The sequence below is a fragment of the Molossus molossus genome, unplaced genomic scaffold (assembly GCF_014108415.1).
Source record: "Molossus molossus isolate mMolMol1 unplaced genomic scaffold, mMolMol1.p scaffold_m16_p_10, whole genome shotgun sequence".
Taxonomy (NCBI): domain Eukaryota; kingdom Metazoa; phylum Chordata; class Mammalia; order Chiroptera; family Molossidae; genus Molossus; species Molossus molossus.
In genome coordinates this window covers 51,064,437-51,352,794 of record NW_023425345.1, presented here as the reverse complement: position 1 = coordinate 51,352,794, position 288,358 = coordinate 51,064,437, and the positions used below count along the sequence as shown (strand labels likewise).

Sequence of the window (288,358 nt, the reverse complement as noted above, 5' to 3'; positions counted from 1 at the left end):
TCACTTAGGATAATACTTTTCAGGTCCCTCCATGTCGTCTCAAAGGATAAGAGATCTTTCTTTCTTACCGCTGCATAGTACTCCATTGTGTATATGTACCACAGCTTTTTTATCCATTCGTCTACTGGTGGACACTTGGGCTGTTTCCAGATCTTAGCTATTGTAAATAGTGCTGCTATGAACATGGGGGTACATATATTCTTCCTGATTGGTGTATCAGGCTTCTTAGGGTATATTCCCAGCAGTGGGATCACTGGGTCAAATGGAAGTTCAATTTTTAATTTTTTGAGGTAGCACCATATTGTTTTCCATAGTGGCTGCACCAGTCTGCATTCCCACCAGCAGTGTAGTAGAGTCCCCTTTTCTCCACACCCTCGCCAACACTTGTTGTTTGATGATTTGTTGATGGCGGCCATTCTGACAGGTGTGAGGTGATACCTCATTGTTGTTTTAATTTGCATCTCTCTGATGATTAGTGATGTTGAGCATTTCTTCATACGTCTTTTGGCCATTTGTATGTCCTGTATGGAGAGGTGTCTATTCAGCTCCTCTGCCCATTTTTTAATTGGGTTCTTAGTCTTCCTTTTGTGGAGTTGGATGAGCACTCTATATATATTGGAAATTAACCCCTTATCTGATACATCATTGGCAATGATGTTCTCCCATACAGTGGGTTGCCTTTCCATTTTGATGATTGTTTCTTTTGCTGTGTAGAAGCTTTTTAGTTTGATGTAGTCCCATGTGTTCATTTTCTCCTTTATTTCTGTTGCCTTAGGTGATGTATCAGTGAAAATTCTGCTCCGTATGATGTCCGAAATTTTGTTGCCTACATTTTCTTCTAGAATTTTTATGGATTCACGGGTCACATTTAAGTCTTTTATCCATTTTGAGTTTATTTTTGTGTATGGTGTAAGTTGATGGTCTAGTTTCATTTTTTTGCATGTGGCTGTCCAATTTTCCCAACACCATTTATTAAAGAGGCTGTCTTTACTCCACTGTATGCTCTTGCCACCTTTGTCAAATATTAATTGAGCGTATTGCCTTGGGTCCATTTCTGGGTTTTCAGTTCTGTTCCACTGGTCTATATGCCTGTTCTTGTGCCAGTGCCAGGCTGTTTTGGTTACAGTCGCTTTGTAGTATAACCTGATATCTGGTATTGTGATCCCACCTACTTTGTTCTTTTTTTTTTTCAAGATTGCTGTGGCTATTCGGGGTCTTTTTTGGTTCCATATAAACTTTTGAAGTATTTGTTCTAGTTCTATGAAATATGTCGTTGGTATTTTGATGGGGATTGCATTGAATCTATAGATTGCTTTGGGTAGTATGGATATTTTAATGATGTTTATTCTTCCAATCCATGAACAGGGTATGTGCTTCCACTTTTTTATATCTTCCTCTATTTCTTTTTTAAATGACGTGTAGTTTTCTGCAAATAGGTCCTTTACTTCTTTGGTTAAGTTTATTCCTAGGTATCTTAATTTTTTTGGCACGATGGTAAATGGGATTGTTTTTTCAGTTTCTCTTTCTGTGAGTTCATCATTGGTGTACAAGAATGCCGTCGATTTCTTGACATTAATTTTGTATCCTGCTACTTTGCCAAATTCATTTATTAAGTCTAGTAGATTTTTGATGGAGTCTTTAGGGTTTTCTATGTATAATATCATGTCATCTGCAAATAATGACAGTTTCACTTCCTCCTTTCCAATTTGGATCCCTTTTATTTTTTCTTCATGTCTGATTGCTGTGGCTAAGACTTCCAGTGCAATGTTAAATAAGAGTGGCGAAAGTGGACATCCCTGTCTTGTTCCTGTTCTTAATGGAAATGTTTTTACTTTCTGTCCATTGAGTATGATGTTGGCTGTAGGTCTTTCATATATGGCCTTTATTATGTCGCGATATGATCCCTCTATTCCTACATTGCTGAGCGTTTTTATCAGAAATGGATGCTGGATTTTGTCTATTGCTTTTTCAGCATCTATTGATATGATCATGTGGTTTTTATTCTTCATTTTGTTTATGTGGTGTATCACGTTTATTGATTTGCGAATATTGTAGCAGCCTTGCATTCCTGGAATGAATCCCACTTGGTCATGGTGAATAATTTTTTTGATGTATTTCTGGATCCGATTTGCTAATATTTTGTTCAGGATTTTGGCGTCTATGTTCATCAGGGATATTGGCCTGTAGTTTTCTTTCTTCGTAGTGTCTTTTTCTGGTTTTGGAATTAGAATTATGCTGGCCTCATAGAACGTGTTTGGAAGTCTTCCTTCTTCTTGAATTTTTTGAAATAGTTTGAGGAGAATGGGTGTTAGTTCTTTTTTGAATGTTCGGTAAAACTCCCCGTGAAACCATCTGGGCCTGGGCTTTTGTTTGCTGGGAGAGTCTTGATTACCTCTTCAATTTCCTTAGTTGTTATTGGTCTGTTCACGTTTTCTATCTCTTCCAGGAATAGTTTTGGGAGACTGTGTGTTTCTAGAAATTTGTCCATTTCGCTTAGATTGTCAAATTTGTTGCCATATAGTTGTTCATAGTAGTTGTTAACGATCTTTTGTATTTCCGTGGTGTTGGTTGTTACTTCTCCTCTTTCATTTCTGATTTTGTGTATTTGGGTTCTCTTTCTTTGTTTCTTGGTGAGTCTAGCTAAGGGTCCATCAATCTTGTTTATCTTTTCAAAAAACCAGCTCTTTGTTTCATTGATCCATTGAATTGTTTTTTTGGTCTCTATGTCATTTATTTCTGCTCTGATCTTTACTATTTCCTTCCTTCTACTTGCTCTGGGGTTTTCTTTTTGTTTGCTTTCTAATTCTTTACGTTGTGAGGTTAGACAGTCAATTAGAAATTTTTCTTGTTTTTTGAGGTAGGCCTGTAGTGCTATGAACTTCCCTCTCAGAACTGCTTTCGCTGCATCCCATAGATTTTGTGTTGTTGTGTGTTCATTTTCATTGGTTTCCAGGAAGTTTTTAATTTCTTCCTTGATCTCCTCGGTGACCCATTCATTGTTTAATAACATGCTATTTAGCCTCCATGTGTTGAAATGTCTTTGCATGTTCTTGTTGCAATTGATTTCTAGTTTCATGCCATTGTGATCTGAGAAGATGCTTGATATGATTTCAATATTCTTGAACTTGTAGAGATTTAGTTTGTGTCCTATCATGTGGTCTATCTTTGAGAATGTCCCATGTGCACTTGAGAAGAATGTGTGTTCTGTAGTTTTGGGGTGTAATTCTCTGTAGATATCTATTACATCCATTTGGTCTAGTGCTTCATTTAGAGTCTCTGTTTCCTTGCTAATTTTTTGCCTAGAGGACCTATCCAGTGCTCTCAACAGGGTGTTGAAGTCCCCTGCTATGATTGTATTGTTGTCGATTTCTCCTTGGAAGTCCTCCAGAAGATTTTTAATATATTTTGGTGCTCCTATATTGGGTGCATATATGTTTATCAAGGTTATATCTTCCTGTTGGATAGATCCTTTCAATATTATGTAGTGGCCTTCTTTGTCTCTAGTTATGGTCTTCATTTTGAAATCTATTTTATCAGATATGAGAATTGTTACCCCAGCTTTTTTTTGCTTTCCATTTGCTTGGAAAATTTTTTTCCATCCCTTCACTTTCAACCTATGTGAGTCTTTTGTTGAGAGGTGGGTCTCTTGTAAACAACATATAGATGAGTCATGCTTTCTTATCCAATCAGCTACTCTGTGTCTTTTTATGGGAGCATTCGATCCATTTACGTTTAAGGTGATTATTGATATGTACTTATTTATTGCCATTTTTGTTTAGTGTGGTTCTATTTTTCTTCCCATTTCTACTGCTAATTACAGCAGTCCTTTTAACATTTCTTGCAGTGCTGGTTTGGTGCTAATGTATTCCCTTAGCCTTTTTTTGTCTGGGAAGCTCTTTATTTGGCCTTCTATTTTGAATGATAGCCTTGCTGGGTAGAGTAGTCTTGGATTCAGATTCTTATTTTTCATGACTTTGATTACTTCGTGCCATTCTCTTCTGGCCTGAAGTGTTTCTTGTGAGAAGTCAGCTAAGAGCCTTATGGGGTTCCCTTTGTAGGTAACCTGTTGCTTATCTCTTGCTGCTTTTAGGATTCTCTCTTTGTCTTTAATTTGTGGCATTTTAATTACTATGTGTCTTGGTGTGGGCCTGTTTGGGTTCTTCTTACTCGGGACTCTCTGTGCTTCTTGAACTTGAATGCCTTCTTCCTTCACCAAATTAGGGAAGTTTTCTCTCGCCATTTTTTCTCCTCCCACAATTTTTTTTTTGAATCGTCACCCAAGGACATTTTTCCACTTTTTTATTCAGATAGAGCGGGAGGGAGAGAGAGGAAGAGAGAGAAACATCGACGTGAAAGGGACACATCGAGTGACTGCCACCCCTACGACCTAACCAGGGCCGGGGACCAACTGCAACCAAAGTACTTGCCCTTAGCGGGAACTGAACCCGAGCCTCTGTGGACCGCGGGCTGATGCTCTAACCACTGAGCAAAACCTGCCAGGGTGAAAATCACAATCTTTGGCAGCACATGGTCTCTAAGAAAAAAGAAGCAAAAGAGCAGACTAACAAGAAAATATAGGTAACAATAACATCTTTATTGGATTCCATAAATAAAAAGTGGTATCATATAATAGAATAATACCTACTATAGTCATCAAATTTGAATTTTTCCCCTACTGGCAAGACTTTTAAATAATTTTTTATGTAAAGCTTAACACTTAAAATTACTTTGCTCCCTACATCTATCCCAGTTCAACATGCAGATATCGTTTATTTTCATGTATGCTGATTCTAGAGCATTACAATCTCTCGATGGTTTTATAAGAGAGTATCCTTGTCCTGTAACTTAAATTTCACAAACTGTATATGATCATTATATAATACCATCATTCATATAGTTTCCCAAGGTGAATATATTCACACAATATTTACATTAAAATTTGTGTTTTTTAAACATTATTTTAATAAGCCAAACCACGAATAACCAGGTTCTAGTTTTAAATGTGTTTATGAAGACTGATGCCGAGCTCAAAGCATGCAGACATTCATGACCACCTAGATGAAGTTGGATATTGAAATTCCTTAGGTCCAATGATGCAGTGTTTCACTCTTCCCAGGCATCATATTTATTTACTTTGACTTTTTTTTCAGGCATTCTTTACTGCATAGGCCTGACTGAGGGGTCAGTCTTATGTGCTAAAGTTACTTCATATGACTCTTTCTTATTCCTTAATTCTTCATATATAATACTTTTCTTTTAGGATTTTCTTCAAAGTTGGGATCAGGTCATTGGACAATATCATCTGTAGATTCAAGTGGGAGTAGATTCATTCATAGAAACACTAAAAATGCAATTGGCTCATAATGAGGAAACATTTCTCTTTTGTTAACTTTTATTATTTTTTAAATATGTTTTTATTGATTTTTTTAGAGAGAGAGAGGAAGGGAGAGAGAAATAGAAACATTGATATGAGTACAAAACATCAAACGATTTCCTCCTGCATGTCCCCTACTGGGGATCAAGCCTGTAATCTGGGCATGTGTCCTGACTGGGAATCAAACCGGGACCTCTTAGTCCATGAGATGATGCTCAAGCCACTGAGCCACACCAGCCAAGCTCTTTTTGTTGTTGTTGTTAATCCTCACCTGATGATACTTTTTCCATTGATTTTTAGAGAGAGTGGAAGTAAGGAAGAAAGAGTGAGAGAGAGAAAGAGAGAAACATTGATTCTCTTCCACTCTCGCCCTGACTGGGGTCAGGGATCAAACCTGCAACCCAGGTATGTGCCCTTGACTGGAAATTGCACCTGAGACCCTTCAGTCTGAGAGCTGATGCTCTGACCACTGAGAAAAACTGGCCAGAGTGAGGAAACACCTCTTTTAATTTTTTTAATCCTCAGCTGAGGATATTTTTTGTTGATTTTAGAGAGAAAGGAAGGGAAGGAAGGAGAGAGAGAGAAAGAGAAACATTGATTAGTTGCCTCTTGTACATGCCTCAACTAGGAATCAAACCCTCAACCTTTTGGTATATGGTTTGAAGCTCCAACCAACTGAGCTACCCAGCCAGGGTGAGAAAACATCTTTTTTTTTTTTCATGTTGTCTTCTGCTGGGGATATCACAGAAGATTAATGATCACTCACATTTCAGTTATATTTTGACTTTGAGAATAGTGCCCAAGTGGTAAAAATCATTTTGCCTGTACTGATGGTAAACCTGATGGTAAACCTTCTCCAAGAGGGAAAGTCTCAAGATTCTTGAACTTCTCTTGGCAAGTTTTCACGTAAGAAAGCTTTCCAGTAAAGTATCCCATGATATAAGCAACTATGAGGTTAGAGATGGAACCATATTTGGAATGACTTGAAAGGGTTCCTTTATAAATTAATTCTTGAGTAATCAACGTACATGTTGCAGCCAAAGGCACAGATCTGAACCAGGAGCTTTTCATCACTGCATTCTGCGAAGACTCTTTCTTTCTCTGTTGGAATGCAAACAAATCAGTCCCTCTGTGGGGAATTGGTCTTATAACTTCAGCATTTGGCTCTTGAAAATCAGCCCTGCCATTCATCTTTCATGATGAGGATAGCGGTTGGGGCCTTTCCATATTCACACATATTCAATAGGCCATCACTGAGGGTCTACGACATACCAATCTCTTTGAGGTGGGAAATGGTAAAACTTGAATTTTTTAAATTGAAAAGCAATTTTAAGGCCTTGGCTGGGTAGCTTAGTTGGTTAGAGCATTGTCCTGATACAACAAGGTTGTGGGTTTGATCCCAGGGTAGGGTACATACAAGAATCAACCAATGAATGCATAAATAAGTGGAACAACAAATCAATCTCTCTCTCTCTTAAATCAATAAATAAAAATTAAAAAGCAATTTTAAGAACTGTACCACATATACCTAAGAACAGTTTATGCAATCTGAGGAATATTTACTATGAGCTAATTCTAAACAAAAGAAAGACCTAGCTTAGGTGACAGACCATGTGGAACCCAACTTTGAATAAGAAGAGGACTTTATTCCAAGCTACATATTATAGGGTGGTAAGATTTTATAATTCTATCTAAATACTGATTATAAACAGGATTCTCTCTCACATTGATCTTTCTCTCCCTACCCCCTCCCCCCCCACTCTATCTGAAGATAAAAAATGGAAAAAAGTATCCTTGGGTAAGGATTAAAAACAAACAAACAAACAAAAAATCTGAATATGCAATACTAAGCATAAAAAATTAAACACATCCTTTATAAAAGAAAAAAAACTCAAAAAGCAAAAATTAAAAATACATAATACAAATACACATAAGAGTGAATTTCCCTGTGTACACCTAACCAATGGCATTTTTCTCCTTCTTGTTCCATAGAAACCACTGTCTTCAGTTTGTTTTTGTTATTCCTACATCTTTGGTTTGTACTTTAATTATACATGTAACTCTAAACAAAATAAACTAAGAGTTGAGGTGTGAGTAAAGTTGCTAGATAAAATACAAGATGCCAAATTGAATTTGTTGATTTTTTCTTTTGATTTCTGCTCTAATTTTTATTGTTTCTTTTCTTCTGCTCTCTTTGGGTTCAATTTTCTCTTCTTTTTCTAGTTTCCCATGGTGGAAGCTTAGATTACTGATTTAAAATCTTCTTTCTTTTCTAATATGTGCATTCAATGCTATAAATTCCCCTCTAAGCACTGCTTTTGCTGTATCCCATAGATTTTGAAAAGTGTGTTTTCATTTTAATTGAGTTCAAAATATTTTTAAAATTTCTCTTGAGATTTTTTCTTTGACCTATGTGTTATTTAAAAGTATGTTGTTTAATTTCCATGCATTTTAGGATTTTCTAGCCATCTTTTTATTTTTTAATTCAAGTTAATTCTATTGTGGTGTGAACATTGTATGATTTCTATTCTTTAAATTTGTTAAGGTGTGTTTTATGACCTAAAATGTAGTTTGTCTTGGTGAATGTTCCAAGTGAGCTTGAGAAGAATTTGTAATCTGTTGTTGGATAACGTAATCTGTAGATGTCAATTATATCCAGTTGGTTGATGGTGCTGTTGAGTTCACCTATGTCCTTAATGATTTTCTGACTGCTGAATCTGTCCACTTCTGATAGAGGAGCGTTGAAGGTATAGTGAATTCATCTAGTTCTCCTTGCAGTTCTTTCAGTTTTTGCCTCATGTAGTTTGATGCTCTGCTGCTAGGCAAACATTAAGAATTATTGTGTCGCCCTGGCCGGTTTGGCTCAGCGGTTAGAGCGTCGGCCTGCGGTCAGGAGAGACCCGGGTTCGGTTCCCGCTAAGGGCACGTACCTCGGTTGCAGTTTGTCCCCAGCCCTGGTTGGTCGTGCAGGTGGCAGCCACTCGATGTGTCCCTTCACGTCGATGTTTCTCTCTCTCTCTCTTCCTCTCTCTCCCTCCCGCTCTATATGAACAAAAAATGGAAAAATGTCCTCGGGTGAGGATAAAAAAAAAAAAAAAAAAAAGAATTATTGTGTCATCTTAAAATATTGACCCTTTTATCACTATATAATACCCCTCTTTATCATGATAATTCCTTGCTCTGAAGTCTGCTTTGTCTGAAATTAATATAACTACTATTGCTTTCTTTTCATCAGTGTTAGCATGGTATTCCCCCCCTCATTTATTTTTACTCTATGTGTTTATATAAATAAAGTGGGTTTCTTTGAGAGAATATATCATTAGGTCTTGTTTTTCAATCCACTCTGACAATCTGTCTTTTAATTGCTGTATTTAGATCATCGACTTTTAAAGTTATTATTGATATAGTTGCATTAATATCTACCATATCTGTTACTATTTTTTATTTACTACCCTTGTTCTTTTTTCCTATTTTGTCTTCCACACTTTTTCTGTCTTTTGTAGTTTTCTTTTCTTTTCTTTTTTAATCCGTACTCAAGGATATTTTTCCATTTATCTTCAGATAGAGTGGGAGGGAGGGAGAAACATTGATGTGAGAGAGACATCAACTGGCTGCCTCCTGCATAACCCGACCAGGATCGGGGACCGAACTGCAACCGAGGTACATGTCCTTGACTGGAATTGAACCTGCAACTCCTTGGTGTGCAGGCTGATGCTCTAACCACTGAGCAAAAAATGGCCAGAGTTGCCTTTTATAGTTTTCTAATTAACATTTTGTAATTCAATTTTCTCTCCTTTCTTAGTATACCAGTTATACTTTCTTTATTACTTTTTAAAAAATGTTACCCTAGCTCTGGCCGGATGGCTCAGCGGTTGGAGAGTTGGCCTGCGGTCTGGAGAGACCCGGGTTCGGTTCCCGCTAAGAGCACGTACCTTGGTTGCAGTTTGTCTCCGGCCCTGGTTGGGTTGTGTGGGTAGCAACCATTCGATGTGTCCCTTTTGCGTCGATGTCTCTATCTCTCTCTCCCTCCCACTCTATCTGAACAAAAATATCAAAAAATGTCCTCGGGTGAGGATAAAAAAAAAAAAAATGTTACCCTAGCCCTGGCCAGTTTGGCTCAGCAGTTGAGTGTCAGCCTGTGGACCAGAGAGTCCTGGGTTCAGTTCCCAATAGGGGCACGTACCACAAAAAAAAAAAAAAAAAAGTTACCCTAGAATTTGCTCTATACAGTTACAACTAATCCACATCCACTTTAAATAACATTATACTGCTTCATGGGTAGTACAGGTACTTTATGACAATAAAGTATTATGCCCTGGCTGGTTTGGCTCAGCAGTTAGAGTGTCGGCCTGTGGTCCAGAGACCTGGGTTCAGTTCCCGCTAAGGGCATGTACCTCAGTTGCAGTTTGTCCCCAGCCCTGGTTGGGTTGTGCGGGTGGCAGCCACTCGATGTGTCCCTTTCACGTCGATGTTTCTCTCTCTCTCTCTCTTCCTCTCTCTCCCTCCCACTCTATCTGAACAAAAAATGGAAAAATGTCCTTGAGTGAGGATTAAAAAAAAAAGAATAAAATGTTACTAATTCTTCTCTTCTATCCCTTGTATCATTCCTGTCATCCATTTTACTTATATATAAACACACACACACATATATATATATTTTGTCTTCCACACTTTTTCTGCCTTTTGTAAATATATATGCTATTATTTTGAACAAATTGTTATTTGTTAGACAAATTAAGAAGAAAAATGAAACTTTTTATTGTACCTTCATTCATTCTTTCTCCAATGTTCTTCCTATCTTTGTGTAGATCTGAATTTCACATCTGTATCACTTTCCTTCTCTCCAAAGAACTTTCTAATATTTCTTTTTTTTTACATTACATCTATTTATTTATTTATTTATTTATTTAAATCTTTATTGTTGAATGTAGAATGTATTACAGATGTTCCTCATTTTCCCCCCATTGATCCCCTCCACCCCCCTCCCGCCCCCCTCCCGCCGTTTCCCACACTATTGTCTGTGTCCATTGGTTATGCATATAAGTTCTTTGGTTTATTTCTTCCCACCCCCCCAACCCCTTTCCCTTTGAGGTTTGTCAGTCTAGCAATGAATCTGTGCTTCTTAATCCCTTCACCTTTTTCACCCATTCCCCCAAACCCCCTCCCATCTGGCAACCAACAAAATGTTCTCTGTATCTATGAGAATGTTTCTGTTCTGCCTGTTCATTTTGTTTGTAGATTCCATTGTTGATAGATATGTATTCATTGCCATTTTGTTTGTTCATATTTTTTATCTTTTTCTTCAAAAAGACCCTTCATCATTTCATATAATAACAGTTTGGTGGTGATGAACTCCTTTAACTTTTTCTTATCTGGGACATTCTTTATATGGCCAAATCGATTCTAAATGACAGCTTTGCAGGATAGAGTAACCTTGGTTGTAGGTTCTTGGTTTTCATCACTCTGAATATTTCTTGCCACTCCCTTCTGGCCTGCAAAGTTTCTTTTGATAAATCAGCTGACAGTCTTATGGGAACTCCCTTGTAGGTAAGTAGCTGCCTTTCTCTTGCTGCTTTTAAGACTCTCTCTTTGTCTTGAACCTTTTGCATTTTGATGATGATGTGTCTTGGTATGGGCCTCTTGGGGTTCAACTTGTTTGGGACTCTCTGTGCTTCCTGGACTTGTATGTCTGTTTCCTTCACCAAGTTAGGGAAGTTTTCTGCCATTATTGTTTCAAACAGGTTTTCGATTTCTTGTTCTCACTCTTCTCCTTCTGGCACCCCCAAGATGCGAATGTTGGCACGCTTGAAGTTGTCCCAGAGGCTCCTTACACTATCCTCATTTTTTTGGATTCTTTTTTCTTTTTGCTGTTCTGATCAGGCGTTTTTTGCTTCCTTATATTCCAAATTGATGGTTTGCTTCTTGGCTTTACGTACTCTACTATTGAATCTGTGTAAATTATTCTTTATTTCAGTTAATGCCTCCTTCATTTCTGACTGTGCATCTATCATTTCTGTCTGGTCCTTTTTTTATGCTCTTGAGGCCCTCACTAAGTTCGCTGAGGTTTTCACTAAGTTCATTGAGCATCCTTATAAGCAGTATTTTGAATTCAGCATCTGTTAGGTTGCTTATCTCCATTTTGCTTAGTTCTTTTCTTGGGGTATTGTTCTGTTCTTTCATTTGGGACCTGTTTCTTTGTCTCCTCATTTTGGCTGCCTCCCTGTGTTTGTTTCTGTGTATTACTTAACGAGAGGTATAGAGCTAGCTGAGACCAGATGCTGCTTGTTTGAAAGAATTTAGGAAAAACCTGAAGCAGGATCCAAAACAGGCCAATCCTATGGTTAAGCAAGTGGCAACAGCTTGGGTGGGCCTGAAAGATGGGTGGGGCGGGGCCTCAGGGAATCACCAGGGCGGGGCTACCAGTATGAGCCAGGTTGCTGGAGTCCCAGATATGGCAGCTGTCTGCCGCCCCAGGGAAGGGCTCATCAAAGGAACAAAGGCCTCTGACAGCACGTTTGTCCCAGAGAAAGCCCCCTCTCCAGCCCTCACTCCAGTGCCTAACAGCTCAGTTCTTCCCTGTATGTCTCTGGTGCCCCTCAGGCTGCCTCTCCTCCAAGCTTAGAGGGAGAGAGTCCGATAAGTCTGTGCAAGGGCCTTTTAAGGAGCTGCCTGGGGCTCCAGCCCCATCAGCTTCCCTGAGCCTCAGTTCCTGCTGGTTTTTCCAGGCAGAAGTTATGGGGACTTCTCTTCCTGGCACTGGAACCCTGAGCGGGGCACCTGGTGTGCGACAGGGACCTCTCAGTCCTCAGGAAGGACCTTCCCAGCAGAGGTATCCTCCTGATTTTTATCTGCCATACATGGGCGTGGGACCAGCCTGTCTCGCCTCCGCCCCTCCTACCAGTCTGGATGTGGCTGCTGCTTTAATTCAGTAGTTGTAGGATTTCCATTCAGCTTGATTTCAAGTGGTTTTGAATGATGTTGTTCTGTAGTTTAGTTGTAACTTTGATGTGGTTGTGGGAGGACGGGATACTGCATTTACCTACGCCAGCATCTTGACCCGAACTTCAACTTTCTAATATTTCTTGCAAGACAGGTCTACTGGCTACAAATTCCCTCAATGTCTATTTTTCTGAGAAAATCTTTATTTCTCCTTCACTTTTTTTTTTTTTTAGTCCTTACCCAAGGACACTTTTTGCATTCATCTTCAGTTAGAGTGAGAGGGAGAAAGGGAGGAAGAAAGGGAGGAAGAGAGAGAGAGAAACATTGACGTGAGAGAGACACATCAACTGACTGTCACCCATACGACCCCAACCAGGGCCGGGAACAAACTGCAACCGAGGTATGTGCCCCTAGTGGGAACCAAACCAGGGTCTCTCTGGACCATGGGCCGACACTCCAACCGCTGTGCCAAACTGGCCAGGGCTCCTTCACTTTTTAAAGATAATTTTATAGGGTACAGAATTCTAAGTAGGTAGTTTTTTTCTCTTAACACTTTAAATAGTATACTCTACTCTCTTGCTTGCATTATTTCCAAGAAGTTGGATGTAATTCTTATCTTTGCTCCTCTATTGGTAAGGTATTTTTCCCCCTCTGGTTTCAAGATTTTTTTCTTTTTCTGAAGTTTAAATATGATATGCCTAAATAATGGGTATTTATCCTGCTGATCCTGGTGTTCTCTAAGTTTCCTGGTTCTGTGTCTGACTGTAATTTGGAGAAATTCTCTCTCATTACTGCTTCAAATCTTGTTTCTGTTCTTTTCTTTCTTCTCTTTCTACTATTTCCATTATACTTATGTTAGCCCTTTGTATGTTTTTGTTGTTGTTGTTTGTTTTTTTAGAGAGAGAGAGGAAGGGAGAGACAGAAACATTGATGAGAGAGAGATACACCGATTAGCTGCATTCTGCACGTCCCCCACTGGGGATCCAACCTGAAACTTGAGCATGTGCCTTGACCAGAAATCAAACCAGGACTTCTCAGACCATCGGATAATGCTCAATCTATTGAGCCACACCAGCTGACCTGTTACAGCTTTTGTAGTTATCCCACAGTTCTTGGATAATCTGGGTGGGCTATTTTTTTTCCCCAGTCTTTTTCCTCTTTGTTTTTCAGTTTTGAAAGTTTCTATTGTCGTATCCTCAAGCTCAGAGATTCTTTTCTCAGCCATGTCCAGTCTACTAATAAGGCCATTAATAGCATTCTTCATTTCTGTTAGTGGCTTTTTTTGTTATTTGTTTTTAAATTTTTTAATGTTTTTTCTTTATTGATTTTAGAGAGAGAGGAAAGGAGATAGAGATAGAAACATCAATGAGAGAGAACATCGATTGGCCACCTCCTGCATGCCCCCCACTGGGGATTAGGCCCACAATCTGGGCATGTGCCCTGACCAGGAATTGAACTGGCGACCTCTTGGTGCATGGGTCAACACTCAACCACTGAGCCATACCAGCTGAGCTGTTAGTGTTTCTTTTTTTAAATATGTTTTTATTGATTTTTTAGAGAGAGAGGAAGGTAGAGAGCGATAGAAACATTGATGTGAGAGCAAAACATCAATCAGCTGCCTCCTGCTTGCCACCTACTGGGGATCAAGCCTGCAACCTGGGCATGTGCCCTGACCAGGAATGGAACAGGGAATTTTCAGGCCATGGGATGATGCTTAATACACTGAGTCACACCAGCTGGGCTGTTAGTGTTTTTGATCTCTAGTATTTCTTTTTTAGTCTTTCTTAGAACATCTATCTCTCTTATATTATCCATCTGTTCCTGCATGCTACTTTTTCCATCACAGTCCTTAGCATATTAATTATAGCTGTTTTAAATTCCCAGTCTGGCCCTGGCCGGTTTGGCTCAGCAGTTAGAGCATCGGCCTGCGGTCTGGAGAGACCCGGGTTCAGTTCCCGCTAAGGGCACGTACCTCGGTTGCAGTTTGTCCCCGGCCCTGGTTGGTTGTGCGGGCGGCAACCACTCGATGTGTCCCTTTCACATCGATGTTTCTCTCTCTCTCTGTTCCTCTCTCTCCCTCCCACTCTACCTGAACAAAAAATGGAAAAATGTCCTCGGGTGAGGATGATAAAGTAAATATATAAATAAATAAATAAATAAATAAATAAATAAATAAATAAATAAATAAATAAATTCCCAGTCTGATAATTCCAACATTCCAACATTCCAACCATATCTCAGACTCTGGTTCTTCTGATGATTGTTCAGTCTCTTTAAACTGTGTCTTTTGCCTTTTAGAATGCCTTCTCAATTTTGTTAAAATCAGGACATGATGTACTAGGTGGAAGGAACTCTGGCAAATAGACCTTTAGTGGTGTTGTGGTAAAGTATGGGGGGCAGGAGAAACATTTTATAGTCCTATGATTAGGTCTTAGTTATTTGGAAAACTTCTAGGCTGTGAACTTTATCAGTGCTTCTCAGTATCACTGCCCTCCTCCACCACCCCGCACCCATAGCTTAGGTGAGATGGATGGCTAGAGGGAGCTGGAATTGAGTATGTCCCTTCCACCATGTGGAAGGCTGGAGCCAAGTGGAGTTGGGTATTTCCCTTCTTCCAAGTAAATTAGACCCTAATAAAACTCCAGCAGAGTAGGCTTTGGTGAAATAGCTTCCCTTGAGGGCAGACTTTGTTAAGAATAACAGAATGCTCTGGTGTATTTAAAAATGGTTACTTTCTCCCTTCCTCTGAGGGAAATATGAGATTTTTCTCTAATCTTCACTGTGAGGACCTGGTAGAGTTTCAAGGGGTCCCTTTGATTGCATTCCCTTGAAATTTTTAACTCTCAGACTTGTCCATACTGAGCCCCAAGCAATTCATCAGTTACAGTTTAGGTTTTCTACCGGGCACTGGTTCCTGAAGTTTTTGCTCAAGGGTTTCTATTCAGTAAGTCATGACCCTCTGTATTGCCTGTCTGTTTCTCCGATCTTGGGGCAATGGTTTGCTCTGTGACTTCACTTCGCTGAAGGATCTAAAAAGAGTTGTTGGTTTTTCAGACTGCTCAACTTTTTACTTGTTGTTAGACTAGAGCAGCAACTTCTTTATTTTATTTTATTTTATTTTATTTTATTTTATTTTATTTTATTTTATTTTATTTTATTTTTTTATCCTCACCCGAGGACATTTTTCGAAATTTTTGTTCAGATAGAGTGGGAGGGAGGGAGAGAGAGAGAGAGAGAAACATCGACGTGAAAGGGACACATCGAGTGGCTGCCACCCACACGACCCAACCAGGGCCAGGGACAAACTGCAACCGAGGTACGTGCCCCCAGCGGGAACCGAACCCGGGTCTCTCCAGACCGCAGGCCAATGCTCTAACCACTGAGCCAAACCGGCCAGGGCAGAGCAGCAACTTCTTGTACAAATTTTTCAGAACATTTCTCTGCACTTACTTTTTGGTTGCAAAAGTGGGCTCATATTGGACATGTTACCTGCTTTGTGCTCCTATGTTCATATAGATTTACATCATCATTTTTATTGGTTGCATGATATTCACTGTATAGATCTATCATAATTTATTGAATTGTTCTATTGATAAAAATTTGGACATTTTTCAACATTATAAACCATAATATAGCAAGTATCCTTGCTTAAGTTTGTATATTTAATGATAATTTTACCATGAAAATTCTATTAAAATAATATTAATTATTTTTCCAATAACAAAAGTAATGCCTGTTCATCATAAAAATTTGGAAAATACAGACAAATTTATGCCCAGAAATAACCATTGTTGATATGGGGTGGGGTGGGGTGTCAAAAGTAGATTTACAGTTGTGAGTATGCAAAATACAGAGTTTATTCTTATATTATTATTTATTAATTATTGTATTTTTTTCTTTTTTTTTTTCAAATCTTTATTGTTGATGTAAAATGTATTACAGATGTTCCACATTTTTCCCCCATTGACCCCCTCCTCCCCACTCCCATCCCCCTCCCACCTTTTCCCACACTATTGTCTGTGTCTATTGGTTATGCATATAAGTTCTTTGGTTTATTGCTTCCCACCCACCCCCCCAACCCCTTTCCCTTTGAGGTTTGTCAGTCTAGCAATGAATTTGTGCTTCTTAATCCCTTCACCTTTTTCACCCATTCCCCCAACCCCCTCCCAACTGGCAACCAACAAAATGTTCTCTGTATCTATGAGAATGTTTCTGTTCTACCTGTTCATTTTGTTTGTAGTTTCCATTGTTGATAGATATGTATTCATTGCCATTTTGTTTGTTCATACATTTTATCTTTTTCTTCAAAAAGACCCTTCATCATTTCATATAATAACAGTTTGGTAGTGATGAACTCCTTTAACTTTTTCTTGTCTGGGAAAGTTTTTATATGGCCATCGATTCTAAATGACAGCTTTGCAGGATAGAGTAACCTTGGTTGTAGGTTCTTGGTTTTCATCACTCTGAATATTTCTTGCCACTCCCTTCTGGCCTGCAAAGTTTCTTTTGAGAAATCAGCTGACAGCCTAATGGGAACTCCCTTGTAGGTAAGTAGCTGCCTTTCTCTTGCTGCTTTTAAGACTCTCTCTTTGTCTTGAACCTTTTGCATTTTGATGATGATGTGTCTTGGTGTGGGCCTCTTGGGGTTCATCTTGTTTGGGACTCTCTGTGCTTCCTGGACTTGTATGTCTGTTTCCTTCACCAAGTTAGGGAAGTTTTCTGCCATTATTGTTTCAAACAGGTTTTCGATTTCTTGTTCTCGCTCTTCTTCCGGCACCCCCAAGATGCGAATGTTGGCACGCTTGAAGTTGTCCCAGAGGCTCCTTACACTATCCTTATTTTTTTGGATTCTTTTTTCTTTTTGCAGTTCTGATTGGGGATTTTTTGCTTCCTTATATTGCAAATCGATGGTTTGCTCCTTGGATTTACATACTCTATTATTGAAGCTGTGTAAATTATTCTTTATTTCAGTTAATGCCTCCTTCAATTCTAACTGTGTATCCATGATTTCTAACTGGTCCTTTTTTATGCTCTTGAGGCCCTCCCTAAGTTCACTGAGGTTCTCACTAAGTTCATTGAGCATCCTTATAAGCAGTATTTTGAACTCAGCATCTGTTAGGTTGCTTATCTCCATTTCGCTTAGTTCTTTTATTGGGGTTTTGTTCTGTTCTTTCATTTGGGACCTGTTTCTTTGTCTCATTTTGGCTGCCTCCGTGTTTGTTTCTGTGTATTACTTAATGAGAGGTATGGGGTTTGCTGAGACCAGATGCTGCTCGTTTGAAAGAATTTAAGAAAAACCTGAAGCAGCATCCAAGACCAGCCAATCCTATGGTTAAGCAAGTGGCAACAGCTTGGGTGGGCTTGAAAGTGGGGTGGGGTGGGGTGGGCTTGAAAGTGGGGTGGGGTGGGGTGGGGCCTCAGGGAGTCAGCAGGGCGGGGGCTACCAGTGTGAGCCAGGTTGCTGGAGTCCCAGATATGGAGACTGTCTGCCGCCCCCGGGAAGGGCTCACCAAAGGAACAAAGGCCTCTGACAGCACGTTTGTCCCCGAGAAAGCCCCCTCTCCAGCCCTCGCTCCAGTGCCAAACAGCTCAGTTCTTCCCTGTATGTCTCTGGTGCCCCTTGAGCTGCCTCCCCTCCAAGCTTAGAAGGAGAGAGTCCGATAAGTCTGTGCACGGGCCCTTTAAGGAGCTGCCTGGGGCTTCAGCCACTTCAGCTTCCCTGAGCCTCAGTTTCCGCTGGTTTTTCCAGGCAGAAGTTATGGGGACCTCTCTTCCTGGCACTGGAACCCTGAGTGGGGCACCTGGTGTGGGACGGGGACCCCTCAGTCCTCAGGGAGGACCTTCCCAGCCGAGGTGTCCTCCTGATTTGTATCCGCCACACGTGGGTGTGGGACCAGCCCGTGGCGCCCCATCTCGCCGCCGCTGCCCCTCGAGCCGCAGCCCCTCCTACCAGTCTGGATGTGGCTGCTGATTTAATTTCGTAGTTGTAGGACTTTCATTCAGCTTGATTACAGGCGGTTTTGAATGATGGTTGTTCTGTAGTTTAGTTGTAACTTTGATGTGGTTGTGGGAGGACGCGATACCGCGTTTACCTACACCGCCATCTTGACCGGAAGTCCCCTATTGTATTATTTTCTATATGAACAACTATAAACCTACTTTTGCCCCACTCTAGGCCATGGTCTAATTTTAGGTATACAAATACTATCTAATAAATAATAAGCTATTGCCAAGCCCTGCTCTTCTTGATTTTGGTCCTGGGAGACATTCTGCCTTGTAAAGGTGATTTGTAAGTATGGATAACATGTCAATTTTACTAGTTTAACTTTGTGAGTTCTGGGGGCTTTCTTATTTTCCCTACATTCTCACAAATGTGTTTAAGAGAAATTTGTAATAAGATAAATTTTCTTGTCTCGTTTCCAGGTTTAAGAAGAGTCCCAAGTGACTGTAAAATTAAACACAACCATGTTGAAAGTAAATTTCGATGTTTCAGTAAAATGACTATTTTGCTTTCTTTCATGAATATACATTGCTTTGTCCATCCTTTGCTTTTACATTCTGCCTATAGTTCTTCAGGTTAAACATCTTCATTTCCAGAAGATGTTTACTACCATGACCACTCAAGAAAAAATATCTTCTGCTCTACAATACTAGAATCACATAGCTTCAACAAACACTGGGGTAGGCTGTCATAAAAAGGACATCATACGGCCCCTGACATGATGGCAAAGTGTCACAGTCTTCCTCCCCTAAGATGCCTCAGAAATAAGAAATGAAAACCAGAATAGAAAAGAAAACCAGCTGAAACTCCTGAAGGGTCAGAGGTGGTTATGATTTGGTGAAAAAGAGAAGTAGTAACCCTAGACAGAGGAGGGCCAGGCTCCCAACACAGAGAGTAGACTTGGGGAATAATTTTGAGTTGGGCTCTTTTCTACCCACCACACTGCTCACAGTAGATTACTGCCTTCCCCATCTGCCTTACAATAATACGTAAAGCAAGTTTGTAGGGAAACACTATTGGGATGAAGGATTAAAAAAAAACAGTAAATGCTGGCTCAACCAACAAATATCTAAGGGTTTCCTCCTACCTTCTCCTATAGGCCTTCTTTTCACCCAGAGAGCTAGAAAAATACATTTTTAGAAAAGAACAAAGCCTGCCCTGGCAGGTTTGGCTCAGCGGTTAGAGCGTCGGCCTGCGGTCCGGAGAGACCCGGGTTCGGTTCCCGCTAAGGGCACGTACCTTGGTTGCAGTTTGTCCCCGGCCCTGGTTGGGTCGTGTGGGTGGCAACCACTCAATGTGTTGCTTTCACGTCGATGTTTCTCTCTCTCTCTCTCCCTCCCACTCTATCTGAACAAAATATCGAAAAATGTCCTCGGGTGAGGATAAAAAAAAAAAAGAAAAGAAAAGAACAAAGCCTAAGGTAAGGTATACAGAGGTTCACTAAGGGGCAAAGCCTTCTGATGAGAGTGACACACCTGAGGGTATTAAGAGTTAGACCCTCCACTCATCAGAAGTAGCACAGCTAAGGCCTAAGGTTTTGATCTTCTACCCTTTTCTCCACTCATTACCCACTAAGATAATGAATGGATAACCCTGAGGGAAAACACCTCACAGGGAAAAAAATAACTAGACAATTACAAAGGCAGTAAACTGAATAACTTATTATAGATGACAAGAATTAATACAAGCCAAATAGCCCTGGCCAGCATGGCTCAGTGGTTAGAGCGTCAGCCTACGGTCCAGAGAGACCTGAGTTCGGTTCCCGCTAAGGGCACATAGCTCAGTTGCATTTTGTCCGCGACCCCGGTTGGGGTTGTTTAGAGGTCAGCCATTCGATGTGTCCTTTCATATCGATGTTTCTCTCTCTCTCTCTTCCTCTCCCTCCCTCCCACTCTACCTGAATAAAAGTGGAAAAATGTCTTCGGGTGAGGATAAAAAAAAAAAATACAAGCCAAATAAATGTCACCAAGCAGGACATTGATAATAAAGCAGAAACAATGATAAAGAACCAAGTAGGATTACTAAATATTCAAAATGAGTTGAAATAAACTCATTAGATGATATAAAGAGCGAAATGGACATAGCCCAAGATCAGGTCAGGAAACTTTTCCAGAAGACATTGAGAAGAAATAAGAGATGGAAAATATAAGAAGGAAGAAATATGGAAGCTAGACATAGAAATGACACCATTTATATAATAAGAGTTCTAATAGGAAAGAAAAAAGTAAACGGAGGGAAGATTATATATGACAAAAACAAGTGAGAACTTCCAAAGGAAAAAATGATATCGAAAGGGTAGGGTATATGGGGTGATAAACAGGGCTGATATGTAAAAATGAATACTCAGTGATATTTAAGAACTCCAAAGGCAAAAAAAAAAATTTCTAAAAACTGTCTAAGAGCAGCTCACCCACAAAGAAAATGAATCAGAATGATGTGAGACTTTGCAAGGGCAACATTAGAAGCAGTAAAACAATAAAGATATAATTTCAAAATATTGAAAACAAAGTTTAACTTGAATTTATATTCAGCTAAGCTACCATTAAAGTGAGGGTACAATAAATATATTTTCAGACCTTCAAGGACTCAGCAGGTTATCCTAAAGATCCTCTTTGAAAATACTCTTAGAGGAAGTAATATATCAAACAAAAATTTTAGGAAATGCTATACATTATAAGAGTAAGAATGAGAAAATAACTTTGGAAAGTTTATTATTAACTAAAAAAGAATTTTATACATATACATACATGCCAGTTGTAACAAAGTAGGGGACAGAATGCAACATCCAGAAGTAGGTAAGAGTGTGTGTGTGTGTGTGTGTGTGTGTGTGTGTGTGTGTGTTAAAGTATCTATTCTAGTAAGGAGGAAGATACAGATGGGTGTTGATAAGTTCCATAAATTGGGTGAAATAGATACAAGAATCTTAACAAGATATGAATAACCAATGGAAGAACAAATATATAATGCAAGCCTTTCAAACCAATAGAAAAAAACTGATATATTCAAGGAAATAAGCAAAAAGAAAATATAAAAGAAAATTTAAACTAAGATGGAATTAAAAGTTCTAACATAAAAGTATTTTAAAATATTAGTTAAATTTGCCAAAGAAAAGACAGAATTCTCAGAGTGTATTAAAAAACAAGATCTAGGAGCCCCACTGTGCCTTTTCCCACCCCCTCCTTTCCCCAGGACTGCCTTTGGCGCTCTCCTCTCTCTCTCTCTCTCTCTCTCTCTCTCTCTCTCTCTCTCTCTCTCCTTCTCTCCCTCTCCTTTTTCCTCTCTCTCTCTTTTTCTCTCCCTCTCCCTTTCACTTTCCAATGCATCCAGAACCTCTCCTCCTTCTTTTGTCCCTCAAGGCATGTATCTCTCTCCCTCTACTATCTCTGTAATTTTCTAAAAATAAAACAAATAAGCCCTGGCCGGCGGTTAGAGAGTCAGCCTGCAGTCCAGAGAGACCCGGGTTTGGTTCCTGCTAAGGGCACGTACCTCGGTTGCAATTTGTCCCCGGCCCTGGTCGGTCGTGCGGGTGGCAGCTACTCGATGTGTCCCTTTCACATCGATGTTTCTCTCTCTCTTCCTCTCTCTCCCTCCCACTCTACCTGAACAACAACAACAACAAAAAAAGGGAAAATATCCTCGGGTGAGGATTAAAAAAATAATAATAAAAAATAAAAATAAAACAAATAAAATAAAAATAAAAAACAAGATCTAGCAATATAATGTTTACAAGAGACACATTTAAAAGAAAAGATAGAACAAGTTAAAACAAAGAGATAGAGTCCGGTCAGTGTGGCTCAGTGGTTGAGTGTTGACCCATGCACCAAGAGGTCGCCAGTTCAATTCCTGGTCAGGACACATGCCCAGGTTGTGGACCAAACCCCCAGTGGGGGGCATGCAGGAGGCAGCCAATCGATGTTCTCTCTCATCGATGTTTCTCTCCCTCTCTTCCCTTCCTCTTTCTAAAAAAAATAATAATAATACAGAAAAAAGAAAAATTCTATTAAAAACAAAACCCAAAGAGATGGGAAAAGGCAACTATGAACCAAAAGAAAGCCAAGCAGACATCTAATATTAGAAAAATATAATTCAAGGCCAAAAGCATCATTAGGGCAAGGGGAGACAGTTGATTAAGAATATATAATATAGCCCTGGCCGGTTTGGCTCAGCGGTTAGAGCGTCGGCCTGCGGTCCAGAGAGACCCGGGTTCGGTTCCCGCTAAGGGCATGTACCTCGGTTGCAGTTTGTCCCCGGCCCTGGTTGGTCGTGCGAGTGGCAGCCACTCGATGTGTCCCTTTCACGTCGATGTTTTTCTCTCTCTCTCTCTCTCCCTCCCACTCTGTCTGAACAAAAAAAAAATGGAAAAATGTCCTCAGGTGAGGATAAAAAAAAAAAAAAAAAGAATATATAATATAGCCCTGGCCGGTTTGGCTCAGCAGTTAGAACATCAGCCCATGGACCTGAGAGTCCTGGGTTTGGTTCTCCCTAAGGGCACGTACCTTGCTTGCGGTTTGTCCCCAGCCCCGGTTGGGGTTGTGTGGGTGGCAACCACTTGATGTGTCTTTCTCACATCAATGTTTCTCTTTCTCTCTTCCTCCCTCTCTCCCTCCTGCTCTATCTGAAAATGAATGCAAAAATGTCCTTGGGTGGGGATAAAAAAATAAAAAAAAGAATATATAATATGTAGATAATATAACATATCTATATTAATATATATGTTCTCAACAATATAACCTTAAAATAGATAAAGCAATAAATGACCCCTGGCTTTCCCTGGATAACACTGCCTCACCTGCAGCCCTCTCAAATAATGTCTATTTTTTTTTTTTGGTACATGCCCCTAGCGGGAGCCGAACCCAGGACTCTGGTCCACAGGCCGACGCTCCAACTGCTGAGCCAAACCGGCCAGGGCTCAAATAACATCTATTTTAACTCCCACATCCCCCTTTGTCACTTTGCCTGGAAATAAGGTATGTGTGCGGGGCGGGGTGGAGGGGTCTTCCTCACTCCTCAATGCTATTTCCAAATCATTCTCCTCTACTCTCTTTATATAGTATATAAAATATTATATAATATTATATATCATGCATAATATAAGTCAACTTTAAATCTCCTGTCTTTAGATTATATACCACCTATTACCTTCTCTGTTGTTATTTACCTCCTCCTTGCTCACTGTCACTCTATCCAGTACTTGTGTCATAATCCCTAGTAACTTCAATAGTCATAAAGATCTTTCCAACGCCTGGTATGGCAATGTTTTGATCTATTCTCCTTCAGTGATTTCATCCTCTAGCCACTAGTCATACCCTTGACCTTATGATTACAAAACAAACAAACAAACAAACACCTGCAACCATCCTATAATCTCAATTTTACACAACTCATTCTTCAAACATTACCTCTATATAGCTCACTTTCACTAGTATCCCAACTCCAACAATCCTTTGATCTTCACAGGAACCTTTTACTTCATCGGTCATAACATTCTTTTACTGTCCCCCACCTCTTCAGATCCTCACTTCCTTTGTAACCCAGTATAAATTCCATGGTCAATAATTATAATCCATCCCTTGCATATGTTCTCACTTGCTCCTCTCTTGCTCTGAAGTACTCTTTGGCTGACCACAGCCTAGTTTAAATACAATTTTCTCTGCATATTCTATAGCTGTATCCTGGCAGCTGAATACGGCTTCGGGAAAACATTCAAACTTGCTGACTGGTCTTACTTTAAATAATTATTAACCTCAAATGACCCCATAAGGCTGCCTAGCAAACATTCTATATTTTCCTAATCCACTCACTCTGGCTTTCCTAAACAACAATTTTATATATTCTCCTGTCTCCCCAAATCTCTGAGGCCTTCTCTTTCATCTTCTTTCTTGGCTGATGACCTAGCTTCTTACTGCACTAAGAAAATGGAAGCACTCATTAATTCCACATATACTTCTACTACCATATCTCTCTAGCTATCTGCATTTGTACCCATATAGTCTACTTTCTCTCGTTACCTGTAGGTAAACTATCTCACTACTATTTAATGCTGGCCCCTCCACTGTAATATTAGATCCCATTTTCTTTCTTCTATTCAAGGACATTACTGCAGTAATTTTCCCATCTCTTTCTGTACCATCAATTTTTCCCCCTCTCTAACATGATGTTATTTATGTCAACTTTAAAAAGAAAAGTAAACAACTCTCTTATATTCATTTCCTCTGCCAGTTACTGCCCCATTTCTCTCCTTCCTTTCCCAGCAAAACTCATTTAAAAAATTGTGTAAACTCACCATCTCCAATTTCTCTCCTCTCCTGAATCCACCCTAATTAGGTCTTTCCCCCTACTCTGTCATCAAATTTACTTCTAGCAAGGTCATCAACAACCTCCATATTGTTAAATCCACCCATCCATCTTCAGCCTCTTCTTACTTGATGTATCAGCAATATTTGAACTGCTGATCACCCTCTTTGAAATAATTTTTTCACATGGGTTTCAAGACATCATGATTTCCTGGTTAGCCTTTTACCTTTCTGGCTACTTTTACATCTTTTTGCTGGTTTCTCTTTATCTCCCTGTTAGACTGGTTCAGAGTTTATTCCTGGGATTTCTTTACTATCTATACTCCTTTTATGGTCTCACTCAGTGTTATGGCTTCAAATGCCATATATATGCTGATGATCACAAATTTATACCTCAGCTTTGACTTTGCTTCCGAACTTTGTCCCCAATTCTAGTCTTATATATCTAACTATCCACTTGATATCTCCACATGGCTGAGCTCCTGATAGTCTATACCGCCAAGGCTACTCCTTATGCTTTGTCACTGATGACAGTTTTGCCTTGAATTTATAGCTTGAATTTACCATATATAAAATAGTTACCTGTTTGGTTTCTGGGTTTTTGTTTGTTTTGTTTTTTAGTTTCTGTTCATATTAGCCTTAAATATCTATCTCTTTATTTTCAACTTGTCCATATTTTTTTCATTGTAAGTGTGTCTTTTATAGAGAATATATTGCTAGACCTTAATTAAATCAATGGAACTCACTACAAATACAACAGAGATAGAAGAGAACATTATAGTCAATTATAGCCTAATACACTAAATAACTTAGATGAAGTAGATGATTTTTAGAAATTTATAAAGGGCCAAAATTGGCAGAAGAAATTAAAAATATGAACAGATCGCCCCGGACAGATTGGCTCAGTGGTCAAGCGTCGGCCTGCGGACCAGAGAGTCCTGGGTTTGGTTCCTGCTAGGGGCACATACCACACACACACACACACACACACACACAATATGAACAGACCAAATGTCTATAAATAGACTGAATAGTAATTAAAGACCTTACTTCCAGAAAAAAGTCTTAGGCTTATATGGTTTTATAAGCCTTCAAGGACAGATAATCCCTTTATCAATTAAATTGTTTCAGAAAATAGAAGAAGAAAAGCTGCCTAATTATTTATTCAAAACTCAGTCAGTACAAGAAGAATCATAACTCATGTTAGTGATGAAAATAAGATTTAAAAATTTAGATGCAAATAAAATTATTCAACTAAATTCAATAGTCAAGGTGTTCTAAGATACAAAAACGGCTTAACATGAGAAAATTATCAGTTATTGAACATATCTATGGATTAAAGGAGAAAAATCACACGATCATCCCAAGAGTTGCAGTATAAAACACTTGATAAAGTTAAACATTTATGTTTAAAATTTCTTCCAAAAAACAGAAATATTTCTCTATACTAGCAATAATGAACCAGAAATGACAAACTACCATTCACAATAGCACCAGATATTATTAAATATTTAACAATTAATCCATAAATATGCCACAATACTTTTACCCTAAAAAAAATTTTAAACTCTATTAAAGGACATAAAAGAATATCTGAAAAAATAGATAAACTATATTCTTAGACAAGATAGCTTAGGAAAGATGTCAGTTCTTCCCAAGTTAATCTATAAATTCAAATATTATTTTAAAATGTTAGCTGGAAATTTTTTAGAAACTTGACAAACTTGTTCTAAAATGTATTTGGAATATTAGCCCAGGAAAAGATGAGTCAATTTTGAAAAATAAAATTTTAAAGGGGATAATAACAACTATTAAGACATAATGCACTCTAGATATTTAAAAAAAACAGCAGCAGCAGCAGCAGCAGCAGCAGCAGCAGCAGCAGCAGCAGCACAAGAACAAATAAACAAATAGAAGGGATAGAAAACTCAGAAATAGACCCATGATACATAGAAGCCGACACATGTGAAAGGCAGCCCCACAAGGTGGCAAGGCCATCTTTATGAGAAAAGAACAGATTGCTTAGAAATTATGTTGATACAACAGAAAAAATTAAATTAGATCCCCACCATACACTAAAACAAAAGTAAACTTCAGATGGCTTAAAGATATAAATTGAAAAGTAAAACTATGAAGCTAATAGAGGAAAATGTCTTTGTGACTTGGGTGGGGAACAGTACAAGATAGAAAAATATGAAACTTAAAATCACTGCAATGGCCTGGCTAGTTTGGCTCAGCGGTTAGAGCATCAGCCCGCGGACTAGAGAGTCCCAGGTTTGGTTCCCACTAAGGGCATGTACCTTGGTTGCAGCTTGTCCCCAGCCCCATGGGGTTGTGTGGGTGGTAGCTGGTCGATGTGTCTCTCTCACATCAATGTTTCTCTTTCTCTCTTCCTCCCTCTCTTCTTCCCTCTCTGTCTGAGGATAAATGCAAAAATGTCCTCGAGTGAGGATAAAATATATATATATATATATATATATACACATATATATATATATATACACACACACACACACACACATACATATATATATGTATAAAAATCACTGCAATGTACACTTTAAATATTTTACAATTTTATTTGTCAATTATACCTCAATAAAACTGAAATTTTAAAACATAAAATCGAAATAGAATTTAAGGCCAAAACTTAATATATTTACCAACATGACAAATTTAAGAGGTAGCTAATACCAAATATTGGCAAAATGTGTGTGGACACTGGCCTCTTATGCACAGGATGTGAAAGTGTAAACTCTTAGCTGTTCTAGAAAGCAACCTACAAATCAGTGAAGATAAGATTGTGTATATCCTGTAATTCCAAGATCTCATTTTTTGGGTATATGTCCTAGAAAAAAAGTCATGCAGATTATTATGGGAGCAAATATATACTAGTTTTTATCTAGCTCTTTCCATGATAGCAGGGAGGTGGAAGCAACCCAGGTATTTTAACCAGGAGAATAGGTACATAATAGGGTGATGTAGACTGGGAGAAATGTAGCCATTAAAAGTAACAAATGAGTTCTGGCTGGTTTGGCTCAGCGGTAGAGCATTGGCCTGCAGACCAAAGAGTCTTGAGTTCAATTCCCGTCAAGGGCATGTACCTCAGTTACGGTTCATCCCTGGCCCTGGTCAGGGTTGTGAGGGAGGCAACCAGTCCATGTGTCCCTCTCAGTTGATGTTTTTCTCTCTCCCTTTCTCTCCCTCTCATTCTATCTGAAGATAAATAGAAAAATATCCACAGGTGAGGATTTTTTTTAAAAAGTAACAAACCAGGTATACATGAAGTGCAGATAAATATTAAATACAATGTTTTTACAATGTTAAATACAATGCGAAGTGAAAACAAGAAAAAATAGAAGGATACTTAAAGCACAATATTATTTATGCATATTAAAAACAAATAGACATTATGGGTTCCTGTGACTCTTTCCACACCTCTTCCTAAAGACTATATAGAGCATAAAGGAAAGCAAATAAAAATTCCTACAACTGATTTAGGCAATAAACTTTTACCAGAATGAGCTCACAAGGTCTTTAGAGAGAAGGAAAGTGCCTGGCATCTCCTGCCTCTTGGGGAAGCATCTGAGGTACAGAAAGCCCCTCTTTCAAGCTGCAGGACAGAGCTTTCCCCTGGGAGGGAGAAGAGTGTCCAGTGGCCAACTGCTTCTTATTAATTCTGGGAGGTGGTAGGACAGGTGGTAGGGGCTAAGACCACTCCACCCACCCAACAGCCCTCAAGTAGTCATGTCTGTGAAATGAAAAACTACTGCAGAGGTGAGAAAAGGAGAAAGAGAATTCAGTCCTTGCTTATAGCCTTTTTCCCCTCCCCTAACCAATCTCACTCACATTTTATTGCTAAACCTGTCCTACCATCCATCTATTACAGATCTTGCTTAAGGGGGTTGGAGGTTGGGTAAAAAAAACTGAAGGGAATAAGCAAAACACTTATATATATGACACATAGACATAGGCAACAGTATGGTGATAGCCAGAGGGAAAGGGGGTGGGGGGAGGAGGAAGTGGCAAAAGGGGGTGTGGGGATGGAAACACACTTAACTTTGGGTGTTAAATGCACAATGCAGTATGCAGATGATGTTGTATTGAGCTGTACACTTGAAATCTGTATGGTTTTATTAACCAATGTCACACTAATAAATTCAATAATTAAAGAATAAATAAATAAATCACTACCAATATCTGGGCATCAGTTTTCTTGTCTGTATGATGAGGGGCTGGACAAGATGATGTTTTGAATTTTTTTGAGCTTTGTCATTCTCTAATGGGGTTTTCCCAATTCTTATTCCAAGGGCTTCTTTCCAAATATTGAGGCAGCCATCCTCAGGAAGGGCATCACTTTTTGATGTGTCCCCCAGGTAGGTGGGTGGGCATAGGAGTAGCCTTTCCCTTCAGACATTAGTGCTAAAATAAAAGATCCAGAGACTTATTAAAATTTTCACTTAAAAAGACTCAAGGTCTGGCCCTGGCCGGTTTGGCTCAGCGTTTAGGGTGTCGGCCTGCAGTCCAGAGAGACCCGGGTTTGGTTCCCACTAAGGGCACGTGCCTCGGTTGCAGTTTGTCCCCGCCCTGGTTTGGTTGTGTGGGTGGCAGCCACTCGATGTGTCCCTTTCACATTGATGTTTCTCTCTCTCTCTCTCTCCCTCCCTCCCACTCTATCTGAACAAAATATGGGAAAATGTCCTCGGGTAAGGATAAAAAAAAATTTTTTTAAAGACTCAAGGTCTGGACTTCAAAAAAAAAAAAAAAGGCTTATTGAAAGATAATTGACAGCCCTAGCTGGTTTGGCTCAGCGGTTAGAGTGTAGGCCTGTGGATCAGAGAGTCCCGGGTTCGGTTCCCACTAAGGGCACATACCTCGGTTGGGGTTGTGTGGGTGGCAACCACTTGATGTGTCTCTCTAACATCAATGTCTCGCTCTCCCTCTCTCTTTCCCACTCTATCTGAAGATAAATGCAAAAATGTCTTCAGGTGAGGATTAAAAAAAGAAATTGGAAAGATAATTGACATACCATGAACTGCACATATTTAAAGTATACAGTTTGATAAATTTGACATATATTATTCACTTGTAAAAAAAACCCATTAGTACAATCAAGATAGTAAACATATCCATCATCCCCCAGTTTTCTCATGCCCCTTTATCCTCTTTTTTATAAAACAACCCTTCCCTCAATCCCCAGGTTACCAATGATTTACTTTCTGTAACTATACTTTAGTGTATATATTCTAGAAATGGAATCATACAGTTAGTACTTGTTTTTACCTAGTTCCTTTCACTTAGCATAATTTTTTGAGAATCATTTACGTCATTGCATGTATCAATATAGTTCATTCAGTGTACTGAGTAGTATAGCATTGAAAGGTTAACCACAATTTATTTATCATTCACCTGTTAGTGGACATTTGGGTTGTTCATTGTTTTTGGCTATTAAAACTAACGGTGCTATTAATATTTGTGGACAAAAAAGTCTTACAACTGATCCTAAATAGAGAAAAAAAACCTAAATCTCCAATTTACATGTAAATTTGGAAAAATATAGTAGCAATCACCCGGAACCCCACAGGTATGTAGAAGTCACAGAATCTGCTTAAAAAGCCAGAGAATATGGATCTTAATGTTGGTAGAACCTGATAACATCAACAAGGGTTCACTCCCAGAAGGAAATTACCCAACCCTTGTGGGAACAGTTGAGAGCTGGTCTGAAACCTGGCAGATCAGCACAGGCAACAGGAGTCAAAACAGGGCTTGGAAAAGTCATAGGAACAAAGATGGCAGTTTGGGGAAAGCACCACTTTAAAGAGAAAGAGGCACTTTGGAACGTAAAGTCATTGTTCCTTGGAGACAGCAGCCAGTGGTAAACAGAAGAAAGAAAAGAAGTAGCTGGTAATAAGTACCCCACTGAAAAAAAAGGGGGGCATCAGAAGTCTGACTATTTAAAAAGCACATAAAGGAAACTGCTCTTCACCATAGCAACAGGAGAGGGAGCATTTGAGCTGAAAAATCAGGAAGGGCCCTTAAAATTTGTCTCCATTCCCTCCAAAAGATCCATCTGTTAAAACTAAGAAATCCAACATATTCAAACATGAGTAACCAACAAAAATTCAGTAGCCACACAATTATTATAAGAAAAAAAAACACACAGAAATAATCACACGTTTTGACAGATAAGAACAGACCGGAAAAAATGCTGTCCCAAAGCAGAAACCAAGGCTAAACTTACAAGAGATAGGAGTAGATCCTGTGGTGTGCGCCTTAGATATCTGCTTCAGGAATGAAGCAAGTTGCTGAGTCCCCTCTTGGCATTTTCTTTAGCCAAAGAAAACTCTCTCTCCCAAGGTCAAACCCTCTCCCCAAAGTTCAATGATTAGTCCATGTCAACATATAGAGGTCTCTGCCTCAAGGTGGGACAACTCTAAAAGGCCAGTCCAACTCCAAAGCTCCTTATGGGATGGGTTGAGGCCTTTGCTGTGACTGATCGTGGTCAGTGTTGTGCTGGAGCTGGCTCCTACTGACTTGTGAGAGCCAACTGCTAACATTTTTAGGAATGTTACAAGCAAGTTGTTATAACATAGCCAATATTAAAACTTAAATTATATAAACTCAAAATTAAATAAATTATATTCAAAACCAAGGTAATAAATACTCAATACTCAATAGTCATTACTTCCTCATTATTTTACATTTACTATTATCTATGCTCCTGAAGATATATCTATGTTTCTGTATGGGTGCCACTGTGCATTTCTTCCTAGATCCACATTCAGAGACATCATGTTGGTAGCTTAAAATTGGACATGATGGCCCCGGCCAGGTGCCTTAGTTGGTTAGAGCATTGTCCCATACATCAAAAAGCTTCAGGTTCAATTCTCAGTCAGGGCACATACCTAGGTTTTGGGTTTAATCCCCAGTTGGGGTGCTTGTGGGAGACAACTGATGGATATTTCTCTGTCATATTGATGTTTCTCTCTCTCTCTCTCTCTCTCTCTCTCTCTCTCTCTCTCCCTTCCTCTCTAAAAATCAATTAAAAAACATGTCCTTGGTGAGTACTAAAAAAAAAAAAAAAAAAAAAAAAAAAACTGGCCTAGAAGAAAGTATTTATATGCTGGAAAATGTTACAAATCAGAACTTTTATTTACCCTCTGAGAACTGGTTGTTAAACATTTATGAGCACACTACTAATTGCACTTCAGCATTTCCTTCTGCCCAATCCTCATTCCTTCACATTGTCACAATTGCTCATCCCAACGGCACTCTCCAATAATCTGTGCATACCAATCTCTGTCTCAGAGTCTGTGTCTCAGGGCATGCAACCTAACACAAAACAAAAAATAGCAAGGACCAATGTACAATATAGAACATAGAGGGTGAAAATAAGAAAGCCAAGAAAAATGAAAGAAATTAGATATTAAAAGGATCCAAGAAAGAGAAAGTAATATAGAAATCAGGCAAACAACATACGTACATATTTCCAGATGCCTTTAAGAAGAAAGTCAAGAGGAATTTCGGTCAAGATGGTGGCATAGGTAAACGCGGTATCACTTCCTCCCACAACCACATCAAAGTTACAACTAAACTACAGAACAACCATCATTCAAAACCACCAGACATCGAGCTGTCAGAGGCTATCAGAGGCCTTTGTTTCTTTGGTGAGCCCTTCCCTGGGGCAGCAGACAGCCTCCATATCTGGTACTCCAGCAACCTGGCTCACACTGTTTGCCCCACCCTGGTGATTCCCTGAGGCCGCGCCCCACCCAACTTTCAGGCCCACCCAAGCTGTTGCCATAGAATTAGCCTGTCATGGATCCCACTTCAGGTTTTCCTAAATTCTTTCAAACAAGCAGCATCTGGTCTCAGATAGCCCCATACCTCTCGTTAAGTAATACACAGAAACAAACACAGGGAGGCAGCCAAAATGAGGAGACAAAGAAACAGGTCCCAAATGAAAGAACAGAACAAAACTCCAGGAAAAGAACTAAGCGAAATGGAGATAAGCAATCTAACAGATGCTGAGTTCAAAATACTGCTTATAAGGATGCTCAATGAACTTAGTGAGAACCTCAGCAAACTTAGTGAGGGCCTCAAGAGCATAATAAAGGACCAGTAAGAAATGAAGAAGGCACTAACTGAAATAAAGAATAATTTACACAGATTCAATAGTAGAGTAGGTAAAGTCAAGAAGCAAACCATCAATTTGGAATATAAGGAAGAAAAAACATCCAATCAGAACAGCATAAAGAAAAAAGAATTAAAAAAAAAAATGAGGATAGGACTTTCAGTCAAGATGGCGGCATAGGTAAACATGGTATGGCATCCTCCCGCAACATCAAAATTACAACTAAACTACAGAACAACCATCATTCAAAACCACCTAAAATCAAGCTGAATGGAAGTCCTACAACTACAAAATTAAAGAAGCAGCTGAATTGAGACTGGTAGGAGGGTTGGAGGCGTGACGGGCTGGTCCCACCTCCACATGTGGCAGATAAAAATCAGGAGGATACCTTGGCTAGGAAGGCCCTCCCTGAGGACTGAAGGGTCCCCATCCCACACCAGGAACCCCGCTCAGGCTTCCAGGGCCAGGAAGAGAAGTCCCCATAACTTCTGGCTGGAAAAACCAGGGGGAACTGAGGCTCAGGGAGGCTGAGGCGGCTGGAGCCCCAGGCAGCTCCTCTTAAAGGGCCCGTGCACAGATGTATCAGACTCTCTCCCTCTAAGCTTGGAGGGGAGGCAGCTCCAGGGGAGCCAGAGACATACAGGGAAGGACTGAGCTGTTTGGCATTGGAGCAAGGGATGGAGAGGGGGCTTTTTCCGGAACAGACGTGCTGCCAGAGGCCTTTGTTCCTTTTGGTGAGCCCTTCCTTGGGGCGGCAGACAACCGCCATATCTGGGACTCCAGCAACCTGGCTCACACTGGTAGCCCCGCCCTGGTGATTTCCTGAGGCCCCACCGCACCCAACTTTCAGGCCCACCCAAGCTGTTACCACTTGCTTAACTATAGGATTGGCCTGTCTTGGATCCTGCTTCAGGTTTTCCTAAATTCTTTCAAACAAGCAGCATCTGGTCTCAGATAGCCCCATACCTCTCGTTAAGTAATACACAGAAACAAACACAGGGAGGCAGCCAAAATGAGGAGACAAAGAAACAGGTCCCAAATGAAAGAACAGAACAAAACTCCAGGAAAAGAACTAAGCGAAATGGAGATAAGCAATCTAACAGATGCTGAGTTCAAAATACTGCTTATAAGGATACACAGTGGCCCTGGCCGGTTTGGCTCAGCGGTTAGAGCGTTGGCCTGCGGTCCGGAGAGACCCGGGTTCGGTTCCCGCTAAGGGCACGTACCTCGGTTGCAGTTTGTCCCCGACCCTGGTTGGGTCGTGTGGGTGGCAACCACTCGATGTGTCGCTCTCACGTCGATGTTTCTCTCTCTCTCTCTCCCTCTCACTCTATCTGAACAAAATATCGAAAAATGTCCTCGGGTGAGGATAAAAAAAAAAAAAAAAAAAAAAGGATACACAGTGAACTTAGTGAAAACCTCAGCAAACTTAGTGAGGAACTCAAGAGCATAAAAAAGGACCAGTCAGAAATGAAGGATGCACAGCCAGCAATGAAAGAGGCACTAACTAAAATAAAGAATAATTTACACAGATTCAATAGTAGAGTAAGTAAAGTCAAGAAGGAAACCATCGATTTGGAATATAAGGGCAAAAAACACCCAATCAGAACAGCAAAAAGAAAAAAGAATCCAAAAAAAATGAGGATAATGTAAGGAGCCTCTGGGACAACTTCAAGCGTGCCAATATTCGCATCTTGGGGGTGCCAGAAGGAGAAGAGAGAGAACAAGAAATCGAAAACCTATTTGAAACAATAATGGCAGAAAATTTCCCTAACTTGGTGAAGGAAACAGACATACTAATCCAGGAAGCACAGGGAGTCCTAAACAAGATGAACCCCAAGAGGCCCACACCAAGACACATCATCATCAAAATGCAAAAGGTTCAAGACAAAGAGAGAATCTTAAAAGCAGCAAGAGAAAGGCAGCTAGTTACCTACAAGGGAGTTCCCATAAGACTGTCAGCTGATTTATCAAAAGAAACTTTGCAGGCCAGAAGGGAGTGGCAAGAAATATTCAGAGTGATGAAAAGCAAGAACCTACAACCAAGATTACTCTATCCTGCAAAGCTATCATTTAGAATCGATGGCCATATAGTTTCCCAGACAAGAAAAAGCTAAAGGAGTTCATCACCACCAAACCATTATTATATGAAATGTTGAAGGGTCTTCTTAAACAAAAAGATAAAAACTATGAACAAACAAAATGGCAATGAATACATATCTATCGACAATTGAATCCACAAACAAAATGAACAGGCAGAACTGAAGCACTCCCATAGATACAGAGAACATTTTGTTGGTTTCCAGATGGATGGAGGGTTGGGAGAATGAGTGAAAAAGGTGAAGGGATTAAGCCCTGGTTGGTTTGGCTCAGTGGTTAAAGCATCAGCCTGTAGTCCAGAGAGACCCGGGTTCAGTTCCTACTAAGGGCACATACCTCAGTTGCAGTTTGTCCCGGCCCTGGTTGGGTCATGCGGATGGCATCCACTCGATGTGTCCTTTTCATGTCGATGTTTCTCTCTCTCTCTCTCTCTCTCCCTCCCACTCTTTCTGAACAAAATATGGAAAAATGTCCTCGGGTGAAGATAAAAAAAAGGTGAAGGGATTAAGAAGTAGAAATTGTTTGTTAGCCTGACAAACCTCAAAGGGAAGGGGGGGGTGGGGGCTGCAAAAAGATAAACCAAAGAACTTACATGTATATATGCATAACCAATGGACACAGGCAACAGTGTGGGGAAAGGCAGGAGGGGGACCGGAGTGGGAAGGAAGGGGTCAATAGGGGAAAAATGAGTAACATCTGTAATACATTCAACAATAACGATAAATTTAAAATAAAAAAAAGAAGAAAGTCAAAATAATAGAATTAATATTTACAACTAAAATCTGTCAGATTTTTCTTGGGGATGGGGAAGACCTGAATCTATACATATTGAAAGGGCACACCACATACCAAGTTAAATAGACCCAGATTGGTCAACATTTAGTTACCCTAGAAAATTATTATGCTTTATTACAGAGAAAAAAATTACCGTTGATTGGCAGAAAGACCAAGTCACTTTCTTTTTTTTTTTTTTATCCTCACCTGAGGACATTTTTTCATTTTTTGTTCAGATAGAGTGGGGAGGGAGAGAGAGAGAGAGAGACAGAAACATCAACGTGAAAGGGACACATCGAGTGGTCGCCACCCGCAAGACCCAACCAGGGCTGGGGACAAACCGCAACCGAGGTACATGCCCTTAGCGGGAATCGAACCAGGGTCTCTCTGGACCGCAGGCTGACGCTCTACCACTGAGCCAAACTGGCCAGGGCTCAAGTCACTTTCTAAGGATAGCAAACCGGTTTGGCATCAGAGTTCAATGCAACATTCAAAGCCAGAAAATAGTAAAGCAACATCTATAATATAATCAAGGAGCCCTGGCCAGTGGTTAGAGCGTCGGCTCTATGAAATTTTATATGCTCTAACATTGTAGTAATAACTAAAAAAAAAATGAGAGAAGGGCAGAGAGAAAAAAGTGGAATAATTCACTGATTGTCTAACAGGTAAAATGTGGGAATGCTAGGATGTGATTTAAAGCAAACAAACCTGAATATTATAAACCAAAACATATTTAGGACAAGAATAATAATTAAGGACACAATACTATTAAATAAAATTGGTTGGTGGCAGGCACAGAGGAGAGAGAAGGCAGTTTCAAGTTCTTTCATTATTTCTCAAAGTAGTAAACTATTAGTCAATGTGTGAAGAAAAGGAGGACCAAGGTATTATATGAGTATTGGTATACAGAGAAATTATTATAACAAAAATATGTTTCCCTAAATATCACGAGAAATACACATGCACACACACACACATATCACAAAGAATAAAGGAAACTGAATATATAATTTACTGTAAGATCATGCATTGACATCAAACATAGCAGTTGCATACACACACACACACACACACACACACACATATGTATGCTTAAATCACTTATTAAAGAAAAGGATTTTCAGATTGACCCACAAAATAAAACCCCACTTTGTGCTGTATATAAGAGAGACTAAAGTAAAAGAATGAACAAAGATGTACTGAGCAAATGCAAATTTAAAAAAGCAAGAGTTGAGGGAGCAGGATTGGGAGGAAGGTGTCAGTGGGGGAAAAAGGAGAAACATCTGTAACAATAATAAATTAACTTTTTTTTTATCCTCACTAGAGGACATTTTTCCATTTTTTATTCAGATAGAGCGGGAAGGAGAGAGAGGAAGAGAGAGAAACATTGATGTGAAAGGGACACATCGAGTGGCCGCCACCCACAGGGCCGGGGACAAACCGCAGCCAAGGCACATGCCCTTAGCAGAAACCGAACCCAGGTCTCTGTGGACCACAGGCTGACGCTCCAACCGCTGAGCCAAACTGGCCAGGGCAATAATAAATTAATTAATAAAAACAAAAAAATAAAAAAGCTAGAGTTGTAATCTTAGTATCAGATAAGGTAACAATCAAGAAAAAATTATTAAATGAGACAAAGAAGGACATTACAGTGCTCAAAGCTACAATTCATTATGAAGATATAATAGTTGGCCCGGGTCAATTTGGCTCAGCAGTTAGAGCGTCAGCCTGCGATCCAGAGAGACCCGGGTTCAGTTCCTGTTAAGGGCACGTACCTTGGTTGCAGTTTGTCCCCGGCCCTGGTTGGGTCGTGCGAGTGGCAGCCACTCGATGTGTCCCTTTCACGTCGATGTTTCTCTCTCTCTCTCTCTTCCTCTCTCTCCCACCCACTCTATCTGAACAAAAAATGAAAAAAAATGTCCTCGGGTGAGGATTAAAAAAAGATATAATAGTCGTATCTATTCAACAAATAATACAGCAACATCTTTTGTAACGTAGTAGCTACAGAAGATTAGAGAAATAGAAGAATGCTAATAATGACTTTAATGAATATCTCTCAGTCCAAGACAGTTCAAAGAAATAACAACCAAAATAAGTATGCATTTAGAAGAACTAAACAACATTGAACTATAAAACAGTCTTACAAAATGATAAAAAGTTTATCAATATTATTAAATGTTACAAGATGGTATATCAGTTATCTATTGCTGCATAACAAACATATAGTATCACAATTTCTGTGGGTCAGGAGATCAGTAGCAGCTTAGCTGATTGGTTCTAGCTCAAGGTCTCATATGAGGTTACAGTCAAGATGTTGACTAGGGCTGGTCACTGGAAGGCTTCACTAGGGCTGGAGAATTTGCTTCCAAATTGGCTCACTTGTTGGCTAGAAGTCATATGGACCTCTCCTTAAAGCTTCTTGAGTATCCTATGATATGATAGCTGGCTTCTGCAAGAACAAATGACCCAAAAGAGACAAAGAATGAATGCCTTTTTATGACCTAATATCAGAAATGCCACTCTGTCATTTCTGCCACATTTTATTTGTTAGATGCAAGTCCCTAAGTGCCACCATGTTCAAGGGAGGAGCTCCACCATTTCAAAGGAATAATACCAAAATATTTGTGAATTATGTTTTAAAACCACCACAGACAGTATACTAAAAGAAAAAAATTGGATTGTTTTTCTATTAAAATAAAAAATTGATCTATAGTCTGATATTGATACCCAGATAATCAAAGTTTCTTAAATACAAAGTTTCACAAAAATACTTTACACAAGATCCTGTTAACTTTTGAGTGTTGCATTCACAGTAGTTATTTAATTGGCAAAGAAAAGGAAAAAAGGAAGATTAAAAAGTTACAGCAAAAAAATACACAGAAATGTTGTTTGGTCAGTGTGACTCACTAATGGGAATGTTCCAATATTATAAGATTTGTTTGGAAGACAAAGACTTTTTAAGACAGTGCAATTTAAAGATTTGGACCTGGTTCTGCTTCCGTTAAAGGGCTTTGCCGTGATCAAGAGCCTCAAGCAGAGGACAGAATAAAAGGATAAATGTAAAGTATCAAGTCTTTCTTATGTGTGGTGATTATCTCCAACTAGATAAAAGCTACTTATGAAAGGCTATCCAGAAATAAACGACCCAACAGAAATCATGATAAAGAAATAGGGTCAACCTTCAAGTGCCAATGTATAATTATAAGAGTGCTGAAATAAAACCCTGGCTTCCCATTCTGCTGGGTAAATGAGCTCATTGGAGTTCACAGTTCTAATTCTATTCACCTTCTATTAAAAAACTCAGGTTTACCAGATCCTGGCATTGTCTAATGCTTAAAAAACAAAATCAATCAAGCAACCCTGAAACATAATTCTACACTTCTCTAACAAATTTAGTAAAAAAAAAAAAAAAATCTCCCAGTGGAAAAAATAAAAAATCTTCTAGTGAAAGAAGATAAACTGAACACATCTGAGACTCCTGTCAGGATAAAGAATCTGTGCAACACTATTTAGAACCAACGGCCAGAGTTCAGTTATCATAAATTTCCATCACATTTATTTTTTATTTTATTTTATTTTTTGGTATGTGCCCCTAGCAGGAACTGAACCTGTGACTCTTTGGTCCGCAGGCTGACGCTCCAACCACTGAGCCAAACCAGCAAGGGCTCCATCACATTTAAATAGTTAAAAATAATACTTCACTTTTTAGATGAGGTCAGTTCCCATAAGGCTATCGCCTGGGTGAGATTGCTGACCTTTTCTCACTTCTTGGGAAGGCATTACACATTTATTCCAACATGCTGTAACACAACCCCAGTTGCACACAATCCTCTTATCCAGTGGACTTAGTTCTTGGGTGTTCCTTTTATGTTAAAATCTGGAACATATTCATAATGTTTCTGATAATTACAACTAAAACCTTTAGTTCCTTTTACTCTACTTTTCTCATTTATTTACAAAGATAGAATATTTTAGAACCAATTTAAAACAAATATGATAGCCCTGGCTGGTTTTCTCAGTGGTTAGAGCATTGGCCTGCGGACCAGAGAAACCCCTGTTTGGTTCCCGCTACAGGCACATACTCTCAAAAAGACAAAAAAAAAAAAAAAAAAATGGTTTAAAAAAAATAAATAAAACAAATATGATATGAGAGGAACAAATCTGGGATCTGCTACACAGAATGTATTATCTTAGGTAAATTACCTAATCTCTCTTTCCTTCAATTTCCAATCTCTAAAGTGGCAATAGTAATATTCAATCTAAATCATCAGGTTCCAATCAGCAATTAATGACTTAATGTGGCTGAGCTCATTTTAACAAAATCTAGTTTTAGTGTTTTAGTGCAGGAGTTGGCAACTTATGGGCCAGATCTGACCCATGACCTGTTTTGTTGGTTTTATTTTTTTAAGAAGTTTATAAGTTTTATTTATTTTATTTTATTATTATTATTTTTTTATCCTTACCCGAGGACATTTTTGCACTTATCTTCAGATAGAGCGGGAGGGAGAGCGGGGGGGGGGGGGGGGGAGAGAGAAACATGGATGTGAGAGAGACACATTGAGTGGTTGCCACCCACACAATCCCAACCAGGGCTGGGGACAAACGTGCCCTGAGCAGAAACCAAACCCAGGACTCTCTGGTCCGCAGGCTGACACTCTAACCACTGAGACAAACTGGCCATGGCCCATGACCTATTTTGTATAGTGCATAAACTAAAATAGTTTTTTACCTTTTTTTGTTGTTGTTTAAATATGTTTTTATTGATTTTTTATAGAGAGAAGGAGAGAGAGATAGAAACATTGATCAGATACCTCCTGTATGTCCCCTACTGGGGATTGAGCCTGCAACCCCGGCATGTGCCCTGATGGAATTGAACCAGGACCTCTCAGTCCATGAAACAGCACTCAATCCACTGAACCACACTGGCTGGGCCATTTTTAAATCATTGTAAAAGTAAAAGAAGGAGAAGAGGGAGGAGGAGAAGGAGAAGAAGCAACAAAGACCATGTGATCCTCAGAGCCTACAATATTTATTAACTGGCCCTTTACAGAAATAGTTTGCTGACCTCTGTTCTAGTGGATACAGCTATCTTGAAAACATTTCCAGAACTAGCCCTGGCTGGTTTGGCTCAGCAGTTGGAGCATCAGCCTGCAGTCCAGAGAGACCCGGGTTTGGTTCCCGCTACAGTCGCATTACCTCAGTTGCAGTTTGTCCCCGGCCCTGGTTGGTCGTGCGGGTGGGAGCCACTTAATATGTCCCTTTCACGTCGATGTTTCTCTCGCTCTCCCTCTCCCTCCCTCCCACTCTATCTGAACAAAAAGTGGAAAAATGTCCTCGGGTGAGGATAAAAAAATATATATATATTTCCAGAACTAATATTTTTTGATAAATATAATAAACAAAATGTAAAGATAGCAACATAGGTAAACATGGTACTCACCTCCTCCCATAACCACATCAAAATTACAACTAAACTACAGAACAAACATCCTTCAGAACTGCCTAAAATGGAGCTAGATGGAAGTACTACAACTATGACATTAAAGAAGCCACATTGAGACTGGTAGGAGGGGCGGAGGCGTGGACAGGCTGGTCCCACACCCACAGGTGGCAGATACAAATCAGGAGGACTACCTCGGCTGGGAAGGTCCTTCCTGAGGAGTGAGGGGTCCCCCTCCCACACAGGTGCCCAGATCATGGTTCCAGTGCCAGGAAGAGAAGTGCCCATGACTTCTGGCTGGAAAAACCAGCGGGAACTGAGGCTGAAGGAGGCTGAGGCTGCTGGAGCCCCAAGCAATTCCTCTTTCTCTGGACGTTTTCTTTTTTTTTTTTATCCTCACTGAGGACATTTTTCCATTTTTTATTCAGACAGAGCAGGAGGGAGAGAGAGGAAGAGAGAGAGAGAAACATCGATGTGAAAGAGACACATCGACTGGCTGCCACCCACACGCCCCAACCAGGGCCGGGGACAAACTGCAACCGAAGTACATGCCCTTAGCGGGAACTGAATCCGGGTCTCTCTGGACCACAGGCCAACGCTCTAACCGCTGAGCCAAACCAGCCAGGGCCCCAAGCAATTCCTCTTAAAGGGCCTACTTGAACTTGCTCCCTTTGAGCTCTAGCTGGGAGGGGAGGCAGCTTGAAAGGCATCAGAGACATACAGGGAAGAACTGAGTTGTTTGGCATTGGGGTGAGAGCTGGAGAGGCACTTTTCTACTGGACAGACATGTTGGTGGAGGCTTTTGTTCCTTTGGTGAGCACTTCCCCCACGAGGCCAGTAGATAGGTGCCATATCTGGGACTACAGCAACCTAGCTCACACTGTTTGCCTCACCCTGGTGATTCCCTGAGGCCCTGCCCCACCCAAGCTATTTCCAGTGGCTTTACCATAGCATTGACCTGTCTTGGCTCCTGCCTCAGAGTTTCCTAAATTTTCTCAAAGAAGCAGCATCTGGCCAGAGCAAGCCTCATACTTCTCACTAACTGGCCCCAGACCTACCACTAGAAGTAGCCAGCCTTGGTTCACAGCTGGGCTTTGCCTGGGCATCTCCAAGCCCAGCACAAGAAGCAGCCATTGGCAGATCGCTTTGTAGCATATGCCAGGTGGCCCTGGGTAGAACACAGGCAGTAGCTGACCTTGTCCCAGAGCCAGCACACCCAGGGGACAGCTTCAGACCACATCAAAACACCACCACCCAACCACCTCCACAAGTGACATACTCCAGAATGGACTCAGTGGGTATCAGAGCTCTGATGAAGTAAGTCTTGCTCTGTGTGGTGGGCCACTGCACAGCTGATCCTCCAAGGTAGTCAGAGGTTGGTGGTTAGTGGACACAGCTAATCCTTACATCTGATCAGCCTGAGTGAAACCCCCCCATTAATGTGCCAACAACAATCAAGACTCAACTACAACAGAAGGATGTACAGTCCACACTAGGGGTGCACCTTGAGGGACCAGCTGGGTGACCAGGGAGGCTGTGCCACTGAACCCTACAGAACACCTACTACAACAGGCCACACTAGGAAGCCTACGAGATATAGCAACTCTACCGAATACATAGAAACAAACACGGGGGCAGCCAAAATGAGGAGACAAAGAAACATCACAAACGAAAGAACAGAACAAAACTCCAGGGAAAGAACTAAAAGAAATGGAGATAAGCAATCTAATAGATGCAGAGTTCAAAACACTGCTTATAAGGACGCTCAAGGAACTTAGTGAGAATTTCAAGGAACTTTGTAAGGAACTCAAGAGCATAAAAAAGGACCAGTCAGAAATGAAGAAGGCACTAACTGAAATAAAGAATAATTTACAGGGAATCAATAGTAGAGTAGGAGAAACCAAGAAGCAAACCATCAATTTGGAATATAAGGAAGCAAAAAACACCCAATCATAACAACAACAAGAAAAAAGAATCCAGCCCTGGCCAGTTTGGCTCAGCGGTTAGAGCGTCGGCCTGCGGTCTGGAGAGACCCGGGTTCGGTTCCCGCTAAGGGCATGTACTTTGGTTGTAGTTTGTCCCCGGCCCTGGTTGGTCGTGAGGGTGGCAGCCACTCGATGTGTCCCTTCACGTCGATGTTTCTCTCTCTCTCTCCCTTCCTCTCTCTCCCTCCCACTCTATCTGTACAAAAAAATGGAAAAATATCCTCGAGTGAGGATAAAAAAAAAAAGAAAGAAAGAAAAAAGAATCCAAAAAAATGAGGATAGTATAAGGAGCCTGTGAGCCAACTTCAAGCATACCAACATTTGCATCATGGGAGTGCCAGAAGGAGATGAGAGAGAGCAAGAAATTGAAAACCTATTTGAAAAAATAATGACAAAAAACTTCCCTAACTTGGTGAAGGAAAGACACACAAGTCCAAGAAGCACAGAGAGTCCCAAACAAGGTAAACCCCAAGAGGCCCACACCAAGACACATCATCATCAAAATGCCAAAGGTTAAAGACAAAGAAAGAATCTTAAAAGCAGCAAGAGAAAAGCAGTTAGTTACCTACAAAGGAGCTCCCATAGGCTGTCAGCCAATTTCTCAAAAGAAACTTTGCAGGGCCCTGGCCAGTTTGGCTCAGCAGTTAGAGCTATGGCCTGCGAACCAGAGAGGCCGGGATTTGGTTCCTGCTAAGGGCACATACTTTGGTTGTAGTTTGTCCCCGGCCTTGGTTGGGGTCATGTAAGTGGCAACCACTCCATGTGTCTCTCTCTCACATCGATGTTTCTCTCTCTCTCTTCCTCCCTCTCTCCTTCCTGCTCTGACTCAAGATAAAGGCAAAAGTGTCCTCAGATGAGGATAAGAAAAAATAAAAATAAATAAATAAAATAAAAAAGAAACTTTGCAGGCCAGAAGGCAGTGGCAAGAAATACTTAAAGTGATGAAAAGCAAGCACTTACAACCAAGATTACTCTATCCTGCAAAGCTATCATTTAGAATCGATGGACATATCAAGAGTTTCCCAGGTAAGAAAAAGCTAGAGTCCATCACCACCAAACCAGTATTATATGAAATGTTGAAGGGTCTTTTGGAAGAAGAAAAAGATTAAAAAAAAAAAAATGAATACCCTGGCCGGTTTGGCTCAGCAGTTGGAGCATCAGCCTGTGGACCAGAGAGACCCGGGTTCATTTCCTGCTAAGGACACATACCTCGGTTGCAGTTTGTCCCCGGCCCCGGTTGGGGTTACGTGGGTGGCAACCAGTTGATGTGCCTCTCTCACATCGATGTTTCTTTCTCTCTCTTCCTCCCTCTCTTCCTCCTGCTTTATCTGAAAATAAATGCAAAAAATGTCCTTGGGTAAGGATAAAAATAAATATATGAACAAGCCCTGGCTGGTTTGGCTCAGCAGTTAGAGCATCGGCCCTAGGACCAATGAGTCGCAGGTTTGATTCTGGTCAAGGGCACGTACCTTGGTTGCAGTTTGTCCCTGGCCCTGGTTGGGTCCTGTGGGAGGTAGCCATTAGATGTGTCTCTCTCACACCGTTGTTTCTCTCTCTCTCTCTCTCTCTCCCTCTCCCTCCCACTCTGTCTGAAGATAAATGGAAAAATATCCTCGGGTGAGGATTTAAGAAAATATATATGAACAATAAAATGGCAATAAATACATATCTATCAACAATCGAATCTACGAACAAAAGGAGCAAGCAAAACAAAAACAGACTCATAGATACAGAGAACTTTTTGTTGATTGCCAGATGGGAGGGGTGTTGGGTGAAAAAGATGAAGGGATTAAGAAGTACAATTGGTTGTTAGACTGATGAACCTCAAAGGGAAGCAGAGAGGTGGAGTGGAAAGAGAGAAACCAAAGAATTTATATGCATATATGCATAACCAATAGACACAGACAATAGTGTGAGGACAGCAGGAGGGGGGCGGGAGTGGGGAGGAGGGGATCCAGAGGGGGGAAAAAGAGGGACATCTGTAATACATTCAACAATAAAGATAAGTTTAAAAAGGAAAAACTAGTAAAAGAATAAACTCATGTACTCACAATTGTAAAAAAACAACAACAACAATAATCAAAATGTATATACTTCAAAGCCATTTTATGGACAGTTGAGGGGAAAAGGAATAAGGATATTGTATTTGAAATCATTCATTTCATAAATATTTGAATTCCTAAACAACAAAGGGCTTAAGCACTGGTGATAAAACAAGTGAACAATCAGGTAAACAATCCCTGCTCTCATGCATTGGAAGAAAGTAGTAAGGGTGACAAATAATCCAACCAATTACCATATGGTTGGATAAGTGCAATAATAATGGGTAAATTTGCAGGTTAATAAGGGAAATTATAGAAGGGATGCTTAATACAAATTTGGGTGTCAGAGGAAGTTTTCCAGAGGAATAACCTATAGGATGGGACTGAACAGGAAGAGGTTTTCAGTTCCCCCTTGAACAACACAGGGGTTGCAGATAACTGAACCCCTCAAACAGTTGAAAAATCTGAGTATAACTCTGACTCCCCCAAAACTTACTTATGAATAGCCTACTGATGTCTAGAAACTTTACCAATAACATAAACAGTTGATAGTACATATTTCTACATATGTACTACATACTATATTCTTATAACAAAGGAGAAAAGAAAATGTTATTGAAAATCATAAGAGAAAATACATGTACAGTATTTACTGAAAAAAAATCCACATATAAGTGGATTTGAACTGGACCTATGCAGTTCAAACCCATGCTATACAAGGGTCAACTGTTACTAAATGAAATAAGAGAATAAAAAGTATTCCAGTTCAATAAACTATCATACAAAGATCCAGGGGCCAAATAGAGCATTGTTACTTGAAGATCTAAAGAAGGTCAGAAGAGCCCTGGCCAGTTTTGTTCAGTGGTTAGAGCGTTGGCCCGCAGACCAGAGAGGCCCGGGTTCAGTTTCCGCTAAGGGCACATACCTCGCTTGCAGAGTGACCCCAGCCCCGGTTGGGGTCATGTGGGTGGCAACCAGTCGATGTGTCTCTCTCACCCCCCTTCCCTCCTGCTCTGTCTGAAGATAAATGCAAAAATGTCCTCAAGTGAGGATAAAAAGGTCAAAAAAGAGGGGATCTACCTTGCAGGAAAGTGGGAGTGAATGTGGAACACTAAGAGATGAGTCTTTCAGAGATATAAGTAGGCATCAGGCTATGTTGAGGGTTTTAGAGTTTATGCTGAGGATAATGAGAAGCCATGAATGGATTTTGAGCTGGGGAGTAACACCACCATTTTCATTTTAGAGCACACACTAGTGATATAGAGAATGGACTGGAAGGGACAAGTCCTAGTGAAACTAGCTAATGAAGTTGCACGTGCCATAATCCAGGTGAGAGATGGAATGTACTGATATCAATTGGTACCAGGTGGAACATACTGTACCAATTATTTTATTATTTTTTAAAATTTATTGATTTTAGAGAGAGAGAAAGGAAAAGAGAAAGAGAGATTGATTTGTTATTCCACTTATTTATGCATTCATTGGTTGATTCTTCTATGTGCCCTCATCAGGGATTGAAACTGCAAACCTGGCATATTGGGATGATGTTCTAACCAACCTGAGATACCTGGTCCGGGCAACATACTGTACCAATTACTGAGTTATTGTCTCTCAGCTCCAAATCTTTCTAAAGTCTGCTTTTTGATGCTGTTTATATTAGGACTTTACTAAATCTAGAATTTATTTTGATGTGATATAGGAATAGTAGTTCCACTTTCCCAAATGAATAGCCAATTGTCCCAACCCTTTCCCCTCCCACTTACAAAGCAGGTGTACCATTTATTGGCATCAAAAAAGCAATCCTTTAAAACAAGGGACGGGATCCAGAACACTAAAATCTCACTCCATTTTATGAAAACGTAAGACCAAATTCACCATGGTCACCAACAGAAGCAAGAATTCCAATTAAATTAATTAAACCAAACTGTCCAGCTATGAGATAATAAGAGGAAAGCGGGCTTGGGGGGGTGGGTCCGGGAGCAACACTGCAATGTTAAAGGCACAAGAATCTAACCTGCGCAAAACAAAACTGCTTTTCATTGTTTCGAGGCAAGTCATTTAATTATCAGTAGTCCAAGGGCTAAGAAAATTTCGCAGAAAACGGGGGCGTACCCTTTGGCTGTGAGCGTGGCCTGCAGCTGAGGAGCCGAGTTCTTAAGCACCGAGAATTGGCTGACACACTCTTGGGGAAAAGCGCCTTCACAGAATCTCCAGCACCGGGTCTCAGCTTCCTAATATATACAATACAAGACTGGTGTGAAGAAGGCGGAGAGCTGGGAAGTAAAGACCGCTAGGCTTCCAGATCGAAATCATCACACTCATTGTACTCCGGCACGTGCAGTTTGATCTTGGATAAGTCAACCCAGGTGATGAAGTCCTCCATGCTACATGTGACAAGGAAGGCGGGGTTGGTGACCACATTCGGGCCCACGCGCACGTGGCCCTGCTCCACGAAGGCTAGGGCGGCCTTGAGGTGCTGCATCATGCGCAGCTTAAGGAGCACGGTGGGCAGGCGGCGGCAGCAGAAGGACGAGGCCGTGAGGAAGTCACAGAGTTCGAGAGAGCTGCGGGTGGGCACCAGGCCAGGAGCATAGAGCTTGTTCTACAGCGCGGCCGATGCTCGCGCATGAAATGGGTCGCCTTTGGGCAGATCGCGCAGGCGCCGCGCCAGCTGGTGCACAGAATGACTCAACTGGTTGTAGCGAGTGTGTTCCTCACACCGCTGCAGCCGATAATGCCGCAACACGCGCAGTTCGTGCAGGTTTTGGTCAGTGACCTCCCAGTTCAGGAAGTCCACCTGCTTCAACAGCTTCTGTTCGTGAAACGTAAGCTTCCGCACCATGATGGCCACTGCCAGCTCCCTAGGACCTAAGGTTCCAACACTTTTCTTTTTCTTTTTTTTTCCTTTATTTTTTTTTAGAGAGAGAGAGGAAGGGAGAGGGAGAGATAGAAACATCGATGAGAGAGCACATCGATAGGCTGCCTTCTGCATGCCCCCAACTAGGGACTAGGCCCACAACCTGGGCATGTGCCCTGACCAGGAATCGAACCAGTGACTTCTTGGTACATGGGTCATTGCCCAACCACTGAGCCACACCAGCTAGACTGTCCCAATACTTTTCATAAAATAACTCATCAGCCAGTGATCTGAAATGTCATATTTAATCATATATCAAATTAATCCTTACAGGTTGAAATCTTTTTGTAGGCCATATATTCTGTTTCATTGATTTATCCATCCTAGTACCAATGATACCAAATTGGGTATTAATTACTATGAATTTTAGAATCAGCTTGTGAAGTTCCTAGAAAAATACTGTTGGGATTTTTATTGGATTGCGCTGAATTTATAGATCAATTTGGGGAAATAAATATCTTTATTTTTATATTGAGTCTTGCAATACATGAACATGGTATATTTTTCTATTAATTTATATCTAATGTTTTCCAATAAAATTTAAAATTTATTCTCATATCTTATACATAGTTTGTTAGACTTAATCCTACACCCTTTATTTTTAATGATATTGTAAACAGCACTTTAAATGAAATTCCTTCTTGTGGCTAAAGTATAAAAATGTACTTGAGCTTGTATATTGATCTTATACCCAGCCATCTTGTAAACTCAATTGTTATTTCTTATTTTTCTCCCCTTAAAAATTATTTTCTTTCTTTATTGATTTTTAGAGAGAGATAGAAACATCGATGAGAGAGAATGTCAATTAGCCGCCTCCTGCATGCCCCTCACTGGAGATAGGGCCAGGTTATTTTGAAAAGATTTTCCTGTCTTTAGGAATAAAATTAATTGTGAAAGGGCAGGTGTTTTGGGGAGCAGGGAGGAAGAACCAGAAGCAACTTAAATTAGACCGAACCACTGTCTCTTTCACAGGATCAAGGTGGGAGTATGTGAAGAGGGCCAGAATCTGGTAATTTAAGGTGACAGACACTAATAATAAGTGTCTTTGAATTTAAAAGCTGCAGCTAGAGAGGACATAATTAAATTACATGAGGACAAAGAAGGCTAGAGAAAGACTAAAAGGTGCTCTCAGGTCAGCCTTCCACTACAGCTAGGTACTGTTCTCACAGAGTTCCCTAGAGAGTCTTCTACCATCAAGTGACATTTGAGGTATTAAACATGTGAGATGGGATTGGACACCTTGAGCATATGATCCTTAAGGGGCTGACAGTGCACACTTCCTGTTGAACTAGTTTCTTATCCTAAAGTCTGATCCCCAAGCTCAGATGTTCTTCTGTTCTCCAGCACTTTTCAAACTTCTATCATTATGTTGCTAAAAGAATGAGGAAGAACCAACAGATCAGCTTCTGCCGTGGAGTATGCAATTTACCTCTAGAAAACTTATCAGCCTATATTAGGAACCAGTGGGAGAAGTGGGAAAGAGATCTAATATTTACTGAATGTATACTATATGCTGAGTACTATATGTCATTTAATTTAATCCTCATGACAATACTGTCACCCAAGTAGTATTATTGCCAAGAAAGACAATGAGATTTAGAGAAAAAACTTGCCCCCGACTCATGTTAAAAAGTCAAAGATGAAATGCAAATACATTCTGACTCCAGAGTTTGTTTATTCCATCAGAGCAAGGAATCCCTCCCAACCAAGTGTTAATGCCTGGGTGTTTCCCTGCCTCCTGGTAGTGAATATTCTCCCTGGCTCTGTAACATTTCCATAAGAGTGACTTTTTATTGAAACAATTTAACATTCTGCAAACTAAGAATCTGACAAAATCCCAAAAGTTTATTAAGTGCAGGGATATTAATGTGCATGTGTTTAAAATTCTAAGAGTGAAAATAAGTATACTAATCCTGCCAACAATAATTAAAAAAAAAAAATCACTTCCTCCTTCATTTATTGTAATTGCTTGGAAGCAGAAGTCAGGAAATCCCCTTCCTTGATTTGTGATATTTATGTGGCTATTATTCCCAAAGAACAGAATTTATTCTGCTTTTTTTTTTTTTTTTTTTGGAACATGCCCCTAGTGGGAACCGAACCTGGGACTCTCTGGTCCGCAGGCCAACTCTCCAACCACTGAGCCACACCGGCCAAGGCAAATGCCCAGCATTGTTTGTTTTGTTTTTTATCCTCACTCGAGGACATTTTTGCACTTATCTTCAGATACAGCGGGAGGGAGAGAGGGCGAGGGAGGAAGAGAGAGAGAGATACATTGACTGGTTACCACCCACAAGTTGGGGTCGGGGAGGAACCACAACAAAGGTGCGCGCCCTTAGCGGGAACCGAACCCAGGACTCTCTGGTCCATGGGCCAATGCTCTAACCGCTGAGCAAAACTGGCCAGGGCTAGTCTGCTTTATCCTTTGAAATTCTCAACATTCTTTTTCATTCTTCTTTAATAGAACATAGTTTGGGCTGGTTTAAAGATTTCTACGTGATAATAGTTTTATTTCCTTTTCTATATTCTTAGAAAATGAAGCTATAAGCAAACAAAGTATGCCTGATCACTTCTTATACATAAAAAAGTATATTCCCTACAATGATAACTTACTATCCTAGGAATTACATATGACAAAATACCTTTAATACACATATATTTTCAGTTGAATGAATGAATTAACCATATATATCAAAAATACATTTAAATGTATAGTTAAAATGGATGAATCTTTTTTTTTTTTTCAAAAAAATTTTGGGAAGAATGCAAATTGTTCAAATATACAGAACTCATAATATCCTAGAATAACTACAGAATACATTTCACGTAAGTAAAATAATTTTAATTATTAAAAGATTATCACAGAGATGTAATTAAATGGAATAGAATAAAATTCTAAAAATAGATAATTTAAATTTTCATCCCTCTTTTGAGATTTAGAAAAAATAGTTTAATTTTTTCATAGTTTTCAAAATGACTCATTATGAGTGTACCAAAAAAGACAAATGTACATAATAGTTTAATATAAACATATAAAACTAAGTTCAACTAAACCATAATGTATTGTACTACCACAAACTCTTTCTTAATTTGTTTTTATGATTTCTTTCCTGATTTTTCTCTATACCTAATTAAAAATAATAGTGATGCCTAGAAAATTATGTGTAAAATAATAAGACCTCTGTTGTTTTTTACTCTATACAGCAATCCCCCCCCCCCCCCGCCTTATCCACTGGAGATATGTTCCAAGACCCCCAGTGGATGCCTGAAACTGCAGAGAGTACTGAACCCCATATACACTATGTTTTTTTCCTATAAATACATACCTATAATAAAGTTTATAAATTAGGCAAGTTCACAGATACAAGATTCAGTTTTACTGTTCTAAGCAACCTCAGCGTATTTTTTTTCTTTCCTTACTAAGTCGAGAACTTTCACCTTTTCACTTAGGGAAGCACTTTATGGTTTCTCTTTGACATATTCGAATTGTGAGCATCACTATTCTCTTTTTTGTGTGTGTGTGGGCGCCAGGACCAATGATCACCAGTTGCCCAGGTACCAAAATGTATGCTTCCAAAATCTCTCTCTCTCTTTTTTTTTATCCTCACCCAAGGACATTTTTTTCCATTTTTTGTTCAGATAGAGTGGGAGAGAGAGAGAGAGAAATATCGATGTGAAAGGGACACATGGAGTGGTTGCCACCCGCACGACCCATCCAGGGCCCGGACAAACTGCAACTGAGGTACACACCCTTAGCAGGAACCGAACTTGGGTCTCTCTGGACCGCAGGCTGATGCTCTAACCACTGAGCCAAACCAGCCAGGGCCAAAATCTCTTGATGTTGATTCCACACATAGAGCAATCAAGCTGCTCTACATGTGCCACTCATGACAGAAGCCCGTGCAGCATCACTACTCTTGACCGTTGGGGCCATTAATAAGTAAAATAAGGGTTACTTTAACACAAGCACTGCAATATCACGACAGTCAATCCGATAAACAAGATGTCTACTAAGTGACTAATGGGCAGGTAGTGTATACAGCATGGATATACTAGACAAAGGGATGATTCATATCCCAGACAGAATGAAGCAGGACAGTATGAGATTTCATCATGCTACTCAGAATGGCATGCAACTTAAAATTTATGAACTGTTTATTTTTGGAATTTTTTATTTAATATTTTTGGACCACAGTTGACCATGGGTAACTGAAACCACAGAAAGTGAAACCATGGATACAGGAAACTACCGTCAGTTCTCCTAAGGCAATCTCATCCTTTCCAGGGTCATTCATTACCCTCTCTTCCCTGATGATTTTGACCTATAGTTCAGAGCTAGATCCAAGGTTTTCTGAGGCCTGAAGCTTACACAGTTGGGAGACCTCTTTAAGAAAATTAATATAGCGCCCTGGCCAGTTTGGCTCAGCGGTTAGAGCGTCGGCCTGCGGTCCGGAGAGACCCGGGTTCGGTTCCCGCTAGGGGCACGTGCTTCGGTTGCAGTTTGTCCCCGGCCCTTGTTGGTCGTGCAGGTGGCAGCCACTCGATGTGTTCCTTCACGTCGATGTTTCTCTCTCTCTCTCCCTCCCACTCTATCTGTACAAAAAATGGAAAAATATCCTCGGGTGAGGATAAAAAAAAATAAAAAAATAAAAAAAATTTTAAAAAAAGAAAATTAATATAGCTGTTTTGTTTTGGTTTTTAATTTTTTTTTATTTTTTGCATTTATCTTCAGATAGAGCAGAAGGGAGAGAGGGAAGGAGAGAAACATCGATGTGAAAGGGACACATCGAGTGGTTGCCTCCTGCATGACCCCAACCAGGGCCGGGGACAAACCACAACCACAACGTGCCCTTAGAGGGAACTAAACTCTCTGGTCCACAGGCCAATGCTCTAACCACTAAGCCAAACCAGCCAGGGCCGTAGCTGTTTAAATATAGAATTGTTAGGGCCTGTCTCAGGTCCTTGAAATGGGCCTTTGCAAGAGACCTGAAGATTAAATTCATCAGCTTCACAGCAAATATGTCTCTGTGCTATAGCTATATCTTAAACCCAGATATTTCTCTTAGTGACTAAAGAACTGTTTTCTAGTTGCCTACTGGGTAGCTCTTTTTTAAGTCCTCCTTAAATTTAACAGGCCCATAGTTTAACTTGGTGTCTGTCCTTCCTACTCCTCCACCCACTATCACCAGGAACTTCCGAGTTTTCCTGCATTCTCCAGATCAGGAAATAGTACCAGCATTGCCTGGCTGGTGTGGCTCAGTGGATTGAGCACCGGCCCATGGACTTGAGGGGTCCTGGTTCAATTCAGGCACATGACTGGGTTTCAGGCTGGATCCCCTGTAGGGGGCGTGCAGGAGGCAGCTGATTGATGTGTCTCTCTCGCATCCATCTTTCTGTCTCTCTCTCTGGAAAATCAACAAAAAAATACTAAAAAAAGAAAGAAATAGTACCAGCATTCATCCAGTTGCAGAAGTCACCTCCATGTCCAAGCAAACCATTAAATCTTGACAAGTCGTCTTCCAAATAATTTGACATTCACATCTCTCTAGTTCATTTACTTTTCTCCAACTCTAATTCTACTCTAGTTCAGACCATCAACATCTTCTTTTAAAATTTATTTTTGACAGTATTATAGATGTCTACCATCCCACCCCCACCTTAGCCCCCCTCCACCCAGCCCCTGCCCCACCCCAGGCCTTCCCCACACTATTGTCTTTGTCTATGGGCTATGCATATATGTTCTTTGGTTAATCCCTTCCTGTCCCCTCCATCCCCTCCCCTCTGAGATCTATCAGTCTCTTCCATGTATCCATGCCTCTGGACCTATTTTGTTGGTCAGTTTATTTTGTTCATTAGATTCCATATATAAGTGAGGCCATGTGATATTTGTCTTTCTCTAACTGGCTTATTTCACTTAGCATAATAATCTCCAGGTCCATCCATAATGTCACAAAGAGTAAGAGCTCCTTTTTTACAGCCACATAGTATTCCATTGTGTAAATGTACCACAGCTTTTTGTTATTGTTGTTAATCCTCACCTGAGGATATTTTTTCCATTGGTTTTTTAGAGACAGTGGAAGGGAGGTAGGGGAGAGGGAAGGAAGGAGGGAGGGAGGGAGAGAGAGAGAGAGAGAGAGAGAGAGAGAGAGATTGATGTGAGAAGGCCCTCTTACCCCTGGTCCCTGGCCAAACATACATCGACTGGCTGCCTCTCGCTCCCACCCCAACTGGGGCTGGGGAACAAACCTGCAACCCAGGTATGTGCTCTAAACTGGGAGTCAAACCTATGACCCTTTGATGCTTTGGCCAATGCTCTAACCACTGAGCAGTGCTAGCCAGGGCTGTACCACAGCTTTTTCATCCACTCATCTACTGATGGGTACTTGGGCTGTTTCCGGATCTTGGCTATTACAAATAATGCTGCTATGAACATAAGGGTGCATATATTCTTTCTGATTGGTGTTTCAGGATTCTTAGGATATATTCCCCAGAAATGGGATCACTGTGTCAAATGGCAGTTCCAATTTTAATTTTTTGAGGAAACTTCACACTGTTTTCGACAGTGGCTACACCAGTCTGCATTCCTACCAGCAGTGTACTAGGGTTCCCTTTTCTCCACATTCTCACCAGCACTTGTTTGTTGTTTGTTGATTTGTTGATGATAGCCATTCTGACAGGTGTGAGGTGATATCTCATTATGGTTTTAACTTGCATCTCTCTGATGATAGTGGCATTGAGCATTTTTTCATATGCCTATTCACCATCCCTTTGTCCTCTTTAGAGAAGTGTTTATTCAGGTCCTTTGCCCCTTTTCTAATTGGATTGTTTGTCTTCCTGGATGTTGAGTTTTATGAGTTCTTTGTATTTTTTGGAAATTAACCCCTTATGAGATATATCACTGGCGAATATGTTCTCCCATACAGTGAGTCCCCTTTTCATTTTGTTGGTTTCTTTTGCTGTGCAGAAGCTTTTTAGTTTGATGTAGTCCCGTTATTTATTGTTTTCCTTTGTTTCTCTTGCCCTAGGAAGACCATCAAAATCTTTCACCCAGATTATTCCAACAGCCACCAAATGGATCTCCTAGCCTCCAGTTTTGCCACCTTTTAAACCTTCACATTCCAACCAAAGTTCTCTCTCTAGAATACACATCTGATCATGTCATTCCCTGGCCTCAAACACTACTATACTGTACAAACTTCAGTGTGCATAATAAATGACTTGGCAATGTTGTAAAAAAAAAAAAAAAAAAAAAAATTACAGATTTGGGGACTTTAACCCAGTGATTTTGACTTAGTAGATATGGGGTAAAATATAGGAATAAGTATTTTTAACAAGACTCCTACGTGATTCTGAGGTAGGTAGTCATACTTAAAGGCATGATGTTTAATGGCTCCCCAGTTCTTCTCCAATAGAATTCAAACTCATGTCTTCCAATGCCTTGTACAATCTGGTACTGCATACCTTTCCAGCTTCATTAGTGACCATCACCTCCTATACCCTAGGCTTAAGTTATACTGAATTTCCCCCCATTTTTAAAGAGAGCATACCCTTACTATACCCTTTTCTACCCTGTTGGTCCTACCCCATCTATCTATCCCTTCCAATGAACCAACCAAACACTCACAATCTTCTGCCTTGCTAATTCCTATTTTCCTTTCAGTTTAGACATCAATTCCTCTAGGAAGACTACTAATTATCAAGTCTGAGTTAAGTACCCTTTCTAAGGGCTACCATAGCCTCCTGTATTTTCCCCTATCACAGTATTTATCTAAAGTAGTCTACTGACTTGTCCTACTGAATCACTGTCTTCTTCTCCAGTGAATCTTCCGGTGCTTAGCACTGTACCTGACATAGAGTAGACACTCAAAAAAATATGTACTGCATGAAAAAAATGAGTAACTTTTACTTAGAAGAAGTATGAATGAAGTTAAGAGAAACAGGCTAAAAATTTTTATTTATGCAATGGAAACTATGTATACCAATGAACAAATGACAGGAGGAATGACAGAAAAATAACTATAGTAAATGAACTAGGAAGAAAATGAAAAAAAAAAAAAAAAACTTGAATAAGCAATTCACAACAAAAAAAATCCAAATTGCCCGGCTTTTGTGGCTCAGTGGTTGAGTGTTGACCCATGCACCAATGGGTTGCCAGTTCGATTTCTGGTCAGGGCACATTCCCAGGTTGTGGGCCCCATCCCCAGTGGGGGGCATACAGGAGGCAGCCAATCCATGTTCTCTCTCATTGATGTTTCTATCTTTCTCCCTCTCTCTTTAAAATCAATAAAGAAAAAAAAACTTTTTTTTTAATCCTAATGGCCAATAAGGATAAAAAAGATATTTATTCTCATTATCAACTAGACAAATGCAAATTAACTAAAGATATTATTATTCCATACCCATCAAACTAGCAAAGATTTAAGTCTGAAAATACCAACTTTTGGCAAGGATGTAGAGAAATGAGATCTCATACTGTGGATGGAAGGGTAAGCTGAAGGTATATTCCTAGCAACTCTATAATGATGTCCTTTTAACACTGTTTATAATAGTGAAAAAAATGGAAATAATCTAAACGTCCATCAGTAGTGGTATATGTGTAAATGGAATACTTTGGAGCATTTAAAAATAAATTAGTTACACATATGAATATGGATAGTTCCTCACAAAAAAGAATAATTAACATCAATAGTGCCAATGTTGAAAAATCAGGAGTAAAAAACAAAGGACTGAACACAGAAGAAAAGCAAAGGGTAATGGGGTAACTATCATTTGGTGATCCTAATCTGCTATTTTTCCAACAAATTTCTTGTCATTAAGTTTGATTCATGATCTATTAAGCTACCATTTCTCACTTTATACAAATTAATTAAAATAAAAATTCTTTCAGCTTTAGCAGTACTGACTGCAAAGTGGTATCTTTTTAGCTTTCTATACAGTTGTTGAGATTGTAACTTTTTTTATTCTACATTAATATATACAAAATCCTGAAAATCATTCAAATTAATTTCATGTTTTAAAATTTCACTTAAGCCCTGGCCGGTTTGGCTCAGCAGTTAGAGCATCCGCCTGCGGTCCGGAGAGGCCCAGGTTCGGTTCCCGCTAAGGGCATGTACTTCGGTTGCAGTTTGTCCCCGGCCCTGGTTGGTCGTGCGGGTGGCAGCCACTCGATGTGTCCCTTTCACATCGATGTTTCTCTCTCTCTCTCTTCCTCTCTCTCCCTCCCACTCTGTCTGTACAAAAAATGGAAAAATGTCCTTGGATAAGGATTAAAAAATAAAATTAAATTAAATTAAAAAAATAAAATTTCACTTAAATGATACAATTTTCTCCGACCATGTATCTATAGTGAAGTTATTTCTTCATAAGGCCAAAGAGATGGTTCTAATAAATTAAAATAATTTAAAATGCTGAGTTTCTAATAAAAGGCATAAATTCATTACTTTTTATTAACATATTCCTAGGCAGAGCTTCACATTTATTTTTATTAAATGGAATGTCTTTAAAATTACCTGACAAATCTTTAACATGAGATTCATGCTTTCTAACACCAATTAACATTTTTCCAAAAGCCCAGCCAGTGTGGCTCAGTTGAGTGTCGACCCATGCACCAAGAGGTCACCGGTTCGATTCCCGGTCAGGGCACACACCCAGATTGTGGGCGAAATCCCCAGTGGGGGACATGCAGGAGGCGGTCAACCAATGTTCTCTCTCATTAATGTTTCTATCTCTCTCTCCCCCTCTCCTTTCCTCTCTCTCTAAAATCAATAAAGAAAAAAAAAATACTTAAAAAAAATGTTTCCAAAGCATTTATGGTGCATTTGATTAAATTTTTAATGTTAGTTCATCCTAACTGCAATACAACTGAAAATTCTTCAAAAATGCTAATCATTAAAACAAGGTCTTGCAAGAAATCAATGTTAGCTAATCCCTTTGCCAAACCAGAATTTAAAATATTAGAAAAACACATATATAATGAAGGATATGCCTGACACAGAGCAGTGGCAGTTTGAAAACTACATGTTTCCTATCTCAAACATAGTACTTGTCCAGTTTTAATAACTTCAATTTCAAATTCTTTAGCTACAGTTTCTAGCTTAATTTTATTTTTACTGGATTGGTGATAAATAGAATAAATTTTATTCAGGATATTTTTAAACAATTGACTTATTTTATTTTAGGTATTGAATTGCAATCAATTATTTAAACAATGCCAAATGATGACTTCAGGAAAATTTTCTAACAAATTTGTAGCTACTCCAGACTTCCTTCCCACTACTGTATAAACATCATTACAACAAAAATGCAATTACGTTCACTTTCAAATATTCATTATCAAAACCACAATCTTTTAAAGTAGACAATAATGAATTAGAAATACACTCTGCTATGGCTGATACCAATTCTTTTTTTTGTGTGTGTGTGTGGTACGTGCCCCTAGTGGGAACCGAACCCGGGACTCTCTGGTCCACAGGCTGACGCTCAACTGCTGAGCCAAATTGGCCAGGGCCCAATTCTTTTGAAGTAACAAATATCATCACCAGTATAGAAACTCATTCAATTGCATACTGAAGATTAATCACTAAGTGCTTTTCTTTTAAAGTGTAGATACCTAATCAATGATAGCACGTATCTGTCATTCTCTTCTTAGATATTCTGAAATATCTTCATCTAATTTTTGCAATATATTCTGTTGTTCCTGTTGCACTGTATCATGTATGTAAACAACTGTTTATATCTACTCCATTTTTCTCTTTTACTGTATTGCCCCTTCACTATCAGACAAAGACCTATTATGTTTTACTAAACTATAAAGAGTATTAAAAACTACTATGATGGTATTAACATCTTAATTTATTTATACAATAAATTGGAAATTGAGTCATTAGATGCTCCCTTCGGCAGCACATATACAAAAATTGGAACGATACAGAGTTTATTAGCATGGTCCCTGTGCAAGAATGACATGCAAATTCGTGAATAGTTCCATATTTTAGGAAGAAAAAAAATGAGTCATTAGTTGATTCATGTAACAACTCTTGAATTCTAGTACAGTCTTTAAAAATATCATGTTCTTTTTTTTTTTTGCAGAAGTTTGCCTACTCGTTTTATTAGTATCATTTGGTGTTACTAAATATGCCCTCCATTCTTGCTTTCTTGCTGTCACTCCTAAATGCTGAACTAGCAAACAATCCTAATATATCCATTCTTTTATTTGAAGCCATTTGTACTGTTCTGAAAACATTCCTTTTAGAGCCAATTTCATACTACAAGTGTGACATCTCTGAACAGAGTTGGTAAGAGATGCATACTTTAGTCAGTATTTCCACCATACAGACAACCTTAAGAGCAGAGTTATTAGTAAAATGAAGTTAAAAAAAGAATGAAGAGCCCGGCCAGTATAGCTCAGTGGTTGAGCATCGACCCAAGAGCTTGCCGGTTCGATTCCCGGACAGGGCACATGCCTAGGTTGTGAGCCTGACCCCCAGTGGGGGGTGTGCAGGAGGCAGCCAATCGATGTTCTCTCTCTCATCAATGTTTCTATCTCTCTCTCCCTCTCCTTTTCTCTCTCTCTCTAGAATCAATAAAGAAAAAAAAAAAGAAGAGTTTTAAGTATTTACCTGTTCTTAACATATTTAACTATAAAGTTATAAAATTTGATTTTTAATAATTCCCTCATGAAAATTTAGCAATCAGCCTTGCAAACTGGTAAAAGCCAACTGAGTGTACTAACTCTGTTTTCAAAATGGCACTAAGGGAGGCTTTGGGAGAGCAAGTAATTGCCTAAGTTGGTAAGTCAAGATTCAAATCTAGGTCCAAAACTCTGACACAAGTTAGGTTTCTTGGTGAATAAGGGCCATTATTGGCTTTTTTTTTTTTTTTTTTAGAAGTTGGGGCATATACTGAGGTAACTCTACATGCAAGGGGATGCATTTTCTGAACTAACATCTTATATTGATATTGCATACTCTTCTACATTCCCATGCTGACTGCCAGTTTTGCCAGAGTCTTGATGTTTGATACCTATCCAGAAATCAGTCTAGGCTGGATACTTGAAGGAAGAGGGAATAACTGAGTGGTCTATCCATCATCTACTGTTGGAAATTTCTCTTTTTGCCTGGTGGTGTGGCTCAGTGGATTGAGTGTCCTCTCATGGACTGAGAGGTCCTGTTTTGCATCCCAGTCAGGACACATGCCCAGGTTGTGGACTCCATCCCCAGTAGGGTGCATGCAGGAGGCAGCTGATTGATGTTTCTCTCTCTCCCTTCCTCTCCCTCTAAAAAATCAATAAAAACATATTTTTTAAATTTTTTTCTTCTTAAAACATTTCCTTAACTGTTTTAAGAAAAGTAAATACAGGTGTTTACTACCACCAGCCTCTTATAGTACTACATGAATTCGGAAAAGCTTCAGAAAACTTGTCTGAAACCTTACCAGGGCTGCAGGAAAAGGAAAGGATACTATCAAAGGGCACTCTTCAGTCCCAGGGAACGGGGGCAAGAGTTTGGGGACAGGATGACCATGTGCTAGGCCTCTTAAAGTTCTCTAAACCTTTCATAGCTCCTATTCTAACAGCTGTGTGAAAGGTTAGAGCTGCTGGAGAACTTGGGGATCCGCCCTTGTCCAAACCCTTCATTCATAGAAGGAAATTCTGCTCTAGTGGGGTTAAAGGCAGAATTAATTTATAGCTCTTTCCACTCCAAAACACGGCTTCCTCTAAAATACCCTCCCTGCAAAGAAATCACAAGGAACCTGTTTGGGGACTGGCCTACAGCTGAACCTAAGACATACCTCGCAGTCGCTCCTGAGTCAAACTGCCGTAACTCCAAGCAGAGCTAATTAAGGTCAAAGTAGAGAAGCACAAAGCCCGAGGCAGTTAAGACACACGGATTCCTCAGAGAGCAGCACCAAGGCGCGGCCCCAAGGAGAAGCTGCCCGCCTCTCACGCGGCCAGCAAGGCGCGCCTCGGAGCAACGCGAGCAGCCGCGAGGGCAGGCACGCTGCCGGCGGCGCGCACGCTTGCCCCGAAGCCGCAGGGTAGGCGGGCTGGCGTGCGCGCGCCCGCGGCGGTGGGCGGGGCTCGGGGCGGGGCTCTGAGCCGGAACGGGGCGGGGCCGCAGGAGCTGTAGGTGCTGCAGCTAGGTTGAGACAGGTGCGCGAAGCAGAGCGCCTGGCACCCGTGGTAGGGCTGGTAGCAGTGCAGAGAAAAGACCGCTTTTAGCAAGGTAAGGGCCTTCTCTCTCCACATCCTCCACAGCCGGAAAGTGCGCGGAGACCTCGGTTTCCCTCCACACCTTCTTTCTCCTGCGACTTCTGGGGCGGGGTGAACACAAGGAGAGTGAACCCCTTACCCTCGGAAGAGGGAGTGTTGAAACCACTGATCCTCTGTTCTCTCCTTACTTTTGAGTAATGATCTGGAGTTGGAAGTAATTATATAGGGCCGAGCTTTTGCCGCCTGAGGGAGGGAGCTGATAGGAACTCCCTCTTTTTTAATCGGGAACACTCCTTTCTAACCATATATTTTTTGGTGTGGTGGAGGAAGGTAGCAGTTCATCTGAATTCAAAAGAATCTCCCAGGAAAATAGTATGATATTCAAGTGCTCATTTCCCTTCTTTATTTTCAGCCATTCCCTCCCTCTTTGATTTTTCTACCCTTCCTTTCTGCCAATTGAACTCTGTTTAAGACACTTACTATATTTTGGGGGGGTATGTTGAGAATATAGCAGTCCTTGCAGCTGGGTGTATTATCCTCGAATCGCTATCGTGTATATATTGCTGGCACCTGTCACCAACGTACCTAGGTGTTAATATAAGGTAACTGTACACCCCTGGCTACACCTACTAAACTTGAAGTTGTAGGTGCTAGGAGCAAACCATCTGGCGCTCGTCCTTGCCTCCTTCTGGTGCTTACAACGAGTTTAGCTGATCCTGGTGAGAGATATTTGAACTACTATTGTCTTTCACTTAACTCCAGCTTTCAAAAGCCTGCTTAATCCAGATGGTTCTATCAACTTGACTGTTTTAGTCAAGGTACTTAGAGAGTTATCAACCTTTAAGACAATGCCCCTTTAGGGGAGAGGTCTTCTTTTGCAAGAGGTGGTCATTCTTTTGCTCTTGATTTAAGTGGTTAAATAGAATACTTTTTATCTGCATAGTTACTAATACTATTCACAAATGATAAATATTTTAGGAACCTTGAAATAACACCTTTTTCTGAGGTCTGATGTATACACAAAAGAAGAGGACCCTCAACAAACATTTCTAAGTTCCCGTGGAGTTACAGCCTGGATGAAGGATGATCATGTTTTAAATAGACCTTTAAGAAGTTACAGAGTTAGCAGAAGAGAAGGTTTTAAAGGGGAGGTAGGGGAGGTGTGCATGCATATATATTTCTTTGTTTTGCACCAATAGAAAAACACATAACATGGCGATAGGTAATTTCTTTAGAAACTTATTTTATTTTTTGGACAAAACATTTATTGGGTGCCTCTTGTTTTGTCAGTCCTGCTGTGGGTTCAAAGTTCCAAATGTCCCTACTATAAAAGAGCTTAAAATCAAATGGACTAGGCAGATCAGTGGATACAATTTATATTAGAGAGGTCAATACTATAGTAGAGATCAGCCCAGAGTCTGTGGGAGCACAGGGAGTAGTTTTTTTGGTTCTTGTTTTTTAAATTCTGTCTTCTAGGTTTCCTGGAAAAAAACAAACAAACAAACAAACAACCACACTAGTAAAAACTTTTGAGTAATAGGGTTCTCTTCAATTCATGAATTTGTATTATTCATAGTTCTTATCTTGTGTTCTGCCAACATTATGGCCTTTTGAAGATGGGATTAGGTCCCTTGTTAATTCTGTAGCAGTTCAGTAAATAGTTGGTGGAGCTGTTTTCACTGTTCTGTAATGGGCCTGGAAGGGTTGTTATCAGGTAGTCCATAAAGTGTAGAGCTAGAGAGTAGAGTATTGGCAACATTAGTAAAGCAGTGCCATTTTGTAAAAATTACTCCATTGTGTAACTTTATTTAAGCTGTTACATTCAGACTTTGTTCCAGACTCTGGTTAAGGTGGGCCAAATTTTAACCTTCTAATAATTCTAAGAAGAGAACACTTCAGAAGTGGAAACAATTCTATTAACAGCACACCTTAGTAACAGAGGATACTTTTTCTTACTAAGGTGTTCATAAAATGTATTTTTCTTTCTTTTTTCTTTGGAGGTGGGGATAGGGTGAGTGTATGGGTGGAAAAGGAAAGGGTCAGAAGTGTTTGAAGATTCTTTGTAGAGTTTTGATGATCTGAAGTCTGTAGTAGAATTGAGAGCTCTTCAGATAACTGCCGGCTGTTTTTGCCTACTACGTGCTAGTGTTCTAGTATACAGAGGATGAGCATGACATGGTCCCTTCTCTGTGACTATGTTTTTTATTTTTAAGTAGAGATTGTGAGTTAATAACGCAGATGGTGGTTGTTTCATGTGGTAATTTGAACCATGGTGCTTGTTGAACACGTTTCTTTGGCGTTGCTTACCTCCTTTCTTTCTGTTTATACTCTAGGAAAGTTGTCTCTGCCAGCAATTTTTAGAAAGGCAGTAGGTATATTTGCATGTAATTTGGATACCTACAATGATTACGTTGTTTTCATTCAATGTGTTCAAGTAGAAAGGGTCTTCAAAGATACACAGACAAAAAAGAATGTTAAGAGCATGGGAGATCATTATACATGTTTGCCATAAAAGGCCACCTAACCACAAATTGGGAGAATTTCTCATTATTTATGTTGATCATGAAACTTGTTTAAGGCATTCTTAATTCCATACACTCAGATATAGATGACTTTCATTGTACTCTTTCTGCAGATAGAAAAGTGTGTAACTTGGATCTGAAGTCAGGAATTTCCATAAGAAAAGACTGTTAGTTTTGTGTTTTTTTTAAGGTCGCTATGGTGTTACACTGTATTTTTTTTATAGGAAGTTAAAGTACTTTATTTTGGATTGTGTACAGTAATCTCTAGGTGATGTTAAATTACTTAACACAGACTCTCAAGGTTCTTTAGTAACAAATGAGTGGTTGTAAATTGAGTAGTTTCTACTAAATGATCATGGAATTGAGATTCTATGCTAAATGGTACTCTAGGTAGGATCATACTGATATGTTTATTCTGTGGCTGGATGCAAAGTCCTTGAGACTCAGTCAAGTTGTGCAGATGCAGACCTCTTTTCATAAAAAGGACAAGGTTTGACCCAACAAGCAATTCATCATTCAGCATGTCAAATGATTTCTTTAAACTTGAAAATGTTTCTGGAGACTTCACATGTCCAGTCATAAGAAGTTAACATGTATGTTACCATGAAAATATACATTCTTTTTATTTTCTTTCAAAGAATTTCTTAACATTGCTACTCTGAAATTAAGAACTTTAATATTTAGAAAAAATGCAACCTTCTTGTACTTCTGATAAGTGTGGAGCTATTTTTTGACTTATTTATCCTATAACAAAGCTTACTATTTGAAAAGCCTTACAATCGCTCAAACAAGTTTTCTCTTGCATGCCAAAGTATTGCCAATTTTTGTTTCCTGATATGCTTTTATTTGGTTTTAGATTTCTACACATTTTTCTTAAATTAAGCAAATGGCCCAGGCTTTTCCTCAGAGTCAGTTTTACTTAACAGGTAATATTTGCTCAGATTTGGCTTCCATCTTCAGCACTGGAGGAAATCTGTCTATCTATGCATAGTAGCGAGTGATTTCTCTCTAATGGCCATCTCACAAATATGCATTCACATTTAGAAAATAAGAAGTACGTATACTAATTATAAAATCCTGGGAAACATTAATTATAAAGAAGATAAAATATTTTATAATCTGTACTAGAGAGAACTATAATTTGGTGTATTTCCTTTCAGTCTTTTTTTCTTTAATACACACAAACACACACTAATTGAGTTCATACTATTACAATAAATACAGTTTTGTATCTACTTTTTTTCTTTTACTTTACATTATGTCATAATTTTTCATGGCATCAAAATTACTTGAAAACAATTTTAGTGGATGTTTAATACCATATTGCACTTTTCATAGCGAAACTATCCTTAGCGTTTTTCTTTGTGATTTGTGTATAAGCTCTTCTTTTTAAGAATATCAATTCTTGCCTGGCCAGTGTGGCTGGCTCAGTGGTAGAGTATTGACCCATGCATTGGTTCGATTCCTGGTCAGGTCAGGGCACATGCCTAGGTTGTGGGCCAAATCCCCAGTTGGGGGCATGTAGGGGGCGGCCAGACGATGTTCCCTTTTATCGATGTTTCTGTCTCTCTCTCCCTTTCTCTGTGAAATCAATAAAGAAAAAAATTGTTTTTTTAAGTATCAATTCTTTTGTTTAACTAGTTACTTGCCTTTTAATTTTGTGCACGGTATCTTATTACTTATCTATAGATCATTTTCTTTGGGATTTTTTTTCTTACTTTCATGCTTAAAAGTCTTTTGTTACCCAGAGGTGGATAAAGTATTCGCTCCGATTTGCTTCTAATTTTTATGGTTTTACTTTTTTATATTTAATTTTTAAATTTGTCTTAAACTTACTTTGGAATACCAAACCAGTATGTTTAGTGCTTTTGCATATCTCTGGGCTTCAGATCCATATTTCCAACTACCTGGTAGACCATGTGGATAGTCCCTATATATCAGGCACCTGCATCCACCTAGTTTTCCTAGGGAGAAAGCTTAAAGTTGTCTTGAACTCTTCAGTCCTCCTCTCTTCCCACATTTAATCACCAACATTGGTTGATTTTACCCCAAAGAGGTGATAATGCCTCTTTCATCATTCTTCTAATTCAGATCCCCTTTTTGGGTAGAGTTCCTGAGCAATCGTTAGATTTGGCTTCAGTTTTTCTTTTTCAGTCCAGAGTTGTCATAAAAAAAATAATAAAAAAAATAGAACACTGATTTTCAAAGTGTGGTTCCCTCGATTACCTGGGGTGTTGCTTAAAAAGGTAGATTCCCAGGTCCTACCTAAATCTATGAATCAATATATTTAAGGGATGGGGCCTGGAAATCTGCAGTTTCAATAAGTACCTCAAGAGATTAATTTACACACTTAAGGCAAACTAATGCCCACGTCAATTAAGTCTAAGTTTCCCTGCATGCCATTCAAGACCCCCAATTCCACACCCTGACAGCCTATTTTTCTAGGCTTATCGCCCACATCACTACCCACCCACCTAGCACTGTAGTTATACAATGATTCAGGGTTTCCTGGACCCACCCTGTCCTTCCCGGCCTCTGTGCCTTTGCTTATGCAGTTCCCACAGCCTTATGCTCCTCCCCCAACTCCTGCTGAAATCCTTTTTTTAAAGAGCTCAAATAAAATGCCAGTTTAAAGAAATAAAGCTTTTTCTAATTTCTCTTATTTGAATCAGTGGCTCCTTCCTCAGTCTTGACTTAGCATTTTATTTTTACTTCTTTTTTTTTTTTTACCTTAATGCTGTCACTATTTATGAATTATTGCTTCCTTAAAAGATTATAAGCCTTCTAAATAAGAACCTTGCCTTTCCTTTTCATTTCATAGCCATTATTCATGTAATAAGCAATTAAATACTCAGAGTACATGAAATATATATAATCTTTTAAACATTATTATATAACAGTGTTTGGCTTCACATCACACTTAGAATAAAATCAAAATCTTTACCATTACTTATAAATTTTTATTTAATCTGACTGCCATTCATCTCTGTCTTCACCTCATATTTCTCATTTACTCCCTAGCTGTATTTTTCCTGCCTCAGGGCCTTTACATTTGCTATTTTCTCTGCCTGGAAAACTCCCCCATCTCTTCTTTTTACCTGGCTGGCTGCATATCTCCTCCCCATCATTCAGGTTTCAGCTCAAATGTCATTCACTCAAAGAGGCCTTCCCTGACCACTATCTAAAGCATCTGCCCCCTTTCCTACTACCACTCCAGTTACTCTTTTTGTATTTCCTTCACAGCATTAATCTGTATTTAATTGTCCTGCTTCCTCAGTAGAATGGAAGCTACATGAGAGCAGAGACCTTGTCTGTCACTTTTTAAGGTTATATCTTTAGCAAATAAAGTGCTCAATAAATATTTGTTGAATGCATTAATAAGCCTTGAAGACAGACTTCTCATTATAACAATTCTTGTTTTGGTTCACAATCCAAAGCTTTGTTGTTGTTGTTGTTGTTATTTTAATGGACAAGAGTTGAGGTAGTTCCATCAGGGTTCAAATCAGGTAGCAGTCTCTGAGGATTTCTGAAGGTAGCACGACAAAGTTTTGGATGTTGTGACAGGCAGGATTCTGAGTGCAGGTTTTCCAAGGTGTTCCCAGATCCAGGCCACTATTTTACTACTTGTCAGCATCTCCTTCCAGGATGATTACTGCTAATCAATACTAGTCTTTTAACACTCGTTACATATTTATTTTTATTTATTTATTTATTTTTGGTATGTACCCCTAGTGGGAACTGAACCCAGAATTCTCTGGTCCGCAGGCTTATGCTCCAACCACTGAGCCAAACCGGCCAGGGCAACACTTGTTACATTTTAAAAAACATATATAGCAAAACTAGAATCCAACTGACTAGAATCCTCACACAACCAGAAGTTTTCTTCTGTTTTACTTCTCTAGAAGAAAATTAAGAAAGCCACAGAGGATCTTTAAGGAAAGTATATTTTGCCCTGGCCGGTTTGGCTCAGTGGTTAAAGCATGGGCCTACGGGAGACACCCGGGTTCAGTTCCTGCTAGGGGCACGTAACTTGGTTGCGGTTTGTCCCCAGCCCTGGTTGGGGTCGTGTGAGTGGCAATTACTAGATGTGTCTCTCTCTCTCTCTCTCTCTTCCGCCCTCTCTCCCTCCTGCTCTGTCTGAAGGTAAATGCAAAAATGTCCTCTGGTGAGGATAAAAAAAAAAAAAAGAAAGAAAAAGACAGTATATTTTCATTATACTTACTACATACCCTGAAATAGGACAGTGTATTGATTAGAAAGATTGTCGACAACAACTTTAAATAAGAGGTTTCTCGTTAACATCTAGTTGAACCAGACAGGATAACTAATCAGTTCTGTTTTCCTACTTCTCTTCATTGGGTAGCCTTATTTTTTAATTCCATTTTTTTTCTTAAAACTGAACAAAAATCTTATTTAAAATAATGGATTTTATAGTTACTTATAATTTTTCAAAGTACTATTTCTTTTATCCTCTCATTTAATCCTCATAGCTATTCCATATGAATTATTATCGTTTTTCAGATGAAGAAACTGAGACCCAAAGAAACTGATTGACTTTCTCATGCCAACTAAGAGACCAGTACTCAATAAATTTATCTCAATACCTTTTAAAACACCACCATAATTTAATATAATTTTTAGAAGGTAAACATTAAAATTTAATTAAAACACTAACATCAATATGTTTGTAAGCAGTCCTTATTAAGAAATAAGATCCATAGCATTAGTTAGATTAGCAGAATTTTATCACTTCTGTGGCTGTGTGATTTGGTAATTCTTTATGTGACCAGCCTCAGCTGTGCTTGTCCTTGATTAAAGCACTGTTTGGTGTTAGCTTCTCAGATTTTTACAGAAAGGAAAGATTAGAGAACTTGCCCAGAGAAGAGTCACTTTTCAGTAAGCCCGTTTTAATTCCCCTGCTTGAATTGGTTAAATTGATCTGAGTTGGCTTTTCAGATTGAGCAAGACCTGAAAAAAAACATATCATCTAAAATTTCAGATAAGAAGAATGGAAGCCAGGCCCTTCCTGGAAATGGCCAAGAGTGAAACTAAGAAGCTGTGTATTTGGAGAAAACTTGATTAATTATTAAGGACAAAGGACTGTATAAGGAGAAATGGAATGGAAGCAGCCTTCTTAAAATAATTGTTTATATTTCTTCTGCTTTGACATTGTAAAGAAGACTCTTTAATTATCCACTTTGTCTTAATTAAGCATGTAATTGGCAAGACCTATGAGCATATACTTTATAGGCAGATATTTAATTATGTAAGTGGGCCTCTGTCAAGCTACGTGGCAACTGAGAGCTAGTATAGTACTGTTTTTCGTTTGTATAACAGATATTTATTGAGCCCTACATGGTACCAGGCACTGACATTTGATGCATCTGATGATAAAGTATGGAGTGGTACAAAGGTTAAAGGAGAAACAGCCTGTTCGAGTTAATCTATGCTTTTGTGGCCTCAGTCAACTCTAAATTTCTTCTTTTTTTTTTTAATTAACTATGCTTTTCTCTACTTTTCCCCTTAAATTTGAGGTTACTGTCATAATTATCTGTTTTTCTACTTACTGAAAGAGATTTTACTTGCTATGTATGAAAAAAACCCTCACTCACTTGGATTATGTTGCCCTTAACAATGAGTTAATTATCAACTGGGGGGAAGGGAGGAAGAACCAAGTGAATATATAACAGATTAGATTTGTGACAGAGGTAGAATTAAACTTGGATTAGATCTGGTAATTCCTTACTTTAAAGAAAGAAAATATATGATTCTTTATGACCTAAAAATTTTAGACCAGAGTCCGTTTTTAAAGGCTGTAATTGGAGGTTACTCTTTTAACTGTCTAACTAAGATATATGAAGATTACCACAATTATATAAAAAGCTAATTTGGGATTCAAAAGTGCAAGAGATACTCAAGTGAATGAATAAAGTAAGAGAAGCCATATAGGAAGGTGATAGTTACATCATCTTCAACTTAAGAGTTTTTATAGGGTGTTGAGAACACCTAAAATGTGGCCCTTATAAGGTGTAATTTGACAGATTTAGACATTTTGGTGCAGAGAAATGGTGTCAGGGTTTTGAGCAGATCTGGTGTTCCTGGTGGTCACTACTAGATTCTCAGAGATGACATTAGAGATACTTTCTCTAAAATTGCTGATTTAACAAAAATAAATTGAACTGGAAATGCAGTGTACACTAAAACTTTATTCTCTGTACTGGAGATCATTTTGTTTCCATGCCAGCCTCCTAAAAAATGAATAAGAGGTAACATTTATTTAACTTCTCTGGGTCTCAATTTCTACATCTATAAAGTGGGACCATAATATTCTGAGTGTGTTATTATGAGGATTGATAAATTTACATATGCAAAACAATTAAATTAAAACAATTAAAAATTAAAAATTTCCTATTTTTATTACCACTATCATTATTATTAAGGACTCTTTTTATTTATTTATTTATTTTTATTTTTTTTATCCTCGCCTGAGGACATTTTTCCATTTTTTGTTCAGATATAGTGGGAAGGAGAGAGAGGAAGAGAAAGAGAGAGAGAAGCATTGATGTGAAAGGGACACATCGAGTGGCTGCCTCCCACATGACCCGACCAGGGCTGGGGACAAACTACAACTGAAGTACGTGCCCTTAGTGGGAACCAAACCCAGGTCTCTCTGGACCACAGGCCGATGCTCTAACCGCTGAGCCAAACCAGCCAGGGCAAGCACTTCTTTTAGCTCTGAGTTAAAAGAAGAACATTTTAGAGGTGATAAAGCTAAGGCTTTTTTCCTAATGTTACCCAGTAAGTAAGTGGTAGGCCAAAGATGTAGACCTAAGCTGACAGGAACCTGGGCAGAGTTGGTCTAGATACGGAACATTGCCATTTCTAGTTTCAAGACACTTAGGAAGATAAGACCATCCCCAGATTCTGGGAAGATGTGGTTTGCAGTAAGTTGTTGGAGCATGGACATTAGGGTCTGTCAGACTGTTTCAAATCCTGGCTCTGCCTCTTACTAGCTATGTGAACTTGAGCAATCTATTTAACCTCTGAGCCTCAGTTTTTCCTTCTGTAAGATGAGAATAATAATATTTGTTTCATGGTATCATAGGATTAAGTGAATAAGATCAACTGGAATGAATCATCTTGCATATGACCAGTACTCAGTAACTGATCCTCAGGCTTATACTAAGGTGGCCCAAACTTTTGCCTGATTCTGACACAGTCCATCTAGATGGTGGGTGATTAGGATCTGTAAAATGTATGACTTCTCTTACGTTATTCATTCACTTGAATATCTTCTTGCACTTTTGAATCCCAAATTAGTGTTTTATATAATTGTGGTAATCTTCATATATCTTATTTAGACAGTTAAAAGAGTAACCTCCAATTACAGCCTTTAAAAAATGACTTTGGTTTAAAATTTTTAGGTTATAAAAAATCATATACTTTCTTTCTTTAAAGTAAGGTATTATCAGATCTAATCCAAGTTTAAGTCTACCTCTCTCTCAAAGCTGTTTTTACCCTGGAATCCTAGGGGACCCTTTTCAGAAAAATTAGATGTGTTTGGACTCCACACGAGATATTCAGATTCCAAAGATAATTCTGATATCCAGAGCACCCTCCTTTCACACATACCCACCCACCCCATCCCAACTAAGATTAGGCTGGCTAGTTGAGGGTAGCATAACCCCAAACAGTGATCTTAATGCCTAGATTGTCAAGTAGTGTCAGTCATGCTTCTCAGCGGGCTGTGCTCTAGTGGGAATATTAATGAGCAGTCAAGGGGTGGATGACATACTAAAGGGAACTCTACAGAAACGAGGATCTCATCTGTATAGTGAAGCAACAATTCTATTTGGAAAGAATATTAATGAGATCTGGATAGGAATCAGACACCAGGAAAGGACAGCTGCTATGAGAGGCGATTTGAATTGTACAAGGAGTTACACATGATATTCAGAAAGTCCTTGTGCAATTTTAAAAAGGAATTAAGTTGTAGAGATAATAAACTATTTATAATCAAAAAGTAAATGTATTGAGTGGCCAATATACATTTGAAAATACATTCAACCTTCCCCATGATCAAAGGAACAAAAACTAAATCATGTATTATTTTTCACACATCTAGCAGACTGGAAAAAGTAAAAATTATTAATAATGCTTAATATTGACAAGGATGCAGAGAATATGCTTTCTCATATAGCTGATGGTTCAAATATAAATTGATGCAAAAATATATATAAATTTATGAAAATTTTTTGGAGGAACATTTGGGGATGTCCATTAAAAATTTTAATGCATTGCCCTGGTCAGTTTGCTCAGTGGTTAGAGCGTCGGCCTGTGGTCCAGAGAGACCCGGGTTTGGTTCCTGCTAAGGGCGTGTACCTCGGTTGCAGTTTGTCCCCGGCCCTGGTTGGTCGTGCGGGTGGCAGCCACTCGATGTGTCCCTTTCACATCGATATTTCTCTCTCTCTCTCTCTCCCTCTCTCTCCCTCCCACTCTGTCTAAATAAAAAGTGGAAAAATGTCCTCGGGTAAGGATAAAAATATACATAAAAATTTTTTTAATGCATAGGCCTTTTGAACTACAAATGCTGCTTCTAGGAATTTATTCCACGGATGCACACCTCCAAGTAGGCAATAGTAGAAGCATATTCATTCCAGCCTTGTTCATAATAATGAAGAACCTAAAACCACCTAAATGTTCATTGACAGGGGCCTGGTTAAAGAAGTCATAGACTATTTTGGAGTGAAATAAGTGGTCCTGAAAGGTTGAGGTAGATTGGTATGTCCTGATGTGGGAAGATGTCCAAGAGGAAATAAACAATTGCTGTAAAGCACATTAACATAAAACCATTGTAATTTTCTTTTTATCCTCATCGGAGGACATTTTTGCATTTATCTTCAGATAGAGTGGGAGGGAGAGAGGTGGGAAGAGAGAGAGAGAAACATCAACAAGAGAGAGACACATTGACTGGTCACCACCCACCCAACCCCAACTGGGGCGGGGGACAAACTACAACCAAGGTACGTGCCCTTAGCGGGAACCGAACCGGGGACTCTCTGGTCTGCAAGCCGACGCTCTAACCACTGAGCCAAACCAGCCAGAGCAGTAATTTTTTTAAATGTTGTGTGTTTATATGTGATGTGTGTTAACATATCTGTGCCTGAGTTTTCTTATTTTATAAAATAAGCATCATAATAATATCTACTTCATGTGTTATTGTGAAGATAAAATGAGATAATATATGTAGGATGCTTAGAACAGTGATTGACACATAGTGCTATGTGTTTGGTATCATTATTATTATCACAAATAGGCAATATCAAGAAGCTTATATTCCAAACTGTGACAGAGGTTACCTTTGGGAAGTAAAATGGGCTTAGGGGAAGAGCAAGCAGACTTCTATTTCTTATTGTTTATGAAGAGCAGACCCATCCCTTGATCATTCACTCTGACCAAGTAAGTTAGACATTGAAGAAAATGACAGCTCTGGTTTGGAGTGCTTATTGAGACCTTTGGAGGAGGAGAGGTTCCCCAAAGGAAGGGAGGAGGGTGAAGGAAGGTGGTGGTGTGGGGAGAAAGGAGGGATGCTGATGGATTCCACCTTGGCTGCCGAAGTTCTTCTGAATCACTAACCTAATTAAGGATTAAATTTTTTTTTTTTTTTTTTTATCCTCACCCGAGGACATTTTTCCATTTTTTGCACAGACAGAGTGGGAGGGAGAGAGAGGAAGAGAGAGAGAGGGAAACATCGATGTGAAAGGGACACATCGAGTGGCTGCCACCCGCACGACCAACCAGGGCCGGGGACAAACTGCAACCGAGGTACATGCCCTTAGCGGGAACCGAACCCGGGTCTCTCCAGACCGCAGGCGGACGCTCTAACCGTTGAGCCAAACTGGCCAGGGCTAAATTTTTTTATTACACAAGAATCATATGAAAGCCCAACAATTATACCTGGACTTATCTTTTTTGCAACGTAGTAACATTTTTACTAAAAAAGTGATTTATGCTTAATTTGACTTTTGAATTAAATCTACAAAAAGTAATTGCTCAAAGGAACCAAAACAAACATTTAAAAAGAGACAGCCCTGCTGGTGTGACTCAGCAGTTGAACGTCAACCCATGCACCAAGAAGTCACCAGTTCGATTCCTGGTCAGGGCACATGCCCAGGTTGTGGGCCCAGTCCCCAGTGGGGGGCACGCAGGAGGCAGCCAATCGATGTTCTCTCTCATCCATGTTTCTATCTCTGTAAAATCAATAAAGAAAAAATATTTTTAAAAGAGACAGGTAGGCCTGGCCAGTGTGGCTTAGTTGATTGAGCATCATCCCATGGACTGAGAGGCCCTGGTTCAATTCTGAGTGAGGGCACATACCCAGTTGTGGGCTTGATCCCCAGTGGGGGGATGTGGCAGGTGGCCATTGATGTTTCTCTCTCACATCAATGTTTCTGTCTCTCTCTCTCCCCTTCTCTCACTCTAAAAAATCAATGAAAACATATTTAAAATAAAAACAAATGAAAAATAAAAAGACAGCTTTTCTAATAATTATAAAATAAAAATTTCAATGTTTTAAGTAGACCACTTGGCATAATTTTTTAAGTTTCATCCAATACTGTGGTATGTATCAGTACTTCATTTCTTTTCATGGCCAAATAATATATGAATAGACCACATTTTGTTTATTCATTCATCAGTTGATGGACATTTGGAATGTTTCTACTTTGGGACCATTGTGAATAATACTTTATGAACATTCATGTACAAGTTTTTATGTGGACATTTGTTTTCATTTCTCTTGGAGATACAACCCTCCCCACATGACCCCCCACACATATATCTAGGAGTAGAATTGCTGGGTCATATGATAATTACATGTTTAAACTTTTGAGGAAATGCCAGCTATTTTCCAAAACAATTGAATCATTTTACATTTCCATCAGCAGTGTATGAGGGTTTCAGTTTCTCTATATTTGTCCAACAATACTTTTTTTCAAACAATAACTTTTTTTTTATCCTCACCCGAGGACATTTTTGCATTTATCTTCAGATAGAGCAGGGGAGAGGGGGGAAGAGAGAGAGAGAAACATCGATATGAGAGAGAAACATCGACTGGTTGCCACCCACATGACCCCAACCAAGGTGGGGACAAACTGCAACTGAGGTACCTGCCCTTAGCGGGAACTGAACCCAGGACTCTAGTCCACAGGCTGACGTTCTAACCGCTGAGCCAAACCGGCCAGAGCCAAACAATAACTTTTAACTACATCCCACAATAAAAAATATTTTACATTCTTACCCAGTTTATACACACACAGATAAACAAAAGCTTTATAAAAGAATACCTATACTATGTGATGCACTCTGCCATTTTCTATTTTCATGTATTCTTTTTCATCAACACAAATAAACATGCTGATTCTGTCCCACTAAACTGATTTCATAACTCACTAATTTTGTGACCTGCAGTTATAAAAACTCTAGTCTATTTTACCACCTTAATTTTATGCAAGAGGAAATTAAAGCCCTGAGAGATGACTTACTTAGCAGTATATTATATTGCTAGTTAGTGGCAGAAAAAAAAATTAGAGCCCAAGCCTGTTGACTTCCTGCTTTAACTTTGACATCTCAATAAATTATAGTTGCTCTCATATTCAGTAGATTAAAAATAAATTGGGATTTATATTCAGATACCATGTTTTTGACCTTGTAGATTTTTCTCAAGCAGCATTTTAAATTCAGCAACAAACCAGACTAGGGAAAACAAAGAATAAAAATAACTCTTCTTTTTTTTTTTCCTTTGAGAGAAAGAGACAGAGAGACAGAAACATCAATGTGAGCCCTGGCCGGTTTGGCTCAGCAGTTAGAGCGTTGACCTGCGGTCCTGAGAGACCCGGGTTCGGTTCCCGCTAAGGGCGCATACCTCGGTTGCAGTTTGTCCCCGGCCCTGGTCGGTCTTGCAGGTGGCAGCCACTCGATGTGTTCCTTTCGCGTCGATGTTTCTCTCTGTCTTTCTGTTCCTCTCTCTCCCTCCCACTCAACCTGAACAAGAAAATGGGAAAATGTCCTCGGGTGAGGATAAAAAAAAAAAAAAAAGAAACATCAATGTGAGAGAGACACATTGATTGATTGCCTTCCAGACGACCCCATCTGGGGCCAGGGATTGAACCTGCAACTGAGGTTCATGCCTTTGATCGGGAATTGAACCCACGACTCTTCAGTCTGAGGGCTGACGTGCTAATCACTGAGCCAAACCAGCCAGGGCAAGAACTCTTTTTTTTATTATTTTATTTTTTTTTTTTATTTTTTATTTTTTTAATCCTCACCCGAGGATATTTTTCCATTTTTTGTACAGATAGAGTGGGAGGGAGAGAGAGAGAGAAACATCGACGTGAAGGGACACATCGAGTGGCTGCCACCCGCACGACCAACCAGGGCCGGGGACAAACTGCAACCGAAGTACGTGCCCTTAGCGGGAACCGAACCCGGGTCTCTCCGGACCGCAGGCCGATGCTCTAACCGCTGAGCCAAACCAGCCAGGGCAAGAACTCTTTTTTTTATTATTTTATTTTTATTGTTTTTGTTAAAAGTATTACACATGTCCCCCATTTTCCCTCCCATTGACCCCATCTACACCACTCCCCCCATCCAAGTCCTTCATCACACTATTGTCTATGTCCATGGGTTATACATATAAGCATATACATTCTTTGGTTAATCTCTTCCTGTCCCTTTTCTCTGAGGTTCGTCAGTCTGTTCTATGCTTCCATGTCATTGGATCTGTTTTGTTTATCAGTTTATTATGTTCATTAGATTCCACATATAAGTGAGATCATGTGATACTTCTCTTTCTCTGACTGGCTTATTTCATTTAGCATAATACTCTCCAGGTCCCTCCATGCTGTCTCAAAGGATAAGAGCTCCTTTTTCACAGCTGCGTAGTATTCCATTATGTAAATGTACCACAGCTTTTTTATCCACTCATCTACTGATGGGTACTTGGGCTGTTTCTAGATCTTAGCTATTGTAAATAGTGCTGCTATGAACATAAGGGTGAATATATTACCATGAGTCATTTCAATACATATAGGTCTTAAAATCTTTTATTTCAGCCCTGACCAGTGTGGCTCAGTTGGTTGAGCTTTGTCCCGTGCACCAAAAAGTCACCAGTTCGATTCCTGGTCAGGGTACATGCTGGAAGTGCAGGCTCACTCCCCACTGGGAGCCTCACAGGAGGCAACCCATGCATGTTTCACTCTCTCCCTCTCCCTCTCCCTTTCTCTCTCAAAAAACAATTGGAAAAAAAATATTTTATTTCAGTGTTTTTCAATGTGTGACGGGTATGCCTACAACACTACAATCACTTTAAGGTTCTTTTTAAAGTGTGGTCTTCCTAGGCCCTATTCCAGACCTAATGAATCAGAATTGTGGGGTGGGACCTAGAAATCAGTATTTTAAATTTCCTAGGTGATTCTTATATACACTCAAGGTTGTGACCTACTGAATTAAGCCCCCCCCCTTTTATGTCTTATATTAGCTCCCTTTTGGGTTCTAGAATTATTATTTGGCTTTGTTACTCAAAAAGCCAAATAGTTATTTGAAGGCATTAGCACTTGTAAGAAAATACCTGAATTATTCCAACAAAGGGAATTAACTAAAGTAATCTTTTTAAATCTGTATTGATAGGGTTCAGTTTTATTCTAGAGTTTAGCATTAGAGTTCATTTTTTGAAGGCAATATCCACTGCTTTCTTATAATTTGGTATGATTTTTCTTCGAATAAACAAACATAATTCACTGTTTTGTTTCATTTTCTTTTTTTTTTTATCCTCACCTGAGGACATTTTTCCATTTTTTGTTCAGATAGAGCGGGAGGGAGAGAGAGGAAGGGAGAGAGAGAGAAACATCGATGTGAAGGGACACATAGAGTGGCTGCCACCCGCACGACCAACCAGGGCCGGGGACCAACTGCAACCGAGGTATGTGCCCTTAGCGGGAACTGAACCCGGGTCTCTCTGTACCGCAGGCCGACGCTCCAACCGCTGAGCCAAACTGGCCAGGGCTTGTTTCATTTTCTTTTCCCTCAAAGCACTAGTCTGTAAAAATAGCTGAATCCAACAAATAATTTCAGATACCTGGTATGCCTCCCATTATTTAACAAATTCTTGAGTGTCCATCATGTGCCAGGCACTGAAAGTTAAAATACAGTGTAATTTAAAAAATACAATGTGGCCCTGACCAGAGTGGCTCAGCTGGTTGAGCATCACTCTGTGCACAAAAAGGTTGCTGATTTGGTTCCTGGTCAGGACAACAACTTGAGTTGTGGGTTTGATCTCCAGTTGGGATGTGTATGGAAGGCAACAAATTAATGTCTCTCTCTCACCTCTCTCTCTCTCTCTCTCTCTCTCTGTCTATGTCTATGTCTATGTCTATGTCTATGTCTATGTCTATGTCTATGTCTATGTCTATGTCTATGTCTACCTCTTCTCTCTGAGTATGTCCTCAGGTGAAGATTAAAAACAAACAAACAGCCCTGGCTGGTTTGGCTCAGCAGTTAGAGGGTCGGCCTGTGGTCCAGAGAGGCCAGGGTTTGGTTCCCGCTAAGGGCATGTACCTTGGTTGCAGTTTGTCCCTGGCCCTGGTTGGGTCGTGCAGGAGGGAACCACTCGATGTGTCCCTTTCACGTCGATGTTTCTCTCTCTCTCTCTCTTCCTCTCTTTTCCTCCCACTCTGTCTGAACAAAAAATGGAAAACAAACAAACAAACAATGTGATCAGTATTGGGGGTAGATCTAGTACTATAGGAACTTAAGACAGACCTCCTAGAGGAGGCTTGGGAGGTTAGGGAGAGTATCTGGGGGGAATGGTCATCTAAGCGGAGATCTGTAGCATAAGGCCACAGAGGAGCATGTACAGAGAAAGGCCAGAGATCAAGAGAGACAAGTTGGGCTTGCCTAAAGATGTGAGATAAAGTTTATACAAAGTTCACATGTCAAAGAAAATAAAGGAGTTGTATGAAATAATACTTATTGATTAATAATGATGATAATATTAAAGTTTCATTGAGCATTTATTAGGTGCTAGGTAGGGTAATACATACTTGGCGTTTAGAAACTTGTTTTAATTCTCAAAACAATGCTATGAAGTACATTCTTTTCCCCAAATTTAGAGATGAGGAAACAGTGATAGTATAACAACTTGCCCAGCATCACACAACTAATGAGTGGTGTGAAATTTGAACAGCTATATCTAAACTCCTTGCCCTGGCCGGTTTGGCTCAGTGGTTGTAGTGTCGGTCTGCAGACCAGAGAGTCCTGGGTTTGGCTCCCACTAGGGCCACGTACCAAAAAAAAAAAACAACTCCTTGACCTATGCTCTTAGCCTCTATGCAATTCTCTCTGCACTGTGTCATGTGGTAGACATTTTATATAGAAATTTTGATAAGCCAGTGTAAGATATTTCTCAAGAAAGTTAATACATTGCCTATGGTCAGCATAATAGAAAGAGGCAGAGTGAGAACCTGTAAGTCCTCTTTTTAACTTTAGACCTTGTACACATTTTGTTACATCATATTATTTTTCATGTTACATTATTTTGTTTGATATAAGCAAAAATTCATATGATAGCTCATCTTTTGAGAAAAATTATTTGTGGTTAAATAAACTTACTAAGGGGTAGAAGTAAAGGAGGATGATACATGTGATTTGGGTTGTGTTATGTTGTGTATTTATGAGACATGAAACTATTTAGCATGCAGTGGCAATTCTAGGACTGAAAGTCAGAAAGGTTAGGACTTATGTTACAACGGTGAGAAACATCTGGTATAAGTGACTTTGATGACTTGAGAATGGCTGAGCTCACCCAGAGAAAGGAGAGAAGCTGACCCTTGACTAATGCCTAGGAACTGAGGTGAACCGAGTGGGAGAGAAGGGATTCAATGAGAAAGTTGAGAACTGTTTGAAAGATAGAAAGGGAATCAGGAGAGTTCCATTTAAGAAAAAAACAAAAACAAGGGAAGCCCAGGCTGGTGTGGCTCAGTTGGTTAAGCATTTTCCTGAAAGGTCACCAGTTCGATTTCTGGTCAGGGCACATGCCCAGGTTGCAGGCTCAATCCCCAGTAGGAGTGCATGCAGGAGACAACTGATTTATGTTTCTCACACCAGTTTCCCTCTCCCTCTTCCTTTTTCTCTCTCTAAAAATCAATAAAAATATTTTAAAGAGAAGAAAAAACATGGGAAAATACAATTTCAAAAATGAGGGACTAATTAACAATTCAAATGGCTACAGAAAATGATAAAAACTGAGATCTAGTCCTTATATTCGACAGTAAGAGATCTTCAGGAGAATGATTTCAGTAGGATGGTAGGAGTAGAAGCCAGACCCACGTGGGCAGAGGGATGAATGGAAGATGAGGAAGTGGAAACAGAGAGTATCTGGAGACTAAGGTTTGGCTGTGTAGGTAGGAGCAAGGTGCGGAGGTAGTTTGAGGGAGGAAAAGCTTAAGAGAAAAAATGGTTATTTATTTAATCCATATATACAAATTTAAAATATATATATACACACATATAAGAAATGTGAGCATGTTTTTAGGGCAAAGTGAGAGATGGAGGTAAATTGAGGTTCTGGGAAGATAGAAGGGATAGATCAGGAGGGGCTCTGATGAATTGTCACACACTTATTTTTCTCCTGATATAGGCAAGGTGGGGGGTAAAGATGATACTATCTGAGGGAACTTTTTTCATCTTTTGTCTTTGCAGAGTGTGAATCACTATGGGTAAATGCTTGTAAATGCCAAGTGAAAGCAGCTCAGATTCTTTGTTGAGCAATTTCCGAAGTGAAATCGCTTCTCATGATATAACCTCTTTTTCATTACTCTTGCTCTAAATCTTAGTGTTTTTTACAAACAAAATATCATTAAAATGAGATAAAAAGAGAAAAAATGTAATTAAAGTGAATCTGTCTTGATGCAAATATCTACGTCCTTGTTGACCCCTGGGAAGTTGGTCATTGTTATACTTTTCCTATTGTCTGGGATACATGTTTTTACCGAGGCCTGGCTAAAGGTCTTCCAAGAACAGTAGTAATGATTACTCTATCAAGCCTACAGACTTGTGTGACACCATGTTGCTGAATAGTAGAGTAGTGAGCCTTTCATGTATATAGTATGTCAAGTTTTTTAGTGGTTCTATTTTTTTTTTTTTTTATGTCACTTGAGTTTATCTCAGAGTTTAAATAAATTAAAATTACTAATCCACAGTTCTAAAAAAAAACGATATGTACTTTCTTGACAACTAGTTTTGGACTGTGTAATAAGCAATGTGCATTCTTCTGTTTTTGTATTGATAGTGTTTTGGATAAAATGTAAACCTTCATGCAATTTTATTCAAGACAAATTTATAAAGTTTCTTCTATTTAGAAAGCAATATACTAGATACTAGAAGGGCAAGAGGCAAAGTAGATCTGTCCCTTGACCACAAGAATCTTTTTATCAAGTAGGATTGATAAAATTCTAAGGCAGAGGAATTGACCTATGCTGATTGGGAATAGGGCGAGGACAGTTCAGGAAAGGGTTCTTTGAGGAGATAGTCTCTCACTTGAGTCTGAAAGGTAAGTAGATTGAGGAAAGGATAGCATTCCAGGTGTAATGAAAAAAAAATACAATGATCAAGGGAGTAGATAATGGTAATGGCATAATTTTGGAGATTCTAGATTTCTTTTCACGTCAAAATTCTATGGAGTTAGAATTCTCATTATCAGAGAAAGAAATTACAAATGAATAAAAGGGGATATGTACTAGAATGAATCTTGTAATGCTATATTGGAGTCAGAAATATCACTATGAATTTATAGTTTAAGACATATATACATATGGATAGGTATAGAGATAAATATAGAACTGTAGATATGTATATATACATGGGTTAATATACTTATATAATTCTATCCCCTATGAGAGCCTAGAAGCAGTGACATATCAGTAGTAATGAGCACACCAGTGGCCAGATCTTGGTTTCTCCAATAAAAAGAACCATGGTACCTTGGAGAAGTGGTTGATTCTAGGGCTGGGGCAGGGCAAGGATAAGTCTGAAACATCTTATAGTGCTAGAAGGTGAGGAAATGCTGAAACAAAGATATGGTGGTATGTTGAAAGGACACCAGAGCCAAGCTGAAAGAGCTCCAAATGACCAAAGCTGGAACAATTTGAACAACAAAATAAAATAACAGGGAATAAAGTCTGTAGTATAGTTAATAGTATTGTACCAATGTTTATTTCTTATTTTTGATAATTGTATTGCAGTAATGTAAGATAAAACTAGGTGAACGTATATGGGAACTTTTGTACTATCTTTGCAACTCTGTGAAAATCTAAAATTATTTCAAAATAAAAGGTTAAAAAAAGCTATTAACGCCCTGGCCGGTTTGGCTCAGCGGTTGGAGCACAGGCCTGCGGTACAGAGAGACCCGGGTTCGGTTCCCGCTAAGGGCACGTACCTTGGTTGCGGTTTGTCCCCGGCCCTGGTTGGTCGTGCAGGTGGCAGCCACTCGATGTGTCCCTTCACATCGATGTTTCTCTCTCTCTCTCTTCCTCTCTCACCCTCCCGCTCTATCTGAACAAAAAATGGAAAAATGTCCTCGGGTGAGGATAAAAAAAAAAAAGCTATTAACTTCCAAAAAATTTTTCAAGTATGTGAATTCAGTCACTACTTTTTATGCAAAAATACACCCTTAGAAATAAATGTAGTTTATATTTCAAAAAAAATTATGTGGGCACATATTTCACATTGCTTTTGTTTAAAATTTTCCTTTGTACCTTAAAGTTTTTTAGGGTATTTTTTTCTTTTAATTAGTTGCTCCCTTTTATCTGTTGACATCTAAATTAGAAAGAGTTCTTGGTTTAAAAAAAACCCTACAACTTTAAAACTCTACAATCTATTTCTAAAAAAATAACATTTTCTCTGAACAAGTGAATTTGTTGTACAGTTGACCCTTGACCACCACAGGTAGGGGGGAGGGGAACTGACCCCTGTGTAGTCAAAAATCTGTGTGTAACTTTAGACTCTCTCCAAACTTGACTACTGTTAACCTGAAGCTTTTTCAATAACATAAACTGTCAATTAATACATATTTAGTGTGTTATATGTGTTATATACTATATTCTTACAATACAATAAACTAGAGAAAAAATGTTACTAAGAACATCACAAGGCCTTGGCCAGTGGGGATCAGTAGTTAGAGCGTCAGCACCCCCACACCAAAGAGTCGAGTGTTCAATTCCCAGTCAAGGGCAGGTTCAATCCCTGGCCCAGTCAGGGCTCATGTGGGATATGTCTCTCTCACATTGATGTTTCTCTCTCTCTCTCTCTGCCCCCCCCTTCCCTCCCCTTCCTTCTGATCTCTCTAAAAACCAATGGAAAAAAATATCCTTGAGTGAGGATTAACAGCAACAACAAAGACATGATAAGGAAGAGAAAATATGTTAATGAAAATGGAGCTGCACAGTTTCAAACCCATATTGTTCAAAGGTCATCTGTACTTTGTTCTCATTAATTTTTCGAGGCTATATTCAGGCAATTATGCCTCTTGCACAAGTAGCCATTTCAGGAGCAAAAGAAGAGAGAGAGAGAGAGAGAGAGAGAGAGAGAGAGAGAGAGAACTTAGATTGGGGATTCAGGAATTTATTAGTGGCAACTCATTTGCTTTTGTCCCAGCCTGGTTTCTGGGAACCAATTCATTTGCTTAGGTAAGTCTATATTAGAGTAGGTTTACTGCAGCAGCTAGAGAAGGTAAGTCTATATTAGAGTAGGTTTACAATAGGTTTCCTGGAGCAGCTAAAGACCTCACCCTAAGCAATAGCTTGAGGAAACCGATACCTGGAGCCAAATATCCCAGTGAGTCATTGCCCAACCCTTAAACTTTCAAGGACCTTTGTTCAGAGATCTTTATTTTCAGGCTACAGCTCACCCATAGGATGCTTAGCTGTTCCACCTCAACCTACCTGGTATGATAAAAAAGAACTTGAACTGGGAATTACAACTCTGGCTCTCATACTAACTAGCTGGTGAGTTTGGAAAATTATTGGACCTTTATGTGGCCTTACTGTAAAAAAAGAGGATTTGATTACTTGATTTCTAAGCTGCTCTCTTGTAAAAATCTGCAATATGTATCTAAAGCTGAAGACATCTTCCTTCTTAGCAAATGATTCCCCTTTCTATGTATCCCTTTTTATTTGGTACAATATTGTCCTTACAGTCTCTGAGGCTAAAAATCTTAGAGTTACTTTTGTTATATAGATTTCCTTTAACTCTTACACACAACTGTCAACCATTCCAGCAGTTCTTCCTTCACAGTTGAAGTGGTAGTAGAATGCTTATTACCTAAGAGGTTGGAGTTGGAGTCTTGTTGACATAAGAAATGCCCAAACCTGCACAGAATTTTTATGAGTTTATTTGAGCCAAACTGATGACAGTTCCAGGAAGCAAGATCTCAAATGCTTTGGAAAAGAACAGTTTTGCACTTTTTTAAATGCATTTGAAATTACGGAGAGAACATAAGAAAGATTACATGAAGGTGGGAGAAAGCAAGGTGGGGATTGGATTGCAGGACAGTTAAGATTCTTTGCTCTCCTTAGGGTGGTTACGCTTTGGAGGGGTATTACTTCTGGCATTTTAAAAGGGTGTTAACCTAGATGCATAAGAACAATGAACAGAGTTTGCTTAAAAATCTTCCACTAAGGAAGTTATAGGCCTGGGGTATAATTACCCACCATGACCTGCCCAGTTAGGAATTTATGATCAGATCATCCTGTGAAGAACTCCTTTTTTGTTCACAATCTGAAACACTGGATTCTTCCTGGGATATATATTAGCTATGTGACCTTCGGCAACTTATTCAACCTCAGTGAACCACATTATAAAAAATGGAAATAGCCCTGGCTGGTTTGGCTCAGCGGTTAGAGCGTCGGCCTGCGGTCCGGAGAGACCCGGGTTCGGTTCCCGCTAAGGGCGCGTACCTCGGTTGCAGTTTGTCCCCGGCCCTGGTTGGTCGTGTGGGTGGCAGCCACTCGATGTGTCCCTTTCATATTGATGTCTCTCTCTCTCTCTCTGTTCCTCTCTCTCCCTCCCACTCTACCTGAACAAAAAATGGAAAAATGTCCTCGGGTGAGGAAAAAAAAAAAATTGGAAATAATACTCTAGTGTTGTATAAGGATTAATTGAGTTAGTAAGTGCCCAATAAGTGATAGCTGCTGTTACTATTTTTTTTCAATCCTCACCTGAGGACATTTTTTCCTTTTTTTTTTTGTTTTGTTCAGATAGAGTGGGGGGGGGGGAGAAACATCCATGTGAAAGGGACACATCGAGTGGCTGCCACCCACACGATCCAACCAGGGCTGGGGACAAACTGCAACCGAGGTATGTGCCCTTAGCGGAAACTGAACCCATGTCTCTCTGGACCCCAGGCTGATGCTCTAACTGCTGAGCCAAACTGGCCAGGGGTGCTGTTATTATTTGTATATGGCAGTACAGTGGATTAGATCTTAAAGTCACAGGGCCTCTGGAAAAAATATTCAAGGACATTGTAGCAGCCCAGATTGAATACCACCTCTGAGTGGGTCTTTCCAGGTGTTGGTACATGCCTTTTTCATTCTTTTTTTTTTTTTTTTTATCCTCACCTGAGGACATTTTTCCACCTTTTGTACAGATAGAGTGGGAGGGAGAGAGAGGAAGAGAGAGAGAGAAACATCGATGTGAAAGGGACACATCGAGTGGCTGCCACCCACACGACCAACCAGGGCCGGGGACAAACTGCAACCGAGGTACATGCCCCCAGTGGGAACCGAACCCGGGTCTCTCCAGACCGCAGGCCAACGCTCTAACCGCTGAGCCAAACTGACCAGGGCGCCTTTTTCATTCTTTACAGGATTTCTAGAATTAAGGAAATTGTTCTGAAGTCTGAAAATGGGAACCTCATTTAAAAGTAAGTGGGAGAGCCCTGGCCGGTTTGGCTCAGCGGTTAGAGTGTCGACCTGCGGTCCGGAGAGACCCGGGTTCGGTTCCCGCTAAGGGCACGTACCTTGGTTGCAGTTTGTCCCCGGCCCTGGTTGGTCGTGCGGGTGGCAGCCACTCGATGTGTCCCTTCACATCGATGTTTCTCTCTCTCTCTCCCTCCCACTCTATCTGTACAAAAAAAAAGGAAAAAATATCCTCGGGTGAGGATAAAAAAAAAAAAAAAAAAAAAAAAAAAAAAAAAAAGTAAGTGGGAGAGGGGTAGAGATACCACATCTTTCTTCAATGTAAATCCATAAAAGCTGAGATAGTCACAATGGAGAGTATTTCAAGTGAGCCTAAGGTAACTTTAAGTATCTCTTATAGAACAAATGATTATCTCTGATGCTTATAATTCTGGGAAGATACTTTCTACTACACTCTTACTGAAAGATAATTTATATGAGTTTGCAGCTAGGGCATTCAGAGATTTTGCTACACGATTTTCTACCTTGGCTAAAAGGTAGTTTTTTGTTGTTGTTTTTTTAATCCTCACCCAAGAATATTTTTTCATTGATTTTCATATAGAGTGGAAGGGATGAGGGGGTGAGGGGAGAGAGAGAGAGAAAGAAAAACATCAATGTGAGAGAGACACATCAATTGGTAGCCTCCTACACGACACTGACCAAGGGCCCAGGGATCGAACTGCAATTGGGGTACGTGTCCTTGACCAGAATCGAACTTGCGACTCTTTGGTCCACAGGCTGATGCTCTAACCCCTGAGCAAAACCAGCCAGGGCGGATTTCATCATGATTCATTACTTGTAGTGGAAAGAAAATTGACATTGTTATCAAACAGAATATGGGTTTGAATCCCAGACCTGCTACTTTGCTAAGTAATCATTGTAAAGTTATTTAAATCTCTGAATCTCATTTTATTCATCATATATATAAAATAATAAAATCAATCTGGTAAATTGGTTCTGAGGATTGAGATATGTATTTCCCATAAACATTTAAAATGTTTATTTTCTTCCAAGAGTCTGATTTTTAACCTCAGCTTTAATTTTTAGCTTCCTGTTGTGTATTGCTACTATTTTTTATTACTGACGTGTGTAAAGCAAAACTCATCATTCTCCCTCTTCTTCCTATATTTACTCTCTCTGTTATTGGCATCAACATTCAACATTATTCAAGTTTGATGATGCCAGCTTTGATCCCTTCTCTTATCCTAAGTCCATTTTATTCTAAGAACTGTCAATTCTCCCTTTCCACCTATTCTAATTTAAACCTTGATTACCCCTCACAGTTTTAGCATCTTCTTGACTAGTAATTTTAACTCCAGTCTTTTCTCCTCTTCTCAAGTTATACACTGTTGTAGAATAATCTTTTAAAACATGGCTCTTGCTCAGCTGGTGTGGCTCAGTGGTTGAGCATTGACCCAAGAGGTCACCAGTTTGATTCCCAGTCAGGGCACTTGCCCAGGTTGTGGGCCTGATCCCCAGTGGGGGGCAAGCAGGAGGCAGCCAATCGGTGTTCTCTCATTGATGTTTCAATCTCTTTCTCTCCCTCTCCCTTCCTCTCTCTCTAAAAATCAATAAAGAAAAAAATTAGAAAATATAGCTCTTGCCCTGGCTAGGTGGCTGAGTAGTTTGGACCATCATCCGTGCAACAAAAGACTGCAGGTTTAATTCCCAGTTAGGGCACATACCTAGGTTGTGGGTTCGATCCGTGGTAGGGGCTCATGTGGGAGGCAACCAATCGAGATTTCTCTCTCACATTGATGTTTCTCTCTCTCTCTTCCTTCCTCTCACTCTAAATTCAATAAAAAAACATATCCTCAGGTGAGGATTAAAAAATAAAATAACAACAGCAACAAAAAAACATGGCTCTTTTTATGTTACTTGCTTTTTCAAAAATTTTCGTTGTTCTACCATAGAGACTGTGAGGAATTCACTACAGAGTTCTTTTCTTACAAACACACATTATGAGGCTCAGGAAATTATTTCTTTTATTTTCCATAATGGTCACAGGTGCAAGGAGTGGCACCTTAAGGTTACTAGACCTCACAGTTCACTCACAGGCTAGTTCTCTCCATTTTTGAAATATGACCCAAACTCTTCAGCATGGCTCTTCCCATTCTACCTTTCCATAGCTCACCTTCAACTTCTCTTGCACCTAGAGTCTAACTCCATTGAAGTCTCCTGTGCTATTTCAACTCCCTAATAGTGTAATGCTATTCCTCCCGCCCTCACTTGTTGAGATTCTTCTGTTCCTAAATCCCAAGTCAGTCTTCTTTTCCTACCGACCAAGCCAGAAAATCAGGTCCTATACTCCAAACCATGCATTGCCTCTAACCACATTCTGCCTTGTGCTATAATTATTCGTGCACGTGTAGAAAGCCCTATAGACTATGCACACTGTTTGAGTAGGGCCCTCTCCCTATATCTTGTAGTAAGTGTTTACTCAGTAACCTGATACCAGGTGATTCTTTCTTTTATCTGTTTCATAGAGTGCTAATCACATTGCTAAGAAATAACAGTATGCTTCTGTGAAGAGAAGGGTGGTCAGGAGGGAGGGATGAGATAAACCAAAGAACTTATATGCATGTATGTGTAACCAATGGACATACGTAGACAACAATGCTAGGGGTCGGATCAGTAGGAGGATGTGTAGGAGGAAAAAAGGAGAAACATCTGTAACAAAAATAAATTAATAAAAATTGCAAAAATAAAAATAAATAAATAAACATTAAAAAGAGAGAGAGAGAGAGAAGCATGTTCAGGGTGTGAGCCAACTCATTCCTCGAGTGTAAAGTGTACTAACCCCAGCTTTGTACCAAAATAGATGTTCTGACTCTTAACTTTCTGAACAAGAGTAATCAAAACTATGGAATTAGACCTGGGAATTAAACTCCTTTTGTTAATCATATTCAGTCCCTCAATTTATGTTTTTCCTTTTTTACAAATATGAGAACATATCTTTTGTATGTTTTATTTTCTTTGATTCAGAATTGATCACTGTAGAAGAACTGACAACATTTATACCCACACCTATACTGGAAGCATAATTGTACCAAATAATGTCTTAAAGTGTTGGTCAGTATTTCCTAAATTGGATTTAAAGGATTATTACAGTGGTTTTACATAAATAAGTTTAGCTGAATTGTTTGTAGCTTCAGTGTCTTTTTCTTAAAAAAAAAAAAAAATTTTTTTTCTTTATTGATTTTAGAGAGAAAGGGAAAGAGAGATAGAAACATCAATTGGCCACCTCCTGCATGCCCCCCACTGGGGATTGGGCCCACAACCTGGGCATGTGCCCTGACCGGTGCATGGGTTGACACTCAAACACTGAGCCACACCGGCTGGTCAATGTGTTTTTCATGTTAGAGAAAAGGCTGACAATGTTTGGTGGATTTGTCTGTTATTAACTGGAAAACAAATAGAGAAATACCATATATTATTTGATACATTCGGGTTTATTTCAAAGAACATGTATAGAATTAAGGTTATTTTATCTAGGAAGAAGAGATAATATAAAAACCAAACATTTGCCCTGGCTCAGAGATTAGAACGTCGGCCTGCGGTCCAGAGAGTCCCGGGTTCGGTTCCCGCTAAGGGCACGTAACTTGGTTGCAGTTTGCCCCCGGCCCCGGTTGGGATCGTGTGGGTGGCAGCCAGTCAATGTGTCTCTCTCATATCGATGTTTCTCTCTCTCACTTCCCCCCCCTCTCTCTGTCCCCCTCTATCTGAAGATAAATGCAAAAATGTCCTCAGGTGAGGATTTAAAAAATATATATATTAAAGAAAAACCCCCCCAAAAAACAAACATTTATTGCCTGCTTATTCTATGTCAGGGTCTTTTCTTTTTTATCTCATTTATTCTTTATAAGGATACAATGAAGTAAGCACTGTAATTGTGGATGAGAAGTCTAAGATTTAGGGACAGACACAGCTTTAAGTAATGGGACCAACACCTATTTAGATGCATCTGTCTCTAACATCAGAGCTCCTTACTATTAGAGGGTTCTATGCTGCCTTCCAACTTGGGGATTAAAACAAATGAGTAAACAAAAATAACAAAACTAGTATTGTTTTCAGACAGGGCTTTAGTTGGAAGAACAAGTACTACATGTGGAAAAGTAGCGTGGTCTTTTAGGGCTGCTTATTACTCACTTTGTTGTTGTTGTTTTATCTTTATTTTTGAAAGTTTTACAGATGTTCCCCCTTTTCTCCCCAATTGACCCCACCTCCTCCCAGCTTCCACCCCTCTCCTGCCTTCCCCACACTGTTGTCTGTGGCCCTTGGTTATTATCACTCACTTTGTATCACGGGACTTTTAGTGTGAAGTGGAAGCCCAGGTTGCTTGGGTACTCGCACCCACCGTGTGTTCTGCTGTTGGAAGCAGTACCTGAGCCATACATTCTACCAGATCAGTTATGCTCTGTGGTTGTAAAGAGAGCTGCAAATAGTACTTCCATCTATGTTTTTCACTCTTTAAATAAGGAAACTATTGACTCACTTCTAATCTCATTTCTTCTGGACAAAGGTTGGAACTCCTGTGGTAATTACTGGGGCAAAAAACACAAATAAATCAGGGTAGGGACCAGGTGATATCAAAGACGTGGCTTTATGCATGCTTTGTGTTTAAAGGATTTTAGGAAAGAATTTAAGTAATAGAGGTTTTAGTCACCTGAATTTAAAGCCATTATAATTTTTCCAATTGTTAAAAGGCTTACAAATGATAACAAAAGCTAATACTAATATATTTTATGTTAGCCCTGACCGGTTTGTCTTAGCGGTTAGAACATGGACCTGTGGACCAGAGAGTCCTGGGTTTGGTTCCTGCTGAGGGCACGTGCCTCAGTTGCAGTTTGACCCTGGCCCGGTTGGGGTCGTGTGGGTGGCAACCAGTCGATGTGTCCTCTCACATCAATGTTTCTTTCTCTTCCTTCTCTCCCTCCCACTCTATCTGAAGATAAATGCAAAAAAAAAAAAAAATGTCCTTGGGTGAAGATAAAAATATATATATTTTTTACTTTAAATGTTCTTAATACTACTGTAACATGCCTAGTATTTTAAATATATTATCTTTTTAAATCTACATCAAAAGCTTTATTTGTAAAGGTAGGTATTATTCTTATTTTTTCAGCTGAAGAAACTAAAACTGAAAAGATAATATAATTTATTTAAGGTAACCAAGTTATGATTTTAACTGAAGTCTATCTCACCTTAAAGCCCTTTCTGGCCCTGGCCGGTTTTGCTCAGTGGCTAGAGTGTCGGCCTGCACACCAGAGAGTCCCGGGTTCGGTTTCCGCTAAGGGCACGTACCTTGGTTGCAGTTTGTCCCCAGCCCCAGTTGGGGTTGTGTGGGTGGCAACCAGTCCATGTGTCTCTCTCACATCGATGTTTCTCGCTCTCTCTTTCCCCTTCTCTCCCTCCTGCTCTATCTGAAAATAAATGCAAAAAAAAAAAGCCCTTTCTGTTTATATTATCCGTGCTGTGTCCCCAGATCTTTCCCCAACAACAGTGGTCAGTGCTACAGAGCTTGGGGAGAGAGGGCAGCCAAAAGAAACTTGGATGTAGGTAGAACCCAATTTGGACTTGAGTTTACAGAGATGCTGATAGTACCTCCCCTGGGATGTAATTCAGAAGAGTAGAACATTTCACTCTAAATGTGACTTTGGAACAGACTTAAGTTCAGGAAAAGGCCAGTTGATGTTTGCACAGTAGGGTCAGTCATAAAATGATGGAACTGGGAGAGACCTTCGTGATCATCTGGTCTAACCTTCTCATTTTACAGGAAACTACAACCCAAAGATATTGAATCATTTGACCACGGTTATGGTTTTTGAGAGAACAAGTTGAGGAGTGTGGTCTGCTGGTCTAAGTCTCTCTGCTCTCTCAATATACCACTGCCAGTACTTTGGATGCTGGAGAATTCTCTTCTGTGTCTAATATTCTGACTTTCTTTATTGATTAGGTATTTCAGGATCTATAGACAAGATGGAATCAACTCCATTTAATCGACGGCAGTGGACTTCACTATCATTGAGGGTAACGGCCAAAGAACTTTCTCTTGTCAACAAAAACAAATCATCGGCTATTGTAGAAATATTCTCCAAGTAAGTGCTGATTCTGGTCCAAAAAGACCATCTGTCCTAAGCAAACATTACCACCTGTCAGGGAAATCAGTAAAGAAAGTACATGATATAAAATGGCTTTATAGAGCTCCTTTTGGATTTTAAGCACCATACAGGCACTGTGGAGAAGGAAGATGATGATAATAATCAGGAGACACATTTTGTCTTTGAATTTTTGTTTAGTTGGAGAAAGAAAAAGTTACAAAGGCAAAAAATAATTGTAAAACATAATTATTAAGCAAAATATTAGCAAGTCCCAAATGAGTAGGAATAAGGCTTAGATACAGAATAAAAGAGAGAGAGTGACCATCATGGGCAGAGGCTAGTCAGGAAGGCTTCCTGGATAAGATGAGTTTTGAAACAAGTTTTGATTTAGTTGAAGGGAATAGAATATGAGGCTCACTCTATCTGCATTGTCCAATATTAGCGGTAGCCACTACATATATTGCTATTTAAATTTAAATTAATTAAAATGAAATACTATTTAAAATTCAGTCCATCCTCTGCACTGGCCACATTTCAAGTGTCCAATAGCTACATGTAGCTGATGACTACTATACTGGACATCGCAGAAACATTTCATCATTGCATGACGTTCCATTCGGTTGAACATTGCAAACTATGTAGGCAAACTGTGGCCCACTGGCTGCATTGTAGCAAATAAAGATTTACTAGAACACTCCCAATGTTGTCTATGGCTGCTTTCCTGCCACAACAGCAGAGCTGCAGCAGAGATCATATGGTCCTCAAAGTCTGAAGTATTTACTATCTGGCCCTTGATGAAAAAGTTTGCTGACTCCTGTTCTAGACCATGATTTGATAGGAGGGCCCCTTTCCTGCTTAATTTGAATCCCTAGTGTATAGATAGCATGGTGATCTGAACATTGTATACACTCAACAAATGTTGAAGAAATGCTATATGTAAGTAATAAATTACAATGGCAAATACATCCACCTCGTTCAAATAGAGATGCCATAGTGGGGGTGGGAGGCTTAGGGCAGAGGGTAGTTTTACCACACTAGTAGAGTTTGTTAATTAATAGGAAGCTATAATGCATGTAAGAGAAGAAGGATGGTAAAGATTTGAAGAAAATAATTCTGGGAGCTATATCTAGGATATAATTAAATACCTATAAGAGGTCTTTCTTTTTTTTTATCCTCACCCGAGGACATTTTTTCATTTTTTTGTTCAGATAGAGTGGGAGGGAGAGAGAAAGAGAGAGAAACATCGATGTGAAAGGGACACAAGTGGCTGCCGCCCACACATCCCAACCAGGGCCGGGGACAAACTGCAACTGAGGTACATGCCCTTAGCAGGAACCGAACTCGAGTCTCTCCAGACCACAGGCCAATGCTCTAACCACTGAACAAAACCAGCCAGAACTCAATAAGAGGTTTCTGTAATCTATGATGTCACCTTTTCTTCAATAACAAGCACCTGCTATGTGGAAAACACTGCCCTTTCAAGTGATGACCGTGGTTATTGCTTAAGGTGAAGTGGAGGTTGTGTGAGATTTCCTATCCCTTTTACTTTCTACATTATGCATTTTATATTGCTGTAATTTTATGTCACACATGTATTATTCTTACATTAAAAAAAATAAATTAAGATATTTCAGACAAAATACCTGAAACACCAATCAGAAAGAATATATGTACCCCTATGTTCATAGCAACACTATTTACAATAGCTAAGATCTGGAAACAACCCAAGTGTCCATCAGTAGATGAGTGGATAAAAAAGCTGTGGTACATGTACACAGTGGAATACTATGCAGCTGTAAGAAAGAAAGATCTCTTATCATTTGAGATGAATGGAGGGACCTGGAGAGTATTATGCTAAGCGAAACAAGCCAAGCAGAGAATGACAAATATCACATGATCTCACTTTTTTGTGAAATATAATGAACTAAACAAACTGATGAACAAAATTGACCCAGAGACATAGAGGTGGGGTACAGACTGAAGAACCTCAGAAGACGGGGTGTTCCGGGGGAAGAGATAAACTGCAGAACTTATATGCATGTATGCATAACCAATGGACATAGATAACAAAGCTGGGGATGGGGCAGGGAGGATGGGGAGGAAGGTGTCAATGGGGGGAAAAGCAGAAACATCTGTAACAAAAACAAATTAATAAAAATAATTTTAAAAAATATTTCAGACAAAATGGATCAAGATCTGGAAAGCTATTAAGACTTAATTCCTTCCCTGGACAGTGTGGCTCAGTTGATTGGGCATCATCCCATGCACTGAAAGGTCACCGGTTCTGTTCCTGGTCAGGGCACATGATGACCAGTGGTGAGTTTGATCCCAAGTCAAGGTGCATACAGGAGGCAACTGAGCAATATTTCTCTCTCTCCAAAATGAAAAATAAATAAAAACACATTGAAAAAAACAACATTTAATCCCTGACCTCAAGGAACTTAACAGTATGTTTAGTATAGTTTATGTAATAGAGGCAGTCCCTATACTTCCTTCATCTTAAAAATCATATTAGGTACCTGTTAATAAGATGGTGTTGCAGTTATCTGTGCTGCATGAAAAGAAAATCTCCAAAGTTTAGTGGCTTAAAATAATGAGGACATTAATTTTGCTTATAAATCTCTAATTTGGGCAGAGCTTGCCTCTGCTCCCCTCAGATCAACCAGGATGCCTCAAAGACTGGGAGCCATAATTACAGACTCACTCAACTCACAAGTGAGGCAGTTGGTGCTGGCAGTCATCTGGGCTCTCAGCTGGGGCCCCGTTTGGAACACCTACACATGCTTTTCCATGTGGCTGCTTGGCTTGGTTGGCTGCCTTCCAAGGGCAAACATCCAGACACAGAGGGAGGGAGGGAATGAAGGAGGAAAGGAGTCAGGGTCAGAGGATGTATTGCCTTTTATGACCTAGCCTCAGAAGTTGTACTCCTTTGCCACATTCTCTTCATCAGAAGCAAGTCACCAAGGCTGGCTCATATTCAGAGGGTGGGGAATTTGACTCTACTTTTTGATGGGAGGAATTTCAAAGATTGTTTTGGACAGGTTTTAAAACTATCCTATATGCCCTGGCCAGTTTGGCTCAGCCATTAGAGAGTCGGCCTGCGGTCCGGAGAGACCCGGGTTCGGTTCCCGCTAAGGGCGCATACCTCAGTTGCAGTTTGTCCCCTGCCTGGGTTGGTTGTGTGGGTGGCAGCCCCTCGATGTGTCCCTTTCACGTTGATGTTTCTCTCTCTCTCTCTTCCTCTCTCTCCCTCCCACTCTATCTGAACAAAAAATGGAAAAATGTCCTTGGGTGAGGATTAAATAAATAAATAAATAAATACATAAATAAAATATAACTATTTTATATGGCTTCTCAGCCTCCCCTTCCCTGCAAAGGTTCTGATTTGATATGTCTGGAATGGGGCTCAGGAATTGTGTTTTTAACAAGTATCCCAGATGATTTTTACCTTCAGGGAAATTTAGGAAGCACTGGTAGTGGAAGAGAGGGACTTGTGAACCTGAAGCAGTGAACTTGAGCATAAAGCAGAATGATAGGTTTAAGCAGAGGACTGTGGAAGCAGAACATGAATAAAGGGAATAGGAAAGCAAGCTGTCTGTCATGAAGAAATACAAAGGGGAGAAGGGACTGGTACAGTTCAGTTAGGGCCAGGTGATGGAAGTCCTCAAATGCCAAATTAAGTTTAGGATTTAATTAAATAAACAGTGGAAACAATTGACGGTTTTCATGCAGGGAGAATGACATGATCAGACTTACATTTTAGAAAGATGCTTCAGGCAAAGGTGTGAAAGGTATACTGGAAAGGTGAGAGATTGATAGCATGGAGACAAGTCATGAGGCTCTCTTGAGAACCCACGTGAAAGCTATTGAGTATGTGGGCTGCAGGAATGGAAAGGAAAAGAAGGATTTGAGACAGTGTTGAGATGTGATTAATAGGACTTGGAAACTCCCTGTTCTGTAGAGAAACTTCACATTCTTACCCTTTTCACCCTCCCTAGCCCCACCTCTCTTTGACTGAACTTGGCGCTTTCTGCACATGCTTCTCTAAAGTATTCTGGGACCAGGAGTCAGGGGTGCTATTCCCTGACATCTACACTACTGTTTCCCATCTCTTGTATTTTGTGCCTTGTTCTGAAGGTCTAAACCTGTGCTTTAAGGCTCACGACTAACTATACTATACTCCTCTTTTCCTTCCATTTGTTGCAGTGGGGTGCCAGCCTCTGGGTCAAGCTCCTTGCCTTTATTGGAGACACTAGCTTCCAGATTTATTCTCTTCTCAATGTTTCTCAGTGGGGGTGCTATTAGCATTTTGGAGAAAGCAGGTCTTCTTTCTGCAGGATATTTATCATCTTGCCTTCCTCCAAATGCTGGTAGTAAAGAATCACTGGTCCACATAAATGACCTGTCTGATATTCTGGACTCACAATTTCTTGATCTTTCCTACTTCTTCAACCTGTACATTGTTTCTCATGCCCCCCTGTATCCAATCCCAACCCCATCAGCCAGAATCTATCTCTGAAATGTACATTTGGATAACCTACTCCAGGATTAGAGCCTCCTGTGCTTCCTCATGTTATTCTCAATGGTCCTGCTCTTTGGCCACATGAGGACACCCAGGCTGTGGATGTCAATCCCCTTCTGGCTTCACTTCCTTCCCTGCCTAACTTGGTCAGTCACATCAGTGAAACTCTCACACTTTCCTCAGTTCCCTTCTCACTCCTTTATTCTGTCCTTGCCCAGCCCAGTCAATTCTCAAGATAGAGGATTTGAGTCTTGCAACTTTCTAACTCTTAAAGAGAGTTAGAAAGTTGGAAAAAGCTGTTCATCTTAGTGGCCTTAATTTTACAGAGAGAAAGTACAACTGAATCTTAGAGATCACCTTCTTATAGCATAGTAGATTGTCTTTTTTCAATGAAGGTTATAAGGGCTAATGGCAGTTATGCAAAACTAAATCCTGAACTCATTCGGCAGAATCAGTGTGCCAAGCACTGTACTAGACTCTTGATAAAAATAGGTACTACCTCTAATCCTAACAAAAACTCTAAGAGGGAAGGACATTATCCCTGTTTTATAGTTGAGAAAACTGAGGTGTAGAGAGTATCTGGCCCGTGTTAATATTTTAATTTGTCTCTGTCTAGTATTTTTCTTCTGATGCATATATCCTAACCTACTGAGTTGGTATTGAGGGATGAAAAGAATTTTGTTTGGTTAGTTGGGAAGATAGGGGTGACATTGCAGAGGAAGGGGAACAAACATAGGATAGGGCATGATGGACACTTAAACAGTGAAATTCAGAGATCAGGGTTTCTTTTCTAGGTTTCATATTCAGTGGAGGCATATTGTTGATATTAGTTAAGGCTTTTAGGGTTCATTCACTGTAGGTGCCCAAAGCAGATTGCTGGACTGTGTTCTACAAGGTATAAATGAATATCTACTTCCAACACCTAGTGACCTGATTTTCTTTAATTTTGAAACACTTTCTATTATGGGGTTTGGAATTAGTAAATCCTATGCAAGTTTAGTGAAGAGACCATAGGAACCTTTAGAAAGTTTCTGATCAGAGACTAATATAAACTTTGGAGGAAACTTAATCGGGCTGATGTTTGAAGAATTAGCTGGGCTTTACTATTTTTTTTTTTTGTCAGTGAAAATGACTAGCATTAAAATATATATACACACACACACACATACACAGAGTGGCGGGGAGAGAGAGAGAGAGAAACATTAATGTGAAAGAGACACATTGAGTGGCTGCCTCCCGCATGACCCCAACCAAGGCCGGGGATGAATTGTAACGGGGGTACGTGCCCTTGTCCAGAATCGAACCCGCAACTCATTGGTCCGCAGGCCGGCGCTCTAACTGCTGAGCCAAACTGGCCAGGGCTAAAATATATTTTTAATGAGACTACTTTCTTACTGTCTTTAAATAAAAACTCAAATCTATACTTTTTATTTTATTATTATTATTTTTTTTTTAACCCACACCTGAGGACATTTTTTTTTCCTTTATTGATTTTAGAGAGAGAGGAAGTGAGAGGGAGAAAGAAATAGAAACATTGATTGGCCACCTCCTGCATGCCCCCCACTGGGGATCGGGCCCACAACCTGGGTATGTGTCCTGACCAGGAATTGAACTGGTGACCTCCTGGTGCACGGTTTGATGCTCAACCACTGAGCCATACTAGCCAGACATTTTTTTTTTTTTTTTTGCATTTATCTTCAGATAGAGCAGGAGGGAGTGAGGGAGGAAGAGAGAGTTCCATCGATGTGAGAGAGACACATCGAGTGGTTGCCACCCACACAACCCCAACTGGGGCTGGGGACAAACTGCAACCGAGGTACGTGCCCTTAGCAGGAACCGAACCCAGGACTCTCTGGTCCACGGGCTAACGCTCTAACCACTGAGCCAAACCAGCCAGGGCTTTATTATTATTTTTTAATCCTCACCCAAGGATGTTTTTATTTATTATTTACTTTCTTTTTTTTTTTTTATTGTTGAAAGTATTACAAATGACCCCCTTTCTTCCCGATTGACCCCTTCCTCCCCACTCCCAGCCCGCTCCTGCTTTCCCCAACCTAATGTCTGTGTCCATTGGTTGTGCACATATGCATATAAATTATTTGGTTTATCTTTTCCCACCCCTTCCACCCACTCTGTTTTTATTGATTTAAGAGAGAGAGAGAAAGTGAGAAACATCAATTGGTTTCCTCCCATATGCACCCCTACCAGGGATCGAACCCACAACTTAGGTATGAGCCCTAACTGGGAATCAGACCTGCAATCTTTTTGGTGTATGGGACGATAGTTCAATCAACTGAACTATTTGGTCAGGGCAAATCTGAAGTTTTTCAGATGAAACTGCTCTAGCATTAGCACTTAACTGCTTCCTGATCCACAGGCTTAGATACCACCGCACTAATTCCCCAGTGCGCTTGAACATGTGAGTCATGTCCTCCTCTATTAGAAGTCCTTGTGGCAACCTCAGGGGCTTGATTCTTGTCAAATGTTTAACCACTTTCAGTTTTGCATTCACTAAGGAATGTTCTTGTGAATTTGAGGATTAAGCACTTTTTCTTTTTTTTTTTTTTTATCCTCATCCGAGGACATTTTTCCATTTTTTGTACAGACAGAGTGGGAGGGAGAGAGAGGAAGAGAGAGAGAGAGAGAGAAACATCGATGTGAAAGGGACACATCAAGTGGCTGCCACCCACACGACCAACCAGGGCCGGGGACAAACTGCAACCGAGGTACGTGCCCTTAGCGGGAACCGAACCCGGGTCTCTCGGGACCGCAGGCGGACACTCTAACCGCTGAGCCAAACCGGCCAGGGCGGAGCACTTTTTCTAATCCAAGCGTCTTTATTACATATTTTCTTCAATATGGATGTCTTTTGGTACTTTTTATTCTAGTAACAATATGCAATTTTTGAGGGTGCTGAGGATCCCCACCATATTTTCCATAATCTCCAAGGTGAAGGCTGAAACACGTTATCTGGAATTCTTGACTTGGTAAATTTGCGACGAATCTGTACGAACAAGAGATTCCAGCCCTGGCTGGTTTTGCTCAGTGGTTAGAGCGTCCACCACCAGACCAGAGAGTCCCAGGTTCAGTTCCCGCTAAGGGCACGTGCCTGGGTTGCGGTTTGTCCCTGGCCCGGTTGGGATCCTGTGGGTGGTGACTACTCGATGTGTCTCTCACATCAATGTTTCCCACTTTCTCTCTTCCCCCCTCTCTCCCTCCTACTCTATCTGAAGATAAATGCAAAAAAAAAAAAAAAAGAAAGAGAGAGATTCCACACCTTTTGTTGTAGTGTGTTGTTTCCCTGGGGGCCTCTGAACTATTGAGCACAAAATCCTGGCCATGAGTGGGGTGACTATTCTCTGTAGAGGCTGCTGACAGGAAGTTGAGCAGAGGAAAGACTGCTAGGCTTTACTAACTTTCTAATCGTCAACAATGCATTTTACATTTATATGTACATAAGAGTAATTTTTATAGCATCAGAGTTTGTGTTTCATATGTATTTTATAGCTCCAGAGTTTTCTTTTACTTAACTTCTATACTTTATAGATCACTAAATTTGAGGTAAGATACGGCTATTGATGGATCAATATAAATGGCTAGCTTTGATTTTATTCACCATTAACTTCAATATAACATAATCCTTTGCACCCTGGCTGGTTTTGCTCAGTGGTTAGAGCATCGGCCTGCGGTCCAGAGAGACCCGGGTTCAGTTCCTGCTAAGGGCACACACCTCGGTTGCAGTTTGTCCCCGGCCCTGGTTGGTCATGTGGGTGGCAGCCACTCGATGTGTCCCTTTCACGTCAATGTTTCCGGACCGCAGGCCGACGCTCTAACCGCTGAGCCAAACTGGCCAGGGCACGTCAATGTTTCTCTCTCTCTCTCTCCCTCACACTCTATCTGAACAAAAAATTGTCTTTGGGTGAGGATGAAAAAAACCATAATCCTTTGCTTGATTAAAACTAGACTCTTTTGGTGGAATTTGGCTTCTTTGCAGAAGGTTCCTCTTCGACTCATATATTTTTTAAATTAAAGGGAATCTAGCCCAGTGGTTTTCAAACTCTCTTGCTTGAGTTCTTCAGAGGAACCTCAGGGGACAATTCTGGGGAAATGGGAAGATGTAAAGGGCTGAGCCTGAGCCCTTTCACCCCAGTCATTCTGCTTTGATCCCTTTTATATGTGAGGTTCTAAAGAAGATATCATTTGAAGAGAGTATTCTGCAGCGAAAAAAGTTTAAAACTACTGATCTGGCTAACCTGACAGATTATGAACTCAATGTACAGCAATTATGACTAAAGACCACACCCTAAGTAGTGGCAGAACACAACACACAGATTCCTCCCCCCACCCATGGTGCGTTTCTTCCCCATGTCCCAGCTCTTCCCACCCTTGTTATAACTTTGCCTATTCCATAATCCCAAGAAAGAACAGGGTTTATATTTAGTTTTCTGTGACTGTTCTCCCTTCATTAAGAAAAAATTGACCCTCAGATCTTCCTAGTTAACTAACCTCTTTGCTTCTTTGTAATTTCTTAGTGGTGAAATTGTTCCAGTAGAAAACACATTGCCTAAAACTTGGGAGTTTCCATTTTCCCTTTTTTGGCTCAGTGTACCCTTTGCTCTATTTGAGGGCCTACAAGCAAGAGTCATGGCTCAGGAACTCTGTTTTCTGGCCTTAGAAAAGTTTGAGACAGTTCTTACTCCCCAGACAATTTTAGAATCCTCTGTCAGCTGCCAGCCTCACAGCTGAGCATTAATGAACAGTTGCAAGATTAAATTCAGTATGTGAAGAAGAAGCTGAAGCGTAAAAAAAAAATCTGGGAAGGGAAGAAGGATGAGATTTTAATTATAGAAATCGCATTGCAAATATTTCCTTCTCAGCTTTAGATCTTCAAAATGCCTCGCCCTTTCCTCAAATTAGTAACCTTCACTTTTTGTGTCAGAATAATGTTAATTGCTCTAAGTGCCTTTGAAGAAAGTCTGAGGCCAGAATCCTGGTCTAACACCAAATTCAAAAGCATCTTTTAGCGTTCTGAGGGTACAAAATGAAAAAGTAGCAAGGCCCTGGCTTAGACAAAAGCAGTGGTGTAGAACCTGTCTCCCTGTGAATGTACTATTTAGCAACTACTTCATTACAAATAAAGGGTGGGGATATTTGAGTGGGAGTTTCAAAACACAATTCAAGCCCTGGCTGGTGTGGCACAGTGGTTAGGGCATCGGCTTGCACACCAGAGTTCTGGGTTCAATTCCTGGTCAAAGGCACATGCCTGGGTTGCAGCTTCAATCCCTGGCCCTGGTTGGGGCATGTGTGGGAGACAATAGCCAATCAATATGTCTCTTACATTGATCTCTCTCTCTCCCCCCTCCCTCTTCCTCTCCCTCTCCCTCCTTCTCTTCCCCCTCCCCCCCCCTTCCCTCCCTTTCATTGCTCTAAAAATCAATGGAAAAAAATATCCTCGGTTGAGGATTAACAAAAACAAACAAACAAACAAAACCCCCACGCAATTCAAGACAGTCATCTGTGTATACAAATGCCTCAGTACTAAAAGGTCAGAATGGAAACCCTGGCTGGTTTGGCTCAGTAGTTAGAGCGTCAGACCTAGGACTGAAAGGTTGTGGGTTTCATTCCCGGTTAAGGGCACATACCTGGATTGCAAGTTAGATCAGGTTAGATCTCTGACCCTGATGTTTCTCTCTCTTCCTCTCCTCCTCCCTCCCTTCCACTCTATCTAAAAAAATCAATGGAAAATATCCTTGGGTGAGAAATAACAACAACAAAGAAGGGCAGGCATGAGAATGAAAATTATTTTGATCTTCTTTAAATATGTGTTTCTGTTAAGACAGTAAAGGGAACTTCTGAGCTTATTTACCCAGCTAACCACAGTGTAAATATCTTGCCTTGGAAAACAATTGATGAAGAATAAATCCATCTGCTGACTGGCTCTGGCTTTCTTATATTGTATTATTGCTGTAATATACTGAAGATGATTACCCAAGGGGTGTGGAAACACAAGTTCAAGGCCAATTCTAAGTGCTTTTCTAGCTGTAATCCACTGTGTTTCTGCATTTCCATTTTCAGGGACTGTCTCAGACAGATATATTAGTACAAGTGGGAAAAAAATATATGTACAAGGACATTCACCAAAGCACTATTTATAATGGTAGGAAACTAGAAACAATACAAATGGCCATTAAAAGGAGTACGGGTAAATTAATTATATTTATAATGGAAGAAGATTGCCAGGGTAACCAAGGGCTTCTGTGTTGCTAAATTGAGATGTTTTGTAGCCTTTGTCTTACATGACTTCTCACCACTTCTTCCTTCCCACATTTTTTCTTCTCTCTTTTTTTTTAAATCCTCACCCGAGGATATTTTTCCATTTTTGTTCAGATAGAATGGGAGGAAGAGAGAGACAGAGACAAAGAGAGAGAAACATCCATGTGAGAGGGACACATCAAGTGGTTGCCTCCTTCATGACCCCAGTCAGGGCCCGGGACGAATCGCAACCGAGGTATATGCCCTTGACCAGAACCAAACCCATGACTCATTGGTCCACAGGTTGATACTCTAACCTCTGAGCCAAACCAGCCAGGGCTATTTTTTCTTCTCTTGACTTCACTGGTAGTCTCCTGGTTTTACTTCAACCTGGCTGGCTCTTTCTTGCCATTCTCTCTTATCACCTCTTCTTCCTCTTCTGACTGCTAAATGTTAGGATCTCCAGGACTGAGTTCTGGACCTTTTCTTTACTACACACTCTTTGTAGATGCTATTACATACTCCAGTGCTTTAATACCAACTATGGGCAGACAAGTCCTAAATTTGTAGTATTAGCTCAGATTTCTCTTCTGAGCTCTAGACATGTGTCTAATTACAGCCACCACCAAATGGATGTTTTAGTTAACATGGCTAACACTGACCTCTTAACTTTCCCCATCCACAAATTCACTCCTTCAGAATTCCCCATTCCAGTAAAGAGTACTTCCATTGACTCAGCTACCAGAAGGGAATCATTCTTGACTTCTTCCCCCTCCTCTCATTACCAAACCTGTTGATTCTACCTCTGAAACAACTCTCAAATCTGTTCCCTTTTCTTTATCTCCAATGTGACCTCTCTGGACCAAGCTAGCATCATCTCTCACTAATGCCACTTCATTCTCAGCCCCCTCCAGTCCATTCTCCACACAGCATCCAGGGAGCGCTCTTAAAAACATGAATTGGATCAATGGCCCTCTGTTGTACCTAGCATTAAGTTCAAAACCCTTAGCATGGCCTACAAAGCCCCTTCCTCCCATCGTCTTCTGCTCTCTCCCTTTCTCAGTGCATTTCAGCAACATTGGAGTTCTTTGTGCACCTTATACACACGAAACGCTTTTTTGCTTTGGGGCCTTTGTATGTGCTGTTTTTCTGTGCCTAGAATGCTCTTCTTGCCTCGTGTTGCTTGACTAACTCCTTCTGGTCAAACTTCAGAACTCAGGCTAAAGGTCATTTCTTCAGTGAGGCTTTTCCTCACACACACACACACACACACACACCACTATCCCCTGCCCTTTCAATTTGGTTCCTTTGTTAGGTCACTTAATAACACTCTGTTCTTTTTTTTTTTTTAAGGATTTATATGTATGTGTGTGTATGTGTATATACATATGTATGTGTAAACATATGTGTGTGTATATATACTTACGTGCTTATGTGTTTACTATCTAAACTGTAAGCTGTCTGAGAGTAGGAACTATGTCTCTTTTGGTTATTTCTTTCACTACTTTTTGCCTAGTACTTAGAACATACTTCTTAAATGAAAACTTTAGCTGTTCTAAAATGGACAAAAGGGAGATTCAGAATAGTATGTACAGTATTATCCCATATTGTTTTAAAATTTTGTATGTTTTAGATGTTAATTCCTGATCAGTGTATGATTTGCAAATATTTTTTTCTAACTCTGTGGGTTGCCTTTTTACTCTATAGTGTCTTTTTTTTTTTTTTTTCAATTAACAATGATCATGTCTCGGATAAACTTTTTTGACTATGATACAGTCACTGCACAAAGCTTGATAGTATCCTTTGATGCACAGATTTTGTTGAAGTCTAATTGATCTTTATTTACTTCTGTAGCCTGTGCTTTTGGTGTCATTCCAAGAAATCATTGCCAAATCTAATGCCATAAAGCTTTGACACTTTTTTTGTTTTGTTTTGTTTTTTAATATATCTTTATTGTTGAATGTATTACAGATGTTCCTCATTTTTCCCCTATTGACCTCCTCCTCTCCACTCCCGCTCCCCTCCTGCCTTTCCCCACACTGTTGTCTGTGTCCATTGGTTATGCATATATACATATTAGTTCTTTGGTTTATCTCTTCCCACCCCACCCCACCCCCCTTCCCTTTGAGGTCTGTCAGTCTAACAACCAATTTGTACTTCTTAATCCCTTCACCCATTTCCCCAACGCCCCTCCCATCTGGCAACCAACAAAATGTTCTCTATATCTATGAGAATGCTTCTGTTCTGCCTATTCATTTTGTTTGTAGATTCAATTGTAAATAGATATGTATTCATTGCTATTTTGTTTGTTCATATTTTTTATCTTTTTCTTCAAGAATGTCCTTCAACATTTTATATAATAATGGTTTGGTGGTAATGAACTCCTTTAGCTTTTTCTTATCTGGGAAACTCTTTATATGGCCATCGATTCTAAATGATAGCTTTGCAGGGTAGAGTAATCTTGCTTGGTTATAGGTTCTTGCTTTTCATCACTCTGAATATTTCTTGCCACTCCCTTCTGGCCTACAGAGTTTCTTTTGAGAAATCAGCTGACAGTCTCATGGGAACTCCCTTGTAGGTAACTAACTGCTTTTCTCTTGCTGCTTTTAAGATTCTCTCTTTGTCTTGAACCTTTTGCATTTTGATGATGATGTGTCTTGGTGTGGGCCTCTTGGGGTTCATCTTGTTTGGGACTCTGTGCTTCCTGGACTTGTATGTCTGTTTCCTTCACCAAGTTAGGGAAATTTTCTGCCATTATTATTTCAAATGGGTTTTTGATTTCTTGTTCTCTCTCTTCTCCTTCTGACACCCCCCATGATGTAAATGTTGGCACGCTTGAAGTTGTCCCAGAGGCTCCTTACACTATCCTCATTTTTTTAAAATTCTTTTTTCTTTTTGCTGTTCTGATTGGGTGTTTTTTGCTTCCTTATATTCCAAATCGATTGTTTGCTTCTTGGCTTTACCTACTCTACTATTGAATCTATGTAAATTATTCTTTATTTCAGTTAGTGCCTTCTTCATTTCTGACTGTGCATCCTTCATTTCTGACTGCTCCTTTCTTATGCTCTTGAGGCCCTCACTAAGATTACTGAGGTTGTCACTAAGTTCATTGAGCATCCTTATAAGCAATGTTTTGAACTCTGCATCTGTTAGGTTGCTTATCTCCATTTCGCTTAGTTCTTTCCCTGGAGTTTTGTTCTGTTCTTTCATTTGGGACCTGTTTCTTTGTCTCCTCATTTTGGCTGCCTCCCTGTGTTTGTTTCTGTGTATTACTTAATGAGAGGTATCAGGCTAGCTAAGACCAGATGCTGCTTGATTGAAGGATTTTAGGAAAACCTGAAGCAGGATCCAAGACAGGCCAATCCTATGGTAAAGTCTTTGGAAACAGCTAGGGTGGGCCCAAAAACTGGGTGGGGCGGAGCCTCAGGGAGTCAGCAGGGCGTGGCTACCAGTGTGAGCCAGGTTGCTGGAGTCCCAGATATGGCCCCTGACTGTGGCCCCAGGGAAGGGCTCAACAAAGGAACAAAGGCCTCTGGCAGCACATCTGTTCTGGAAAAAGCCCCCTCTCCAGCCCTTGCTCCAATGCCAAACAACTCAGTTCTTCCCCATATGTCTCTGGTGCCTTTCAATCTGCCTCCCCCCTGCTGGAGCCTGGAGGGTGTGAGTCAGAGTAAGTCCATGTGCAGGCTCTTTAAGAGATGCTGCCTGGGGCTCCAGCCACCTCATCCTCCCTGAGCCTCAGTTCCCGCTGGTTTGTCCAGCCAGAAGATATGGGACTTCTCTTCCTGGCACTGGAACCCTGACCTGGGTGCCTGGTGTGGGATGGGGACCCCTTAGTCCTCAGGGAGGACCTTCCCAGCCAAGGTATTTTAAAATTTTTATCTGCCACACATAGGTGTGGGGCCAGCCCGTTGCGCCTCCGCCCCTCCTACCAGTCTTGATGTGGCTGCTTCTTTAATTCCGTAGTTGTAGGACTTCCATTCAGCTTGATTTCAGACGGTTTTCAATGATGGCTGTTCTGTAGTTTAGGTGTAACTTTGATGTGGTTATGCGAGGATGCGATACTGCGTTTACCTATGCCGCCATCTTGTTTTTTGTTTTTTAATATGATTTTTTTATTGATTTCAGAGAGAGAAAGGGAAAGAGAGACAGAAACATCAATGAGAGAAACATTGATCTGCTGCCGCCTGCCTGCCCCCTACTGAGAATTGAGCCTGCAACCCAGGCATGTTCCCTTACTGGGAATTGAACTTGCAACCTTTTGGTGTATGGGACGACGCTCAACCAACAGCCACACTAGCCAGGCTTCCCCTGTTTTGTTTTGTTTGTTTGTTTTTATGGTATGTACTCCTAGCGGAAACTGAACCTAGGACTCCCTGGTCCGCAGGCCAGTACTTCAGCCACTGAGCCAAACTGACCAGGGCTTGTTTTGTTTTTTAAAGACTTTTAGTTTTAGCTCTTACACTTAGGTTTTTAATCCATTTTGATGTAATTTTTGTATATGGCATAAGGTAAGGGTCCAACTTCACTTTTTTACATGTGGATATATGGTTTTCCCAACATCATTGAAAAGACTGTCCTTTCCTCATTACATGGTCTTGGCACCCTTGTCAAAAATCCTTTGGCCATAATGTGTGAGGGTTTATTTCTGGGCTCTCTATTTCATTACATTGATTTATATGTCTATCTTTATTCCAGTACTACACTGGGATTTTTTTCAATTGTGGTAAAATATATATAATATAATTTATCATTTTAACCATTTTTAAATGTCCAGTTCAATGGCATTAAGAACATTCACATTTCACGGTTTGGCTCAGCAGTTAGAGCATCAGCCTATGGACCAAAGAGTCACAGGTTCGATTCCAGTCAAGGGCACATACCTTGATTAGAGTTTGGTCTCCCACCCTGGTTGGGGTCGTATGGCAGGCAACCAGTCAATGTATCTCTCTCACATTGATGTTTCTCTCTCTATCTATCTCTATCTCTTTCTCCCACTCTATCTGAAAATAAATGGAAAAATATCCTCAGGTGAGGATTAAAAAATAAATATATAAAAAAGTTAAAAAAAAAAGAACATTCACATTGTTGTGCAACCATTACCACCAAGCCTTTGTGTTTTTTTATATTTTCACAGTATTCCATCGCATATATACATTATAACTTATTTACCAGTCTTCTAGGAATGAACACTAAGGTTGTTTTTAGTCTTTTGCTATTACAAGTAATGCTATCACAAATAATCTAATATAAAAGTCATGTTTGCTTGTGTGAGAATTTCAATAGAACAAATTCTGGAGTTGTAATTTTTGTAAAATTGACAAACTGCCTTTCATAGAGGTTTATTAATTTACCATCAGTATATTAGCTTTAAAAAAAAAACTTTTCCTACTTGATAGGTAAAGAATATTCTAAATGTTGTTTGAATTTTCATTTTGAGTTTGAACATCTTTTTTATTTGTTTAAGGACCATTTGGTATTCTTTTCTGTGAACTGTATGTTTATATTCATGCCTATTTTTCTATTTTGTTGTTTCTCATTTTCTTATTAATTTGTAAGAGTTCTTTATATTTTAGGGGGAAATTAGCCATTTGTCTATAATATAAGATGCAAATATCTCTTGTTGCTTGACTTACAGCACTTGTAATTCCATTTTCTTTTTTTTATCATCCTCACCCGAGGACCTTTTTCCATTTCTTGTTCAGGTAGAGTGGGAGGGAGAGAGAGGAACAGAGAAAGAGAGAAACATCGATGTGAAAGGGACACATCGAGTGGTCGCCACCCGCACAACCAACCAGGGCTGGGGACAAACTGCAACCAAAGTACATGCCCTTAGTGGGAACTGAACCCGGGTCTCTCTGGACCGCAGGCCGATGCTCTAACCGCTGAGCCAAACCGGCCAGGGCTAATTCCATTTTCTTTCATCATTTATTTATGGTCAATGAAAGCCCTGATTTTTGGAAGTTTTTTTACCCTATTCTGTAGGAAGCTCTGCCCAGTTACAGAGTAACTGGTGAGTGAGTCTTATTAATATCTGATTTTTAAAATTTAAACAGTGAGCCCTAGCTGGTTTTCTCAGTGGTTAGAGTATCAGCCCACGGAACAGGGACTCCCGGGTTCAGTTCCCACTAAGGGCATGTACCTTAGATGCAGTTCATCCCCAGCCCTGGTTCGGATTGTGCGGGTGGCAACCAGTCAATGTTTCTCTCTGTCTCTTCCTCCCTCTCTATCTGAAGATAAATGCAAATATATATATATATATATCTCCTCGGGTGATGATTGAGAAAAAAATTTAAACAGTGATAGGAGTGGAATAGTCATTTAATTTTGTAGGTGAGACCAGGAAATGAAGTGATATAACCCAGGTTACATAGCAGATAAGCAATGGTGCCAGAATCAAGATTTTTTTCTGGCTTCCATTTCTTTCTTTCTTTTTTTTAACATTTTTTTTTTTTTTATCCTCACCTGAGTACATTTTTTCCATGTTTTGTTCAGATAGAGTGGGAGGGAGAGAGAGAGAGAAGCATCTACATGAAAGGGACACATCAAGTGGTTGCCACCTGCACGACCCAACCAGGGCCGGGGACAAACAGCAACCAAGGTACATGCCCTTCGCGGGAACCGAACCTGGGTTTCTCTGGACCGCAGGCCAATGCTCTAACCGCTGAGCCAAACCGGCCAGGGCTGGCTTCCATTTCTTATGACGTTTTCTATTTAACACACATACTAAGGAAGTTCTGAGCTTCTGATGGTGTTAATGAACTGAACATTGGTTTTGGTAGAGGAATGGGCCCTTTCCCATTAGCCTCCTTTTCCTTCCCCACATGTCTTGTGAATTCTTCCCTAAGACAGAGAAAACGCAGCCCTTTGAACATATCCTTTTCTGGGGTTGGATTGGTGCTGAGTTCTAGGCATGCAGGCCCAAGGAGAGGCACATGGTGAGGATTCTCCAAGTGATGGTGCTACCTTCAATGCTTGACCCAGAGGCTCTAAGGTGGTTCTGGGTGGTCTTGTAGATTTGCTGCCTCCTGGTCTTCCCAGGCCTCCTTTGTCTTTGAATGGAGAAAACCTGATCCCCCATGAAAAACCTTGGGACTCATTTGTTTCTCAGGAATTTTCTGAGCCAAGTAATAAAAGTGATCAAATAAAGTGATAAAAGTAATAATTTGTGTAATAATGAATAATAAAGTATATATGCCTATTTATCAAATCTAACATGCCATTGACTATAGGCTGTGACACTATTTTATGCATTACTATGAAAAATACTGCTAATCAAAAGGACCAATGCTTGCTTAATACATACACTCACATGTCACTCTTATATGTACATTAAAAAAGTAAAATAATTTTTCTTTAAATGCCAAATTATAGTGTAATCTCTGAAGATATTTTAAGTTGCATTTAGAACAGCCAGTGTGGCTCAGTGGCTGAACATCGACCCTGCACCAAGAGGTCGCTGGTTTGATTCTTGGTCAGGGCACATGCCCAGGTTATGGGCCAAATCCCCAGTGGGGGGCATGGAGGAGGTGGCCAAGTGATGTTCTCTTTCTTCAATGTTTCCATTTCTCCCTACCTCTCCTTTTCTCTCTCTCTAAAAATCAATAAAGAAAAAAATAAGTAAAAAACATGTGTAGTACCATCAAATACATTTAACTGACACAAAGTGACAATAGCAATATTTAGACCAGATTCACACATGTACAGGCAGTGTGACTACTTCTGGTTTGACAAGAATTGAAGATTTCAGAGGCATTAATTTGGGGGAAATGTACATACTAGGATTAATGCAATGCTATATCCTTTGACTAATCCCAGGGCAGTTTTACACACGTGATCTCATTCAGTCTTCCCAACAATCCAGAAAGTAGCTATATAAAGTCATTTTCTAGATAAGAAAACTGAGGCTTACAAAGGTTAAGTGACTTGCCAGAAATCATAGTTAATAAGTGATGAAACTGAGACTAAAACCCCAGACTTTCTTTCAGCATTTGGCCTCATCAACTTGAGTATTTGTTGCATCAGAGCAGAAGACAGGAACAGCACAAGAAGTGAGGGCTGCTCTGGTTCTCGGCTTCTTCTGATAGAGTTGTTAAAGACAGTTGCTGTCAGATATAAGTTTGCAGAAGTAGTTTTCTTAAAGATTGAAATAGTAAAAATATAAGTTTTAATTTGAGAACATTCTCTTTTTCCCTTCTTCTCTGAAGGTACCAGAAAGCCGCTGAAGAAGCCAATGCGGAAAAGAGGAGAAATGTAAGTATTCAGAATCCCAGGGCATGTGGAACTTCAGGAGCAGAGCCTACATGGCCCAGCCACCTGCAGCCTCTGTGGGGCTCGGGCTCCATGTCAGCTGAGCCGAGCTTTTGTGCCAACTGGTCTGATTTGTGAGCCAATTGCTCAGGAGAATTTGGCTTAGGTGTAGGGTATCTTATTTTTTCACAGGCATTCTCCTTTTGAACCACTTTTTCTTTCCTGAGTTGAGTGAAGGACAGAAGAAGGCCAAGTGCTTTGCCTGAGGTTAGTAAAATGGCTTACTACTTCTGCTCAAATTAGAATACAGGGCTTCCTAGGCTGCCATCCTTTTTTCCAAATCAAACAACCAGAATTTCTGTATCTCTGCATTTAAGTGGTAGCTATGCCGCTGTTGTCATGTTCTGGGTTCTTTGTTTAAAACAAACTTCTTGACCCAGTCTAGTAAGCAAGTTTCTTAGCTGCAGGATCCATCAGAGACTAAAACCTCAGAATAAGCTCTCTGCTCATACCCATTCTTTTTTTTTTAATCCTCACTCGAGGACATTTTTTTATTTTTTGTTCAGATAGAGCGGGAAGGAGAGAGAGAGAGAGAGAGAGAGAAACATCGATGTGAAAGGGACACATCGAGTGGCTGCCACCCACACGACCCAACCAGGGCCAGGGACAAACTGCAACTGAGGTACATGCCCTTAGCAGGAACCGAACCCCGGTCTCTCTGGACCGCAGGCCAATGCTCTAACCGCTGAACCAAACTGGCCAGGGCTCATACCTATTCTTGATTCTCCTTGTTGGCTAACATCAAGTGGGCTGCATGGTGTATGTCTTTTGAAATCTTACTGATTTGATCTTATCAAGGGGAAAAAATAACTCACATATTTGTGCAAGAATTCTTTAATTTGGCTGGCATTACAAAAACATTCTCCTGGCAATTTTCAGTACCTAACCTATTTAAATTAGTGTATACCATGCCCCAGTCAATTTGGTCTCACTAAGGAAGGCAATGCTAAATGGGTCCTTTGTTTAATTTACCTGTAATTCAAAAAGGATCCCCTTGGTGCATTGTAAGAAAAAGCTACCATCATTTCACTCAAAATACTGGGTTTTTTTCTTTATTCCTTCTCTCTCCCTTGCCTGTTATTATCACCCTTCTTCCATCCTTCCTTCTTTCCTTTCACTCATTCATTTAACAGGTATTCACAGAGCACCTTCTATGTGCCAAGCCCTGTTTTAGGCATTCATAGACTACCTCTTTGCCACTGTGGGGTTTACATTCTAGTGGGAGTGACAGACAAATAAAGATATTGTATCAGGTGATGATTAGAGCTATGAAACACGTGCATCAGGTAAGAGAGACAGAGTGTAGAGTGTTCAAAGAAAGCCTCTAATAGCAAGACATTTGAGCAGAGATCTGAGGACATGAGCCAGGAAGAAGAATGATTCAGGCAAAAGATAAGAACTCATACAAATACCCTGAGGTAGAAACATTCTTAGTGTGCTTGGGAAAAGGGGAGAACAAGGTGATATAGGGTCATTGAGAGGACCTAGACTTTAACCCTGATTGAAGGTTTAACCCTTTGGAGGGTTTCTGTGCAAAGGAGTGATGTGATCTGATTTAAATTTTAAAAAGGGGAGAGACTGGAGCTAAAATGGCAGAAACACAGAGACCAATTATAAGACAATAGCAGTGATTTAGGAAAGAGATGATAATGGATTGGACTGGAGTAGTAACCATATAGGTGATGAGCAGTGGTCAGGATTCATACTGAAGGTAAAGAGAAAGAGAAGAATCAAGAATAACAGCAATGTCCTGGCTGGTTTGGCTCAGCGGCTGGAGCCTCTGCCTGAGGACCGAAGGGTCACAGGTTCAATTCCCAGTCTGGGGCACATGCCTGGGTTTCAGGCTTGATCCCTGGTGGGTGTCATGTGGGAGGCAGCCAATTGATGTATCCCTCTCTCCCTTCCACTATATCTAAAGGTCAATGGAAAAATATCCTCAGGTGAGGATTTAAAAAAAGAGAGAGAAAAAAAGAATTGTAACAGTGTTTTTGGACCAAACACCTCAGGAAATGCCATTAATTGAGATGAGGAAATCTGTAGTGAAAAGCAGGTTTAGAGTAGGAGAAATATTAGAAGCTCAACTGTGGACTCATTAAATATAAAAATTTTACTAAGATACTAATTGGATATGTCAAATAGAAACTTGGATGTACAAATCTAGAATTGAATAGATCTAGGTTGGAGATGAGATGAGATATGTATCAAAGTGTCAGTTGTATTTAAAGACAGTGAGATGCATTAGATTACCTAGGAAGTGAGTGTAGCTAGAGAAAAGGTCTGAGGTCTGAGCTCAAGGTCACCTTGGTATATGAAGGTAGGAGAGAAAAGGAAGAACTAGGAAAGGAAATTAAAAGAGAGCAACTGGTGAAATAGCAGTGAAACAAAAGAATGTCAGAAGTCAAGTGAATAAAGTGTTTTCAAAAGGAGAGTTCTCAACAGAGTCAAACACACAGATAGGCTAACAACTGACTGTTGAATTTGGCAACATGAAGGTCATTGGTCATCTTGTGCTGTTTGGGAGTGATGAGATAAAGGCCTGATTCGACTAGGTTCAAGACCGTAGGATGACAGAAGTTGACACCATGAGTGTAGACAAACATTTATGGAGCATCTCTTTAGTACCAGGTACTGAAGACACAGAAATAAGATGTAGTCCCTGCCTTCAAGGGACTGTTCAGAGTTTGGAAAATAGAATTTATAATCCCAGCATGGTAAGTATCATGTTAAAGAAATATTCAAAGTGCTGTGGTTGAATTTAGAAGAGACTCATAACCTGGGCTATGCCATGTCAAGGAAGGCTTCCCAGAAGTGGTGCCTGACTGAGCCCAAAGGACAAATTGGAATTAGCTTTAAAAGGAGGGAGAAGGAGTAGCAGAGGAAGCAGCACATGTACAACATGGAGGTATAAGAATAGAGTAGGCACCTTTGACAGTTGAAAAGATAATTGTCACATTCACCAAAATGGAGAATTTGGGAAAAGAAACAAATTAGGCAAGTCCGGTGTGGCTCAATTGGTAGAGCATCATCCCATGCACCAAAAGGTCACTGGTTCAATTCCTGGTCAGGGCATATGCCCAGGTTATGGGTTTGATCCCTGATCAGGATGCATGCAGAAGGCAACCAATCGATGTTTCTCTCTTACATTGATGTTTCTCTCTCTCTCCTTCCCCCTTCCTCTCTCTCTAAAATCAATAAAAATATTTTTTGAAAAGAGTAAAAGAAATCCAAAAACATTAAAGGTAAGGAATGAAAAGAAGAGAGGGAAGACTTCAGCCTTAGACAAGGATAAGTGTAAGATGCCTGTAGGATTTCCAGGGAAATTAATAGGTAAGGAAAGATATCTGGCTAGAGTTATTGGTTATGAGTCATCAATAGACAGCAGGTGGGTGAAACCAGATAATCTACTGAGAATATGTACAGAGAGCAAAGAAGAGGACCTAAGACAGAGCTTTGAGGGACCCACTGCAGAAGGGAGGAACAGAGGAAAAGAAACAGGAGTGGTCAGAGAAATGAGAAGAAGTCTAGGAAAAGGGGGTATCATATACACCATGGAAGGAAGGAATTTTTAAAAGCCAGGAGTAGTTAGTAATATCAAATGCTATAGAAAGATCAAATAAAATAAAGCAGAAGTGTCCATTGCACTTGGCAATTAAGATAAAAGGGCATAAACAGGTAATTAAAGAAAAAACGATAAACATGAAAAATATATTGCTAATAATCAAAGAAATGTAAATTAAGGGAATTATGAAATATAAATTATAATCTACACAGTTGACAAATTTTTTTAATGGATAATATTAAATATGTGAGGAAATATGAACTCATACACTGTTAGTGAGAAGTCAGTTAGGCAATACTTATTAAAATATTAAATATATTTTATACCCATTGATCCAGCATTTCTACTTTAAAGATTTATCATTGATAAAAAATCACAAATGAAATAAAATAAACTTAAAAGGACACTTATTACAGGATTTTTTGTATTACTAAAAATTTGAAATAATGCAGATATTCATCAGTGGGGGAATGGTAAACTATGGTACATACATTCAGTATAGTAGTATATTGTGTTGTATATTATAATATATATAGTATTGTACTGTATGGTTAAGATTTCATGTATTGACATGGACAAAATATCAAAAACACATTAAGTGATTAAAGCAAGGTGCAGAACAGTAAGTATAGTATGATTTTATAGAAAAAATGTAGTGTGTAAAAATAGGGGGGAAATTAGAGTGTATGCACCAAACTGTTGACAGTGGATATATATCTTGGTTGGGATGGGTCGGGGGTATCAAATGGGGAAAAGTATAGCATATATTCAAGACATGTATACATTCCTATATTGATTGTGACATTTTCCTCCCAATAAGTTTTTTCATTACTTTTCTAATTGAGAAAAATAAGGTAACAGCCCGGCTGGTGGCGCTCAGTGGTTGAGCATAAACCCATGAACCAGGAGCTTGCCTGGTCAGGGCACATGCCCAGGTTGTGGGCCCCATCCCCAGTGTGGGGTGTGCAGCAGGCAGCCAATCTATGTTCTATCTCATTGATGTCTCTAACTCTCTCTCCCCTCTCTCTTCCTCTCTCTCTAAATATCAAAGAAAAAATAAACATTTTTAAAAAGGTGTGCTAACTTATGTACAAAAACAATGGACAGTACTTGCTTAAGGCAAAAATAAACATTTAAAAATAAATAAATAAAAATAATAAAATATCCCTGGCCGGTTTGGCTCAGCGGTTGGAGCTTGGCCAGAGGACCAAAAGGTTGTGGGTTCAGTTCCCAGTCAAAGGCACGTGCCTGGATTGTGGGTTCCATCCCCAGCCAATCCATGTGTCTGTTTCACATCAATGTTTCTCTTTCTCCCTCCCTCCCTTCCACTCTATCTAAAAAAACAGTGGAAAAAAAAAAATCCCCAGGTTGAGGATTAACAAAAACAAACAAACAAACAAACAAACAAATAAATAAATAAATAAAAATAAGATAACAAAATGAAAAAAAAAATTTTTTCATCCTCGTTCAAGGATATTTTTCCATTGATTTTTTTTTTTTTAAATAGAGTGGAAGGGAGGGAGGGAGAGAGAGAGAACTATGGACATGAGAGAGACACATCGATTAGCTTGCCTCCCTCATGACCCCGACAGGAGCCAGGGATTGAACCTGTAAACCCAGGTACATGTCCAAACCCATGACCCTTTGATCTACAGGCTGACACTCTAACTGCTGAGACAATCAGGCCAGGAACAAAATGAAAAATTTTAAGAGGTAATTTGTGATGTTGATGGGTACTACTTCAGAAATATTTTGGTAGTAGAATTGGAGTGAGTGGAAAGTGATCAAGTGGAACTAGCAACTACAGGTTTTGTGCTTTCAAGACCCTTAACTATGATATACAAAACACAGCAATAACTAGAGGAAGACATAAAGTTGAAGGAGGGTTGCTATTTTGTTAACAAACTTTTTATTTTGAAATAATATTGAACTTACAGTAGAGTTACTAAGATACTACAGAGAGTTCTCATCTATCTCCACCTACCTGGCTTCTTCTAATGTTAACATCTTACAAAACTATGGTACATTTATCAAAACTTAAGATATTAACATTGGTACAACACTATTAGCTCAACTACAGACTTTATTCAGAGCTCACCAGTTTTTCCACTAATGACAGAAGGTTGCTTTGAAGATCCACTAGACTTGTGAGAAGTCTGAATTGTCTCCTGAAGATCAGGAAGAAGTGTCCATGTAAATTTGTAGAAATGACTGACCAGGTGAAAGAATACTTAAACATTCTACCATGGAAAAGAAGTTGGAGAAACATTTGGGAACAAGTGGGTAAATTTGTTCCTTTAGCAAATAGTGGAATAGTCTAAATTCCCCCAAATTTACTCCTCCTCTTCTCTTCCTCTTCCACACCTAGGACCCAGAAACACAAACCATTACTACAACCATCAGTTATATTTTCAGGTTCCCTTAAAGCATGGAATATGGCCCTGGCCAGTTTGGCTCAGCGGTTAGAGCGTCAGCCTGTGGTCTGGAGAGACCCGGGTTCGGTTCCCGCTAAGGGCACGTACTTCGGTTGCAGTTTGTCCCCGGCCCTGGTTGGTTGTGTGGGTGGCAGCCACTCGATGTGTCCCTTCACGTCGATGTTTCTCTCTCTCTCTCTCCCTTCCTCTCTCTCCCTCCCACTCTATCTGTACAAAAAAATGGAAAAATATCCTCGGGTGAGGATTAAAAAAAAAAAAAAAAAAAAGCATGGAATATGCCACATCTTGAAATCTGTGCTATTTGGGCACCTATACCCAAAATGACTGGCTGTCACTTTTCCGAGACACTCTCAGCCTAGGAATTCCTTCACTTCCTTGGAAGCTGTACAACCAGGTAGTCCATGTTTCCAATCCCACCACTGTATCCTGTCAAACATCCTTCTGCCTTTAATGTGACGATTCCCATGCCAATTTCAACATTAAATCTCATTTGACCCAGCCTCTTCATTTTACAGGTGGGATAACTGAGACCCAAAGAGGAAGGGACTTATTCAGGGTCATACATCTCAGAGTAACAGAGCTGGGGCTCATTCTAATTCCAACTCAGATGCTCCTGCAGAAAGGACACTGTGTTGCATCTCCATGGTGTTCCTGATCTGGATTCAGGAAGCCAGTTATGGTCCAGAGGCAAATCTGCCAAGATTCTCAGACTTGCTGGGTAGAATGAATAGTGTGTTGGATGTCACTTTGAAAAAGGAGACTAAGGTAGTGTAGCAGCCATTAGGGTCCTTGAAAACTTGCAGCATCCTTGACTTCCCACTGCCTTATTCTAGGAAAATAGTTGGGAAAAAGTTAAAACCTTGATACAATGACATCAACTAGAATCTTACCTTATTTTGTGCCCCACACCTTCAGTGTAGAACAGTTGAGACCGTAGATAGAGTAGAAAGAACAGTAAGAGACTTTAACCCAAGTTCCGGATTTGGGAAATGACTGGGTACAGTGGATGATCACCATTGTGAGGTATGGCTTAAGGATAGGAAGGATCACCCATTTAATAATTCACCACTTACTGGGTGCCTATTTTTGTCAAATACTACATTACATACTTTAATATATTCTCATTTATTCTCCATAATAGCCTTGTATGGTAGTTTCCAGAAATTAAGAAACTTGCCCAAGGTAATTTGGCTGGGTGGAGCTGATTTATACAAGTAATACATGTTTACTGTAGAAAATATAAAGAGAAGAAAATATTAAGTGACCCATAGTTCATTACCCAATGATAACCCAGGCTGTCTCAGTCCAATACTCTTTCACTGTGCTGACCAATCTGCTTTTTGTTGTCCTTTTTGTTCTATACCTCTTGCATCTTTTTCTTCCCCAGAAAGGTTGTAGCCTCTGCTTCTTCCCCATCTTTGCTTGCCTCATGTCTCAAAGACCTGGACAACTGGCATGGCCTGGCACGTGCTGCCAGGAATGACTTAAGGGTGTGGGCCTTTAATGCTATCAGACCACATAGCCTTGGCCTTTCCCTTTTTGTCTCCACTCCAGCACTTTTGAACTTGTATCCTAAGTGCTCCTCCTTAAATTGCCCTATAAGGGATGTTGGGACACTGCTGGTATTCTATCACACATCCCTCTCTTCCTGGCCATCACAAGAAAAGTAGAAATGACAATTTTCAATGCCTTTACGGTAATATCAAAGTTATTTAATATTCTGTGGAAGCCTTTGTGTGATATGATGATGTATAATTTTATTTTTGTATTTATTTTATTACACAATGAATACATTTTTATTTATTTATTTTTTTCTGCACAGACGGAGGGTGGAGTACATTTTTATTATTAAAAGAAAATACATAGTACACTGCTGGTGGGAATGCAGACTGGTGCAGCCACTATGGAAAACAATATGGTGTTACCTCAAAAAATTAAAAATTGAACTTCCATTTGACCCAGTGATCCCACTTCTAGGAATATACCCTAAGAAGCCTGAAACACCAATCAGAAAGAATATATGTATCTCCATGTTTGTAGCAGCACTATTTACGATAGCTAAGATCTGGAAACAGCCCAAGTGTCCATCAGTAGACGAATGGATAAAAAAGCAGTGGTACATATACACAATGGAATACTATGCAGCTGTAAGAAAGAAAGATCTCTTATCCTTTGAGACTACATGGAGGGACCTGGAAAGTATTATCCTAAGCGAAACAAACCAAACAGAGAAAGACAAGTATCATATGATCTCACTTATTTGTGGAATATAATGAACATAACAGTCTGAGGAATGGGGTAGTCCCAGAGATGTGGAAGTGGGGTACAGACTGACAGTCCCCAGAAGAGGGGGTGGTGGGGTAGCAATAAACCACAGAACTTATATGCATGTATGCATGAACAATGGACATAGACAACAAAGCTGGGGACAGGGCAGGGAGGGTGGGGGAGTGGGGAATCAGTGGGGGAAAAAGGAGAAACATCTGTAACAAAAATAAATTAATTAATTAAAATAAATAAATAAATAAAAAGCAAAAAAAAAGAAAGAAAATACAGCCCTGGCAGATTTGGCTCAGTGGTTAGAGCGTTGGCCTGTGGTCTGGAGAGACCAGGGTTCAGTTTCCGCTAAGGGCACGTACCTCGGTTGCAGTTCGTCCCTGGCCCTGATTGGGTTGTGTGGGTGGTGACCACTCGATGTGTCCCTTTTACGTCGATGTTTCTCTCTCTCTCTCCACCCCTCCCCCTACTCTATCTGTACAAAATATCAAAAAAATGTCCTCGGGTGAGGATAAAGAAAAGAAAAGAAAATACAAATGCCCATAATCCGTGATTCAAGGGTAACCCATTAATATCCTGATGCTTTTCCTTTTAGAATACTTTCCTATGCTTATATTTATGAATATACCTGTGTATTATAAAATGGGATTGTGCTATTTTATAATTTGCTTTTTCCACTCAAAAGTATCTTATGAGCATCTTTCCACGTTAATAAATATATGTTGATCACATGATTTGCCTCTGAGAAAAGTAGTGTCCAGTTACCAAGGCAGAATGCCACTTTGATTCTCAGAGCTCCTGTTTGGGCAGGGCAAGGGCAAGGCAGGTAAAGTCAGAGACCCAGATGACTCATCCATTGTGTGGCAGGAGGTAGCACAGGGCCAAGAGTGCCGCCAGCAGTTAAGGTAGCACCAGCTTCCGGAGCTGTTTTTTTAAATTCTCTCTTTCCCAACAAGAAAGCTTTTCATGCTTCTTATATCTCTGATCCATACTTGCTTTCCGCAGTGAATCTTGTCAGCTAAGATTTAAACACTAAAATCAAGCAGTTGTTCTTATGAAACTTTTGTTTTCAAGCCTCGGAGCTACTCGATGAAGTGGCTCTCAGAGTGTGTTCGGGAAGAGTAATAGGGTGAGAGTCTTAATTCCCAATATAGCTGTTAATCCTGTTTAATTCCCTGAAGTCTTTCAGTCCTAGGTGGTTTGTCTTTTCTTTCTTAGTTGATAGACCCATGAGTCACAGACTACAGGAATGGAGGGCAAGAGGTAGTCCTGGAATTTGTGATTTGTTGGGAAGTTGCTGCTGCTGTATTTAGAAGTACTTTCAGAGTCCGAAACATTACATTTTATTTGAACAAGAATGTTTCCTCTATTATTGTGGAACAACACTGACAGTTTCCAAGTTGTTTTCCATCTGTCTTATGTTTTTTAATTAATTTCATTTTGACCCAGGTGAGAGTGAATTCTTCTTAGATATGTAAATGTCTATCCTTCAATCAAGAGGTGTTGGTGCTTTCATATGAAGTCTGGATATTTTTCAGCCAAAGGATCTGTGAAATAGTGAATTTTCTGATAACTGAGAATTTACACATGGACATATAGGGAAGAGCAGGAAAAAAAGAATTAGATTCTTATGTTAAAGTAAAATTTGACTCTTTATATGCATATAAATTATGTCAGATATGATGAAAATACATTTCTGTATTGTTTATGGAAATACATGTAAAAGTTTGATGACTTCTTTACATTTCTACAAATAGTAGCAATCCTTGATGCTATTATCCACAATTGCATAGTTTCAACTATATTGCTATTTGCATCTTTGTTTTTAAAATAAGAACAAAAAAAGTGGGATACACCTTGTAATTTTGTGGTGTGTAATGATGAACTTTTATGAATGCCTATTTACAGTGTTAAAGTACCTGGTGTTTGCTTTTTCTTTCTTATTTACCCCAATAATCTTTGGATAAAAATCTCTTGTCTCCATTGTAACTGTCATTAGATCTGGGCTCTCCTTTCTCCTCATTTTGTCCTTATAAGGCTATCCTGTTTTATCACTTCCTGCTTCAGCTCCTGACTTTTTCTCTCTTCCCCTCTCCCTCTCCTGGGGTGGATGCTTTTTCTCCATGTGGCAGGGCTGTAACTGTTCACAGCTGTCTGAAACGCCAGTGGACCTGGAGCAGCTTGGAGTTTTAACTTTCATTTTACAAAGAACATCATGTTTGAATATTTCAGCAGGCAAGTTATAACTGGCACTTACTTCTTGTTCTTCTAGAACACTGAAAATCTCCCCCAGCACTTTAGAAGGGGAATCCTGACTGCATTAAAGAAGAAGTGGGAGAACCCAGTGCTGGGAGCTGAGTCTCACACAGACTCTCTGCGAAGCAGCAGCACTGAGGTCAGGCACAGAGGCGACCATCCTCCTGCTGAAGTGGTGAGCAGCTCTGCCTCTGGGGCCGAAGCGAAACGAGAGGAACCGGTCCATCCCAGACCTAGACTTGGATCACCTGCTGAAGCCCATATTCAGAATCCGTATCCTCGCATTGAGGACAGTGAGCATCTAAAAGACCACTCAACAGAAAGTAAAAAAATGGAAAATTGTCTAGTAGGAGAATCCAGGCATGAAGTAGGAAAGCCTGAAATCAGTGAAAATACAGAAGCTGCAAACAAAATAGAGAAATATAATGTTCCGCTGAACAGGCTTAAGATGATGTTTGAGAAAGGCGAACCATCTCAAACCAAGGTAAGGATTGGGAGGGTTTAAAACTCGATAATGCCAATTCATGTAATAAACAAAGCTGGTTTTTGTAATCCAAACAGTTTGAGTAGTGGCAAACATGTGGTCAGTATGTCTTTTGAATCAAGTTAAGTGAGTTCATTAAAATCTAGAATTATTTGCATAGATGGTAAAATTTGTGAGTCTCCAACCCCATTTCATGTTAAATCAAGCTTACACCGGTTTCAGGTTGGTGTCTAGAGATGAAGAGAGTTTGATGCCAATGGAATTATGTGTTTTTATACACTCGCCCTTTTAATTTGTCTTCCTGTGTCTTTTGTCATTTGCCGTTTTGGGGGGTGGAATTACTGCTGAATCGTTCTCTTGGGCACAGCTGCAGGCTGAGTGTTAGGGCCAGAGTTGAACATTAAGACTGAGGCTTAGTTGTCTCTGCTAGCTGAATCCCTTCTCTTCTTCTCAACTTCCTCATCTGTGCCTTCCAACAAATGGTTTCTATCAGCCAAAATCCTCTCCCAGGAAAAATCAATGAAGGTAGCCAGACTAGCTGTGGCCTTCAGGATTTTTGACTTGCAAATGCACAGGGTTGCATTTTCCTACAACTGCGAATGAAATTTGATCCTTCGTGTGGATTGCAAACCAGGTCCCCAGAGGGAATTACTTAACTAGAAAATGAGTTACATATGCTGGTGACTTATAACACAATCCAGGGGCCGCAGAACTGGTAAATTTTTCCAGTTTTCTCATACTTTCCTGCATATCTGGCTTTGTACATGAGGATGGTTTGTTACAACAGTCATTATAATGAAATAAACAGAATGGGAAGCAAAGCCATCATTTACTTTAGATTCCATCTAGATGGCAAAGCTGAATTTTTAAAGCTAAATATTTGGCCCAAATCCTTATATTTGTGAAGTAATGGTATGAGATAAAAATTAGGTAACTATTCTAACCCTCAATTATATTTGGGGTGACTTAGTCAACCTCTTTCCATAACTTACAGTTCCTGGAGATTTCCTGCCTAGAAACTTTCTTGAGTGCTTAGGGCTCATCTATTTGAGAATGTAGAAAAAATTTTGAATTAGTTTTAGCTCTATTTTAACACTGAAACCAGTTGGCAAGAGATGTAACCACAAAGCAGTTTTATGGCTTTTCTTAAACTCTCATCCTTCCCAACTTTTAGTCCTCTAGGCCTACCAATTCCCTCTTTCTTCTTTATGGTCTTAATAAAAAAATTTTTCATTTAAATTGGAAGAAGAATTTTAAATACAAGGAAAAAAAATGTCAGAAACCCTAAATAGAGAGGAAGGGGCTTTGTTATGACTCAAAGCACCATTGTAAGTCCTGTCCTCCCAGACCCTGCTAAGGGGCAGGACAGCTGATGTCATGCCAGCATACACAATGTAGATTCAGTGCAAAAGGCTGGTACATGTCAAAACTGGCCTAAGGTAGGAAATGACTGGGACGGCAGCAAACAAAAATGCTGATTATGTGTAAGGATCTGGTGAGAGACTTTTTTCTCATAAATTCCTGGTGAGAGATGGGTCAGAACAAGCCTATCTCTTTGTGGCTGGTCAGAGTGGAGAAAAAATCCACATATAATGAATTGTGAGTCCCCAACCCAATTTCATAGGCACTGGGCAGCTAACAGTCTATGAAGATTGGGGGTTGGGGAGTGGTTGTCCTAAGATCAGGCTTTTAAAAGTGCCTTTTAAAACTTCTTGAATAGTCATTTGTCACTTAATGGATTGCTTAGGGAGTGTGGCCCTTGGATTGCAGCCCTTGGTTTTATAGCTGTTTCTAAATAAGTATCACTATCCATGTTGGAAACAGTATAGATTTCTTTTAAAAGTTTTGTCTAATATTTAAATAAAACTATTAAAAATGTTGTCTACTTTAGACTGAAGAATAACCAATTAAAACCAGGTTATGGTTCTTTTTAACATAATTTCAGCTTTAACATGGGTAAGGCTTTAATCAATTTAATCAATTTGTTGTTCCACTTATTTATGCATTCATAGGTTGATTCTTATATGTGCCCTTTCTGGGGATCGAACCCACAACCTTGGTGCATTGGGAAGATGCTCTAACCAACTGAGCTACCTGGCCAGGGCCTCATGGTATATTTGAATGCTTCTAGTTAGTCATATTTTAATCGTGTTAACTTGTTTTATATTACAAAGGTAAAACAGTACATTCGGCTAAAATAGAAGTATCTGAAATTAAAATGGTAGTTTCCCTTGTCTCATCCCTTTTTCACTTATTTGCTACTTCCCTCCCCTTAGACTTCTAAATCCATGAATTTCCCTTAGAATTTCTGTTCCTGTTATCATCAGGATCATTATATGAATGGCTAGCATCAAAATGCCAAAAAAACTTCACTCATTAATATGAGACTACAACCGTCCTTCTTCAAACAATCCAACATTTACAAGAAGGTATTCTTTTTGTAAGTTCATGGAAGTGACACTTGGTATTTTGTTTAGCTTTACCTAACACTGGTACATAACAGTGTGTATGCGCTGGTGTAGTGGAGCAAGCCCTTGAGAAAATAAGGAAACGAAGCTAAAATCTGATCTGTGTTCATCAGATATTTTATCCATAGCCAAAAAAATCTATAATCTACATCAAAGGAACATTTTATGTTTGCCTTCTTGAAGAATGGGTAGATATCCATAGGGAATCTCTATATTGTTATAAAAGTATCCATAACATTTTCTCCTTTCATGGTTAATAATTGCATGTGTTCTCTTTTCTACTTAATACGATTTTTCTTCTGCTTTCTTAATATCTCAAGTAAATTATTTGGAATTAAATTCCAAGAAGAATACAATTTTGAGGATGTTCATAATTAGTATCAATTGCATATTTTTAAATCATAATTTTAAGATGGGCTTAGAGAGGAAAGGGATTTGAATAACTGTCAATATCACTATGGTCATCCTAATGTGGGGAAGTATATCTTTAATTTGCTTATCAGAGAATTATAAATCTTAAATTGACCCAGCATTACACCTCCATTAGATACATTGCTAGTACTTTAAATACCAATAACTGGTTTTGTTAAATAAACATAGAATTGTCTTTGTTTTTCTAACAATGCTATTTTTTTTATATATATCCTATTAAAACCACATTTTTGCTGATTTATTATATTCACCTATAGTTTATAGCTTCTTCCGTGATTTCAAATGTAAATAAGAATGACTCCTCTTTGTAGTGGATCATTTCTCATAAAGACCTCATACATTTTATTTACCCCTGATTAGTAACTCTGAGTAACTATTTGGTCTTTTGTGGTAAGATAATAATGGACCCAGGTATAAAGGTGCCAGTTAAAGAATTCTGATCTTTCTTACTATTTGTTGCCCTACATGGCCATTCTTGATGTGCCAACTGGAGACCATTCATCTCTTTTCCGCTTACTTTCATGCCAACTAACTGCTTAACTGGTTTCCAACTGGTTTTCATTACCATAAAGCATGTTGAAAGTAATAGCAGGGGACTGGAACATTCTCTAAGCAATGTTGGCTATATTAGAATTTGGAGGGACCAGAAAGACATCATTTACTCCCCAAATATTTACCACCTTTCTCTTCTTTTTGTTGGACTCAATCCTGGATTAGACAACATGTGTGTATCTGATGAATGTATTAGTCATTTCCTTTAGTCTTCTACCTTATCAATGAGTTTCAAGGAGTGAGAAATCCCCATCAAGATCACGGACATAAATCCCAGAACTATGAGGGACTATAAGAGGTTATTAATCCAGCTCACTGCTCTCAGGCAGTTAAGATATATATATATATATATATATATATATATATATATATATATATATATATTTTTTTTTTTTTTTTTTAATCCTCACTCAAGGACATTTTTGCATTTATCTTCAGATAGAGCGGGAGGGAGAGAGAGAGAGAAACATCGATGTGAGAAAGACACATCGACTAGCCATCACCCACACAACCCCAACTGGGGCCGGGGACAAACTGCAACCGAAGTACGTGCCCTTAGCAGGAACCGAACCCGGGTCCCTCAGGTCTGCGGGCCAACGCTCTCACCGCTGAGCCAAACCAGCCAGGGCCAGTTAAGACATTTTATAGATGGAAACAGCCAAGGTCAGAGGAGTTAACTAATATACCCAACATCGTGTGGCTAATTAATATCAGAGCAAGGACTGAAATTGTATAGTACCCTTTCTACCATATAACACTATCTTCATAAATATTATGATCACTGTTCATTGGATAAAAGCATCTGGCATGGCCTTACACAACTTTGAAATCTAAGGAAACTGGAAAAAAATTAAAACATATCAACAGGTGTGTTCTCAAAGAATTTAGCTTTCTATCTTTCCTCTTCCCACATTTTTAGCAGATTTGTACTAAAACTCTTGAGTTAGAAGCTTATGGTTTTGGGAGGTTTGTTTTTCTTACATTAATGAAATAGTCATCTGAATAATCTCTCTCTCTCTCTCTCTCTCTCTCTCTCTCTCTCTCTCACACACACACACACACACACACACACACACAGTAAACCAGAAAGTAGACGAAAAAGCAAAGTGAACCAGGAAAAAAAAAAAAGAAGCCTTCATCGGTTGTGCACAGTAATATACTTATCATTGCATAATAGTTTTTACATTATTTTAGTCACTGTGTACTCACTGTTTTGTATGCTTATCTTTTGTTTGGCCTTTTTTATATAGACCTTACTGTGTATCTTCCTAGTTCATATAGTTATCCTTTTATGGCAACATGCTATTTCATTATACTGTTTAATCATTCTCCAGTAATTAGGGTTTTTAGGGGGTTTTTTTAGCCTAATAAAAACCTCTAAGCATCTTGGCAGAAACATTTTGCTTTTAGTTATTTGGGATAGGGGGCTATATTACTGATATTATCATGATCGAAAGATATAATTTATTAAACATTCTTCTTACATAGTTTCAGCTTGTTCTCAAAGATTATGCTTTTTTTTATTTTTTTATCCTCACCCGAGGACATTTTTTGATAGTGGGGGAGAGAGAGAGAGAGAAAGAGAGAGAGAGAGAGAGAGAGAGAGAAACATCGACATGAAAGGGACACATTGAGTGGTAGCCACCCACACGACCCAACCAGGGCCGGGGACAAACTGCAACCGAGGTACATGCCCTTAGCGGGAACCGAACCCGGGTCTCTCTGTACCAAAGGCCAACGCTCTAACCGCTGAGCCAAACCGGCCAAGGCAAGATTCTACTATTTTATAACACCACTAACACAATCTAAGGACATAGTTAATTCGCCAGCACCTCATCAGCATTTGGTTTTATCCTTTTTATCTTTTTATATTAATTTAACAAGCATGAAGTGTTACCCTGGCTGATGTTGGTTGAATGTCATCCTGTGCACCAAAAGGTTGCCAGTTTGATTCCTGGTCACAGCACACACCCAGGTTGTGGGTTTGGTCCTGGTTGAGGTGCGTGCAGAAGGCAGCCAATGGATGTTTCTCTATCACATCAATGTTTCTCTCTCTCTTTTCTATTCCTCTTCCTTCCTCTCTCTCTAAAGTCAATGAAAACATTTAAAAACTAAGTATAAAGTATTATCTCTCCCTCCTTTTCTTTTTTTTTCTAATTGCAAAAATAACACACAATTTTTATAGAATGCTTAGAGATACAGAAAAAATAGAGAAATCCCACCACTGGAGATCAGTCCTCCTTCTATATATGTTGTTTTAGTTAAATGAGGTTTATTTTTTCTAAGAAGGTCCCTGGAGAAGGAAATGTTTATCCCACAATACTTTATGAAATTAAGGCCAGGCTTTATCTACACCCTGTGATACTCGTGCATAGTTCAGCAAACTCTCATTTTTTTTTCTAAAAGTTATCCTTCCTTCATTCTTGACTTTGGAAGGATGAGAGTCTGCAGGAAGGTCAGAGTTGAAAAGTTGAAGGAAGTGGCTGAGAGAGGTAGGAGCCTCTCAGTAAATTAAAGTGTTGAAAATAAACTTTTAAAGAGATTTTTTTTTCTGAAAATAGGGGTACAGGGGGGCAGACAATCTTGCTTTTTATTTGACATTTGGGACCTAATTTATTTTATTTCTTTAAAAAAATGTTTTCCAGAGAAAAGAAATTCTATGGACTGCTGGCTAAAAGCCCCAAACTCTTATTCTGTTATTTGTGCATTTTGATGTGTTTATGGATTCACAGAGAATATTTAAGGGGCGTTCACACTAAACAGAGTTACTACAGTCAGCTGACAGGAAGGAGGACATGTGGGTGGGGTGAGGTCAAGCCATAGGAAATTCCAGAAAGTTTTTAAATGTCTTGTCTTTTATCTTGGATCTTAACAGATTCTGGTGGTTAAGGATCCCTCAAGCATCTGAATAAAAAAGGCTGAAATGTGATAAAAATGAGTTACAGAAGAGTATTTTAGTGTCAGGATTCCTGGTGTTTTTTTCTTTCTGTGTTCCTCTACTTCCTTGAGAAATACTGGAGGAAACCCCTCCTTCTTCCTGTACCTCAGATTACCACTTGTAAATGAGGATCATAAAATTCATAGTAAATGCATTTGAGATCTTGTTATTCTGGATATTTGAGTGGTTTGAAGGTGTAAAGGTATTTAGAAAATGCTTAGTGCTTCACCTGGGATCTCATTAAATGCTCTCAGCTAAATTCCTCCTCAGAACCAGTATCAGTATAACTGATTTCCAGAGTTTCTCTTTCTATTTTTCTCTAAGACTAAATAGCTTTTCAAATTCACTTTTTTAGGACTTGAAAGAAGATAATTCAGAATATTGATACCCTCATGAACGAGAAAGCTTTTCTTTTCTTTTTCTTTTTTTAAAAAAGTCTCTTTATTTAACCCAAAGGTTTAAAAGAAAAGCTAGCAAATATTAGAAATTTTATGCATCTAAAACCAAAAACAGTCTCTGCCCTGGCAGGGCATGATCTAGTTCTAAATGGTCTTTCTCCCAGGAACCACCAGTGCAGGGATTTCCCATGTGACTATAAGTACAGACAGAAAACTGAACTCTCAGCAGGTTGCAATATGTAACATATGCTCTTTGAATTGTACTTGAACTTTACCTTTTGACAGGATGTAAATATTTGAAATGCTCTAGCATTAAGAATGCAGCTCTGGCCCTGGCCGGTTTGGCTCAGCGGTTGGAGCGTCGGCCCGCGGTACAGAGAGACCCGGGTTCGGTTTCCGCTAAGGGCACGTACCTCGGTTGCAGTTTGTCCCCGGCTCTGGTCGGTTGTGCAGGTGGCAGCCACTCGATGTGTCCCTTCACATTGATGTTTCTCTCTCTCTCTCTTCCTCTCTCTCCCTCCCGCTCTATCTGAACAAAAAATGGAAAAATGTCCTCGGTTGAGGATTAAAAAAAAAAAAAAAAAAAAAGAGAATGCAGCTCTGGCCGGTTTGGCTCAGCGGTTGGAGCGTTGGCTTGTGGACCAGAGAGTCCCGGGTTTGGTTCCCGCTAGAGGCACATACCAAAAAAAAAAAAAAAAAGAATGTAGAACCTGTTATGTTTCAGTTAAAAAAAAAAAAAAAAGACTCAGCCGGTGTGGCTCAGTGGATTGAGCTTCGTCCCATGGACTGAGAAGTCCAGGTTTGATTCCTGGTCAGGACACATGCCCGGGTTGTGGGCTCGATCCCCAGTGGGGGACTTGCAGGAGGCAGCTGATGGATGTTTCTCTCTCACATTGATGTTTCTATCTCTCCCTTCCTCTGTCTCTAAAATGTCAATTAAAAAAAAATTTTTTTTAAATATATATTTTCAGGCTTTCTCTCTTTTTGAGTCCTGAAAATTCTAATTTTTATAGTGGTCATCTTACAGTGCGGCAGCATTTGGGATAAATCTTTGGAATTTCATTTACTTTAATTATCTGCAAATGACATATGTTTTGAAAACAAAACAAACAAACAAAATGTGGATGGGAGGGTAGCCTGCCAAATTTATCTTTTTGCTTTGGTGAGTGATCTTCATCTCCAGATTGGGGGCTTCTCCCCGAGTAAGAGTAGGTTGCATTATATGAGTCATGTGGATATGATTAATGGCGCAGCTGACCTGGGTATAATATGGCAAGGTTAGAGTTGCTACAGTTTATTTGGTTTTTATTAAAAATAGATTCAACTAATAATGTAAATAGCAAAGCTGACTAAAGTAAAATTATATTAAATGTATATTGAACTTGCAAGAAATTATACTCTTTTTGATATGGTACAAGCAAACCAATCCTTGGCTCTGACTTTTGAAGTGGTATGTTTTCTTTCTTTGTTATGTTAATCCTCACCTGAGGATATTTTTCCACTGATTTTTTTTAGATAGAATGGAAGGGAGGGAGGGAGAGAAAAAGAGAGAGAGAGAGAGAAAGAGAGAGAGAGAGCAAGAACATCGATGTGGGAGACACACATCGATTGGTTGTCTCCCAAACAACCCTGACCAAGGCTGAGGATGGAACCTGCAACCCAGGTACATGCCCTTGACCGAGAATTGAACTCAAGACCATTCAGTCTGTGGGACAATGCTCTAACTGCTGAGCCAAACTGGCCAGGGCCGATTGATGTTTCTATCTCTCCCTTTCTCTCTTTCTAAAAAATCAATTAAAAAAATATTAATTTAGCCCTGGCCAGTTTGGCTCAGCGGTTAGAGCGTCGGCCTACGGTCCTGAGAGACCCGGGTTCGGTTCCCGCTAGGGGCATGTACTTCGGTTGCAGTTTGTCCCCGACCCTGGTTGGTCGTGCGGGTGGCAGCCACTCGATGTGTCCCTTCACGCCGATGTTTCTCTCTCTCTCTCCCTTCCTCTCTCTCCCTCCCACTCTATCTGTACAAAAAATGGAAAAATATCCTCGGGTGAGGATGAAAAAAAATATATATATATATATATATAAATTTAGCCCTGGCCGGTTTGGCTCAGCAGTTAGAGAGTCGGCCTGTGGTCCAGAGAGACCCTGGTTCGGTTACCACTGAGAGCACGTACCTCAGTTGCAGTTTGTCCCCGGCCCTGGTTGGATCGTGTGAGTGGCAGCCACTCAATGTGTCCTTTTCACGTCAATGTTTCTCTCTCTCTCTCCTTCCCACTCTATCTGAACAAAAAAATGGAAAAATGTCCTCGGGTAAGGATTTTTTAAAAAATTGAAAAAAATATTAATTTATCTTTATTGTTGAAAGTATTACAGATGTCCCCCCTTTTTGCCCCCATTGACCCCCTTCTTTCTGCTCCCATCCCTCCCATACTGAATCTTGAAGGAACAGCATTTGCTAGACAACAGAAGGATAAAATGGTAACCCAGGGAGGGAACTCATTTACAATATCATGGACCTCACAGCAGTTTGCTTTTCCCAGAGGGTAAAGGTGAAGAAGAGAATATACCTACCCAGAGAGGGTAGGCAGGGGCCAGATCTATAACTGATCATCTGTGATATACTAAGCACTTTAGATTTAATTCAAGGAGTGATCAGGAGTCCTTTAATAAGTTTAAACAAAAGCGTAACATAATTATATGTGGGATGGTTACTTTGTATTACTTGGGATAACGGTAGCATCATAGACTTCTTTGGAAGGTAGAAGAAGCAAATAGAAAAGTAATTCAGTCATTCATCCAGGGCAGCAACAGCAGGGATAGGTAGTACGGAGAAGGGAAATAGCAGATACTGCCAGCAGGACTTGGCACTTTGGAGACACATGTCATTGTTGTCTGGGACAAGAAGATTTCCCACAATGACTGTTTAAATTACAAGGCTTTCTGGTTAAACTGGTTAGGCAGTGATCATTGGCAGAGAGCGTAACCTAGATAGAATTAACTTATTCTTCCCTGGGTACCTGTAAATATGTAGTGCTTGATATTTATAATACTGAAAATATATTCTGTGGAATATAAAATTAAATATAAAATATAATCCCTTCTGGATTTTATTTATAAAGGAGATTTGCAGTCCTCCTCTTTGAATATTGCATCAAGATTTCCCATCTTCTGTCCAGCCGGTGTGGCTCAGTGGTTGAGTGTCGACCCATGCACCAAGAGGTCGCCAGTTCGATTCCCGGTCAGGACACATGCCCAGGTTATGGGCCCAATCCCCAGTGGGGGATGAGGGAGGCATGCAGGAGGCGGCCAATTGATGTTCTCTCCCATCAGTGTTTCTATCTCTGTCACCCTCTCACTTCCTTTCTCTCTAAAATCAATAAAAGAAAAATAAATAAAGATTTCCCATCTCCTTTGCAAAACTTGTCTGGGTTTTGTTTTCCTAACAGATTCTTCGGGCCCAAAGCCGAAGTGCAGGTGGAAGGAGGATCTCTGAAAACAGCTATTCTCTGGATGATTTGGAAATAGGGCCAGGTAAGCAGAGAATTCCATGTGCATGGTGTTCTCTGGAAAGTACTCATTTGTAAAAAGCCAATGCTTTTGAAGGAAGAGTGGCACAAATTAAAAGGAAGTCTATCTGTTGGATACAAGCCATTCCCAAATCTCATTGCTTTCCACAAACAGCTTCTCTGTACATATATATTTTTTTATCCTCACCCGAAGACATTTTTTGCATTTATCTTCAGATAGAGCAGAAGGGAGAGAGGGGGGAAGAGAGGGAGAGAAACATCGATGTGAGAGAGACACAACGAGTAGTTGCCACCCACACGACCCTGTATGGCTGGGGACAAACTGCAACTGAGGTACATGCCATTAGTGGGAATGAACTCACGACTCTCTGGCCCACGGGCCGACGCTCTAACCTCTGAGCCAAACCAGCCTGGGCATGTATTTTTAATCCATCCTCATCACTGGTAGCCGGTGCTAAACATATTACCGTTGTGGGATTCCAAGGGAAGTACTACAGACAGCTTTGGCTGCGTGGTCATCTGAGGCTTGAGAGCTCTCATGGATGGACAGCATCCCCTATTGGGTAGCTCAGTTGGTTAGAGCGTCATCCCCATTTGCCAAGGTTCTGGGTTTGATCCCTGGTCAGGGCACATATAAGAATCAACCAATGATCACTTCTTGGCCTGTTTGCTAAGATCAAGTGAAGAATCAACCAATGAATGCATAAATAAGTGGAACAACAAATCGATGTTTCTCTCTCTCTTTCTCTTTCTCTCCCTAAAGTCAATTAAAAAAAGAAAAAGGTTGGTTATCTGTACTACTGGTGGTAACAAAACACCTTGAGGGTGGAATTATTATGTGATAAAGGGCATATAAGGCACTGCACAAAAGAAAAATATAAGTTAATAAACATAATAAAATCATCAGCCTCCTAGTAATCAAAGAAATGCAAATAAGGTGACACTGAGATCTAATTTTTTTCACATGTTAAATAAGCCAGAATTTTAAAACATACAATACTGAATTATGATAAGGGTTCTCCTTTTAATGTTGGGAAGGTAGTGAGTGAATGTTACCACATAAATGACAGTTATATTCCTGCTTTCCTTGTTTGTACTCTTAAGAGAAGAAATTGATTCATTAGATTACAATAGCCTCAAATTGAGAATCTTGAAACCACTGAAATCACATTTTACTTTCTAATAAAGCATGTTTTTTTGTATGTTTCCAGGTCAAGTATCAACTTCTGCATTCAACTCGGAGAAAAATGAGACTAGGCGAAATCTGGAGATCCCACGCCTATCAGAAACCTCCATAAAGGATCGAATGGCCAAGTACCAGGCAGCTGTGTCCAAACAAAGCAATTCCACCAACTATACAGTATGTGTTCTGCATCATTCATTCATACATCCATCAAATGGTCACCAAGTACAGGAACTAGAAATGTCGCCAGACCCTGATTTGTGAGCTCTAGCTCCTTCCCTTGTCACCCGACACCCCCATTTCCTTTTCCGAGAAATCCTACCTTAGCTTTATTCTTCATCCCTACCATGTTCTTATCCTGTCTGCTTTCCTAGGCCTCATTCCTACCCCACTCATTTTTTTGTGATGTTGCCACTCGGTAATGTCATTGAGAGTTTTCCTGCGTCTTCTACTTAATCTTGTTGTTAAAGATTAGTATTTTATTAGTTTTAACAAAAACATCTATTTTATTTTTGATTTTGAGGGAAGAAAGGGCAAATAGTGCAGAGAAACATTAGATATATTCAACATTAATATGGAGTGGGATTTTTTTGCAATTTTTTATTCTATATACATATGACATAAAATCACCATTTTATGGACATAGATAACAAAGCTGGGGATGGGGTGAAGGGATGGGGAGGAGGGTGTCAAGGGGGAAAAGGGAGAAATGTTTGTAACAAAAACAAATTAATTTAAGAAAACAAAAACAAGAATAAAAAAATAAATAAAATCACCATTTTATAGTATACAATTCAGTAATTTTTAGTATATTCACAAGGTTGTACAACCATCACTACTGTCTAATTTCAGAACATTTCCATCACCCCCCCCCCCCAAAAAAATACTCATGCCTGTTCAGTCACTCCCAATTCCCCTGGCAACCACTAATTTACTTTCTCTCTTTATGGACTTACCTATTCTAGACATTTCTTATAAATTAAATTGTACAACATATGGCCTACTTAATCTTTACTCCTTGTGATGTAATGATTTTTTAAAAAAATAGAATAGTAAATGAAAAAGAGGAGAGAAATGGCAAGATGACGTACTCAGTAAGAACAAAATATTTGGTCTTCTAAATAAAATTAAGGGTCTTCCCATTTTATACTTACTTAGGCTTAACTGGCAGGATGACACTATGGAACTGCTTAATTAAAGTTACCTTTTTAAATTTTTTTCTTTATTGATTTTAGAGAGAGAGGGAGAGAGAGATAGAAACATCAGTGAGAGAGAACATTGGTTGGCCACCTCCTGCATGCCTCCCACTGGGGATCGGGACCACAACCTGGGCATATGCCTTGACTGGGAATTGAACTGGCGACCTCTTGATGCATGGGTCGATGCTCAACCACTGAGCCACACCGGCTGGGCTGAAGTTCCCTTTCAAATGCCATTTCTTCATATGTCCACACACATATATACACATGTACACATAACTATATATATATATTTCAAATATTTGTTCCTTCTAAGATTTCAAATTATAAACCATTAATCTCTTGATGTCCTATTTTTTAACAAAGTTGGAAGACTAGTATTGAATTTTATTTGTTCCTAGGCCAATTGAAATTGGTGCCTATTAGAAATCATGTGTGTTTCAGGTGTAGAGCCTTCTTTTTTCCACACTACTAAGTATGCATTCTCTAGTAGTATTTATTGGTGACCTAAGTCTCTGGGCAATGCATAATTTCATCTTGATTTTTTACTGTAATTTTAAGAATAGATGTGTGTAAATAAATAGTGAGTGTGAAAAATGAGCAAACATAGACTTCTCTTAGAGGCAGGTCAGGAGATACAGCAAGTCAGTGATCTGCGCAGCTTTATTCCCTCTTGTTACAGGATTTTGCTGCTTCTCAGTGCCCTTCTGCTATAAACATTCCTACAGGTGACTCCCTAAGTGGAAAAACCTGTTTAGTGGGGGAAAAAAAAGAACAAAAAAAAAAAAAACTCCTAATAGAGTTTCTGCATTGCAGTTCTCCATTTCTGAAGATTTTAAGAATTGAAATGCTTTAGGAATTCTTTATTTTATTTTATTTATTCATTCATTCATTCATTCATTCATTCATTCATTCATTCATTTAGGTACATGCCCCTAGCGGGAACCAAACCCAGGACTCTCTGGTCTGCAGGCCAACACTCCAACTGCTGAGTCAAACTGGCGAGGGCAATTTTAGGAATTCTTATAAAAAGGACATTTTATCTCATCCCAAAATAATTTCTTAGGCCCCTTACAGAGGATGGTTGTAACAAGGCACATACTCTAATGGCAGTGATTTTGGAGTCTGGGCTTTGAGATGGGGTCAGGAACAGTGGTTGGGCTACTATTGTCTTCTGCAGTGCTGGCTGCCAGCTCCTCCCTGCAGATGCACTTCCAGATGTGTGCCTTAATCTGGAATTGCATAGCTGAGTAAACCAGTTACACTCACACTCTCTTAATTGGCCCTGTGGCCATAAATTATTTGTTTTCTTCCCATGCCTAAAGAATCACAGAGGCTTGGCCCACCCATATGGCTCAGTGAATTGAGCCTTGTCTCATGGACTGAGAGGTGTCAGTTCAATTCCTGGTCAGGGCACATGCCTGGGTTGTGGGCTCAATCCCCAGTAGGGGGCATGCAGGAGGCAGTCGATTGGTGTTTTTATCTCTCTCCCTTCCTCTCTCTCAAAAAAAACAACAACAATAAAAACATAAAATAAAGTTAAAAAGAATCACAGAGAACAGAAAAGTACTAAATTTCTAGCAGACAAATGGTAAGAAATGTCGATATTCATCTACCTCTATATTGATTTTGGGTCTAATAGATAAAGTTAATGTTAATATTTTGCCCAAATGTTCTTTGCAAGGAAAAAAAATTGATTATGCTTATTCCTATGACAGTATTAATGCCTGCTTTTTAAGTTGAGGCTCTATTATGAGAAGTGGAATAAGGTATGTCTTTAGTACAATGTATGAATTTTATGCAAAACCATGTTTTTTAAAGTCTCACTAAAAAAGATTGTTTTATGGTATCATTAAAAATAATATGTTTTCATATGTATACATCATCCCTGTCTCTCTTTCCAGGCCGGGCATATGTATATATGGTCAGTATATTTTCTTAATTATTGGCACTTGGCATCTCCTTTCCCTGCTCCAGAATGTTCTTTTCTGATAAAACTCACAAGCTTTGCATTCCCACAAGCTCTGCTGCTAGAAGAGTGAATCACAAGAACGTGTATGCTGGGGTGGTCTGTGTGTGTGTCTATGTTGATGTGTCTGTATTCTAATGAGCATCCGGTTTTAGACTAGTGTACAAATATTTAACTCTGAGGTATGTGTCCACAAAGCTGCTTGTGTCTTTTCACAAGTCAATACGTTTTGCTTGTGAGAATTAGGGGATTGTTTGACCTGAAGCCTCTTAAAAGAAATTTTTTTTTCACATTCCAAGTTTACTTAATAGATGTGCTATGAAGAAAATAGAATATTGAGAATTTATTTTATTTTATTATTTTGAGAATTAAAAAAAAATATCACAGACTATTTTTATTTTCTAGAATGAATTGAGAGCCAATGGAAGTGAAATCAAAATTCATAAGTTGGAGCAAAAGGAGAATTTGCCCCCAGGTCCTGAGGTCTGTATCTCCCATCAGGATGGAGAAAAGGTGGGTTGAAAAGTCTGATGTCCAGTTGCCAAGGAAGCATGTGTTCTAAATTAGATGCTTAAAATTAGAAACCTCTAACTCTGGGCTGCAGAGTGTCTGGGAATTTGGTAACAGCTGCCAGGACAGATTGCTGTTTTTGCAGGTCACATAATTTCTGTTGGGGAGCTCTGCAACTTATAGCTGACCAAATAATGAACCTTCACTGGAAAATTCTTTTGCTCAGCCAATGCTCAGAGGGTGTAGAGCTAAAGTGATTTTTTAAAATCTGTTTTGATTAGAAATATGAGCTTCAAAGTATTTGTATATTATTAATTTAACATTTTATGCAGGAAAATTTCATCCTTTCACTCAAAGTATTTTGAAAGCTAGGCACTATGCTAAGCACAGGAAATGCTAAGCTTAAACACTAAATATGAACATACCATTCCATGTGGTCTTTATCTGCAAGGAAGCTAACAGTAGAAGGGAGATAAGCAACAAGTTGGCCATCATAAAACAGTGTGACCAGTACAGTGAGAGGGCTATGCAGGGCTGTGGAAACTGAGACTAAAAACATTTGCCCTGACTTCCCCAAGAAGATGATGTCTGAGCCAGGTCCTGAAAAATGTGTGGAAATAGGCTGAGAGAATAAGGAGAAGTCCAAGTAAAGAAAGAGAAGGGTATTCCAGACATAATAGAGGTTTGGAAATCAGAGATCTAAACCAAGATGACGCCCTGGCTGGTTTGGCTCAATGGTTAGAGCATCAGCCTGCAGACCAGAGAGTCCTGGGTTTGGTTCCCGCTAAGAGCACGTACCTTGGTTGCAGTTTGTCCCCAGCCCCGGGTGGGGTCGTGTGGGTGGCAACCACTTGATGTGTCTCTCTCACATCGATGTTTCTCTCTCTCTTCCTTCCTCTCTCCCTTCTGCTCTATCTGAAGATAAATGCAAAAATGTCCTCTGGTGAGGATAAAAAAAAAAAGTAAACCAAGATGACTTGGCTGGAGCAGGAGGTACATACAGGCAATGGTGAGAGACAGGTGGAGGGAGAGGACCAGAGTGGATCTTGAAAAGCTTTGTATGCCACCCTTAAGAGTTTGGATGTGTCCCTGGCTGGTTTGGCTCAGCGGTTAGAGTGTCAGCCAGCAGACCAGAGAGTCCTGGGTTTGGTTCCCGCTAAGGGCATGCACCTCGGTTGCAGTTTGTCTCCACCCTGTTTGGGGTCATATAGGTGGTGACCACTCAACATGTCTCTCTCACATCAATGTTTTTCTCTCTCTTTTTTCCTACCTCTCTCCCTCCCGCTCTATCTGAACATAAATGAAAAAAAAAATGTTCTCGGGTGAGGATTAAAAAAAAAAAAAAAAAGAACTAAGTAAATATGTTTGGAATATTTTTCTTATATATTATAAAATATACATTTAAGGGGAAAATATTCCAAGCATTGAAATCCCCCATTGTACCCTAGGGCAATGCCAGTTTGAGAAATGATTCTCTGGAAAACAATGCTTGGATTGTCCCTGTATCTAATTCCTTGTGTTCTTCTTGATTGGATTTATGCTGATTTGAAACTGGAACTCTGAGCTGAACTGGAGGATGAGATCATTTTAATTACAGCCTAAAAGAGCATCAGTGCAACTGAATCACGAATTGGGGAGTGGGTGCAGAAGAAAGGTGTTAAAGATCAGGCATTATCTTCAAGCCACACTGCAGGTTCATAAAGGCTTGGCTGCCTTAAAATTTATAAACTTTTCCAGAGCCTCATCTATCCTTTTGGCAATTTGCCTAGTTTTTGTTAACTAATACCTAAGAACTATTTAAACTTCCATTTGTTACAAAAGGACATTAATGCTAGGGTAAACTTGCCTCAAATAGAATATTTTTTAAAGGTAGTGTTCTTCCCTTTCTTCTCTTATGAATGAATTTGTACCTTCCCCTAATATAATGTTTGAGCAGAATCTCACATGCTTTCTCCTGGCTATTCCTGCAGTGAAGTCGTGTGGTTGGACATGTGTAATGATGTCATGACTGGCATTAGCTTTACCCTTTAGGTTCAAGGTGACCAAATTAGAGGTGAGAGAAGAACATCCTGGGATGGATGCACCTACTAATTAGCAAGAATTGAAGAGCCTTTTATAGCCAACTTCCAAAAATTTTATTTTGCGCACAGCCAGTATAGTTTAGTAGATTGAGCATCGTCCCATGGACTGAGAGGTCCCAGTTCGATTCCCAATCAAGACACATGCCTGGGTTTTGGGCTCGATCCCTAGTTGGGGGTGTGCAGGAGGCAGCCAATTGATGTTTCTATCTCACATCAATGTTTTTATCTTTCTCTATAAAAATCAATAAAATATATATATTTTAAAATTTTTATTTTGTGTCATTAAATGAAATAATGCATGTAAGTTGATCATTTCAGTGATCATAGTAAAGACTCAGTAAATATTGGCTATTATTATATTGGTTTGTTTTATACCATGTCAGAATTCCTGTAATGAAAAGAGAGTGGTGGGGAAAATGACCATGCTGAAATTCAGGTGCAGTCAGGCAACTTAATCTCCAATGTTTTATCATAAATTGATTCAGTACATTATACAGCCTGATATAAACTCTCAGTATCACTCATAAAATCCTTGACGTCTGAGTAAAAGAATTATTACATGAAGAGAGCACATTTGGTCACTTATTAACCCCTCATTATTTTGAGTGTAGAGAAAGATCCCAGGAAGGTCTAGGGGCAAGCAGAAAGGAAAGATAAAGCTAGTAGAAAGTCCCTTTATTTAAATTTTATGGCTTCTGGGAAAAATATACACCTGTACATAAGACCTGCCATCTTATTAAACACTGTTGTTTTGAGACAGGGATTAAAAAGGGGAAACTAACCTTGAAGGTAATACCGGAGGTTAGTTTTATTTTTTTTTAAATCCTCACCCGAGGATATTTTTTTCCTATTTATCTTCAGATAGAGTTGGAGGGATGGAGAGAGAAAGAGAGAGAGAAAGAAACATTGATGTGAGAGAGACACATCGATTGGTTGCTTCCTGCACCACCTCAACCAGGGCTGGGGACAGAACCACAACCGAGGTATATGCCCTTGACTGGAATCGAACCCACTACTCTTTGGTCCTCCAGCTGATGCTCTAACTACTGAGCCAAACCTGCCAGGGCTGGAGATTGGTTTTAGATACATTTGTTTTATAGCTATCAGAAAGTCTTCTGTACTAGCAAGCTTGTTTCAGCAGAATATATTTGGTTGGGAAATAAGGAATTAGGAAACTTAAAGAATAAGAATGGTTTTGCCCAGCTGGTGTGGCTCAGTGGTTGAGCGTCAACCTATGCACCAAGAGATCACCAGTTCAATTCCCAGTCAGGGCACATGCCCAGGTTGTGGGCCAAATCCCCAGTGGGGAGCATGCAGGAGGCGGCCAATTGATGTTCTCTCTTATTGGTGTTTCTCTCTCTCTCTCTCTCTAAAAATCAGTAAAGAAAAAAAAATTTTTTTTAAAGAATAAGAATGGTTTCTATATGTAAAGACTTTATTTTGCCTTGGGTTATGATTATATGAGTTATGGTTTATGGTAAGGAGTTTTGCTCTCCCTGATAGAGGGTTTTGTTTGCCACCCCCTCCCCAATTTTTTAGAGAGAATTGAAAGATATGGTTTAGAAATTCTTTTATAATGAGAGATGATGCAGAATTTTGGCAGTGGAGTTCAGTCTGTTTCTGCCCTTACTCTGTAATTGAGCGGCAGTTAATATCCTCATAAAAGACATTTTGCTGCCTCTTGTTTAAATGCTCAGCTGTTCTGGGGCCCGTTATTTCCCCCAGGCAGCCAGTGACTGACTGGAGTCAGCAGGTTTTTATGGCATTAACAGCAGTTTGCTCATTTATTTTTAATGTGATTCTTAATCCCATCCCTCTTTTTTTTGTAGGTTTCTGCAACTGAGAATAGCCTGGCAGTCCGTTCCACTGCTGCTGAAGTTGACTCCTGTAAGTATTCGTTCTTAGATCTGGAGAGTGTCCCCACTGCTATCAGTGCTGAGAAAGTAACATTAAATTCAGCTGATCAGATCCTTCACTTGGTTTTAAGGACTGATACTTGAATACCCTTCACACATTCCATGGTCTGGGGCGAAGTTAAATTCAATTATATATGATTAACTTGGGGCAAACTGAATACTTTTGATGCTTCTCTCATTGAACTTATCCTATTTTTTGTACCAAATCTTTTCATGTTTAAAGCTGTAAAAACTAATTTTAATAAAAGTTTAGCCAAGGATTTTATTCATTTACACACAGGGATTAAGAATTGGTATTTGAGTAGCCTGTTGAAAATATCTTTCCCTATTTATCTAACTGTGTACCATAGTCCACCCTCTAGCCAGATTCTAGAGATGTTTCTGTTGGTGTTGAATTTCATCACCTTTCATCCTGTTTTGGAGTGATTTTGAGTCTTAATTCTCCCAAAGATAAAAAAAACCTTCAGTTTTTTTTTTCTTTATTATATCCACTTTGATTCTGATTTTCAGTGTTTTATATATATTTGGATTTCTGCCTTCTCCCTAGTTAATTCGTTTATTAGACACTGAAAACTCAGCAACTAAAGTAGAAGTACAAACTAAACAAGTCTCTAATAAACCCTACCTTAAAAATTCAGAGAGAAGTCCAGCCAGTGTGGCTCAGTGTTTGAGCATTGACCCATGCACCAAAAGGTCACCGGTTTGATTCCTGGTCAGGGCATATGCCTAGGTTATGGGCCAACTCCCCAGTGGGGGGCATGCAGGAGGCAGCCAACCGATGTTCTCTCTCATCGATGTTTCTATCTCTCTCTCCCTCTCTCTTCCTCTCTCTCTAGAACATCAATAAAGAAAAAAAAATCAGAGAGAAACTTTTGCTGCTAGAATCCAGGAATATTCCGTTTGCAGTCATTCTGCTTGGACTAGAATGTTTTCTGGCCCTGGTTCATGCAACTCAATTGGTTAGGCGTTGTCCCATGCACCCAAGGGTTGCTGGTTGGATTCCTGGTCAGAGCATGTGCCATCTCCGGAGGGGGACATACAGGAGGCAGCCAATCCATGTTTCACTCTCACATCAATGTTTCTCTCTTTCAATCTCTCTCTAAAAATCAATAAAAAGCCCTGGCCGGTTTGGCTCAGCGGTTAGAGCGTCGGCCTGAGGTCCTGAGAGACCCGGGTTCGGTTCCCGCTAAGGGCACGTACCTCGGTTGCAGTTTGTCCCCGGCCCAGGTCGGTCGTGCAGGTGGCAGCCACTCGATGTGTCCCTTTCACATCGATGTTTCTCTCTCTCTCTCTCTGTTCCTCTCTCTCCTTCCCACTCTACCTGAACAAAAAATGGAAAAATGTCCTCGGGTGAGGATAAAAAAAATAAATAAATAAATAAATAAATAAATAAATAATAAAAATCAATAAAAATATTTTTTAAAAAAGGAAAAAACTTTCTGAATTTTGACTAGGTTTGTAAAACATTTTTTTGAGAAATAAGCCTTAATCTTTTAGTACTTTGTTGACTTAACTTTAGATTACAGAGAATTTATGTTTCCTTAGTAGCTGTGTAAATGACTTTTCTGTGTCTCTTTTGAGTTTTCTACACAATGAATATATTGACAGGAAATTAACTCATGCAGGCGACACGTCAGTGATTATGAAAAAAAATTTCATGGAGCCTTTTTTCCATAATTTTTATCCATGGATATTTGCTATGGGACTGACCAAAAAGACAGTCAAATTTATTTCACATATAGCCAGTGTGGCTCAGTGGTTGAGCATCAACCCATGCACCAAGAGTCTTTGGTTCAATTCCCAGTCAGGGCACATGCCCAGGTTGTGGGCCCAATCCCCAGTGTGGGGCATGCAGGAGGTGGCCAATCAATGTTCTCTCACATCAGTGTTTCTATCGCTCTCTCTCTCTTCCTTCCTCTCTAAAATCAATAAAGGGAAAAAAACATTTTTTTTTAATTTCTTTCTTTCTCTCTCTCTTTCCCTCATATGTGTTGTGAAATTTCTGCTCTCAGGCACCCCAGAAGGAGTTACTGGAAGTGCTAACTACCAAAAAGTCATCAAAGTTTATAAACAGCCTTTTAAAATGACAAAAGTGCCCTGCTCTGTGTTGCTCAGTTGGGCATCATCCCGTGCACCAAAAGGCTGATGGCTGGATTCCCATCAGGGCATGTGCCCAGGTTGGGCAAAATCCCCGGTAGGGGGTGTGTAGGAGGCAGCCAATCCATGCCTTGTTCTCACATCCATGTTTCTCTCTCTCCCTTTCTCTCTCTTTGAAAAAAAAAAAAAAAAAATCTTTTAAAAAAGTAACAACAAGAGCTACAGGGCAGAAATTTCCTTCTATAGGGTGGTTTGGATTTTCACAGTTTGTGGCAAAGGGTGAAAAGCCTCCTGGCTGAGAACCTGATTTGTGAGAGAACCTAAGAACATAGCTTTTAGCATTAGACTATTTTGTAGTAAAAAAGCAGTGTTTTTTCTGGTGTTAAAGGACATGTTATTAGTAAAGGTTTCTAAACTTTGCTTTGGGAAGGAACCTTTTCTGAGACTTCCCATGAGGTACTAAAAATGTCTTCCTTTTGTAACTCAAGCAGGTAACTCCCAGGTTAAGAGTGAGGTCCAGCAACCTGTTCATCCCAAGCCACTAAGTCCAGATGCCAGAGCCTCCAGCTTTTCTGAAAGTTCTCCTCCCAAAGCAGTGAAGGTATGATGGCAATTTCTCTCTAAGCCTTTAGATATTGGTTTGCTAGTGAAGTTCATTACACCTCTATCATTATGTTCATTATAACCTGTTTTTGCTTTCCTGGGGATAAAAATACCAAATAAGGACACACTTAAGGCCAGTCACTTTTCCTGGAAATCTTGCTACTTCTGCTCAGATGTTTGGGTCAGGAAGTGGGGGGAAGCTCTCTAATAGCACTCAGTTTGAAATCTAGAAAACTTATGAAAGTTTTAAGAAAACCTGAGGTTAAAGAAAATAACCTGATTTTTTTAAAAGTCCAAGTCCATAAATCTGTGAGTGGGGAAATATGAGAATTCCGTTAGACTAAAATGAGCCCATTGGACAGGAATGTGCAGTGTCAACTTCAAGACAGTGGCTCCCTGGTCTGAGGAACTTGACCATTACATGATTAGTGGTCAGCATATTTACAGAAAGAATGTGTACATTCCAGTGGGGGTTGGCCAGCCCATTTGATGTAAAAATGGACATTCAAGTAACACTTATGCTTTAATATAATATTAGATGTTAAGGAATGTACAAAATTTTTGTACCCTAAGAAAATGTTACTTGGCTATTCAACCTATGATTTCTTTTTATTCACCAATTTTTAAAACTATCTTTTCCCTTTCTGTGAACAAATATATATTCCCATAAAAATAAACAAAGATAAAAAATCAACACCTGTTGTAGGCTGATTATTATTAAAACTGACTTGTTTTCATTGAATGCTTTGCTAATGTTGTGCTAATTTACTCATTAGAATTAATAACCAAACATACCCACATTTCTTTTTTTCTTTTTTTTAATTTTTTGGTACGTGCCCCTAGCGGGAACCGAACCTGGGACTCTGTGGTCTATAGGCCAATGCTCCAACCGCTGAGCCAAACCGACCAAGGCCCCACATTTCTTTAGTGTCTTTCTCCTCTGGTGCTCTCTTAAGTTTTGTTCCAAAACTTAACATTTGAGAGAAACTCAGCAGGCAGGATTAGATTTCAGGTTGTTTCTACTGCCTCATCCTCACGCACACATCTGTCATGCTTGTTTCAACTTGGGCATGCTTGGTCCCTTGATGAAAGTTCTAGTGCACAAAAAGGATGAAGAGAAGGGGACACAGGTGAGGAAAGGGGAGGATCCGGGATTTAAAAGGTAGATTAAAAGGGAGGGGAGGGGTAAAAAGGTAAACATGAACATTTCAAAGGAAGCAGAGATTTCATAAGAAGAGTAAGGTTTATTGAAAAGAAGCAAAAGGTAAAGAAAGTAGCAAGAGAAAGTGAGTACAGGGAGAAAAAACTGAATTATAGTGATTGAATCTGCACATGTATTCAACATGACCTCCTTCTGTGCTGGCCTTAAAGATCTGCTCATCAGCACTTTTCTTTTTCCAGCATTTGGAGTCCAACAAAGTAGGACATGCCACAGGGTTAATTTCCTCTTCAATAGCAGCCCTGCCCAGATGTGAGTCCTTGGGTTATAGTTCTGGATCAAGAACAGCTAGCAAATCTGACTTGGCCATGGATTCTGTGTGACTGAGAGACTAGGGAAATTCCATGGCTAATCTAAGAACTGAAATCTGTTCTAGTATTTTTGAATTCTCGGTCCAGTCTTAAATGCCTCCGTCAACTGCTAGACCAGACCTCCTAGTCCTTGGTTGGATCTTTAAGATCCTTCCTGATTCAAACTCCAGGCTCTGAGGTGATGAGCAACAAACATCTCACTTAGGTCTTCCTGACATACCATGAAGAGGAGATGTAGGTAAGGCTCCCTGTGCACCTTCCCCAGCTCATGCCTGCTTCATTGGCCCTGGTCACTCAGCAGTAGACTACAGACAGGCCTGCTTTCATCAGCCATGCACCTCGGGTTTTGCACATTGTCTAAAGACTGGAGTGAACTGGCCCACTGCTTATTTTTGCCTATGGTTCAAAGCTCAAATGGTTATGGTGTACAGAGCCTGGGGGGGATCCAATCTCAACTCCACTTTTGTTTAAGAGCAGTTTATTTTTTCTTCCTCAAATGTCCCTTTCCATTCTGCAGGCAAGTATATAGATACTTAGTATTTATAGGAAGACCTGCTGGTATAACTGATCTCGTGGTTATAGACCATGCAACAGAAGTTGTTTCTCCATTTTGGGAAATTACATACAGTTAAGAATAAACTTGTTCACTCAGAATAGATTTTTGGGTCCCATGAAACCTGGAAAAATTCTTTCTTAGTGCCTCGTCATTTATTGAAAATAGGACATCTAGCCCTGGCCAGTTTGGCTCAGCGGTTAGATCGTTGACCTGAGGTCCAGAGAGACCCGGGTTCAGTTCCCATAAGGGCATGTACCTCGGTTGCAGTTTGTCCCTGGCCCTGGTTGGGTCGTGTGGGTGGCAGCCACTTGATGTGTACCTTTCGTGTCAATGTTTCTCTCTCTCTCTTCTACTCTCTCCCTCCCACTCTATCTGAACTAAAATAAAGAAAGCAAGAAAAAAAGAAAAAGAAAATAGGACATCTAGCCCTGGCCAGTTTGGCTCAGCAGTTAAAGCCCACAGACCAAAGGGTTTCGAGTTTGATTCCCGTTCAAGGGCACATACCAGGGTTGCAGGTTTGATTCCCAACTCCGTCGGGGTCATGCAGAGGCAACCAATCAATGTGTCTCCCTCACATCAATGTTTCTCTCTCTCTCTCTCTCTCTCCCACTTTATCTAAAAATCAATGGTAAAATAATCCTCAGGTGAGGATTAATAAAAAACAAAACAAAACAGGCCATCTAAGGATGAGACTCAATTCATTTCAAAATTTAGCTTAATTAAAAAAAAAAATACTAGTCCTTAAAAGTAAGCATTTTATATATTTTGAACACTGGCCAAATAGCTTAGTTGATGAGACTTGGTGATAATAAAGTTGAAGTTGCAGGTTCCTTCTTAAAAATGTGTTATTCTGGGTACAGAGCTCAGTGGACACTGTGAGAAGGATCAGAACCTTTTGACTTAAGAGACCTAGACGTCTCTTAAGCTTTATGTTCTCCCGTTGAAAGAAAGTATCCCCTAAATGTTCCCAGAGGGGAGGATAAGGGAGGAAATACAAGGAGATGAAGCTGACCTGGAACACCCACTTGCCCCCACTGTGTCTGGGACAGCCTAGTCCCAGACTTCCTTGGCTGGACCTGCTCATGAATGTGGCGAGAAAACATGGCAGACAGCATGAGAGGACATGCACTGTGGCACCCCTTCCATGCCCTGCCAGCTGCCCCTTCCTTTACAGACAGGGGAAGAGGTTTTATGCTCTTTTGCAGAGTGATCAGAATTATGCTAGAAGGGCATCCAGAATCTTTTCTCATTATCTACATCATTACTGCTTTCTAGAGCACTAACCTTTCCTCTGCGTGAAAGCAGTCTATCGAAGATGTGAATATCCCCAAAACACTTTCAAACAGTTTCACAGAAAGCTATGGGAAGGGTTAAGGCTGCATAGAACTGGCCCAATCATTTACTGTGTGGTGAATAATTTTAATTTACTTACCTAGGTATTTTGCACAAATTGGAAGGAGAGAATGACAGGCATTTTGTGGTGGTCTGAGGAATGGAGGTCTGACGTCAATACAGAATTTTCTTCTGATTTTACTATGTCTAAAGGCTAGTTAACTTCACTGCCTGTTGCCAGCTGCTGCCTCCCCCCATAATATACACATATATACCCCACTGGAGCCTTCGTTAAACTAAAAAATATACTTAAGATAGAGTGAAAGAATATAGATGAAGTCATACACTTGTTGGAAAAAATAGCTTTAAGTAGATGCTGATTAGCATAGGCCTGTAAGATCCCTCAGATAGGAAAGACATGACAGTGTTTATGAACATCAATTATTTATATATTACCTCATTCATTCCTAAATATCCCAAAGTTATTATCTACATATTTTAAATTGAAACAAAGACTGTAGTTTATTCAAAGTGCTGTAGTGAGATTATTTTCATTTGGGTTAGCATCTGCTCTCTTTCCCCAAAGAGTTCCCTTTAGTTATGGAAATTTAACATTCCAGGAAAAATTAGAAAATGCTCTGTTGGTTTGTGAGTTGGTAGTTCTGAGTTTTAATTTATTGATCATAAGAACTTTGATAAGGCATCTGACATGCTGGTATGTTCATTTCTACATGTGAAAATGGGCAAGGGAGAGGAGATCAAAAACATCTTACATATTAAAAATATTTATAGTAAAGATAAAAAATGTCTAACATTCTAATATTGGCCGTGTTTTAAATGTGACTGTGCCAAGTCTGAGCATGCCATGAAGGCATGGGCAGGATGTACGCCAGGCCTACCATAATGGTAGAGATTTTTGGGCATTGACTATGCTTCCTGTTGTCTGAATAGACATGGGGGCAATTATAGAAAAGTGGCTGAGAGCCCAGGACAGAGGAAATAAAGGGAAGGCACAGCCGCAGCCACTCTGACTTGGCATTATACCATGTTGGCATCCTTTTGTCTTTATGAAACTATAAAGGCCCTTGGGCAGCTGCCTCATAAACTTTAAATAATATTAAAAAGAGTTTATGTAAAAATGAATAAGGATAATAGGAATCTGGTAGGTCTGGCTAGTTAGAAACTTGGAGTTAGTCAGATATTTGAGCAGCAGTCTATAGGCATACCTAGAGATACCGTGGGTTCAGTTCCAGACCACCACAATAAAATGAGTTGTAATTTTTTGCTAATGGAGGGTCTTGCCTTTAATTAAAAAACAAAAAACAAAAATACACATCATCTGTGAAGTGCAATAAAACAAGGTATGGCCTATATGATTTTGATATTAAGGAAGAAGAATGATGTTTCACTTGTGTGGGTGAAGGCTCCATTCAAGAGAGAGTCAAGGTGGGTCAGGTGTGGGAGGTAGTAAGACACTAAAGAATTGTTAATGAAACACTCCTAGTGTAGGTGAAGGCTCATAAAAGCCTTGTCTCCTGAGCTGGTACATGTTCCAGCCTCAAGTAGATAGATATGAGTGGGGCTGATTTCACCACGATTAGCAGTTAGTTGAAAAAGAAAGAAAACATGGTCTTATTCGTGGATCTGAGTCTGTAACTGAGTTACAGCTCAGCTGCAGTAATGCGCTGCAGGGCGCTCCAGATGCCGTGTATTCATTGAAGGTTCCTGTTTGTCTCTTCCAGCTTCTGCTTCCTGCTCCTGGTACCTAATTTCTGCTCCTGCCTTCCACTTTCCTCCTAATGTGAGCTCAACTTTCAGCTTTCTCTCAGGTTCTCCCTTCTATTCACTGGGCTGTACCCCTCTCCTACAGTGTGTTCTGTGTGTGTGTACAGTGGAGGGGTGCTCTTTAACCCTTCGTTCCCCCTTAGTGGAATAATACCCATTTCCTCCTATACCATGTGAAATTTGTCTCCTGCTCTGTTTTTACTGACCAGAATGAATACTTATTTTCCTAAGTCAAGTGTTCAAAAAAATACAGAATCCACCCTGCAGCTGAAAAATATTTTCAATCTGATAAATTCATTTGTCCTATTACTTTTACATTATGTGAATTGTGATTTGTATGGGCTCTGTCCAGTGGCTTCATTTGTATTATACCCAATTATTCTGCATTTTAATGTGCCTCCTGCTTGCTAGATAAGGTCCTAGTCCTTTCAGAGAAACCTAATTAAACTATTCGAGGACATCTCCACTTAAGTCCTATCTTGTTAGAAGTGTTCATAAGAAAAAAAGAATTCAGAGCTCCAAATAATGCCTTAATTATTCCCAACAGCATTCAGTATAGTAACATTTGATTACAGTTAAATACCTCCCTTATGCTTGATAAACTAGATTGTAGCCTCTGGTCTTTGATTCTTTCATTTTTCTTTTAGGACTATACCCTTAGAGATGGATTGAGGTTGTTATTGAGGAGCCATTTCCAATCAGTTCTGCTTCTTCATTCTTAATCCTTTGGTGCTATTTGGGAGTTTCCCACTAATTTTATTAAACTCCTTTTAAAAAAAAATGTTTTTAGTTTTATAGCGGGGGGAGAGAGAGAGAGAGAGAGAGAGAGAGAGAGAGAGAAACATCTCTCGGCTGCCTTCTGCATGCCCCCGACTGGGGATCAAGCCCAAAACCTGGGCATATGTCCTGACTGGGAATCGAATCAGGACCTCTCAGTTTGTGGAATGATGCTCAATTTACTGAGCCACACCAGACAGGCTGTTATACTCCTTTTTACAGATCTTTCCCTTTACCTCCATTTTATGCCCATTTTCTATTCTTTTTTTTTTTTTTTAATCCTCACCCAAGGACATTTTTCCATTTTTTGTTCAGGTAGAGTGGGAGGGAGAGAGAGGAAGAGAGAGAGAGGGAAACATCAATGTGAAAGGGACACATTGAGTGGCTGCCACCCACACGACCAACCAGGGCCGGGGACAAACTGCAACCAAGGTACGTGCCCTTAGCGGGAACCGAACCCCAGTCTCTCTGGACCGCAGGCCGATGCTCTAACCGCTGAGCCAAACCGGCCAGGGCCCATTTTCTATTCTTATTTCCTGTGCAAATCTGCTTGAAAAACCATTTCTGTTTTTTGCTTTACAAGTGAACCAGCAGTGTGAATTTGTTTATGGGTCTATATGCAGGGTTTTTAAAAAAATCAAAACTCTGTCTTGCCCATACCTGGTTTATTTTAGGATTACCTTAACCATTCAGGTCCTGGGCCTTGTAGCTGATTTGCATTATTTAGAAACATTGGTCTTGGCAGCAAAGGGGCCACCAACGTATCTGTGAGAGCTTCTTGGCCACCTTAATGTAAGCTGCTTCTGCATTTACTGGTTGAGGTGTTTCTGTTGAAACAAGTCGAGGGTTACACACACCTAATGACTTGGTACCTTCATCCCTAGTAGCCATGTAACCATTTCTTATTATATAAAAACTCACTATTTTGGACCCTGGCTGGTTTTGCTCAGTGGTTAGAGCGTCAGCCTGCGGTCCAGAGAGACCCTGGTTCGGTTCTCGCTAAGGGCAGGTACCTTGGTTGCTGTTTGTCCCTGGCCCCAGTTGGGGTTATGTGGGTGGCAGCCAGTCGATGTGTCTCTGTAACATTGATGTTTTTTTCTCTTCCTCCCTCTCTCCCTCTCGCTCTATCTGAAGATGAATGCAAAAAGTGTCCTCGGTGAGGATAAAAAAAACTTACTGTTTTGGAATTCTGGCTTTCATCAGTGTTAGAATACCAACTATTTTATATTCTTTAGGACTGAGTTTACCAGCTAGAACAGCTGTGCTCACTGCACCCTATTCCACACTTTACAAACTGTTCATGATTCCCAGTCAGTTATGACTTCCCATCCCATTATGTTGTTTTTATTCTCTATTGGTGTGTTTAAAAGACGATAGAACCTATAGCTTTATTGGGCTATGCTTTCTTCTGGAATCCTAATAAAATAGTTTGTGTCTCTTTTAAATTGTTCCATTTATGTGTCAGTTTTGACTTATTTTTAAAAGATTATGCCTGGTGAATTGAGCAGGTCAAGATTATAAGCAGAAGGAACTGAAAGATGCTTTATCAAAGTGTCTTTTTTTAATTACTAAAGCCAAATGCTCTTCCTCTCCTTGAAAATTTCCCCTTCAGAATTTGTTCTTATAAAAGTCTGTCCTGTTTTTCCTTGACACTTGAATGAAACAATCAAACGTCTTTCTTCTTGTGTGTGATTTTCTCCTAATTTCCTGTCTGCGGAAACATTTTGTATGTACCATTTTGTGTGTGTTGTGGCCTGTCTAAGCCTTTCTCCACAGTCTAGCCCTAGTCCCACCCATCCTCAGTGGCTGCTAACACTTAGGGCAGCCAAACAGTCTGGGAAAGGAATTCAGAACAGCCCCTTGTCTTCAAAGAGTCAGCTGATAGAATCACAGCGGACTTAGTGTTCCTGTGAGAAATGACAGATCAGGTTAGGGAGCCCTTAGACAACAGAAGTAAATTTCAGGGCCCATCTCAGCAGAGGACTAATTCATCTCTGCCTATGCTAAGTGAAAGTCGCCCTTTTCCTTTTCCTAGAAGTTTCAGGCACCTGCAAGAGAGACCTGTGTGGAATGTCAGAAGACAGTCTACCCAATGGAGCGTCTCTTGGCCAACCAGCAGGTGTTTCACATCAGCTGCTTCCGTTGCTCCTATTGTAACAACAAACTTAGGTAAGCCAGCACTGGTACTAACAGCTATTGTACTGATAGAGTACTATTAGTTGAAAGCCCCTGGAAAAGGAAAAAGTATCGTTTAGTGACAAGTATTTCATATCAAATGGTAACAGTGTTTGGAACTTCCTGGTATATTGATACATTAATTTATATGTTAGGACTGAAGCTTACATCATAAGGTTGTAGGTAAAACCCTCTGTGGCCTAATTCAGTAGAACGTTTTCTTTTGGTGTCATAGAATCATAAAGAAATCCAAGGAGGATAATCGTCTAAGCCCTTACTTCAGAGTGTCCTGAGCACTGTATAAATGGTAACAGTGGCAATAATTCTGGACCCTGAAGAGCATGTATTTTTCTGTATGTTGCTTTATTTTCTTTCTCAGAAAATAATCATTATATATACCATTTCCTCCAAGTAACTCAAAGTATGGATGTAAATGTAGCAAATTGGGAGAATATTCTGTATTAACTCATTGTAGTTATAGAGTCTAGAGAAGAGAGAAACCAGATGTCACTTCCTCCAGCTTTCCTTCCAGAGCAAGCATCCCTTCTAAAATGCTCTTGAAAGATATCCTGGCATTTGCATGTCACTTCTGTGGGCTTGATGCCTCACGGCAGCTAGTGCCAGTGTTAGATAGCTCTAGCTCGGCAACATTCCTTCTGTTGAACCAAAGCATGCCTCTCTAACTTCCTCTCTTTGGTTCTTTTCTGCCCATTGTATTTTTTTTTTCCTCCAAAGCACATTTTAGTGAATGTTTGCATTTTTATATTTCTTCAGTGGAAATGCTGCTGTTTTTATAATCCCCTTTAAAATTTCTTACCCTGTGAGAGATACCAAATCTCCTAAAGGCCTGTCCAGCACTGACATTAGGGTAGTCTTACTTCCCTGCTACTGCTCACTGTTCTCCTGTGTACTAACTGTAGCTTACTTATATTCAACCACCAGTATCTGTTGAGAGCCAGCTGGTTGCACCCATTCCTGTAGAGATATGTTTTTAAATTATAACACAAATGGGAAACTAAGAGGAAGAAGATTAAACTTTTGACAAAGGAATATCATTATAAGTAGTCATAGGTTGTAACTACTTAGGAAATATATAAGTAATCAGAGATAGGTGGGATTATCTAGGCAAGACTTCCTAGATGAATTTTTTAAAACAGTTTTGACAAAGGGTAATGAAATTATTAGAAAATGGGAGTATATACCAGGTAGAAGGATATCTTGTGATGGGTCAGGTCTGGAAATGACCTTTTTTTTTTTTTGGTACATGTCCCTAGCAGGAACCGAACCCGGGACTCTCTGGTCCGCAGGCCGACACTCCAACCGCTGAGCCAAACCAGCCAGGGCAAGCATGCTTTTTATAAGGATAATAAAACAATTGTGCTTTAAAAAGGTAGAGAATCTTAGGTGATTGGTGTGCTTTTTTAAAAATATGATTTTTTCAAAAATATGTTTTTATTGATTTTTTTAGAGAGAAAGGAAGGGAAAGAGAAACAGAAACATTGATGTGAGAAAGAAACATCGATTGACTGCCTCCTGCATGCCCTCTACTGAGGATCAAGCCCAAAACTCAGGCATATGCCCTGACTGAGAATCGAACTGAGAATCAGTCCATGGGACAACGCTCAATCCACTGAGCTACACTGGCCGGGTGATTGATATGCTTTTAAAGATATTTTTCTCACCTGGCCAGTGTGGCTCAGTGGTTGAGCATCGACCCATGCACCAAGAGGTCACCGGTTCAGAGCACGTGCCAAGGTTGTGGGCCAAATCCCCAGTGGGGGGCATGCAGGAGGTAGCCAATCAATGTTCTCTCTCATTAATGTTTCTCTCTCTCTCTCTCCCTTTCCCTTCCTCTCTCTCTAGAAATCAATAAAGAAAAAAATTTTTTTGAAATAAATAAATAAAGATATTTTTCTCCCTTGTCATCTTCTGAAAATACTGGAATGACAAGATTTCAGCCTGCTGGTGTAAATAAGAATATACAGATTTGTTAACTTTATGCTTTTTCTTTTAACAACAGTCTAGGAACATATGCATCATTACATGGGAGAATCTATTGCAAGCCTCACTTCAATCAACTCTTTAAATCTAAAGGCAACTATGATGAAGGTTTTGGGCACAGACCACACAAGGATCTATGGGTAAGCAAAAATGAAAATGAAGAGACACTGGAGAGACCAGCCCAGCTTCCAAATGCAGGGGAGACCCCTCAGAGCCCAGGGGTAGAAGATGCCCCCATTGCTAAGGTGGGTGTGCTGACTGCAAGTATGGAAGCCAAGGCCTCCTCTCAGCCAGAGAAAGAAGATAGGCCAGCTGAAACCAAGAAGTTAAGGATCGCCTGGCCACCCCCCACTGAACTTGGCAGTTCGGGAAGTACATTGGAGGAAGGGATCAAAGTATCCAAACCCAAATGGCCTCCTGAGGATGAAATCAGCAAGCCTGAAGCTCTGGAGGATGTAGATCTGGATCTGAAGAAGCTAAGACGATCTTCTTCACTGAAGGAAAGAAGCCGCCCATTCACTGTAGCAGCTTCATTTCGAACCACTTCCGTCAAGAGCCCAAAAAACTTGTCCCCGCCTTTCAGGAAGGGCTGGAGCATGTCAGAGCAGAGTGAGGAGCTTGCAGGAGGAATAGCAGCAGGAAAGAAACAAGTGGAAAATGCCAACACCTCTGAGAAGAATGGGAGTGTGGGAAAAACAACCTGGCAAAACAAGGAATCTAAAGGAGGGGACGCAGGGAGGAGAAGGAGTGGGGAAGTTTATGGTTTTGAGATGGGTAGTGAGAATCTTGTAGAAAATGGTGCAAACTTAAATGAAGATGAAAGAAACCTTTTCAAACAGCAGTCTCCACTAGAACCCAAGTCTCCAAATTGGTCCAGCTTTGCAGACAACACCTCCACTAAAGAATTCACTACTCAGAATCAGAAGTCCCAGGATGTGGGATTCTGGGAGGGAGACGTAGTCAAAGAGCTGTCTGTAGAGGAGCAGATAAAGAGAAATCGGTACTATGATGAGGATGAGGATGAGGATGAGGAATGATAAATTGCAATGGTGCTGGGCCTTACATTTGTGATAGTGCTAGTGAGCCACTGCCCTTTATCAGAGTGATGTATGTAAACAGTTATCTTAGCATAAACTGGAATTTATGCGGAAGTAATTTTGGGAAACAGTTCTTGCTTTGAAAAAAAATCTCATACTGCAGGTTATCTCTAAATGCTAGAGATAACATTACCTAAATCCTCTATTTTAGCCATGATGACACACATATGTGCTTTAAGGTCTTATAAAGGAGGAGGGGAATATTCCAACTGATATAGTCCAGATTCCACTGTATTCCTCAAGGGCCATATAAAATAGATAGATGATTAGTATAGTACATTGTTACACTAAAAATTCAATCATACAGAAGGATTTAGAGACTTAAACATTATGACTGAATGCACTTTAGTATAAAGGGCACAGTTTGTATATTTTTAAATGAATACCAATTAATTATTTAGTAGTCAACTATTGAGAGATCAACTATTTAGTCTTTTTAAATTTTTTAGGTTAATTTTCTTACTCAGATATATATGGGGAATTTATTGCTTTGCATCCTACTCTCTAAACCACATCCTAAACTGGATTCTTGAGATATAACACAGCAATCTTTCTGAAGCACCTGTTGAGTACCTTTGGTGCTTGGAGAGATCCACAGTCTCCCAAATAAACTATAGTATTTGCCAACAAGTTTGACTATACCCCAAGTGGTTGCTTTCTTCTCTGGTGGTTATCTGTGCTTTTCATAATTTGCTGAAAAATTCAGTATTTTAATAAGATCTTTTATTTTGCTGTTTGCCATGTTGCATCTTAGAGCAAAATGAGTTTAAGAAGGAATAACAGAAGAAAAAAATAACGCCTTAAACCACTTGAGCTCAGACCCCCAAATCCTATGATATCCCCTTTCTGAGACACTAGTTTTTTCATTGCTGTCAGCTCTGAAATGTATTGATTTTTATGGCAGACAGTATTCCCAGGGTACAATTAAACCAATTGTAGACCTTTTGGTGGGGGGGGTAAGGGGTGGGGTTCTAGTATTAAGGCTTTGGAACATTAAAACTTGAGTATGTTTGTTGTACATAATTGATACTCCAAATTATATGTGGGGAAGAGAGGTGTTTTAAGCTATAGATAGGCTTTTCTTTGTAGTGCATTTTTAGAGATTTAGTTCTAATAATTTTTAGAGATGTAAAATATTCTGCTTTCTTACAGTCTTGCTTAGTCTGAAACATTTTTATTCAATAAAGCTTTAAATTTACATGTGAACTTTTTAGTGTTCTTTTTCCATTATTATTATTTTTTTACATTGTTACAGTCTCTCAGGACCTACTTTTTTACCTTAGCAATATGAAAAGAAAAAGATCTGATGTGATTTAAGTGAAATGCTATGAATGTATCTTACCACTAGGTGGTGGTGTTGGGATGATTTTGGGGTTTTCCTGCTCCCTGATGGAAGGCAAATTTTTCTTGAAAATTGAAAGCAACTTGGCAAGAGAATTAATGTGTGCATTCAAAATGAGCCGTTTGTTTTACCAATGCAGGATTCAGTGGAGGTTTTTTATTGTTAATTGTACTCAACATTTAATCATTTACCTTACTATTATGCCTAATATGCATAATGGAATTTCCAAATGCCTCTGCTGAAAATGGACTTGTTTTCCATTCTGAGCAGAGGCATAGTTGGTTGATTTCCTTGCTTGTACAGGCAACTGACCCAATTGTTAAGGCATGTTTTTGTTTTTAATGGGAGTGTGGGTTTTCTTGGAGATAGGCATGCTTTTGAGTCATCTGTTTTCCAGGGGTACTGTGTATTTCAGGGTTTTGTCTGGTCTTCTAATAGATGGCAGGGTACTACTTTCTGCTCTTGCTCCACCACAAGCTAAAGTCAGTTAGAAAGCCTGTTCACTGAACAATTATCCAGAAGCTCCTGCTGACCTTCATAAAATATCCTATCCTGGCTTCGGTTTAGCTACCTTTACTGTGTGACTCACTGCTACTCTAAGCCATCTATGTGGTACAATATCTACTGACTTTATACAAAAAAGTCTGAGTGCCTATAGCTGGCATTTATGGGTTTAAGTTGAGTATGTCACTGTATATCAGGTACGTGGGGACTGAGATTACACTTAGAACTGTTTACTATGTCTTTCAAGGGCTAAGGTAGACATATTATAGGTATAGAGAGTAGAAACAAGGACTAGCTCCATAATCAATATAATAAAAAGATGTCATTTTAAGAGAATGACCAGATGACAATATTCTTGGGGGGGGGGGGCATCCAAACAAAGTGTTTGTTGTTTATTCTCTCAGCTCTCTTGCATGAAGTTTCTCGTTGGTAAGGTGGGAAAAGAATCCAGTTTGGGAGTTGAGATACTTAAGGAGACTCTTCAAGACTGCTACAGAGCCAGCTTAGTTCCACCATCTTGCTGGTGGTATCGCTTCTGGCCAAAGTGAAGCTGCACCAAATTTGCTTTCATTACATATTTCATGAGCAATATATCTTGTAATAGCCAAGAGGTTGAGAAATGGTACAAATGTCTTTTTCTGGAGATAGATCTTGAGACCAAGATCATTGTGTGCTGGTTCCTGTAAGCCAAGTTAGCATGTTCTCTGTTCCTTGGAGCTCTTATTTGAATTCCTATGGGATCAGGGAGGATTTACTTTTTAAAAAATGTATCTTGAATATAGGTTGGTTACCATTAAGATTTTGTTGGGTTTGGAGAAAAATGGTTTCAGGCAATGGTTCTCAGACCAGCAGCAAAGGCACCACCTATGAGTTTGCTACAAATGAGACATGCAGATTCATGGACCCTACCCTGAACTCTTTGGACAGGGCCCAGGAAACTTGTAACAAACTCTTCATGTGGGAGATGAAACAAGCTAATGCCTGAGCTGGAGCACACTGAAGTTTGAGAACCACTGAGTTAAAGCAAACCTAGTCTACATAGAATGCCTGGCTTGTTTTGTTTTGTTTTTCTTCTTCCCTTCTCTTTGAAACCCTTTAACTTCTGGGTAAGCATGCTATACTAGTTATAGCTACTTTATCTGTGCTTAGATAAGAGGTAGAGATTTAGACTTTTAAATCTGTCTTGAGACCATTCTAGTTAGCCTCTGGTGGTGGAGAGGAATAGACGGACCCAACTGAGCTGGCGAGGTAAGCCCTAGTGAGAGGGGGCTGGGAGTAGAGAGATGGGTATAGCCTGTTTGAGAGCTGGAACAGCTTTGAATAGGCTGGGCTGAGAAAAAAACGAAAGTCCCCATTAGGGAGCCAGGCCTGAAACAAGGGGTGTGGCTGTACTTGGATAGGCGAGAGAAGAGGAGAAGCGTGGCCGAAACCTGCAGCAAAAAAAGGCGGGACCAGAATTGTGAGGCCTGCGGGGGTGGGGCCAGGCTTGGGAGGGGGCGTAGCTCTGGGCGGGGTGGGGCTGAGTGGGAGGCTCGGGAAGGTGTGGCCAGGGTTGGAGGGCGGGGTCCCAGGATGAGGTCCCGGGACCCTGTGGTGGGCTAGGTGGGCGTTGAAGAGGCCCGGCTCCGCGGAGGAGGCCGGCTGAGACGTGCAAGAAACTAGAAGGGGCCGGAAGGGGGTGGCCGCCGGTCCGGCCCCGCCCCGGGGCCGCCTCCCCGCGGGTTCCGTTGGCTGTGGCGGCGGCGGTGGCGGCCGCGGGGCGGGCGTAAGATGGCGACAGCGGCGGCGGGAGCCCTAGGCCTGCTGTGGGGCTGGCTGTGGAGCGAACGCTTCTGGATGCCCCAGAACGTGAGCTGGGCCGACTTCGAGGGGCCGGGCGACGGCTATGGCTACCCGCAGGCCCGGCACATCCTCTCGGTGTTCCCGCTGGCAGCGGGCGTGTTCTCCGTGAGGCTGCTCTTCGAGCGGTGAGAGCCGGCGAGCGAGCGGCGCGGAGGGCCGGGGACGCGCGCGGGCCGGTGGAGCTGCCGCGAGGCAGAGGCCGAGGGCCGGAAGCAGAACTGTAGGGAAAGCCCGGAAGCAGGGGGCTGGGGGAGCCTGGGCCGCCGCGCGCGATGCGCGGAGGGTGGCATAGGTGGTCACGGAACCTAGACACAGCGAGCTTGGGGCGTGGGCAGTGCAGGAGAGTGAGTCGAGGGGGACGCTGGGCCCATTCATTGTTAGATCCCGGGGGTGTCTTGAGGGGTGAGGGTCTTCTGGGCCTCCTCTCAACCTCCGAGGACTCCAGACGAGGAAATAGATTGAGTGCGAGCTGCGGCCGGGAACCCGGAGCGAGGAACAGGAAACCTGAGCTAGTTGGGGCCATGGAAGCTGTAGGGTCAACGCGAGAACCTGACGTTCCGTGCAAAATGAGCGGGCCCATGGGAATCTATGAGAGTTGAGGGGAACAGGATTAGTTAGGCCCTTAAACCTTGGTTTGTCAGGTCATGGACGTGTGCGTGTCCATAAAATTCCGCCAGAGCCCGTAGGAGAGTAGAAATCTGTAGGGGTAGGGTGTGGTGGAGCCTGAGGCTTCCAAAGTGTGGAAAGGTGTCAGATTAGTTGCAGATCGGGCCTTGGAGGCCTGAGATGGAAAGGGGAGTGGTCATCTTGAAGGAGGAGTGGTCATCTTGAAAGGACGGGGAGCCCTAGGGTTTACGAGAGAAAACTGCTGTATTGAGCCAAATTTTTAAGTGCGTTTAGCAGAATCACAACATACTTTGTTAGGCCATGTGTTGGGAAAAGTGATTTCACCTTTCTTTGAGTGACTGGATTGTATCTAACCGTCTAAGATAAAGATATTTACTGAGGACTGGATGTGGTGCCTTTATAATGTGGATTTACAGATGTGGGTGATTTTCATCAAGTCTACTCAAACTCTGGAAAGGAGACTTCTTGTCAGCAGGTCTCAGGTAATGAGGGTGGCACTTACACATCTTTTGTTCATTTGGCTTTGATCTAGAGCATGAATGCTCTTTCTGGGATGTTACAGATAAAATTTGTTACTCTGAAAAATTAGTGTCGTCTGATTTGGTTGGATTACTTGTTTGATTTACCAACGATTTATGACACACAATCTTTTTAAAAATATTTGTTAGATGTAGCTAGCTAGTCATTCATCCATTTATTCATAGTATTTGTATATTGTCATCAAAGTGTTCTGCCAGACTTCAAGTGCAAAAATATGATGCTTTTAATTGAAGCAAATGAAACCCAAATATCTAATTATCTTTTATGGGTCCCTGGGAACTTAGCGGTGCAGTTTTATTTATTTATTTATTTAATCCTCTCCTGAGGACATTTTTCCATTTTTGTTCAGGTAGAGTGGGAGGGAGAGAGAGAGAGAGAAAAACATCCACGTGAAAGGGACACATCAAGTGGCTGCCTCCCAACCAGGGCCGGGGACAAACTGCAACCGAGGTACGTGCCCTTAGCGGAAACCGAACCTGGGTCTCTCTGGACCGCAGGCCGACGCTCTAACTGCTGAGCCAAATCAGCCAGGACAGTGGTGCAGTTTTAAAGTGTAGTCATTGGTCCTGGCCGATTTGGTGCCCAGGTTAGACCAAAGGGTCAGGTGTTCAATTCCTGGTCAAGGGCAGTACCCCGGTTTCAGGTTCCAACCAATTCATGTGTCTCTCTCACATTGATCTTTCCCTCTCTCTCTCTCCTCCCTCCACACCTCCCTCCCTAGCTTAAAAAAATAAAATAAATAAATAATGGAAAAATATCCTCAGGTGAGGATCAAAAATAAATAAATAATTAAATACATAAATAAATTATAGTCATTGGCCCTGGCCGGTTTGGCTCACCGGTTAGAGTGTCCACCTGCGGTCCGGAAAGAACCAGGTTCGGTTCCCGCTAAGGGCATGTACCTTGGTTGCAGTTTGTCCCCGGCCCTGGTTGGTCGTGCGGGTGCAGCCACTCGATGTGTCCCTTTCACATCGATGTTTCTCTCTCTCTCTCTCTCTCTTCCTCTCCCTCTCTCTCCCTCCCACTCTATCTGTACAAAAAATGGAAAAATGTCCTCGGGTGAGGATAAAAAATAAATAAATAAAGCATAAATTATAGTCATTGTATAAATGTTATTGTGCTGGAGATACAAACCACTTAACTCTCTTAGGAGTAACCTAGATCCAGGTACTCTTTACCTTAGCATCTATATGAAAGCTGAAAAAAGAAAGACGATGTAATGACTAAAAAGGAAAATACACAATCCAACCCTCCCCCCAAAAGTTCATTATCCTAGGAAAAGATTCTGTGCTTCTCATATAAATATATACCAATATGGAAATCTCTCCACATTAGTGGCAAGAGGAAATAGCTTGTTGCTTATAAACACCCTTTTTTTTAAAAACTGTTTTTCTTGCCCTGGCCAGTTTGGCTCAGCGGTTAGAGCGTCGGCCTGCGGTCCGGAGAGACCTGGGTTCGGTTCCCGCTGAGGGCACATGCTTCGGTTGCAGTTTGTCCCCGGCCCTGGTTGGTTGTGCGGGTGGCAGCCACTCGATGTGTCCCTTCACGTCGATGTTTCTCCCTCTCTCTCCCTCCCATTCTATCTGTACAAAAAATGGAAAAATATCCTCGGGTGAGGATTAAAAAAATAAAATAAAATAAAAAAAAAAAAAATAAAAACTGTTTTTCTTTATTGGTTTTAGAGAGAGAGGAAGTGAAAGGGAGAGAGAGATAGAAACATCGATGAGAAAGATCGATTAGCACCTCCTGCATGCCCCCCTATGGGGATCTGGCCCACAACCTGGGCATATGTCTCGACTGGGAATCGAACCGGTGACCTCTTGGTGCATAGGTCGACTCTAAACCACTGAGCCACACCAGCCGGACTAAACACCCATTTTATGTAAGCTTACATTATCTTCAGATTTCCAAAGAATTCCCCAGGTGGCTGAAGACTGTATCCCCTGGCAAGGCCACTGGAAAAGATCCTGTACCTGTGGGAATTCTATCTGAATGTTTATATGGTGCTCCAGTGTCAGGGGAGTAGGGGTGGATGGGAATACTGAGCTAAAAGCATTCTGGTATGATATTTCTTGGCTAGTATAGACCAGTATCTCATGTTTGATCTTTAGGAAAGTTTAACCCTGAAGCAGTCTTGCTATTTTGTTTCTCTTTAAGACCTACTACTTTAACCCTGGCCAGTTTTGCTCAGCGGTTAGAGTGTTGACCTCTGGTCCAGAGAGACCCGGGTTCAGTTCCCACTAAGGGCATGTACCTTGGTTGCAGTTTGTCCCCGGCCCTGGTTGGGTTGTGCAGGTGACAGCCACTCGATGTGTCCCTTTCACATCGATGTTTCTCTCTCCCTGCCCCCCCCCCCCCCGTCTGAACAAAAAATGGAAAAATGTCCTTGGATGAAGATAAAAAATTAAATAAATAAATAAATAAATAAATAAATAAACTGTGTTCCCTGACATTTATCATTAAAAAAAAAAAAAAAAGACCTACTACTTTTGTTAGCAATAAACTTTACTGCTGGATTACCAGTTCCTCTTATTGGGCTAGTCTTCCATAAAGATAATAAATAGAAGTCATTCTTATCAAGTATAGTAAAAGATATATCAGAAATATTGGTAGTGAGTCATCTTTCCTACATTTTCTCATTTCTCAAATTCTACCTACTTAGCTTCTAGAAGCAATTCTGTAGTCATCATAGACTATAAGAGCCAGAATTCCAACACAGACAGTTAAACTAAGGCTTAGAAACAACCTGCCACCTTTCAGATGTTGCATATTCACTTGGGGGAAGAGCTCTAGAACAGGATGCAGATCATTTTCCCCAGCCCGGGGCTCTTGCCACTATGTATAATGTGGTCATCTTTTCCTGTTCCTTAACCCCCTTTCAAGGGTTAAGATTTAATCTCCTCTTCCTAGAATTCTAGGATTTGGAGAACAAATTCATAATTATCATATTCTTTTTTTTTTTTTATCCTCACCTGAGGACATTTTCCATTTTTTGTTCAGATAGAGTGAGAGGGGGAGAGAGAGAGAAGCATCTCTGTGAAAGGGACACATCGAGTGGCTGCCTCCCACATGACCCAACCAGGGCCGGGGACAAACTGCAACCAAGGTACATGCTCTTAGCAGGAACCGAACCCAGGTCTCTCTGGACCTCAGGCTGACGCTCTAACCGCTGAGCCAAACCGGCCAGGGCTCATCTTCTTGATTACTTAATATAATGTGTTTGACTTGAACTTTGCAATTTTTTTTCTTTTGAATTGTCCTACATATTTTAATGAATCTTTCACTGTGCCCCCTGATGAGTTATCTTTATTTGTATTGTTTTCAGAATCTCTCAGAAAATAAATATAGAGTTTACAATTTTGTTCTTTAGCTAACTATTTTGCTAAAGAACTACAGATAGGAAAAAACTACCTGTCAAAAAACAGGAGGTTTTCCTTCGTGGGCTTCTGCTGATTGGTTGCATTGTGATAGCCTGCACCTTGCAAAAATGCCTTGGGTGTAGCATGTGGTCAGTAAATACTTATTGACAGTTTGAGAAGGGTCCACCTTCATCTATTCAGTTGCCCAGAGGAGTAACTGGAATCCAAGTCTTTCATCTGAAATAGATGTTTGGCTTGATTAAGAGTGGCAGAACTATAATTCCTTTGTTTCTGTTGTTAAATTTCACCATACTATATTTGCATGTTGTGCACCTTCCTACAGCTTCTCTTTCTCCCCCTCTCCCCATATACAAATTTATGCTACGCTGTACCTATCAAAAGAGAGAGAAACTCTTCCACCTGGTTTTAAAAACTTCTTTTAATATTATGTTGTTGATTGAGATCTGAGGGAAAGAGTGGTTCATGCTAGGTCTACTATGTCTTACTTAAATTGGATCTTAAAGATAAATTGTTTCAGATTTAATATCTAGTCCCTTGAGCACTTGTTCCTTGGGTTCAAGTGGGAGCTTGAAACTTAATATTGACATTATCTATATAGGCTCATTATTTTGAATATGGTATTGCAAAGGGAGCTTTATATTGCCAGAAGAAAATTATTTTGTGAATTATACAGGAGGTAGACTAGAGCTCTCTTTGCTGCTCATTCATTATTCCAATCCCCTCTTCTCTCCTATTACTTCCTAGGAACCTCACTGGGGTATCTAAAGAGCATTCTCAATACCATTCTCTCTCACTGGACTGAACATACCCATTTGTAACTGACAACAAAAGTAGTGGCTCATTGTGTGTGTGTGCGCGCGCGCGCGCACGTTTATTAACTACTCATTTCATCTTCCTCTGGTAAACCTTGCTACCTCCACTGTATACTGCCTTTGGTTTTCCTGTTCTCCCCCACTTCCCTAAGAAGAGGAGGAACTTTTTTTCCTCTTCCTGACAGGCCTGCTGTCCCCCTCCTAGGACCATGTCATGTCACAGCATTGTGACCCAGTGTTAATAGGTCCTCCAGACGGAAGAGAGGCTTTGGGAAGAATGGATTTAGCTGCTGATTAGGCTGCAAGGGAGACTGCCCATTCCACTGCACCCCTAAAGGTATTCTGTTGGGTGTTAATTGAATTGTAAATCACAGAATTAAATCAGGTTTGCAGATCCAGCAGAGCAAGATTGAAAAAGATGGTCACATGACCCTGCCCTTATCTAAGAAACCGCCTCTTAATAAGCTCCAGATTGTCAGAAGCCTAATGTGTCCCTCTTCTCCATAAGAAAACTTCTTTCCCCAGCTTTTTGTGCAGTGGGTGTTGATGCTCTGCAGATAACCCTGAATGCTGTCATGCCTGAGGTCAGGTTCCTGGTATATCCCGTGAGACAATACATTCGCCAGACCACTTCCTAAGTCAGAAAATTAGGGTTTCCACCCTGGCTGGTTTGGCTCAGCGGTTAGAGCATTGGCCTGCAGTCCAGAGAGACCCGGGTTTGGTTCCCGCTAAGGGCACGTACCTCGGTTGCAGTTTGTCCTTGGCTCTGGTTGGCAGCCACTTGATGTATCCCTTTCACGTCGATGTTTTTCTCTCTCCCTCCTACTCTATCTGAACAAAAAAATGGAGAAGTGTCCTCAGATGAGGATTTAAAAAAAAAAAAAAAGAAAAGAAAACTAGGGTTTCCTAGATGGGTAAAGAAGAAATTCATGAAAGAGGAGACAGCAAGTAAAATCTATACCCTCACAGAGTGGGAAGGGAGAAATAATACCTATTTTGGCCTCCTCTCCAGAGGTATTTTTAGACATATAAAAGCTTCCTTTTAAAGAATTCACTGAGTTTTGAGCTCTTTGTACTGAATCCACTCCTACTTAGTTGAGGTGTTACTGAAAAAGGAGTTAACCATAATCACTTCTAAGTAAAAAAAAAAATCTGAAACTAGTTCCCTTAAATATGAAGGCAGTTTTTCTAGATGTGAAGAATTCTCTCTGAATCACCTAGAACTATGCTGTATAGTACAGTAGCTGCTAGCTTTTGGGATTTCAAATGTGACAAGTCAGAACTGAGGTGTTTTCTAAGTGTAAAAATACACACTGAATTTTGAAGGCTTGGTGCAAAAAAAGAAAAAGTAAAATATATTATTTTTAACATTGATTACATATTGACGTGTAGTATTTTGGATATATCAGGTTAAACAAAGTATATTATCAAAATTAATTTTACTGCTTTCTTACTTTTTAAAATGTGGCTATTAGAAAATTTAAAATGGATATGTGGTTCGCATTATATTCCTATTAAGCAACGCTGCTGATAGTGACTCAAACAAATATTAATAACCAAGAAGAGAATTATATAAATTCACATTTGATTCAGTGTTTTTAGGACCAGAAGGTAATCAGTCCTAAGTGTATCATACTATGCCTTAAACACTAGGCCTTTCTGGGGGAAAAAAATTATAGTAAAAATGGGATTTCTAAAATGTAAATAACTTCCTAAATGATTTAAATATTTATCATCTACTTTGAGTAATTTTCTATTGATAGTGCCTTTAGCCAAGCATTGCTCTGTAGTTTTGCTTTTCTGCATATATCTTCTCAGTTGAGTAGTTAATGATCTATAAACAAACAAGTTTGTCAAGTAGTTAAGTATACATGGGCTCTGCACAGCCTTGATAAGGCAGAGAATAATCACACTGTTATATCTCTTCTCAAAATTATGGAGTTTCTGAAAAAGGGTTTTCCTTGTAGTCTTTAGCTTTCAGTTAGTGTCAGCAGTTGTAAGATGTCTCAATTATAGGCACAGAGGGTCTCAAACTAAATCAGATTGCCAGATATCAAATGATGTGCCCAGGATAAAAAGGTGAACAAGTCTTGATGTCTACCCGCAGGAAGAGAGCAAGAAAATCAGTGATTAAAATGCAGTGTAATAAATGTATGCACAAGGATAAATTATGGGAATTTGGAGGAATTGATTCAGTGCCTTTTAACAATTGTTAACTAAAATATAGACTTAATGTCTCGCTAACAAACATTTGTTTGTTGGACTATGAAGAATGGTAAAAACTTTCTGAGAGTTTTTTGATATCCTTTTTCTCTAATTTACCTCTTATTTGGCACAGCCAGGTTTGTGTGTTTCTGCTTTAAGCAAATTCATTAAGTTGTATAATCACTCATTCATTTAAAAAAGATAAAAAAATTTTTCTTTATTGGTTTTAGAGAGAGGAAGGGAGAGAGAGATAGAAACATTGATGAGAGAAAACATCGATTGGCCGCCTCCTGCATGCCCCCCACTGGTATGGCCCACAACCTGGGCTTGTGTCCTGACGGGGAATCAGGGGAATCAAACTGGCAACCTCTTGGTGCATGGGTTGACTGACACTGAACCACTGAGCCACACCGGCCAGAAAGGATAAATATTTTTAATGAAAGAAATGCATGTATGTGGTTGAGAAAAGGAGGAATTCTTAAACAATGAGAGTCTCAAGGATTCCCAGCTGTTTTTCAACCACACTTTGAGAACTGCTGCTCTAAAGCAAGTGAAATATTTACTAGCTACTGTGAAGTAAAACTACAAGTTACTGTACTCTTAAATTAGTTTGTGTCTCTCTGAAGCATTTGAACATACTTAACATACTCTAAGTAATTCTTATCTCAAGACTTAGTTCCCTTATAATAAAGTAAGATGCAAGCAGGATACTGATCTTTCTCATCACAGTACCAGTAGGCACATTAAGTGGCACAGGTATTAGTTAGTCATCTTAATTCTGTAAGGCCCTGTTACAGGTCTAAGTGAAGGTAATTTTGCTGCAAGTAGATAAGGAGTGAAGGATAGTCTGTTATAAATCCACAGTATGTGTGTGCCTTGTCAAGGTTTAGGATAGTTATGTAATAGAGATCTCTTTCTCTTTTTTTTTGGTATGTGCCCCTAGTGGGAACCAAACCCAGGACTCTCTGGTCCGCAGGCCAGTGTTCCAACCGCTGAGCCAAACTGGCCAGGGCAAGATCCCTTTCTTTTTAGTCAGTTTCTGCTTTTTTTGTTTTTTTGTTTTTTTAATCTTCACCCAAGGACATTTTTCCATTTTTTTGTTCAGATAAGAGTGGGAGGGAGAGAGAGAAAGAGAAACATCGATGTGAAAGGGACACATCGTGTGGTTACCACCTGCACAACCCAACCAGGGCCGGGGACAAACTGCAACTGAGGTATGTGCCCTTAGCGGGAACTGAACCCAGGTCTCTCTGGACTGCAGGCTGATGCTGTAAATGCTGAGCCAAACCGGCCAGGGCTCTGCTTTGTTTTAAGAACGCATTTCCCAATTAAAAAAATATTCCTCACCCTGGCCGGTTTGGCTCAGTGGTTAGAGCATCAACCCGTGGACCAGAGAGTCCCAGGTTCGGTTCCGGCTAAGAGCACATACCTTGGTTGCGGTTTGTCCCTGGCCCTGGTGGGGTCATGTGGGTGGCAACCACTCTGTGTCTCTCACATCAATGTTTTTCTCTCTCTTCTTCCCACTCTGACGATAAATGCAAAAATGTCCTCAGGTGAGGATTAAAAAAATAAAAATAAAATAAAAAATAGTCCTCAAAAGAAAATTTAAAAAATTAAATACAGACAGTGCAAGAAATACTGGGTTTGGTGGTATAGGTGTCTTTGACAAGTGCAGCACCTTGTACACAGGAAGCACATATGTGTACAATAATGTGAACAACACGTTTGCTAGTATATAGCAAAAATCCTATCCTTTTAAGAATTTATTCAGGCCCTGGCCGATTTGGCTCAGCGGTGAGAGCATCAGCCGCGGACCAGAGAGTCCAGAGTTTGGTGTCTGCTAAGGGCAGGTACCTCGGTTGCAGTTTGTCCCCGGCCCCCATGGGGTCGTGTGGGTGGCAACCAGTCGATGTGTCTCTCTCACATCAATGTCTCTCTCTCTCTCTTCCTTCTGCTGTATCTGAAGATAAATGCAAAAATGTCCTCAGGTGAAGGTAAAAATAAGTAAAATGAAAAGAATTTACTCAGAAAAAAATACATTGACATAGATCCATATGTGTGTGGAATATACAAGATAATGAATAGCTGGGAATCACTGGCACATAAGTGAATAATGTTAGTATAATTTAGAAATCATATTCTTTTTGTTCTCAGCATTCTTTTTCATTCTTATAAATTCTTGAGGATCCCAAAGGAGCTTTTGTTTATGTGTGGCTTACATATACGTATCAATTTTTTCACATTTGAAATTAAAATTGAGAAAATGAAGTGCATTTACTATTTCATTAAAAATAACAATAATAAATTTATTACATGTTAACATAAATAACATTTTTGAAAGATAATTATTTTTCTAAAGAAAATATATTTAGTGAGAACAACAGCGTTGATTTTACATTTTTGCAGATCTCTTTAATGTCTGGCTTAATAAAAGATAACTGGATTCTCCTCAATGGCTTCTGCATTCAGTCTCTTTTGATATGTTGTTTTGGTTGAATTACATAAATAAAAGCCAGTTTCACACAGATGTTTCATTGGGAAAAGGAAGTTTTATTTTTCTTTCATACTACACCAAAACACAAGTAGTGGTTTCTAAAAGGTTGGTTGTATTGTAGATTCTGAAACCATATCAATGAGCATTTTATTTATGTTAAAATTCATTGGTCTATCTTATACTTTGAATAAATATTATATATTGGTCATTTGAAAAATACTGGTTCACTGAGTTATATAGGTCTCCCAAATGTCATTCATTATACAGTATTTTAAAATCATATTAGTTAATCTCATTGTAACCAATATCATCAGAAAAGTCTTGAAGTATCGTCAAGTTCAAAGGTGGATATAAGTTCTCTAAAAATTTTCACTTGAAAGCTTGAATTTTATCATTGGCAACAATAATAATTATTTTTTAAGTGACAGTCTTATTTAATTCGTTTTCAAGAAAATGTTTTCTAAATACCTAGATCTGAATAACCTTAGTTTAACTATTGGTCATTCTGTCTGGTAAAATTGGTGTTCAATGAAAAAAGTGATTTAGTTCAGCACACAATTCATTCAACCAAGTGCATTTTCTTGAGACAACCATATATGTACTTTGGTGTGCAGCAAAAGTGCTTTCTGTATACTTTCCAATTTTATTACAGAATGCTTTTTAACAATGTACTCAGTGGTTGAGATTAATAAAATTAATTATTTGTATTGTTTCATCAAGGACATTGTTAAGTGAAACTAGCTATTTATTTTTTAATCCTCACCCAAGGACATTTTTGCATTTATCTTCAGATAGAGCGGGAGGAAGAGAAACAGAGAAACATTGGTGTAAGAGAGACACATTGACTGGTTGCCACCCACTCGACTCCAACTGAGGCCGGGCACGAATCACAACCAAGGTACCTGCCCTTAGAGGGAACTGAACTCAGGACTCTCTGGTCCGCAGGCCGATGCTCTAACCGCTGAGCAAAACTGGCCAGGGCAAGATTTTTTTTTAAGCTAAGAGGACACAGCAAAGAATGATATATAATAACTACTACTACAGGTTGGTGTCAATGCCTTGATTTGTGCTCAAGTACCATTAGTTTTACCCACCATTGCTTTGTACCATCATTGCATATATCGAGACAGTAACAAAGGCAATTTCATTCATTCATTCATTCATTTATTTTAGACAGGAAGGGAGAGAATTAGAAACATCGATGTGAGAAATATAAATCAGCTGCCTCCTGCATGCCCCCTACGGGGGATTGATCCTGCAACCTGGGCACGTGCCCTGACAGGAATCCAACCGAGACCTCTCAGTCCATGGAACAACTCTCAATCCACTGAGCCACACCAGCTGGGTGAAAATAATGTCTGAACATTATTATGAAAATAGTTTTGACTTTATGAGCCCCCAGAGAATATCTCAGGGACCCTCAGGGGTCTGTGGACCATCCTCTGCTGTAATTGAGTGAGATCACCTAGGGTGAGTACGTAGAGTAAGAAAAGAACCTGCATAGAACCCCAAGGAAACACCTTGTTTTAGGAAAAGGCAAAGGAAAAAGAAGCCCAAAAGGAGATAAAGAGGTATGACAGCCATATAGAATTTGATTATAGTTAGTATTTTAAAAGTACCTAATTTTGTCCCAGGCCCTGTTCTCAGTGCTAAACATAGTAACTTTCTGAGGTAGGTAGATACTGCTGTTATCCTCATTTTACAGATGGATGAAAAACCTGAAACACAGAGAAAGTACCTTGTTTCAAGGCGACTCAACTAATACTCCATACCAATCAGTCTAGTTTTACTGTCAGAGAGAGGAGAAAACTGGGAAGAGTATGGCCGTAAGAAAGCTAAGAAAAGAGCATTTCAAGAAGGAGGGCATGGTCAATAATATAAAATGGTACTGAGTTGGTCAGGTAAGATACAAGACTGAAAAACATCTATTTGATTTCACAATAAGAAGATCATTGACAACCTTGGGAAGAGCAGCTTTAGTGGTGTTTAGGGACAGAAACCAGATGAGAGAGGGAGGAGAGTTGAAGAATGAGTGGGAGTTAGAAGACAGGTGAGAACTTTTTCAAGAACTTCAGTTATGAGGTAGGAGAGAGACAGGGAGAGCCTTTTTAAGATGGGGAAAACTTCAGCATATTTAAGGTCTGATGAGAAGAAACAGGTAGAGAGTGAGGCTGAAGATAATAGAAAAGAAAAGGAATAAATAGAATGAAATTTCTGATCAGTAAAAGAATGTATCTGAAGCACAGGGATGTTAGTTTTAGGCAGAGTGGTTCTGATGCAGGAAGTTGAAGGCATTCCCTTCTCTTCCTAGCCCAGATTCTTTGAGAGTCTTGGCTATTTTTACTTCTTTCTTCCTCCTCCTCATGTCTTTTACTGCTATAACTCATTATTATCTTTTAGATCCTCCATTTTATTTACAGGAATTTATTTGATAAAGGTTACTAAAGATCTTCAAGTGACCAAATCCAGTGGATACTGGATTTCTACCTCATTTGATAGGACTCCATCTCTGGCCTTCCTGTCCCCTCAATTTACCTTTTATGCTGGTTGTTTCCCAGGATTCGGGCCTTGGTTCTCTTTTCAGTTTATTTTCCTTTCTTATGTAGTCACATCCATCCCATGAGTATGTAAACTTTTCCAAGTTTATTTGCCTACTAGACAGTTCCATTGCATTGACCCACTTCAGCACACATACAATTCATCTATCACTCCCAAATTTGCTTTTATCTTATTCTCTACTTGGTTGAGGCACTATAATCAGCTTAGTTTCCCAAGCCAGAAATGTGGAAGACACACTTGACTCTTCTTTTTCTTTTGCCTCTTACATCTATCTATTCAGTCACCAAGTCCTATCAGTTTTACCTCCTCAGCATATCTTGAATCCTTTCTATTTCTATAGCCTTAGTTCAAGGCTTTATCACATATAGCATGGATTTTTTTACAATAACCTTTAGCTGATGACAGTTCTTTTTTTTTTTTTTTTTTAGCAATAATCACACCTTGGATAAACCTCACTAGCTACAATACTGCCACTGCACAAAGGTTTTGTTTTGTTGTTGTTGTTTTTTGTCTTCAGATAGATTGGAAGGGAGGGAAGGGGAAAGAAAGAAAGAAACATCGATGTGAGAGAGACACACCTATTAGTTACCTCTCGCATGACCCTGACCAGGGCTGGGGATGAACTGCAACTGAGGTACATGTCCTTGACCAGAATCGAACCTGCGACTCATTGGTCCGTGGATCGACGCTCTAACCGCTGAGACAAACTGGCCAGGGTGACAGTTCTTTATTAATATACAGATCCATGTATTTCTTCTCTGCTCCCCATCTAAAGCCTTTCAATGACAATCAAACTAGAGAATAAAGTTCAAGCCGTAAAGGGAAAGGACTTTTTGAATCTGTTTTCTTTTTTTTTTTATCCTCACCTGAGGACAGTTTTCCATTTTTTATTCAGATAGAGCGGAAGGGAGAGAGAGGAAGAGAGAGAGAGAGACATTGACATGAAAGGGACACATTGAGTGGCTGCCACCCACATGACCCAACCAGGGCCAGGGACAAACCGCAACTGAAGTACATGCCCTTAGCGGGGACTGAACCTGGGTCTCTCTAGACTGCAGGCCGATGCTCTAACCGCAGAGCCAAACCAGCCAGGGCTTGAATCTGTTTTCTGTGGGACTATTCATTTGCCTTTTGGGGGTGCAATATGTTTCAGGGGAGAATTTTCAAATACAGCTTATGTACTTAAGGATTAAATTCTCTAAACAGGCTTCATTTGGCCCCAAGAACCTTTACTCATCATCTCAGTTATCTCCTCTCTCTCTCTCTCTCTCTCTCTCTCTCTCTCTCTCTCTCTCTCTCTCTCGTGTGTGTGTGTGTGTGTGTGTGTGTGTGTGTGTGTGTAGTGGGGAGCATTCAGGTTCAGGTAATTTAGTTACTTAGTATTCTTCACCTAATGATACACCATCTTCAGTCTGTATAAGACCTTTCTTGCCCTGGCCGGTTTGGCTCAGCGGTTAGAGCGTTGGCCTGCGGTCCAGAGAGACACCAGTTTGGTTCCTACTAAGGGCACGTATCTCGGTTGCATTTTGTCCCCGGCCCTGGTTGGGTCGTGCCGGTGGCAACCACTCGATGTGTCCCTTTCACATTGATGTGTCTCTCTCTCTCTCTCTCTCTCTCTCTCTCTCTCTCTCCCCCTCCCTCCCTCCCACTCTATCTGAACAAAATATGGAAAAATGTCTTGGGTGAGGATAAAAAAAAAGTCCTTTCTATTTTTATTGTATTTTTCCCTTTATTCCATTCCCTATTTCAGTTTCTTCGGTGGTTATTTTTATTTTTATATATTAATTTTGATACTTTATATTTTTCCAGAAATTGATCTAAGCCACTGCACTTTCTAACTCAACCATGTTTCTGCACATATATAAAATAAAATGTGCATTACACTGGGATAAATGAGGCCAAGGCTACAGGCTGAGGATTTCTGGCTACCACAGGTCCCATGGACCACCCTGAGTACTAAGAGTATTAGTATAGCCCGTCTATGTTACTTGCCATGGTACAGCAGTTGAGAAGCTTGATCTAGACATTCTAATATATTTGTGTATAGTTCATATCCATCAGTGATGTTGCAATGAATCACTAAGACAGCAGTGTTAGTATAGCTCCTGTCTTTATTATGAAAAAGCAAAGCAGTAAGTAATTTCATCTTAATTAATTTCAGCTTAGGTCAGCTGCTGCCATGTATCGCGAGGTCAGGGAAAGGGCAAATTGAAATGATCTCTACAAAGCTGGACAGATATATTACAATCTGGTTGGGTCATTAGACTCATGTTCCTGGAATGGCAGGTAGAAAGGAGTACCTTACCTTTATAGACTACTAAATGCCTACTTATTCAGACTTGAAGACAAAGGGACATCTAGTATTACAAAGTATTCAAAAAATTGGGTAACAAATTGATTCTGGAGAGGACAGAAAATCACAAGAAGCACTGGCTGGATCTAGTGAATGCATAAATAACGGGAACAACAAATCTGTGTTTCTCTCTCTGTCCCTTCTTCCCTCTTCCTTCCCCTCTCTAAAATCAATAAATAAAAAGAAAGAAAAAAATTACAAAAGAAGTTTGATTTCTCAGTGTCATCCAGCATAGCAGTTTGTTTGCAAACTATATTGTCAGGAATCCTTTACACTCTTAAAAATTATCAAGGGCCCGGCTGGTCTAGCTCAGTGGTTGAGCATCAACCCATACACAAACAGGTCGCCAGTTCGATTCCCGGTCAGGGCACATGCTCAGGTTGTGGGCCCGATTCCCAGTGAGGGGCATGCAGGAGGCAGCCAACTGATGTTCTCTCTCATCGATGTTTCTATCTCTCCCTCTCCTTTCCTCTCTTGAAAAAAATCAATGAAGAAAAAATAAATAAAAAAAATTATCAAGGACCCCAGAGCGTTTTTGTTATATATGAACAATATCTATTAATATATACTGTTTTAGAAATTAAAATGGAAAATACTTCAATATATTATTCATTTACAAGTAACAACAAATTTATTATATTGGTAATATAACTAACACTTTATGGAAAATATTTTCCATAACAACAAAAAACTGAGAAGAATAGCATTATTTTACACTTTTGCAAGTCTCTTTAATATCTGGCAATTATATTCTCATGTCAGCTTCTTTTTTCAATCTATTACAATTTGTCATATAATCTGTAAGATTCCACTGTATACTCATGAAAGAATGAGAGAGAGTAGCTATTATGAAGTTACAGAATTACGATGAGAATAGTTTTAACCTTGCAGACCTCCTGAAATGGTCTCTCAGACCCCTTCTCACACTTTGAGAAGTGCCAATCTAATTTTTTTTTTCTTTTCTTTGTTGATTTTAGAGAGAGGGAGAGAAAGGTAGAAAGATCGATGAGAGAGAACATCGATTGACTGGCTCCTGCATGGCCCCCACTGGGGATTTGGCCCACAACCTGGACCTGTGCACTGACCGAGAATCAAACCAGTGACCTCCTGGTGCATGGCTTGATGCTCAACCACTGAACCACACCGGCCAGGCTGAGAAGTACCAATCTAGAAGAAAGGCTGAATGCCAGTCTCTTTGTCTGGAGTTTGACTAACCTATATGCCCATTTTATAAATTATACTAAATACCATATAAATGATATAGAATGAGTACATGATTAAATCTGAACTTCTTCAAAGTTCTAATTTAAAATAATTTTACTTTCTTCGCCCTGGCCGGTTTGGCTCAGCGGTTAGAGCGTCCGCCTGCGGTCCGGAGAGACCTGGGTTCGGTTCCCGCTAAGGGCATGTACCTTGGTTGCAGTTTGTCCCCGGCCCTGGTTGGTCGTGCGGGTGGCAGCCACTCGATGTGTCCCTTTCACATCGATGTTTCCCTCTCTCTCCCTCCCACTCTGTCTGTACAAAAAATGGAAAAATGTCCTCGGGTGAGGATAAATAAATAAATAAAATAATTTTACTTTCTTCATTAAGGTAATTTATTAAATGCACAAATAAATCTATGTATTTAATTTTTTTTTTAATCCTCACCTGGCGATATTTTTTATTTATCATCAGATAGAGAGAGAGAGGGAAAGAAACATCAATGTGAGAGAGACACATTGACTGGCTGCCTCCCACACGACCCCAACCAGGGCTGGGGACAAACCGCAACCGAAGTATGTGCCCTTGACTGGAATTGAACCTGAGACTCTTTGGTCCACGGGCTAATGCTCTAATCACTGAGCAAAATTGGCCAGGGTTGTTTATTTAATTTTCAATCACAGAAAAATTCTTTTCCACAAAATAGATGCCCAATAAATATTTGTCAGATAAATGAATTTCCTTAGGGTCTGTACAGTTGTAACTAACTGAATGCCAATAGCTTTATGTCTTTCATTGAGCTCTGTGAACTAATGAGGACAGGATGTGAGATAATGATAATCTAGTCCACTCCAAAGTCCAGATAATAAAACAAATTATTTTGGCTTCACCCATGTGAGCAAGGTACAAACCTGTCCATGTTGTATGAAAGAGGATTTCTTTACCCTGGCCAGTTTGGCTCAGCGGTTAGAGTGTTGGCCCTCAGACCAAAGAGTCATGGGTTCAATTCTGGTCAAGGGCACGTACCTTGGTTGCGATTGGGTCCCCGGCCCTGGTTGGGGTCATGCAGGAGACAACCAATTGATGAGTCTCTCTCACATTGATCTTTCTCTCTCCCTTCCACTCTGTCTGAAAATAAATGGAAAAATATCATTGAGTGAGGATTTTTTAAAAAAAAAAAGAGAATTTCTTGCTCTTCTCACCTTTTGCCAGAGGTACCATCAGGGTACTCAGACTGAACTATCGATTTCTAGTAAAATAATAATAGCTGCCCTTTATTGAATGTTTACTAAGTACTGGGTAGTATACTAGGTGTGCATCATATCATTTCATCTTTATAATGAACTTTCACAAAGTCTCTTAGCTGTTACAATCTGCCTAACTCCAAGGCCTTTAATCACTTGACTGCTTCTGAATTGAGGAAGAGAACTACATCAAGAGGTAAGAGTAGGAATTGTAAAGGCTGGTTTTTGTTTTTTGCATCTACCTCTTCATGCCATTAATGTAGATGAGGGGAGATGGAGGAGACATGATTCAGTGCTTTTATCACTTATATGGCATCAACTCCAAAGCAAAAATGACTGCCTTAATTACTCTTCTGTTTGTTTGTTTTGTTTTTCTTTTTTTATCCTCACCCGAGGACATTTTTCCATTTTTTGTACAGATAGAGTGGAAGGGAGAGAGAGGAAGAGAGAGAGAGAGGGAAACATCGACGTGAAAGGGAGGGGACAAACTGCAACCAAGGTACGTGCCCTTAGCGGGAACTGAACCCGGGTCTCTCTAGACCGCAGGCCGACGCTCTAACCGCTGAGCCAAACCGGCCAGGGCTTAATTACTCTTCTGGATGCTGGTCAATGCTGGGTCCAAAATGAGCTCATAAGAATGGGATTCACTGGACCTCTCACTTGTCAGTTACTAGAAACTACTAAGCACAGAACCTTGGTAAATACAAAAACAGTATGCTCTCTGTATTCTTTGTTCACAGTGAGTTTAAACATGAGTGGGGTTTTAAAATATTTGTACACAGAATAATATACCAGGAAATATAAATTAAAGTATCTACTAGCATTGGCTTTTGAATGAAACTTTTGTGCCACCTGTGTAAAAGAGAGAGGATGGGTTACAGATGTGACTAACTTTGTGCTCTGGATAAATGTTTCCCTATGGCTCAGGTGATAAAGCTAAACGTTTTTATAGAAGAAGATAAAGTTTCTTATTTTCAGTCCCTCCCTTAGAGGTAAAATCTGGATTCAAATGCAGACCAAGAGAATAAGTCAAGAGCACTCCATCTTTTAGGCCTCTCATTCATAATTTTATCATGGGACTCCATAAGATGCAAAGAGAGCTAAAACTGATTTTGATTTATTTTCAAAATGACTGTGTAGAGCTTTTTCTAGAGCTGATTGATGCTCTAGAAAAATTCTATGGTTGTGGAGAAGCAAGAGCTCTTTCTTGAAGAACCAAGGACTAGTTTCTCGATTCTCAAAGATCTAAAAGTTAGGAATTTATTACAATCAGTGATGACACTATGTAATCTTAGATATAAAAATAAAAAAAAAATCTTAGAAATCACCTCATATAGTCCCTTCTTTTAGATCATAAAACCAAGACTCAAGATTTAAATGATTTGGCCAAATTTATGACTTATTAGTGGTATAATCTGGGACGGGGATTGAATGCTAATAGGTGATTTTTTTCTCACCTTTCCTAGTTCCTATATTTCTTTCTTCTAAGTATTTCCATACTCTTTTTATTAGGCAAGAAGGTGACCATGACCCAGGATATTGTAATTGGGAAGAGCTCAGACTTAGTTTTACTTTTCCCTCCGATTAAGATCTTCTTGATCTTTTGAAGTAAGGATAACTACCATTTATTAAGTACCTCCCTTGTTCCAGGCTCTTCATATACATTCTGTCATTTAATACTTACAAGATTCTTCTAACATTTTTTTTTTCTTTTTTTACCCTCACCCAAGGACATTTTTCCATTTTTTGTTCAGCTAGAGTGGGAGGGAGAGAGGGAGAAACATCAATGTGAGAGAGACACATCAAGTGGTTGCCACCCACACCACCCAACCAGGGCTGCGGACAAACTGCAAACGAGGTACGTGCCCTTAGTGGGAACCGAACCCAGGTCTCTCTGGACCACAGGCCAGTGCTCTAACCACTGAGAAAAACTGGCCAGGGCCATTTTTGTTTTCTTTATTGATTTTAGGAAAGAGGAAGGGAGAAGGAGAGAGAGAGAGAGAAACATAGGTCTTCTTTTTTCTTTATTGATTTTAGAGAGAGGGGGAGGGAGAGGGAGAAAGATAGAAACATCGATGAGAGAGAACATCGATTGGCTGCCTTCTGCATGCCCCCCCCCCCTGGGGATTGGGCCCACAACCTGGGCATGTGCCCTGACCGAGAATCGAACCTGTGACCTCTAGGTACATGGGTTGACGCTCAACTACTGAGCCACACTGGCCGGGCTGACATAGGTCTTTTTTACTTTAAAATTCTAGATGTGATAAGGGAAACTAGGGTAAAATGGAACAAGAGCTTATGGTCCAATATGTCTTAAACAGGCCATTTCACAAGTAAGTCAGTGGCAGAATCCAGGATGAAATTGAAAAGTCCTGGCTCCCAGCCAAGTGTTTTCCCCGTTTCCTTCCCATCAGCCCCCTAATCAGGATCTTTCCTTTATGCTTAACAAACCATATTTAGAATTGGCTTTTGGGCTTTCTTCATTACAGGTTTATTGCCAAACCCTGTGCACTCCATGTTGGCATCCAGGACAGTGGTCCTTATCCGTCCCAGCAGCCCAATGCCATCCTTGAAAAGGTGTTCATATCTATTACCAAGGTGAGTGGGCAAAAAAAAAGAGAAAATTCATATGAGGGGTTGCCGCATAGGGCAGGGGAAGATAGAGAACAAGTATCTCCAAGAGTAAATATAGGATGAGATAATCTTTCACATTTGGGTAGTCCATATAGCTTTGAGAACTTTATTCCCTCAGGGAAATACCTTTGGGCCAGAATCTAAGTCAAGTTTACATACATTTGAGTTTTAGGCCTAGCAGTCATCATCACTGCCTCCCAGACACATTTTATCTTAATTTTGTTTTTCCCTGCTCCAGCTTTTGTCATTACCTAGTTACATAATTAAGATGGGGGCTGATAATCTTTGCAGTTTGGATTTTTGTTTTTGTTTTTGTTTTTTAATCCTCACCCAAGGATATTTTTCCATTTATCTTCAGATGGGACGGGGGTGGGGGGGTAGGGGGGGGTAGGGGGGTGGGGGGGGTTGCTAACCATGGCGGGGACTAAACCACATCTGAGGTACCTGCCCTTGACTTGAATCAAACCCATGACTCTTTGGTTGTGGGCTGATGCTCTAACCGCTGAGCCAAACCAGCCAGGGCGCGGTGTGGGTTTTAAAGATCTTTTTTACACAGCTTGGGCTGGAGGGAGAAGACCAAACAAGGATGTCTATAGGTGAATGGTAAAGGTCCTTGATGTGTGAAATAGTAATTCTTACTAAAAATTACTTTTGAGATGAAACCTGGAAAGATAAACACCATTTAAGCCACTGTAGTTTTCACCCCTTTGCCACTCACCTAGTCAGAATTGAATGAGAGGTTTAAAGGAAAAGGGATATTCTGACTCTGGTCCTACATCTGCAGTACCCTGATGAGAAAAGGCTGGAGGGCCTGTCAAAGCAACTGGACTGGGACGTCCGAAAAATCCAGTGCTGGTTTCGCCATCGGAGGAATCAGGACAAGCCCCCAACGCTCACTAAATTCTGTGAAAGCATGTAGGTGTGCGGAGGGAGATCAGGAGTGAGGAGAAGGGTGGGGTATGACTGGACTGAGGGGTTTTGGGGGTTTTTTTTTAAATCTTTTTTGTTGGACTGAGGTTTTCTTTTTGGAAATCACTTCTGTTTTTAGGACAATAGTCTATGAATGTGGAGGGCTAACTCAGTTTATTATAGGCAGGAAAGAAGAGCACCATAGTTTCTTGGACATGCTTGCCACTAAGCTAGATGTAGTTCCATTTTGTTCCCCTTTCCCAAATAGATTGGGAGTTAATACCCTTGTACACCTTGATAGCAATAGTACCAGCTTTCTCTAAATGGGCATTTTGGTGGGAAGCATCCCTTTTCTGGACATACAGTATTTTACGAATTCCCCTCTGGATATGGAGCACTGTATTTATCATTGTTGTGCAAAGAAAATATTAGACACTATCATCAAGGAGTCTGATATGGAAGAAAAATTTATTAAAGCCAGTATACATTGGTGGAAAACTACTTTATTTCATTTTATTTTACTTTTTAAATTATTTTCTTTATTGATTTTAGAGAGAGAGGAAGGGAGGAGGAGAGAGAGATAGAAACATCGATGAGAAAGAACATCGATGGGCTGCAGCACCCCACTGGGGATCGGGCCCACAACCTGGGCATGTGCCCTGACTGGGAATTGATCCGGCAACCTCTTGGTGCATGGGTTGATGCTCAACTACTGAGCCACACCAGCTGGGCTGGTGGAAAACTATTTTAAACAGAGGCTGGAAGATGTCTCTTTTTGGCTTTTGAAGAAACAGTATTTGTCCCTATTCTTGGGACTTAACCTTCTTTCTCACCAGTAACTATCTTATCCCAAATCTGCTATCTTGACTTCTTTAGCCTCAAAGACTTTCTTTTCAGTGAATATTCATCTAACCTCTACTCTTTGCCCACCCAGGTGGAGATTCACTTTTTATTTATGTATATTCTGCTACGGAATTAGATTTCTTTGGTCGGTGAGTGTGAACTTTCTCTGGTCTTCTTTTGGGTTCTAATCATGCCCACATCTCTAGAGATGAGTTAAATACCTTTAGATCTTTATTTTCCCCCCTTTTTTTTCTCTGTGATGCCTGTAGCCCAAGTTTATATGCTAAATGGTTGCCTTCTCTCTGGGGCCTGACTTCAGTAACCTCATAACTACTGTTTATCCCCTAAATAATGCTAATAATACTTGGTATTGATTAAATCAGTATGATACACACAAAAACGTGTTCATCCAAGGAGGAGACAGTTATAAAAATGCAATCAGTAACCCTTTAAAGTGGGTAAAACAGGTATAACTCCTAATTTCCAGTTAATTGTCAAAGTCAAAGAATTTCAGGCTTTTAAAATTCTGATTCTGTGTCATTTTTTTCACAGTAACACCCTGTTTTTGTAAGTGATATAACTGAGGCTTTAAAATATATGAAGCAAAAAGAGGCAGAACTGAAGGACAGGCATAGAAGATTTTAATGCTTTTATCAGTAATTGACTAAATTACTAGACAAAAAAATATCACTAAGGATATAGTTTTAAACAACACAGTCAGCCAATTTGACCTAATTGACACTTAAAGAACACTATATTAAAGGCTGAAGAACATATATAATTATCAAGTGCACATGGAACATTAACTCTCTAAGATACACCATATGATAGGCCATAAAATAAATCTTGGCCTCCTGGTGCTTACCACAGGCTGTGTTCTTACACTGTCTGTACAGAAAGAGGAGGCAGAGTAAACCCACCTCATATACACCCCAGCCCAGGCCCTTTGCCTGGTCCACATTGTGAATGAGGGAACATGAAGGAAGGGAGGGAGGAAAGGAAAAGGGAGGGAAGGAGGGAGGGAAGGAGGGAGGGAGGGAGGGAGGGAGGGAGGGAGGAAGGAAGGAAGGAAGGAAGGAAGGAAGGAAGGAAGGAAGGAAGGAAGGAAGGAAGGAATCTCAGTAAATTATAAAATACTGAAATCTTACAAAATGTGTTCTCTTACCATAATGGAGTTAAATTAGCAATCATTAATAATAATGAGATATCCAGAAACTATATGGAAGTTAAATAATTCTGCTACATAATCCATGGGTCAAACAAGAATTCCGAAGGGAAAATTTTAAATGTTTTGAATTGAATGAAAATTTTTGGCATGTAGCTAATGCATGCTTAGAGGAAAATTTACAGCTTTAAATGTGTAGGTTGTGGGGGGCTTTAAAATCAGTGATCTAAGTTTTCACTTTAAGATCTGGAAAAAGAAGGACAAAGTAAAGAAAAAATAATTAAATAAAAATTAATGAAATAGGTATTAGACAAACAATGGGGGAAACTAATAAAGCCAAAATTTGTTCTTTGAAACATTTGATTAAAATTGATAAAACCCTAGAAAAAAGAGAGAACAAATTATCAATATCAGGGAGAAAAAGAGATTATCACTATAGATCCTGTAGACATTGAAAGGATAATAAGATAACATTATGAACAGTTTAATAATAATAAATTCAATAACTTAGATGAAATGGACAAATTCCATAAAGGACATGATTGAAATTCCATTAGAAGTTATTACTTTTGACTTTTGAATCTTTGACATGGAGATCTTTCTCTTGGTTATCAACTGGTATTATGTCTTCCTGCCTTCCTAGCTCCTATTGCCCAGGTGGTGATGCTTTCAAAAACTATCCTAGAGCTCTCCCTGCTCTTATTTACCTCAAAGCATGATTTTCCTATTTGTAATAACACTTTTAAGTTCTAGAAGAAATATCTAGATATTTATTCACCCTTTAAGGATCCCTAAATTCTGTCCAGAGGGATTATTTTTTCCCATCACCCTTTTCCCCCTATACCATAGACATAATAGGATTATATAGGTGAGCCATGGGAGAATCCTGAAGACTGATCTGGATTTTCTGTTTTCTCTTAGTCACCTTGGTTTTGGGACACCCGACAATGCTGGCATAGTTATCCACGTCAGGTAGGATCTAAGTGCTTATGTGTGTAAAGTGGAGTGGGGACAGTGCAGTCACAGGGCAGGTGGCACATTTCCTTGGTATTCTTTTTTTTTTTTCTTTTTTTTTTAATTTTTTTCCTGTATTGATTTGAGAGAGAGAGATAGAAACATCAATGAGAGAACATCAATTGGCTGCCTCCTGCATGCCCCCGCACTGGGGATTTGACCCACAACCTGGGCATGTGTCTTGACCAGGAATCGAACTGGTGACCTCTTGGTGCATGGGTTGACACTCAACCACTGAGCCACACCAGCCAAACTTCCTTGGTCTTAAAGGACTAGTAGCTGAGTCTCTTCGAGTCAAATATTCAGGTTATCTATTTCTGGGGCCCCCATAGCTGTGAAATCCTGTTTCTGTACCCTCATTATATTCACCCTAATTGAGCTGGAAACAAAAGCAGCTTCCTGGCACTTAATGAGGTGCTTTTTGGTCCAAGTCCCTTTTGAATCAAGAGTAACTTGAAGTCCCCTTAATCTGTACTAGAAAAATGTCAGGGGGCTGCTAACAGGGTGGAAGAAGGGAAGGCCTGAATGTATTTAATCCCTTAAAAAAACATTAATTTCTCAGAATTGTATATATACTAATTTGATTGTGCTGTAGTATGTCTTAACTTTATCTGCTCTCTAAAAGATGAGAGTTGAAGATACATATTTGAAAGGGCAGAGGGAAGAGGTTTAAATCTCCTTACTAAACCAAAGCCTTTTAGCTATTGCAGATCTTAGAAGATGTTGGGGAGGAAAGATGTCTAATAATTTTGGGTATTGGTCCTCCAAGACAGAGAATGTTGAAGAGCCAGAATGACTCTTTGACTAGCTGGTATTCTAACCACTTCTTTCTCTCTTTCAGCCTCTCACAAGTGGGCTTTATTACTATTATGTCATGGAATTGGCCTTTTATTGGTCTCTAATGTTTTCTCAGTTTACAGACATTAAAAGGAAGGTAAGGACACTGGCTCCCTCAGTTTCCTAACTTATTGCATCCTCCTTCCTAGCAGCTACCATTATTGCCATTGTGATGGATTCTCTGTCCTGACTGGGACCACAAAAGGGGGAGAAAGTAGGTTTGAGGGGACTATTAGCTCTTTGTAATGTTCTCAGAAATGAGACTTGACTAATGAAGAAGTATATTGGAGGCATTCAGGGTAACTAGGTTGAGAACAGTTAACCAGCTAACCATACCCTTTTCTTTATTTTTCTCCAAGGTTCTTACATGTATAAAGTTCAGGAAACTAGTCAGAACTTAGGGATAGCAAGGCACGATCCAGGACAGGCCTGAAACCATAAAGGCTGAATCTGGCTTTGGCTTGATATTAGGGACCCTTGTTTTCTCTCTGCTTTACCTTCTTGACCCCACTTACTCAAACAATTTCAGCTGGAAGGGGTTTTAGATTATTTTGTTTACCCTTTTTTATGCTACTCTTTAGGAAACAAAGATTCAGAAAAGTTAAGTTGACTTGTCCACATAGTGACAAAGTTGGAAATGACTTAAGTTTTTTATAAGTAGACAGAATCTTCACCTCTTATTGTCCACCAGACATAATGTAGTTCCAGCAGCTCTAATCCTAATCTGTTACTAACTTATGGTTATCTTTGGTGAGAAAACCAAAGTTAGCATTTATGAGAATGGACTAAAATTAATCTGGGTTGTCAGCTGTTGCATAACCTAGAAGCTTGATACTCAATTCAGATGTTTTTTCACTCTCCTTTGGTCAGGAGACACAGGACCTTTATTTGTATCATATGTTAAAATAAATTTTATTTTAATACATGACACAGATATTAAAAAAGGTTTGTATATATGTAGGTTTGAAACATACTAGAATGTATACTTTTGAACCCATCCCCAACTCAAGAACTGGAATATACCACTGTATCTGTCAAGAGCAGTGGTTCTTAACCTGTGGGTCGCGACCCCTTTGGGGATCGAACGACCCTTTCACAGAACTTGCCTAAGACCATTGGAAAACATATTTCTGATGGCGATTCATAGCAGTAGCAAAATTACAGTTGTGAAGTAGCAATGAAAATAGTTTTATGGTTGGGGGTCACCATAACATGAGGAACTGTATTAAAGGGTCACGGCATTAGGAAGGTTGAGAACCACTGGTCTAGAGGGAGAACATAACTTTTTATACTGTTTATCTGACCCAAATTCACCTGCCTTCTCTCACCTTCTGTCCCTCACTGGACTGAGAAGTGTTTATTAGCTATGTCTGATAACTCAGGTATTTAGAGATTTCACCAGGTCTAACCTTAGCATTGGAATTCAAGAAGAAATTAGAGCTTTAAATCTGCTTTAAGCTATATGAACATAGATTATGGGTCAGTCGCTGATGTAGAGTTTGGGTCAAATGCTAGTCAGCTTCGTAATGGAAAGTTTAAATAAAATGGAACTTCTAAGGGTGGAATAAGATCCTCAGAGAACAATGCAGGGCATTGAGCTGACTAGCATCCCTCTGGCCTTGCCTATACCTGCTTCTTCTATTTCCATTCCTTCCTAGGACTTTCTAATCATGTTTGTACATCACTTGGCCACCATTGGGCTCATCACCTTCTCGTATATCAACAACATGGTTCGGGTAGGAACTCTGGTCATGTGTCTACATGATGCCTCAGACTTTCTGCTGGAGGTAAGACCCTAAACCTTCTTTCCTCGTTATTCCTCTCTTTCTCGTCTTTTCTTCCTGGAAATGTGCTTTCTCCTCATCTCAATTCTTCCTTTCTTCAGGCAGCCAAGCTGGCCAATTATGCCAAGTACCAGCGTCTCTGTGACACCCTTTTTGTGATCTTCAGTGCTGTTTTTATGGTCACTCGTCTAGGAATCTACCCATTCTGGTAAGTGTTAGAGTTGTGGAGCTATGCTAGGTGTATAGCTAAATGATACTTTTGGTCAGTTTAGGAAATAGACCACCAAGAACCTGACTGCCCTGCTTTCTCCTTGACCTAACCTAACCTTTATGGATTCTCACAGGACCTCAGTTCCCTTGCATAGTATTTCTAGTGAGGCATGATCCAGACTCAGCATCCAACTCATTTGGCTGTGGCTTTCCTGACTCATCCCTGAGAAACAGTCCTCAATTTATGCCCAAGTAATTCTTTTGCTTTCTTTCATGATGATTACAAAATTCTTAGGCTCTTCTTGCTTGTTTTCCTGTGCCATGACCTCTCCCACACCCTGACCAACATATACACACATACGCACGCACACACACCTCATACTTCTACACGCACTACTTTATGGTACAAAGTCAGTGACTTTGGGTTGGAGATCTTGGTTAGTCTGAGGAAATCAGCTACTAACTATTCTGTGTGCCCGAGGATCTGAGTAATTCCTAGGGTCATGATTAAAATTAAAATTCCTAGGGTCATGATTAAATTGCTGTCCCAATTTTGTAAAACTCTGCATATATGAAGTGATTAATAAGATGACTTACTCCATTAGTTCCTAAGATTTATACAGTGGAACCTTGGTTCTTGAACTTAATTTGTTCCAGAAGGCTGTTTCAGAAGCAATTTATTAAAAGACCGAATCATTTTTCCCCACTAGAAATAATGTAAATTGAATTCATCCATTCCAGACCCCCAAATAATTTCATGTTTTAACCTTTCTTATGTATAGTACATGTCTAATGTACTGTTTAATCTATAAATAAACATTTTAAAAACAAAAAGGACATGAAATGTAAATGAAAATTTAACAAAAGGGAGATGAAATGTACAGTAAAAAAATGAAAATTTATGTACACACTAGTATTTAAAAAAAATTTTTTTTCTCCTTTATTGATTTTAGAGAGAGAAGAAGGGAGAGGGGGAGAGAGATAGAAATATTGATGAGAAAGAACATCGATTGGCCGCCTCCTGCATGCCCCCTCACTAGGGATCGGGCCCCACAACCTGGACATGTCCTGACTGGGAATCAAACCGGCGACCTTTTGATGCATGGGTGATGTTCAACCACTGAGCCACACTGGCTGGACAGAACTTACTTTTTTTTTTTAATATGTTTTTATTGACTTTAGAGAGAGAGGAAGGGAGAGGGAGCGAGAGAGAGAGAAACATTGATGAGAGAACTATCGATCAGCTGCCTCTTGCACACCCCCTACTGAAGATCGAGCCTGCAACCCTGGCTTGTGCCCTGACTGGGAATCAGATCTGTGACTTTTTACTTTTTGGTGCATGGGACAATGTTCAACCAGCTGAACAACACAAGTACTAGCCAGGGCTAGCACTTACCTTTAATGTTGAGAGCTGTTGGTGACTGAATATGTAGAGGAGGGATGAAGGGATGTTAGGGATGTTATTGTTTGGAAGGGGAATCCCCTTCCATAAAAACAGATTGTATGGTCCTGGAAGACACTTCCCCCCATGCTTTGTCTATGAGCCTCAAGCAAGTGAGGATATTAAAATGTTCTTTCCAGAACTCCCTGAGGGTTAAATTAATTTCAGAGGTCACCTCAACACCTCTGAAACATTACCTTTGTGTAAAGTTTCTTAAAATTAGAAATAACCTCCTGGGTCATGGGCTAAATGAAAGGAGTTGTGTTGGGTGGCAAGAACCTAACTGATGAAGCTGTACTCCTCCACCAACTTGGCCTCCAAGCCTGGAGGGTGGGCAGCAGGAGCATTGTCCACTAAAAGTTTTTTCCATTGATACATACTTTTTTTTTTTTTAGAGAATGGAAGGTAGGGAGGGAAGGAGGTGGGGAGAGGGAGAAAGAGAAACATTGATTGGTTGCCTCCCACACAACCCTGACAGGGCTGGGGATTGATCCTGCAACCCAGGTACATGCCCTTGATTAGGAATCAAACATGTGATCCGTGGGCTAACCCTGAGCCAAACCAGCCAGGGCAACATCAGCATTCTTTTTTTTTTTTTAATATGTTTTTATTGATTTATAGTTGGAGAGATAGAAACATCTTGCCCTGGCCGGTTTGGCTTCGCGGTTAGAGCATTGGCCTGCAATCCAGAGAGACCTGGGTTCGGTTACCGCTAAGGGCATGTAACTCGGTTGCAGTTTGTCCCCGGCCCTGGTTGGGTCGTGCGGGTGGCAGCCACTCGATGTGTCCCTTTCACATCGATGTTTCTCTCTCTCTCTCTCTTCCTCTCTCTCCCTCCCACTCTATCTGAACAAAAAATGAAAAAATGTCCTCGGGTGAGGATAAAAAAAAAGAAACATCTATGTATGAGAGAGAAATATCAATCGGCTGCCTTCTGCACGCCCCCTACTGGGGATCGAACCCACAACCCGGGCATGTATCCTGACTGGGAATTGAACCGGACCTCTCAGTGTGATGATGCTGAATCTACTGAGCCACACCAGCCATGGAACAGCATTCTTGGTGGCCTCTTTATGTTTAAAATTGTGTTAGTCATCGATTTCCCTATGTCACACTCATAGCCAGATCAGACACACAAACATCTCTGTCATACTTTGAAATTTGTTAATCCTCACCCAAGGATATTTTTTCCATTGATTTTTTGTTTGTTTTTAGAGAGAGTGGAAGGGAGGAAATGGGGCAGAGAGAGAGAAACTTTGTTGTGAGAGAGATACATTGATCAGTTGCCTCCTACATCTGCCCCTAGTGGGGCCAGGGATTGAACCCACGATTCAGGTATTTGCCCTTGACCAGCAATCGATCTGCAACCCTTCGGTACTCAGGTTGACACTCTAACCATTGAGCCACGCTGGTCAGGGCACAATTACTTCATTTTTGAGCTTTATCATTGTTCTTACAACTTTCCTTTTCACTTTGCTGCTATCACTAACCTTCTTAGGACCCATGGTGACTTACTGTACATATTTAATAATAAGCAACAAAAGCAAAAAACAAAAATATTCACAGTATGATTTTCTGAATTGTTAACAATGTGAGGCTTAGTGGTAAACTGACTCATACTCGCACATTCTCTCCTTTGTTGCCTGAGAGACACGTGACTGGTCATACAGGTATCGGCATGAAAGGGTTGTCGGGTCGAGAACTGAAGTTTTGTTCAACAACTGAGACATTTTTTCCATGAACAACTTGGTCGAGAACTGAATTGTTTGAGATGGGAAATGTTCGAGAATTGAGATTTGAGTGTACATCTTCCCCTATCCCTAAAAATAGAAAACTTCATAGGCTCCCTTTCTGTATTCTTTTCTCACTGTGGATGAATATCCATGGAACAATTGAGAGAAGGTATAGGGAGAAAACACAAAGGTTCTGCTTCCCAGGGAACTCAGCCTCATCCCTATTTGCCTGGCTTCGATTCTAGAATCTGACTGCTGGTCTCCCTCTTCTAGGATTCTGAACACAACCCTCTTTGAGAGTTGGGAGATGATCGGGCCCTATCCTTCCTGGTGGCTCTTCAATGGCCTTCTCCTGATCCTACAGGTTCTGCATGTCATCTGGTCCTACCTAATTGCGCGAATTGCTTTCAAAGCCTTGATCCGAGGAAAGGTGAGGATGAAAGATGGCTTCTTTCTTTGGGGCTGGGTAGAAAGATAGTTATTACTCAATAGACCTTCTCTTTTGATCTATAAGAGATCAAAAGAGCCCCATCTATATAAGAAGACCCAGCAAAAAGCCTGGGGATCCAGAGTTTTCACCTTTTCTATAAGTCTGAGCGTTTAGCCTTTTAGGACATGACTTAAATGTAAGAGGAAGGATCTTCCTTCTTCCTGTCCTTTAGAAATAACTGTTGTTAAATAATGAACAGTATTAAGTTTTAGAGATGGCCTCAGGCATTTCCTACCCCTTACCTACCAACTTCAGTGGATTTCATATTTTTGTTTTTTAGCTGGGAGGCCTTTTTTCAAAGGAAATCATATGCAGAGCTCCAACATAAAAACTGTAAAAGCAGAGATTGCCTAAGGAGTGGTGTTGGTTTATAAGCCACCCCACATACTGTGATGTTCAAAATATGGTTTATATAAGGGACTAAGTACTGGTATCACCCCACTGTTGTATGAAGCAAGGGTCCTAAGTGAGAAGAGTATTTAGGGTTTCAAATACCCATCTTATGCCCAGATCCCAAAAGCACAAAGAAAGTTGTCATTTAATAATGAAATTCATAAGTGAATCCAAGTTCTGAAGCAGGCTTTAATCAACCAAAGGGCTGGGGATTCAGCCTTCAGTAATACAGAATCCTGGGTGGGGAGGGCTCTGCTAGAGGACACACTGACTCTAGGACTAAGGGATTGGAATGTTACCTGGGCATATATGGCCTCTTACGTCTGTTCCTTACGGCTGCAATTGGTTACAGAACTTGCTCAGTGTGCCTATGCATCTTGCTGTAGCTACTAGACATCTCTTTTCTCCCCTGCTTTTCTTTCCTGACCAGGTGACTTATCCAGGAAGGATTAGACCCAGACTCTGTACTCTCCACTCTTTTCTCACCTCCTTCCTTTTTTCTATGCCTGGCGGGAACTGGACAGTTTCGTCTCTTGCATGTAAGTGTATCTGTGCTTCTAGTATTCAGTGAAGCATGTCTGTCAGAATGTGTTTCTCTTACTTCCTGCTTTCCTTTCTGTTCCCGTATTGTCTGAAAGCATGTACCCTCTCCTGACCTTGTGGGGCCATTGTTGACTGGAGCTCAAGCTGCCAGATTTCCCTAAATGGAGGCAAGATTGGAGTCTACTCTTTTTTTTTTTCTTTCTGTTTTTCGTTCCTCCCACTCCCCCTTTTTTTTGAGCCTCTCTTTACCTCAAATCTAGACACACTGTGTTCTCTGGTAGAAATGTCTTAAAGATTAGATAATCAATTAGTTATCTGGGTTCAGAGGTCAACAGCTATTATAAACCCTAGAATCTTAGAGTTAATCAAAGCAAGTGCCCCACTTCTTAGAAACAACAATTGTGGTTTTGTTTCCTTCTCACTTTTATTTTAAAAACAGTACACATTTATTATCCTTCAGTTCTGGAGGTCAAAAGTCTGACATAGGTCTCACTGGGTTTCTCTCTTTTACTTTTATGGTCCATTGTAGAAAATTTGAGTACTTTGCTTGATATGCAGGATAATTTAGATTTGAAAACACTATTCTAACCCACACTTGATTTGAAAATACAAAATAAAAAAGCTAAGGTTAAACAGTAAAGATTCACAAATAGTAGCATGATTGGGACTGGGAGTCTTTTCTCCCTGACTGCCCTTCCATTTTTCACCATGTGGATTTTGGGAATGCCAAAGTTGCACAAGAAAAGTGATCTTTCTACTGGGAAAAGGAAGGAAATTGGAGAAACAGTGTCATAGGATATTGATAGTTGAGCTCAGAAAGAATAGAATTACTGAAAAAGCCCAGTATGGATCGGCTTTGGAGACAGAGCAAAACTCAGGATCACACACTGGTGTGTGTGGCCACAACCACCAGAAGTAGACACAATGATGACAGCCATATGCATTATTAATGTTGGCCTTTATTATTTTTTGAGACAGAAGGGTGTCTGGAGTGTCCCTCAAACCTAAATGAGGACTCAGTGAATGATTTCGGCTCTCTTAGGCCAGTCCTGAAAAATACACCTCTCAACCAAAGTAGCTACTTAATCTGTAGAGAATAAAAACAGAGATGATGAGAAAGAAACCCAGGAAGCAGGCAAAGGATATTCACAGTAGTAGCCATGGTCCAAATAATATTTTAAGTCAGGTACCACCAGAAAGTAGGCCAAATTGGGAACAGTGTCCAAACGTGGGCTCTGTGGGCTTTGTCTGTCTTATGTTTCCAGAAAAGTTCTGTCCTCACCTATCCTACCTTTGGCCCAATCCCACCTAGGTGTCTAAGGATGATCGCAGTGATGTGGAGAGCAGCTCAGAGGAAGAAGATGTAACCACAAACACAAAAGGTCCCTGTGACAGCAGCTCCAGCAATGGTGCTAATCGGGTGAATGGTCACATGGGAGGAAGCTACTGGGCTGAAGAGTAAGATGGTTGGTATGAGGACTTAAGCACACATGGACTTGTAGGGCCACTGGCAACCTACTCCTCTTGGGCCTCCTCACACCTACGCTCCTATGACTAGGGGTCCGCAGGGCACTGAGGAGAATCAAAGAAGGAAATTTTTTTTTTTTAAACTCTGCCATTTTGTATTTAATAGCCTCCAGGTTCTTTCAATAATATTATTTGCTGTGTGTGTGTGTGTGTGTGTGTGTGTGTGTGTCCGTGTCCATATGCATGAGTTTCATTGCCTGTGTTGGGGCACAATTCCGAAGTAGGGCCACAGGCCTTGCCTGGTCCCCTTTGAACCCACCTCAATCCCAAATTCGGCTGCATCTTGAATTACGCTGGTTTTGGACTATCCCCTCCCTTGTAGCCCATGGCTCTTGAGGCTCTGGCCCATCTGAATGGAGCAGCCAAATTCAGCTACAGGTTTCTTCACTGTTCTTCCTTCAGAGCTGGACTATTTCACATGAAGTTGTGTAGAAACAGACAACCATGGATGGATGGCCAGGATTGCTGTGACCCCTAGCTAGATCTCCTTCCCACCACCTGGTAGTGACAGGGACAGCAGCTGATACCCTGCTCTTTACTCAATGGTACGCAGGGAGTTGGGGGTGGAGAGGGTGAGCTGAGGGCTGGAGGAGGATAACAGCCACTGAGTGAGCTGTTAACAGTTTATACTATTGTTTACTCTTCTGTGATTAAAAGTGCTTCAACCCTCCTCTGCTATCTCAAAACTCTTTAGTGACTCTAGCCCCAGTTCCCTGAATCCATAAGCTAATTAATAATTTTTTTCAGGTCTGATTCTAGAAGCCATTGGATGTCAAATTTTTCCTTTCTGTGCATTCTAGGAAGAGAGTGCCTACATTTTGAGACTTTATATTTTAAGAAAAAGTAAACATGTATAGAAAAAATACAGAGCAGATTAAAGCGTGTATATCACCAAACCAACAAAGACTTTGGTTGAAGAGCTAAGACACCTATAGTTAGATGTCTGTATTTCCCATTTTATTGAATACAGACACTGCCAGTTAACATTTTAAGATTACGATAAATGGATCTGAGCAGATGTTTTCTCTTAGCCTGTGGAGAAACAGTTTTCTTAGTCCATATTTTTCTCTAGTTGAAGTCTTGGCAAAATTACCAATAGTAGTATTCAGTAGTAGTCTCAGGATAGTTTCTATTTAGTGAATGTTTATATCAAAATAACTTTTTTCAATATGCAGTTGTGCCTCCATATCCCTAGGTTTTGCATCCATGGATTCAACCAACCACAGGTCAAAAGTAGTATTTTTAATCCTCAGATGCAGAGGACAAACTGCATGTACTCTTCTACATTTTATATGAGACTTGGGCATCCACAGATTTTGGTATCTAGGGGGGTGGGTCCCAGGCCTGTTCTCCGTGGACAACTGTAGTTAAGTTTTGGAGGAGTCAAAAGTTATATGTGGATTTTCAACTGAGGGAGTCAGCACCTCTAATCCCCACATTCAAAGCTCAGGTGTACAGCAGTTAAAATGAATAACTAAGTTTTCCTGTCAATATGGATGTATTAGTTTAAGCCAATAGGATATATATGTACATACATATGTATTTAAAATATACATTTAAAATTTTTTTTTATTGATTAGAGAGGAGGAGAGAGAGAGACATCAATTGGCTTCCTCCCGCATGCCCCCACTGGGGACCGGGCCGACAACCTGGGCATGTGCCCTGACCAGAAATTGAACCGGCGACCTCTTGGTGCATGGGTTGACACTCAACCACTGAACTACACCAGCCGGGCTATATATAAAGATTTGTTATAAGGAACTGGCTCACATGGCTGTGGAGGCTGAGAAATCCCAGGATCTGCAGTCAATAAGCTGGAAACCCAGGAGGACTGAATATATGGTTCCAATCCAAGTCTGAAGGCAGGGGAAGACCAGTTTTCCAGCTCAAAGATAGTTAAGTAGAAAGAGTTCTCTCTTACTCCACTTTTTGTCCTATTCAGGCTCTTAGTGGATAGGGCCCAACCGCACTGTGGAGGGCAATCTGCTTTATTCAGGCTACAGATTCAAATGTTATTCTCATCCAGAAACACCCTCACAGATGCACCAGGAATACTGTTTAACCGTTATCTGGTCACTCAGTGGCCCAGTGAATACAAAATTAACCAGCACAGTGGATAAATATCAAAAACATAATGTTGAGTGAAAAAGTCAAGGTGTGAAAGGGTATGTCTCAGTAGATGCAATTAATATTACCTTTTTAACCCCAAAATAATATTAAGAATACATCTATAGCAATAGTACAGAAACACAGCTACTGAAGGATGGATAGTGTTTATTTTGGGGGAGGGAGGATGTAAGATGGGTTTATTTTTGGTTCTGTTCAGTAAGTTTGGAATAATTCATAATTTTAATTTTTTTTTAATGTAAAAACAAGTACATGGCATTTTTAGGGAATTGTAATCTTTTGTAGTTGTATCAAAGTGGCAGGAGATGACAATAAGAAGGTGGTTTGGAGCCAGATTGTGAAGAGCATTGACTAATATGCTAAAGAATTAAATTTAGATGATAGGTGGGAGTCCCCAAAGGTTTAAAGCAGCAAAATTAGTCTTGTAAAAGCAGTCATAGAGAGGGCTATCATAGGACTTGGGACTTGACCTTAAAGAGATATAGGAAATGGCTTTATAAAAGGGGGGGCGGGGCTTATAATTGGCATAGGCCAATAGGTAGTAAGGATACATAGTAAGGTTATCTGTACTACTTTACCTCAGTCATCTTCACACAGTTATTTTTCTTCTAGTTCAGTAAGGTCTGTCCTAGGGCATGCCTCTCCGAGTTTAGCCACAGCCTTAGGCCAACAAAAAAAGTAGATTTGGAATATGCCTTCACTCAAATGACTGCTCTATGAAAGCCATTTAGAAAAGAATACTAAATTTTTGGCAGCACCACAGCTCTGCTGTCTGAGGGTGATTTATTTGGAGTTTATTAGAAACTACACATGACTTGGGTTTGTTTTATTTTTTAGCTCAATCTATTAGTAGTCTTTTAATGGGAGAATTCAGTGTATTGATATTTAGTGTAATAACCAAAGAACTTGATTATATTCATTTTAATTTGACAGCAAATATGTCTATTTTTTCTTACTAAATACAGTTTATGCTCAATAAATACTAAACAACTGCTTGAGTTTAGGTTTTCACAAGCTCTATTTGAAATAACTACATGCTCCAAGTGAAAATGACTGTTAGACAATTGGAGGTAGAAGCAGGTGGAACCTAGGCCAGGAAACAAGACTAGAGAGATTCACACTGGCATTATCTGCTGTATTAGTCAGAGTTCTCCAGAGAAACAGAACCATAGGTTATGCAGTGGTTCTCAACTTTCCTGATGCCACAACCCTTTAATACAGTTCCTCATGTTGTATGTGGGCGGACCCGCCTGGAAACAGAGAGAGGAGCAGTGTCTCGATTCCTAAGACTATCATAAATATGTTTTCCAGTGGTCTTAGGCGACCCCTGTGAAAGGGTCATTTGACCCCCAATGGGTCGCGACCCACAGGTTGAGAACCACTGGGTTAGAGAGAGAGCAAGAATGAGATTGATTTAAGGAATAGGCTCATACAATTGTAGGTATTAGCAAGTCTGAAATTTGTAGAGCAGGTGGCAGCCTGGATATTCAGGTAAGAGATAATGTTGCTGTCCAAGATCCACAGTGTGGAGATTCAGGCAGGGTTTCTTTGTTACAGTTTTGATGCAGTATTCCTTTGTTGGGAACTCTCATCAATCTTCGCTCTTAAGGCCCTTCACTCATTGGATGAAGCCCATTCACATTACAGAAAATAACTTGCTTTACTCAGAATCTGCATATATGTATTTGGTCATCATCCTAGGTTTTTGGCAAAGAGCTTCTAAGATCCTTGGTCTCTCCAGAGTGGTAATTGTTTTTTTGTATGCTAATGAGGTGATTCTTGGTGGGCCCCTAGGTAGTTTCAGGATGGGAGCTGGTTGTCAGAGGAACCAGACCAAGGCAAGATTTGAGGGCTGGGATTTTTAGCCCCACCTAACCTCCAGGGATGGGGAGAGGGGCTAGGGATTGTGTTAATCACCAATGACCAGTGATTTAATTGATCATGCTTATGTGAAGGAACCTCCATAAAACCCCAAAACAATGGGGTTCGGAAAGCTTCTGATTGAATACATTGAGGTGCTGATAGGGTGATGTACCCTATACCTTGCCCTATGCATCTCTTCCATTTGGCTGTTCCTGAGTGGTATCGTTTATAATAAGCCAGTAATAGTAAATGAAGTATTTCTCTGAGTTCAGTTTTGTGAGCCATTGCAAATTATAAAACCTAAGGAGGTGGTTGTGGGCACCAATTTGTAGCCAAGTCGAGCAGAAGTGTGGGTAACCTGGGGACCCATTAAGGTGGAGGGCAGGCATGTGGGACTGAGCCCTTAACTTGTGGAGTCTGCACCAATCTGGGGTAGTTAGTGGCAGAATTAAATTATAGGTTACTCATTTGGTATCCAGAGGTGTAGAATTGTTTGGTGTGGAAAAACTCAACTACTATTATAAGTTTGGTGTTCCTTCAATCCATTTTTTTTTTATCCTCACCTGAGGGTATTTGTCCATTTTTTGTTCAGATAGAGTAGGAGGGAAAGAGAGAGAAACATCGATGTGAAAGGGACACATCGAGTGGCTGCCATCCGCACAACCCATCCAGGGCCGGGGACAAACTGCAACTGAGGTACGTGCCCTTAGCGGGAACCGAACCCAGGTCTCTCTGGACCGCAGGCCAATGCTCTAACCGCTGAGCTAAACCGGCCAGGGCCAATCCATTTTTTATTATATACTTTTTATACTTTCACAATCACACATGTATCTATAACAGAGTATGAATAACTACACTCTAATGATTTTTACCATGGATTTATGATATATCCTCTTATCATATGCAATTTCTAACATATACATTGATCTGTTTGAGTTTATTATTCTATGCCACTGGTCTCTTTGTCTACTCCTGCACTAATACCCTAACATTTAGATTACTATTAGCTTTCTACTATGCCTTGAATATCTGGTAGGGCCAACCCATCTTCTTTGTTCCTTTTCAAAATTGTCTTAGCTACTTGTGTTTTTAAAGATATTTTTTAACCTGGGGCAGTAGCTCATTTGGTTAGACTGTCATCCCAATACACCAGGGTTGCAGGTTCAATCCCCAGCCAGGACACACAAGAATCAACCAATTAATGCATAAATAAGTAGAAGAACAAATTGATGCTTTACTCTCTCTCTCTCTTTCTCTCTGTCTTCTCTAAAATCAATCAATAAATTTTGTAATTTAAAAAAGTTTTTTTAAATACATGAAAAGTATCCTCTGCAGACACTCGGCCTGATATGGGAAAGTGAAGGGTCACTGAAACCTTTTTGGAAAAAGGATAGAATTGGGTAGAGAGGATGCTTTAATCAGAGAAAGCACAAACAGGCATGAAAACAAGAAACAACATGTAACCAGTCAAGCAGTTTGATATTACTAGAACAAAGGATGAAGTAGGAACATAAGGTAGATCTGGTCTTAAGGACCTCATATGCAATACTAAGGAGTCTGGAATTGGCCCTATAGGTTAGGCATTCTTTAACCTATTGTCTATGGTTGAGTTTCAGAGGTGATCTAAAGCAGAGGAATTCCATAAATAAATTTGTTTCAAATAGATGTCTGTGGTGGAAATGTGGCAAATCAATCTGATGAGGTCAAGACTAGAACCAAAATCACTAAAAGCCTTCTATGAAAGTATAGGCATCATGCACAATGTACCCAGGCTGTGGCACATACAAGAATCAACCAATGAATGCATAAATAAGTGGAACAGTAAATCAATGTTTCTTCTTTCCTCTCTCTCTAGAAAAAGTATAAGCAAGAAATTATAAGGGTACAGTTGATTAAGTGGATGTTTAAGTGGTAAAAATAAGACAATTACTTGGTTGAGAGTAGGGGACAGGGTCTAATAAATCTCCCACATTTCTGACTTGGGGGATAGTGTCATCAACTAAAACACAAGTAGATCCTGGAGATGAGAAGGAATGCTGTCAGTGTGGACATGTCAAGTTAGAGAAGACTAGGATATTCAAGTGGATATATCAAGCAACTGGATATACTGAAACCCAAAGTCAATCTGTAAGATCAGACTTGGAGGTCAGCAACAGGCATTAATAGCTGCCACTGAGTGCTTATCATTTACCAGACAATATTAAATACTTAATATGAATTATCTTATTTAATATTCAAACTAACCTTTTAAATTAGGACTTTTTGTATCCCCATTTGACAAAGGTAAACTGAGGGGTTAAGAGTTAATAACTGGCCTATTATGCCCATCGGTGTGGCTTAGTGGTTGAGCATCAGCCCATACACCAAGAGGTCACTGGTTTGACTCCCGGTCAGGGCACATGCCCAGATTGTGAACCCAATCCCCCGTGGGGGGCATGCAGGAGGAGGCCAATTGATGTTCTCTCCCATCGATGTTTGTCTCTCTCCCTCTCCCTTCCTCTCTAAAAATCAGTTAAAAAATAAAATTCCGGCTACTTAAAAAAAATAATAGCCCTGGCCAGTTTGGCTTAGTGGTTAGAGCATCAGCCTGCGGTCCAGAGAGACCCAGGTTCGGTTCCCACTAAGGGCACGTACCTTGGTTGCAGTTTATCCCCAGCCCTGGTTGGGTCGTGCGGGTGGCAGCCACTTGATGTGTACCTTTCACGTCGATGTTTCTCTCTCACTCTCTCTCCCTCCCACTCTATCTGAACAAAATATCAAAAAACGTCCTTGGGTGAGGATAAAAAAAAAAAGTGAAAAAATAATAATAATAATAACGGGCCTATTGCAACATAGCTATAATGATGGAGCCAGGATACCAATACTGGGCACTGAACTACATTCTGTAATGTTGGAACCATTAATTACCTAGATTAATTGAGAACATACAGAATAAGAGCAATAGGCCAAGAACAAAACTTAGCAACACATTAATGTTTCAAGTGGGCAGAGGAAATCAAAGTGGTAGAAGGAAACAAGATAGGTCCCTCCCTGCAGCCAAAGTAGAGCTTCAGTGCCTCAGGAAACGTAAGATCGAAATCAGCAAGTGTGGCACAATGGAGGCCCGGGTATCAACCAGGAACTTCAGTGGTGGTGGAGGTGGAAGGAAACTACAATTCCCTGGAAGTGCTATCATGTGAGACTTCTTAAATAATCTTGAGCAGTTTTTTTGTTTTTTTTTATAGGGGGTGGAGGGCCTTAAACAAGTTTATATACTGAGATAAGGACTAGGGTTAAAAAGGACAAAGATGGAGGCTGAAACTGCAAGGGAGTTCAGGGTGATCACTATGGGCATAGGCTGAATAGGGAAGCAGTTTAAGCCAATAGGGACTGACCAATTGGAATAGACTAAATCAAACAATTTAAAGTCTCCATGTTCTAGAATACAGTGGAAATGAGAATGGGAGAATGGTGATCCTAACTGTATAGGTGAGAAAGCAGAGGAGACAGTAGATTCCTTGGTTAGCACACTAAGAGAGGATGGAAGTAAAAGGGTTGAGGATATGGGAAAGCTGGGTTTATTTGTTGTTTTATTTTTATTTGATTTTAGAAAGAGAGAGGAAAGGAGAGAAACACTGACCTGTCATTCCACTTATTTATGCCTTCACTGGTTGATTCTTGTATGTGCCCTGACCACGGATTGAACCGCAATCTGGTGTATGGGACAGTGCTCTAACCAGTTTAACTACCTGGCCAGGGCTAACGCTGGGTTTTGTTAATCATGGAAGAGGGCTTTCAGGTGAAAGGTTTAGGAGTAGTAGGACAAAGGTCAGAGCAGTATGCACATAGAACATGAGAGAAGGCAGGTGTCTAAGGAGGTTGATATTTGGGGTGATCACCAAGGACATACACTAGCAAGCTTCAAAGCTCAAAATGAAATGATGGCAACAATACCTCTCTTCATAGTTGGGTTTTATCTTGAATACAGTTTTCTTTCAAATCCTCTTCACAACTCTGTAATAAGATCTGCAGGTAGATTTCCCATCCAATGGCACAGTAAGAAATCGACCCTTATGCTAACACTACACCCAATGAGCTTAAGGAGGTGAACTGCATTAGTATAGGCTGCCCAACAACCCTTTTTGGGAAATGTGCCTTCTCTACTTGGTGCAATTTTGAGAGGGCTGTTAAACAAGGGCCTCTACCTCCTTTGACTGCTGGCCCAAGGACCCCATTACCTGGACACAGTAATTAGTCCAGGAGTGGTCACTGACCAAAAAAATCTCTGGACTTGAGTCTTTTCAGGGGATTATACAGCTGCTGGGACAGTCTTTTCTCTGAGGTCATGAAAGTTGATATTACTACTCCTAAAACTATATATCCCCCACTTCATGGGTATTAAGAGTTCAAGATACAGAAATGTAGTCTGTGACTAGAAAACTGGTAGTTAAGGCCTCACCCCTATGGTCCATACCCTATTTAAGTAAACAAAAATACCAAGACACAGACAGACATGGCGAAATATTTAATGTCTTGTAGGTATGCCTCCCCTCCCCCAATTCCTGTTATGATTTGATAGCCTCCCCAAAATGGCAGTTCCATAGAAAACATGGGCACTTATCCCCGGCATTAATGGTTTTAATGGAAAACCATTAAGGCCCAAGTTCTCTTGACTTGGATATGATTGCAGGTGAGCTCTCTCCATAGCATGCCGCAGGCTTCTCTGGTCAAGGAGAAAAGCACTCCAGTTCTACAGGACTCCTGAGGTCTTCTGTTCTTCTGCAGCCTGGCGCCGGGAGCTGCGCCGCTGGAAATAGTGGTAGGCTCGGACACTGCAGAGGTAGCCCCCATACACGGTGAGGAGCATCATGGAGGTGGAGAAAGTCTTGTAGCCAATGTCAGCTAGTTGCTTGGCAGTTGGCATGTTGTCCCCTACAAAGATGTGGATTTAAACATCAGGATAGGCCTCAAGTGCCCAGCCTGCTTCCCTGTTTAAAGCCATTCCATAATTTCTGCATCCTTGCATTGTTTGTTCAGAATAGCCCCCACATGTATGCAGAGTTTTATAGTGGAAGACAATGTTTGGGAATTCTAAGATTCGAAGGGCAAATAAAATCTGCATGAAATAGACACACAGCTGGAACCAGGTGAATCTGAATGACATCACAGTGAACACCTGACCCTCCATGTTTTTGGAAAGAAATGACTGGTACGGACCACCCAGAAATGTTAATTGGTACATTACTTTAAACATGCATCAGTTTTTCTGGCTAGCAGGCAATTAATGGAGGCAGCCAGGGTTAAACATTAGCAGTAAATTATTCTCTGTAGGCAATCAAATGGGAACCTTCTTGGCAATACAGTCGTTCCTTGTTTATCATTAATCTGTTCCAGACTCGAGCAATTGCACCTGGTGTTGAAGGATTCCTGGGATGCTCGAATACATAGGCCTACAGTCCATACGTACAGTAATTTTAATTGTAATACAGGGGTGTACAATTGACTCAGACAACTGAGTGAGTGCTGTATCACTTTCACTGTCTCGATCAACTTTTTAACGAATATATTTGAAAAAACTGTGATAGAGTGAAGCTACGAAAGTCAAAGCAGGAAGTGGCGTGGGACGACTGTATACGATTTATTTTCCATAAAAACAGTCTTATTCACAGTGGTTAGGTTCCCAGGTCAGCCCTCAAGCATCTGTTTAAGCCATAATACTCCTAAAATAGTACCAACAGTACATTCATATTATTTCAATTGTACTTAACCTTCTACAGCATTAATTCTAAATTCCAAACATAACACCAAGTACCTATCCCAAGGGCTAAAAAGAAACTTACTGAGTCCTCAGCAAATTGTTAACTCACATTTTCATGAGATAAATTACAGTACTTCTAATTTAATTGTTCCCTGGATATTCTAAGCTAGAGAACAAGAGAAAGTTGAATATGGCAATCTCTCATCCTGAACAAAATGTTCCTCAATTTGGGGCTATGAATGTGTTCTTAAACTCCTCTCTGTTGGGGGAATTGAAATTAAAAGACTGACTGCAATTAGTAAGAATACGTTTTCTTAAAAGTCAACAATCTGGAAGAAGAAAAGCTCAGGATTAGCTGGCTTAGGGTATTAGGCAAAGGATGAGCTATAAGGGCTTCTCTGAGTGAGTCCTATGGGCTAAACATTTCCTTAGAGCCAGTACTTGAAAATGGACCTCAAGCTGAGCTGAGGCATAGCTTCCTTGAATTATAATTCCAAGTGACTTTCAATAAGGTCAGAGGAATAAAACCAAATGGCACAGGCTCAAGATGAGGTTATCTGAGCTTTGAAAGGACCCCAAGCTCTGAGACAGTGAAGAAGAAAACACACACAGCAGGACAGTGAGGCAGTAAACAAGCTCCCTGTAAATAGACTTGCAGACCTTCAACACCCTCACCCTCACTACTTCTTTCCCCTCATATTCCCCATTACCCTGGCCAGATGCTAACCAGTTATAGAGCCACCTCTTCAGGGAGCTGAAGGAAGAAGGCTGGAAGCATTCACTAGCCAAGAAACAGGATGGTACAGCTTGGCTAGAAGTGTGACAGAAGACTGACTAATAGACATAATTTTTGTGTTTAGAACATCACTTCCATGGTTCAGTCCCCAGCCCTGATCGGGGTCATGTGGGAGGCAACAAATCAATGTCTCTCACATCAATGTGTTTTTCTTCACATTGATGTCTACCCCCGCCCCCCACTCTATCTGAAAATCAATGGAAAAATATCCTCAGGTGAGGATTAAAAAAAAAAAATTAGAATCTCACTTCTTTCTCTTATCTAATCCAACCTAAGATTTCTCCTATTTTCAAATTTAAAAAACTCTTCAAACAAGATTTATTAACCAAATGGATTAGGGCAAAGCTGAACATATCTCCAAGTTAGGAAGCTTTGTCGACTGGGACACTAAAGAGAAGTAAGAAATAAGAAACGTGTATGTACCAGAGTGGTGGTGGCAGTACTGTAAGATCATGAGCTGGGTTTTGGACATCTTAGAATTAAGATGCTCAACTCAATACTGAGGTGATGATGTCTATCAGGCAGGTAGATATGCAAATCTGCACAGATCTTGGTACAGATACAGATGAAGGTAATAAGTTACACCAAAGCAGAGGATAAGGCCAGAGAGACAGGCCAAGGAGACCAAGGGAATGCCAGTTTAAATAAGCAAAATAATTAGGGGAAGAAAGCAGGTAGGACATTTCAAAAATTTCAGGGGAGGAGAGCTTTTTCATTTAACACATCCATCTTCCTGGTTGAAAGTCACTACTATGTCAAGTCGCTGCCACTGATGGATGATGCTGTATCTTTCAGGTGTGTTGGGCCAGATTGAAACCTGGGAACCACTACTGCAAAGTTATGTGCCACGATGACTGGTCAGATGGGAATAGTGACTAGGTCACCGGTAAATCTAGGGTAAATGTTAATTTGGTGCACTGAACCGGAAGAGGCATTAGGTAAAAAGCAAATTCTTAGCCAGGGCCCCAGCAGGCCCATGAACCCTGACCCCCAAGGTCAGAGCTACTAGAGTCAGAGCGTGGAGGAAGGACCAAGACGCCCGGATGTAGTCAAGGTCTGACAGGAACCTACAGCTGCAAGGAGCTTGTTGGGCTGGAAGCAGCTTAGGTCCGCGGTGCAGGATACACCGGTGACTTCAAGGGGCGAAGACGGGGCACGGGAGGATGCGGTGAGCAAAGGCCGGCCCAGACGGGCGCTCTCAGCTCGCCCAGCAGACGGCGTACCTGGGTGTCGCAGTTCCCTCCCGTCTAAACGAGGCTTCCGCAAGCAGCGTCTCGCCACCACCGTGTGCGCGGCCAGACACAGCGCCTGACACAAGAGGGTACCACCGGTCCAGAAACAACCCTAGACGCTGAGGCGCTGTTGGTGAGGAAACACACCCTTTCTCCCTCCCACTCACCCCAATTACCCTCTAGGGTTCGTCTCCCACGGCGAAAGAGCACCGCGCACCGGATACAGCACAACTCCACCCACTGAGGCGGGAGCCCGAGCGGTCCGCAACCCCGGCTGGTGGTTGTCCTTGAACTTCCGGTTTCCGACCCAGTCACCCTTACACGCATCCTCAAACGAGCCTCCCTTTCCGAGAGGCCCGTTGAATTCTGGGGGTTGTAGTCACTCTTTGAGAGCGGGTCTTTGGTGACTCAAACTCTGAAACCGGAACTTTTAGGGTACTCAGTCACGATAGAAAAGACGATCTTTCTCGCCAACTCAGTCAGCCAGCCAATCCCCAGCCTACGGCGCGGTGACGTCTCCGGTATCTAGGTAGATTCGGGGTCAGACCTCTGTAGGTGGACCGCGAGCCCTCTAGAGCCTGGAGCTGCCCTCTGCCCCGTGGCCGGGCTTCGGCCAAGCTCAGGTAGGAAACCGACCTGCACCGTGAGGCCTGGACCGCCGAGGCGTCGGCAAGTCTGCATGGCCACTGAGTGGGCACGAGGGATGTTTCTGTCCCGTGTGTGACCTTTCCGCTTGCAGGTGCCGTGATAAAGCCCAAAGCAGCGCCGGGAAAGGGGGGGGGGGGGGGGAATGCCACCTAGAGGAGAACTGTGTGGGCACCACGGCTAGGGGCAGGGAGCAGCTAGGATTATCAAGGAGGGCTTTCTTTTTTCCCCTTTTCCTGCGGTATGAATGAAAACATATACATGCACTGATACATCACAACATACGAACTGCCACATGCACTGAAGCTGTCTTCCCCAACTCATTTCTGGAAAAACCACACTTTATTGGGTTGACAAATAGGCCTAATATGAAGGCCTTAGATTCAGTTAACTGTGGAGTGAACAACAGTAGGCAAAAGTGTTTGACTAACAAGGTCGCAGCTGCTACAGAGGGAAGGGAGCTGTCTTTCTGCCCCAACTTTGACCTCCTATCTTCAGTCAGTGCCCCTAACTGGGCCCAGCCAGATCTGGAGTGACTGTGCCCCTCATGCCACTGCCTGATTCAGGCAGCTCTACCCTTAACTGGAAAGAGAGTGAATTCTCAAAGGCTAGAAGCTGAGAGGAGCCTGCCTCCCTGGTTAGGCCAGGAATAAGGGTTAACATAATGCTGGCCAGAGCCATAGTGTGCCAGGTGCTGCCACACAGGAGGCTGAGACCCTTTGCTGGATGCTAGGAGCATCTTAGGCCCTCAGGGTCTATTTATAGCCAGGAGCCTAGGCTGCTGACCTGTGACATTCCCCACTGCCACCCCTTCCTGGAGCAAGACCAGTGCAAAGCACACTCCTCTCCCTCCTCCCCTTCCTGTTCTTTCCTTACCCTAGGGCAGCTGTTTCAACTGTGTGTTGAGGCAGGCACACTGGTGTGCCCCAAGAATCTTTAAAACATGCAATACCTGACTAATTTAGTCAGGGGCACTGGCTGACCTCTTTTCCCTTAGATTGTCAAATTTAAAAATGACAACAGCCAACACAGCAATAGCAGTTATCCATTGTGAATGAATCAAAATTATACCTATTTGTTTGTTGTATATACCTGTATATTTTCTGGTGTGCTGCAGAATTTCAGTAATTAGTTTATGTGTGCCATGACATGAAAAGGGCTGAAAATTGCTGCGTTTGAGGGTAGGGTGGCTTTAATTCTTTTCTTCTTGAGTTTCCTACATCTTGAGGTGCTGATATATAACTTGTGAGAAGGCAGATGACAGAGGAGAGCTGGCCTTGGAATGTCAGGACTCACCTACCTGGGGACATGGTCACCCTTCCCTATCCTTTAGGCCTTTAGGCCACTCTCTGACCACTTGCCCTCTGGATATAGGAGCTGGTTAGCTTCCCAGGCTGCTCTGGAGGCAGCTAAGAAATAGGTACAGGGTTTGGAAGATGGAAAGGGGTGGAGCCAAGGATGTCTTGGGGAGACAGGCAGAGGGACTCAGCTGAAACCTCCCCTGCCACTAGAGCTCCAGAGAAGGGAGGCATGGCAAAAGCAAAGGTCACAGGGAGCAGAGTGATCTGAGCCTGTTATGAAAAGGTATAGCTCTGTCAGCAGATTAAGTTCTTGCTTCCCAAAGAGGGTGCTGGTGGTGAGGGTGAGGGAAGGCTTGGAAAGGTCACTCACTCACAGTGGGGAGGAGCTGGCAAAGAACTAGGAACTAGGAAGTCCATCGGAAGAATGACAAGCCCCAGGGCCAGAGATGCCAGCATGGCAGCAACTCTGGTGCCAGGGCAGCCTGGGGGAGGGGAAAGGAAATGACCTGAGGTTTCTGAGGACACAGATGTTGCTAGGAGAAGCTAGAAAGGGGTTGAAATCTTTGTATTTTGTTAACACTAAGATCCATTGATGCTGTGTGGGGCCTGGCAGAGGTCAGGCAGAGCAAAGGAGTCCCTACGTCGGTTCCCTGACAGCCCTTGCTTGCCTTATCCCTCTCGAGAAAGATAGTTCTTTAGCCACTTATCTGGGTTTGGGAATAGGATTCCTCTTCTGTGTGAGGCAGCAGTGGGCAGACATTGCCTTACCTCCCTCTCCCTCCACCCTCTGCCCTACCACACACACCCAAAGCAGGCAGCATTGAGGCTTCCCAGAGAACAGAGAGAAAGCCCCACATCTGGAGAGGTCTCCATTTCAAGAGGCTTGGTGGTTCAGGGTCTCCAGACAGGTCACCGGGCCCCAGAGCCTCCTGTCCTCGGTGAAAAGCTGAGAAGAGGCTGCTCTTTGGGGAGTCCCAGAGATCCTGGTGGCCAGGTACACAAGCTTCTGCTTATCTTCACTGGGGTAAAGAAGCTGCCTGGCCTGGGCCACAGCCCTGCTCACATATGTTCTGGATGATTCTGCAGGCAGTGGATGAATTCACCCACTGGCTGGTTCTCGTAGCATACTCTGTACACAGCTGTGAACAGAGGGAACCTAGAATGGGGAAGGAGAGACCCAGCATAGCCTTCTTGTATGTTCTCTGCCCTCCACTCCTGATCCCCTCCTAACCCTCCACTCCCCATACTCGCCCACCTTTGAGTTTAGGCAGACTCTGGCTCTCAACTTCCAACCACTGAGAATATGAACTTCCTGGCTCTGGGTTTTAGGGTCAGGTTGTTAATTGCCTTGCTCCCTATCATATTGAACTTGCCAGCAACATTCCCTGGAATTGTTTTGTTCCAAGTGGGCAAACCACTTGACCTCTGGGAGCCTCCATATCATCAACTATAAAATGGAGCCAATGTAACAGAGTAGTGAAGTGATTATGTATTCTATGAAGGTGCTAAATAAATGCCAGTTTCTTGCCCTGGCCGGTTTGGCTCAGCGGTTAGAGCGTCGGCCTGCGGTCCAGAGAGACCCGGGTTCAGTTCCCACTAAGGGCACGTATCTCGGTTGCAGTTTGTCCCCGGCCCTGGTTGGGTCATGCAGGTGGCAGCCACTTGATGTGTCCCTTTCATATCGATGTTTCTCTTCCTCTCTCTCCCTCCCACTCTATCTGAACAAAACCTTTATTTATTTATTTTTCACTTTTTATTCAGACAGAGTGGGAAGGAGAGAGAGGAAGAGAGAGAGAGAGAGAGAGAGAGAGAGAGAGAGAGAGAAACATTGACGTGAAAGGGACACATCGAGTGGCTGCCACCCACACAACCCAACCAGGGCCGGGGGCAAACTGCAACCGAGGTACATGCCCTTAGTGGGAACCGAACCCAGGCTTCTCTGGACTGCAGGCTGACGCTCTAACCGCTGAGCCAAACCGGCCGGGGCTGAACAAAACCTTTTTAAAAAATAATAAATAAATGCCAGTTTCTTTCTCTTCCTCTTGCTCAGGCTACCTACTTTACCAGGATGCTTTACCCTGACCAGCCATGAACTGATCTTTTTTTTTTTAATCCTCACCCGAGGATATTTTTCCATTTTATCTTTAGACAGATTCGGAGTGGGGGGGGAGAGACAGAGAGAGAGAGAGAAACATCGATGCAAGAGAGACACATCTACTTGTTGCCTCCCACACAACCCTGACCAGGGCCGGGGACGAACCACAACCGAGGTACGAGGTACGTGTCCTTGGCTAGAATCGAACCCAGGTATCATGGGTCCGCAGGCTGATGCTCTAACCGCTGAGCCAAACCGGCCAGGGCATGAGCTGATCTTTTGAACCTGTTTCATACTCTCTTATTCCAGGATTCTTTCTCAGGCTAATAGAGCTCTGCTCTGATTCAGGCCATCACCCCCCCCTCTTTGTGCTTCACGTAAAGCAACACCTTGAAGTAGAGACTGTCCTCATACCTCAGCACCCAGGACAACATTTAAGGACAGAAGGTTGGCTTCAGGGAAGTAGCTTAGACTGGGGATGATGGACAAAAATGCGGGACAATCAGGTAGGCTTATTCTTGCTGCCCCAGAGCTCCAGCCCCCAGAGCAGAGGATGAGGACAGGATTGAGGAAGGCTATACAGAGGGGTCAAAGCAATGTGGTATAAGGATTACTAGATTGGAAGGAGTTAAAAGACCATGGACTCCTAGTTGGGGGACAGTGGGCTTATCAGACTCTCTCCAAGCTCTTCTCTTTGTGTCTTTTAGCATAATATAACATTTCCCTCTCTGCCCATTTCACAGATTGAGGAGGGTTTGAAAAGATGAAGAATGGGGAGAGCACTTCTGGCTGTGGTTCCCTCCACCTGTGGGGCTGTGGCAGACACTTACTTATCCACCATGCCCTTTTGTTGGAGGATGCTGTGTAGCTCCCGGGCTGTCTGGGGCCCCTGCAGCTTCTGCCCATTCAGCATCTCTTTCTCCAGCTGCTCAATGGACTGTGAAGAAAACAGGTCAGGTGGATGGCTATGAGTGTTTGCAACAAGCTTAATGTTTGTGCTCAAGAGACACCTCAAGCCAGGTTCCTCTACCTTAACACCTATAGGGCCCACCCTCCGTTCTCCCTTCTCCCAGGGGCCCACCTTTCCTGAGTGGACAAAGGCCTCGGCCACCTTTCGGTTCCGTCCTCCATAGCAGGTAGTGATGAGGTCAGCAACACCACAGCTCTCCAAGAAGGTGGCAGAGGACACAGGGCCCTTGCAGAAGAGCTTGGAGAAGGTGATCATCTCCATGAGCCCCAGTCGAATCACCGCCGCCTTGGTGTTGTCGCCAAAGCCCAGCCCATCACAGAAGCCAGCCCCCACGGCCACTACATTCTTTGGAGAATGGAGGTCACAGGTGAGAAAGGATCCCCTCCTATAGGCCCCACTTGGAGCCCTCACCACCTGCCTCATGCTGCTTCCGTCAGCCATGATATGCCCATTGAGTAAGTGAAGTATAGTGGGTGACTCCTCGACTATTTCTACCTCTTGGCTTTCCACTTGCTGTACTCCCTTCTTTTAGCCTAGTCTTATGCTTCCTGGCTCCCCAACTCTGCTCCATACTCCATCATTGGGGACATTTACTGAAAACCAGTCTTCCATTCAGCTGGCCCTCCCATCCATGACTATTCCCTGATATCCACAGGATCCAGAGTTCTGGCCATCCATCTGTCTGGATATCCTGGACATCTTTTCTCCCATTGGCCTAGGTGCTCCTTCAGGGCTTCTCCTCTTCCCCCTGGACCACACCCTGGAGCCAGTGATAGGGATATCCCACAAGAGGCCACAGGGAGAAAGGAAGAAGGGGGTCCAATATCTGATGGTGAATAATCAGCAGGCCTAAATGACCTTGGCTTTGCTTCTGCGAATAACAGTTATTCCTGTGTGTATGGGATTTGGTGGGGAACGGAGGATCTGCCTATGAGTGAGAGCCTGGAGTACCAGTAACCTTGTATAGTTAAGCCAGGAGGCCCTCTTTCAGGATCTTCTCCCTACCCTCCAGATGCCTTTACACCCCTCTCACCTTTAAGGCCCCACAGATCTCTACTGTGTCCACCTCTTGTACCACTGTGATGCGGAAATTGGGTGTCTGCATCAGCCTTTTCAGAAGCTGTCCCTGGGCCAGGTCCTTGCAGCCTAAAGTGGGAAGGGGGAAGGTTTTAAGGGGGGACTCTTGACTCTTCTTTGCACAGCTGCCCTAAGCAGAACCTGAACCCTTTCCCTGGGGGTGTCCCAACCCTCCCTTACCTCTTATGCTTTGGTCTTCTTCCTTTGCCTACCTTATGGGGAGAAGATGGCTAAGTGGGGTGGGGAGAGGGAAGGTATAGGGAGGGGATGTAACTGGAGCTGCATTATGTATGTGGGTTGTGGTGGGGCTCTCACCAATGGTTGTCTCACAAAACTTCTCATCAGCCACCTCATTGGCAATGTTGGCCCCCATCAGCACGCTCATGGGAATGCCAAGGTGCTCCCGAATCACTTCAGAAATGAGCTTCAGCCCGTTGGGGCCCTCGTCTATACCCTGGGCAGAGAATGGAACTCAAGCCAAATGCCCTTTATGCCCAACTGAGGGCTTCCCAGAAATCCTGCCCTTTCTAAATCTGCTGTTCATCAGCACCCCTCCCCGAAGGCCCTGCATCAGTCCAACCGAGCCAAAGCTTGTTATAAGGAGGGTGGATGGCATATGAAAATGAATCCATCTGAAAACTCCTTCCATATACCCTCAGATCAGCCTATCTCTCCAAGGCACTGTGTCTCCTCCACATTCCCACACAACCCACTTCCAAGTTCCCCAAACCAGCTTCCATCCCAGCCACTGCCCCAAACCAACTTTTCTTTCACATTCCTCAAACCAGCCTGCTTTTCATACCCTCCAGGCATCCCTTGTACACCTTCTAAACTCCCTAAGACATCTGCCTCCAAACCAATCTCTTGTCTACTCCTCAACCAACCTCCCCTTCCCAACAGCCCCCAGCATTTGTTTCTCAAGCCTCCCCAAAGCCAACTCCTTTCCTCTCTCCAAAAAACTCTTGGCCTACTTTTGCCACTTTCTCTTCTCCCCACTTTACCCACACAGTTATCTGAACCCCCATCCATATGGTGTCCTGGCACCTTAATAAGAGATATCCCGATGGCATTTGCCTTCAGGTGGCCCTTGAGCTGATCACAGATCTTGCCAATGAACTGATGGGGCACCACGAAGATCAGGATGTCAGCATCCACCACAGCCTGGACCACATCTGGGACAGCCACCTGTGGAATGACCAGTGTTCATGGGCCCAGCAGTCTTCTAGCCCCTATGAAACCCCATTCAGTTCAGAAGATCTAAAAGCCAAAGAGTGAGGCTTGGGGGAAGGGGGGGAGACCAGTTTGGGGATTGAACCTGGAAGGGCTGAACTTGGAGGAATGACTCTCTATTCCTTTCCCCTTTCCATCATTCCCTCTATGCTCCAGCTTTCATGGGCTCTTGGCTCCTGGGAACCTCCTCCCATCACCCTTCTAGCTTTTGGCTGTGGGACAGTTAGAGGTCAAAGGATGCCTGAGCTTGGCAGGAGGAAGAGGCCAAGTAATTTCATCCCCCTGGTCCTTAGGGTCCCTCACTGGGAAGGGAGAGCACCAGTCTTCCTGCTGTCTTCTCTGGGGAGTGAGCCACATGGATTTGACTAAAGATCTTAAGTCCACGGAGCAGAGTCCAAGTCTGCTAATAACCCAGTGAATAAGTAACTGGATTAGAGCCTGAAGCAGGCACTACCTGAACCCAGGTCTGGAAGCCACAAAAGCCAACGTCCTTGTCTTCTCTTAAAAGCCTCAGAACCCATAAATGAGGGGTGGAGGGTGGCACATTCAGGTTCTCCTCAGTTCCAGAAAGTGCCCAGGGAAGCAGTTTGGGGGCTGTGCATGAGTGCCCAGTGCCCGGAGCAGCCCTCCTGAAACACTTCCAGGTGGCACCTGAAATACCTCCCCTCATCAGGAGGCACCCTCCACTTCCCTCTCCCTTATAGGGTGTTGGGGCTCACCACGTTGGTGGGAAGCTTGTGCCCTGGCAGGTATTTGACATTTTCATGCTGTGTGTTGATGATCTCTGTCAGCTTTCTGCCCCCGATGTCTTCCTCAAACACCCACATGGTCACCCGTGGGTCAAAGTCTGCCAGCTGGGCTGCATTGCTACCCACAATCTTGGCGATGGCTGAGCCCCTGGTGGGAGGGGGAATACAGAAATTGGAGGAGTGGGGATGTGATGGAGGAATGGTGGCAGGGGAGGGGGCAGTGTTCCACCTCAAGTTATCACAGCAGCCCACCAGATATTTACCTTCCTGTCACCCCCACCCCCATGCAGCTTTTCAAGCAGGGAGCACTGGAGGCTCCCTTCCTGTTGGGAGCAGGTGCAGGTGCAGGACAGGCAGGGGCCAGGAGAGGTTTGGGCACCATCTGTCCTGCGGGTAGGCACAGAAGACAACAGCAGGGGTGGAAGAGGCACCAGAGGGTATTTCCTACCCACTCTCTGCCTCCTGCCCACCTAGGCCCCTGTGTCCTTGGGGGATCACCCTTCCTCCCCATAACCCTTGACAGAACCACTTACCAGTTGCCGGAACCTAAAATGCAGACTTTCTTGCCGGCCATGGTGCCGCTTTGCTGCCTGAGCCAGCTGGTTCCACTCTCCCCAGCTCCTCTCTCCTCTAGAAGCATATAACTCCGCCACACGTGGGTGCAGCCAAGCTCCGCCCTCCAGGGGTGGGTAGGGAGGCGGGCACCCAGGGAGACAGTCTGGCAGAGCCGGGGAAAGGGGAGAAAAAGAGTAGAGACAGGTGGGGAACAGGAATGGGGCACAGACCAGGCCCCACCTTTCTTTCCTCTTAGGTTTGCCAGCTGACAGTGTTGGCAGGCTTCTCCTCTTGGCCCCAGCCCAGTCCCCCCAACCTCCCTGCAATAGTCTCATTTTGAGGTCTGCCAAGAAATAGCCCAGATAAGGAGCAAGTGACTGCATCCCCACAACTCCCTTCTGTCTCCCAACACTAGAATAAATTGTATGCAGCCTTAGTAGCAGATACAGGAATGCTTTCCAAGGTATATGCCTTGCATATCGCCCTCCCAGGACTCAAAAAAGTGCTCTACAGTTTGGTCCTCTAGCAGTGACAGGGAGACCACATGTCACTGGCCCTACACTAGCTGTACTGCAGGGCTGTGGCTGAGTGGGGTGGGTGGGTGTGGGCGCACTTTTAAAGCTAAGACCACGTAAGGGGTAAAGGCCTTAAGTCCAAGAATAAGAAGAGACACCAAGAGCCTTGACAGACAAGGTCATCTCGGTTACCCACTGTAGTCATCTCAGGTACTCACCAGTGGGCCTCTCACCTCAAAGTATCCTCACCTGAATGTTTTCCAGGAAGGGAAGGTGGGAAAGGTCAAGGTCAAAGTGAGAGGCTCTGATGCCTATAAGTCTTCTTTTGCAGTCTCTGGGCTTAAGGAAGAAGACAAGAGAGACAAGAAGGCGGCCAAAGTGTTCCCTGTCCTTGGGAGGCTTTCAGCATCCTTCAGTTCTGTCTTGGGGTTTTAAACTACCACAGTAAGAACTCCCTTAGGTTAGTGGCTAGTTTGCAGAAGCCAGAAAGGGGAAAGGATGCAGGATCAGGAGTAGCTGTTACCTTTGTGGAGCTTGGTAGTCTCAGATGCTGTAACTGAGAGTAAGTGGGGTGTGTTATTGGGGGTGGGAGGTGGAAGCAGCTCTTCCAGCAGTTCAGGGCCCTACATTGCCCACAGCCATCTGTTTGACTTAAGAAGGGGCTCTCTGGTTTCTAGGCTGATCCGAAGTGAGGCAAAGGGCCCTAACACTCCAGCTGTCTGTGCACCTTGGCCGAGAGAGCAGAGACCATTGTGTGCTCATATGCTGACCTCCTGGCCTGGCAGACTCCCAAGTGGGTGTTTCCAATCCCAGGGGCTACTGTTGGCTGGCAACAGTGATAAGCACTGGGCCAGAGGGGAGTCTGTGTACAGCTACTGGGTAAGTGGGCATGAGGTCAAGAGCAATGGTTTTCTAAGTTCTAGGGACTGCCCAGGAAAAGCCCCCCATATTCTTCTTCCATGGCCAGAGTTCCCATAGGAGAAAACATATATGAAGTCAGTAGTTGTTTCCCTTAGGAACAAAGTTGTGCCTACTACAGAGCCAGCCTCCCACAAATCACCCCAGTATTGCACTGGCACTGAGACAAAGGCACCAGTGCCAGGCTGCCAGCTGGGAGCACTGATTACGGCTGATGGAAGATAATGCTTCTGTCCCTAACACATGATGAGAACCCTAGAGAATGGATATTTATGTATAAAGTAATCCTGTTTTCCCTGCTTCTATCTCTTATTGTGCTCCTACAATAATTTTAAGTAGTGTGGAGACAAAGAATTTGTTTTTATACAGGAATCAACAGTGCAAGTCTAGAATTGGCTCGTCATAGGAAGTTATCTGTACTACTAGGCTCTCTTCCCAAAAGCAAACTAGATTGCTTGAAATTAATAAGGGTTCATCAGTTATTCATTGCACATGTAATTAGCCTGGGTAAAAGCAGATGCCATCCCCATGTCCTGGACACCATTTTTTTCCACTCCAAATGATCACCCACATACTCTTCTCTCTGCTTTCCCTACTGAAGTCTGATAAACACCCAAGTTCCAGATTGGGAAGTGGTGTTATCCTCGGTAGGTCTGACTGCAGACAAGCAATCATTGAGTGTTTCCAGCCACGGAGGCAGAGGATAATATTTTAACTACAACTGTGGAGTGTGGTTGCACTCATCCTGTGTTCTAAACCCTTCTTGGGTACAACCAAGCTAGATAATGGCACAAAGGAGGGTCAAGTAATGAGCCACCAGATGGGAGGTAGGCACTTGATGGAAACTGCTCTACTGGGAATAGCAATTCTGAACAAAACCCAACTCAGGTAGTGAGGGGTTGGTTGTCTATGGTATGAGGGTGACAACACAGCAACCACTTTTCATGCTGGTCTGAAGAACTAAAGTCTCACTCAGGGCTGTGAAAATGAACCTAAAAGAATGGTAAGCAGAGAGCAAGAACGGTTGTAACTGCAGGCCCTGGCCCGGATCTAGATAGGATCCCTGAGTGGTGGAACTCCCTTAGCAGCTCAGGCTCACCAAGCCTAAGGGATCATAGGCACCCCAGGACAATACACTTGAGGCAGCACACTGGAGCCCTTGGGAGCTCAAAAGGACAGGGGAGAAGAAAGCAGTGCCAGTCTTAGTACCTTCCCAACAGGGGAGCTGGAGGCAGTGATGAAACCCAGTAATCCCACCAGCCTCTGGCCTGCTTGGACTACTGGGGCTGACAGCTCTTAGAGGACTTGAGGTCCAGAGTATAAACCTTGTCTTCCACCATGTCCTCAGCACTTAGCACCACTTCCGGTATATAGCAGGTGCTTCATAGTTGTCAAACGAAATGAACAAACACCATAAGCATGGCTAAAGGCACTGGAGAGAGCAGCTCAGGGAAGAGCTCTCCCTCAGTAGGTAAGGGGACCCATCCTTCAGAAGATTCTTTTATTAAAACTGGGTGACATCAATAAGGGGACAGTACAAAAAAAAATTTTGGTCCATGAAAAAAACATAATTCAGGTAATAAAAAGTTATCTCAACAGGGACACCGTGTAGGAGTGCTGAGCTTCCTTCTCATGGTTCCAGCCCCAAGAACAGAGGTTGTCCAGTGTCACCAGGGAGAAGCTTTCAAGGGAGGGTGGGATAATAGCAGGAAGGGGAAGATGGGGAGAAAATTCTGTCCCTAGTGTGGAACAGGCAGGGATACCGGGCTGGGGGATGTGCTCGCAGGAGCCTGAGGAGGGGGTGGGGAAGCAGGGGCTTTGTCAGTTCTGTGGGTTTACAGCCCATGCTGAAAGGAATTCCTCCCCTGTGCCCGACTGTCTCCCACCCTGCTGTGTTGAGTCTGCGAGCCTGGGATATGCTAACTTGGGGTGATACAACCTGGAAGAATCTGAGGCTCTCATGGAAAGATGCAAAACCATCTCAGTTCCAAGGGGCCAAGATCACAAGGTCCTGCTGCTACCTGAGGGGTCTGAAGCTTTGAGGGCAGGGGATGGGGAGTTACAATCCTGTGAGGCAGGGAGAGGAGGGAGTCACAAACCTAACTCAGAGCTATTCTCCAGCCCTAGGCGCTTTCACTCCTCAGTGCCCTAGCAGTCACCAGTGGGTGCCAACTGGGCAGACAAGGGACAGGAAGACAGGGATGGCCCAGGGCTTTTACCCGTTTGATTTTAGGCCTGTTTCTCCAAGAAAGGATGGGGGAGGCAGGGTAGAGTGAATGAATGAAGCACACCTCCAAGCAACAGCAGGAAGGAACAGCCTCCTACCAACGACAGTACCTCAGGTTAGATCCCTGAGGCTCTGACAGGGAAAGGCAAGATTCCCCCAACCAAATACCCTGGGTTAGGACACACAGGAGGGAATCCTAAAAAGAGCAGCTACAAGGAGTATGCTGGGAAGGAGCAATCATTAAAGACCAAACTCCAATACTGACGTGGACCCCCTATGAGGGAGTAAGAGAAGCACTGAGACAGCAGGCCAATCCAGAGGGCTGCAGACTGACCTGGGGCTCAGTGCAGCCCAAGAGCCAGGGTTCCTTTAGTACTAGAGGGCAACAAGTGAAGGGCGAATTTGCTCCAAACCTGTGGAGGGAAGGAAGGAAACTGGACTCTGTTATCAGGAAAGCCAAGGTCAACTAGCTTATAGAGTACCCCCAGGCCTGAGTCTTGGAGAAAGGAATGAGGCTCCCAACTCCTCGGTCTCTGAAGGGCAGGATCAGTGTAGTTGGTCCCCTTGAAGACCACCTGGCCTTAGGCCCAATCCATTCAATGCACTGATTACCACTACAGGTTCTCTCTCTAATACTATCTAGAGGTCCTATGTAGACCAAGGGAGGGTAGAGGCACATGGGAACTTTTGGGGCAAAGGAAAGCTGGGGGGGAGGGTAACAAGGGATGGGGTGGGAAAAGAGGGTAATAGGTGTCTTGTAAGACAGAAATGTGAGACCCTCTTCATTCTGGTGTTGTCCTTGAACCAACAGCATCCCCTGGAAGGTCCCAAGCAAGACCAAGGCAGGTGCTATGAGGCAGGCAGCACAGGGCCCAAATAAAGAATCGGTGCAGCCAAATCAGGGCTGTGGGAGAGGCCCTATGTATTCCGGATTCCCAGGGCTTGCTCTAATTCTTGTCGTCTCTGCTGCACCTATGGAGAAAACAGTGGGAAGAGTAGAAGATAAGACAAACCAGGAGTTGGTAGCTAATACCACTGACCCCTTGCCTTTTGTCAGTTTCCCCTGCACAGCCCAGGCACCCACCTTGGAGTAGAAGTATCGGCACACGGCCTCCTGAGCCCAAGGCTGGAAGTAGAACTCAGCTCGGCGCTCCTCCTCTGGGTTACCCACCACATCAGTCATGGTCTGAGGGAGATGGCAGGGGGTAGAGAGGAGAATAGACTTGTTTCCTTCCTTCATGCCAGTTACAGATTGAACTGCATTCCCCCAAAAGATGTTGAAAGCCTAATCCTCCAGAGTACTTGTAAATGTGACTTTATTTGGAAATACGGTCTGCAGCCCTGGCCGGTTTGGCTCAGTGGTTAGAGCGTCCAGAGTCCCACTAAGGGCACGTACCTCGGTTGCAGTTTGTCCCCGGCCCTGGTTGGGTCTTGTGAGAGGCAGCCACTCGATGTGTCCCTTTCACGTCGATGTTTCTCTCTCTCTCTTCCTCCCAGTCTATCTGAACAAAAAATGGAAAAATGTCCTCCGGTGAGGATAAAAAAAAAAAAAAGAAATAGGGTCTCCAGATGATCAAATTAAGATGAAGTCATTAGGGTGGACCTAATCCAATATAACTGGTGTCCTTATAAAAAGGGGAAATTTGACACATTTGGTGTGGCTCAGTGGTTCAGTGTTGTCCCATGCACCAAGAGATCACTGGTTTGATTCCTGGTCAGGGCACACGCCCAGGTTGTGGGCTCGATCCTTAGTGGGAGTCATTCAGGAGGCAGCCAATCTATGTTTCTCTCTCACATTGATGTTTCTCTCTCTCTCGCCCTTCCTCATCTCTAACATAAAGGGGTGGGGGGAGATTTGGATAGAGACAGACATGCACAGAAGGAAGACCAAGTGAAGACAAATGGAGAATGCCACCTGCAAACCAAGGAGTGCCAGAGGCTACAAGTTAGGAAAGAGGCCTGGGACAGACCCTCCCTCACAGCCCTCTGAAGGAACCAACCCCTGCAGACACCATCTAGATTTCAAACTTCTAGTCTCCCAAACTGTGAAACTACATTTCTGTTATTTACAACACCCAGTTTGTGGTACTTGACTGTGGCAGCCTTAGCAAACTTCTAATTAATATACACTCACAATCACCCCCTGCTGTCAGCAAGTCACTGCCAGGGGTCCCTCCTAGCACTCTTGGTCCCTTGCTCCTCTACTCAGCCTCTAAAATCATAGTCACAGTCACTACAGGATGGGCAAGAACTAAGGGCACATTTCACACCTTCTGTGTTCATTCCTACCATCCTGCATAAGCCTCCGGTGCTCCCCTCTCTGGGAAATATCTCAAATCCCAAATTCTCCATGAAGCCTTCTCCTCTGAATTACCTTATTGATACTGGTGAGTTCCAGCAATATCTGATATAATTATGTTTTAAGTCACAGCCTAATTTCCCCAAACCGAATGCATGCTGCTTTGGAGCAGAGATCGTTTCCCACTCTGTACCCTACAACATGGCGCACAGGGACAGCACTGTAAGCACTAGATGAACATTTGATGGCTCCACTTCCATTTCTCTTCTTCTTTTTTTTAATTCTCACCGAGGATATTTTTCCATTTTTGTTCAGATAGAATAGGAGGGAGAGAGATGAAGAAAGAGAAACATCTACGTGAGAGGGACACATCGACTGGTTGCCTCCGGCACGACCCTAATCAGGACCAGGGACGAACTGCAACTGAGGTACATGCCCTTGACCATAACGGAACCCATGATTCACTGGTCTGCGGGCCAACGCTCTAACCACTGAGCAAAACTGGCCAGGGCTCCATTTCCCTTCTTCTTCTTTTTTTTTTTTTTTGGTATGTGCCCCTAGCAGGAACCAAACCCAGGACTCTCTGGTCCTCTGGGTGATGCTCCAACCGCTGAACCAAACCGGCCAGGGCTCCATTTCCCTTCTTAACTGTGAAACGAACCTGGAACATGCTAACGTCAATCTGGTCCCTCACTTACCCCTCTGGCTCTTCTATCAGCCAAAGAAATAAAACAAAAACATGTGTCTCACTGAACTAAGTCCTTTTGCCCCTTTCCTAGGTATTTTTACCTTGAGGTCCCGGCACTGAGACTGAAGCCAGTCATTAATGAAACCCTGAGGGTCTCTGGCAAAGCTTAGCATGAACTCCCGCTGGGTCTTCAGCTGATTGATAGTTTCTATTGTCTCATGGATCTGAAAGGAAAAAGAAAGCTCATAACATTTTTCAAACTGGGGAAATAGTAAAGTTAAATGAAAGACAGTGTTGCTACCTCCCTGTGCCACTCCCAATCTATGTACAGTGCTGCCCAGAATGATACTACTGCCCAGGCACTCAGCTTTCTTTCGAGAAGTAACTGCACTGTGATTATATATCTGCTGTAAGAGAAGTTTTCCTTTTAGTCTCCAGTGTCCATTCTGGGTGAAGCTACATGGTGAATACTTAATCCACAACACAAATGGGTCTAAAAACATTCTTGGGTAGTAAAGTAGTACAGAGGGCTGTCTCAGAAGCTAAAGACTGTGGATGCGAATTGTTTTGTTTTTTAAATCCTCATTCGAGGACATTTTTCCATTTTTTGTTCAGATAGAGTGGGAGGAAGAGAGAGAGAGAGAAACATCGATGTGAAAGGGACACATCAAGTGGATGCCTCCCGCACGACCCCAACCAGGGCCGGGGACAAACTGCAACCGAGGTACATGCCCTTAACGGGAACTGAACCTGGGTCTCTCTGGACTGCAGGCCGATGCTCTAACCACTGAGCAAAACCAGCCAGGGCTGGATGTGGATTTTTTTCCCCTGCACTCTTCTCTTCTCATTCTCCATATTCTCCCAATTTTGTCTACTAGTCTGTCTTCCACTGCCACTGACAGGGTAATGAGTCCCCAGTCTGCAAACCAGAGTCCATTTCCTAAACTCCAACTAATCCAACTACTTACCATCTCCACGTATCTTAAATTCTGTAAAACTAAATTCACTAACTTTCCCCGAACCTTTGCTTCTCCTCTTGTTCCCAGTCTAAGTGAATACTACTGTCCACCCAAACTAGTCATCCTAATGCCTCCTTCTCCCTCACACCTCACCCAACCATCACCATCTAAACAGAGTCTAAATCCCTTCAATTCCACTTTGACATGTCTCAAATCTACTTATTTCAATCCTCACTGTCAGTACCCTAAGTTTAGGCCATCCATATATCTGATATGCATTATTGAACTGGCCTCCTAACTAGGCTTCCTGCCTCCAAATCTGCCCCTCTTAAAATCTGCTCTTCACCTTCCTGCCAGGGATCCTTCGAAATGCAAACAGCATCAGCCCCTCCAGTCTTCAGGACAAATTATTAACAGGTGGTTCCCTGCACCAATACTTCTTCATGACTAGACTCTGCTTTCCTATCCAGTTTCCTTTCCCAAAACGTCCCATCCCGGACACCTTGTGCTGTATCTGGCACACAAATGACTTGTACTTCCTGAACATGCCAGGCTCATCTTTGGACCTTCACACACCCTGTTCCCTCTTTCCTGGAATGTCCTCTGCCTCCCACGCCCCTAAGCACCACTCTCCTTTCTCCCCTTTTGTTAACTCCCACCCTGTCCTTCAAAATTTAGTTGGGTCACCAACTCTTCCAGGAAAGCCTCCCTGTTCTCCTCTTTTTGGCTTTACCTGTAGGGACTATGTCTAATAATGTTTAAGATAATAACAACAGTAGTAGCTGTTATCTGTTTTCATGTGCCAGACACAATGCCATGCCTCTACATGTGTTGTCTCATTTAATCCTAACAGCAAACTTATAAATACAGTCTTTATTTCACAGACCAGAAACTGAGGCTCAAAGCTATTAAAAGATATAGCCAGAATCAGAACTCAGGTATGTCTGGTTCTATCCAGCACCAAGCACAGAGCCTGGCATATACTGGGTGTCAATATATTTTGAATGAATATCAAATCAAAAGGCAGCCTAGAAGCTATGATAGAGGGCTGGTAGCACCCACACTATCTAGGGCAGAGGCACCTACCTTGTTGTCTAGAGTAGCAATCTCCTGCTGGCTGGCAGTAGACAGCAGAAAAGAATTCATCTGGGTCTTCAAAGTATCATCCACTTCCACATCAATGTCATAACAAGCTGTCTTTTTCTGATCATTCGGGTCAACACTGGGGAAGAAATCATAGACACCTGGTAAAGGGCTTGTCCCCTAAAACCTAATTACACAGGGTCAAAATACTGACCCAGAATGAAAGGAAAGGAGTTGACTGCAAAACTCCTTTGGGTGTGACAGAAATGTTCTGTACCTTTCTTGTGGTAGTAGCTACAGGGTATATACATATCCCAAAAGTCATCAAACTATACTTTAAACAGATACAATATATTATAGATAAATATCAATAAAGTTGAATTTTTTAAAAAGTCAATGGTAAAAATTCAAGTTGTACAAAAAATATCCAGTGAAAAGTTTCTCCCTCTCCAAAGAAAACCACTACTGTAGTATTTTGTGTATCTTTCTCCATTAAACTAAAACTGACCCTGGAAATAAATTCAAATAAAACACACACCACACAAAATAAAAAGTACTCAAACTTTAAGCACAAGAATATAAAATAGACCAACTGCTACTAACCTAGTGTATAGGTAACAGGAGTTACTACTGGCTGAGTGATGGTTCACAGTCTAAAGAAAGGAAGCCTTTATTGGAATTAATATAGAGTAAGAGAAAAAAGGCAAAGAGACTATATCCAACCACAGAGACAAGCTGTTTTGAGTAGTGCCTTTCTTCATGCTATATCTGCCTAGAGATGCCTTGCTCCTCCATCTTCTGAACAAAAAATGTAGATGGAGGTAATGGAGATGGAATCTCAGACTAGAATGTCTTACCATCCAGAGAAAAGATGGTAGCCCATCAGTGAGGAGCTGGTTAATGTCTAACAATTGATTCTCCAAAAGAGGAGGGGAAAAAAGCCCTGATTTGTAGCATTTGCCAATTTCTGCGGTTTAAATATTCCCAACATAATTGATTTCAAGCTGCCAACATTATATCCCTGATCAAAGAGTTGGGAAGAGACATGCAGCTATACATCAGAATACTCTATTTCCACCATACAGATACAACAGACATAAGTAACCTCGAAAACATAAATACTAATAAAATAATTAGGAAATATTGACCATTTGAGTATATACTATCCTCATTTTTAATGTATTTAATTGTAAGTTTATATAATTTATTAATTAATTTATTTTTATCCTCACCCGAGGACATTTTTCCATTTTTTATTCAGATAGAGTGGGAGGGAGAAAGAGAAAAACATCGAAGTGAAAGGGACACATCGAGTGGTTGCCACCTACACGACCCAACCAGAGCCAGGGACAAACTGCAACCGAGGCACATGCCCTAAGTAGGAACTGAACCCGGGTGTCTCTGGACCGAAGGCCGACACGCTAAGCCAAACCGGCCAGGGCTATAATTTAATTTTAAATAACAGCTACGTTTAACAACCTGCAGGCTGGTACAAGCCAGCTCTGGTATACCACTACTTACCATAGGCATCCATGCTACCATACCTATGCTTACCTGATTACATGATTAATGATGATAGGTTCTGGTGGCATAAGCAAGGCATGGAGCCGTTGGGGGATCTCTGAAAACTTCATACGCTGCGACTCAAAGATCTGTAGAAAAGAGAGAAAGCAGATAAAAAGTTGGTATTTTGGGTACAACTAGTGCTCCAGTGGACTCTAGAGAAAGAATGGGTCCTTTTCTTACCTGCTGGAGGTACTTGTCACAGATGACAAACTCCCGCTCGTGAGGGTCCTGGAGTTTATGTGTCTTAATATATTGCCACAGTGCTTGAATGATCACTGGACGGGTCTGGGTGTGGATGCCCAGGAGCCGAGCCAGGCGAGGGTCTAATTTAAACTGGGGAGGCTGCAGAGAACCAAACAATATAAAAATGAAGCTAGTGAGTTGGGTCTATACGCATTTTGGGGTGCTTAGCATGACTATACATTCAAGTCATTCAACAAGCAGTAATGTAGTGCTTTCTCTGGGACAGAAAAACACTAGAAAAAACTCCAAAATGACTAAAACCCTATCCCTATATTTAGAGACCTTAAAGTCTGGTGGCAATTATCCACAACTAGACTCAAACCTTTAAATGTCAGATTGCTAATGGTATGTGGCTATGAAAGCCGGAACCCTCATGTCACCACAGCGTACCTGGTAGTCCAGCATCAGTAGGACAGTACACCGTACATTCACATCTCCTGGCCGCTTCACCTGGAAGCCATCCGTCTCCTGGGTAGTGGCGGTCCTGTGCCACTACAGAGAGGAAGATGTCAGGGGGTGCTCTCCCAGAGGAAGAGCTGGGGTGGGAGGGAAGAGCTTCTGTAATGACTGAATATTCAATTTTGATTACTGAGGTTATTGGAAAAGAACAATAGCATGAGAGGTTTTTAAATTGAATATGGCTTTGAGATTATTATCTGTTTAAGTAGATTAACCTTTTAACCTTGACTGTTCAGGGTCACATTTAAATTAGCCTGAATTTCCAGTGACAATTTTACCCACACAATGGATAATACACATGTGCATAGTAAAATAACATTTAATGAGTACTCTCATTTAATGAGTACTCGCTATGTGTGAGAGTATTTTAAAACATTTAGTTGAATTATCTCATTAATTCGCACAACATCCATACCAGATAGGCAGTTGAGCCTATTTTACAGATGAGAAAACTAATGCTTAGAAGAACGAAGTAATTTGCCTAAGGTCAAAGAGCAAGTAAGTAGTGGAGCTGTGATTTGAGCTCTGGTGTATCTGACTCTACAGTCGACATTCTTAGCCACCATGCTTTACTGCTATAAGGTTAAGTTAAATATATTTACAAATTTCTATTGATTCTATGACTTACTTCCCTTATTAGATGGTAAAGACCTTCCCAAGTCTCTTACTGGTTGAGGTTAAGGGGCTGCAGCTACACTGGCAAAAAAAGGAGCAGGTTAAGTTCACTTGGAATGTTGGACTGTCTCATTCTGGTTTTGACTGTATCCCAAAGAACACTGTTGCTAACATGGTTTTCAGAACACTGCATAATCAGGCATTATAGTAACAGATTCTTGATGATTTGGAATGGGAATCTAAACAGAGCAGGAACCAAAAGGAAGTCCCAAATCTGTAATAGTAACCTTGACAAGGACTAAAACCCTATTAGTTAGCCCCCTTAATTACAGAACCTGTTACCATGAAAAAGTATGAATGGTTAACTATGTCTCACCCTTTTTAATAAGCAAGATGCAGAGATGGCCTGGCATGTATAAGAGGTCTCCATTAGAATTTCCCTTGAAAGTGGGGGCAGCAACCAGGATAGTTACATTAAAAAGGGTCCAAACAGCTAGTGCCACCTGGAGGTCAATGTGCAAACTACAATGGTGGTACTGTACACCTGGTATAAACCTTTATTTATACCTCCCCTTCTCCCTAGACGTTCAAGTCTGGCTCCCAAGTCCATCATCCTTCAGTCATAGAGTCAAAGTCTAGAGGGCAGAACTACTCACTTCTACCAGATGGTTGTCTGGTCCATACAGGTCTTTGTCCAGTTCGATCACCAAGGACTTAAAAAAGGAAGAGAACTTCCTCTTTTGTTTGGTGGCATCATATTTGGACAAGGCTGACTAGAGGAGAGAGAGAAAAGATCGTATTAGAAAAGCCCAGAAGAAATTCCTCAAGACAAAGTCTCATAAAAAAATGAACCCACAACAGCAATAGGGAAAAACTCAAAAAACATCTTCTGAATATCTCCTAGAAGATGGCAAGGTAGATGTTTGTGGGTATTAAACACCTCACAGTAGCAACAGAACCCTGAAGCAGCAGGCTATAACATGCATAGGGTCACTGACTTACCTACTTCACCTCTCCAAGGGAAATGAGGCAAGTTAAGCCAAACCATTGCACACAATATCTAAACAGAGAAAAGTCTGACTCTTGAAGGGAAATGAATCACAGGCAATGAGCAGCCAGAACAAAAACAGCTTTATTTGGATTGAATGACACCACCAGCACATGGACTGGTCCTGTATAGAGAAGGAGGCTCTGAAACTAAGCCCTGGTTCTCCTACAAAAATGTGTTCACATTAGCTTGCTTTTGAACAGCTAAAAATAGAGAACCAAAGGATGTAAGGAAAAAATGAGTTTACCCACGGAGCTTCTGGGGTGAGAGGTTTGGGGGCTATCACCTGTCAGCTGATGCTCCCCATGAAGCAACCAAGGGCCTGTCAGATAAATCTATTCAACTTAAACTGTGAGATGTGTCCAATGAAAAGTGGGAAGGTGGAGATGCCACAATGGGAGTCAAAGACCTCAAGAACTCAGAGGAAAGCATGGCCTCAAATACTAAGTGAAAACTCACTTGAAAACACACACACACACCAGAATAATCTGCACATACTGCTAAATTCAATAGCCAGCAGCACCAGGAGGAAGGTAAACAACAAATCAAATCCCAAGACAATAAGGTTCTCGATATGATACCACAGTGAGGGCCAAGCTGTGGGAGCCAACACAAAGAACTATTGTCTTTTAGCACAGAGAACACAGTGACCCCCCCACCCCCCCCGCTGTTCCCAACAGGAACTGTGAGCACCAGTCAGGCTTTCTGCCAACTACACAACACTGCTTGTTCTCAGCAACTCCCACCCTAGACCCCAACCACGGTAGACCTTGAACTCACATCCTCCAGGAGCCGTCCTTCTACCCGAAGCTCCCAGGAAGCCACTGTCCCTTCCCCATCCTCGGCATCTGACTTAGCCGGATTGAAAGTATTAGAAATGAAAATTCGCAGCTTCCGTTTTTGCTGAGGAAGGCAGAAACAGGATTGATAGTGGGGCTTCAGTGGTTTCATGTTGATGACAGGGTCTCCCCAAACCCCCAAATTATTCCTAACAGACTGGCTTAGTGTCTACCCAGTCCCTAGGGTGGGTGGACAAAAATTCCATCTAGGAGTATAGGCCACTGGCCTGAGTGCAAGTGTATACACTGAGATGCCAGGTGGACAAAATCATGCAAGGTGCCAGGTTCTTAAGGTGGTAGAGCAACTGTAGCAAAAACATGGACAGGGTATATTTCTGGTGTAAGGTATATCAAAAGCCCCTCCCTTTTGCTGTTCTGTTTTTATGCTTCTAATGTAATTCTCAGTTCGTAGGCAGAAGGGAAAGATGTAATTTAAATGCCAAAGAGAGCTGTGCTGCGTCTTTGATTTCTCATCCTAAGTCTGTTGAAGATTCTCGAATTCTCTCCTTTGGCTCTCTGCCTAGTGCGCTCCTGTGTTACCTTGATGGGACGTTTCAAGGCCTCCTGTATATCTAGCCGTTTCCTCATGATAGTCTGGTCCAGTTTCCTTTCAAAAGCCAAGAGATCCATATAGGCCTGGGATTCTGGTACCAGTTCACGAATCTTAGAAACAGAAAAATATCATGGGGATACAGAGCTGACCATCTCTATTCTCAAACTCAGCACATCCTCAAGAAGACCTACAGCTTGGACTCACCCTTTGAGGTAGAATTTTGTCAGCCATCTTCTTTTTCTTTGCACTGTTCAAAATAAATACTGTTATCAGGTTGGGATGGAACTAACAAGAACATGGAGACAGGCTGTCAGCACCTCCATTTAGTAAAGTGAAGGGGCTGCAAAGCTTCTCTCAAATCAAAGACATTCCCTCAACTCCCCAACCAACATGGGGCATTCTCAAGAATAAGCACCATCTGCTGACACAGCACCACCACTTCTGGGTTCAGACAGTCCCACCACCTGAGTTCTCATAGGCCCCCTCCCTTCCTCCCTCCCTCCTCCCAGGATCATCTTACTTGTGGTTTCGATTTTGGACCGCCTGCTGTTGGACCTGCTGGATCTGCTGAGGTGCAGGTCTCTTGCGGGACTGGTCCATCCCTGACTGAGCCAGGCCAGGTCGGACTGAAGGGTTCCCCCCATAGCCAGGGGGTCCCATGGAAGGTCCCTGAGGTGTCATTCGGCTGCCTGGCAGCATGCCTGGTCTCTACAGAGGGGAAAGGACCCACAGATGTCATGGCTTCACCTACTAACCCCACCAAGAAAGGAAAAGTGGGGGATTGAGTTTCATTACCTTCTAATGAAACAAGGCTGGGGGTGGGGGCAGGGTAGTGGAGCACAATTGGAGGAGAGCCCGCTACCTCTTTGAAATATAAATAACTGGAGCTTCCTCTGCTCCAGTCGTGGTGATTCGTAGGAGAATACAGCCCAAAAGCTAGGAATCAGATTATACTCAAATTCTTCCCAGTCTTCTTTGTATCTAACACATTGGACACCTCTAGTTCCACGTTTACTCAGATAGTACTGTCAGCTACTATCTCCTTGGGAGCTGAGCTCAATTTGCCGGCTACCTTCTGGTTTCTCTGGGCACTGAGCTGCCCAAGCCCTTATGCACTATAGGCCTCATCTACCCACCCTTGGCCCCACTTCTTCCACCCTGGTTCTATATCCTGACTCCTCTCCACTGAAACGATGGCCCTAGGAGCAGGTGGAGATGCTAACTGCCTCCTCTCCCTTCCTCCGCACTACCTCCCCCACCTTCACTCAGGGCCCAAATCCCTCCCAGGGGAGCCCCTCCTACTTCTCCCCCCACCGTTGTCACTCCCAGGCTCCCGCTCGGCCCCGCCCCCGGCCCGCGCGCCCCTCCTCCTGCCCCACTCACCGGATAGGCCGCTCCGGGCATTGGGGAGCGGTACAGCCCTTGACCCGGCGCGGGGCCCATTCTCACGGGAGGCCCCGGAGTCCCGCCCGGGCCCAGGGCAGCCGCCGCGCCCGCCCCTGCTGAGGCTCCGGCGCCGCCACTCGGAGCCACAGACTGGAAACCCGCCCGGGCCGCCATCTTCTCCCGAGCCGCTGCTGCAGCTGCACAAAGAACCGGAACCGGAACTCCCCCCGCCCCCCGCACGCCCCCCGCGAGCCCGCCTGTCCGCCCGGCCGGCCGGCCGGCACGGGAGGCTCAGGGCAGCGAGACTGTGGGCTAGAGGGGGCAACTAGCGGAAAAGGCGTGTTGACCACGCCTTCCCGCCTTCACGGTCTGGGAGAGGAAACCATAGAGAAGAGCTCTGGGATAGAGAGGCCCGGTGAGCTGGCGCCCCCAGGCTGACGGGAGGAAGACAGGCCCTGGAAAGGGGGACCACAGTCCGAGCCTCAGCCCCAAAGCTCTAATGAAGAGAGAGATGGTGTAATTGCTTCATCTTGGTCCAGTGCATTCCACTTTTCCAAGCGCTTTGATTTTTTCCCCTTTCCTTCTCTTACTGCTATAGAAGCCCGAGGGACTGAAGAGGAGAATGCACTGTTTATTCTGTTTTACAAACGGGAAAACTGAACTCAGAGTAAATGACTTGGCAAAGGTCAACCAGCAGGTTAGCAGTAAAGCCAAAGCTTCTAGAATCCAGATCTTCAGGCTTGTACATAGCCCGGGGCTCATTCCTCAAATAAAATGCCACAGTAACTGCCTCATTAGAACTTCAACCCAACTTATTCCCTGACTTTTAACCTAACCTGTTTCCAGGTTTTAAGTTTATTTTGAATTTTGACCCTGCCTCCTCTCCAAAGAATCCTTTGTGCTAGGACTTCTCATTGGGATCTTTGTTGCCTTTGACCCCTCCCTCTTTCCCTGTCCAGTGGTTCAAACCATTCCTGGTGTGATGGTCAGTCAGTCTTATCCCAGGAGGACCAGGATCTCCCTGCTCCAAACCTGGTTGTTTGGTCCCAAGCCAAGCTTAGCTCTAGGCTCTTAATGGGAAGGCCTAAGTATTATTCGGATAAGAGAAGAAGACACTGAAGAGGAGATGGTTGAAACCCAATTTATTAGACCAGAGGCATGCATCACCCATAGGCCTGCCTGCTGTTCTCCATCCCATGCACACCCCTTGGCCGTGCTCCTGCTTCCCTCTGGAGAGGTCTGCTCTCTAAGGAACTACCAGAAACTAAAAGTTTCCAAAGATCCTATATCCTCACTCTCCAGCTCCAGGCCAATGCACAGGTGGCCTATCATGGGTCTTGTTCTGGTGTTGGAGACCAAGAGATAGCTGGGCAGAGAAGGCCGGAGAAGTAGCAGGGCTCTGGCCTGGGAGGACAGCCTGGTGGAAGGGGTACAGCAGGCCCTCTACCTCACTCATTTCTCTTTAAGGTGGGAATAGCTTTCAATTTCCCCTCTCTTTTCTCCCAGAAAACTGCACCTCACCAGAAAATATAAGTGATGGGCTTGGGTATCAGGTGAGGAAAAGAGACTGGGCATCAAGAAGGAGGGAAAGGCCACTGACTAGAGGACCTCAGCTTCTGCCTATCAGCACCCCACTGCTCTACCTGTAGGAGTCACTGATCCATAGCTCCTTCTGTCTTTGAAACCCTTGGCTTGGCGTGCAGAGCAGATCTCTGTCCCTCAGGTGGAAGCTTTCTCTGTACCAGTCCCTTCCCTTGGGAGGCCACAAGCAGCCAGAGAAAGGGCGTTGGGGTGGGGGGAGCAGGATAGGGAATGTTAAGGCTACAGGAAGGACAGAGGATGCCCAAGTTAGGGGGAGAGGGTGAGGCCAGAAAGAGGCAGAGCTTGTGATTCACAGCTTTCTTTATGTCGCCGCCAAGACAGTGCGAAGGTTACAATGCGCGTGTCGTCTCCTTGTGCTTCTCAGAGGGATGTGTGTACACAGTACAGACACCAGGGGAGAGAGTCCAACTCTTTATACAGGTGAAGGCATTCAGAGACCAGGGAGGGAACAGAAACATGGGAAGGGGTACTTGGGGTGGAAGGATGGTTCTTAGAGACAAGAGGGGATGGGGCAGAGACAGACAGAGTTAGGGGAAAGTATATACAGAGATATAGCAATATAGAGTCTGTATCATATAGAAATAGAAAATGCAGATGAGGTTGTTGAGAGAAGCAAATGAATTTGGGGAAGAGGGGTTGGGAGAATTCCATAACAAAATTTATGGATGTGGCCCTCTGCAGGAGCCCCTGGGGATGGGACCAGTGAAGTTAGGCACCCGTGCCCCTCTCCCTGAGCTGGAAGCCAACCAGCTGAATCTTTTAAGGGATGGTAGAGGAGGGCTGCCTCTTGGGATTTCTTTCTAGCAGCTCTGGGGTGGGGGAGTGAACTTTTAGATATCAGGATGTGGCCTACAGCACCAGGGCCACATCTTGTCCCCATCTCCACTTCTTCAAGGGATCTCCACCCCCATCTCCCTAGTGACTTCACATGGTGTGTGGCGAGGGGAGAGCGGGGGGTCTTAGTTCCTGCCTGGAGACTTGGGGTTGGGAGGTGGTCACTGGGTTGAGAGGGTCTCTTAAGGCTAGGGAAGCCCCCACCACCACTATACCTCCCCTTCAAGGTACATTCTCTGGTTTAGGGCCAAATTCCAGATCTGAAGGATCCCCTCCACCCCCCACTAGGAGGGGGCTTTGGTGACTGGTGGCAGCAGAATGTAGGTGGACACTCAGATGACAGACAGCCAGGCGGACAGAATTCAGGCTGGGAGGTGGGGGTGAGGGGCAGCATGGAGCAGAAGGGGGCAACCTGAGGTCACTTGCCCAGTTCTCTCTTTTTAGTTTCTTTTTCAGATTAGTTTAGTTAAAAATAAAAAGAATGGGATAGAGACAAGGAGAGGACTCTATGGTCAAGACTCCTTCCTCACCACACACAAGAGGAAAGGACTGCCCAGGAGTGGGGGGCTGCCTTGGGAGAGGGGAATGGATCCCCAGGGCAGATGTGGGGGGCGGTTGGGGGCCCCTTTGCTCTCCTAGCCCTCCTAGTCTAGGCCTTTGGTACAGTGGCCTGCAGGGCTCAGCAGGTAAAGTCCTCAAAAGTGCCTCGGGCGGGATGGTGAGGTAGGATGTTGGCAGCATACGTCATCCCGGCAGGATGGCCCCGCAGACTTTCACACGGGTTCTAGGGGAACAGCACAGGACAGGGACTGGTTATTGACAGGTGGTGCTAGGGCATGGGGGAGGCAAAGGAGAAAAGGTGGCAAGGGGCGTGGTCCAGGGGTGGTGGGGAAGGGGCGGGGCCGGAGGGCACCCAGCTCTTGCTCCCTCACGTGTCTTTTGACGTCATCCAGGCTGAGGGCCACGCCCTTGTCTGCGCTGCTCCTTTTGGCCTCCTTCTGGCACTTCCCCCGTCTGCACAACCTGTGCTTAATGACCTGGGACATGTGGGGTGGTGGGTGGGTGTGTGGGCGGCCTGGAACCCCGCCCCTTCCATGGCCCCGCCCTGGCGCCCTACCCCTGCTTACCTCGTAGGCGTAGTCAAAGAGCTCCAGCACGGTGAGGATGCTGGCCCCGATGAACAGCCCCATCTGGCCCCCAATGTCACCTGCAAGGGGACACAGGGAGGTCAGTAGGGTCAAGACACAATGGGAGCCTCAGAGCCCACTGGGACGGGGGCAGGTAAGCAGTAATTACGAAAGATCAATGGATCGATAGTCTTTGCATAGAAGGAACGCAAAGTGATTCTGATGGGGTCTTTATTTTCTTCTCCATGCCTTTCTGTGCTTTTTTTTCCTACTTTTCTCAAATGAATAGGTATTATTCAGAAAAAAATAATCGTTTATAAAATATTCCAACATTCTTATTCTCTAGGCAAATATTCAAGGGTGTATGAAATAGTCACCCGTTCATAACCACAACCCTATCTCTTCCACTTTGTCCTAAGAGAAGTCTCAGCCCCCTCCCTCTACCACATACCAAGACAACTAAATTTAGGTAAAGGCCCCTGGGGATGGCTGAGGAGGAAGAGCTCATGGGACAGAGGTGAGCAGCCTGCTTTGGGTGTTAGGGTGTCACACCATGTCCATGACATGGGAAGGGGACAGGTGCCATTAGCAGCTCACCCAGGAGCCCTGCAATTTCATAGGCCTTCTTCTGTTCAATGGTCTCATAGTTGAGGACTTCAAAGAAAATGTCCAGCACCAGGATGTTCTCCCTGCAGAGGGGTTGGGGGAGGAGACCTAGGTTCAAGTCACATCTCTGTCCCTTACTAGCTAGGTGACTTTGGTAAGTTATCCTCTCTGAATCTCAGTCTTCATATCCATCAAATGAGATGCTGATGGGAATACCTGCATTTTAGGGTTGCTGTGAGAATTAAATGTGATGGCATATACAAAAAGATGCTCTACACACTAATAAGTGTGAGGTGATCCAGTTACAACAAGGAGAATGAAAATAGAGGATGAGGTGAGGAGGAAAGAGAAAGAGGCACTTTCCCTGCTTGTTCCGACTTGATCTTTCCTCACTCCAGATTCAACTTCCTCCTGCCTGCTGGCCCCCATCAAAGCCTGCTGACACCGATCCCAGTCCCAGTCCAAGGGCCCCACCCTGCAGAGCCAGAGACCTTACCCTATGTACTGCTCAGACTTGTTGAACTTCTTGGCCAGGTACTTGGCTGATGCTTTGCTGGGGATCTTGACCATGGACAGCTCCTTGGCATAGCGGGTCAGATTGCAGGGCATTTCACACACACAGTACTCCTGGTCCTTCTCCACCAGGAAGTCTGTGCCCAGCCAGGTGAGAGGCACCAGTTGAGTGGTGCCCTTCTGCCAGCACCTTCCCAACACACACATCCTGGTCTTGTCCAAAGGAACTCTGGGCCCCCTTCTCTTTTTCTGACCTTTCACCTCAGCCCTGTGCCCACCCCGTGTTGATCCCCACCCAGACTCCCATGGGTATTTCCTAGTCTATATCTCATTCCTTCAGACCCCTCAGGAGTCAACCAGCTGAGATACTGAGGAGAGAGGGTGAGAGCCTCTTGAGGTAACCCTTGTCCATTTTTCACAAGGGCCTCTAGAGATGCTGTTCCCAGCCTTGCTAGTCAGACACAGGAGAGTTCAGGGGAAGCCTGATACAGGAGTTATTTGAAGCTTCCGGGAGCTTGGTCTGAACCCCCTGTGAATATGGCTGGCAGTCCTCCTTTCCTCCCCCCAAGCTGCCCCAGGACAGGGGTGCTCACCCAGAGCAGGATCCGCACACTCCTTGTACTGCTCTGGAGTGCAGTATGGGGCATCCCCTACAGAGGAGAAAAGACAGTGGTGCAGGATGAAGATTAAAGGGCTCTTGTGACAGTGGTTGTAACAGAAGTCTAGAAGCTGGGAGCTGGAAGAGAATAAGAGGGTAGGAATAGCTAGCCCCCAGTCTGTCCTGGAGGTGACCCTTCCCACCCCTCCCTGTAGATACAGGCAGGAATTGAGGTCAGAGACATATGGGTATGGAATGGGGCTAGGGAGAAGCCAGCTGGTCTTGCTTCCATGGAGGTTGATATGCATGGGGAACTGGTGAGGGGCAGTGTAGGCTGAGGGGGTCCCAGGACTGTGTTTGGAGCTTTGGGGCCTGACCTGGCATGTGCACCATGCGGCAGTTACAGTTCTCCACCAGGTAGCGGGTCTCACAGTCGATGCGGCAGGCGGTAATGCTGTAGGAGTCGAAGAAATCCGAGTCCATGGTAACAGCTTTGCAGGTGCCCCAGGGCGGGGGCAGGTAGATGAGCTGCTGGGAGAGCCAGGGAGCTGGGGGTGTGGGGACTTCTCCCCAAGTCACCTTATGGACTTCTCTGACAAGATGCACAATTCAGGAGTCCTGCCCCCTCTCCCTCTGCAGCCTCTGAGCATCTCAGAGTTTAGACAGCATCCCAGTTTGTTAGCTCATTCCTGCTTCTTACTAGTCAGATCGCTACCCAGGCTCTCGCTCATCTGTTCCTCCCATTAGTGATTGCCCATCACTCCATCTTGACCCCTCAACACACCACCCTGGGACCATCCTCATGTGGCCTTCTCACCCGCTGCTCCTGGCAGGCCACAAAGGTCTGGAACCCTGGGGCCACACCAAAGCCCAGCTGGTCGATGAAGGGAGGTTCATCCTGACTGTGGATCTGCACTTTGATGCCAGCTTCGAAGGACGTCTCATCTATGAGAATGAGGGGGGGAGGGGTGTTGGGAGGGCTTCTGACTCCCTAACCTCCTCCAGAACTGGAGACATCTGCCTCTCCTGGGAATAAGCACAGCATACACTGGGACTGGGGGATCCATTTATGGGACCCCAGCCCATCCCTGGCTGCCTTCTGGGTTCACCAGACCCATGCTGCCCTGATAACCCCTGCATCCTACACACTTCTTTTCTTACCTGGCTTCTGCTATGCATCTTGGTATTTCAAATTCTTTCTCACTGTCTCAGATGCTTTCCATTTCTCCCCCTCCTTTTCTCCCTTCTCCCCCATCTCTCTCTGCCCCCACGGCCCCTGAGACCAGACAGACAGAGGCAGCCCAAGAAGAGAGGGAGTTATTTATAGAGCAAGTGGCGGCCACTGATGGAAAGAGATGGCTGGTTACCTTGGAGAGTGACTGAGCCAGGAAATGTGAGTGTGGCAGTCAGGTAGAGTCAGAGAAGGAGATGGTGAGATGCTGGGAGGAACAGAGGAGAGCCCAAGGCCTTCCTCAGGTCCCACAGTGGAGGCCAGGAGTCCCCTGGCAGAGGCTGAGGCCTGGGACCATTGGGAGGGGCCCCCGAGAGGTGACATACCAGTCTCCCCCCACACAGGCAGGTACTCGTCCTGCTGGATGTCTAGCATGATCTCCAGCCCATTGCCTGTCCCACCCTTCATGGTCTTCAGCAGTGGACGCCCATCTCGGCCAGAGTTGAATGTGTAGCACTTTCCATACCGTGTGAAGACCTGGTGGGCAGAATGAAGAGCCTAAGAGTCCTGCCAGCACTCCCCCCCACTCCTGGTACCCAGCAAGGGCTGTCCCAAACTGCCCCCCCCGCTGCTGGAATCGCAACACCCTTCAGGGCTGATTCCTCCTGTGTAGCCCGCTCATCTTCTTTCCCACCCATTCTCTGCCCTTCTTTGCCCTGCTGTGTGCACTGGAAAGCTGATCCCTGGTGGGCTGTTCCTTTGCTACCTGGACAGGCTTCCAGTTGGGTTTGGCCAATGGGAGGTATCAGTTAGGAATCAGGGGGCAGAAGGAGGAAGAGATGGGGCCCTTCTCCTTCCCCACCCCCATGTCTCTGAGCGTGCTCAGGCAGTGGCTTAGACCCTCGGTGACTAGAAACCCTGCCAGGAGGGCTCCCTGCACAGCCAGTGGCCTGTGCACCTTCAGCCTGTGTGTGTGACAATTTCCCAGCACTGCTAGCGGCCTCAAACCCTCTTATTGGTTTCCTCAACTATGCCCACAGCTCTGTAAACAGTCCCTTTGTTAAATTCTTTTCAATTAAACTACCTGAGTGGCAATCTTTTTTTCTTGCTGGGACCCTGACACACACTCCTCCATCAACGGAATCCCATCACTGCCCTACCCCTGCACTTCACCCCAGGCGTCCGAATTCTCTCCCCAAGACCCTCCTCTACACCAAGTTAAGCTTTTTTATTTCCATCAGCCATTAGCCCCTTGTGTCCATCATTGTCCCATTATCACCAGAACCTGAAAGTAGACCCAGTTGCCATGCCGAGGACCATGGTCACCCACGCACCAACATCTCTTCTCTCGGCACTGGGAGCTGAGCACCCAGGGTATGGCACATTTGGCAATGCTTGTGCAGGTCTGTCAGGGCCTCCGAACAGATCCCCACCCTGGGGGCGGTCTCCCTTCTCCATGCCCCAGAGTAGCCCTTATCCCCACAGAGAGATGATTGGACCAGTTCTTTATGGTCCTTTCTCCACAGCTTTCCTGAATGCCTCCAGGTTCCCACAAATGCAGTGAGTGTGTTTTACTACTGCTGGATGGTGACGTGGTCTACAAAGCGAGTCATAGGTGAGTACAGACAGAGAACAGGAGAGACAGTGTCCGAGCGGACTGGAACAGCTGGGGGAGAGAGGGTTACTAGAAAATAGAGCCCTAGCCCCCTTCCGCTTTCCTAAAAGAGCTTCCTCTTCCCCCCTCCAGAAAAGAAAATATGCTGAACCCCATTTAGGGGGTGAGGACCTGAGATGAGGTGGAAAGAGAACTCTGACAGTTCCTAATGCCCCCCAGCCCCACTACTGGGCTTTGTGGTATTCAGCCCCAGCCTCCAGGATGGACACATACCCATGCCCACCTTCCATCTGGGTATGTGAGAGACTCTAGGTGGCTGAGGCCCTCTGGGAGCTCCCGCCTGCCCTGGCTCAGAACCACGCTGCTGGCTGGTGGGCTGCTGCTGCCATCTTGTGGTTCTGGGTGAAAAGTGTTTGCTCTACCCTTAGGTCCAGAGGAAGGAAGCCAGGTTGATCCCTTCCTTGTCTGGTGTTCCTGTATCTCCTGGCCTGTCTGAGGCCCAGTGGACCAAACCTCCAGGTTCCTGCCTGTCTATCATTGATCTCTGATGTACATATATGATGACACCCACCTGCTCCTGCACTAGGAAGGCAGTTGGGGACTGAGGGATAAGTGTGTGGCACCTGGCACCTGGGCAGGCTATACTGGGGAAAAGGTGAGGTGCCACTTGATCCTTCAGCAGGAAAGGCCTGGGACTCCGGGGTGGCAAGGCAACCAGGAGGCTGACCCTCCCAATGAGAGCTTCCCCAGGAAGAGGGTCCCTGGACACTTAGAGATGGGGGCAGGGAGTGGGAGGGACTTAGAGGAGGCCTGTTATTCTCCCTCAGAATAACACACACACACACACACACACACACACACACACACACACTGTAGGAGGAGCACAGGAAGACCGAGGGGGGATGCAGTGAAGTCCCTGTTGTAAGAGCTGTTGACAAGAGGGTAGTGGGATGGAGATGAGAGCTGTCCCCACCCCCTGCCTCCCTTGCACACTCTTCCACCTCCAGAAACCAGCAGCACCTGCCTCTGCTCCAGTCCAGGGACGATAGTAAAAATAGTTACTGCAAGGCACAGGGGCAGACCAACAGGTCAGTGGTTGACCTCAGCAATGGAGTAAGGGACAGGGCCCTGTTGGATCACAGGTCTGGACACTCTGGAGGATATTCAGGGAAACACTAGGGGCCCCTGATCAGCAACTAATTACCAACTAGCACAGATATCTTTCAAGATTTTAACAGGAAGAGCAGTACTGGGAATAGCAGCCCAGCTCCAGACCCTGGGGTTCCTGGGTGAGCCTGGCCAGGCCTCTCTGAGACATGTCACAGAGGGTGGGTGGTCCAGGTGAGGTGGGGAGGAGCAGGACCCACCAGCCTCAGCCCCAGAAAGTGACAGTTAGGGTGAGCCATGGTAGACACTTTTGGTGTGCCATGCCAGGCGTGGGCCCCCACTCACCACTGAGAAGTTGTGAGGGCCACAAGGCCCCCCACAGTAGGAGCAATAGAGCAGCATGTCCTCCAGCCGGTGGCAGGAGCGATTGTAGAAGCGATGCAGGTTAAAGGGCTCCCCAGAGAAGGCCTCGGGCCCTGGGGGGGCGAGGGGCACCCCGGGGTCATCACTTTCATCCAGCCCCAGCATGGGGGCCAGGTAGAGCAAGTCAGGGTAGCTGAGCTGGGACAGCCGCACGGCATTGGTGTTGCAGAGGGTGACCGCTGGGAAGGCCAGCTCCGAGGTGGCCACCTCATTTAACAGAGTCATGTGCGGGTAGCTGAGGTAATAGGCAACGCGGTCTCCTACCTGGCACAGGAAGGCACCCAGTGCCAGGACAAAGGCCACAGCCCACAGGGCCTGCTTCATCCCTGGACCCCCTTCCATGAAAATGTGCCTGGCACCATGGAGGGTGCAGCTGTTGGCAAAGGCCACCAAATCCATGGGCAAATCCCCCTCGCTGGCCTCCCTTCTAGCTGCCTCTTTTTCCGTTTCTTCTTCTTCTTCTTCTTCTGATTCTGATTCTGAGCTGTCTTGCTGCTGCCGCTGGTGGGGACCCTGAACATCTCCCGATGGTCCTGGGGCCTCCTTTCCAGAGGAGAATGACACAGAACAGAAGATCTGGATTGGCATCTTCACCAGGGGCTTCCTGGCACCAGGGGATTGGCAGAAGAAGAGGGAAGGAGATGTGATTCCAGGCAAGGTCTGCCAGGGCCAGCCACCCAGCCCTTCTGCCAGGTCTCTGCCACTGGCTGGCTGTGTCCTTCTTCAGCAGGGCCTCTGTGGCAGTGTGGCTGAGATGGGGCGGGGCATGCAGAGGAGGATCAGCCTGCCCTGCCAGGGATGGCGGGTGTCTGGGCTGATGAATAATTGATGGCAGTGGGAAAGGGAGACTGATGGAGAGAAGGGGGGATGGAGCCCCTTTTTTTGTCACCAGCTCCAGCAGGAAGCAGAGGGTCGAAGACAGTGGAAACCTCGAAAATCCTAGGGCTCCTGGTACCCACCTCTGCAGGTGAGATGGGACCCAGCAGAGTCCTTTGTTCCCTCTACCAAGCCAGCAACAGTCCCTGCTCCTCTCCATCACACACACACACTCAAGCTTCCCCTCATCCTCCAATCTGTTCCTCAGCATCCCCTACATCTTACCCCAGTTCAGGGTCTTCTCACTCGTTCTCACCTGGTCCAGCCATGCCTCCGAGACATGTGAGCCCCCACACTCTCTTGGCATTCTCTCAGACCTCCCATTCTTCTCCAATTCCCCTGACTCATAATCCCCCCAACTATTTCACTGACTCCCCAGTTCTCCCAATATACCATTATACCCCAGTTCTCTTCTAATTATTCCTTTTGATTCTCAGTTTCCTTTCAATCACTGTCCTGACCCCAATTTACTTTTAGTTATTTCCTGAATCCCTAATTCTCCCCAACTTCCTAACACTCCCTTAACTCCCAGTTTCCCTCCAGCAGGTCCCTGACCCCATGTCTTCTCCTCTCGCCACATCTCTGCTTCAGATCAGCACCCTCCCCCATGCAGAGCTGAGCTTAGGTCACTTTCCTCTATTCCCTTCTGTGGCTTGGGGGGCAGCCCAGGTTCCATTAGCACAGGTCTCTCATTGACCACAGACTCATTTATGGCCAGTTCCCGGCACTGGAGGGAAGGACCCCATCTCTTGCCGCTGAAGAGCTTCCTGACAGATCACACCCCCCCCCCCAGCTTGCCCACCCCCTAGCAGTCCAGGAGAGGAGTTCGAGGAATTTTCTTCTGGTGGGTGGAAGAAACTGAGATCAGAGCAGAGACTGGGTCCTGGGTCAGGTGGAGAGTGTTAGGAACCAACCTGGGAACCCCCCCAAACCCTCAGCCTCACAGATGCCCCTAACCCCTCAGTCTCTGAGGCTACCTTGTCCTCAATTGCTCATTCCCTTCCCCCAGGCCCCTGGCCCCTCTGTGGGCTCTGATTACTCAGGGCCACTGGTTGAGGAACTTGAGCCACCAGCCAAGTCTCCAGGGCCTAGAAGGTGACCTGAGGAGGGGAGGGAGGGAAGTGAATCATATTAACCCTTCCTCTGCAGGGCTGGAGGAGAAGCAGTGGGGGTCAGACAAGTATACTTGGGCCTTACCACTCCTTAAGCATCCCACAGCCCTGGGTCCTATCCTCCTCCCCCCTCTCTCCCCTGTCTGCCCCGACAGATCTTCCCTTCTCCATTTACATGCAGAGACCCTGGAGTGTGCTGGGTATGGAAGGCAGGGTGCCAAGTTTTAGCAGAACTGACTGATGTGGGACCTTTGGCCTCAGCTTTGCTGCCAGGGACACAAAGGCCCCAGAGAAGAACAGCCTTTGAAATCTGGCCCCTCTCCATTCTTATACCATTGCTCTCAGACTGGCCTCCTCCTCTTTTGCCCAAACAACAGCCTCTCAACGGGTCTCCCCAATCCCCCCGCCTCATCACTGCAGTTTCTCCCCACCTGCAGTCCACGTTATGTAATTCTGACCATTCTCCTGCTTAAAGACCCTCTCTGACTCCCCGGCGCCTCTTGGTAAAATTCAACCCCAACCCCATGCGCCTTTGCAATTTACTATCCAGCCTTACCTCCCCTTCACCCAGCCACCATGCCCTTCTCCCATTCTGCAGACTCTAGGCTTATCCATAGTTTCGTGCCTTCCCTGGACTCCATCTGGAGAACTTCTACTCATTTTTCAAGACCCTATTCATACATTACCTCCTCCAAGAAACCTTCTCTGACTCTACAGGGCAGTTAGTGTCCACCCAAGGAACAGACTAAAAGGTCCAGTTTTGCTCAAGGCCCTTCAGGCATGAGTCAAGTGACCAGTAGCTCCTTGAGGACAGGGACTGTGAGAATGAAAGAGCAGGACCCAAGGACCAAGTGGAGAAACAAGAATCAAGAAAGACCAGGAATACCCTGGGCAACTAGAGATAGATAAGATGAGAGAGACGTCACCCTTAGCTGTTGTCCGCATGCTTCTCTTGTGTGTATTCATGGGCTCCTCTTCTGCTTCCTGTCCCATGTGCGTTTTCATCCTGCCTACCAGACCTCAGCTGTGGGGCTTTGTATGTCCTCAGGATGTGTTCGGAGGTGGGTTCCAGACTTGGGCTAGGTTGAGACTTGGGCTGGCCATATGTTCCACACTCACTAGAGGGCACTGTCCCCTTCCTTTAGACTTCCTGGCGGGGAAGTAGATTGGACTTCCAGAAGGAAGAAACTAAGGCAGGGAAAGCTTCCAGTGCAGGGGCCTCACCATGGAGAAAGGCGTGTACACGGAGCAGCTTCAGAGGACAGCAAATCTGGTGCGGCTGGACACTTCTTTCCCACACAAGTACAAAGACCCACATTGCACACCACACTTCTCTACACATAGACACACAGCCCTCTTGTGGGGCAGGAAGCACACACAAACAGAACACACACTCTAACTGCACTTCTTTGTCTATTTTCATTTTGTTTGTTTGGGTTTTGTTGTTGTTGTTGTTAATCCTCACCTGAGGATATTTTTCCCATTGATTTTTAGAGAGAGTGGAAGGGAGAGGGTAGGTGGGGAGAGAGGGAGAGACATCAATATGAGAGACACATCGATTGGCTGCCTCCTGAATGCACCCTGACCTGGGCTGGAGATTGAACCTGCAATCCAGGTAAGTGCCCTTGACTGGGAATCGAACCTGTGACCCTTCAGTGCGCAGGTCAATGCTCTAACTACTGAGCCATGCCGGCCATGGCCTTGTCCATCTTCCAACATTCTCTCCTATCTCAGCTCGTTCCAGTAGACAAATCCAACATTTTCACAGTTACGGGGAGGCGAGGAAGCAGCACACACAGACCCCTAAGCATGCACGGAGGGCCCCAGGAGAAGAGCCAGGCAGACACACGTGCACAGCACTCAACTCTGAATGCCCTGTCCAAGGATGTGACCTTCCCCACATCACTCCCTAGCCAGTGCTTCTCCTCCGCTATGTGTGATCACTTAGTGGTTTCTGCCTTTATCCACATCTCTCTATGAATTCCAGCCACCCCTCACATCTGTGGAATGTTTCATGCTTTTCAAATGATATCTCATGGGATCCTGATACAACCCAGTGAAATAAGCAGGTTGAGTAACTTCACCTCCATATGACAAATGAGGAAAGTGAGGCACAGTGACCTCTTCAAATCTCATAGAGAGCAAGGAGAGGGCTTCAGACTAGAATTAGGTTATTCTCCAAATCGCTTTCTTCTTCTTCATCCTTTCATTTAGTCATCAAATATTTCCTGAGTGTCTGTGTGCTGAGGACACACAGAAGACCAGGATCCAGCCCTCAATGAGCTTACTGTCTAACGAGGAGACAGACATCAGTTTTTATTAAAAATTTTTTTCAATCCTCACCTGAGGACATTTTTCCATTTATCTTCAGATAGAGTGAGAGGGAGGGAGGGAGAGAGAGAAACATTGACATGAGAGGGACACATTGAATGGTTGCCTCCTGCACGACCCCGACCAGGGCCAGGGATAAACCACAACTGAGATATATGCCTTTGCCCTGGCCGGTTTAGTTCAGCAGTTAGAGTGTCGGCCTGCGGTCCTGAGAGACCCGGGTTCGGTTCCCGCTAAGGGCGCGTACCTCGGTTGCAGTTTGTCCCCGGCCCTAGTCGGTTGTGCGGGTGGCAGCCACTCGATGTGTTCCTTTCACATCGATGTTTCTCTCTCTCTCTCTCTGTTCCTCTCTCTCCCCCCCCACTCTACCTGAACAAAAAATGGAAAAATGTCCTTGGGTGAGGATAAAAAAAAAAAAAAAAAAAGAGAGAGATATGCCTTTGACTGGAATCGAACTCACGACTCATTGATCTGCAGGCTGATGCTCTAACCACTGAGCATAACCAGCCAGGGCAAACTTTTAAAAATCATAAAAATAAATATTTAATTACAAACTATGGTGTTATTAAAAACTATAATTTTATGGGGGTGAGTGACAGGGAATCTGACCCAGACTAGGTAATCAAGAAAGGTTTCTCTTTCCTTGAAGAAGTGATGTTTGAACTGCAATCTAAAGAATAAAGAGGGCCCTGGCCGGTTTTACTCAGTGGTTAGAGCGTCGGCCTGCGGTCCAGAGAGACCCGGGTTCGGTTCCCGCTAAGGGCGCGTACCTCGGTTGCAGTTTGTCCCCGGCTCTAGTCGGTTGTGCGGGTGGCAGCCACTCGATGTGTTCCTTTCACATCGATGTTTCTCTCTCTCTCTCTGTTCCTCTCTCTCCCCCCCCACTCTACCTGAACAAAAAATGGAAAAATGTCCTTGGGTGAGGATAAAAAAAAAAAAAAAAAAAGAGAGAGATATGCCTTTGACTGGAATCGAACTCACGACTCATTGATCTGCAGGCTGATGCTCTAACCACTGAGCATAACCAGCCAGGGCAAACTTTTAAAAATCATAAAAATAAATATTTAATTACAAACTATGGTGTTATTAAAAACTATAATTTTATGGGGGTGAGTGACAGGGAATCTGACCCAGACTAGGTAATCAAGAAAGGTTTCTCTTTCCTTGAAGAAGTGATGTTTGAACTGCAATCTAAAGAATAAAGAGGGCCCTGGCCGGTTTTACTCAGTGGTTAGAGCGTCGGCCTGCGGTCCAGAGAGACCCGGGTTCGGTTCCCGCTAAGGGCACGTACCTCGGTTGTAGTTTGTCCCCGGCCCTGGTTGGGTCGTACAGGTGGCAGCCACTCGATGTGTCCCTTTCACATCGATGTTTCTCTCTCTCTCTCTCTCTCTCTTCCTCTCTCCCCCTCCCACTCTATCTGAACAAAAAATGGAAAAAATGTCCTCGAGTGAGGATTAAAAAAAAAAGAAAAAAGAATAAAGAGGAAGGGCTGGCTTTAGCTCAGAGATTCCTCCCAGTCAAGTTTTCAGCTTGCTAACCGCCCTTTCCTGCCAGGGTGGTTTGAGACCCCTGGGTGCTCTCCAGCCCTTTTAGGAAAAAAAAAAAAAAGAATAAAGAGGAGTAATTAGGTAAAAGTCTGCATGTGTGGGGGGTGGGAGTGGTAAGTATTTCAGAAATGAGAGTCTGTGTAAAGGCCCTGAGGGGATAGAGTGAGAGGAGGAAGCTGTAGCTGGAGAGCAGGGTAAAAACAGGTTAGAAAAGCAGGCAGGACCTGGACCCCTCAGGCCTTGAAGGCCATGGGTAAGGATTCTGGTCCAAGAACAATGGGAGACTCCCTATGGAAGGATTCCAAGTGCTCAGAGAAGTGGTTTGAAGAGACCACCAAGGAAGAACCAGAGAGGATGCTAGAAGACCTGTTAGGAAGCCAGGTTTAGGTGAGACATGGAGTGGTGGGGTGGCTTAGAACAGGGTGATGGGGTGGAGATTTTTAGGAAACAACATTGGCAGATTCTATTAATTGGGGGGGGGGGTGAAGGAGAGGGAGTGTTAGGGATAACTTCTAGTTTGCATAAGTGGGTGAATGATGGGTGGCCATCTAGATCAGAAACACAAGTAAAGGACTCATTTGGGAGGTAAGGTGATGGATTTGGTTTTGCACATGCTGTTTTTTGGGAGCCTTAGGGACATCCAAGTGGAGATGTTAGGTGGAAAGTGGGCAACTGGGACTGATGCAAAGAGGAGAGAGCTGGGCTGAGGGATACATTTGGTAGCTGGCAGTGTGTAGATGGTAACTGAAGTCACGAGCGAAGACGAGACTGCCCAAGAATAGAATATAAAGTTAAAAAAAGAGAGAGAGAAAGAAGAAAGGCCTGATTATGTAGTATCCACTAAAGCTAAACAGAATCCTGGCCTATGACTTAACCACAGCTCCTAGTTATATACCCAAGAGAAATGAGTGTATATATCAACCAAAAGACATGATCAAGAATATTCAGCCCTGGCTGGTTTGGCTCAGCGGTTAGAGCGTTGGCCTGCAGTCCGGAGAGACCTGGGTTCGGTTCCCGCTAAGGGCATGTACCTCGGTTACAGTTTGTCCCCGGCCCTGGTTAGGTCGTGTGGGTGGCAGCCACTCGATGTGTCTCTTTCACGTCGATGTTTCTCTCTCTTCCTCTCTCCCCCCTCCCACTCTATCTGAACAACAACAACAACAACAAAAGAATGTTCATACTAGCTTTATTTATAGTAGCCCCAAACTAGTAACAACCTAAATGTCTAGCAAGAATAAAATGGATAAATTGTGATATATTTATATAATGAGACACTACACAACATTGAAAAAGAACTAATATAACACACAATGAGACTGACTATCACAGACACAATTATAAGCAAAAGAAAAAAGACACAAAAGTGAATATACTGCATGGAGGACACATATATTCTAGAAAGTTCAAGAACAGAAACTTCTCTATACTGATGGAAGTCAGAATACTGGTTAATCTGTATGTGGTAGTGTTGACTAGGAAAGGGTATGGAGAAACTTTCTGAGGTGCTGGAACTGTTTTACACTTTTATACCAATTAAATACATACCAATGTAATATGTAAAATATTAAATTGTAAGATACATCAACATAAAAATATATGAATAAAAATTCATAAAGTTATAGCATTCAATCATAACCTCATGATTTAAAAGAAGAGGAAGGCTTGGCATTGAGACTTGGGTGGTGCCAAGGTTTAACGGTCAAACAAGAGAACGAACTGGCAAAGTGACAGAAGGAGTGAGTAGACGGAGGAGGAAAACAGAGAAAGCATGGTTGTCAGGAAAGAATGGTTGAAAAAATGGGTGGTGGTCAATCATTTTGATTGTTTTTTGAGAGATAAAGGATAAAAAAAAAATGTTTGTGAGACTTGGCAACATGAGGGTCACTTAGCTAGAACCATTTTGGTGGAGTGCTGGGGACAGGGAGGGGTGGGGGGGCTGGAGTGGATTACAGAAAGTTACAGATGAAAAAATGAAGACAGTGGAATATATACATCACTTTTAAGAATTTTGTCTGTGAAAGGAAGCAGAGAAATAGTGTGTGGGGGAGTTGGAAGGGGCTGTAGAGTTTGGATGTTTGTATTTTGGTGTGTGTTTTTTTTATCCTCACCTGAGGACAGTTTTCCATTTTTTGTTCAGATAGAGTGGGAGGAAGAGAGAGAGAAACATCGACGTGAAAGGGACACATCGAGCAGTTGGCACCTGCACAACCCAACCAGGGCCGGGGACAAACTGCAATCGAGGTATATGACCTTAGCGGGAACTGAACCCGGGTCTCTCTGGACCGCAGGCCGATGCTCTAACTGCTGAGCCAAACCTGCCAGGGCTGTATTTTGATTTTTATCTTAACCTAAAGTCTGATGCATAGTAAGTGCTCAATAAATGTTAACTGTCGTGATAGCTATTTAAGTCAAGATGGGATAGTCTTAAGCACGTTTCAGTGTCAATGAGAAGGTCCCACTGGAGAGAGAGAAACTGAATGTAGAGGAGGAAGAGGCAGAATCTTTAGCGTAAAATTCCTATAAAGGTAGAAAGAGATCAGATGGAAAGAGTTGGTTGAGATTTCAGCCTAGATAAAATGGATGTTCCCCTCTGGGGGTTGGTTTTCAGAGGAATTAGGAGACCTAGTCCAAGGCTTCTATCTTCTCTGTGAAGTGGGCCCAAGGTCATCTGCTGAGGATGAGAAGGGGGCCGGAAGCGTGGCTATTTGAGAAGAGTGGGGAAGTTTGCAGTAATCACTGGGGAGAGCAGGTTGACCAGGAAAACACAGTGGGGTTGCTAGGCATCACTGCAGCCCATTTAAGGATGTTGGTCATGAACGAAATGTGATCTCAAGCTGGTGTGCTGTGTGACTTCCTCTGACAGAGCTCGGCTGTCCTGGGGCCACCATGAAGAAAGCAGTGGTGGGTTTGTCTAAGGTTGGGACTTGGACAAATGGCGCAGTTAAAAGGCAGAGGAGTCAAAAGCCTTGGTGTGCTCAACCTGAGGTTGGCATTCCTTCCCCTTTGCATCCTTTCTTTCCCTTCCTGCCTCACCACACTGCTTCTTTACAGAGTATGGGTAGCTGGGGAGTCTGGAGTACCCTTCACCCCACACCACACTCTTGCTCCTAGGTCATGCACAAAGAACCTGGACTTAGAAGATCTGAAGTTAAGGTCCTACTCTGTCATCTCCTGGCTGTGTGACCTCAGGCAAGTCACCCAACAACCCTGAGCCTCAGTTTCCTCTTCTTTCAAATGAAAATATTAACATCTTCCTGTCTCCCAGAATTAGGAGGATCACATGAGCTAAAGTAAAGGGAATTTGTAAATTGCAAAATGAGACTGAAAGAGATGATTCATTTTGCTGGTACACGCTCTACACGCGACCAGAGGTTGTCCGCACACAATCTCGCTCCCACAGCCACACATGAGCCACATACTCCCGTGCACATCCACACGTGTCCACTTCACACCCTACTCAACCATGCACGCAGAGGTGCACATGTGTGCTTGCACACTTGGGGCACACATACAGTGTGTCTTGAGGGCGGCTGAGTTGGCTGCTGTCCATGGTCAAGGCCACTGCAGCAGTCTCTCCCCTAGGGATGTTTCCAGCCTCACACAGCGATGCGACACACCATTTGGACACACACACACACACACACACACACACACACTAAGCTACACAGCCCCAACTCCCAGGCCCCCAGGTCTGTCAGAAGCATTGAGAGGATGCAGATGAGAGGAATAGGAAATGGTTTTCTTTCTTTTTTAAAAAAGTATATTTTTATTGATTTTTAGAGAGAGAGGAAGGGAGAAGGATAAAGTGATATAAACATCGATGTGAGAAAGACCATAGATTGGCTGCCTCTTGCACACCCCCCACTGGGGATCAAGCCCACAACCCAGGCATGTGTCCTGACCAGGAATTGAACCAGCAACCTCTTGGTGCATGGGTGGGCACTCAACCACTGAGCCACACCAGCTGGGCAGGGTTTTCTTTCTAAGAACTCACAGGGCCCTGGCCGGTTTGGCTCAGCGGTTAGAGTGTCGGCCTGCGGTCCAGAGAGACCCGGGTTCGGTTCCCGCTAAAGGCATGTACCTCGGTTGCAGTTTGTCCCCGGCCCTGGTTGGGTTGTGTGGGTGGCAGCCACTCGATGTGTCCCTTTCATGTCGATGTTTCTCTCTCTCTCTCTCTCTCTCCCTCCTACTCTATCTGAACAAAATATCAAAAAATGTCCCGTGTGAGGATAAAAAAAAAATTTTTTTTTTAAAAAGAGAATTCACAGGAGTTCAGAAAAATCACAACTTGCCCTCCGTCTCCCTTGGGAATGGCTTTGGAGAGCCTGGGGTGGCAGAGTCTCCATCCTTAGTTTCTTAGGGGAACGTCCCCTCGAGATAAATACACAGCAGTCTCATACTCATTCTCCATGAGGACTGAGTGTTCCATGCGTACAGGACAGTCAGTACTGCCCATCCATTCCACACATGTGCCCGTGTGGGCTTAGCCGGGCTCCCAGAGGCTGGAGGAGGGGCTGCCCCTTAGCAACGAATAATTCAACAGTCCATGCAGAGACCCCTTTCCTCACAGGAAATTGGACCTAGAAGCTCAGAAGTAGAGCAGATGAAATGATGCCCAAAAGAGAGCCTAGGAGTGCCAACAGCCTCCCCCGAACTAGGTACCACTTCTCATTCGTGCAGTCTAGTTCTCAGTTTTGCCTCCAAGAATTCCCACACAGGGTCCTGACTGGAAAGTTCTCAGCAGGAGAGCAGAGGCTCCCGGAGCAGCCTCCTCAAACACCCAGTTAGGGACGGCTTGTGCCTAAGGGGCCAAAAGGCAGAAATAGCCCTTGCTGGGGAGGGCTGGGCTGGTTATCAGCTAGGGGAGGCTGGGGTGGGGGAGAAGGCACACATTCTACTAAACTGAAGTTTTTGAGTAGCTGAGCTGGGCTGGGAAGATTGGGAGGACTCTGCCTAGATGTTGAGGATCCTTTCATCCCTGGCACATTGCTCCTTGCTCCTAAGGCTTTGGTTGGTACCGCCGCCCTCTCTGCTCTGAGCCTGCCAGGGTCCTGCCCTTCACTCTAAGCTCCCTGAGGGCAGGAGCAGGGTCTGCCCATTCACCACCCAGCATGAGCCTGCCACTCAGAAGGGGCTCTGTCACAAGAATAAATCAAGTGAAAACTGACGAACCTCCTCCTAATATTCAGCCTCCTGCACCATCCCCCCAGAATTTAAACTGTCTTCCACAAAGTTGAATCATGCTCAGAAGCAACTCCTACCCACAGCAGAACCATCGCCCTCGCTGCAGGTTTCCACTCTGCTTCCTGGACCACCGCAGGTGCGGCAGGGTCACACCTTCTAGTTGCCCAAAGACTGGGGCAAGAGGGTCACACCTTCCAGTTGCCCAAAGGCTGGGGCAAGAGCAAGGCCCGCGGCTCCTCCTCCCCACCCTTCACTCCCTGCTCTGCCCCCGGAGGCACTTAGTTACTTACATCAATTCCTTGTCACTTTAGCCAACAGCCAGGAGGTCAATTGACTTAGAGTAGCCTTTTAGCTGACAATAGTCTGGGAGATGGGTGGAGTCAGAAATGTCAAGGAACAGAGGAGGTGAGAGAGGAAACTGAGTTAGCTGAAGGGTGTGTGTGTGTGTGTGTGTGTGTGTGTGTGTGTGTGTGTGTAGGAAAGAGGAGAAAATGCAGAGAGAGAGAAATTTAGGGTCCCCTGAATTCTTGCAACTGGCTCTACTCCAGTCTCTTCCCTCCAACCTCAGGCTTTTCTCAGGGAGGGGAGGAGAGACGAGAAGGATAAGGCTGGAGGAGGTATCCAGGAACCCCTAGGTGCAGAGAGCCTCTCCTCTCTGCACTCCGCTCTCCTATCCCTCTGCAATCCGTGCAGTCTTCCCTGGTGGATGGAGCTCCCTTTCACCCATGAAGATCACCAGGCCTCTGGGTGGAGTAGCCCACGACCCTCTTTTCTTCCTCTGAATGGCAGTCTGTGCAGCCTTTCCCCTCAGTAGCCCTTCCACTCCCTACCTAGATGGAGGGAACAGACCCAGGTAGTCAGGTTGGGCCCTCTCTGGGATTGCTGGTCAGAGCTGCTATGGGGTGAGGTGTGTGGGTGTGAGAGGTGTCAGTGAAGGGGCAGAGCCCACCCTGGGGATAAGGTACCTCCCTGCTAGTCCTGGCTCTCCCTGGGACTTGCCATCCTGGGCTCTGTTTACTTTAAGGTGACCTCTCCCTCCCCTCTGGGTCCCAGAATCACCCACCTACACCCACCTGTTATATTAGTATCTCACCCCCATAGGTGCTCCAGAAGATTCCTGTCCGCCTCCAGAACTCCAGGGGGATTTAAGTGTCCATCCTCCATCTGTCCTCTGGGGGATTCCTGCCCGCACTCCAGAGTCCTGGGGGACGCTTGTGGCCTCTCAGGGATTCCCATCCCCCATCCCTTGTCCCCCAATTCCATCCCTCCTCAGGGAGAATAGTATCCTCACTACAATCCCACCCCTAGGATTTCCAGTCTCTGTTCTCCCTTTCCTTCTTTTCCAGAGTCCAGAAATGAATTCCACTTCTCTCTCCCCCAGGCAGAGGCTCTGGGTCCCAGCTGGAGGAGGGGGTGGCAGAGGGCAGACTGGGCAACCATCTGCCAGCCCCTCCCCTCGGTGCTGTTCAGCATTCCAGCCACATTGGCACTCCTACTGCCAGGGACAGATAAGGTGCAGCTGGAGGCTGGCACCAGCTGCAACTGTGCTCACTCCCTCCAGCCCCCACCCAGACACCGGCAGACAGCTGCGCCCCTGGGCCCCTCCATGGAACCTCTGCCCTACCTTGGCCTGGGTGGCATGAAGGTGGGGTGGGAGAGTGCAGCCTCAGATCCTGTTGCCCTGGCAACCAAACACCCACCATGAAGGGAAAGAGGTGGCCAGGGCAGAGGGAGTCTTGTGGGTGGGTCCCTGGTTGCTCTTTTGGTAGCTCAGGAGAGAGCTCTTGAGGCCTACCCAGCTCAGCTGCTATGGGGATACTCTCCCCATTGCCCTCTGCCTCTTCAGTCTCAAAGAGTTTCCAACCAGTTCCTCCCTGATTTAGCCCCGGTTCCCCATTATTCACCCCCATTCTCCCAAGCTGACTCAGCCACAGCAGGGGGATGGACCTGTCAAACACTCTGTGACCAACAGATTATCCCGAGGTTGAGCAGGGTTCAGCATATCTGGGGAAAAACTTGTCCTACCAGGGGAGCTGGGGCCTTTGAGGGACCAGAGTATGCCATTCCCATGCCCCCTGAACCATCCTCCAGGAGCATACACACCCTCACACACACACTCACACAAATCCTCACACACACCCTCACAGACCCTCACACACTCACAGACCCTCACACACAACCTCACACCCTCACACAGATCCTCACACACACCCTCACAGACCCTCACACACTCAGATCCTCACACACTCACAGACCCTCACACACTCACAGACCCTCACACACAACCTCACACCCTCACACAGATCCTCACACACACCCTCACAGACCCTCACGCACTCAGATCCTCACACACTCACAGACCCTCACACACAACCTCACACACTCACACAGATCCTCACACACACCCTCACAGACCCTCACACACACCCTCACAGATCCTTACACACAATCTCACACATTCACACACACCCTCACACAGACCCTCATACACAGTCTCACACACACCCTCACAGATCCTCACACAGTCTCACACACTCTCTCACAGACCCTCACATACACAACCTCTTACAAGTTGGATGAGAATTGCCCTTTGATTTTTGTTGTTATTGTTGTTAATCCTCACCCAAGGATATTTTTTCCACTGATCTTTAGAGAGAATGGGAAAGAGGGAGGGAGGATGGGAGGGAGGAGGAGAGAGAGAGAGAGAGAGAGAGAGAGAGAGAGAGAGAGAGAAACATTGATGTGAGAGAGACACATCGATTTGTTGCCTCCCGAATGACGCTGACCAGGGCCCGTGATCCAACCTGCAATCCAGGTACATGCCCTTGACCAGGAATCGAACTGGTATCCCTTCGGTGTGCGGGCTGACACTCTAATCACTGAACCACACTGGCCAGGGTGAGGGTTGCCCTTTGACACCTGCAAAAGAATTTACATGGTGCCCATGCAAACACTGAGCCATGGTTTGGACCCCCAGTTAAGAACCTCTGCTCTTGAGGTGGTAGAAGGTGTCAAGATGCTCTCCCCCAAGCTCTGACCCAGTACAGATGTTTTCTATCACTGTCACATCTGTCTAGTGTCTAGATACACACCTTTTGGTCTAGCAAAGAATGGCAAGGATGAAAAGGCAGATGTTCACTATGAGACCAAGGAGAGAAGAAAGTAGAGCATCAGGCAAGGACTGCCTGTGCCCCTCAGAACCAAGGAGCTGGAGGGGTGCCAGAGCCCTCCTCCACCAGAGAGGTGTCAGGTATGGACTCACAACACAGGTCCATCCATGTAGGAACATCCCTATGGGCAGTAGTGGTAGAGTTCCTGACATGGAAAGGGTCCGGCAGCGAGGTCAACCAGAGAAGGAAGAAAGAGGGACTGAGAGGTTTGGGTTCGGCCAGATTCAGGGTCAGGTCCTTGACAAAGGCTCAGAAACAGCAACCACCTGGTCTTCCCTGACAACCCAGACCAAGAAGTGCCAGTGTTGGGCCTGCAAGGTCCTAGCCTGTATCTCTCTCCCCAGCAAGAGGAAGAACTCAGATTGCTCCAGAACTTTCTGAACCAATTCTATCCCCATCTGACAGCTTAGAATTATCCCCTCAGAAAACATGGAACGATCACATTCCAGTATCTTTATTTCCATAAACCAAACATGTCTTACCATCACCACTTGGAATCTCTCTGGACATGAGAGACAAATGGAGCAGCTGAACATTCTCTATGGACTAACTGTACCCCTATCCTATACCTGAGCACCTTTCCAGGTTAAGCCAAGCAATTTCCTCCCTCCTCTAACACTACAAACCATCCAAGCTAATAGGTTTTCTCTTCCTCAGTGGTCCCTTCTGCTTGTGTGTTGGGTGTGTGGGGGAGGAGAGCTTGGCCTTCACTTCCACCTTCACCCACAGTTCTACTATTCTTGGGAGCATAGTTGGTGAGCTTGGGAACACTTTGGTCTTGGGCTCAGGGGAATCCAGGACTCTCCTGTTTTGAGGAAGGAAAAGAGAGTGGAAAGTTGTTCTTGCATCACATTTAGCTCCCCTTCAGCTTGGCTCAGCAAGCAGTGTGGTCATGTAACCTTTGTCTGGTAGGCCTGACAAAGGCTCATGAAATGGTCTGCAGAGTGGGGCTTTATTATTATTATTATTATTATTATTTTATCCTCACCTGATGACATTTTTCATTTTTTGTTCAGATAGAGTAGGAGGAAGAGAGAGAGAGAGAGAGAGGGGTAGAGAGAGAGAGAGAGAGAAACATCAATGTGAAAGGGACACATCGAGTGGCTGCCACCCACACAACCCAACCAGGGCCGGGGACAAACTGCAACTGAGGTACGTGCCCTTAGCAGAAACCGAACCCAGGTCTCTCCAGACTGCAGGCCGATGCTCTAACCGTTGAGCCAAACTGGCCAGGGCCAGAGTGGGGCTTTAAAAGACTGGAAAGTACTGTGTAACCTCAGCAGGAAAAAACAAGCATGATCATGGCTCCAACATTTCTACACAAACAAATGCAGTTCATGCTCCCATAATGCTAGGAGGAAGCAAGCAGGGGAGAAAATGGGCAGGGAGAAAGGGGAAGTCCTGAGAGTGGAGAACTGGGGGCAGGCATGGAGAGCAGGGAGCTCCTAGAGGAAGTTGGGTTTTCAAAGAGCAATGGCCAGAACTGGAAATAGATATGCTGGCTCCAGGGTCAGCAATGTTAACGAAAAGAGTACACTGCTTTAGAACTTAATGAGACATGCATTCTAATCCTGAATCTGTCACTAACCAGCTATGTGAGATCAGGGCAACTCATTCTACCTCTCAGTCTGTGCATTTGTAAAGTAGAGATAATATGGCTATTTATCTAGGGTATTGAAGGAGAGGCTAGAAAGCATTCTGAAGAGTTACAAGCATCATCCTCTCATTTGGTATTATTTTTCATACATGGCTCCAGATCCTCTGGTCCCTTTCCAGCTTCTGTCTGATTCTACCCCCTCAGGAACCTGTATGACTTGCTTAGGATCACCTGGTACCCTAGATGCCAGTCAGTTCCCCTAACCCTCCCTGGAGTGCTGGTTTTGAGGCAGCCCCATCTATGGGGTGGGGGTAGTGTCTGTGGGGCATCTCCATTTTAAGAAGTAAAGGGAGCTTCCAGTTCAGCCATGACTGTGTACCCCAAATCATTTCTTCTTCCTTAGACTGTGGCTCTGTGGCTCTTGTGGCAAGGGGGTAACCCAACTGGACAGTGCAGTGTGTGTATGGGGGTGGAGTGGCACAGAGTATCTGGCTATTTAAGAGAAAGCTTTCTTTACTTTTCATGTTTCACAGTGCTTCTCAAACTTTAATTCAAATTTCCTAAGGATCTTGTTAAAATGCAGATTCTGACTCAGTGGGTGGAATGGTAAAGTCTGCATTTCTTTCCACCTTCCAGGTGATGATCCTCAGACCCCCTTCCCCAGCTCTGACACCTGTGGCCCAGAAGGTAAGCTTGATGGGGTCAGGGCCATGCCAGGCTCTGTGTGTGTGTGTGTGTGTGTGTGTGTGTGTGTGTGTGCGTGCGCGTTGAGCACTATGGGCTCTCTTTGTTGCCATATCATTGACACAAGACTGAGGCTCCAGCCCTCACACAGAGCAAACGCACCCCTACGCTGAAAAAAATCCCCTCTGAGTCCCAGCGACACTCAGCTCCCTCTCCCAGAGTAGCAAGCAGGATGAGAAGCTCACCTGCTCCTAGTCTCCTCCTCCCCTGGGGGCCCAGCTGACTCACACTCCGCACCAGGGGACTCACTCACCACCTTGAAGTCTTCTGCGCTGCAAACCTCCCCCCGGAACTGGCAGGAGAGCAGCATGTCTCGAATGTCGTGCCCTGCGCGGTCGTAGAACTCACGCATGTTGAAGGGCTTGGGCTTGAAGCTGCGGAAGTTGGCCTTGTCCTGCAGTATCTCCAGCTGCTTTTCATCTGCCATCTGTGTGTCTGGTATCTCATACCTGGAGCCAGGGGGTGAGCAGCGCATGGATCAGTATGACCTTCTGTTCCTGTCTCTGTTTGGCCTCCAGTGTCCCATACCCAACCTCAAGGGGATGGGGGAGGGCAGCATTCAGCCCTGGGGATCAGGTCTGGGCATAGGCACAGAAGAGAGCAAGGCATGTCCAGAAGACCTGCCCATGGGATCTGAGAAGACAGAAGTATCTGCAGTGGCTCCCCAGGGCCTGGGCATCACAGTGCAAGGGTAAGGGGGTGGGGTGGGTGACAGAGAGATCAGGGCAGGATCTATAGCTTTATAGTCTCTACCCTTTAAAGATGGTCTGTCCCCATGCCCCAAGTGAGGAGATCAAGACATAGTGACAGGAGGGTGGGCAGAGTCACTCCAGAGAGGGTGATGATGTCTCACAGCTCAAGTTGGGTAGGGGCAGAGTTGTTCTGGACTACAATGGGATCAGAAATTGGGTGCCCATAATTGAATGCTCAGCAGTACCCCAATTCCTTTGAGGTGAGTGGCAGGTTTGGTGGGGACTGGAGGGTGAGACTGTCTGGGTTTTATGGAGTTAGAGATAGGGTGTCTGGGAACTGGGATGCATGCAACTCTAGGAGCCTGGCGGCAGGGGGGATGGGTGGGAGCCACCCACCTGTTGTTGAGCAGGGCCAGTAGCTCCCCAGCATGGTACAGGTCATTCTTGGAGACTTGGCTAAAACGGAACTCATTGAGGTTGCACAGCGTGACGGCAGGAAAAGTGAGCTGGGAGGCAGCCACCTCGTCAAGCTTGGTGACATGGTGATAGTTGAAGTAGTACTGCACACGCTCGGTGCACACACACAGCAGCACAGCCAGTGAGCCCAGGAAGCACAGGGCCCAGAGCGCCCGCTTTAGTGACAGCCGCTCATAGGAGAAGATGTGGGCCAGGCCGTGCAGTGTGGAGCTGCTGGCGAAGGCCTGGATGCTCACCGGCTGGACGCCACCCACCTCTTCCTCTTCAGCTTTCAGTTCCATCCTGGCCAAGGAGATCCTGAGGGAGGGGAAGGGAGGGAGTCTGTCATTGTCCTGGGATGAGAATACACATAGGGTACCTTCAAATGTGTCCATCTGAAATTTTCATGTCCAGAGGTCACTGCCTCTGGGGCGGTAGACTTTCTCTGGTGTGCCAGCCCAGAGGTGGCTGGCCAAGGGACACACTCACTCCCAGAAGAGGGTTCCTCCAAATGCAGGGGCTGGGGGGGTCAGCTCAGATGAGGAGAATGTTCTCCCAGGGGAGACCCCAGATATAGTCATTGGAGTGCGGAGGGCGAGAGGGAAGTCCCAATGTTCCCACAGGCAGGCACAGGGAGTTCCCTCCAGATGTGGGGTCACTCTGGGACAGGAATGTCCACCCCATCCTGGAGACAAAGACTCCCCCAGATGGGCTGAATCCCGGGTCAGGAGCTCCTGATCAAGGGTGTCCCCAGGGCTGGGCTTACCCCACCCTGAGCTAAACCGGGGCCAGAAACCCCCCAGGGAGGTGGGGAGGGAACCAGCCTGAGCGCTCACCTGCGGACGTTTCCTAGTTCTCATAACCCGCAGGCTGTATGTGTGTATGTTTGGGTTGGGGAGGTGAGGGCAGACCGAAGTGGATACATTGGGGGGGGGTTCCCTATGACAGCCAGCTGTCCCCGCCCCGGACGCAACCCCCCCCCCCTCCCCGTCCAGCTTCTCCACGCAGCCAGATCCCCTACTCGGCCCCCCGCCCCTCTCCCCAGACCTAGCCGCCCCAGCAGGTGGGGAAAGCGAGAAGGGAGCAAAGTCCGGGCTTCGTGGGCCAAAGGCGGGGAATCAGAGACCCACCTGAGGGGGCTTTGGGAACCCGGCAGCCGGAGGCGGGTCCTGGGGCGCGGGGCCGGACGCGGGCTCAGCGCCGAGCCGCGGAGGGGCGCATGGCCCGGAGCGGGAGCCGGCGGCCGCCGCGGCACGCCGCGCAGAGCCCTGCAGGGAGCGGCCCGCCCCGCCCGGCTCGGCTCGGCTCGGTCCACCCGCCCACCCGCCTGCCCGCCCGCGCGCACTCGCTCGCTCGCCTCGGCTCGGTCCTCCCGGGCTCGGCGCGGTGCGCTGTGCTCTCAGCCCCGGGATCTGCAGGGATCCATCGTCCGGCCGGGAGGCGGCGGGAGGAGAGGCGAGGGGGAGGGGAGAGGGTGCGCGTGCGCGCCTACGAGTGTCTGCGAGGGTGTCTCCGGGCTGGTGTGCGAGCCGGCCCCCCCCCCCGACCTGAGAGCGGGACCCAGGGCTCCCCCTCTGCCTCGCCCCCTCTTCCAGGCCACTCTCGGCAGCGCTGCCTCCCACTGGTCCCGGAGCCAGTTCCCTTCCTGCGAGGCCCTATGGCTTGTGTGTGACTGTCGTGTGTGTGTGTGTGTGTGTGTGTGTGTGTGTGTGCGCGCGCGCGCGCGCGCGCGCGCGGGGGGGCGCGCGAGAGGGAGGGTGTCAACCCCCAGCGTCCCCCTCCCCGCTCTGTCTCCTTTGGATCAATGCTCCTGCCTCTTGCTGCTGCTTCCTCTGGTGGCACACACGCGGGTGCACAAGCTCCGAGTCACACTTAACTGATTCAAGCACTTGCCCCGGTGTGGAAACACACACATACAGACCAGAGTCACACCACACCACTCATATCCACATATCCCAGAGGCCTGACCCACAGGACAGGCACTAAGGAGCTTACATATATTCACCTGTTCCTATCTTTGTTCCCCACCTCCATGTGACACGTATACACATACACATATATAAACAAATACACAGCATGGCCACCCAAACCCCATCCTTGTAGCCTTGGGGGGCATGTTTGCAGCCCCTCAATGCCAAACCTCTAAAGGAGCAGAGAGAAGGAAGGAGAAATAGCCAGAGGTCAAGGGAATTTGGACAGAAATCAAGAAATAAGGAAAGAGAAGAGGGGGTGGCGTAGGAAGGGTGGAGGGTTAGGTGAGTGGGGGTGGACAGGATAAGGAAGGGATGGAAGGGGGAGCTGTACTCAGTGGATGGAGAAGAATTCTGGGACACTGAGCCCAGGCCTGGGGGTTGCTCCTGTAGCTCTCACCTTTTTCCTTTTCTCCCTCCCTCTTCCTCTCTAAGAGGCCTTGGGGGTGGGGGGGCTCCCTATGCAATTAACAGAGAAGGAGCAATCAAAGGGAAGTTGTTAATTTGCTGATGCTCATTAGGGGCTCAGCACAGAGACTGCTGAGGTCTGTCTGATGGTGTCAGATGAGGAGGAGGGGGTGTGGGGGACCCGAATTCTATCTCTAGCAACTCCTTCACTCCACTTGTAGGCTGGTACAACTCTGAGAGAAGGAAGGTGAGAGGTGTGTTCTCAGGGCTTTAAGATTGAGAAAGGGCCTCAACAGTGGATGAGAAGTTGTGAGGGGTTGGGGGCAGGGGGCACATGGGAAGCCGGGGCGGGGGGGGGGGGGGGCTGGAGATCCCTAGGGGAAGTGTGGGCTTAGGACTGTGGAGGAGGAAGAATGGGATTCGTTTACTAGGGTTTGACGCTGCCAAAAGGAAGGGTTTGGGGTTCTGGTCTTGAGTTGGGGAGCTGTCCAGCAGCACCAGACGGTCCCAGAGGGCTGCTATGTCCCTGGGCAGCCACTGGGTGGCAGCACTCTCTCAGATACTTAGAATCAACCAAAGGAGGCATTTAAGAGTGGGAATTTCATTTGGGGGAGCCCCAAATAGGGATCCAAGGAAGAACTGAGCAGTCTAATTCCTGAATTTCAAGTGTCCTCAGGGGAATGGGAGGGCCATCTTGAAGCATCTATAATTCCCCTAACTCTCCACCCTCGCAGGCTGTGACACATGGAGCTTCTTGAAATGGCTGCAAATTGCTTCAGTCACCTGGGATGTTTCTGAGGAAGCAGCGGGGGTGGAAGGAAGGTGATGAGGTGAGGTGGTGGCAGACAAGGACTGATCGAGGCCAACGAGCAGCCTCAGGAGGAGTCTGGGGGGAAGATAGAAGGTGTGAATCAGAGAATCTCAGCTTCCAGACCTGGTCCTGCCATTCATTAGCATGGACAGGTCCCTTGACCTCTCTGAGCTGTTTCCTCGTCTGTAAGATGGGAATAATATTTATTTCACAGGAATTTCTGAAGATTACATGAGATAATGCATAGAAAGTGCTTGGCACATTAGCTTGTACTTAGTAAATCTTCAGTAGCTAATAATTATTCTTATTAGCATTAGTATTTGGGTCCAGTGGTAAAACCACCAGTGCAGCTAAATCAGGGCAGAATCTGACAATGGTTCAACCCAGGCTGCACATTCGAATCAACTGGGGAGATTTTTTAAATGCAGATGCTGTGGCCCCAATGCTATGCACAAATTAAATCAGAATCTGAGGGTGGGGCCCAAATTTCCCAACTTTTCAAGATCTTTAATATACAGCAGCCAGTCTGGACAGACCTTGATCTTTAGAATCTATGGGTCTGAATCAAGGCTTCAGCATGATTCTCCAGCCTTCAAAGTTATTTCTTTTATTTGAGAGAGAAAGAGAGAGAGAGAGATGATTTGTTGTTCCACTTACCTATACATTCATTGGTTGATTCTTGTATATACCCTGACAGGATCAAACCCAGAGCCTTGGCTATCAGGATGATGCGCTAATCAACTAAGCTATCCAGCCAGGGCTCAGAGTTCTTTCATATAAAAAAATCTAAGTCCCTCATGCTGTTGTTTCCTCTTCATTTGAGGTGAGCCAAATCCCTGAACACATTCTCCCATCCCTGTCCTGTACATTTCAGCAAGCCTTCCAGTGAGGCGTTTCCTGTGTCAAGCTCCAGGATTGGCCCTGGGGACATGGTAGTGGCATAGTCCCTACCTTCAAAATTTCCTAGTGTCAAAGGAGAGATGAACATGTTGACATCTGACTCTAATGCAAAGGCCAAGAGTGAAACTGAGAAGTGGAAGCGGGCTGTCAACATAGAGTGGCAGAGGGGCAAGTCAGACTGATGGGTTTGTGGAGCAGGGATGAGGAAAGGGGAAACTGGCTTCAGAAAGATGGTATTTGAAGACCCAAGGACTGTGATTAATGTCCCACGGCTCCTTTCTGCTTCTTTGGGCCTCTTTACCTTGTGTTCATACTGTGACAGATTCTAGCTCCTTCAGCATCCCCTCAGCTTCTTGTTCACACTTCCCTTCTTTCTGGCCCCTGTAGTTTCTACACCCCAGTACCCTTTCTTTCCTGGGGCTGAGAGAGAAGCAGGCCTGGAGTTATTCCTCCCTCCACTGGCATGAGGCCTCTGGCCACAACCCACCTAGGGTTTTGGCATCACGACCCGGATTCAAATTCCACCTCTGTCACACCATCACTGTGCGATCCTGGGCAACTTACTTGACCTGTCTGAGCCTCACTTTCTCCACAAACCATACAATCTGGCTAATGCCCACAATGAGGAAATATGCATGCCTACTAAACAGTAGGTGTTCCATCAATAGGGGGAAGTATTATTTTCATCCCTGAAAAGCTGATGGGGGCAGATTCCCCATGGACACTTCCCTTGCAGATGGTCCCATCTGCTCTAGGTTCAGAAGCACCCTGCAGCCTCCCAGAGACAGGAAGAAGGAAGCAGGGCAAGAGGGGGGCAAGGCCCCCTGGGACTCTCAGGCAGCTCTTCTCTGCTCCCCCATGCGTGAAATCACACGCGCCCCAATCTGTCTGCATCCACTTCATCTGCTAGTTCAGCAAACGCAGAGACAATTAAGGAGTTAATTAGCAGGCGGGTGGGAAGGGCTGTGGACCTGAGGCTGATGGGACCCACCAACACCACTCCCCACCCCTCTCCCCCAACCCTTCCAGGCTCTGTTGAAACTATGACCCTCATCTTCTCCCCTTGTTTCTCTTTTCTGGTCTAAATGCTCCTCTTACCATCCTCCCCAATTTCTTTGCTACCTTTGCCCTTTCCCTGAACCTTGTGCTGGCCTCCTTCCTCCCCATTCCTCTCGCTAATCTCTCTCCTTCCTTACTTAGCTTTCCCCCCTTTTCCACCCAAGTCACTGCCTTCTTCATCTTTTGGAGGCTAACCCTTTCTTCCTCCCCATGTTTTCTTCTCATTCTGGTCCCACTTCACTCTCCATCCTATCTCCCTCTCCCCCCCAATCACCCCTCCTTCTTCAACTTGAATGGGAGTCTCGGAAAATGTGCCTTGTTCGCTGGTTCATGAATATGAGGTTCACTATTTACTACAGGATGAAGCAGGGTCCAGGTTGCTTGGCAGGCTGGGTCCCCACCTCTGCAATCTGGAAAGGGTCTCTGGTCCTCACCCTCCCCAGCCCCTCTCATTTCTGGCTCTCTGGGTGTCTTCTCTGCTAGTGCATCTCTGGGGGCTCCCACCCCATACTGCTACTTCTGCTCTCTCAGGGTCTTGGTGGTTCCCCTGCACATCCAGCACCATGATGGACCCTTCTTTTTTCTCCCTTCCTTTCCAGGGGCCGGCAGATGGCCACCTTTCTTTTATTACACATTCCAATTTGTGTGTTGTCATGCCATTTGGAGAGTCACAGCTTTGGAAGGGAGGGGTGATTAAAGAGAAAAACAGAGAGCTTGAGAGACAGAAAGGCACAGAGCAAGAGAGGGAGAAATTGGGGCCAAGGCAGAGATTAAAAGGGCAGATGTCTAGGAGGGAGAAGGAGGAAGGAGAGAAGGGGGAGGAGGGGGAGAGAGGGTACAGAGAGATGTAGAAATAGTGACTTAAGATAAGGAAGAGAGCTAAGGTCCTCCCTGCTGTAAAATTCCCCGTCTTTGAGAAGAGTGAACAAAGGAAAAACAAAAGATTTACAGAGTGCCTGGGGCTTGTCCTTTTCTAGAAACTTCCTGGTGAATCCCTTACCCTGGCACTGACCTCCTATTCCGTCCTGGACCAGCTACCCTGCTCTCTGTTTTGTGGGATCTGGCTGCCCTGGAAGTAGGTCTTTCCTCTGTTCTCCCTTCGCACACCGTCCCCAAGGCGGGTGCGCCCCACCCCACCCCCCGCCCCCTAGTGAGCAGCAGCTGTCTTGACCTCTAGAGGAGGGGAGAGGGAAAGGGCTGTGGACAAGGCAGACCCCCTCTCCCACCCTCACCCCCACTCCAATGGACTGTGCGCCTCCCACTCCCAGTCGGTGCATTGGATCCTGGGCACTTTCAGGGCAGGGACAGCATCTCCAGCTCTAGGATGCCAGGACCTGGCCTAGCCTGGCAATTGCAGCTGCTCAATTGTGTTTAGTGAGTTCCCTAAATGAGAAGCACCCCTGGGGGGGGCATGGCTGTGTCTAGGGGTTCCCTAGGTTTGGGGACATCGTCCTTCCTCTGCATCATCAGTTAACCCAGCAGGGCACTCGTGTCTCTGAGCTATCCCCCAGCTAAGCACAGTCCTCCCCTCGCCCAACTCTCCCCTCTGTGGACCCCTCCACAGTCCGTGCCTTCCCTATGGACCCTCCGCCCGTCTCACCCAGGCCCCTCTGGAAGGCACAATCTCAGCGGCCTCTGAGCTGAGAACGCTGTGCCGGTGAATAATTCATGGGGCTGGGAGGCCCTTATCTCCCAGGCCGGCCCCACCCGGGGCCCCTGCGCTGGGCTGCTGTCCCGCGGCTCCCCACTTTATCTCGACGCCCAGCTTGTAATGCAGCCGCCATATCACAGGCAGAGGGGAGATTAATTTTCTGGTTTTGCATGGGCGGGGAGGGGAGGGGGCGTGGGGAGGTGCTGGGGAGCAGAAGCTGGGATCTTTCCGATTTCAGACTCCAGCGGCTTAATCCTCTCCTAGGCCTGCAGAAAGGGGAGGAACGGGATGTTGCGAGCCAAATTTCATCATCAGCGGCAGCCCCAACAGAGGGAGGCGGCAGCGAGGGGCAGACAGACGGGAGAAGCAGTGGCGCTGGCGCAGAAAGGGGAGTTGTTTGGAAACAGGGTAAAAGGCGGCCCTCTCAGCCTGGGCTCACAGACGTCGGCTCAGCTTGTGGGGTGAACACGTGGGCACATGTATGTGTACACACAGGAGCTCCAGGCACATGGGCTAACCTCAGGGAAGTGGCACCAGCCTTGGTGTCTGCCACACCTCACACCGGGCCTGGCACAGAAGAGTCTAAAAAAAATGTTGACTGTGGGCCTGAATGTCAGGGGGATGCTGATGAGCTGAGCAGACAGCTCCACATGCTCCTGGAATCTGGCGCTGCCATCTTTCCATCTGCTCCGTGGGCCCTGGCACACGCAGACTACTGGCTCCCTCGGTTTCCTGGGCCAGGGAGGGTGGGGTCACTGGCCTGGGAACCCTGCAGGTCTCTGATGCTTCTGCTTAGATGACACAACTACCTAGAGCTGGAGCAACCTACCACCTGTTAGCTGAGTACCTATTATGCAGCAGGATGTGGGCAGGGCAGCCATGTGTTCCCCAAGATCAATTAGAAGATCAATAAGCCATAAGCCCAACTAGGATGATCAGACACATAAGTAATTGACTCTGATGCATAATGGAATGTGATGTTTGCCAGAAAAGAGCTACTAATAAAGTGCTCCATGGGAGGGAGAAAGTTGATGATGACCGAGAAAGTATCTTGGAGGATATAGCATTTGAGATGGGTTTTGAAGAATAGGTAGGAGTTTGAATTGGCTTATAATGGCATGGGAGAGAGGCAAAGCATTTCAGGAAGAGGAATAGTACAGATGAAATGATGATATGAGACCCGTGTGAAACAAGGAGGTAGAAATTTGGTGTCTGGCAGGTGAGGGGGAATAGTGAGGGTCAAGGCTGGGAGGCAGGCAGAGGTGAGGACATAAAGGTTCCTGATATCGTGTGCATGAGCTTGCATTTGTCTGGGATTATTGCCAAGCAACTGCAGGACATTGAGCAGGATGTGTCATGATCAAAGTGGTATTAGGGGAAGATAAAGATAGCCAACATTGCCCTGGCCCGTTTGGCTCAGCGGTTAGGGCGTCGGCCCATAGACCAAAGATAGCCAACATTATTAAGCACTTGTATGCTGGGTATTTTTCTAAGTGCTATGGAAGGAATTCTCTCATTAAATCCTCACAACCACACTTTTAGTAACTAATAATATCATCCCATTTTATAGATGAGGAAATGGAGTCACAGAGGTGTTGGAAATAGAAGGCAAATTAAAGACAGCAGAAATCATAGATGGGAAGTGTAGGATAACAAATTCTTTAATGTCTCAGGTACTTTGGGGCATGGAGAAAAATACTCATTTTTTCTTCTTTGATGTCCAATTTATTAATCTTTATTTAATTATTAACATCCCCCTATATATTCTCATACTACTTATTCAACCAATAAATTAAAAATGTATGAATTTAGCAAATTATATTTCCCCAAATATTTAAACATTAATTGTAAAATAAATAAATTAAACTTCATAAATCAGGTTTTCTTAAAAGCTTTAAACATCCTGAAAAACAGACAAGACACTATTACAATGACTGCTCCCAAAAAAGCCCATTATAAAAACAATATCATAAATTTAAATGTCTTTGTTCCATATTTCCAATATTATTTTCTTTATTCTTACTCTCTTTTCTTCCTAGGATAGCATTTTTCTGTCTTAAACTTGAGAGGCTGAGGCTGCAGACTGGGGCCCCTGGAGATCATCTGGGGCGAGTCACAGAGGCCCGGAAGGGAGGGGCTTCAGGGAGAGTCTCCTGGACTTCATTATGCAGCCCTTTGCCTGTTTCATCAGGAACTCTCCTCTTTACATTTGGACCACTCATAGATTCGGAATTTTTGTGTGTGACCCTAATCTTTTCCCCAAAATGATTCTAGTTCTGAGTACCTTATCTTTACAGTTCAGTCCGCTGTGTTCGGAGTGGGGCCTGGTCTGGTTCAGTTAAGTCTAAAGCCGTCGGTCAGTTGGTTAACTGGAACTATGTGCATCCTGTCCTTCTCATTGGCTGCTAAGTCCTACACTACTGTCAGCTAGGGCGCTGAGGCAAGTGTCTAAGATGAGGCATTGAAGGCTTGGATTAGGGCAGTAGCAATGGAAATAAAAAAGGAAATGATAATTTTCAGAGATTCCATGAAAGCAAAATTGACTTCCATTAAATGGGAGAGAATAGTTTACCTCATAGAATAAAATGAAAATACATGTAAAGGTCCTTTGTACTGTATAAGCATCATTAAATCCTAGTTGTTTTGTGATCATGTTACAATTATGAGATGGCCAAGGACAAAACCCAGAGAGTTCACCCAAAGGAGAGGAGGCAGGAAAGGAGACTGAAAGACAAAGGAAACCGAGAAAGACTGGTCAACAAAAAGAACCAGGAGAGAGAAATGTCATGTAGACCAAGTCGGGGCAGGCATGAGGATAGTTAAGTGAGTTTTACAGAGGTCTGAGAGAGAGGAGGTAAAGGTCCAAACTCGGACAGGGACACGGGTGTGTTGGAAAGGAGAAAGGAAACAAACAAGGTGTGTGGTATCTCAGAGACAGAACGAGCAGGTGGTGACTGCCTGGTGTGCTGATGAGGGGCAGAGGGGACGCTGGTGATTCTAAGGTCATGTACCTGGGGGTGGAGATCCTGAGCAGATGCAGGAAAGGAAGAGTGGGGTGGTTCTGTGTTCCTACAAGTCACAGAACAAAGGTTTCTCACTGTGACCAGGTTTGACTATGATTTGCAAACAGAAACTATTCTCTAAGCCATGTGGCCCTTAGCTTTCTAGCATAGCTATCACCTTCCACTCATCCTCCACCCTTCTCTTTGGAATCAGAATCAGAGAAGTTTAGAACTGGCAGGGTCTCTAGAGGTCCTCTAATCCACCTTCCACCTTCAAATACCACCACTGAACAGATGAGGCCAGAGAGCAGAAGGGGCATGATGAGTGAGTGACAGAGCTAAGATTAGAATCCTGGTCTCCTGACACCCAATCTAATATATGTTACCCCTGCCACTCAACCTGGTGATCCTACTGCCAGAGGACTTGGACCATGACATCCAATATCACCTGACTGCCTAAAGAGATTTTCCCAGATAAGTGGACTTTATTTTGGTTTGCCAAAAGCCCTGGTACTGGGGTAGAATCAGGGGGCTTGGTGAGGGTCGTGGAAGGTATGAGGCATCAGAAAAGATGAACCCTATCTGTGCTTAAAAGAACAGGGGTGATGCTTGGGAGACTTTGAGGAATAACAGATCATCAGAAATAGGGAGAGATTAGAGGCAGGAGATGGAGGCAGGGGGACACTAGAGGATGGGATCCCCTGGGCTCAACGAAGCTCTGGCCTAAAGCCTACGTGACTAATTGAGAGAGGGAACATAAATTGGCGGTGTCCTCTAGGGATGTGTAGCTGGAGATCGAGGACATGAAGACTCAGTAGAGGATAGGGTGGGGGTATTGATCCAACCTGAAGGAACCAGAACCCAGCCCCCAAACTGGCAGCACCTCTCTATCTCCCCCAGAGGAGGAGGCCTCTGACCATTCTCTTCTCTTTCCTCCCTTTGATTGCTGGTGGTAATTGCTCTCCATTTGGTGATTACTTAGCTCATTAATTGCCTAAAGAAGAGTATCAGCCTAGGGTGGGGGTGATTGGCAAAGGAAGTAATGGGGAGGGAGGACTTCCAAAGAAGGGCTATAAACCTGGACCTGAAGTGGGGGCTGGAGGGTGTGGAGGAGGGTGGGTTTGTATACATCTGGATGTAGTCAGCTGGATTGCTCTGCTCAGACCCAGTTTGGAGGAATCACTTTTCAATTCTCATACGGATACCAATATTTTCATTCTCAGATATCCTCCCATCCCTGATGCAATCACACTCTCCAACTTTCCTCCCCCACCATCATCATACCACCATCACCCTTGGGGTAGGTAGCCACTAAGGTGATCCCCAGTGACCCCTGCCTTCTAGTATGCATAGCCTGTGTAACCCTATCCCCTCAAGTGTGGGCTGTATTTAATGATTCACCTCTAGTGAATATAATTCAGCATTATAGATGTTACTCAAGATTAGGTCACAAAAAGATGGTGGCTTCCATCTTGGATATTCTCTCACCTGCACGAGGAAAACCAGCTGTCATGTTGTCAGCCATCCTATGGAGAGGTCCACATGGTAAGGAACAATACCCAGCAAGGTCTGAGAGCCCAGGAGGACTGAATCCTGCCAACAACTCTGCATGTGAGCTTGGAAGCAGATCCTTCTCCAGAGGAGGCTACAGGCGAGACTGCAGCCCCAGGTGACACCTTGGTTGCAGCCTTGGAAGAGACATGGAGCCAGAGGCACCCTGCTAAGTTGTGCCTGGCTCCCTGGCCCACAGAAACATGAGATAATAAATGTGTGTTGTTTTGAACCATTAAATTTTGGGGGTAATTTTTCTGCAGCAATAGATAATTAACATAGCCATCATTACCGCCATCATCATCATCACCACCATCACTACCAACACCACCATGTCTCCAAACTCTCACCATAACTGCCATCACAACCATCACCACTGTCACCACCATCCCCACCTCTACTTTAAACTCAAATATAGATTCTCTCATGAGCACCAGCACCACGATCATCACCTCTCGCTGCAAAAGTCTTTCTAACACCCAGTCTGTACCAGGCTCTATGCAAGATTACCAAGAAGTAGGAGACACAGTCTGTGCCCTCACAGAACCAGTCTGTGCCCTTGGGAACTCTCTTGGGGAATCAGGACATGTTCATAAAAAGTGAATAGCAAGTCCAGGAAGTCTGCTTGTATTGCCACTTTGAGTATTCAGGAAGACTTCATGGAAGAAGGGGCCCTAATCTAGGCCTCGAAAGATCCGTGAGGTCTGAATAGGCAGAGGGGAGAGGAGGACAAGAATCAGCTTGATGTATCACATGGAAAATGAAGTGAGGAGATCTGCCCAGAGGGAGGGCCGTGCAGGGGAGCGGTGGGAAATGAGGTTGGAACCAGAAAAGAAGCACATGGAGGTCTAATGCTTTTGTTCAGGGTTCTACACTTTCCAAAGCATTCTCTGTGCTGAGCTAGTTAAGTAGTGCCTCCTCTTGAAGATCTGCCTGGCTTCCCAGTTCAGCCATAAGGAGCCAGGTCTGAGACTGAAGTCTGGAGCTTTCTGCTCCAGTGGGAGGCAGTGTGGAGTGATGGGATCCAGCTGACCTGAGTCACAATTCTTTTTTTTTTTTTTAATCCTCACCAGAGGGTATTTTTCCATTTATCTTCAGACAGAGTAGGAGGGGGGAGAGAGAGAGAGAGAGAGAGAGAGAGAGAGAGAGAGAGAGATTGGTTGGTTGCCTCCTACACGACCCCAACCACTGCCGGTGGAGATGAACTGCAACTGTGCAACCATGGTATGTGCCCATGACAGGACTCAAACCTGCCATTCTTTGGTCCGTGGGCTGATGCTCCAACCGCTGAGCCAAACTGGCCAGGGTCTGAGTCACAATTCTTTACAACTGCTAACAACAGGCAAATTATTCAACCTCCCTGTCAATTATACCTACCTCTCAGGCCGTTGTATAGACCGGATATCACATGAGAAACATTGCATGTGTTTCCAGGCACGTGGTGGCTTGGAAACAAATGTCAATTCTATCTTTGAGCCTCCCTGCACCCTCTCCCACCCAGCATCTTGTCATTTACCTGGAGGTTGGGCAGAATTTCATCCAGGCAGACAGACCAGCCGCAGGGCTCAACTCTTGGAGACATCATTCACATATGGACATGAGGGTTGGGAGGAGTTAGGAAGGAGACACTTTTTTTTTCTTTATTAATTTTGGAAAGAGAGAAAGAGAGAGGGAGTGAAAGATAGAAACATCAATGAGAGAGCGCATGGATTGGCCGCCTCCTGCATGCCCCCCACTGGGGATTTGGCCCACAACCTGGGCATGTGCCCTGACCAGGAATCAAACTGGCGACCTCTTGGTGCATGGGTTGACGCTCAACCACTGAGCCACACCGGCTAGACAGGAAACACTTTTTTGATGGGAACTAGTCCAGGAGAATTGACTACTCAATTCAGGTCTGTGTGACCAAGAAATCACCGTATCTGCCTTTTCCAGAGTCTATGTCCTCTATCACCTGGGGAGGGCAGGACCCAGAGCCAGGATCCCAGGGCCAGAAGGAACCCTCTGTAGCTTCTAGCTCATCCTTCAGCCAGGGAACATGCCATGAATCCCACATAACAAGACAATGCCACCCTGACAACTGTTTACAGTGTTTGTATCCGGAGCTTTGTTGATAGTCACCACCACCCTAGGACATAGGCCTCGTTATTGCTTCACCCCACTTCATAGATAAATAAATGGGGACTCAGAGAGGTTAAGTGTTGTTGCCCAAGACCACTGAAGTGGTGAGTGGCTGAGCTGACCCCAGGTCTCAGGATGCTAAATGCCACGTCCCCCCCACCCCCAGCCCACACTGCCCTAAGGCTCTGAGAGGCTCAGTGACTTGCATGAAGTCCCTTGGCTTGGACGCAGTAGGGGGGGTTGGAACCCAGGCCTCCTCTCCAGCCCCTAGAGCAGTGTTCTTTCTGCTTCATCACCCTGCACCGGGTAGAAAAACTGCTTCTGGGAAACAAGTTTGGCAGTGGAAAGGGAGAAATGATGGCAGGGGAGGGAGGAGGGAGCTGGAACCCTGCGGGTGACTGTGGAGGATGGGGTCGATATGGAGATAGGAGGGCTGGGATACCAGGGTCCCTGGTTGGCTGGGGCTGAGACCAGCCCTCCCCATTCTGTCAGGCCTGGGGCTGCAGGCTTCTAGTGCTCCTCCATCAAGACCCCCGAGAGCCTGAAATCAAATATTACTCCTCCCCTGCTCAGGCAGCCTTATTGCCTCTGACAGCAAATGTATTGCTCTAATCTTTTCTCATTTTGCCAGAATGGGCTCCATTCTGACCTCCCTCCCAGCCTTGAAGGCTTCACAGAGGCAGGAAGGATGCACCAAGGTGGGAGGGAAATGCAGGGGTTTGGCTGTAAATGGGGCAGCTGTGGTGGTCCTGGATTTGAGATGACCTTGTCTCTAGAAGGCTAAAAGAGACTGGAGAATGTGGACATGTCTGGGGGAACCCATGACTGAGGGTCCTCCTGTGAAAACAGATGGGAAAAGCTTGGTGGGCAATAAAGAAGCCAGCCTGGGGTCCCAGGGAAACAGACTTCTGCAGAGCAGACAGACACGGGTGTGTGTGTGTGTGTGTGTGTGTGTGTGTGTGTGTCCTGTGGTTCCCATGACCCATCCTGGTGAGCATCTGTCTGGATGCACCTTCAGGTTGGGCTGGAAAGTTTTCAGGACCCTCACAGTTTGTGAATGTGATAGGGCCTCAGCCTCTGGAGTATGAGTATGTGTGTAGGAGCCCGCTTCTCTCTCTGAAGTTCTCTGGCTCTTGCCAGGAAGAAACCCATCACCGAAGAGGCTGAGCTGGGCCAGAGCTCCACCCAGGTTTCAGCAGGGTTAGAGTAGGGTGAGTGAGTGAAGAGGGGTGTTGCCTCTCCTGCTGCCCTTCTGGTCATCAACTGCTGCCTCCTATTACCAGGCAAGGCAGGCCCAAATCTTAGCATAGATCTCCTTATAATAATTCCCTTTCTAGCCAGAACCTCCTGCCTGGACTGACTTTCATGCTCCTTTCTGATAGTTACCAACTCCACCCTCAGAAAGGCTTCCCTTCTTCCACAGTCTCTATCTGTTCACTGCTCTCCCAAGGTTCGTGCCAAAGCCACTCACTTGGGATGGCCATCAAGCCTTGCCTGAGGATAGCTGAGGTGAAGTATGAGGAAGTTTCTATATGGCAGCCCAGGAACTGGAGCTCAAGGCCCAACCAGACAGGATTATCACTCACTACCATATGCTTCTAGGTGTATACACAGTGTTGAGTGATCTGGGATAGGTCACTGTCCCCTCTGGGTCCCTCACCTCCCCCAGCTCTGGAGATGCATTTCCCTTACAAAACCTTATGTGTAACAGGTGTCAGTTGTGGTCAACAGATCTAGGGCTGGAATCTTGTCCCCACTCTCTCCCAGGGAAGAGTAGCCTTCTTGCCTCGGACCTGTTTCCACGTTGCACAGGGCTGCAGCGCCCCCTGGTGGCCTTACACCCTTTCTCTGGTGTAGCTGTGTGGGATGGCAGCTGTAAGAGGCTTCAAGGGACATTTAGATCAGAGATTTCTAAACTTTTCAATTCCAAAAAAATTTTGATAGCTGTTGATTGAGAACATACATAATGGCTGCGTTCTGGATCATATCATTAACTTTCATTTGTATTTTATTAATTCCCTCAGCAATCACAGTTACACATAGTCTTTGTGGAACCAGGAGCTAAATCTCCTGTGATCACTCCAAGGCTGCTACAATTTGGGAACCACAGAGTTAAACCACTCATGTCACAGATGAAGAGACAGGCTTAGATTGGCTGCCTCCTGCATTTTCCCTACTGAGGATCGAACCCAAAACCTGGACATGTGCACCGACTGGGAATCCAACTGGCAACCTTGCAGTGCATGGTACAATGCCCAACCAAACAAGACACACTGGCCGGAGCCAGAATTTGAATTCTAGATGGATATTTGCCGCAGGGACTGCCACCAATACTAACTTAAATAAGGAAGAAGTTGCCCTGGCCGGTTTGGCTCAGCGGTTAGAGCATCAGCCTGCGGTCCCAAGAGACCTGGGTTCGGTTCCCGCTGAGGGCGTGTGCCTCGGTTGCGGTTTGTCCCTGGCCCTGGTTGGTCATGCAGGTGGTAGCCGCTCAGTGTGTCCCTTTCACGTCGATATTTCTCTCTCTCTCTCTCTCTCTCTCTCTCTCCCCCCCTCCCACTCTACCTGAACAACAACAACAAAAACAACTGGAAAAAATGTCCTCGGGTGAGGATAAAAAAAAAAAATAAGGAAGAAGTTGAAGGCAATGTTGTGGGAGTGAGGGGGGGCAGGAGAACAGGACCATCTCTGAGAGGTGCAGAGAGCCCCTACCCTGTTTTCTTATTCAGATTCAGGTAAAACATGCATAGAGGAGCTGCAAAAGGGACCTAAGGGGAGGAAGTGGCAAAGAACAGAGGGTTGCACTTCTAGGAATATATCCTAAGAAGCTTGAAACACCAATCAGAAAGAATATATGTACCCCTATGTTCATAGAAGTACTATTTACAATTGCTAATATCTGGAAACAGCCCAAGTGTGCATCAATAGATGAATGGATAAAAAAGTTGTGGTACATATACACAATGGAATACTATGCAGCTGTAAGAAAGAAAGATCTCTTATGCTTTTTGACAACATGGAGGGACCTAGAGAGTATTATGCTAAGCAAAATAAGCCAATCAGAGAAAGACAAATATCACATGATCTCACTTATTTGTGGAATATAATGAACAAAATAATCTGATGAATGAAGTAGACCTAGAGACATAGAAAGGAGTACAGTTCAGACTGACAAACCTCAGAGGAGGGGGGCGAGGGGAGGGAAGAGATAAACCAAAGAACTGATATGCATGTATGCATAACCAGTGGACATAGACAACAATGCTGTGGGGTGGGGGGTGGATTAGGAGGAAAGTGCCTAGGAGGGAAAAAGGAGAAACATCTGTAACATACATTCATACATACATACATACATACATACACACACAACAGAGGGATGAGTGGAGAGCAGCCAGCTCTGCTTTGAGCCCTTTCCCATTTATGTCCAGACTGAACAGACTCTAGGCAAGTCATTTAACTTCTCTGAGACTCAACTTCCTTCTCTGTAAAATGGGAGGAAATTAGCAGTTGAACATTCTCCTTCCTTTGGGAATAATGCCTTTCTTACCCCACAGGATCATTGGGAGAATCTAATGAAATGTGTGTGGAAGTTTTGGGGAAATTGCAATGCAAAGTGATAGAAGAAGGGAACTTTGCATCCATAGCATCCTTTTTAATCCTCAAATCAGCCCTGTGAAGTAGGTTCCATTATTCTTTTTTTTTTTTTTATCCTTACCCGAGGACATTTTTCCATTTTTTATTCAGATAAAGTGGGAAGGAGAGAGAGGAAGAGAGAGAGAGAAACATCGATGTGAAAGAGACACATCGAGTGGCTGCCACCCTCACAACCCAACCAGGGCCAGAGACAAACTGTAACCGAAGTACATGCTCCTAGCGGGAACCGAACCCGAGTCTCTCGGGACCGCAGGATTAGCTGAGGTGGGCACAATGAGGAAGGAATACAGGAGTGGGGGGGGGGGCGCGGGGGGGGGCGCAATAGAAAGCTAGTGGATTCCTGCCCTGGCCGGTTTGGCTCAGCGGTTAGAGCGTCGGCCTGCAGTCCTGAGAGACCAGGGTTCGGTTCCCACTAAGGGCATGTACCTCGGTTGCAGTTTGTCCCCAGCCCTGGTCGGTTGTGCGGGTGGCAGCCACTCGATGTGTCCCTTTCACATCGATGTTTCTCTCTCTCTCTCTGTTCCTCTCTCCCCCCCCCCCCCACTCTACCTGAACAAAAAATGGAAAAATGTCCTCGGGTGAAGATAAAAAAAAAAGAAAAGAAAGCTAGTGGATCCCAAACCTGCCTGCACCTCAGAATCACCTGGGAAGGTTTTACAAAGTCCCTGAGTCTCACTCTTCATGAGTCTAAGCCTTGGATCCATATTTTGGATGCACATGACCAACAGGGACTGGGAAGGAGATGGCAAGAATATGTTACCTTCTTGGATGTAGCCTTTCAATAGCTATATAGGGCAGTGGTTCTAGATTGTGGTCCCCACCCAGATCAGTAGCATCAGCATCACCTAGAAATGTGTTAGAAATGCAAATTCTCAGGCCCCACCAAAGACCTGCTGAATCAGAGACTCTAAAGTTGGGTCCCACCAATCTATGTTTTAACAAGAGCCCTTAGAGGATTCTGGTGCACACTGGCGTCTGAGAACCACTGGTAGGCAGCAGGGACCCACTGAAGGCCAAGTGTATTGATAGAGATGGGTCAAGGGGTGAATGAGCTCTGGCCTCTGTTTTGAAAAAGGCTGGAATCTGGTGGAAATGAGTTCAGTACCTCAGTAATTATACTCTCCCTCAAGCAAGGTTCCTGAGAGCCTGGGAACCTGGGCGAGGCATAGGTATGTTTCTGAGGAGGACTTGATTCTGGTAGAGTCTGGTTTATTTTAACACTTTATTCATTGTAAGAGGGTGATTCCTAGGCATGAGGCAGAGAAGTCATGGATTTGGAAAGTTTTTGTTTTTTTGAGGAACGGGAAAAGGATCATCAGAAGAAAGAGAGGGCCCTGGCTGGGTAGCTCAGTTGAATAGAGAGCTGTCCCTATATAACAAGTTTGTGGGTCTGATCCCTGGTCGGAGCACATATAAGAATAAACCAATTGGCCCTGGCCGGTTTGGCTCAGCGGTTAGAGCATCGGCCTGAGGTCCAGAGAGACGGGGTTCGAGTCCCACTAAGGGCACGTACCTTGGTTGCAGTTTGTCCCCGGCCCTGGTTGGGTTGTGTGGGTGGCGGCCACTCGATGTGTCCCTTTCATGTTGATATTTCTCTCTCTCTCTCTTACTCTCTCCCTTCTACTCCATCTGAACAAAAAATGAGGAGATGTCCTTGGGTAAGGATTAAAAAAAAAAAAAAAGAATCAACCAATTGCCCTAGCCAGTTTTGCTCGGTGGTTAGAACATCAGCCCAAGGACTGAAGTGTCTTGGGTTCCATTCCCAGTTAAGGTCACATACCTGGATCGTAGGTTTGAATCCCAGCCCCAGATGAGGTCATGCAGGAGGCAACCAGTTGATGTCTCACTCTCACATCGAAGTTTTTCTCTTTCTCTATTTCCCTTTCTCTCTCTAAAAATCAATTAAAAATAAATAAAAACATATTAAAGAATCAACCAATTAATGTATACATAAGTGGAACAACAAATAGGTAGTTCTCTCTCTCTAAAAATCAATTTTAAAAAAAGAAGACAAGCCCGGCCAATGTGGCTCAGTGGTTGAGTGTCAACCCATGCACCAAGAGGTCACTGGTTCGATTCCCAGTCAGGGCACATGCCCAAGTTTTGGGCCAAATCCTGAGTCTGGGGCATGCAGGAAGCAGCCAGTCAATGTTCTCTCTCATCGGTGTTTCTATCTCTCTCTCCCTCTCCCTTTCTCTCTCTCTAAAAATCAATAAAGAAAAACAAAATTTAAAAAAAAAGACAAAAGGAATGGAACAAACAGGAAGGCAGAGAGACACAAAATTATAATAACTCCTACTTGTGGAGCACTTCCTATATGCCAGGCACGGTCTCATTTAATCTTCCCAACAGCCCTTTACAATATAATTATCACCCCCATTTAACAGATAGGAAAATAAAGACACAGCGAATTCAAAATGCCCATCACTCAGGTTATAAGTGATGGAAGTAGACCTTGAACCAGGGCCCATGTAACTCCAGAGCCCACGCATTTAACCACTATGTTTTGCTGCTTCTCTTAGAGAAATAGGAAGTATAAGCCTGTCATTTGCTCAAAAACCTTCAATGGCTCACTAGTGTCTTGAGAATTATATAGTATTCAAGGTTTCTCACTTTGTGGTCTCAAAATTCCTTCCAGTCTTACCCCTCCCCGCTGCTCAGGATCTTGCACAGCAACCACACTGTGTTTTCTCCATTTTACTTCCTGACTACTTCACTTCCCACTTTCTTCCCCACTTCTTCACTTCCATCTTTCAAAGCTCAGCCTCTTTTTCAGGGTAGAAGCTCCAGATTAACAGCCAGAAGTGGACTCGCTTTCCCTGATCCCCCAGAACACAATCCCCACCTTTGCACTCTGCTGTTTGTCCCCACCCCATGTCCTTCGTGCTCAGCACACTGCCTGGAAGCCCAAGTGCTCCGCACATATTGGTTTAATTGACAGAGGAAAGTAACCCTCCAGTGGACGTAAGAGTGAGATCTCTAGAAATGGAGATAAATGTGAAACAACTGGGAAGCAGAAATCAAGTGGGGGTGGGGAGAGGATGAAGTCAAACATTACGCGGTGATCAGACGAACCGCAACCAGGCACCGAGTCGGCCACAACTCCTTTGCCCAGGCACCGACGGTGAACCTGTCGCGACTTCTGCGCAGGCGCTGGGTCTGGAGCGGTGGGGCGAGGGGGCAGCGGGTGAGCGCGCTCCCATGGTCACCCGCGTCCCATCATTAGCATAAATCCCATTAGCGGCTCCCTGCGAGGCGGCTGCTGGGGGCGGGAGCGGGTTGGGCTGATTGCTCTTCCTGCGCGCGCGTGGGCTTGCGGGGCGGTGGGGAATGTGACTATCGCACCCTCCGACGGCGCGTTCCGGTAAAGAGAAGCCTTTTTACGGCCATTACCTCGCTGGCGCCTCAGAACCACCCAGCGAGTGGCGCTTTCCAGACGCGGGAGATTAAATAACCAGGCCAAGAGGGTGCGCCTCTAATGAGTGGCAGAGCTGGGAATGGAACCAGTGGTTTCTGGCACCCGATCTCATGCTTTTCCCGTTACAGGTTCAGTCCCAGGATGCTTCCCTACGGAGCAAACTATAGTTTGGGAAGATGAGACGGGCTAGTAAGCCAGGACAAGTGGAATAGGGAAACAGATAAACAGCAGTTTGCAGGTATCTAGAAAATCTAGATGCCAAGCAGTTTACAGCCATCTAGTAAATCCTATCTTCTCCAAACCAGGGACACTTAAGTGTAAATGGGTGCACATCTCCCCAGCCAGAGGGTAAATAACTTAATCACCACATTCAGGGAGACAGCATAGTCCAATTTGCTAACCACACCCAAGGACCGACGAAGTTAAGAGAATAAATCTCATTTTGGTATATCAGCATAAAGCTGATGAATATTCTATTGAAATCATCCCCTAAATGCCCAGCCTTTAAATGTTTTTCATTTTTATTTTATTTTATTTTTTTTAGAGAGAGAGAAGAAGGGAGAGAGAAACATCCATGAGAGAAACATTGGTGGGCTGCCTCTTGCATGCCCCCTCCCCAGCCCCCCACCAAGCCAGCAACCTGAGCATGTGCCTCTCAGTCAAATCAAACCAAGACCTCTCAGTCCATGTGATGATTCTCAACCAAATGAGCTACACTGGCCGTAGACACCCAGCCTTTAAAACTCCTCAAAACAGACCTGGCTGGTTTGGCTCAGTGGTTGGAGCATCGGCCCACGGACCAGAGTCTCAGATTCAATTCCAGTCAAGGGCATGTACCTCAGTTGCCGTTTGATCTCATCCCTTGTTGGGGTCGTGCAGGAGGCAACTAATCCATGTATCTCTCACATAGATGTTTCTCTCTCTCTCTCACTCTCTCTCTCTCTGTCTCTCTCTCTCTCCTGCTCTATCTGAAAATCAATGAAAAAATATCCTCAGGTGAGGATTAAAAAAACAAAACAATAAAATCCCTCAAAACAAAGGCCCCAGGGCACGCTCTCCTTCCCAGGGGCACACCCTCACTTCCTTCCCCACTTCCCCCTCAGGCTTGCATCTCCTAAACTCTAAGGGACCCTGTGAGGCTTTCAACCAGGACAACAATATGCAGCAGCAGTTTGTCCCAGACAACCCCCCTGAACCTGTCCCCAGGCCCCCTTTTCTCTGACTTCTTAGTGAGCCAAAGCAGACCAACCTAGGTTCATTTCCCTAGCTCTTTCTTGTTTCACTTTCAGCTTTAATAAACTTACTCTGAAATTCACCTGGACTTGTGTTGTGAAATTTTTCCCGCAGGAAGTCAAGAACCCACACACTACCGGCTGGCCCTAGGCAGACTGGCTCAGGTAACAAAGGGCCCTTTCCGGTAACAAAGGGGGTTAGCTCTCCCCCCAACCTTACCTTTTCTGTACTTATTTCTCACCCAGCTGGCTGGTGCAGCAGGGAAGAGAGCTGAGTGGAATGGGAGGAGTGTTGTGGCACTTTGGTTGGAGGGAAGTGTAGGGGAAACTGTTTCCAGCCCCTTATTCATTATTTGGGATGCAAGGTCTGGGCGGTGGGGTGGAATACTACCACCATACCATTGAACTCCTTCTGTTTACTCTAATGGCTATGTATTGGAGGTGCAAAAGCAAGAGAATATAGTTAATAAGAGGAGTACCCTCTTTTGTTCTTTGGAAGTTTATAGTTCAGTAAGGAAAATCAGGAATATTTACTGAGCACTTACTGTGTGCCAGGAACTATGCTAAGTTCTTTATATGGATATCTCACTTCTTCCTCTCAACAACTCTGTCATTATTATAATTTCCTCTTATAGGCGATTGAACAAAGGCACAGATGACTTGTGAAAGGCCAAAAACTGGTAACTGGAAGAACCAGGAAGATGAAACAAATCATTGCTTTCGAATGTACAGAAGGGGTGGAACGGTGTGCTAGGGGAGTTTATAGCAAAGGCATGGCTCCAGGCCTCAGACCTCCCTGGACAAGGCAGAAAACAGTTAAGTTGCCTAGAAGAGTGAGTAGAGTTTAGCCAGGTGAAGAGGCTGGGGTGGGGGTGGGAGGTACTGCAAATGCCAGAGGGTCAGAAAGTGCAGCTCCAGTTGCTAGCAAGGGCCAGGTTAGGGAGCATTGTTAAGGATTTTGGTCTTTATTGAGGAGGAGGTTGAAGTCATTAATGGTTTTAAACAAGAGAGAGGCATGATTATAATTGCATTTTTTGCCCTGGCAGGTGTGGCTCAGTTGGTTGAGCATAGTCCTATGCTGACCAGAAAGTCACCAGTTGATTCCTGGTCAGGGCACATGCCCAAGTTTTGGGCTCAACCCATGGTTGGGGTCGGGGTGCGTGCAGGAGTCTGCCAATAGATGTTTCTCTCTCACATTGATGTTTCTTCTTCTCCTTCTCCCTTCCTCTCTCTCTACAACAATAAAAACATATTTTAAAATATAAATAAAATTGCATTTTAAAAAAAGATCACTCAAGGTGTAAATGCAAGTGACGGGTATACAGTTTCATTGTTGGTTTGGACTACTGAATTGAGCAAGGATGATGCCACTAGAAGGAGAAAAGAGGGAGCATACAAGACATACTAAGAAGTTGCACTCAGTAATTGAATAAGGCCTGAAAGGGAGAGGGAGAAAGCTGAGTCATTTTACACCCCCATCTTCCCCTCACCACCAGGTTTAATAATTTAATAAGTCCATTTAATTTCATGAATATCTTTCCCACCTATCCCTTTCTTTCCAGCCCCACTGCCACTGGTCTAATCCAGTTTATGCCCTCTCTCCCTAATGATAAAGCAGAAATCTTTCATTTTTTTATTAATTAATTTTTATTTTTCAATTACAGTTTACATTCAATATTATTTTGTATTAGTTTTTTTGGCAGTGAGAAAGGCACCAGACATTAGACAAGTGGAGAGACCTCAGTTCAGCAACCTCAGTACTTGAGTTCTGCCTAAGAAAGAATTCAGAGTCAAGACTCAAATACAAGCAAAAGTTTATTTAGATTTTAAGTCACAGAGGTAGAAGTGAGACGTAAAAGAAATGGGTTCAGGAAACAAGTTACAAAGGCAAAAGAAGAGTTTTGGCGCTTAGGAGAAAGAGAAAGGTAAAAGTAATGCACCTACGGGGAAGAAGAGGGGGACAGGAAAGGCACCAGAGAGGGTGAAACTGCTGGGTTCTCTATCCCAAGGGCTTTTAAGGGTGGAAATTTTAGGGGCAGTCCCAGGGGAGGATCTCAATAGAATATTCATCAGCTTTCCAGGTGTGTCCTTTCAGGGGTCATTAGTCAATGTAGCCGGTCCTGAGATGTTGCTTGTCTGGTTTTGTTGCTTTTCTGGGCCTGGAGCTGAAACACAACTAAGGCTTAGATGTTATCCCTAGGGGTTAATGCTTAAGGGAGTGGTCATGCAAGGGCCTGAATGGGAGTCACTTGAGGCCACCCTTTGGCCCCTGTGCCTCCTCTAAGGGGGTCTACCGCATGACTATCAATATGCCAGGGGATGGTTGAAACCAAAGACCAGCAGTATGAAAGGCCAGGGAAGGGGGTCTAAACTGCAGGACCAACGATACACTAGGGGAAGAAAGGTTACCTTAGGAGCCAGGTCCTTGTTTTCCCAGTTTTGCCCATTGCTAGGCACCTGGGGCTTTCCACCCTAGTGACCTTCTGTACCTTCATCCTTGCTCTGCTCATGGCTGTCAAACTGCTTACCACAGTTTCATGTGTATAGTATACGTAGTTGTTAGATAATCATATACTTTACAAAGCGGACCTCCCCCCTCCATATTTCCAGTACTTACCTGGCGCCATAGATCGTTATTACAATATTGTTGACTATATTCCCTATGCTATACTTTATATTCTGTGACTGTTTTGTAACTACCAAAATAGTACTTCTTAATCCTTTCATTTTTTTCACCTAGTCCTCCAATCCTCCTCCCCTCTGGCAACTATCAGTCTGTTCTCTGGGTCTTTGAGTCAGTTTCTATTTTGTTTGTTTATTTATTTTGTTCTTTAGATTCCACATATAAGTGAAATCATGTGGTACTTGTCTTTCTCTCACTGACTATCTCACTGGCTTATCTCACTTAGCATAATACCCTCTGGGTCCATCCATGCTTTTGCAAATGGTAAGATTTCATTCTTTTTTATAACCGAGTAATATTCCATTGTACATATGTACCACAACCCCCCCGCCCAGTTCATAATTTATTGTATAAATTGAATATCACATGATGAGTTGACATTAGGTTCTTCAGGCATGGGAAATTAACAGATGAGGTACAGTTTAGAATCCTTTTATGTTGCTATCACAGCTGGAGTTTATTTAGATCTTAACTTAAAGTATAAAACCAGCAAAGGAATGACTCCATATGTGGCCAGTATACAATTCATTCTACCTGTGAGAATATAAGAGTTGAAATATTTTTTGATACCAATGAAATGGAATTGGATGTCAGTTTCTGGACCTGTTATGACTTCAATCTTACAAAAACATGAAATCTGCAGGCTGTGCCCTTCAACATATGCAGCTACCCCTTGGTCTGCCATGTACCACAACTTTTTCATCCACTTGTCTATTGATGGGCACTTGGATTGCTTCCATAACTAACAAGAGACTTTCTGGCCCTGGCTGGTTTGGCTCAGTGGTTAAAGCATCAGCCTGTGGACCAGAGAGTCCTGGGTTCGGTTCCTGCGAGGGCACGTACCCCTCTCCCCCCCAAAAAAGGTTTTTTGTTCTTAGATTTTTCACTCTCTAGCCCATCCTCCATGCCATGCCATCTGAGCATATGATCTCTGTAAAATGCAGACCTAGTCACAGTCAGTCTAAGCCCTATTGTCTTGTTATTGTGCTTATTACAAGATATAGTCCAATCTCTTCCTAGTCTATCCCCACATATTTTGCTAGCTTCTCCTTCCCTTCCTCAGGCCAAAGCTGCCCAAGAGGCCACACCCACTGAATCCCCAATGTCACCTGATGTTGAGATACATGTTCCTTCACAGCACTAAACCTTTGTAAATCACTTGTTTGTATATACACATGACTCATTCCTGAGAGGTCACATGATCTTCCCATTAGGAATTTGCCACCTCTTTCTATCTGGTAAATTCCTATTCACATATCAAGACCCAGCTCAGATATCAAGTCTCTGTAGGCTTTTCTAACACTCCCACTCCCAAGATAGGATTAAATGCTTCCTCTGTGCTCTAAAGCACTTTATTTTTTTTAAACTTATGTTTATTTATTTATTTATTTATTTATTTATTTATTTATTTATTTAGTTCAGATAGAGTGGGAGGGAGAGAAAGGGAGAGAGAGAGAGAAAAAAAACATCGACGTGAAAGGGACACATCGAGTGGTTGCCACCCGCACAACCCAACCAGGGCCAGGGACAAACCACAACCGAGGTACGTGCCCTTAGCGGGAACCAAACCCGGGTCTCTCTGGACCGCAGGTCAATGTGCTAACCACAGAGCCAAACCGGCCAGGGCTCTAAAGCACTTTACACAATTCAATCCTAGTGCTTATTTCATTGTATTACTGTAGGTATCTAAGGAGACACAGGTTAATGCAATTGAGTGCTCCTGACCTGAAAGTGTTGTTGGAAGGTTTAAATGGGATAATATACATACAGTTGCTATGTCTTTTTCTTCATCTCTTTCCTAATAATAGTAATAACAATCTGTATTACAATTTACAAAGTATAAACTTTAATTGTCTCCCATATAATTTCTTCTTTTATCTGGGACTAAACCTGTGAGATAGGGATGGTACTATTATTTCTGTTTTATAGTCACAGAAAGTGAAGTACAGAAGGGGAAAGAAGTGATAATATAGAGGTTCAGTGGTATGCTTGCCACACCAAAGTGCTCTATCAGTATTTGTTTAAATAGAATCAGGTATTCTGGTTATAAAATCTGTGATCTTTTTTTTTTGCGTTTGTTTGTTTTTGGTATGTGCCCCTAGCAGGAATCGAACCTGGGACTCTCTGGTCCGTGGGCCAATGCTCCAACCACTGAGCCACACCGGCCGGGGCTAAAAAAAAAAATCTGTGATCTTTCCATTAAAGCACACTGCTTCTTCTAAACTGTAGCCAGTATTTTTTCAAGTTGTGTGTAGCCAATTATTACTGACTAATAAATTCAATAAAGTAGAGAAAACTAACATGGGAGAAAAAGAAAAGTTCAGAGTTCATGTAGTCAGGATAAGCAGAGTTCTGTGATACTTGGTTGTAATGTAAAATGTATTTCTCACAGTGGATCATGGAAGAAAAGAAAGTATGAAAGCCCCATACTAGCACAATGCCAAGTTCTAATTGAACGTTTATTAAATGGAATTATAGCACTTTCATTTTGTATTTATTTTTGTTTACCCGAGCTGCCTCTTTCATTCATGGCTACTGGAAAGCAATCATATCATCTTTTTTTTTTTTTTACCCTCACCCGAGGACATTTTCCGATATTTTGTTCAGATAGAGTGGGAGGGAGAGAGAGAGAGAGAGAAACATCGATGTGAAAGGGACACATCGAGTGGTTGCCACCCGCATGACCCAACCAGGGCCAGGGACAAACCACAACCGAGGTACGTGCCCTTAGTGGGAACTGAACCCGGGTCTCTCCAGACCACAGGCCAATGCTCTAACCGCTGAGCCAAACCAGCCAGGGCCATATAATTTTTATTTTCCTAATTTCTAGCTGGTAGAGTGCTTGTTATGAATTTGGTGCACTTAATAAATAGGTGTCAAATTAAAACCTGGATGAATGCATCAAAGAATGAGGGCATCACGTAGCACAGTATATATGGTTGCTAATGATTTTTTTAGGTTTTCTTTTTTTTAATCCTCACCTGAGGATATATGTACTTTTTTCTATTTATCTTCATATAGACTGGGAGGGAGAGAGAAGGAGAGAAAGGGAGAGAGAGAAACATCGATGTGAGAGGGACACATTGACTGGTTGCCTCCAGCACGACCCTGCCTGAGGTATGTGCCCTTGACTGGAATCGAACTCACCACTCATTGGTCCAGGAGCTGCAACTGCTGAGAAAAACCGACCAGGGCGGTTGTTAATGATTGCTGTTCTATTTCCTTCCAGATTTCTTCCTATTCAACAGCCAGACCTGACACTAAGTCAATAGTTTCTAAAAGCCCTTGTCCCTGCCTGGGGGAAACAGTGAGGCCAAGAATTTGTACTCAAGAATTATCTCTTGCCCTGCCGATGTGGCTCAGTGGTTGAGCCTTGTTTCATGCACCAAGAGGTTGCCTGTTTGATTCCCCATCAGGGCACATGCCCAGGTTGCGGGCCTGATCCCCAGGGGGGGACATGAAAGAGGTGGCCAGTCGATGTTCTCTCTTATCATGTCTCTCTCTCTCTCCCTTCCTCTCTTTCTAAAAATCAATTTTAAAAAAATAAAAAAGAAAAGAAGAGCCCTGGCTGGTTTGGCTCAGCAGTTAGAGTGTCGGCCTGTGGACCAGAGAGTCCTGGGTTTGGTTGCACTAAGGGCATATAACTGGATTGCAGATTGTCCCGAGCCCGGTTGGGGTCGTGTGAGTGGCAGCCACTCAATGTGTCTCTCACATCATGTTTCACCCCCTCCCTTCCGCTCTATCTGAAGATAAATGCAAGGGTAGCCTTGGGTGAGGATTAAAAAAAAAAAAAAAAAAAGAATTATCACTTGCCCTTAGTCGGCATGGCATCCTAAATGGCTTCAGGAAAGGGCTTAGGGGAGGTTGGGGCGGGGTGGGGAGAAAACCATAACTGGTGACATTGACCGTAGTCAAAATGGCCGCTGTTGGCTTCTCGCTATGAGAACGCGCATGCTTAATTCTGTCCCCGACCCTCCTCTGTGGCGTTGCTGCGCGTGCGTTGCAGCCTAGAGGGACAGCGCGGGAGGAATAAATTTCTCCGTGATTGGCTGGTGCAGGATTTCAAACTAGAGCTGGCGGCGCGGTGCTGCGCTGCTCTGCCGTTGGGTACGGCGCAAAGGGAAGCGGAAGGCTGTCCAGGTGGGCCCCGGCGGACCCGGTAAGTGGGCTCTGGGGGCTGCGAGAAGAGGTTGCTCTGGCACTGGATAGGTGGTAGGAGGAAGAGCGTCGGAAGTGGTGGGCCGTGGCCACCGCGGGTTTCGGGAGCAGGCAGCACCGACAGCCCCTGCTCTGGGACTCCAGCGGGGCCGGAGCCGGAGCGGCCCGAATGGGTGGTGGCTAGGAGGTGGGCGCTTCTCTCTTGGCGCCGAGTTTTGTAGAAAGTCGAGGTGTCTTTTTGAAAAGGTGGTGACTTGAACAGGGCAGGGGCCACCCCAGAGACGTGACTGTCACCTAGATAAGAGTTTGGGAGTTTTGGGGGTAGCACCCGCCATCGTTTTCGGAGGAAGAGGGCTTTTTCGAAGGAGAGACCCCGGTGTTTGAGAGGCCGCAGAGGCTGAAAGTGGAGTTCCTTTCCCTGTGTGTCTAGATAAGCTGGCCGAGGCCATGACATCTGGCCCTTGCCATCCTAATTCTTAGCCTTAGTAACAACGAGGCCTTCCTTTTACACTTGCACATACATTTCTCCTGATAGGACTTCGTTTGTAGGCGGAACATGGGGTGGCTGGGAAGATAAACCTTTTTTTAAAGGAAGTGTCATTATTCTTCTCTTTAATGAGAAGGCGCCTTTCTATAGCATTCAACAAATATTAAGTGCAAAATGTAAGTATAACATAGTCTTATTTGGTTTTAAAGGAGCTTGCAGTTTATTTATTTTTTTAACTTACCTTTATTGTTGAATGTATTACAGATGTTCCTCATTTCTCCCCCATTGACCCCCTTCTCCTCATTCCCGCCCCCCCCCTTCTGCCTTTCCCCACATTGTTGTCTGTGTCCATTGGTTATATGCATATATGCATATAAGTTCTTTGGTTTATTTTTTTCCACCCCCAATCCCCCTTCCCTTTGACGTTTGTCAGTTTAACAACCAATTTGTACTTCTTAATCCCTTCACCTTTTTCACCCATTCCCCCAACCCCCCTCCCATCTGGCAACCAACAAAATTTCTCTGTATCTATGAGAATGTTTCTGTTCTGCTTGTTCATTTTGTTTGTAGTTGTTGATAGCTATGTATTCTTTGCCATTTTGTTTGTTAATATTTTTAATCTTTTTCTTCAAGAATGTCCTTCAACATTTCATATAATAATGGTTTGGTGGTGATGAACTCCTTTAACTTTTTCTTGTCTGGGAAACTCTTTATATGGCCATCAATTTTAAATGACAGCTTTTCAGGATAGAGTAATCTTGGTTGTAGGTTCTTGCTTTTCATCACTCTGAATATTTCTTGCCACTCCCTTGTGGCCTGCAAAGTTTCTTTTTAAAAATCAGCTCACAGTCTTATGGGAACTCCCTTGTAGGTAACTAACTGCTTTTCTCTTGCTGCTTTGAAGATTTTCTCTTTGTATTGAACTTTTGCCTTTTGATGATGTTGTGTCTTGGTGTGGGCCTCTTGGGGTTCATCTTGTTTGTGACTCTCTGTGTTTCCTGGACTTGTATGTCTGTTTCCTTCACCAAGTTAGGGAAGTTTTCTGCCATTATTGTTTCAAATAGGTTTTCGATTTCTTGTTCTCTCTCCTCTCCTGGCACCCCCAAGATGCGAATATTGGCACGCTTGAAGTTGTCCCAGAGGCTCCTTACACTATCTTCATTTTTTTGGATTCTTTATACTTTTTGCTGTTCTGATTGGGTGTTTTTCCTTCCTTATATTCCAAATCGATGGTTTGCTTCTTGGCTTTACCTACTCTACTGTTGAATCTGTGTAAATTATTTATTTCAATTAGTGCCTCCTTCATTTCTCACTGGTCCTCTTGAGGCCCTCACTAAGTTCACTGAGGTTCTCACTAAGTCCATTGAGCATCCTTATAAGCAGTGTTTTTAACTCAGCATCTGTTAGGTTGCTTATCTCCATTTCACTTAGTTCTTTTCCTGGAGTTTTGTTCTGTTCTTTCATTTGGGACCTGTTTCTTTGTCTCCTCATTTTGGCTGCCTCTCTGTGTTTGTTTCTATATATTACTTATAATGAGAGGTGTGGGGCTAGCTGAGACCAGATGCTGCTTGTTTGAAAGAATTTAGGAAAACCTGAAGCAAGATCCAAGACAGGCCAATTTTATGGTAAAGCAAGTGGCAACACCTTGGGTGGGCCTGAAGATTGGGTGGGGCAGGGCCTCAGGGAATCACCAGGGTGGAGCAAACAGTGTGAGCCAGGTTGCTGGAGTCCCAGATATGCCTTTCTAGGGAAGGACTCACCAAAGGACCAAAGGCCTCTGATAGTACATTTGTCCAGGAGAAAGCTGCCTCTCCAGCCCTCGCTCCAATGCCAAACAACTCAGTTCTTCCCCATATGACTCTGGTACCTTTCAAGCTTCCTCCCCCATCCTGGAACCTGGAGGGTGCGATTCTGAGTAAGTCCATGCCCAAGCCCTTTAAGAGGAGCTGCCTGGAGCTCCTGCAGCCTCAGCCTCCCTCAGCCTCAGTTCCTGCTGGTTTTACAGCAGAAGTTGTAGGGACTTCTCTTCCTGGGACTGGAACCCTCAGCTGGGTGCCTGGTGTGGGACGGGGACCCCTCAGTCCTCAGAGAGGACCTTCCCACCTGAGGTATCCTAATTTTTATCTGCCACACGTGGGTGTGGACCAGCCTGTCATACCTCCACCCTCCTACCAGTCTCAGTGTGGCTTCTTCTTTAATTTATGTAGGACTTCCATTTGGCTTGATTTCAGGCGGTTTTGAATGATGGTTGTTCTGTAGTTTAGTTGTAACTTTGATGTTGTGGGAGGATGCTATGCTGCGTTTACCTACACTGCCATTTTGACCGGAAGTCTCTAGGACCATGGTTTTCAACCTTCCTAATGTCGCGACCCTTTAATACAGTTCCTCATGTTGTGGTGACCTCCAACCATAAAATTATTTTTGTTGCTACTTCGTAACTAATTTTGCTACTGTTATATCTTAGGCGACCCCTGTGAAAGGGTCGTTCAACACCCAAAGGGGTCGCGACCCACAGGTTGAGAACGCTGCTCTAGGAGCTTGCAGTTTATTTGGGGGTGATAGAACGTGAGAAGATAACTGATTGTGGTGAATCTAGTAGGCCTATACACTGTTGAAAGTACTGTACATTAGTACAGCCCTTTTAGAAAATATTTTGGCAATAGTTATCAAGACCCATAAAAGATTTTTACCCTCTGATATAATAATTTCAGCCTTGGAAATCTAAGGAACATGGCCACCTGAAGTAAAATACTGTCCATGGTGATATTAAATTCATTCATTCAAGAAATATTTATTAATCATTTGCCAAGTGTCAGGGACTGTTCTGGGCACCAGGAGCTCAGACATGAACAAAACAGACAAAAATCTTTGCTTTCTTGGAACTTAAACTATTGGGAGACAGACAATAAACAAGTAAGTCAATATGTAAGTATGTTAGATGGAGATAAATGTGTTGGAGCAAAATAAAGCAGAAAGGTGAGTATTGAAGGGAAAGCTGCAGTTTAAAATAGGGTGGCTAGCCCTGGCTGGATGGCTCCCACACACCAAAAGGTTTCAGGTACCATCCAGAGGTCCAGGCATGTGTGGGAGGCAGCCTATCGATGTTTCTCTCTTAAATAGATGTTTCTCACTCACTCTTTCTCCCTTCCTCTCTCGCTGTCTCTAAAAATCAATTTAAAAAACTCCACAAAACATATCCTTGGGTGAGGACTAAAATAGGGTGGCTAGGAAAGACATCACTGGGAAAATGACATTTGAATAAATACTTGAAGGAGGTGAGGGTGTGACTCTAAGAGATTCCAGGAAGATGTAACTGAAAAACTGGAAATGACCTAAATGTCCAAAGAAGAGAATGGCTAACCAAATAATTGTTCATTAGCTTTTTAGAACCTAGTGGAAACATGATAGAAAAAAAGCAAAATCCAAAATTATATACAATCTGTGATTGTAATTCTTTGAAAGAAATTACTGCATAATGGGCAAAGATTAGATAAGGAGGTGCACATAGTTATTTAGGGTGGTGAGGTTTTACTTTCACTATTAAATCATTTTTTTGAACATAGAAAATTAACAATATGAGGCAGTGTTTTATATTTGCTAAATAAATGTTATAGATAAAGAAGAGATCATTTGGGGCTGAAATGGTTAGGGAATGCTTCAGTGAATTGGTAAGTTATACTAGATGTTGAAGAATGGAACACTTCATAAAGGGAATTCACAGAAGAGAAAGGAGAACTTAGTATACTGAACTGGCAATACTTTTCTGAAAAATAATAATTCAACTCATCTCTCTTTTTATCCTCACCCGAGGACATTTTTGCATTTATCTTCAGATAGAGCGTGAGGGAGAGAGGAAGGAAGAGAGAGAGACACATCGAGTGGTTGCCACCCACACGCAACCGGGCTAGGGACGAACCGCAACCAAGGTACATGCTCTTAGTGGGAACCAAACCTGGGTCTCTCTGGTCCACGGGCCGTCACGCTAACCGCTGGGCAAAACTGGCCAGGGCTCTTTCTTTATTTTAGTTTTCATTCATGTTGTACTGAGGATGGTCTGTTTTTCTGCAGTTGATTTGCTCATAAGATCATTTGTTTTCAAGATATTTCTTTTGCCTGCCAATTGCATAGAGGCTTTTAATATGGTGAAGCAGCAGCTGGAAATTTGGGGAAAATAATTATTCTGAAATGCTTTCATATAAAAGAAGCCTATAGTTCTGAGATTATCTTGGGGAATGGTTTTCCTGGGCAGCAGAGAACCTATATTGTTAATTTCTTAGGGATCTCCAAATTTAGTAATGTTTGTGAGAATGTTTTTCATTAAAACTCTTCCTGAAAAATTCAGTCAGTCTTCCATTGCTTCGTCTTACAATATTTAACACCCTTGTTGTATCTAAATAACATGATGTATAGATCTCTTTTTTTTTTTTTATCCTCACCCGAGGACATTTTTCCATCTTTTGTATAGACAGAGTGGGAGGGAGAGAGAGGAAGAGA

The 288,358-nt window shown here is 42.9% G+C and overlaps 6 protein-coding genes, 3 non-coding genes and 3 pseudogenes across 17 annotated transcripts; 4 read left to right on the top strand and 8 right to left on the bottom strand.

Annotated features, from left to right (window-relative positions):
* Nucleotides 1–5,103: 5,103 nt before the first annotated feature.
* LOC118624636 lies at nt 5,104–6,565 on the bottom strand (annotated as a pseudogene).
* Nucleotides 6,566–47,200: 40,635 nt separating this feature from the next.
* On the bottom strand, nt 47,201–47,942 carry LOC118624544 (annotated as a pseudogene).
* A 10,940-nt stretch (nt 47,943–58,882) lies between these two features.
* Nucleotides 58,883–58,989, top strand: LOC118624806. Its single transcript, XR_004958475.1, has one exon. It is a non-coding gene; the product is annotated as a U6 spliceosomal RNA (small nuclear RNA).
* Nucleotides 58,990–61,131: 2,142 nt separating this feature from the next.
* LIMA1 (LIM domain and actin binding 1) lies at nt 61,132–156,206 on the top strand. 4 transcript variants are annotated; one of them, XM_036252921.1, is made up of 11 exons: nt 61,132–61,219; nt 91,692–91,833; nt 110,818–110,863; nt 121,464–121,931; nt 132,163–132,247; nt 133,455–133,603; nt 137,000–137,107; nt 141,015–141,072; nt 143,687–143,799; nt 151,817–151,950; nt 153,977–156,206. In XM_036252921.1, the coding sequence occupies exons 2-11, from the start codon at nt 91,715–91,717 to the stop codon at nt 154,992–154,994; spliced, it is 2,298 nt and encodes a 765-aa protein (XP_036108814.1). In that variant the 5' UTR covers nt 61,132–61,219; nt 91,692–91,714; the 3' UTR covers nt 154,995–156,206. The 4 variants fall into 4 exon arrangements, with proteins under 4 accessions (XP_036108814.1, XP_036108815.1, XP_036108812.1 ...); XM_036252922.1 differs by having other exon boundaries at nt 61,145–61,219; nt 143,690–143,799; nt 153,977–155,146; XM_036252919.1 differs by lacking the exon at nt 61,132–61,219 and adding an exon at nt 85,652–85,701.
* A 2,464-nt stretch (nt 156,207–158,670) lies between these two features.
* CERS5 (ceramide synthase 5) lies at nt 158,671–192,390 on the top strand. 4 transcript variants are annotated; one of them, XM_036252765.1, is made up of 11 exons: nt 158,671–158,867; nt 178,646–178,754; nt 179,575–179,705; nt 180,634–180,691; nt 182,629–182,679; nt 183,563–183,655; nt 185,217–185,345; nt 185,444–185,550; nt 189,000–189,156; nt 191,465–191,618; nt 192,082–192,375. In XM_036252765.1, exons 1-10 carry the CDS (start codon nt 158,671–158,673, stop codon nt 191,612–191,614), a joined length of 1,182 nt encoding a protein of 393 aa, XP_036108658.1. In that variant the 3' UTR covers nt 191,615–191,618; nt 192,082–192,375. The 4 variants fall into 4 exon arrangements, with proteins under 4 accessions (XP_036108658.1, XP_036108659.1, XP_036108657.1 ...); XM_036252766.1 differs by lacking the exon at nt 192,082–192,375 and adding an exon at nt 190,040–190,148 and having other exon boundaries at nt 191,465–191,575; XM_036252764.1 differs by having other exon boundaries at nt 191,465–192,389.
* On the bottom strand, nt 171,698–171,844 carry LOC118624933. Its single transcript, XR_004958572.1, has one exon. It is a non-coding gene; the product is annotated as a U4 spliceosomal RNA (small nuclear RNA).
* On the top strand, nt 181,391–181,522 carry LOC118624877. The gene has a single exon (XR_004958538.1). It is a non-coding gene; the product is annotated as a small nucleolar RNA SNORA51 (small nucleolar RNA).
* Nucleotides 192,391–200,141: 7,751 nt separating the features above from the next.
* On the bottom strand, nt 200,142–203,727 carry LOC118624075 (cytochrome c oxidase assembly protein COX14). 2 transcript variants are annotated; one of them, XM_036252041.1, is made up of 2 exons: nt 203,426–203,603; nt 200,142–200,580 (listed from the first exon to the last, which is right to left on the bottom strand). In XM_036252041.1, exon 2 carries the CDS (start codon nt 200,570–200,572, stop codon nt 200,399–200,401), a length of 174 nt encoding a protein of 57 aa, XP_036107934.1. In that variant the 5' UTR covers nt 200,573–200,580; nt 203,426–203,603; the 3' UTR covers nt 200,142–200,398. The 2 variants fall into 2 exon arrangements, with proteins under 2 accessions (XP_036107934.1, XP_036107933.1); XM_036252040.1 differs by lacking the exon at nt 203,426–203,603 and adding an exon at nt 203,611–203,727 and having other exon boundaries at nt 200,143–200,580.
* A 2,528-nt stretch (nt 203,728–206,255) lies between these two features.
* On the bottom strand, nt 206,256–212,134 carry GPD1 (glycerol-3-phosphate dehydrogenase 1). The gene is made up of 8 exons (XM_036253004.1): nt 212,035–212,134; nt 211,472–211,649; nt 210,567–210,707; nt 209,838–209,976; nt 209,479–209,591; nt 208,557–208,790; nt 208,306–208,412; nt 206,256–206,536 (listed from the first exon to the last, which is right to left on the bottom strand). Exons 1-8 carry the CDS (start codon nt 212,073–212,075, stop codon nt 206,440–206,442), a joined length of 1,050 nt encoding a protein of 349 aa, XP_036108897.1. The 5' UTR covers nt 212,076–212,134; the 3' UTR covers nt 206,256–206,439.
* A 2,842-nt stretch (nt 212,135–214,976) lies between these two features.
* SMARCD1 (SWI/SNF related, matrix associated, actin dependent regulator of chromatin, subfamily d, member 1) lies at nt 214,977–227,743 on the bottom strand. The gene is made up of 13 exons (XM_036252757.1): nt 227,452–227,743; nt 226,589–226,776; nt 226,273–226,315; nt 226,056–226,178; nt 225,457–225,579; nt 224,285–224,401; nt 222,945–223,046; nt 222,492–222,653; nt 222,300–222,397; nt 220,749–220,884; nt 218,805–218,927; nt 216,801–216,902; nt 214,977–216,688 (listed from the first exon to the last, which is right to left on the bottom strand). Exons 1-13 carry the CDS (start codon nt 227,626–227,628, stop codon nt 216,635–216,637), a joined length of 1,548 nt encoding a protein of 515 aa, XP_036108650.1. The 5' UTR covers nt 227,629–227,743; the 3' UTR covers nt 214,977–216,634.
* An 827-nt stretch (nt 227,744–228,570) lies between these two features.
* Nucleotides 228,571–256,215, bottom strand: ASIC1 (acid sensing ion channel subunit 1). 2 transcript variants are annotated; one of them, XM_036251883.1, is made up of 12 exons: nt 255,890–256,215; nt 254,700–255,077; nt 253,865–254,060; nt 234,292–234,442; nt 233,552–233,679; nt 233,112–233,262; nt 232,730–232,786; nt 232,120–232,273; nt 231,615–231,706; nt 231,018–231,097; nt 230,823–230,927; nt 228,582–230,674 (listed from the first exon to the last, which is right to left on the bottom strand). In XM_036251883.1, the coding sequence occupies exons 2-12, from the start codon at nt 255,059–255,061 to the stop codon at nt 230,570–230,572; spliced, it is 1,581 nt and encodes a 526-aa protein (XP_036107776.1). In that variant the 5' UTR covers nt 255,062–255,077; nt 255,890–256,215; the 3' UTR covers nt 228,582–230,569. The 2 variants fall into 2 exon arrangements, with proteins under 2 accessions (XP_036107777.1, XP_036107776.1); XM_036251884.1 differs by lacking the exons at nt 253,865–254,060; nt 254,700–255,077; nt 255,890–256,215 and adding an exon at nt 236,973–237,653 and having other exon boundaries at nt 228,571–230,674.
* Nucleotides 256,216–279,652: 23,437 nt separating this feature from the next.
* LOC118623707 lies at nt 279,653–279,904 on the bottom strand (annotated as a pseudogene).
* Nucleotides 279,905–288,358: the final 8,454 nt, after the last annotated feature.

Excerpts from the sequence above, each read along its gene's own strand:
- LIMA1 (XM_036252919.1), top strand. Across the intron at positions 141,073-143,686 it reads TGCTGCTGAAGTTGACTCCT|CAGGTAACTCCCAGGTTAAG; the intron begins GTAAGTATTCGT and ends TTGTAACTCAAG. Across the intron at positions 143,800-151,816 it reads CTCCTCCCAAAGCAGTGAAG|AAGTTTCAGGCACCTGCAAG; the intron begins GTATGATGGCAA and ends TCCTTTTCCTAG.
- CERS5 (XM_036252764.1), top strand. The coding sequence starts at position 158,671 with ATGGCGACAGCGGCGGCGGGAGCCCTAGGCCTGCTGTGGGGCTGGCTG. Across the intron at positions 178,755-179,574 it reads TGTTCATATCTATTACCAAG|TACCCTGATGAGAAAAGGCT; the intron begins GTGAGTGGGCAA and ends CTACATCTGCAG. Across the intron at positions 189,157-191,464 it reads AAGCCTTGATCCGAGGAAAG|GTGTCTAAGGATGATCGCAG; the intron begins GTGAGGATGAAA and ends AATCCCACCTAG.
- LOC118624075 (XM_036252040.1), bottom strand. The coding sequence starts at position 200,572 with ATGCCAACTGCCAAGCAACTAGCTGACATTGGCTACAAGACTTTCTCC.
- GPD1 (XM_036253004.1), bottom strand. The coding sequence starts at position 212,075 with ATGGCCGGCAAGAAAGTCTGCATTTTAGGTTCCGGCAACTG. Across the intron at positions 210,708-211,471 it reads ACAAGCTTCCCACCAACGTG|GTGGCTGTCCCAGATGTGGT; the intron begins GTGAGCCCCAAC and ends GTCATTCCACAG. Across the intron at positions 208,791-209,478 it reads AGATCTGTGGGGCCTTAAAG|AATGTAGTGGCCGTGGGGGC; the intron begins GTGAGAGGGGTG and ends CATTCTCCAAAG.
- SMARCD1 (XM_036252757.1), bottom strand. The coding sequence starts at position 227,628 with ATGGCGGCCCGGGCGGGTTTCCAGTCTGTGGCTCCGAGTGGCGGCGCC. Across the intron at positions 220,885-222,299 it reads ATCATTAATCATGTAATCAG|TGTTGACCCGAATGATCAGA; the intron begins GTAAGCATAGGT and ends TTTCTTCCCCAG. Across the intron at positions 218,928-220,748 it reads TTGCTACTCTAGACAACAAG|ATCCATGAGACAATAGAAAC; the intron begins GTAGGTGCCTCT and ends TTTTCCTTTCAG.
- ASIC1 (XM_036251884.1), bottom strand. The coding sequence starts at position 237,638 with ATGCCAATCCAGATCTTCTGTTCTGTGTCATTCTCCTCTGGAAAGGAG. Across the intron at positions 234,443-236,972 it reads GCCCTCACAACTTCTCAGTG|GTCTTCACACGGTATGGAAA; the intron begins GTGAGTGGGGGC and ends TCTGCCCACCAG. Across the intron at positions 232,274-232,729 it reads GTGTGCGGATCCTGCTCTGG|ACTTCCTGGTGGAGAAGGAC; the intron begins GTGAGCACCCCT and ends GGCTGGGCACAG.